This window comes from Phocoena phocoena, chromosome 2 (assembly GCF_963924675.1).
Source record: "Phocoena phocoena chromosome 2, mPhoPho1.1, whole genome shotgun sequence".
NCBI classification, from domain to species: Eukaryota; Metazoa; Chordata; class Mammalia; order Artiodactyla; family Phocoenidae; genus Phocoena; species Phocoena phocoena.
Window position 1 is genome coordinate 115,043,034 of NC_089220.1, and position 261,736 is coordinate 115,304,769.

The 261,736-nt window shown below is 37.8% G+C and overlaps 1 protein-coding gene, 1 non-coding gene and 1 pseudogene across 5 annotated transcripts; 1 reads left to right on the plus strand and 2 right to left on the minus strand.

Moving 5' to 3' along the window:
- Positions 1-2,221: 2,221 nt before the first annotated feature.
- NEO1 (neogenin 1) lies at positions 2,222-241,905 on the plus strand. 4 transcript variants are annotated; one of them, XM_065871044.1, is made up of 29 exons: positions 2,222-2,351; positions 71,505-71,822; positions 77,517-77,792; positions 80,747-80,900; positions 93,053-93,189; positions 134,046-134,200; positions 135,572-135,692; positions 176,907-177,126; positions 184,170-184,324; positions 188,665-188,813; positions 189,186-189,324; positions 196,117-196,166; positions 197,117-197,264; positions 200,115-200,225; positions 201,319-201,513; positions 209,037-209,132; positions 211,712-211,935; positions 212,016-212,154; positions 214,019-214,126; positions 215,943-216,137; positions 216,828-216,860; positions 219,859-219,927; positions 224,248-224,395; positions 228,873-229,111; positions 229,687-229,779; positions 233,691-233,849; positions 238,158-238,421; positions 240,478-240,614; positions 241,389-241,905. In XM_065871044.1, the coding sequence occupies exons 1-29, from the start codon at positions 2,222-2,224 to the stop codon at positions 241,470-241,472; spliced, it is 4,446 nt and encodes a 1,481-aa protein (XP_065727116.1). In that variant the 3' UTR covers positions 241,473-241,905. The 4 variants fall into 4 exon arrangements, with proteins under 4 accessions (XP_065727116.1, XP_065727118.1, XP_065727119.1 ...); XM_065871046.1 differs by having other exon boundaries at positions 176,967-177,126; XM_065871047.1 differs by lacking the exon at positions 216,828-216,860 and having other exon boundaries at positions 176,967-177,126.
- Positions 170,891-170,997, minus strand: LOC136119756 (U6 spliceosomal RNA). The gene has a single exon (XR_010655715.1). It is a non-coding gene; the product is annotated as a U6 spliceosomal RNA (small nuclear RNA).
- Positions 241,906-248,231: 6,326 nt separating the features above from the next.
- On the minus strand, positions 248,232-249,582 carry LOC136118496 (sorting nexin-4-like; annotated as a pseudogene).
- Between the last annotated feature and the right edge of the window lie 12,154 nt (positions 249,583-261,736).

Below are 261,736 nucleotides of genomic sequence, written 5' to 3' on the forward strand. Positions count from 1 at the left end.
CACAAGCCAGCAATATACTATTCGGTCAACCCTATTTTACAGAAGGTGCTTTAAACTTCTGATCTAATCCTGACACACACAGTGGACTGATAAATTAACTAGAGAGTTCACAAAGGTCATACATGAAAAACAATCTGATTACTTTATTAGCCACAACTCATTTATTTTTCAAACTTGGAGATAAATGCAAGTTTCCTTTTCAAAGTCACATTATTATGCATTTTATACTTATGATACAATGAAAATTTTCCAGACTTAGAAAAGATGACTGAATATTAACATTTGCCAGGCAATTTACAGTTTCCAAAGAGCTTTCTCATTAATTACCTCAGAAAACTGAATAATGATGTGATTATTAAAGGTTAATTAAGCAAATACTTGTGAAGTAATTGGGAGGTAATCTATTTCTAATGTAACTGGTCAATCAGGGGTATTTAGGAAATATTTTTGCTGGTTAACAAGTCTAACCAAAACAAAAAGATATTTAAATTGTTTCCCTAGTGGAAAACAATAAGCCCGTGTTTGCTCTTTTAAGCGTCAATTGTTTCAAAGGGCTCCTGATTCCACCGTTTTGACGGTTTGAGAGGTTTTATGAGGACTCTGAGCTTACCCCTCCCAATGTTACCGCAAACCTCACACTGCTTTCTGCCACTTGAGAATAAAAGAAAATATCTGAAGAAAGTAATTACGAGAAGGCACAGAGGGCTGTGGAAGTCAGAGAACTAGCCATCTACTTGCGGAAAGCAACACATTTTGGTTACCGGGTATACGGAACAGTGAATAAAAATCCAACTCATATTAACAATCGAACATGACTCTCCAAGTGCATAACCAACACAACAAAATTTTCTCAAAATATTTTCCATGGGTGTAACTTATAAGATTTTCAGTATTCTCATCAGCAGTATAAGTCCAAACTGCTTACTCCTAACTTTGGGTAGCCTGGGTGCTGCCTCACGATTACCAAGTGGTTTAAAATCACATCCCTCCTGCTCCCGCTTTACCAGCGAAGAGACGTTATTTCCAGGTACGAAAATGCGAGGTGGCCCGCAAAAGTAGAGGTAAAAGGTCTCAGTTACAGCCCGAGGATCAGCCCTGGGGAGTCATGGGGCTCGGCTTAGGTCCCCGCACTGGCTGGTGGAGTGGACACCGGGCACCTTTGTCTGCGCCCTGCTTCCCTGGACCCGGGCGGAGAGCCGCGGGTGGGGGGGCGGGTCCAGCGGTCCGGGCGGGCCCGGCACTGTCCTGGGTAAGCTCGCGGCGAGGGCGGCCCGGCCGGGAAGCAGGAGGTCAGAGGCGGGGCGGCGGGCCCCCTCCCACGGGAGCCGCGCCAGGTCCCAGCAAGAGCCGGGAGGGATCGCTATTGTTTTTGGCTGGCACGTTAAGTCCCCACGCCGACCCTCTGCGCACCCAGGTTTCCTCCCGGAGGCCATTCGGCTTCCTCTGAGGCCCTATATAGGGGCCCTGAGCCCAGGCTGAAAGAGGTGCGCGCCCGCTCCGGCCTCTCGGACAAGCCCAGGCTCGGAGCGCCTCTCGCCCTCAGGTCTCCGTAGCCAGAGGCGTCTGGAGAGGTGAGGCGGGGGAAATTTCTCCCCTGTGCGAGGAGGCCAGGAGGAGGAGGAGAAGGAGGAGGAGGAGGTGGATCCGCTTCTCCGGGGTTTCCCTGACGCCAGCAGCAGCGCTCGACGCGCGCTCCCCGCGCCTGTCCCCGGCTCCGGGGACAAGGGGGAGGGGAGCGTGCCCGCCGCCGCGGCCCGCGAGGCGGCAGCCGGGATTGGAGCGGGGGCGGGCCGCGCGCGGAGCCTAGGGGGTGTAGGCGAGGGAGGCGCGCGCCTGCGCGTGCGCGGGGGTGCGCGCCCCGGGTCCCCGCCCCCCACCCCTGCCGCCCGTGGTCTCCGCCCCCCTTGCGCTGCTGTGTGGAGCCGGAGTCGGCGGTGGGTGGCGGCGCCTGGAACCTGGAGACAGACCCACCTCCCCGCCCCGGAATGTAGTGACTCCCCGCTCTCCTCCCCTCTCCTCCCCACTGCAGGAGGGAGGCGCCCCCGAGTCTCCCCTCCCGCGAGAGGGGCCGCGCGGGCCGGGCCGGGCCGGGCTGGAGCAGCGGCGGCGGCGGCGGCGGCCGCGGGAGCCTAGCCTGCAGCGAGGGACCGGCTGAGGCGCGCGGGAGGGAAGGAGGCGAGGGCTCCACCGCGCTGCCGCCGCCGCCGCTCGCGGGGAAGAGATGGCGGCGGAGCGGAGAGCCCGGCGACTCCTCAGCACCTCCTCCTTCTGGCTCTGCTGCCTGCTGCTGCTCGAGCGCCGGGCGTCGGGCGCCGCGGCCGCCAGGAGCGGCTCCCCGCCGCAATCCCCAGGTAAGCGGCGGCCGCGGGGTGCGGGCCCGGGAGGCGCGGGGTGGGGGCGGGGGCGCGGCACCGGCACCGGCGGCGGCCGCTGCGGTGTTTTTGTTTAGGATCCAGGAGGAAACGTGTAGGAACTTCTCTGCCTCGTCTCGGGTTGCCGAGGAGAAAGGGGGTCGCGCAGGTTAGAGAGTGAAGTGGGCAGGCGGGGGTGCTGCTGGGGGAGGGGCGGCCGTGGGGGCGCATCGGGGGCTCCGGGGTATAGTTCTGCGCTTTGTACCCGGAGGCAGGTTCACCCCTCGCCTCCCTCCCCTCCCCCAGGCTCATCCCACTTGTAAGAGTGGGACATTCTTGTGCTCACACAAGCACCAGTAGAGGCCACTACACACCTCATTAAATAAACAATCGTACGGCCAATTCATTAATTTTCAGGAAAGGAAGCGGGAGGGGGGCTTGAACTCCGCATTCCCTGGCCAGGGATTTCCCAGCTGAAGTCTCAGGGAAGCGCTGGTTGATCTCGAGGGACTCCTCGTGCGGGATTTGTAGCCCCGAGGCTGTGGAAGATAGAGGGTGTCCGAGGGACACGGTTGTCCCCTCATCACCAGTGGTGTTGACTTAACGATGAGGGCGCCTTGGAGAACAGCTCCAAGTGATTCTGTTAGTGTTCCCGTTATGAAAATGCTTGTTCTTTCCTGGGAATTACAACTATATTTACAGCCTGTTAACTGCTCTTAACCTAGGGAATGGTCTAAGCATCGGATTTTAAGTACTTGAACGTTGTTTTCAGGTGGCAATATTTAAGTATATTTAGCCGCAAAAGCCATTTTCAGGTTTTCTAGATCATAGATTATTAAAGTCATCTGCATTCCTATTAAGGGGACCAATTAACAAAACGCCAAACCTGCCCGTAAGGACCTTACAGTGTAATTGTGGAGCGGGACACACTCAGCAGATGAAGGACAAATTAGCATGTAATCTGTTTAAATTGTTTGACCAAGGTGGTGTATCATAAAACTTGACAACTTTCACCTACTTGCCTGAGTTCTGAAATTTCTGTATTTGAAAGTCATCTTGTCAGGCACAGTGGCAGCTTCTATTCACTAAACCATTACTTGTTTTTCTCTGGTTTATATTTAAAATCCCACGGCAATGTAATTTGGCTGATAAAAGCTTTCTTTTGGTATTCTTACAGAGTATATGTAGCACACGGCTTTTGCCAGTGTTAAATGCTTTAACCCTGAAGTACCAATGGGTATTATCAAAACAGCCACAAAAACAATAGTGTTTTAGTATCACACTTGCACATTCAGCCTAGAGTACACATGTTGGTCCTGAAATGTAGGTAACTGATCCAGCCCTTTCTATTCTTGTGGATAGGCAAGAAAAATGTAACTATCTTGGAAGACTCTTATTTAATTTAACATGTAGTTCATCCTATTATGTGTGTGTTACTGCTTAAAATTTTGTCAATTTTGTAAGTAAAGTGCTAGTAATTTTAGATTAATAAAAATAATAAGTCTCTTAAGAAGTCATAACATCTGTCTCAACATTAATTCAATTGATGGGCTTTTATTTTGTGCTGACGAGAGGTGTAAAGCATGGCTGAAATGTGCACTTTGCCTTCATGGAGTTTGCCGTCTGGCGTGTGGGTAGGAAAGATAGCCATTTAGCCACTAATTATATAGTAATTAAGTTGTTGTGATAAGCACTACTGAGGAGAAGAGTAGGTTTTGAGAAAGCGTGTACTGCAGGGACCTAACCTAGACTGGGTGTCAGGGTGTCTCGGAAGTGAGATCTGAGTAGAAGTGGAGGTGAGGAGCGTCACAGCTAATTAGTGGTATGGTTGGGTCTAGAGCACGGATCTTCTGATCCTGTGCAGAGTGCTTTCCACAAACCATTCTGCCTCACTGCAAAAGGGAAAGGAATAACTGCAGCAAGGAAGGGTTGGTCAGTTCTTTCGCAAGCTGCAGAGACATCAAGGGGATTGAGAAGGGAGTAAGCAGCAATGGAACAAGCTGTTTCAATAAATCAGATGTCATTCGTAAGTGGTTTAATTTTTTAATTGCTGTAGAGAGGTAGCTGAGATACCTTTCTGTAGGGGATTACAGTGAATAGGTGGTAGGGTATGGAGATATTTGGTAGTAAAAGGAGAACAATAGGATGTGGGACAACAGGATAAATGGAGTGTTTTTCCAACATTGGGTAGACATGAGGAGGTGGAGAAAAGGGAGAAGGATTGGTGATAGAAAATGGTCAGCAGTGGCAGAGGGTTAGAAATGATTAGGCACACAGTCTGGCTTTAGGAAGCAAGGAGGGGCAGATTACTGAAAAGGTATGCAGGGACCTAGGGAAAGATGACATGATAGTCACCCGTGCATTGCAGGTCTTCTCTAATCAGAGTGAACAGGTTAAGGAATGGTGCTCAGGTGGGATTGGGATGCCAGAATGGAGAACGTTAGGAAGACAATGTGAGAGCTTATTTGAAATCAGCTTGAATTTGAAGTAGACTAGATCAGCTATTTCTACCATTTCAGCATCAATTTTTTGTATCCCAAGAGCAGAAATAGTGAAAAGTTTTAATCCAGTATTGGTTGCTTCTGAGTTACATGAAATATATAGAAATTGTTTTTTAAAACTTTTCTTAGAATAATCAAATATCCAATTCTCTGATCAGATTGCAAAAGAACATTTGATGTCCTAATGATGCTGAGGCTAGCCTTGACCTAGACTTCAGAGGTGTACTATAGAGGTCATGTAGCTATACTTCTCATTTAAGGTAAGAATCCTCTTGTCAACATCCTGCATAGGTGACTCTGTCTGCCTGAATCATTAACTTGATGATGTGATTCATTACCTCACAAGGTAGTCTATTCCCGTTTTGAATAACTTCTTTTAGTAAACTTTGCTTTATGTAGTACATTTAACTTTAATTTTCACCCTCCCCACCTTCTTGAATTTTTTTTAATCTTCTCCTGCCTTTTTTTGGCGTCACCCTATCTCCTGATTCATCTCATGCTCCTCTGATCAATTCTTCATTTGTTTTCACATTTTTCTTTCATATTCTCATCAAATATTGGTATCTAAGGTTGATCTCATTCTGTATACTTTACTTGTGTTCAGTTGCTACTGTAAGCTAATGACTCTCCTAGTCCACTCTGCTTCACGTGTCACTCTGTAGCTTTACTGAAGAGGTACCTTGCATTACACAAGACCAAAGGTAAACTCATCTTTATACCTCTTCCCTCATCCCCTCTCTCCAGACAATAACAAACCAGTTTCTGGTCCAGGACTCTCATATTGTTTGAATGATTGCATGGACTTGTCTTCCTTTGTTACCCACCTTGGACATCACTGTTCATCACTCAACCAAGTTGAGATCTAGAAGTCATCCTGGACTCTCCTCCTTCCCTATTTCCCATAGCCAGTAGTTCTCTTTGATTTTTTTTTACCTCCTAGATATTTCTCGAATCATCATCACTCTACCTAGAGTAACAATAGTAGCTCTGTAAATTAATCTCTTTATCTCTGCTGTTAGCCTCTAGAAGTCTGTCCTCCTGCTAGAATGAACTTTCTTATATATTTTTCTGAGCATGCCACTCTGCTACTTATAAACTCTTAGTGTTCTGTAGCTTGAGTGTTAGAGTCTGAACTTCTTGGCATGAAGATTGTGAGGCCTTTTGTGTTCCTTACTACAGGCCTCCCACACTCCCAGCTTAAAGCCTCATCTCTTGGCACTTCTAATGTGTACCTGGTGCTCCACCACTCTAGGTTAACTGCAGAGCTTCAGGGCTCCAAGCCTTTGCGCATGCTGTTCGTTCTTCCTGGGTTTTTTTTTTTTTTTTTAATTAATTAATTAATTTAGTTATTTATTTTTGGCTGCATTGGGTCTTTGTTGCTGCGTTTGGGCTTTCTCTAGTTGCGGCCAGTGGGGACTCATCTTTGTTGCGCTGCACGGGCTTCTCATTGCAGTGTCTTCTCTTGTTATGGAGCACGGGCTCTAGGCGTGCAGGCTTCAGTAGTTGTGGCATATGGGCTCAGTAGTTGTGACGCACGGGCTTAGCTGCTCTGTGGCATGTGGGATCTTCCCGGACCAGGGTTTGAACCTGTGTCCCCTGCATTGGCAGACGGATTCTTAACCACTACACCACCAGAGAAGTCCCTTTCTTCCTGCTAATGCCACTTCCCACCTACTCATCTGTTCAGTGCATTTTTTTCTACTAGCCCCCTCCCCCAAAGAGAGTTAGAGTCATCATTCTCTGTGTGCCCATAGCTTTCTGAGTCCTTTTCATCTTGTGTTACTTATTTCTTGTCTTCTCTACTAGTCTGACCCTCCTGAGGATTTGGACTTTTCTTACGTGGTGTAGAACAAGCATCTAGCACAGAGTAGATCCCCATTAATTGTTTATTGAATGAATATTGAACTTCTTTTAACTCCCGGGCCTTACAGCACAAATCTGATCCCTTTATATGATGGTCCTTCACATGTCTGATGACAAAATTTGTGTGTGTGCGTGTGTGTGCGTGTGTGCGTGTGTGTGTGTGTGTGTGTGTGTGTGTTGTTCTCTCCTCCTTTCTAAATTAATCATCCTAATTCCTTCAGCCACTCTTCATCTTACTTAGTTTTTGACCTTTTGTGAGTTTGGTCATCTTCTTCTGGATATGCCACAATTTTAATATTTATTAGTTTTGTCATCTTTGGAAAGATCAGCGATCATACTAATTGATCTGTAAACAGAGAGCAATGCCCTGCTTTGCCTGCCTAACAGGATGAAGTATAAAGGAGTTCATAGATTTCTGGGATGAATGTTCAAAGGAGATAAGAAATGTGACCGCTTTTAGTAAACCATATGAAAGTTAATATGTAGAATGGTGAAAAAAGACTTAGGATATGGAGGCAGAGGATTTGGATTTGAACTCATGGTTCTACACATTTCCATATATCTGTTGGGGGCTATAGGCAGGCAAGAATAATACCTTGCTTGCCTAACTGAATTGTCAGAAGAATGAAATGTAAAATTGCTTATAAACTGTAAAGTACAGTGTCTGTATAGAATGGTTTTAATGTTTTTTTGTGAACTTAAAAATATAGTATAATTCTATTAAATTTTTTGAAAGTGTAGTTTTCTTTCCAGCAATTGATCATTGTTGGTTTCTCCTTTACGAGTTTTCTCTATGCTAATATAAAATATAGGGGTAACATTAATCTCATTATGTGGAAGTTCTGTTTACCTATTTCATAGTCTTTCTTGCCAAACCCTTCATTTTATTACTGACTTTTGTGTGGTTGGGAGGTATTTACCATGCCATTGGTAGGCATTTTGGCTTCTAGGTAAAATTGCATCAACAATAAGAGAACAGTCAATGGAAATGACTATAGGTAAGATATTATTGACCCAGAGATCTAATGAGGTGAGGAAAAGTGTTTATGATTTTTAAAAATTGACTTTGTCATGGGACACAAGCCAGTGAAAGATGATATTAAAATATAATCCCAGTTTTGGATTTGTTTAGAATCAAAGGAGTTTTTTGACTAAAGATGTTGAAAACAGACAAAAAATTCCATTTAGACCCACTGGTATAACTTTTGGTATATTTCTTTCTAGTCACTATCTATATGGCACATCATTTTTATGTTGTAATCATGGTGTATGTACAGCCTTATATGTGCATTATTCCATTTTTCTTTGTTGCCGCACTATCTTTAAATCGTCAATTAAAATAAGCTTTTAAAAAAATACTTAAATACATGTTTGTTTGAAGTAAAAAGAAAGTACATAAAGTAAAACTTCCACCAGCAAATTCCTTTTTTAGCTCGTAAATAACCACTGTTAATACTTTTTCTTCTGTATTTACAGAAGATATGTGTGTATAGTTTTATTTTTTACACATAAGCAGGATCATACTAATTGTTTTTCAACTTGTTTTTCACTTAATAATGCGTTGGAGATCTTTCCATACCACTGAATACAGATTTTCCTATAATCATTATTTAAAATGTCTGTACTCTTCCAGTGAATGAATATAATATTAATAGTGGCCAATAAAAGTATTTATTGAATACTCACTGAGCTGTAGGCACTGTACCACTCTCTATTACATGCATTTAATCCTTTATACATCCTTGTGAGGAAGATGGTAATATCTCCCCATTCTACAGTTGAGGTAACTGAGTGTCAAATATTAAGTGACTTGTCATAGGCCTCACAGTTCTCATGTGGAAAAGTCGGCATTCAGATCCAGTCCTTTACAGGTCGAAAGTCTATGCTCTTTATTATACTGCATACTGCTGCTAATGAATATTCTCCTTTTATAGATGTTGACGTTGTTTTCAGTATTTTGCTCTAATAAAGAATGCTGTAATGAACATCTTCCCACGTGTAGTCTTTCCTTCCGTATTTTGGATTCCCTTGTATAGGATTATTGGTGAAAAGATAATTTTGTGTGTATGTGGGAGTCAGGGTTCCATTTATTTTAAAAGAGTAATGATACCATTAATACCATTCATTGACCAGTACTTTTACAATTTCTTCAAGATATTTCATCTTTAATCGTGACCTTAAGGCCATAATTTTAAAATGCAGGTCCCATAGCTTCTCTGTTTCATCTGTTAACTGAAGGATTTAATTAATAATTAATAGGTGATCTCAAAGGTCCCTTCTATCTCCAAGTTTCTATAACTCTGAAGTCTATAAAATTGAGTAGTAGATTTATCTCAGCTAAATGACTTCTGTTAAGTTTTGTGTTTGAACACCGATCTCGTTTCTGTTCTTTGATTCAAGAATTACCTTTTGTCATTCTCTAAAGCCCAAGTTACTATGCATCTTTTTTTTTTCCAGTGTGAAGTCGGATATGATTGGGAAAATCTTTTAAATTACCCGTAAATGATCGTGTATGATTTTATTTTATATGTGTAAAAATAGCTTTAGGGCTGATTTCAAGAAATAAAGCTTCAGTGTTAAGCGATTGCGAGATATTTTAAGTTGCAGTACTACTTGAAATATTAGATACTCTTAGGCTTATAACGGATGTAAAGTAAACTGGCAAGGTTACTGATCTAGCTGATATTTTGATTCTGCCTTCGACTTCTTTATGTAAAGAAAGGAGAGAGAGGTAGTGAGTGGTTTTATATGTCCTATTTTACTAAAATCAGTACTTGAGTTCTTCTTGTTAAGGAGTTAGCACTTGGGCAGTCTGAATTTCAGATTGTGTCTTTGCTTTTCCTATTAAAAAGAAGCATGAGAAATAACTTCTTGTTAAAAATTTGTTATTGAAGTATAGTTGATTTACAAGGTTGTGTTAATTTTTGGTGTACAGCGAAGTGGTTTAGTTATACATATACTTTGTCATGTTCTTTTCCGTTACGGTTTATTATAGGATACCCTGTGCTATATAATAGGACCTTGTTGTTTATCTATTTTATATATAGTAGTTTGTATCTGCTAATCCCAAACTCCTAATTTACCCCTTCCCATCCCCTTCCCCTTTAGTAACCATAGTTTGTTTTCTATGTCTGTGAGTCTTTCTGTTTTGTAAATAGGTTCATTTGTGTCATATTTTAGATTCCACATATAAGTGATATTATATGTTATTTGTTTTTGTCTTTCTGATTTACTTCACTTAATATGATAATCTCTAGGTCCATCCATGTTGCTGCGGATGGCATTAAGAAATAACCTCCTTTAAGTTTTATGGCAAGAATGTTTACATTTAATTTTGTAGTCAGTCGGATAGTTCTTGTATAGCCAAAACTAGAAATTTAGGTAATTTTGACTAGTTGCAAATATGTTATCTTTGAGGTATAATTATGCACAAAGCCATGCACTGTGGAGATACTAAGATGAATTGGACATATTTTCTATCCTTGGTCTAATAGCAGAGATAATAACTTAATTTGGAGAGAGAAAGTGTAATTACTGCTGTAGGTGGAGAAACAAATTCTGGAATCATTGTGTTACTATTAATCAAGTAATAGTACTACTTTTCTCATAATTTTGGTTCTATGTCTTTAGAGCAGTCCCAACTTAGTTTTAACAGGTCAGTAGACTAGAACTCTCAGAGTTATTTTTCATTTCCTCTGTGTGAAATGATTACTGGAATGTTTGAATATATGAGAATGCTAATAATGGAGCCATCTGGGGGTGCAGCTACTTCCATGTCTTCAGGAAATCCGGAGATTGATCGTACAGGTTTTCAGGATTTATTACTGGTCAGTAATAGCCAGTAAAACTTAGGAGTCCTGAGCAGAGTGAATTTTTAAAGTGATACCACATGGAAACTGAATACGGAACATTTGTTTTTCAGGTGCAAAGTAAACGAGTAAAAAAAAAATTTACCAGGAAATATCTTTATGTGTAAGGTCTAGTTAAGATTATAGCATTAGCATATACAAATTCAGGGAATAGAATAACAAATTATAAGTTTTATTTATAATTTTTATTCATAGCATGACTTTTAACGTAAAAACTAAAATTTGAGGATCTTTCTGGTTAATAGTTGAAAGCTTTTGGTTTGAAGTTGGGTTATTAGTTTTAAATTTACACAGTGTTGTGTGTCCAGGAGATTGTATGTACACTTCCTATGGCGGTAACCCCTTTATTAATAGCACCCCACCTACATAGAACTCAACCATCATGCACCCTCACCTCCAGAAGGTAACTGAAGACTAGGGAATAAGAGAAATAATTTTCAAAGTCTGTACATTGAAGTAAATAAGTTTCTCAGAGTCCCAAAAGTCTTTATTTAGAGCCTATTTATCTTTAATTCATATGTAGTTCTAATAGACTGTATTGTCTTATTTCTAAGTCGATAGTTGATCAGAAGTGGTAGAAAGACTGTCTTGAAATGCCCCCTAACAACAGCAGTTAGTCACCTTTGTAAGGAATAAGATTTGAAATAAACATAAGACCACAGAGATCTTCCTTAAACAGAAATGGTTGTCTCAGCCAAGTTGAGGAAAGTTTCTTTTCCTTTCCATCACTGCCAATAGGTATTTCCTGCCCCTGGCCATTTCTTTTGCCCCTCCTCCTATAGATACAGTTGCTGTCTGGAAAGAAATATCTTCCCTCAGAAAATTCTGTGGAGTCCCATCTCACCTCAAATTAGTGTGAGTCCAGGCTGACACTTGAGGTGGGAGAAAAGGAAATATGGATAGGAAAAGAGGTGAGGTGCCAGGGCAGGGTTCCTTCTCTGCTAGTCCCTACCCCTCAAAGCCATAGAATTTCTCTGTTAGCAGCATTTTTAACCCTGATGGCTAAAATATGTATGTCAGCTTTAAATTTGGGGGTAAAATTAATTGTTGGTTTGATTTTAAGAAAATAAAAAATATTAAAAAATTTTCAAACAGTATGTAAAATAAAAAGTGAGATCATACATTCCAACCCTCTCCCCAGTGATAATCACTTTTAATAGCTATGGACTTTCTGTTTTATCTATACAATTAAATATTTAAAATATATAATATATACATGTATTACAAAACTAACAAGTGAGGTCGTGCTGTGCATACTGTTTTCCAGTGTGTTTTAGGACATCTTCCCATGTGAGTACATACAAATTTATCACAGTTGTTTTGATAGCCACATGGTATTTTATAGATATATCATAATTTATTTAACCAATTTCTTTTGATGCTCCCAAATTTTTATTGCAGACCATATGCAGTGAACCCACTTTTACAAAATGTCTTTGTGCACATGTTCAAATATAGTATAGAATAAGTTTGTAAATGTGGAATTGTAGGGTAAAAGAGCATGTGTGTTAAATTTTTTGCTAGTTATTTCCAAGTTGTTCTCCAAAAAGCTGATTTTTTTCTGTCAACAGCAAATGAGAGAGTGCTGTTTCCCCACACTCTTGCCAACATACTAGTTATTTTCAGACCTCATAGTCTCTGCCAATCTGATAGATGAAAATGTATATCTCTTTAAATTTTATATTTTAAAATTATTAATGAAATTGAGCATCTTTCAGATTTTTATTAATGGTTTATATTATTTTTGAGAATTGTCTATTTGTCTTTTGTTCATATTCCTTTATCCTGTCTTGAATTAATGGTTCACTTATAAATGTAAATTAAACAATATAATTAAGAATAGGAACAATTTAAAACTTACAACTGTCAAAACTCCCATGGCTACTTGTGGTTTGTCACGTAATGAGAAGTGCATAGAGTAGTCGACTCAGTCTGCTTACCCGACTTCTGCTAACCACTGTTCATGTTTGCTTGATATAGATTCATAAACTTTCAAACTGCTCTATTTTGAAGGAAAAAGAGCTCATTGATTTGAGTGAAAAATAGGAATTGAAACAGATGCTACTACCTCTTTTAAGACAGAGCAATTTTAGTTTAGAGTAAGTTCAGTTAATCAAATACTTGCATGCCAGTTTGACTCAAGATACTGAGGTGGTGGTTTAAAGTGGAAAATGGATTAAGGATGTAGCAGGAAAGACAAGTTTAAGGGACAGGATATGATTTCCATTTTTGCATACCCTGAGCCTGAGATGTCAGCAGATCATCTCTGTAAAGGTATTACAGAATTGGGACTCAGATGACCTCTGGCTAGAAATATAGGTTCAGGAATTATCTGATAGAGGTGATAGTTCAAGCCGTGAGACTAGATCATTTCACTGAGGAAGGAAGAAGAAAACCTAGGGCAAAGACTTGAATATACACCCATCATTGGGTGTCCAAAGGAAGGAAATATTACTCTGTCTGCAGAACAAGATAAGTACCTAGAATTAGAGCTATGTAAAATGATAAAAGTTCATTTTGCCCCTGGATATCTTATTCAGAAACATCTGTGTGAATAAATGGGGTAGTGCTAACATAATGTTTGTTCTTTTCCCTTCTACATGCATGGTGTGGCCCTGGGTTAGAGTGCTAGGCAGGGAGAGGGGAAGCTTAAAAGGCAATTCTGAACAATTTTTTTTTTTAAAGAATTGTAAGATATTTATTTTAAAACATTTATTTATTTATTTGGCTGTGCCGGGTCTTCATTGCGGCATGCAGGATCCTTTAGTTGCGGCATGTGAACTCTTAGTTGCGGCATGTGGATATAGTTCCTGGACCAGGGTTCAAACCTGGGCCCCCTGCATAGGGAGCGTGGAGTATTATCCATTGAACCACCAGGAAGTGCCCCCAATTCTTTACTATAAATAACATATATAATAATTTATCACTCTGAACTGAGGTAAGCAATGAATTAATATGTGTCTGTGCTTAGAACAGAGCCTGGTTTATCTTAATCACTCATTAAATGTAAACTGTTGTTTGTTTTTATTATTTCTGTAAACTGGATGGAGAGGCTAAAAATACATGAAAATTAGATAAAACTTATATAATTTGGTTTATATTATCTGATCGCTGTGTATAATTAGATTGTTAAATGAGTAAGCTTATGTGGGGAAGGATAAGGGTTTGTTTAATTTGGAGTATTTGGTTAACAAGTTTCTTCGAGGAGGTAGACTTTAGCTGGTTTTGAAGGCGTGAGTAGGCTTTTTAGATGGGCAGGATTTTCTGGCAAGGAGAGTGAAATGAAGAGCAGTATGAGTTGAGGCAGAGTAAAGGCAAAGGCAACAAAAATGTTCTTGATCAGTAAACCATTCTAGAAAAGGCTCACTTTTGTTATTCTGAAGTTTATCTTTTGTTATGAAATGGCGGGTGATTATTAGATGATGAAATCATAGGCCAGGTAATCTTTAAAGATTGTGATGCTAGAAGGGAAGCTGGAGGTAGTGATTGTTCCAATTCTTAATGCCTGAAAGTTAACCTTATCATTACATATTTGCTTCCTAAAACTTCATTTATTTCCTGTTAGGCTTTGTAGGTATCTTTTACGAAACATTGATTTCTCTGGATTTTACTCAGAGCCGCAGAAATAAGCTTCAGGTTGATGTGTATTGGGAAGTTACTGAGGAATTCATTTTTGCTACTTTATGAAGAAATCCTTATTTTAAAAAAATTCTGTGGAAGTGTGCACTTCCTTCTTCAGAGTAGGTGTATTTAGGTAGAGATTTTGCAGTTTCAGAATCAGCCTTATTTATCAGTCATTAATGTTCGTGGGTAAGAAATATCAGGTAATATTATAGTACTAACTTGGTGTGTAGTTCCACTTTGTTCAAAATTGTTTTAGGATTTGCCTCTGCATACGCATAATAATTTGACCTTGATGTAAGGTTCCTTTTTCTTTTATAACTCACTGGACAGCCCCCCCGCCCTCCAAATTTAGTGCTATACATAATAGTAATGTCTACTAGGTACCTTCATACCCTCATCTTTTTAAAAAACCTGTATATTTGTAGAATTTTGTGTGTGCGTAGACTTTGAGATTTAGAAATTTCATCAGGATATGATTAGATGGAAGTTTATTCATTGTTTTTTTTTCCTCTTTAAAAAATGGTACAGTGAAGTTGCATTTTTGGTTAGACATTAGGTTTAAATTCAGCCAGTAATGTGAAAACTGCATATTATCATTTTCTCATTTAAATACCTTAGGAAGACCCTACATTGGAGGCTGATATTTCATCTCAGTAAGTTGGGCTTAGATAACTTTTCTCCTTAGTCTTGGAACAAGTTATTTCTTTTGTTGACTACTAAATAAAGACGAAGACTTGCATTGGTATTGTTCAAAATCATTTTTTTTTAAACTCTAGAACTGAAGTGTGATGAGATGCACATACTAAGAGAGGCACACTGGAGCTGAGCTCAACTAGGAGAACAACAAGTTCATATCTCATATTGCATGCTTATACTGAATGGCAGGTAGAATGGTTCTATTTAATATTTTCTCATGTATGATTGAATCCATTTAACTTAAAATGTGTGTATGATATGATTTCTCTTTATTAGTGAGTTTTGTTGTTGTTCTGAACACACGAATCTATTTTAGGGTAGGAAAATTTCTTCTATTACTTTACTACCTATACTCTGTTTTCTCTTTCTGGAATTCCACATAAGTATATTTTCTCTGTCTCTTTTCTCTATGACACTTCATTTCCCCCTTTTTTGGTGTGTCAATTTTTGCTTTATATGTTTTGAGGCTATATTATTAGATGCATACGGATTTAGAATTGCTGTCTTTCTGGTGATTAAAAAGTCTACTTTTTTCTGATTTTGATATAGCTATATCAGCTGTTTTGCTTAGTGTTAAAATAAGAGTTTTCACCCTTTCACTTTCAGCCGTTTTTATAGTCTTATATTTATGTTGTGTATGTAGCATACTCTTAGGTTTTCCTCTTCTTTATTTAGACTGACAATTTTTGCCTTTTTTTCTAGAGCTCTTAGTCTGTTTACATATAATGTAATGGCTAATATATTCAGCTTTAAATCTTCCATTTTTATTATTTACTTCTCATTGCTTTGCCTGTTCTGTGGTCCCCTTTCTCTTTTTTCTTGATGCCTTTTGGTTATCTTCAGTTATGCAGTTTTTCCCTCTCTTTTAGTTACCAGTTATATATTCTTTTACTATTCATTTAGTGGTTCTTAACACATTATTGACTGGGATTTTTGCAGACACTAACGCCTGTGGCCATAATATGTCTCCGGTCAAAAATGTGTTAAATGTATCTTTGACTTATTACTTTTACCATTTATTGGATAATACAAGACCTTTTGAACACCTTAATTCTATTTGTCCTTCTCTTCTAATTTTTGTTATTGTTGTGTGTTTTAGTTCTGTTTATATTTGATAGCCACATGACATTATTATTTTATAAGCCATTATTGATTTAGATTTATCCATTTTGCTTTTATTTGTCAGTTGCTCTTCATTTCTTTCTGCATCTCTGAGCTTCTATTTGGGGTCATTTCCTTCTGCCTGGAGAATATCCTTCAGTATTTAGTTAGGTCTGCTGGAGATGAATTCACTCAGCTTTTGTCTGTCTGAAAACATCTTTATTTCATCTTCAATTTTGATGTTTTTGGTGGGGGCTGCTGGATGTAGAATTCTAGGTGACAGTTTTTTTCTTTCAGCCCTTTAAGAATGTCATTCCATTGTCCACTGAACTCCATTTTTGATGAGAAATCAGCCATAAGTCTTATTTCTACTCTCTGGTGGGGAATGTGCTTCTCTCCCTCTTTCCCCCTTTGGACACTTTTAAGATTTACTCTCTATCTATGATATTCAGAAATCTGACTGTGATGAGCCTCGTTGTGATTTTCTTTGTATTTATCATTCTTGCTGAGTTTCTTGTATCCGTGGAATGATTACTTTCATCATTTTTGGAAAGTTCTTGGCCATTATCTCTTCAAATATCTTTTCTTCCCCATTGGAATTTAGGCTTAAGGCTTCTCTGAATCCTCATCATTCTGATGGGTTCAGAAAAACTATGGTTTTTGTAGTTTATCTGTGTTGTTTTGGTTGTTGAGGTAAGAGTGACAGTCTCTTATGACTTTCTGCATTCTAACCAGAGGCAGCACTCCATTTATTGATTTCTTAATTTCATTTATTGTATTTTTCAGATCTAGAATGTCTGTTTTGTTTTCTTTTATAGTTTCTAGGTCTCTGCTGAAATTCTCCATACTGTACCTTTATTCCTTAACCCATCCTGTCATATGTGTTACCATGAAGGTTTGCTTTTATATTTGTTATTTCTCCTGGTTTTGGGGTTGTCTTTTGTTTTTATGTGCTTGTTTATTTGTGATTGAGTGCCAGAGATTGTTTATGAAAAATTATAGACATAATCTGAATGCTACTGTCTTCTCTCAGAAAGGATTTACCTTTGCTTCTCTTCTGGAATGTGGTTATATGAAGTCACTAATAATCTCAGGTCACTTTAATCCATTCAGGGATTGAGATGATTTAAAATTGGGCTTCAGACCTTATGAGTTGAAATATTTTGGGTTTACTTTTATTTCTTGTATGTAGCCCTTTGAGGTCCTAATCCACAGTTTAAGAGGTTTATCCTCCTCCTTGGCAGGTCCTCACTCCAATTTTTGTCCCCTCAGGGCTTATGTCTGTCAAGAGCTATGCTCATCTTCTCAGCCTCTTCAGCAGTAGTGGCCTTTAGAATCCACAGATACCTCTAGGTTAAAAAAAAGCTCCAAATACCAGGTTTATTTATTTTGATTTTCTCATTTTCTAGATCTTGGTCCCTTAATTCCTCATGACCTTGATTGCCCTCACACAGATCTTTTGTATTTTGTCTAGTTTCTTTATTTCTCCTTAGTGGAAGAGTTGGTCCGAACTGCCTACTCCGTCATTCCTGGAAGCTGAACTCTTGCAATGCCCCTTTTCGTCTTTTTTCTTATTTATGTTTTGTTAGAAAATTTCACGCTTGTCTGGTTTTTTGTCATGTGCAATCTGCATTTGTTGCCCCTGTTGTATTTCTTTGAAAAATAATTCAGTTGTTTTGGGGCTGAAAGCAGTCTGTCCTGATTTCAGATTCTCTTTTCATGTGCATGGTACTCTCTTAAGTTTTTTTAGGATTTCTACAGTTGAGATTTCTGTAGTTAGGAATTCTAGTACTTTAAAGTTTTCTCTCAGTAAGTTTTCCAGGTGAAAAATTTTGTTTCAGTTGATAGATCACTGCTTTAGCTCCTGGGTCTTTTAAAGTGTCTATTGATGGGTACTTGTAATGATGGGATGGTGTCTGTATGTGCAGAGTATTGCTAGTTGAGATGGACTCTTAAACTTAAGTGGGTTCGGGTTCTAATGTTTCAGGTCTAGATGAAAGGAGAAAATTTTAGACTTGCAGTAATTTTGTGTTGCTAGATCATTGGTTTGTAGGGAGTAGGGGTGCAAGGTATAGTCATACTGCTGTGAAATAGGTTTACTGCTACTGTGTTTGTTTTCAGTGCTGGAATTAAAAAATTCACAATTTAAATGCTGGCAATTGGCTGTGGAACTAGCAGTAGCAGCCTCTTCTCTTTCTGCCCCTTGTCTCAAAACTTCACTTCACACATGATCTGCAATGTGAATGCTCTGCCAGGTGCTTTGCCAGGCTTTTTTCTTGGAGGCACCCCAGGCCCACATATGGTTGGCACTCTTCTGTGATTTTCAGTGGGCTACAGATTTTTCCCCTGGGTTTTTCTTTTAATCTATTCCTTTGATTATTTCAGCGGGTATTGGGGGTGGAGTGTTGGGTAGGCATTGATTACATTTATGAGCTCAGTTTTGCCATCTTGAACTGATAATCTACACTGTGTGTGTGTTTTCTCTTTTTCAGTTGGTTTAGTTTGGTGTCTGACCCAATTAAAAAAGAATAGTTTTATTACTTTCTTTTTACTTTTATGTACATATAGGTTATAATGCAATTTCTGAAGGACTCTAATAGGCTAATTAACTCTTGCCTGATACGAACTCATATGGAATGGGGTATTTTTTATTCCACAGACATTTTTGTGAATGTTGAGTATGTTTTCAGGACTGTGCTAGGTTTTGGGATTACAGACTTCAGCAAGTCTCTTAATCTTATATACCTATTCTTGAGGCAGAGACACATTTCTCTGAGGCTGAAAGACTTTTCTTCGGGAGAATGACAGCAGCAGTGTTCTTAAAATTTTGATTGTTTTTACCCATTGTTAAATATAAATGGGTACAAAGTATTGATAATAATTCTTAATGTATGTAGAAAATATTCCAGTTAAAATCTTATTTATAATTTTGGCTGTGTTACTCATTTTTTTCCATATATAGTAAATTTCAGTGTATTCTCTGACCAGGTGACCGTATCAAATAATAAGGGTTTATGTTACATGCATTATTGCATTTATTCATATGTAACACATACATGGAAAGTAGGATGGCATGACTTCTTTTTAATAAGGAATTCAGAGTTCAGTAAGGTAGGTAGGACATGAAACAGAAAAGTAGAAGTGTTACGTATTCATTATGCAACCTTCTACTTACAGGAAGAAGATTTAGGAATCTGCTTCAGTCTTAAATCTAGAATTTGCCAGTCTGAAAATCATTCTTTGCAAGTGATTTGAATGATAAGGTATAATAGAAGGAATTAGGAAAGCAGGTAGCTGAGGCCACAGGGTGGATTGGAAAAGAAAATGGCTAGCTTCATTATGCTGTTTCAGGAAGGACAACGTTATTTCTATTATAGACATAAAATACACTATAAGGGATGTTGGCTGTCTTCACTTTATATCCAACAAGAATAGTACAATTTAGGAAAAGCTGTTTAAATTGAATCTTCCTGACTAATGTTTTGTTGTGATATAAGTTGATTTTCCTCATATGTTCATCTTAGGTTAAATACATTATTTATGTAATGTTTAAACTTGATATGACAAAGTACACTTGGTGCCAGGTTTTCAGTTTTTAATGCAGTGGCTTTCACACTTGTTCAATTGTTAGAACATCTGGAAGCAGTGGTGTGCTTTGTGAGATAATTGTGAAGTATTAATACCTTTAATTACATTAAACAAATGAAGTATAATTCTGCAAGCTGTAAATATGACATATGAATGCGGTTCAACTCAGTTTCAATTGAAGAAATATTTAATCAATATTTGTTGTGTACCATAACACAAGATAATTTCGTGATGAAAATGAATTATGGAAGAGGTAGCAGAAAACAGAAATAAGGTTCCCCTCCCCCCCACCTCCTCCCCAAAATCAATGGTTTATAGTATCTTTTAAGATTAGTTAAGATCTTCATAGGGGCTGGTTGCTTTAGCCAATGGCAGCATGCCTAAGTGATTCTTGAAGTATAGTCAGTATTTTTCAAGAGCATCATTATACATATACTGAGAGAAATCTGTGCTCCAGAGGCCTGGTAATCTGCATTTTAAGAAGCATCTGAGAGATTTCTTACTCACAGAGCTTGAGAAGTATTTGCTAAATGTTGCCTGAAAAAAACCCCAGAATATTGCTTCTGAATTTAAAAGAAATAGTGTTTTAGAATGAACTTCCTCTCCAAGGGAATATAATTCATATGATTGGGTAGTTGCTATTTCACTTATATTTAGGAAATGTCTTTTTATAGCTACGAACATTTGGAATATTGAAAAGAATTGCCATTTTGCTGAAAGTCTTTTATTTTGTTTTTTTCCATGGGAATAATCATATCTAATGATTTTTCAAATGTGAAATTTATTAGAATTTGGACTGTATTAATGTAATATCTGGAAGATTCAAAGTTATAATACATTTTTAAAAGTTTTAGTTTTGCTTTGTTAACTGCTTCAACTTTTGGAAGCAGGAACATAAATGAAAAGTTAAACTGAAAGTCTTATATATATAAACTTTAAAAAATTCTTTCTCCAAAATTGTGAATTTGAGACTCATTCATTCAGTAAACCCTTATTGAGTATATGCTGTATGCCAGGCTCTGTGCTGGGGCGTTGAGGATGATTCAAACTTAAACCCTGTTTCGATAAAGTTCATTTTAGTGGGAATGAGATAGGGAAGGAATATACATATATATATATATATATAAACAAGTGATTTGTGCATTGCCTAACTTTAAAGAATTTGAAATTCCAGTAAAAGGTATTTAAATAACCATTATATTACATGCAAGAAAAAAACCCACAGTGTGTATACATGTGTGGTGGTAGTGCTAGTGTTGCCTCATAGGCTGTTTGGTAGTCTGGGCAGTCTGCAATGATTTCTTGGATTAGAATGATGGAGGTGCAGAAAAGTTGATGGAATGGGAAGACATTTAGGTGATAAAATAGAATTTGGTGATGGATTGGATTTTGCAGTGAGAAACGTGTCCAAGATGATTGCTAAGGTTCTTTAGGATTTGTATAGCAGGACGGTTGATGTTATTTTTGAGGGGAAAGAAATAAGTTTATGGGGGACAAGAAGAGCATGCGCTTAATTTTGGATATAATGAATTTTGATATGCCTTATCCAGGGGGCAGTTTGTTACAGTCTGGAGTGTAGTGAAAGATGTGGGCTGTAGGTTTGTGAGTCATCTGCTTAGAGTGTATGGTTGAGTAGAGAGGATGGGCTGTTACAGGACAGAGAAGTGAGTGGAGAGATAGGAGGAAAACCAGGAGAGGGTTGTATCATAGAAGTCAAGAAGGGAGTATCAGACTAGCTGGTAGATTAAGTATGGTGAGAAGTCAAAAAATGTGTTTTGCATTTAGCTACCCATGAGTCACCCATGACCTTACTAAGAGCTTTAATTGGAATTTGGAAGCAGCTTGAGGGACAAGTGGGAAGGGAGGAAATGAAGACTGTGAGAAGTTCCAGAAATGTAGCTGTGAATGAGGATGACTGAATGCAGTGGTTGAGTCTAATAAGAATGGTGTGTGTGTGTGTGTGTGTGTGTGTGGTGTGTGTGTGTGTGTGTGTTTATTTGGCAAGACTCTTGAGCATGTTTAAAAGGCAGTGGAAGACTATGTGAGAGGGGTAGTTTGAATATACAAGGAAAACGAAATAATAATATAAGTTTCCTGAGAAGGTTGGGAGAATATGGGGTTGGTTCTGAGCACAAGTAGAAGGATTTACAGTAGATAAGAGAGGAGAGATAAGGCTACTCTTTAACTGGAGGGAAGGAGCGTAGAATAGGTGAATATTCTTAATAAGGAAGTGAGGTCTTCTGCTGTGCATGTAGAGGTTTGAAAAGCAAGAAACAGTTTTCAGGAGAGTTGGTGAGCAAGTAGACCAGAGTTAGGATTGTCAATACTTTAAAAAGTACTAATATGAGAATATACTGTACTAGATTTACCATGAATTTAAATTCTGTGGGGATAACACTGTTTTCTATGCCTTTTCTCCCCTCATATGCTAGGGGCTCATGAGCTGAGCACCTTGGAGATGGTAGGTTCTCAGTAAATATTTACCCTAAACTACTATCTTTAAGTGAAAAATGCATAAACAGCAACTACTCTTGACTGACTTAAATTTTGTAGATTAATGATAGAATTAATAAATGAAGGAAGCCTCTTCCTGTAATGGTGTTTAATTCACCATTTCAACAAATCTCTCCCTGCAGCCTACTAAACTTTTCTCTTTAATTAAGTAGCTGATTTACACAGCAGATTTTGCTCATTTGAGGACTCAATCCATGTCTAAACAGATAAAGGTAACAGCTCAGGCATAGTTAAGATACATTGTAAATGCGATCAGAATTTCACCTCAGGGCAATTCACTTTTGAGACATCCATCTCTAAAAACCTGTTGTGTCTAAAAGTGGGGACTTCTATAACCAATTCTCCCTTATTCAGAGGCTAATTATGTAGTTTATTTGTCTCAAGATTAGGCACAGTCTCCTTGTTTCTCCCCTTCTAACCTATCCCTCAGTTTGGGCATTTTGTTACTCTAAGCTCATGGGTAAGGTAAGGAGAAGAAAAGCATAGAAAGTAGATAAATTAATGACTAAAATGAGGCTCTCTTGCTTGTTAGTTTTTCTTTTGTCTTATTTCTGTGCTCCATTGGAAGCTGTCAGAAGTGACTGCAGTATTCAGTGTAATAAAATGGGTTTTCAGTGTGTGAGGGAAACCCTCATCTTGTTTAGATGATAGAGATAGTAACAGTTCCAGGCAGATAGAATTATTTCCCTATGTTTCCATATAGGCATATGGCTCTTTATGGGTGGGGAGTAACCCTTTTCTCTGTGTCTGTCTTCACACCCCTCCCCAGTAGCTGTCCCCTTTCTGTCAGTCTTATCCATAGCCGTAGGCATCCCCAGCCTACTCCCCCTCCTCACTGCTTACATGGATCGCTTTGCAAACATATGAAATGCTGTCATCTGGTGACCTGGGCAGAGTGTGACCAAGGTCAGGCAGGGTGCAGAGACCAGATGGAGGAATTCAAATTATGATCACTAGACCATGCCCCTCTAGGTAGTGGCCTAAACTTTTATCTCTGTATCCTCAGTGGCCTAAACTTTTATCTCTGTTTCCTCAAGGCCTCAGTATCTGGCACATATTATGTCTCCAGAAATATTTTATTTTTGAATGAAAGACTATTTCAAAATCAGAGTATAGGAGGAATTACTTAATTTATCTTTCTGCTTTTGTAGATGAAAAATGTGAGGCTTAGATGCAGTAGTAGCTATTCATGTTCCTCTGACGTAGCTAATTATATTGTAGACCATACAGAGAGGTAAGTGAATGTAATATGCAATTGCACCCTTCCAGGAATCCCAAGTTAAATAGAAAGTCAGCCATTTATCTAGCAGTTTCTGTGTGTGTGTGTGTGTCTGTGTGTGTGTGTGTGTCTCTGTGTCTGTGTCTGTGTCTGTCTGTGTTGGGCAGGTTGGTGGTGGTGTTTTTTGTTTGTTTGTTTCATTTTGTTTCTGGTGCCTATATTTTCTGGATACTGTGGTATGGCAGGTACAGAGTTGCAGAAGACATAGACAGCTTTTACCCTTAAGGAACTTATCTGATGTAACATGAGACAATATAAGAATCAATATGTCTCAAAGTGGTATATGATTAAATGCCAAGTAAGTGGTACACCTTTATATGTGCCAATGTTATAAAATGAAAAAAATGCTCATCATCCATCATTAGGAAGATATGTATTTGCAGTTGTTTTTCTAGAAATGGGAACAGATTTGAGTTGGGAGAACTGTACATCTGGAAGTACATGTTGGTGCTTATTGTCTACTTGATGGAGACGCTGGAAGGGTGTTGCTCAGTGTGAACTGTCCATGTGGAGACCAGGCTGGTTGATGGATTCTTTTGTGTCATATGATGCCTTGAGAACTCATGAATTTTTTTCCACTGGAAGGGGACCTTCAGGATCATCTGCATCACCCTTTCCTTTCTCTCTGGTCCACTTGATTAGATCCACCATTACTTGAGCTGTGACTGGCACTATGACACTTTCTCTTGTAGCTTATTTTCTCTCTGAATTTCCTTTATTACTAAATTTAGCAAAAAGTTCGCCACGTATAAAATGGATTTCTCATATTTTCACTGTTTGGGGAATAGTTGAGTGTGGAAAGAGAGTGTAGAAATCTGGGAGGGAAATGGTGAACTATTGATTCCGGTGAATTTATCAGAAGTACAGAGAACCAGGAACTTAGGTGCAGTTCTGGTTTCCCTTTTGGCTGCTTTTGGTTTGTGATGGCATAACTTCACCTGCAGATAGTCATGATGAATATTTTCCTTTTTGTTGGTAGCAACACAGGGGTATGAATAGATCCTGTGGCGTATCTAGATACAAGAAGCTATGAGGATAATGACATTTAGTACATAATATTTACCTTACTATCAAGGTGTTTGTAATCTAGTTGAAATATATTACCTTCAAAAGGTTTATAGTCTGATTGAGGGTTAATGGACTTGAAAAAGTTAAATAACAATAGCATATATCTTGTTCTTTGTGCCAGATGAATGCTCGTTACTGTTTTCCCAGTGTCTAGAACAGTGCCACGTACATAGTTGATTTTCAGTAAGTATTGGTCGATGGATAAATAGAAGTTACTGACAGTAAACATGGGGGGCCTCTTGAGGGCTATGGCAGTTGGAGAAGGACTGAGATCTTGTACAGTGCAAAGGGTAAGTAACTTCATTCTGTCCAATTTTGTGTTTCTGATTCTTCCTGACCTCAACACTTCCCCCCACCCCGCAACCTCTTCAAATCCTGAAGCTGTTTCTTCCTTTTGATACCTGATTTTTTCCTTCAGAAGCAAGCCTGACTTCTCTTTTATTTTGCCACTGCTTTGTTCATCTCCTTAACTCTTCCTTTCTTCTTCTCTTCCCAAGTCATTGCTGTTTATCTCCTAGTATTTAGAAGGATCATGTTTTGGTTTATAAGGTGACTATGTTTTCTTAGGTCCTAGTTCCCTCTTCCCGTGAAGAGGAGGTGAGGCACTATCTGGGAAAGACCTGAGTTATCAGAAAAAGTTCCAAAACATCTATGATTAAGAGGAAAATTCTGTAGGATAGGTGGTATCTTATAATAACATAGCAATTTTTGAGCCACATTTTCAGGCTGTCATAACTACATTTTGATTGGCTACGTTTTTTTAAACACAAATTAAACTAGTTATGTTCTCCACTCTCCTCAATTTTGGCAGTATAAAGGCCTGTTTCACAGAGAAGAACACGTAAACAAGTAAGTACAAGGAAGCTTGTGTGAATGAAATTCTGCTCTATAGCTCAGTGACTTTCTCTGATTTAAGATGTAGCTCTTGGCAACTTCAAATAGTTTGTGTTCTCTGAGGGAGAAGTCCAGCCTATTTAACTGTTTACTAAAAACTAATTATGAGTCTCCAATGGGAAATAAGATTCTCAGACTCATTCATTCAACAAGCATTTATTGAGTAGCTAACATGTGTGAGGCACTGTGCTAGGTATTGAGAGATGGGAGAAATAAGAGTTAAATGGCATATCATACATAAAAATAATCAAAATGCTGTGTAGCAAGTGATGATGCTGTAAAAGGGGTGCAGAGTGCTTTAAGAGTTCTAAAAACGGAGAAGTTACTTCCAGACAGAGTAACTCAGGGTAAACTTTATAGGAATGGTAGAATTTGAGCTGGATGGTGAAGGGCTGAGTACATGGTCCCTGCACCGGAACACAGGCTGTTGGCCCTGGCTGAGTAGAGTATGTGGAGATGGGAAGGGGGGCAGGAAATATAACGAGCAAACACCTATGAGTAAGAAAGCGTTTGTGATATGAGCACAGAAAGTAATTTACTCTGAGGTTTGGAGTGTTAATGTGAAGTGGCACAAGACAGGGATGGGTGCTTGATTTGGCAATGGGGTATGTTATGAATTGGAGTAATGGGTTGAGTCTAGGCTCTTTACCAAAAATTGGTGTTTTGTGGAACATTGTTCCTCTAGTCAAGAAGTTATTAGTTTTATTGTGGGGAAAAAAAGTATTCTCTGCTCAAATAAGTTAGAGAATTCCTTAGGAGAGGGAGAATGATATTGATATCTTAGAATGATTTCTGTGGTATACTGTTTTCAGTTATGTTGCTGTATTAAAAAATAGTGGCTGTTCCAGTGTTCTATAGATTTTGTCAGTTGAAATTTGTTGTAGTTTTTCATGATGATGTCCTTCAAGGATGGTTGAAGAGCAGCAGTGTAGGTGATTGGGCTGGCCTCACTGCCCTCTTCTCATTCCACAGATGGTTCTGTGTAATTTAGATAATGGCAGTGCTTCCTACCTTGCTGCTCAGTAAGAAGTCCAGTACACAGTAAAAGATCTTCTTAAAAGGCTTTAGGGATACTCTGGAGTAGGGTGTGGCATGAGTAGTTGTTGGTTATACAGGTATAAGAGATGCCCTATGTTTCGACTGTGTAAAATACAGTTGGCTAGGGGGCTTCCCTGGTGGCGCAGTGGTTGAGAGTCCGCCTGCCAATGCAGGGGACACGGGTTCGTGCCCCAGTCCGGGAAGATCCCACATGCCGAGAAGCGGGTAGGCCTGTGAGCCATGGCCGCTGAGCCGGCGCGTCCAGAGCCTGTGCTCTGCAGCGGGAGAGGCCACAACAGTGAGGGGCCTGCGTACCGCAAAAAAAAAAAAAAAAAAAAAAGATGGCTATATTTTCCTCGTCTTTCTGTAAATCTCACTAGCAGTGCTGGGTGTTCCCAAGGTTTTGGGAACTTTAGGCAAGTTGGTTAACCTCTCTGTGCCTCAGTTTTCTCATTGTGGAAAGCTCTATATGCCAGAGACTTTAAAAAAGTGCGTCGCATGTAACAAGTCATTTACTCTGGTTATATAACTAGTAAGTGACAAGCAGGAATTTAATTTAGGCAAGGCTGTTAACCAGCTGGCTATACTACAATATACTAAACAGTGTAGTTTTCCCTCCTGGAATGCTGGCTTTTTAACTCTTTTTTTAAAAAATTTTACTTTATTTTTTTATACAGCAGGTTCTTATTAGTTATCCATTTTATACATATTAGTGTATATATGTCAATCCCAGTCTCCCAATTCATCCCACCCCCACCCCCACTTTCCCCCCTTGGTGTCCATACGTTTGTTCTCTACATCTGTGCCTCTATTTCTGCCCTGCAGACCGGTTCATCTGTACCATTTTTCTAGGTTCCACATATATGCATTAATATATGATATTTGTTTTTCTCTTTGTGACTTACTTCACTCTGTATGACAGACTCTAGGTCCATCCACCTCACTACAAATAACTCAATTTCGTTTCTTTTTATGGCTGAGTAATATTCCATTGTATATATGTGCCACATCTTCTTTACCCATTCATCTGTTGATGGACACATAGGTTGATTCCATGTCCTGGCTATTGTAAATAGAGCTGCAGTGAACACTGTGGTAAATGACACTTTTTGAATTATGGTTTTCTCAGGGTATATGCCCAGTGGTGGGATTGCTGGGTCGTATGGTAGTTCTATTTTTAGTTTTTTAAGGAACCTCCATACTGTTGTCCATAGTGGCTGTATCAATTTACATTCCCATCAACAGTGCAAGAGGGTTCCCTTTTCTCCACACCCTCTCCAGCATTTTTTGTTTGTAGATTTTCTGATGATGCCCATTCTAACTGGTGTGAGGTGATACCTCATTGTAGTTTTGATTCACATTTCTCTAATAATTAGTGATGTCGAGCAGCTTTTCATGTGCTTCTTGGCCATCTGTTTGTCTTCTTTGGAGAAATGTCTATTTAGGTCTTCTGCCCATTTTTTTGATTGGGTTTTTTTTAAAAATATTGAGCTGTATGAGCTGTTTATATATTTTGGAGATTAATCCTTTGTCCGATGATTCATTTGCAAATATTTTCTCCCATTCTGAGGGTTGTCTTTTCATCTTGCTTGTAGTTTCCTTTGCTTTGAAAAAGCCTTTAAGTTTCATTAGGTCCCATTTGTTTATTTTTGTTTTTATTTTCATTACTCTAGAAGGTGGATCAAAAAAGATCTTGCTGTGATTTGGGTCAAAGAGTGTTCTTCCTTTGTTTTCCTCTCAGAGTTTTATAGTGTTCAGTCTTACATTTAGGTCTCTAATCCATTTTGAGTTTATTTTTGGGTATGGTGTTAGGAGGTGTTCTAATTTCATTCTCTTACATGTAGTTGTCCAGGTTTCCCAGCACTACTTACTGAAGAGACCATCTTTTCTCCATTGCATATCCTTGCCTCCTTTGTCACAGATTAGTTGACCATAGGTGCGTGGGTTTATCTCTGGGCTTTCTATCCTGTTCCATTGATGTATATTTCTGTTTTTGTGCCAGTACCATATTGTCTTGATTACTATAGCTTGGTAGTATAGTCTGAAGTCAGGGAGTCTGATTCCTCCAGCTCTGTTTTTTTTCTCTCAAGACTGCTTTGGCCGTAGTAAGGTAGATAGCTAGGGGGAAGCAGCCGCAAGGCACAGGGATATTAGCTCGGGGCTTTGGGACAGCCTGGAGGGGTGGGATGGGGAGAGTGGGAGGGAGGGAGACGCAAGAGGGAAGACACGTGGGAGCACATGTATATGTATAGCTGATTCACTTTGTTATAAATCAGAAACTAACACACCATTGTAAAGCAATTATACCCCAATAAAGATGTTAAAAAAAAAAATAAATAAATAAATCTAAAAAAAAAGACTGCTTTGGCTATTCAGGGTCTTTTGTGTCTCCATACAAATTTTAAGATTTTTTTGTTCTAGTTCTGTAAAAAAAAATGCCATTGGTAGTTTGATAGGGATTGCATTGAATCTGTAGATTGCTTTGGGTAGTATAGTCATTTTCACAGTATTGATTCTTCCAATCCAAGAACATGGTATATCTCTCTATCTGTTTGTATCATCTTTAATTTCTTTCATCAGTGTTTTATAGTTTTCTGCATACAGGTCTTTTGCCTCCTCTAAGATCAGGAACCATAGAAGGGTGCCCACTCTCACCACTGTTATTCAACATAGTTTTGGAAGTTTTAGCCACAGTAATCAGAGAAGAAAAAGAGATAAAAGGAATCCAAATTGGAAAAGAAGTAAGACTGTCACTGCTTGCGGATGACATGATACTATAGAGAATCCTAAAGATGCCACCAGAAAACTACTAGAGCTAATCAATGAATTTGGTAAGGTTGCAGGATACAAAATTAATGCACAGAAATCTCTTGCATTCCTATACACTAATGATGAAAAATCTGAAAGAGAAATTAAGGAAACACTCCCATTTACCATTGCTCTTTGACTCTTTAGTGTGCACTCATTCCCATCCTCTTTATTTAGTCATACCTACTTCTGTGCCAATGCGAAAGGAAAGAAGTTCTTTTTAAATTGTTCAGGAATGTATATGGTGAAGAGAATGCCCATTATTGGAGTCTTACTGTTCCTAGTTATTTACTACCCCAAATCCTTTGCTCCAAAGAGCAGAGGTTTTGCTGTGAAGTTTGGCATGTATTATATGCTGTTATGCCATACAGTAAGCCCCAAATTGTGACCCTAGGAATACAAATTGTGTATTAAAAATATTCTGGTGTTAAAACAAGGTAATTTCTAGGAAGCATTTTCCCTGAAACTAGAGTTAGTAAAGAATGCCAGTAAGTTTTCTTGTTAGTGGGTGAAATTACCCAATCTTACTCTTGATCTTTTTTTTTAATTTTAATTTTTTACTGAGGTATAATTGAAATGTAGATATAGTTGAAATGTAGATGTATATTTTAAATGTACTATTCAATCAGTATGAATATACAGTTTTAATTTTTTTGCATTTTTTAAATTGGTTTGTGAAACTATATTCTGATTTAAATAATTGTCTCCCTTTGTTTTCTGTGTGTTTGTTATGAAATTCATATGTATTTTCAAGTCATATCTTTTTTACTCAGACATATGTCAAACAATAACCTAGTAGTGGAGGTAATCTTTTGTATGATCTTCTGGTATATTTGAATAGTTTCCCTTCAAAAATGGACTGTTAGTGTTGGAGCTACATAGAGTGAATAAATTTCCTGGGAGGAAACGATAATAAAATATTCAGGAAGTTATTAGGAAATGAGAACTTGTGTTCTTGTTCACTTAGATAAGCTGCTGAGACCTTTGTGTATATCAAAACAGTTTGTATTAGAGGAAGGAATGAGAGGTTTGGCAACTTTCTTCTGATAGTGTTAGGGACTGTGGACTATAGAATGATGGGGTGTATGGTGCAAAGTTGTTTGAGAATTGTTTTTTCTCTATTTAAGTGTTTCTGTCAGGGAAGAAAAGTGAGAGTTTTCTGAAGCTGGGTTATGTAAATAAGAGCCCAGTAGGGAAAACTGTTCCCTACATTCCCCTCCTTGGTTCTACTAACAGTTTTTCTTCCTCATGCTTTGTTCTCATGTCATCATTAGACTGTTGGGCTCTGTCCTTAATTTTAGCCATTTTGTTCTAAAGTAACAAAGAGCACTGTAACTCTCTAGGCAGTATTTTTCCTTTTACTGGCTGGAATTGATGTACCAGTTGTATTTAACAAGAGGCTTGTTTTTCCTTAGCATGTGTTCATAGCAGGACGATTCACCCATAAGTTGATGAGTTCCGCATCCCCTCATTTGCAGGGACCCCTTTTAGGGTCTGGGAGAGGCTCTAGCAATGTGTTCAGTACTTATATATTTCTGTACAATATGCAAAAGTGAGACTTTTTCCTTATTCTTTTTCTTACAAAAGGCCCCCAAATTATATATTCTTCAAACCCCACAAAACTCAGATCAGCCCTGGTTCATGAGGCAGCTTGGGTATTGATTTCTAATCGTGGCTGAAGTAGATTTAAAGGATACCAGGAAGGAAATACTAGTGAGGAAGCTGAGCTATTGCCTGGTATTTGCAGTGGCGAGGGGTCTCTTTCTGAGTGTCGGGAGCCATGGCTGCTGCTTCTGCAAACATGGGCCAGGAAGAGGCAGGAGAAGTTGGATTAGGGCTGGAGGAGGAGAGGTGGAGGGGAGGGTTTGCCACAGCCAGGGTGGTGAGCAGGTGAGGATGTTCTCCTTAGATTGAGAAGATGCATTTGCAAGAAGTGTTTCCAATAGCATCTTAAAATAACTGAAGAGTCATTCCAAGGTAGTATATTTCATTTTGAAATTTAATACATTTTTAGAATTTAAGAATAATTTTAATGAAAAAATTTGAAAAGTCAGTTTCTTAATTAACTGCTTCACTTGAGATTAGTGTTTATTGATTAGAATATATTTCTGAAAACACCGAAATGTCACTGGTTTTTTGGGTTGCTATAACTTGGGTTTTGATAGCTTCTTGGTTTGGTAGGTTTTTCTCCTCTTTGTCCTTTCTTCTCTTTATTCATGTCTTTCTTCACAATTTCTATTCGTCTCTTGCTTTCCTTACTTTTGGATTCAAAGCTCTTTTTTACACTTCTGAGGGTTTTGAATGACTGGACTGTGGATAACCACATTTTAAAATTGTATTTTAGTGTTCTGCTTTCTTTAAAGATAATTGTGTGCCCTGCATGGCCTGGAGACAGATTTACAGTTAAATAGATGTGTAATGTTCTAAGGAGCAATCACATCTAGCCTGTGGTTAACTGGCTCAGGTTCAAATATGCTTAAAATTATTTCACTTTTCCTAAAATTCCTTCTAATTGGACTAACTTCTCAGGACTGATAAGAGCATTTCTAGAAAGTTGCATGGATCTGCCACCTGGTGGTGAAATATTACAGCAAGCACTAAATATTTGATGAGAGTTTAGATTTAGAGTCTACTTAGCCTCTTTAGATATGACATTTTCTTCCCGTAAGTTTTCTTTGAGTGAGAAAAAGTTACTTAAACATGACAGAACAGGGAAATTTTGACTAATGTATTACTGTTGACTGCCTTGTATAGGACTCTTCCTGGCTTATGAAAATTGTTTATTACTGAGTTGAAATAGTTACTCTAGTCACTATGAGAATGTACTCCCCTTGAATTTGAAAGAGATGAGCTTTTTGAGAAGAAAAGTTTGTCGTTAGTTATTCTGAAACTTTTAATATGAATAATCATTGACTCAGAAAAAAAAGATATCAGGACAAAGACAATTTTTTGGAGAGAGAAATAAAACATTCTGTTTATTCACTTTGAAAAACAGCCAGAGGCGTTTTAAAGTTTTTTTTAAGCAAATACATTAACAGTATTTAATGGCCCTAAATTAGCTTATTAATACAAATAAATATTTATTATATACTGGGCACTGTATTAGGTATAGAAGAGAAAGGCGTGAATAACAACCCAAATGTCTTCTGTCCTTGTGGAGTTTATAAATTATCAAGGGAGGCATACATACAGCGTACTTATAATTTAATTTCACTAAATATGGCCTGATTGTTTTCCAGAATGTTTGTATTCATTTATACTCCCACCAGCAGTACATGTGAATTACCATCTACTCTATCCTTGCCAATATTTGATAGGACTTAATCTTTCTAACCTGCCATTTTGACACAGGTATAGTGTTATTTCAGTGTTGGTTGAATTTGCATTTTTCTGATTACTAATAGGTCTTGCGATGATTGCAGCCATTTAGCTGTCTGCTTCCTTAACTTTCCTATTTACATCCTGTATGAATTTTTATGTCAGATTTCTGGTCTGTCTTGTTGATTTGCAGTTCTTTTTATATTCCTGATAACTAATGAGTCTTGTAGTGATTGCAACCATTCAGCTCTCTGCTTCTGTAACTTTTTAATTTACATTTTATATTCATTTTTGTGTCAGGTTTCTAGTTTTTCTTTAATTTGCAGTTCTTTGTACATTCCTGATATCATTTTTGTTGATTCTAGACGTTGCAAATCATTTTTCTCTGTCATCTGTTTGTTTACTTTGCCTGTGGTGTCCTTTGAACAGAAATAATTAATTTTCATGTAGTTAAATCCATTGCTTTTAAAAAATTTCACTTTACTCGTTGGGCATTTTTGTGTTAGTGACCCTTTGTCTCCTACATTCTCTTCTTCCTTAATAGTTTCAGATTTCACATTTAGATAACAAATATCTATCGAGTACCTGCTATATTCTAGGCATTGGGTACAGAATTGTCAACTAGATATAATGAGTACTTAGCTGAACCATAGAGCTTTTCATAAGCTCTGTGAAAGATGCTCTTTCATAGAGCATCAGAACAACCAGATGGATAGTGGTATTATTTACTGATGTAGGAAACATAGGTGATGAGAAAGTGTGGGGCAAGAGTGGGGGTTGGGTAAAGGTAATTAATTCTGTTAAAAATTTAAATTAATATATTATAAAATTAACTGCATGCATGTACAGTTCTGTGAGTTTTATCAGAGTATGGTGGATTCCTTTAACCATTCACTTGGTGAAGGATGACTGGATTGTCTTCAGTATGTGGGGATTATGAATAAAACTGTTACTAACATTTATGTACAGGTTTTGTGTCAACATTTTTTCATTTCTCTAGGGTAAATATCCCTGAGTGAGATTGCTGGGCCACGTAGAAGGTGTTTAACTTTATAAGAAACTGCCAACCTGTTATCCAGAGTGGCTGTACTTCTTTATATTCCCTCCAACAGTATGTGAGAGTTCTAATTGCTTGGTATCCTTACGAGTACTTGCTATTGTCAGTTTTTGTTTGTTTTGTTTTGTTTATTTGTCATCCTAATAGGTGTGTAGGGATATCTTGTATTTTAAGTTTGCATTTCTTGGGCTTCCCTGGTGGCGCAGTGGTTAGGAGTCCGCCTGCCAATGCAGGGGACATGGGTTCGAGCCCTGTCCGGGAGGATCCTTTATGCCGCAGAGCAGCTAGGCCCGTGCACCACAGCTACTGAGCCTGAGAAGCCCGTGCACCGCAACGAGGAGTAGCCCCCGCACGCTGCAACTAGAGAAAGCCGGTGCGCAGCAACAAAGACCCGATGCAGCCAAATACAAATAAAATTGATTCTTTAAAAAAAAAAAAAAAAGTGCATTTCTCTAGTGACTAATGTTGTTGAGCGTCATTTCCTGTGCTTACTTGCCATTGTTGGTGAAATATCCATTTAAATCTTTTGCCCGTTAAAAAAATTAGGCTGTTTTCTGATGGTTGAGTTTTCAGTTTTTAGTTCTTATATAGCCTGCTTACAATTTTCTTTGTTAATGGTTTGCAAATATTTTCTCCCAGTCTTTTATCTTTTCATACCCTCAGTCTTTCACAGAGCAAAAGATTTAAACTTTGATGAGGTTTGAATTATCATTTTATTTTCCTTTATGAATTATATTTGTAGTGTTACGTATAAGAACACTTAGTCTAATTCAGGTTTACAAAATTTTTTCTTCTCTGATTTCTTTTAGAATTTTATAGCTTACATTTGATATTTAGATTTATGATTCATTTTGAGTTTTTTTTTTTTTTTTTTTTTATGGTACGCGGGCCTCTCACTGTTGTGGCCTGTCCCGTTGCGGAGCACAGGCTCCGGACGCGCAGGCTCAGCGGCCATGGCTCATGGGCCTAGCCGCTCCGCGGCATGTGGGATCTTCCCAGACCAGGGTACGATCCCGTGTCCCCTGCATCGGCAGGCAGACTCTCAACCACTGCGCCACCAGGGAAGCCCTTGAGTTATTTTTTATGTAAAGTTTCTCTGTCCTCTTTTCTTTTTGTGGCATATGGATGTTCTGTTTTTCCAGCCCTATTTGTTGAAAAGACTGTCGTTTCTCCATTGAATTGTATTTGCTTCTGTGTCAGAAATCAGTTACCATAATTGTGTGAGTCCATCTCTGGATTCTCTCTTTGGTTCCAGTGATCTATATGTCTCTCCTTCTGCTAATACCTCATTATTATTGTAGCTTTGTAGTGAGTCTTAAAATAGGGTAGTTTGAATTCTCCAACTTTGTTCCTAATTTTTGAAATTCTTTATTCTACTTTGTTTGCCTTTGCACATACATTTTAGTCATCTTGTCTTTATCTACAAAAATTCTGGTTGGGATTATGATTGGAATTGTATTAAATCCATAGAACAATTTGGGAAGAATTGACATTTTAACTGTGTGAGTCTTTCAGTCCATGAACAAAATGTCTTTTCATTTATTAAGGTCACCTCTGATTTCTTTCATCCATATTTTATACTTCTCAGATACTTAAATATTTCATGTTTTTAGAGCTGTTGTGAAAGGTTTTGTTTTCTAATTTTGATTTCTGATTGTTGATTGCCAGTATATAGAAATATGATTGATTTTTTGTATGTTGACCTTGTGTCCTTTGACCTTGCTTAACTCACTTAATAGTTCTAGAAGCTTTTTTGTAGATCCCTTGTGATTTTCAAATATGGTCTGCAACTAGTGACACCCTTATTTCTTTATTTCTGATCTATATGCCTTTTATTAATTTTTCTTGCCATATTATACCGGCTAGGATTTCCAGTAAAGTGCAATATAGTAATGGTAAGTGTCGACATCTTTGACTTGTTCCTGATCTTAGGAGGAGAGCAGTTCAGTCTTTCACCATTAAATATGATGTTAGCTTTAGAGTTTTTGTGGATGCCATTTATCAAGTTAAGAAGTTTCTATTCCTAGTTTGCTGACAGTTTTTATCATGAATAGAAGTTGAATTTTGTCAAGGACTTTTCTGCATCTTTTGGTAAGATCATGCAGTTTTCCTTTTTCATCTGTTACTCTGGTAGATTACATTGATTAATTTCTGATTATAAAAGTAATCTTACATTCCTGGGATAAACTCCTACTTGGTCATGACTTAGTATTCTTTTAATATATTGATGGATTTTATTTGCTAATATTTTCTTAAATTATTTCATCTATATTAAAGAGGAATTTTAATCTGTAGTTTTCTTGTTCTGTCTTTGTCTGGTTTTAATATCAGGGTAGTGCTGACCTCATAAAATTAGTTATGCCGTGTTCCTTCCTTTTCTGTTTTTAGAAGAGATTGTGTAGAATGTTATTTCTTCTTTAAATATTTGGTAAAATTCAATTCTGAAACTAAATGTAAAATATAAAAACTTTCATAATCAGCATAGCAGTGTATTTATTGGAGAAAGCTAAGAAAATATTATTAGAAACTATAGAAATTTATTAAGAGAACCCAAATCACTTATCTCAGAATTCAGATGATTATGGTGAACATTTTGGAATTTTTTTTTCTAGTTTTCTTCTTTTGCATATATGCTTGTATATGTTTTAAATGCATATAAGTGCGTGTGTGTATTTAAAACAAAGTTTGGGATAATATTACAAATGTCATTTCATACCTGGACCCAGTATGGCTTCCTAATTTCATTGTATGCCATAATTTTACATAAACAGTATTCTAATGTTGAACATTTAAGTGTGATAAATGCCTTTTTTATAATTTTTTTTCCTGACAGTTTACTTAAGATTTATTTCTGGAACTAGAGTTTGACATATCGACTCTTCATAGACACTGCCAAATTGCTTTCTAGAAAGAATGTATAATTTTTTCTCCCTAATGGATACTTGAAAAATGTTTGTGTGTATATATATTTATATTTTATATATAAATACATGTTAATATATGAATATGTATATACATAGTTTAAGAAATTTTAAGGACTGGAGTGTACCATTCTTAAAAGTTTAGTTTTTCAAATGACTGTGAGTGTATTTTATAAGTGTGCACACGGAGATAGTTTTGATATAGAAATTAAAACTTTTAAATTCCGACTGTGAAAAAATATCAGGAAGAAATTAATTCTGATCATGCTAACAGTGTGACCTGTGATTCACAATTTCCATAATATTATTCTCTACTGATTTTATTGAGTAATTTACACGATATACCTTTAATGAAATTGTTCTTGAAAATATGTGCTTTAAATTTTTCATAGGAAATACTTACGTCATTTGTGTCAGATAGACATCTTGATCTACAAGGTTAGTGAAACAGATTCCTTTGGTGTAAAAGTAGAGAAGACTCCCAAAATAGTAGTCAGTAATCTGATTTTAGGTGTATTTTAGCAAGGTTACATATATGTAGTTAACATAAGTCATGGTTTGCTTAGGGCAGTTTTTACCTGTTGTTGCTGGTATAATTATTTTTAGTGTTCCCTCTCTCAAGAAATGTCCTGGTTTGGATAATAAATTATATAATCACCTCGTATTTATAATAAATTGGGCCTTTTCAGAATATAAACTTGTCAAAAGCTTTGAACCAAGTTTAACCGGCTAAGGAACTTTCAGATTGGTGTTTAGGAAATTATGTGTGCTCGAGAAAAATGGCATTTTTTGACATCTGGCACTCCCTTGTGAAACATGGTTTTCCAGTGACAGTTTTGAAAAAATCTGATTTTGTATTTGTGTACCAACATTTTAAAATTCGCTTTCTCAATGTATGTTCAGTTTCATTCAGTTCCCTTTAACAAAGTAACAGGACAACAATTATTGCTTCCTCCCACTGTAGACTATGTTTTCAGATCTTTGAGGTAGTGCAAAAAGCAGAAATTTTATCTCCATGTCTTGGTATGTATAGATAAAAGTCTAGACTCAAAAAATAAAGTTAAGCCTTGCTTAATTTGTGACAGGTGTTTTGCCAAGATTCACAAAATGAAAAAGGAATCCAGATACAAAGAACACTATTTCAGGACAGCTAGAAAACAGATACAACCTGCAAAACACAAAACTATGGGATGTTTAGCAAATTTATTTTATGTGTACTGTGTTCTAGGTACTATTCTAGGTTCTGGGGATGAGCACTGAATAAGATAAACATAGTTCTTGTCCTTATGGATCATATAGTCTAGTGGGGAAGACAGAACGTACACTCTATTAAAATTAGGCATTAAGTACCCTAAGCTTAAAGTAAGTACTAAAACTGCAATATCCTGGTGTGATGTGATAGGAATCCACACTTTACTATATAATTTACACAAACCACACGGAATAGATGTATGCAAGTCTTGCTTAGAATTTAATCAACCTAGGTGCATTTTTTCAGTTCTTGCTAACACATTTTATGTGCGTTCTTATGTAGGTTTACATTTAATCAAAATCTCAGTATTATAGTAACAACTTTTTTTCCCCCACATCTTTATTGGAGTATAAATGCTTTACAGTGTTGTGTTAATTTCTTCTGTACAACAAAGTGAATCAACTATATGTATACATATATATCCATTTCCCCTCCCACCCTCCCTATCCCGTCCCTCTAGGGTCGTCTCAAAGTACAGAGCTGATCTCCATGTGCTATGCAGCAGCTTCTCCCTAGCCATCCATTTTACATTTAGTAGTGTATATATGTCAGTGCTACTCTCTCACTTCATCCCAGATTCTCCTTCCCCACCATGCCCTCAAGTCCATTCTCTGTGTCTGTGTCTTTATTCGTGCCCTGCCACTTCAGTACCGCTTTTTAAAATTCCATATATATGCATCAGCATACGGTATTTGTTTTTCTCTTTCTGACTTACTGCACTCTGTAGGACAGATCTGAGGTCCATCCACCTCACTACAAATAATTCAATTTCATTCATTTCTATGGCTGAGTAATATTCCATTGTATATATGTGCCGCATCTTTATCCATTCATCTGTTGATGGACATTTAGGTTGCTTCCATGTCCTGGCTATCGTAAATAGTGCTGCAGTGAACATTGTGGTACATGTATCTTTTTTTTTTTGAATTTTACTTTATTTATTTTTTATACAGCAGGTTCTTATTAGTTATCTATTTTATACATATTAGTGTATATCTGTCAATCCCAATCTCCCAATTCATCCCACCACCCCCTGCCCCGCCACTTTCCCCCTTTGGTGTCCATATGTTTCTCTACATCTTTGTCTCTATTTCTGCCCTGTAAACTGGTTCATCTGTACCATGTTTCTAGGTTCCACATATATGCATTAAAACACGATATTTGTTTTTCTCTTTCAGACGTACTTCACTCTGTATAACAGTCTCTAGATCCATCCACATCTCTACAAATGACTCAATTTCGTTCCTTTTTATGGATGAGTAATATTCCATTGTATATATGTACCACTGCTTCTTTTTCCATTCGTCCGTCGATGGGCATTTAGGTTGCTTTCATGACCTGGCTATTGTAAATAGTGCTGCAGTGAACATTGGGGTGCATGTGTCTTTTTGAATTATGGTTTTCTCAGGGTATATGCCCAGTAGTGGGATTGCTGGGTCATATGGTAATTCTATTTTTAGTTTTTTAAGGAACCTCCATAGTGGCTGTATCAATTTACATTCCCACCAACAGTGCGGGAGGGTTCCCTTTTCTCCACGCCCTCTCCAGCATTTATTGTTTGTAGATTTTTTGATGATGGCCATTCTGACCAGTGTGAGGTGATGTCTTATTGTGGTTTTGATTTGCATTTCTTTAATGATTAGTGCTGTTGAGCATCTTTTCATGTATTTTTTGACCATCTGTGTGTCTTCTTTGGAGAAATGTCTATTTAGGTCTAATGCCCATTTTTGGATTGGGTTGTTTGTTTTTTTGATATTGAGCTGCATGAGCTGCTTTTATATTTTGGAGATTAATTCTTTGTCAATTGCTTCATTTGCAAATATTTTCTCCCATGCTGAGGGTTGTCTTCTCGTCTTGTTTATGGTTTCCTTTGCTGTGCAAAAGCTTTGAAGTTTCATTGGGTCCCATTTGTTTATTTTTGTTTTTATTTCTATTACTCTACGAGGTGGGTCATTTATGTGATTTATGTCAAAGAGTGTTCTGCCTATGTTTTCCTCTAAGAGTTTTATAGGTCTGGCCTTACATTTAGGTCTTTAATCCATTTTGAATTTATTTTTGTGTATGGTGTTAGGGAGTGTTCTAATTTCATTCATTTACATGTAACTGTCCATTTTTCCTAGTACCACTTATTGAAGAGGCTGTTTTTTCTCCATTGTAGATTCTTGCCTCCTTTGTCAAAGATAAGGTGACATATGTGTGTGGGTTTATCTCTGGGCTTTCTATCCTGTTCCATTGATCTATATTTCTGTTTTTGTGCCAGTACTCTTTTTTTTTTTTTTTTTTTTTTTCCCCAGTACGTGGGCCTCTCATTGTTACGGTCTCTCCCGCTGCGGAGCACAGGCTCTGGATGTTCAGGCTCAGGGGCCATGGCTTAAGGGCCCAGCTGCTCCGCGGCATGTGGGATCCTCCTGGACCGGGGCACGAACCCACAGGCAGGTGGACTCTCAACCACTGCGCCACCAGGGAAGTCCCATACTGTCTTGATTACTGTAGCTTTGTAGTACAGTCTGAAATCAGGGAGCCTGATTCCTCCCGCTCCATTTTTCTTTCTTAAGATTGCTTTGGCTATTTGTGGTCTTTTGTGTTTCCCGACAAATTGTAAAGTTTCTTGTTCAAATCTCCAGTCCAGTATGAAATTTTCATAGGTCTCCTCTCATAACTGAAACCTAGCTCCCCATGGACAATCCTTGTCGTTTCTCTATATCCTGATGTCCAAAGAACAGCAAGTGTCCTAACTTTCTACTGATACTTCCAAAGCATTAATCCAGAGTTGTGTAAAAACCCCTCAACTATCATGAGGGCAGAAAATCTGCATATAATTTCCAAAAGAGAAGAGTATAGAAAAAGAAAAGAGGACTGATCTTTGTGAAATACTTTGATCTAGAGAATCATAGAAGGTGGCAGGGAAGTAGAGATGAAAGACAGAATTTTGAAAGTGCACTGTGACAGAGGAGAGATCCCCAAGGGAGGGGGGGAGTGGTCAACATGAAACACCTGAAGGCTTTAGAAGTTAGAGGCCTTTGATTTTTGACAAAATGGAGAGTGTTGGTAGCCCTGGAAAAAGTTTCAGTAGAGCTGATGAGTGCATAAGCCAGGTTGTAAAATGTTAAGGAATGAGAAGTGAGGAAGATGGAGGCAGGAGTACAGATTGCTATTTTAACAAGTTTGACAGTGAAAGGAAACAGTGAGAAGAGAGTATCTCAATGCTTTTGCAAGAGTGAGGGAAAGATAAAACATTTCATTTTTCATTTGACAAATGGGACATTTTTGTGGATCAGGGCAAAGATCCAGTATAAAAGAAAAGATTGAACAGGAGCAGGGGAGCAAGAGAGTTGCTCCAAATGATGAAATAAGATCTAGATGAAAATATGGGGGGAAAATGACACCAAGGAGACAGATGGAGGGAGCAAAGGAATTGTGCCTCTTTTAGGGTTAAAGCATATGAGATTGCTGATATTTGACCAGTTTTTTACCTAGAAAGTTTGTAATTTCAAATGGTTTAACATGATGTTTGTGACAGAAAGTAAAGAGAAAAGATGAAAATAAAGAAATTTTGACGTATTGATATAAAGGAAAATCCAGTTTATATAAAGCAGATTGTGTTTTCTCAGTCAAATAGGAGGCAGGGTCATCTTAATAGAATGGGCTCAGGCCATAAAAGAGGGAAAAGGCTTGGGATATATACTGTGTGGAATGTGAGGTTGGAGCGTCAAGAGACGAAGATAAGTCAAGAGGCAGTGGTCTCAACATAAAGGAGAGGCACTAGGAGTGGAGACGATGGGCACCTTTGAAAGAGATCATTAATTTGGTAAATTAATTGGATCTGGGATGGAGTTGGGTGAGATAGAAGATAATAATGTTTTGAGACGACAGGAGTAGATAAATGATGTTTCTCCCTAAAAAGATTTGGAAAGATAAGGAGGGAGAAGTGTTAGGTTTTACCTTGTTGAGCTTGAGTTGACATGAAGAGATTCAGATTTGTGCACCATTGTTACAGCTGATAGTTGAAGTTCGGAGAATGAGTAAACTGTTTGAGAAAATACAGAGAAAAGGTAATTTTATTTTTATTGGCGAGTAATTCAACAGTGTCCTATATTTTCCATCCACTTACCTTGCTACACCTGTTTGTTTCTTTGAGATGTAATTGACATATAACATTGTATAAGTTTTAGGTGTACAATGTATTTGATGTATTACAAAATGATTATCAGGATAAGTTAACATATACTCACATTTTTTTCCTGTGATGAGGATTTTTAAGATCTACTCTCTTAGCTTTCAAATATGTAATACTGTATTGATAACTATAGTCATTAAACTGTTCATTACACCCCCATGACCTCTTTATCTAATAACTGGAAGTTTGTACCTTTTGACCACCTTCAATCCATTTCACTTACTCTCCACCACCAATCTGTTCTCTGTATCTATGAGTTCAGTTTTTTTTAAAAATAGATTCCACATATAGGTGAGATCACAGAGTAGTATTTATCTTTTTTTTTCTGACTTAATTCAGTTAGCATAAATGCCTTGGAGTTTGTCCTTGCAAGTGGCAAGATTTCTTTCTTTTTTATGACCAAATAATGTTACATTGTATGTGTATTCCACATTTTCTTTATCCATTCATCCATCAGTGAACACTTACGTTGTTTCCATGTCTTGGCTTTTGTAAACAATGCTGCAGTGAACATGAGGGTACGGATACCTTTTTTAGATAGTGGTTTCATTTCCTTTGAATGAATACCCAGAAGTGGAATTGCTGGATGGTATGGTAGTTCTGTTTTTAATTATTTGAGGAACCTTTGTTCTGTTTTCCATAATGGTTGTACCAATTTACATTTCCACCAACAGTGCACAAGGGTTCCTTTTTTTTTTCACAGCCCCTCTCCAACACTTGTTATTTGTCTTTTTGATAATAGCCATTCTAACAAGTATGAGGTGATCTCATTGTGGTTTTGATTTGCATTTCCCTGGTGATTAGTGATGTTGAGCATCTTTTTATGTACCTGTTGGCCATTTGTATGTCTTTGGGAAACTCTCTCTTCAGATCCTCTGCCCATTTTTTTATTGGATTTTTTTTTGGGGGGGGGCTGTTGAGTTCTGTTGAGTTCTTTATATATTTTATACGTTAATCCTTTATCAGATACATGATTTGCAAGTATTTTCTCCCATTCCATATGTTGCCTTTTCATTGTTGTTTCCTTTGCTGTATGGAGGCCTTTTAGTTTAATGTAGTTCCACTTAACATATTTTTGCCTTATTTTGCCTTTGCTTTTGGTGCCATTATTTCATTTCTTCATATGTATTTTTTAAATAGATCTTTATTGGAGTATAATTGCTTCACAATACTGTGTTAGTTTCTGTTGTACAACAAAGTGAATCAGCCATATGCGTACATGTGTCCCCATATCGCCTCCCTCCCATCCTCCCTACCCCACCCCTCTAGGTCATTGCAAAGCACTGAGCTGATCTCCCTGTGCTATGCTGCTGCTTCCCACTAGCTAACTATTTTATATTCGGTAGTGTATATATGTTGATGCTACTCTCACTTCACCCCAGCTTCCCCCTCCCACCCAGTGTCCTCAAATCCATTCTCTGTGTCTACATCTTTATTCCTGCCCTGTGACTAGGTTCATCAGTACCTTTTTTTTTTTAGATTCCATATATATGCGTTAGCATACGGTATTTGTTTTTCTCTTTCTGACTGACTTCACTCTGTATGACAGACTCCAGGTCCATCCACCTCACTACAAATAACTCAATTTTGTTTCTTTTTATGGCTGAGTAATATTCCATTGTATATATGTGCCACATCTTCTTTATCCATTCATCTGTTGATGGACATTTAGGTTGGTTCCATGTCCTGGCTATTGTAAATAGTGCTGCAGTGAACATTGTGCTAACTGTCTCTTTTTGAATTATGGTTTTCTCAGGGTATATGCCCGGTAGTGGGATTGCTGGGTCATATGATAGTTCTATTTTTAGTTTTTTAAGGAACCACCATACTGTTTTCCAAGGTGGTTATATCAATTTACATTGCCACCAGCAGTGCAGGAGGGTTCCCTTTTCACCACACCCTTTCCAGTATTTATTGTTTCTATATTTTTTGATAATGGCCATTCTGACTGGTGTGAGGTGATACCTCATTGTTGTTTTCATTTGCATTTCTCTAATAATTAGTGATGTTGAGCATCTTTTCATGTGCCTCTTGGCCATCTCTGTGTCTTCTTCGGTGAAATGTCTATTTAGGTCTTCTGCCCATGTTTTAACTGGATTGTTTGTTTTTTTGATATTGAGCTCTATGAGCTGTTTGTATATTTTGGAGATTTATCCTTTGTTGTTTCATTTGCAATATTTTCTCCCATTCTGAGGGTTGTCTTTTTATCTTGTTTATGGTTTCCTCTGCTGTGAAAAAGCTTTTAAATTTAATTAAGTCTCATCTGTTTATTTTTGTTTTAATTTCCGTTGCTGTAGGAGGTGGGTCAAAAAAGATCTTGCTGTGGTTTATGTCAAAGAGTGTTCTTCCTATGTTTTCCTCTAAGAGTTTCATAGTGTCTGGTCTTACATTTAAGTCTTTAATCCATTTTGAGTTTATTTTTGTGTATGGTGTTAGGGAGTGTTCTAATTACATTCTTTTACATGTAGCTGTACAGTTTTCCCAGCACCACTTATTGAAGAGGCTGTCTTTTCTCCATTGTATGTTCTTGCCTCCTTTGTTGTAAATTAGGTGCCCATATGTGTGTGGGTTTATCTCTGGGCATTCTATCCTATACCATTGATCTGTATTTCTGTTTTTTGTGCCAGTACCATACTGTGTTGATTACTGTAGCTTTGTGGTATAGTTTGAAGTCGGAGAGCCTGATTCCGTCAACGCCATTTTTCTTTCTCAAGATTTCTTTGACTATTCAGGGTCCTTTGTGTTTCCATACGAACTGTAAAATACTTTCTTCTAGTTCTGTGAAGAATGCCATTGGTAGTTTGATAGGGATTGCACTGAATCTGTAGACTGCTTTGAGTAGTAGAGTCATTTTCACAATATTGATTCTTCCAATCCAAGAACGTAGTATATTTCTCCATCTGTTTATGTCATCTCTGATTTCTTTCATTACTGTTTTATAGTTTTCTGAGTACAGGTCTTTCGCCTCCTTAGGCAGGTTTATTCCTAGGTATTTTATTCTTTTTGTTGTGATGGTAAATTGGATTGTTTCCTTGATTTCTCTTTCTGACCTTTTGTTTTTAGTGTATAGGAATGCAAGAGATTTCTGTGCATTAATTTTGTATCCTGCAACCTTACCAAATTCATTGATTAGTTCTAGTAGTTTTCTGGTGGCATCTTTAGGATAGTCTATGTATAGTATCATGTCATCTGCAAACAGTGACAGTTTTACTTCTTCTTTTCCAATTTGGATTCCTTTTATTTCTTTTTCTTCTCTGATTGCTGTGGTAGGACATCCAAACTATGTTGAATAAGAGTGGCGAGAGTGGACATCATTGTCATTTTCCTGATCTTAGAGGAAATGGTTTCAGTTTTTCACCATTGAGAGTGATGTTTGCTGTGGATTTGTCGTATATGGCTTTTACTCTGTTGAGGTAGGTTCCCTCTGTGCCCACTTTCTGGAGAGTTTTTATCATAAATGGGTGTTGAATTTTGTCAAAAGCTTTTTCTGCATCTATTGAGATGATCATATGGTTTTTATTCTTTAATTTGTTAATATGGTATATCACATTGATTGTTTTGCGTATATTGAAGAATCCTTGCATCCTTGGGATAAATCCCACCTGATCATGGTGTATGATCCTTTTAATGTGTTGTTGGATTCTGTTTGCTAGTATCTTGTTGAGGATTTTTGCATCTATGTTCATCAGTGATACTGGCCTGTAGTTTTCTTTCTTTGTGACATTCTTGTCTGGTTTTGGTATCAGGGTGATGGTGGCCTCGTAGAATGAGTTTGGGAGTGTTCCTCCCTCTGCAATTTTTTGGAAGAGTTTGAGAAGAATAGGTGTTAACTCTTCTGTAAATGTTTGATAGAATTCACCTGTGAAGCCCTCCGGTCCTGGACTTTTTGTTTGTTGGAAGATTTTTTATTACGGTTTCCATTTCATTACCTGTGACTGGTCTGTTTATATTTTCTCATTCTTCCTTGGTTCAGTCTTGGAAGGTTGTACTTTTCCAAGAACTTGTTCATTTCTTTGTGATTGTCCATTTTATTGGCATATAGTTGTTTGTAGTAGTCTCTTATAATCCTTTGTATTTCTGCATTGTCAGTTGTAATCTGTCCTTTTTCATTTGTAATTTTATTGATTTGTGTCCTCTCCTTTTTTTTCTTGATGAGTCTGGCTAAAGGTTGATCAATTTTGTTTATATTCTCAAAGAACCATCTTTTAGTTTTATTGATCTTTGCTATTGTTCTCTTCGTTTCTATTTCTTTTATTTCTGCTCTGATCTTTATGATTTCTTGTTTTCTACTGACTGTGGATTTTATTTGTTCTTCTTTCTCTAGTTGTTTTAAGTGGCGGGTTAGATTGTTTGAGATTTTTCTTGTTTTTGAGGTGAGATTGAATTGCTATAAACTTCCCTCTTAGAACTGCTTTTACTGTGTCCCATAGGTTTTGGGTCATCATGTTTTTGTTGTCATTTGTTTCTATATATTTTTTAATTTTTTCTTTAATTTCTTTATTGATCTCTTGGTTATTTAGTAGTGTACTGTTTAGCTTCCATGTATTTGTGTTTTCTATAATTGATTTCCTATCTGCTAGCATGTGGTCAGAAAAGATGCTTGATATGATTTCCATTTTCTTAAATTTTCTGAGGCTTGATTTGTGACTCAAGATGTGATCTATCCTACAGAATGTTCCATGTGCACTTGAGAAGAAAGTGTATTCTGCCACTTTTGGGTGGAATGTTCTATAAATATCAGTTAAGTCTATCTGGTCTGTTGTGTCATTTAAAACTTGTGTTTCCTTATTTATTTTCTGTTTGGATGATCTCTCCATTGGTATAGGTGAGGTGTTAAAGTCCCCTACTATTATTGTGTTACTTTCAATTTCTCCTTTCATGGTTGTTAGCATTTGCCTTATGTGTTGAGGTGCTCCTTTGTTGGGTGCGTGAACATTTATAATGGTTATATCTTGTTCTTGGATTGATCCTTTGATCATTATGTAGTGTCCCTCCTTATTTCTTGTGACAGTCTTTATTTTAAAGTCTGTATTATCTGATACAAATATTGCTACTCCAGCTTTCTTTTGATTTCCATTTGCATGGAATATCTTTTTCTGTCCCTTCACTTTCAGTCTGTATGTGTCCCTAGGTCAGAAATGGGTCTCTTGTAGCAGCATATATATGGGTCTTGTTTGTGTATCCATTCAGCCAGTCTGTGTCTTTTGGTTGGGGCATTTAATCCATTTACATTCAAGGTTATTATTGATATGTATGTTCCTATTACCATTTTTTAAATTGTTTTGGGTTTGTGGGTCTTTTTCTTCTCTTGTGTTTCCCACCTAGAAAAGTTTCTTTAGCATTTCTTATAAAGCTGGTTTGGTGGTGCTGAATTTTCTTAGCTTTTGCTTGTCTGAAAAGCTTTTGATTTTTCCATCGAATCTGAATGAGATCCTTGCTGGGTAGAGTAATCTTGGTTACAACCTACAGGAAAACCTACATGTTTTTCTCTTTCATCACTTTAGGTATATCCTGCCACTTTGTTCTGGCCTGCAGAGTTTCTGCTGAAAAATCAGATGATAATCTTATGCGGATTCCTTTATATGTTATTTTCTGTTTTTCTCTTGCTACTTTTAATATTTTTTCTTTGAATTTAATTTTTGTTAGTTTGATTTATATGTGTCTTGGTGCGTTTTTCCTAGGGTTTATCCTGATTGGGACTCTCTGTGCTTCCCGGACTTACGTGACTATTTACTTTCCCACGTTAGGGTAGTTTTCGACTACAGTCTCTTCAGATATTTTCTCAGACCCTTTCTTTTTCTCTTCTTCTGGGACCCCTGTAATTCAAATGTTGGTGCGTTTAGTGTTGTCCTGGAGGTCTCTGAGATTGTCTTCAATTCTTTTCATTCTTTTTTCTTTATTCTGCTCCTCGGCAGTTATTTCCACCATTTTGTCTTCCAGCTCACTTAATCATTCTTCTGCCTCAGTTATTCTGTTATGATTCCTTCTAGTGTATTTTTCATTTCAGTTATTGTGTTGTTCATCTCTGTTTGTTCTTTAGTTCTTCTAGGTCTTTCTTAAACATTTCTTGTAGTTTCTCAATCCATGCCTCCATTCTATTTCCGAGATTCTGGATCATCTTTACAATCATTACTCTGAATTTGTTTTCAGATAGATTGCCTTTTTCCTCTTCATTTATTTGGTCTTGTAGGTTTGTACCTTGCTCCTTCATCTGTGACATAATTTTTTGCCCTCTCATTTAAAAATTTTTTTGTGGGTGAGATTGTGTTCCTTTCTTTTTTTTTTTTTTTTTTTTTTGCTGTACGTGGGCCTCTCACTGTTGTGGCCTCTCCCGTTGCAGAGGACAGGCTCAGTGGCCATGGCTCATGGGCCTAGCCGCTCCACAGCATGTGGAATCTTCCCGGACTGGGGCACGAACCCATGTCCCCTGCATCGGCAGGTGGACTTTCAACCACTGCGCCACCAGGGAAGCCCCTGTGTTCCTTTCTTACTGGTTGTTTGGCCTGAAGCTTCCAGCACTGGAGTTTGTAGGCTGTTGGGTAGATCTGGGTCTCGGTGCTGAGATGAAGACCTCCGTGAGACCTCACTGTGATGAATATTCCCTGGGGTCTGAGGTTCTCTGTTAGTCCAGTGGTTCGGACTCAAGAGTGCCCACTGCAGGAGCTTCGCCTGACCCCCAGCTCTTGAACCAAGATCCCCCAAGCTGCGTGGGGTGGCAAAAAAAAAGAAAGAGAGACAACACTAACAAAGTAAAACATAAAATTAGACTGGAAAATTAATAGATATGTTAGAAAGAATATAAAAATAAAAATACAGTTGAATCAAAAACCGGGAGGTACATCAGTACCACAATAGTAAAAAAGAGGAGGAGGGAAAAGGAAAAAAAAGGGTGGGAAGGCCTTGGCTGTGGAGGGCGGGGCCTAAGCAAGGGCAAGGTTTGGGCGGTGGGTGGGGCCTATGCTTAGACCCACGGGACTGGAAAAGGCCCTGGATGCTGTGGGGGGTGGGGCTTAGGCTCAAGGAACAGAAGGGGCCCAGGCATGCCTTCTCACCTGGGAGCCCAGCTGGCTTCCTGGGCTGGAGTGCGCAGGGCAAATGCCCTCTTCTCTCCTCCTCCTCTGGTCCTGGAGGGCCCCTCCCACCTGCTTCTACTGATCTCCCTGGCCTCTCTTCTATGCCCCTAAAGACCCACTCGGCCTGGAGGGGGCCTTGGAGGGCAGGGGACGGGCCTGGGAGCTCAGCAGCTCCCCATGCCTGAGTGGGTGGGGCAAATGCCCTCTGCTCCTCTCCCACCCCTCCTGCCTGCCTCTCCTGTTCTCCCCTCGCCTCCTTCCTATGCCCCAAGGATCAGTGCAGCTGGAGGGAGGGTGAGCCTTGGAGGGTAGTGGACCAGTCTGGGAGCTCAACAGTCTCCCCTGCCTGAGTGGGTGGGGCAAATGCCCTCTGCTCCTTTCCCTCTCCTCCTGGATGGCTCCTCCCGCTTGCCTCTCCTGATCTCCCCGGCCTCCCTCCTATGACCCCAAGGACCAATGCGGCCTAGAGGGGCTCTGATCCTGTCTGGTCTCCACTTCTCCTCCCCCCCTCAGTCCCCCCACATCCAGCTGGTTCACTTGGCGGTTCCTTCTGTTTCCTTGGGCATCAGTGTCCCCCACCAGTGGCCGGCAGGTGCCCTAGTTGTGGGAAGACACTAACTTGGTATCTTCCCACACCATCATCTTGACTCTGCCACCCTCTTCATATGTATTAAAATATTTTTTTATTGAGGTATAGTTGATTTATGATATTATATCAGTTTCAGGTGTGCAAGAGCGATTCAGAATTTTTATAAATTATACTTCATTTAAAGTTATTATAAAATACTGGTCATATTCCCTGTGCTATACTATATATCCTTGTAGCTTATTTTATATATAGTAGTGTGTACTTCTTAACCCCTATCTTGCTCCTCCTCCCTTCCTTCTCCTCACTGGTAACCACTAGTTCTCTATATCCATTAGTCTGTTTCTGTTTTCTTATACATCTTTTGTTTTATTTTTTAGATTCCACATATAAGTGGTAACAGACAGTATTTGTCTATTTCTAGCTTTACTGAGTATAATACTCTCCAGGTCCATCCATGTCGTTGTAGTGTTGTTTCTTGATTATAATTATGAAACTAAATTTTGTTTCATTAAAAGCAAATTTCTTTTGTCCCCTCGTCCCCTTTTCAGAAGTAGGAAATTTTGCTTTTTCAGGACAGGGCATATTAATATGTAGTAAAAGGAGTGGGAGTACAGATTAGAATTAATTTTCTCAGTGATTTGTAAATAACCTGATAAAGTATCATTATTGTTCTTGATATCTTAGAGAAAAATGTCTGGTAAGCAAGACAGTTTTTTCTGGTTATAAATAAAATGTTTTGAAATATTATATAGGACCAACTAGTGGACAGTCACTTGACTTTTTAGACATCTATGTCACCTTGCATAGAATGACGGTGTAGTTAAGGTTCTTTCCTGTCTTAAATTAAAACAATTTTTAATTCTGTAATTTTGACTTTTAAAGTACTTTTAGAAGAAAAGAATAAAGACTTTGTTAAGCAGTCAAATAAAACTATATAATAAATGGAAAATGTGTTAAAAAGATGCTTGGCTTTACCCATATTGAGGGAAGTGCAAGTTCAAACAAATTTTTAAAAAGCTACCCAATTTTTTTTTTTTTTCTTTGAGGTACGCGGGCCTCTCACTGTTGTGGCCTCTCCCGTTGTGGAGCACAGGCTCCGGACACGCAGGCTCAGCGGCCATGGCTCACGGGCCCAGCCGCTCCGCGGCATGTGGGATCCTCCCGGACCGGGGCACAAACCCGTGTCCTTTGCATCGGCAGGCGGACTCTCAACCACTGCACCACCAGGGAAGCCCAAAGCTACCCAATTTTGATAAAAGAAAAAGGAAAAAGTTATCTTACATACTATTGACAGGAATTATAAACTGATACATCCTTCTTGTAGGTGATGGTATTTATCAAAATTTAAGATATATATATCTATCTATATATATATATATAGATAGATATATATAAAATTTTGCTGTACGCGGGCCTCTCACATGACATGTGGGATCTTCCCGGACCGGGGCACGAACCTGTGTCCCCTGCATCGGCAGGTGGACTCAACCACTGCGCCACCAGGGAAGCCCCAGATAGGTATTATTTTTGACTCAGTAATTCTGTTTCTTGAAACCTACCCTACAGATATCTCTTACATGTGCAAAGAGTTATAGGTACAGGGATGCTCATTGAGGCATTGTTCATAGTAGCAAAAAATTTGAGATGACTTAAATGCTAACCAGTAGGTATAGCTCTCCTTTGTAGGGTGGTCATATGTCCCAGTGAGCTTGGGATGGGTCTGATTTATACCTGTGCTACCAGCGTAATTTTAAGAGCACTCTCTTTCACTCTCAATAGTGTTTTGGTTTGGATGGTAATTTAGATGTTATAAGTACACATTAATAGCATGGATTACTATGCATCTGTTAAAAAGAATGAACTATATGCATTGACATGGAGCTATATCAAGACACATTGTTAAGTGAGTTGCAGAATTATATATACTGTCTCTTTCATTTTTTAAGGTAAAACCCCTAAACTGTGTGTGTGTGTGTGTGTGTGTGTGTGAATGAAAGAGACAGAGAGGATTGTTAAAAAGGTGTGGAAGGATTCACACTAACTTGGTAATAAGGTAACCTCTGGAGAGAGGTGGTAACCCCATGAATGGGCATATGTTGATTGATTTTTTTTTTGATAGAAACAACAAAATGGAGGGAACTGTTGATTGCCAGCAGATTCTATAATTTTTAACTAGAAATCATTAATAAAATAACTATTAACATAAAAATTATAACTGTTTTATTCTGTCTTGTATAAATAAGTTTATATTTTTTTAAATGTACTGATGGAAATTTTAAAAGTTATCACTATAATTCCAACATTACAAATAAATAAGGTTTTCATATTACCTCTTTCCTATTCCTTGTGTCTGTATATACATAGTTTAACATAGTTATAATCAGAGCACAGATAGAATTTCATATTTTTTAAAGTCACACTCTGTAGCATAGTTTTTCGCTACAATCTAATACTTGGCATTTATGAATGCCTACTATGTGCTAGGTACTGTTCTAAATGTTCTCCATGTATTATATGATTTAACCCTCCCCTCTGCATTATGAGGCAGTCACTCTTATTTCCATTTTATAGGTGAGTAAACTGAGACTAGATAATTTGCCTAAGGCCACATAATTAGCAAATGATAGAAATGGGATTTGAATTCACGCGGCTTGACTCTTGAACGCATGCTGTTATGCACTACTCTTGTTGCCTCCCTTCACAATTTTTCGGTGACTTTATAATATCAATGTGCTGTAATTTACTTAGCCATTCTAGTTATATAGCTAGTTTATAGACTTTAAGATTTGAACCCCAGAAGTTTTTAATTAAACAAACTGGTGCCTTCTCTGCAGGAACCTGTATGGGCCTTGGTTTACGTACATGCAGTTATGGTTTAGTATTATTTGACCTTGCATTATGCATTACATTCCTGAAAAGTGGAGTATACGAGGCAAAAGTTTGTTTATGTAACCGTGTTTTTTCCAATTAGTTTCACAGTTTTAAAGAATTAGTCCTATGGAAAACAGTATTTTTCTCATAAATAATAAAAGTATTGATACTTAATAAAAATCAGCAGTGGACTCAGCACTGTGTTTGGTTCCTTCACAGATTCTTCTTTTGTGCTCTATTATATTCTTTCATATGACACCTGCAAGAAAAAGTATTGAAATAAACACTTAAAATGATTTGTGATTACTCAGTGGAGGTGCATGAAGTTGAATTATCTGTTCGAATGGAGAGATTATGTGGATAATTCCCAAATCTTTTGTTTGCCTTTAGAATATGCCTTTATGCTTATGTTGAAATAGGGTAAAATTATAGGGTTCTTACAGAGAAGTCACATTTGTAATGCAGGAGGGGTTAGATGGCTTTCTGACTTCTGTTCCCTGGATTTAGGTTAGTTACTGCTCTTTTATCTTTGGGTGATATAGAGTATCAATGTAATAGAGAAATCTGGGTACTAGACAAGTGTCAGCTGCTGTCTTGGTCTGAGGGAGATAATTAAGAGCTTTATTTCAAAGCTCACCTTCTGGATTTCTAGGTACTTGTTAACAATGTGTTTTGTTCTTATTTTATCTAACAAATACCTTAGAATCCTCTTTGCTAAATTATATCATTTATTTTTGATGGCACTTCTAATCTTGCAACAAAAATTTTGCATTTATTGTAGCATTTAGTTGATGACACTTTCATTGGAAATGTTCATTAGTCCATTGATCTTGAATGTATAATAGTTGGTATTTGGTTATACCATGTAACTTCTGTATCTGTTCTTTTTCAGTTATCTTATTTTCTTGGGTTTATATTTTATGTCAGTCATAAAAATTTTCACACATAAAACAAGAAAAGTGAAAATACTGTGTCATATAATACCCACTTAGTGTTTACATTTCTAATTGTTTTATAAATGTCATAATTATTACTTTTTAATAAATTTATTTTTAATATTAGTTTTAGACTTACAGAATTATTGCAAAGGTAGTACAGACAGTTCTCATACTCCACACGGTTTCCCCAGTTATTAACATCTTATATTAGAATGGTACATTTGTTACAATTAGTGAACCTATATTGATGCATTATTGTTAACTAAAGTCCATACTTTGTTCAGATTTTCTTAGTTTTCACCCAGTGTTTTTTTTTTTCTGTTCCACAGTCTCATCCAGCATACTATACTACATTTAGTTGTCATGTCTCCGTAATCCCTCTTGGCTGTGAGAATTTCTCAGACTTTTCTTGGTTTTGATGACATTGGCAGTTTTGAGATGTACTGGTCAGGTATTTTATAGTGTCCCTCTGTTATGATTTTTCTGATGTTTTTCTCATGAATTGACTGGGTTTATGGTTTTAATAGGAGGACCATAGAAGTAAAGTGCTAACTGTTGTCATCATATCATTTCCAGGATATATAATATCAACCGACTTATCACTATTGATGTCTACCTTAATCACCTGGCTAAGATAATGTTAAGTTTCTCCACTGTAAAATTAGCACCACCTCCTCCCCCCAGTCCAATACCATACTCTTTTGGGAAGGAGGTCTATGCACAGCCTGTACTTAAAGAGTGGTGATTCTGCTCCTCCTCCTTGAGGGTAGAGGATCTGTATCAATTATTTGGAGTTCTTGTATATGGGAGATTTGTCTTTTCTTCTCTACTGTTATATTTATTCAACCTTTTATTTATATCAGTATGACTAATGGATATTTGTTTTATGCTTTGGGTTATACTATAATACCACTTCATTTTGTTGCTCAGATTGTTCCATCTTGGGCATTGGAAACGTTTATTTGTTCATTTGTCCCTTTCATATAGCTCCATCTTGGTTTCTTTTGTTTTGTTGTGTTTTTGTATTTTTAAGTACTTCTTACTTTCTGTCACTACAAAATGCTCCAGACTTTCCTGCCCCAATCCTAGAATTAGCCGTTTCTCCACGGAGCCCTGGTTGCTTTCATAATACTTGTTTTTTAATAACAGCTTTATTGAGGTATAATTTACATATCATATATTCACCTGTTTAAAATGTAAGTTCACTGGTTTTTAGTATATTCACAGAACTGTGTAGTTACACCACAATCAATTTTAGAACATTTTTATCCCCACAAAAAGAAACCCTGTACCCCGTTAGCAGTCACTTCCCATACCCTATCCACACCCCCCACCCCCCAAGGTAATGCTTTCTGTTTCTGCATTTACCTGTTTTGGTCATTTCATATAAATGAAATCATACAATGTGTAGCTTTCTGCACATTGCTTCTTTTACTTAGCATAATGTTTTCAAGGTTCATCCATGTTGTAGCTTGTATCAGTATTTCATTCTCTTTTATGGCTGAATAATAATCCATTGTATGGATATATCACATTGTGTTTATCCAGTCATCGTTTGATGGATATTGGGTTTTTTTTTTTTTTTTTTTTTTTTTTTTTTTTTGCGGTACGCTGGCCTCTCACTGTTGTGGCCTCTCCCATTGCGGAGCACAGGCTCCGGACGCGCAGGCTCAGCGACCATGGCTCACGGGCCCAGCTGCTCCGCGGCATGTGGGATCTTCCCGGACTGGGGCACGAACCTGTGTCCCCTGCATCGGCAGGTGGACTCTCAACCACTGCGCCACCAGGGAAGCCCTGGGTTGTTTTTTTGTTTCTACTTTTGGACTATTATGAATAATGCTATGTATGTTTGTATACAATACTTTTATTTTAAGGTTTCTTTTTTGTTTGAATCTGAATCAGGATCTACACAATTGTTTGGTATGTGTTTCAAGTTTCTTTTAAGTTAACAGTTATCCCCCCACCTCTCTTTATTCCTTGTAATTTATTTGTTGAAGTAACTGGATCATTTGTCTCAAAGAATTTTCTCTCAGTTGGTATGATGTTGATTGCATCCCCATGGTGTCTATCACCATATTACTCTGTCCTTTTTATTTATTTTTTCTTAATTTGTAGTTGGATCTAGAGACTTGATTCAGGATTTTGTTTTTGTTTTGTTGAGACTACCACATAGGTAGTGATGGTGTATGCTTTCATCCAGAGGCATATAATGTGTGATTGGGTCTGTTTCCCTGTTGCTATTAGCCACCAGAGTTCAGCATACTATGGCCATGGGTCACATCTGGTTTGTGGCCTGTTTTTGTACGTTCTATGAGCTAAAGTTGGGTTTTATATTTTTAAAGGGTCTTTAAAAATTTTTTGAAACAAAGAAGAATATGTGACAGAAACTGTATGTAGCCTGCAAATCCTCAACATACTTACTATCTGGTCCTTTTCAGAAAAAGTTGCTGACTCCTGGGCCATTGATGTTTATTTCCCAGAGCTGTTAATTCATTAGAGGTTGCAAAATTGTGATACTGTGTCATTCCTTCATTATTAGGTGGGCAACTTCTATAAACAGAAACTTATTTGATCAACAATTTTATTGCCATAAGGAACAGTTTGATTAGGAAAAACACTTAATTACATGACACCTTTCAAAATAATGATTTGATTCTGTAACATTCTCCAAAGCTGACCGATTAGCGTTTGTTTTTTAGGTCATTATAAAGTAATGGTATTCAGCATACTTGAGTATTTGTTTATTATGTTATTGTGGTGATTGATGCTTAAATCTCCCATATTTGGCCAGTAAGAGCCTCTTGGGTTTTTGGGATGACCCTAGTAGTCATCGATAGCTTTGCGTTTTCTGGTGTGACAAGATGTTGCAGATTCATCTCATGTTCCAATTGCAAACCTAGAATTAGCTAGTTTATTTGAACGTTATTTGGTGTGGAAAAATGGAATTTAGAGGCCAAATCTGGGTATGGAAAGTATTTATTGATACTGGGTTGCTCATTGTCACTAGTCCTTTTCAGTGAAGTGCATTAGGAAATACATGTTTTTAAAATAAATAAAATACAAATTCGTGTTGCTACATACAGGTAAAACTGAGGGATGATACATGGCTTTGACCTAATCTTACTGATTTTACATCTGTATTGCTTTTCTTCCACACTGAGAATCTTGTTCTCTGTGACCTCTGAATTTACTCATTTCCTTTATCCCAGCACACACACACACACACACCCCAGTCTCAATATCAATAGCAACTGCAACAAAATGGTTATTAAAACAGTTTAAAACTTTTGTAGTTCTTTTGGTCCTTAGGGTTTATTCCACTGTGTACAGTTTGGCTATTGTGTTCCTAAATTCTCTTAGACTAGTTTCTTTCTGTGTGGTTAAAAGGACAGCTGGAGATGTGGGTTTGTTTCATTTCTGCTTTTAATTTTTAGGAGCTTTGAAATTTTAATTTTTTGTTTTTTAACTATGTAAAGTATTTACATGGTCCTAAAGTCAAATCTATGAACAAGATCCATTCAGAGACATCCAGCTTCAATTCCAGTCTGCTGTAGTCATATTTTTCTCTTTAAATGGATTAAAAATTATGTGTGTATGTATTCATATTTTACCTTTCTTAGATAAATATACCCACTTTCTCCAACCTTGCTTTTTCACTTAATTTATTCTAGAGATCACTCTGTAGTAGACTACATATAAAGTTATTCTGTTATCCTATTTACCACTGCACAGTACCTCATTGTGTCAGTGTACCATAGTTTGTTCAGTGTGGCCCTTACTGATAGATATCAGGATTGTTTCCAGGCTGTTACTGCAAGTAGTGCTGCCATGAATAGTCTTGCTTGTACCTTAGTCTTGCTTTTCATATTTTGGCCAGTCTACTGTTGGGATAGATTCAGAGACATGGGATTGCTAAGTCAAAGGGTAAAGACATATATAATTGTGCTAGGTGTTGCAAATTTCCTTCTCTAGTGGGTATGCCATTTTGCATTCCCATCAGCCTGTTTCGCTATCCATTGCCTGGAGAGTATGTTGAAAACATATGGATTTTTGCCATTATGATAGGTGAGAAATCATATCTCAGCATAGTTTTAATTTGCATTTTTCTTATTATGAAGTTGAGCATCTTTTAAAATGATTGAGGACCATTTGCATTTCATTTTAGTCTAATTCTACATCTGTGTGAAAGTGGTAAGCAATTATAGTAGCATAGAAAAGTCTTATTTTACTCCCACAAATGTATTTAAAACTGTTTGGTTATTATATATATGCACATATGTGGCTTCATTGTGAGGATTTTGGGGCTTGTGTCTTATCCTTCTGATACTATTAACATCTTTCTTAGGTTTTAGAGGTTTTCACCTCTTTTTCCTCCCCCCAAGATTATTTCACATCAGAAGTGTGTTACCAAGAGATTAAGAGGTCAATGAATGAGATTTGAATTTGTCTGTGACAACATGACAGCTTACTAATGCAGGCTTCAATTAACAAGCCTTTGAATTCAGTTTATTTTCATCAGTAAATATACAGTTGAATAGAAGAATTCTAGAACCTAGTCTACAGACCTTGTGAGACTATGACATGGTTTTTCTGAAACATCTGTATATTTTGCAATGACAGCTTGTACATGTACAACATTCTTTGCAGAAAATAGCTTTGATACTATAAGATTCATTATTAAGGATTTGTAGTCTTGTGTTATTCTCTTTTGTATATATTTAAGTTGTTAGATTGTCCTGTGGGATTTCATAAATATTGCTTTTGTTAATAAAGCTGCTGACAGCAAAAGCTTTCAGTAAATTATTCATATGCTGTTTGTTTTCTGTGTTCAAGAATTAATGCATCTTTATGCAGGGTTTTTTTAAGCTGAGCTTGGTAACAATTTGTAGACATATGGTGTACAGTGCACTTGAATAAAATCTGTAATGCTTGTTTTCCATATGAGAAAAGTACTCTGTGATATTTAGAGCAACATCAGCTCTCTAGAACATAGCTGATCTCTGAAGTATAATGGAAAATAGCTTTCAGAAATGTGAAATAATTACTCAGAGAAATTTCTCCTCTTTATAAGATGTGGGCCACTGAATTTTATCTCTGTTTTTCTTGTTCACTATCATTTGTGTACTTACTGTTCTCTTTGGTTCATTGAAAACTTTACGTCTTGTTTTACCATCTTCCCCTTCATTCCAAGTCTGTCATTGTTCTGGATAATTTGTGTGTCTGCTTAGCTTATCTTTCTAATACCAGCTTCATTACTTTCAGTACTTTAACTTCCTCATCTCCAGTGACTTCTCTTTTATGCTACTTCAAGCATCAGCTTCCACAATGGCACCCTACCCCTTGTCATCACTCAGCAGTGCTGAAATACTGAAATAATATCACAGTCTCAGCACAGTCTCCTGTCCTTCCAGGTTTCTCACATTGTACTGGCACCATTTTTACCTATCACAGTTCACTTCTGTTTATTTCCTTTCCTATCTGTTTTAGATTCCATTGACAACCACTTTCTGATGTCTTCAGCTCTATTTCATTGTCACTTTCTACTCATCTGCCTAGAAAAATTCAGTTTTAAATGTCTAAACTTTCTCTTCGCTTTATACTCTACAAAATCATGTTCTCTTATTTGAACCTCTTTAAATACAGTTACCAACCTTAACTGAGCTTTCAGTGTAGCTGAGTAATCCTATTTTCCCTTTCTCTGTGCTCTCTTCCTTTCTCACTGAAGCTGCTTCAGGTGTTTATCACTACCAGCAAACACCTTCCTCACACCACCCCCCCCCAAGCCTACCCACATCATCAACAGTTGTACTCACCTGATGCTTAAGAGACTATACAAGCAATTAACAATGACTCCCTTAACTAACTACCACCAAGCCTACTCGTAATCTTATCCTAACTTCTTGTTATAACAAAGGAAGTGTCCTTCGTCTGATCCAAAATTAACCCTCCTACATGTCTTTTTACACTATATACTTTTTATACTATAGATATTAATGCTATTGATACAGTTTCCCTTTAAGCATTGCTTTAGTTTCATTGTGCAAATCTGACATGCTGTATTTTTATCTTCATTAACTTCAAAATATTTTGTAATTTCTTATGTGATTTCTTCTTTGATCTATGGGTTATTTAGAAGTATGGTGCTTAATTTCCAAGTATTTTAGGATTTTCCAGATATTTGTTATTGATTTATAGTTTAATTCCATAATGGTTGGAAAACATACTTTGTACAATTTCAGTTCCCTCATATGCACATTAGTGGTCATCCAAAGATTTAAGGGGACTCTTATGCCAAACTCAGGAGATCCTCTCTCCCTCCTTCCCTCTCTCCCTCCCTCCTTCCCTCTCTCCCTCCCTCCTTCCCTCCCTCCCTCTCTCTGCAGCTTCCTCCTCTTTCATACTCTGCCCTGCAAATTGTAGTCACTTCGGCCTCCCCAGCTCTGACCTCTGTCTTTTCAATTCTGTGTGATTTTGGAACTCCCTCTGCTTTGCTCTTCCTCAGGCTAAGGCTTGGAAAGATGGGATATCTATAGGCTGTAAGATGTGGTAATTTTAGAAATCATCTTGTTTGTTTACTTTCTCTCACTTCCACTACCACCTTGTTTCTAGGCTTTTGTACCTGCTGTTCCTTTGACTGGGTACATTCTGCTCTTCACTGGCTGGCTCCTCCTCTCAGATATCACATTAATAATCACATTTTGCATGTGTGTCTTTCCTGATTCTCTAGGTGAGTTTGCCTCTCTCTGTGCAGCTTATACATACCCTGTCGTGGCTCCTACCATGTTGTTCTGTGGTTGTATTTGTGTGAGCTGTGATTATATCATTGTGTGTCTTCACTGTAAGCAGTCTGAGGGTGGGTACTAGTGTCTAATATTGTAACTTAGGTGCTTATCATCTTTCATTCACTCAACAAACATTCATTGAGCACTTACTGTAAATGCCTGGCAAGGTTTCTGCTCTCTCATCAAGCTTACGTTGGATTGTGGGGTTGGGAATAGCTTAAGGGTGGAGCGAGAAACAATAAACAACAAGAGAAGAATTTTTTATTCTTATTCATGGTAGATCCTTAGTAATACGTTTGAAAGAATTATTGTATAAATTATTATTTTAAAGAGCCCTTGAAGTCCAGAAATCTTTGATGTCATTGTTATTAATTTAAGCTCTTGAAACTCTGCTCTCTAAAAATGTAATAACCCTTTTGGACCTAGTGATCTGTGGTAATTAGCTTATTATTCAGGAACTTTTACTCTACCTAGTCTCAGTTTTATTTTATCTAATTTCCCCGAACAAAGCTGCGGTATCAAAGGTTATTAGAGGTCACTTTAGAAATAGCAGTGAGAAGTAAACTTCAAAAATAGAAAAATAATAAATTATGTTATTATTAAGAGAGGATATTTTATGTGCATTGTTTTTTATAAAGGTCAAGATCTAGATCCTAAAATTAGAAAAATTTCTCCTTAAATAGCCAAAATATAGATTTGATAGTCAGTAGGTTAAGTTAAACTGAAATTGACATAATATTTGGAATACTTTTCTTAAAATGCTGTCACTTTATTAATTTCTAACTCTTTAATTATATGAAAAAGTGATATTAAATTTTAAAATCTTGTATACCCAGAGTATCAATTAAGATTTTTTATTCCAAGCATTACAAATTTGAACTAACTTCAGCAAAAAAGAAATTTATTAGAGTGATGTGGGGTAGCTTAAAGGATCAGTGGAAAAACTAAAGAACCAAACAAGTGTCTACCGTATCATTTAGGTCAAAGAGATTTTTTTTTATAAATTATAACTCTTCTGGGTTATATATTAATTCTGCCTGTTTGAATTTTCTTGAGACCTTATGCCTAAGAGTATATGCTTCATGTTGCATAGTTTCTGATATATTGTAATTGCCTAGACAATGAACAATCCAGTTGAGTGTTTTGCTCTTAATGTTTTTATATTGCAAAAGCATCTAGGAGTAAGGACATTTTCCTACATAACAGTACCATTAATCACATCTAAGAAAATTAAACTGAGTATTATCTAATATACTAAAAATTTTAGTTCACCCAAATATTCCCTACATGCTTTTTGAAGCCCAGGACTCAGTAAAAGTCCACTCATTTCATTGCATTTGTTTTTGTCTCTTCAGTCACTTTTCATCTAGAATAATTCTCTTGCCTTTGTTTTTCATGACATTGACTCCTTTTTGAAGAGTCCAGGGAATTTGTCCTGTAGAATGTCTCACATTCTGAATTTGTGTATTATTCCTTCATGCTTAGATTTAGGTTCAACACTTCTAGCATAAATATTACAATGCTTCTTACTGCATGCCGTCAGGGAGTATATGATGTCAGGCTGTTTCACTACTGGTAATACTGAATTTGATCCCTTAGTTAAGGTGATGACCACCAGATTTGTTCATTATGAAGGTACATTTCCTCTTTAGAGATAATCAGTAATTTGTGGATGACACTCTGAAATTGTGTGACTATCTTTTTTTCAGAAACCTTCATCCAATAGTTTGAGCATTCATCAATAATGAATTGATTATTACTACAATTTTTAATTAAAAGTTTCCAAAATGTTTCATTTCTAAATAGGCATTTCTGAGTAAGTGTCGAAGAGAGGGTGCTGATAGTTGCTTAAAATTCTTTAATTTTTACTATTTAGATATGGTAGACCGGTTATTTATATTTGACAGCCAGAAAGAGCTTTGCTTTGATCCCTCATATCTACTGTCATGATTCATAGTCTTTTACCCTTTGCAGAAACAATGCAGCTCTTTTTTTTTTTAAGAAAGGACTTGCTTGTTTGCTTTAAAGCATATTAATGAAGAGTAGCATAGTCCATTGCAGTGCTGACCAATAGAAATATAGTGTAAGCCACATAATTAAAATTTTTCCATGTACCACATTAGAAAATTAAAAAGAAACAAGTGAAATTAATTTTTAAATATTCTATTTAAATATATCCAAAATATTTAAACATGTAATCAGTATAAAAATTATTAATGAGATATTTTGCATTCTTTGTGTGTGTGCATACTAAGTCTTCTAAGTTTGGTTTGTATTTTATGAAATCTTAATTTAGATAGTCACATTTCAAATTCTCAATAGCCACGTCACGAAGTGGCTACTCTATAGGATAGTTCCAATATCCATTTGGATATTGGTTTAGTGGTTACGATCTTGGGCACAGGGAAGCCAGACTAACTTGGTTCGAATCTCACCTTCATTGGTAGCTTCATGACTTTGGACATTATTTATTCTCTTTGTGGCTTAGTTTTCTCATTGTAAATGGGGATAATAATAATTACTACCACTAGTTTTGGAGGATTGAAAGAATTAATATAGGTAAAGCACTAGAATAATGCCTGGCACATGGTAACTGTGCAGTAAATATTAAGTATTATTATAGTACCTTTAGACTTGGTCCCATAATTACTATTTTGTCTTAGACGTATCCTTGTATTTTGTTAGAGTTAGGACTAGTTCTTGGATCCCTTGACTTCTGTTTTGTATCAGGCTGTTTCTTGCCCTCAGTCTCCTGCTTTACCTCTTCCGTGGTGACTTTATAAACGAATAAGATGAACTAGATTTTCCAGGACAGTTTTGGTTTCAAGTGTTCACTCCTCTGGTTACTATAATTTGGTGAAATGAATGGGAAAACCCCAAAACTCTGCAAATGGCAATGAGTTAGTAAAAAATTTATTGTTATGACTTTTTAAAAAACCCACAAAGTATTGACAGACACAGTAAACTGGGTTGTTGTTGCCTTTCTCTTTGTAAAACCCACAAATGCCTCTGTATTACAAAAGCCTATATAATTGTAGCAATGAGATAAAGCGTTAGCATATGGAGTAGAGGTGGTATTGAATATTCATGAGTATAGTTGTATCCAGTTCAGAGTTAGTTAGAATGTGTTTCAAATTAGATTACTCTCCATTTTTGCATTAGGTCAGATTAACTGTAGATGATTGGAAAGGAAGTATTTAAAGAAGTTTTACGAAGGAGATACCCTGTTTAAAAAAAACTTGACAGTTTATTGTGATAAAACATTTTGTAGTCAGAACACTAGTAACGTACTGCTCATGGTAGAAAAGTGTGAACCATAACAATCAAAGAAGTATTGAATTACAGTGTAAAACTGTCACCATTCAGATCTTTGGATTCACCTCCAAGTTAATATTTGCATTATATTATCATTGAGCTTATATTTTCTTCAGTATAATATGCAAAAATGGAACTGAAAAAAACTCTTGTTTCAGAAATTCAGAAGACCCATCAAGTACTGAGTGAGATGTATTACTCTTAGGACAGTCTTCTGGCCACAAATAACAAAAAATTGCTTATAGATAACTATCTAAACATGAAGGTTTATATAGTTAATAGAAGTTCTATATAGTCAATATAAAAATTCTTATATTTTTCTCATCTAGCAGAATGAAAACTGACCAATTCAGATTTTCCCTCTATTTTGATGTGTAATATAAGTATTGCTAATATTGTTGGCATGTTAACTATTATTAACATACTTTTTCTAAGAATTAGAGAATTTTCAGGTAACTGTTCATAACACTAGTGGTATTGTTTGTAGGTTATCAGATTGTACCTAGTCTCCTTGCTGATCACATGGAAATGATAAGGTATTAATATTATTTATTTATGACACTTTAAAAAGTGATACTAAAACATTTTTACAAAGGACAGATTTGAAATCATCTGAATATAAAATTTTTGAGAATGAAGCTGATCTTAAAAAACAGTGGAGATTTGATGTTATGCAAAGTCACTCAGAATCACTAATACTGAATTCCATCTTGGCCCACCCACCCTTCAAACCTGTAGGATTCTGAAAAGGATACAAACAAACAAAACACAAAAACAAACCAAGGTACAAATAGCAAGTAGCAGTGACAAACCAGGGGTCACTTTAATAATACTCTTTTGTAGTCTCGCCTTCTAGTTGGGAAGATAGGCCCTTAAAAACAAAGTTAAATGCTGAGAAGAGCACATGTTGGGCAGGATAAAAGACTTTTTCAGAGAGTTGTCAGGGAAGGCCTCTGTAGAAGTGACAGTTGGGTTGAAACGTGAAGGATGAGAAAAAGCTAGCCCTGTGATAGTAGAGTGGTGTGGAGCTAGTGTTCGCGCAGAGGGAGAGCAAATGCAAAGACTTCAGCACGGGAAAGAAAACTGCTTGTTCAAGAAATTGAATTATGTGGCCAGAGTTTATTGAGTTAGAAGGAGTGTGATGTAAGATTAGGCTGTAGAGAGGCAGGAACCAGATCCTGTAGCCCTTCTGAATGCTGTGGTAATGAATTTGGATTTTATATTAGCTGTAATAGGAAGCTGTTGAAAGATCAGGCAGAGAAGAAAGATGACCAAACATGAGTTTTAAGATCACTTCACATGATTTTATACATAATTGTCAAAATGTGACTAAAAGTAAAAAAATAAGGTCCATATTTTATACATAACAATTTCTAAAATGTGACTGGTGAACACCGAGGTCCTAGATTTTAGCAGTTTGGGGGGAAATATTGTAAGCTTTTGAACTATGAATAGTTACTGTTTATTGAGGACCAAGTAATGAGGTGGGTGCTTTTACACATGTCTTCACAGAAATTTCCTTAAAAGGAAGCTATTATTTTTCCCATTTTATAGGGGAGAAAATTTTGGATACAGAGAGAAATTAACTAGCATAGCAGAGCTAGGATTCGAAACCATGTCTGCCTGACTGCATTTTACCAAAGTTTTTTTCCACTATGGCTGTTTTTGCGGGGGGAGGGCAAGAGGAGGAAGGCTGAAAATTGAAGAAAAGGAAAGCACTCTTACTATAATAAATGTTTATTGAATAAATTCACATATATTTCATTTTGAGGAGTGGTTGGGAAGGTAGATGCTGTAAATTAGAGCAATCAAATGTTACTGATTAGGATATTATGATCTTGAAAAAGAATTTCTGATCCTGCTTTGATTAGAAGTTCACATTTGCTGTTTTTATGGTATATCTGTACCGTAAAAGTTTTTCAAAACATATGTGTTTGTCACACAGTTAAAATCATCCATATAATACTAACCACTTATCTTACTTGAAATCCCCAGGAAAGGAGTTTTGCATGCTCAGTAGATTCAGTTTAGCGGAATTAGCTGTGTGAGGAGGAATTTGTGTGAGGCAGAGAGGGGAGCACTGATTGCTGTATAGCAAAACGGGGTAGAAAACATTTAACTCTAAAGTGTTGTTTGTTCTTCTTAATAGATAACATGAATGTATTTGGTTGAGCCCTTAGAATATTGAATTATTTGAACTTTCTGATTTTTAAATGTTTTAATTATAAATTGAGAACTAGAAGCAAGAGAGCCTGAGCTATATGGAGATATATGGAGATACTGGACACCAAGAGCTCAGGAAGGATGAAATATAGGATTTAGAGACTGACTGGATGGGTTGGGATGATCAAAAGTAATGTTAAGGAGTAAAAGAAATATGAAGTCCTTCAACATTAGTCTCTTAGCTTATAGTGAAGAGATAATTTTCCTAGGATGAATAGCATTCTACAGAATGCTTATATTTGTAGGTATTTTAAAATGTTTGCTTACCCTTCTGTTCTGTATTTCTGCTACTGTCAATAACTTTGAACCTCTTTGGGCAATAAGACAGCTAGATATCATTTTATTTCTGCTAGTATTCATATACTATGTGGTGTTTTGTTGGTTTTTTTTTTTTTTACTCTGGGTACAGTAAAATTTATAATAATTATTGGCCACATAATTAAAGTGTGCAGTGAGTGTTATGATTTGTTGATATTTGGGGGTGGGGGGATTCCAACTGAAATGAGTTCCCTGTGGATATTTTCCTTTCACAAGATGGAATTCTGTCAAGAAGTGTGAAATATTCTATCAAAAAGTGAGGAATAGTCTATCAAGAAGTGAGAGCTATTCCATTAAGAAGTGAGAAATTTGCAGAGAACTGAGAACGTAGAAGAGATCAGATAGAATCATTAAGCCTATTTCAGAATAATTTGTACAGTGACTCTGGTTGTAGTAAACTAAAATTAAGCAAACTTAAGTGGATAGGGAATCAGGACCCTGGTGAGAAGTATAGGACAGTTTTTATACAAAGTCAGCCAGGGAGTGAGTGTCTGATAACTCTTCTACTGTGACAAAGGAAAAGTGGTTAAAGACAATGGTGGTGGATCTTTTGAAAAATAAACCTCTGTCCTCAACAAAGGATGAATCACCACCAACAACAAAAAATTTTTTATCATAGAATAAAAAGATGACAAGAAGAATGCATAAGCAAATGTTCATATTTTTAAAAGTGAATAATACAGAAATCCATGGAGTAAAAAGCCTTCTCCCTGTACACTCTCCATCAGCAGCTCAATCCTGTTACTCTCCCCAGGAGAAAACTCTGTTGACTTTTCTTCCAGACTTTTCCCTCTATATTTACATTTAATTATATGCATACACACACACACACACACACACATATATATATACCTGTGTACATATATTTTAATGTAAGTGGGGTCATCTTATACACATTTTAAAACTTGAATGTTTTTTATTTAACAAATATATGTATTTTGACAATCATTCAATCTAAGTATATGAATATACCCCAGACTTTTCATATTGTCCCCTCCTATGTACACTAAATATAAAGATGAAAATAGCTTTATTTCTGCTTAAAGAAACAATACTATTTTTAATGTAAAATATTCAGACAATACCAAAGATGAAAGAAATAGTTAAAAAGCAACTGAAATCTCACCACACTGAGATGATCCCCATTTTGGTGACTAGTTAAGCCTATCCCTTTAGGTATTCACACAAGTGTAAACATACACCCATATCTACCACATACATGTTTATAATATTTATCAGTGGATTACATACAAGCTGATTTTTATCACAAAATTGTTTTACTTGTGCTTGGGGATTTTTATCCTCCCTCCCTTTCCCTGCATCCCCCACCAGTCCCCTCCCATCTTTCCCCTCCCAGTGACAGGTCGTAACAACCTGGTGTATACTTTCCTATGTTTCTCAGTGCTCCTACAATCATATGCATATGCCTGCATTGTTCATTTTTCACAGAGCTCATTTCAGATCAATTGAAACATAGCTTACTCGTTTTTTGCTTGCTAAATATTCTAAGGCAGGAATCAGTAAACTACAGCCAATAGATCAAATCCGTCCTGCTGTTTTTGTAAATAAAGTTTTATTGGAACACAGTTTCACCCATTTTTCTGTTGAGTGGTGTGACCTTTTAAATTTTTTATCTGTTATATGTGATATATTTTCTTCCAATCTGGTCTCTTTTGCTTCGTTATGGTATTTTGCCATACAAGAGTTTTTTTGTTTTGTTTTGTTTTTTAATTTAAACACAGTGAAGTAAAGCAAATCTATCTTTTCTAGCTTTAGGGTTTCCTATTTTGATTTAAAAGGTTGCCTAACTCCAGGGTACTCTCTCCCTGTATTTTCCTAAAACTTTGATGACTTAATTTTTTCATAAGTCTGGAACGTATTTTTCTATATGTATATGAGTGGTGGTGTAGTGTGGTTAAGATCACAGACTCCGGTTCTGTCATTTACTATATACCTGTGTGACCTTGGACAAGTTAATTAACATTTCTGTGCTTCAGTTTCCTTCTTTAAAACGGAAATAATAATAGTACCTATCTCATAAGGTAGTAGTGAAGATTGTGTGGTTAGTATGTAAATAATGTTTAGAACAGTGCCTGATACACAGAAACACGTGTCTATTATATGTTGTGAGTAGATGTCCCAGTTTTCTCCTCTATGGATAACTAGTTGCTCTAGTAACATTTGTTGAGTAATTCATCCTTTTCCCAAAATGCCATCTCTACTGCATATTAAGTTTCCAAATATATATAGCTCTATTTTGGGGCTCTGTAGCTTGTTACGTGGCTCTGTTTTACCCTGTTTCAGAACGTAGTGACTTAATTACTGTAGCTTTATAAATATTGGTAACTGATGAGTGCAGTTACTTTACTTTGTTCTTCTAAATTATTTTGACTCTTCTTGGCTTTCTTTGCTCTTCTATATAATTTTTTTTAAAAGCTCATCAAAATTAACGAAAACCCTGCTTGTTAGTAAGTTTTATTATGCAAGAGAGTGATATTAATTGCCTAGTATTGGAATGGAACCTGTGGTCTCATTAATACTTTAAGCAGTGGAAGTTTTTAGAAGTTATCTGGTTGTATAATCTAAAGATTGATACCATCCACTGTGCTAGGTGGGCACTGAGAATGTGGTGAATAAAAACACTGGAGAAAGATAGACTGTAACCCTGCAGTTCCCAAACTGTACCCTGAGATACCCCACAGCACCTCAGTGAACTTACAGGAATATTTCAGACTTTTTAGGGAAACATATCTGTTAGACACCATGTAAACTTCTAGGTCAAGGTAGTTCACAGTTCACCATTTAATTGTGCTGCTTTCATCTTGATGCTGCGATATCTTCTTGAAGTTGGGTTTTTGTTGGTCACTGTGATAAAAAGCAAGTATCATGCAGAAATGTGTGGAACAGGAAATGAGGATGGCAATATCCAATGGGATTTCAAGGCTTGAGAAGTTGTGCAAAGCCCAGTAGGTGCACACATCCCATAAGTAATTGTGATTACTGAAAGATGAAATTAAAATATTTTTCAATTTATGTGTATTATTTTTTCAAACGGGTACTAACTTGTTAAGACACAAGTATTTATTCATTCATTTGAACCTAACAACCAGAACTCTTAGGTATTTCTTTTAGCCTAAGGAATTCATGAAAAAAATTACTGAACAAATAAGGGTACCAGGAACCAAGAAAATTTGCGACTCTCTCTGCCTTAACAAGTTATTACAAACATTTAAAGATTAATACATTTGAAGTGCTATGTGGGTAGATTACTGTATGCCATGCCTGCTTGTAACAGGGCAAACTAATCTTGCCTGGGCTTTAGGGACAGATAGCTTTTCTGAGAAAGTGATCTTTAAGCTGAGCTTGAGGGAAGACTAGTTAATTGGAGAGGGGTGCCGGTGGGAATAGCTTGTGTGAAGAGGGCAGATGTTGTATGAGACTGACCGGAGCGCAGCATGCTTTACCAGATGAAGGAAGAGCGATTCAAGGGGAGGGGCCTGGAGAGTAGGCAGAGGCCAATCACAGAGTGATGCGGCAAGCCAGTTAAGGAGTTTATTTAGATTTTTTTTTTAATAAAAAGTAGTGGCAAGCCTTTGAGAGATTTCAAGTGAAAGAATATCTTAGGTCACCCCCTGCTGAGAGAATAAAATAAAAGATGATAAATGTAAATATTTAAGCAATGCTATATTCTAAGTATACTGAATGGATGGATATTTTTTGGTAAAATTTTGAAGTGCCTTGATTTTTCAAAGGCGTTTGTAAACTTTCATGAGTATAATTTTTTCTTAATTTTTTGAACACATATACTCTTTTGTTCATCTTGGTTGATATGACATAGGCTTTTTAAATGAAATAAAATCAAAATCGAACATTAAACTGTAAAATATTTATGTTGGTGTAATTTTTTGGTATTTTTTGTCAAATGGCAAAGACTTTGTCCAAATTTTAAAATTAATTTTATTTATTAATATAGTTAATGACTATTTTAAATTGTTAATTTGCATAATTTAACTGCCAATCTAATATATCTCTGAGTTTAAATTTGGGTGGTGTAATGAAGACTTAATAGTTATAAAGAAAAGGTATAAAGGTAATTTTTCTTATTTAACCATTTTTTACTGCCCTGAAGTTTATATTTTGATTTATTTTACTATAGTTCCAGTAAATTAATGCAGTATAAAAATTTTTATAGTAAGAAGAAGCAAATTACTGTAGGTTACTTCTGAAAAATTCCTAAAGCTCACTTTCAAGAGTTTTAGGACTTGAAGAATCAGTTTCATATTCATCAAATGGGGATTGAAACCCCTCGTGGTGTTTGGGAAATGGTGCTTAGTCTATTTGGAATTTGTTTATCATTGTAAGTTTTGGAAAATGTTAAACCAAGTGAATATTATTTCCTTTCCTCTGCCAGTGTGTTTCATATTTACTTATAACTATTCTTTTATTAGGTAATAAAGAATTAGTGTCATACTTAAATTCATGATGTAAGTAACCTATAAATAAAGGGCTGTGTAGATGTATATTTGAAAAAGTCTTGGTTTCATTTGTTCATATGAAGAAATCTGATTCCAACTCGAGTTGTTCACAAAGGAGTTGATCAGTAGTTCTCGTGAAAAAAAGAGGTAAAACTAAGTTGGAAAGCTTTCCCTGGCTGAGAATATAGGGTTTATAGCAAATGTTTTCTTTAAATTATGTTTTTTCCATGTTCAAAGAACTGGCTGAAGACTTAGAAAAATTAACCTGATCCCTCCAGTGGTCTTTACATCAAAATGAATTCTAGATGAAGATTAAATATAGAACATGAAACCACAAAAGTACTAGCACAAAACAAAGCTGAATTTTAAAAAATATTCTTGCGATAAAGGAAACCTTTTTAAATGTAACAGATTTACTTTTATGTAGTTAAAATATATTTTCTTATAACAAAAAATCATAATATCAAAGTAGAAAAAAGAACATTTACAAAATTTGATAGCTATGTCCAAAAATTGCTTTTAGTCAATAGGATGAATAATCCACTAGAAAAATGGACAAAGGGTGTGTATAGTGAATTTATGAAAGAAATACAGCTGGTAAACATAGAAGAGATACCGTATTAACAAAGAATCATTTCAATTTTCTACCTCCTTTACATTCTGTAGAAAATTTCACTTTGAATACCGTAATTTTAAATATTTCTAAATCCCATTTAGGGTTTGAAATAAAACTTTTACTAGATAGTCATATCATCTAACAAGGTTGGATTATCTCTGCTAGCAGGGTCTTTTTTCCTAATGTTCTTCTAAATGGGTCAAATTTTGATTTTCTAATAAAATAGATTTTATTTATTATATATTCATAGTGAAATGACTGTATTTGTATCATACCTAAGGGGGAAACCACTTAAGAATAATTTTTGGACATGTTGTATTTTCTTACAGCAGTAGTAGAGGAAAGTTTTGCTTAACTTCGTTCTTTTTCTTTATTATTTTTGCAGGATCCAGCATTCGGACATTCACTCCATTTTATTTTTTGGTGGAACCAGTGGATACCCTCTCAATTAGAGGCTCTTCTGGTATACTAAACTGTTCAGCGTATTCTGAGCCTTCTCCAAAAATTGAATGGAAAAAAGATGGAACTTTTTTAAACTTAGTGTCAGACGATCGACGCCAGCTTCTCCCAGATGGATCTTTATTTATTAGCAATGTGGTGCATTCCAAACACAATAAACCTGATGAAGGTTATTATCAGTGTGTGGCCACTGTTGAGAGTCTTGGAACTATTGTCAGCAGAACAGCCAAGCTCACAGTAGCAGGTAAGTTTTGTTGAGTAATTTATTTGTATTTTCAAATTTTTTATAAAGGGTAAATCTTGATGAAAGCAGCATTATCTTAGAGTGTTCATTAAACTGGTTACAGCAAATACACTCCTTTAACGAGTATCTATTGAGCATATACCAGGTGTATAGGATTATGCTAGGACTTGATCAGTGCTGTAGGGATTAAACTATAGCACTTTTCCATTTTCTAATGATTTAGATGCCTTAAAGTTGCTATCAGAAGTACTGAGCCAGGTCTTTTTATCTTTTTAACTTGGAAATGGCGAAAGAAGTTGTGCAGGAAAATTGTCACTTTGATTGTGAACTTTTACCTTACCGCATAACCATTTAGCATGATTTTGTAAAACTTGTAGTATAGTCAGTCTTGGTTCTTTATGCCTTAACCAAGGAAATGACATTGAATTGGATTATTTAAAAATCTGTAGGATACCATGCTCTGAAACGGGAGAGGCCACCGTAGTGGGGAGCCCGCTCACCGCAATGAAGAGTGGCCCACACTCACCGCAACTAGAGAAGGCCCACCAAAAATTAAAAATTAAAAAAAAAACCTGTAGGATATATATGTATATATATAAAGAGCAGAAGGTTGTAAAGAGAAAAATTCACTCTCTTAGCGCATTCCTGTTTGAAAAATGTTGGAAAGTGTAAGAACAATTAAAGATCTAGAAAGATAAGCTGTGGTTCCTAAAGAGATCATACTGTTTGCAGTAGATATTATAGTCCTCAGATCAGTGTTTTTACACTTGAGAACCAGATGAAGTAAGTTTCTGTTAAGGGTCAGATTGTACAAAAATTGTTTTATCTTTAAGTTTTATATTTATTCTCACCTTGGTGAAATGCTAACATGTGAACAAAGAATATGACTGAGACAGTAGTTTCCCATCTTGTTCCCACTCTTGGATCATGGCTCCCCACCTCCTGCTCACTACAGGTTGTATTTGCTTGTTCATTCAGAGTGTGATGGCTCTTTTTCTCTTTGCAGCCAAATACTCAAAAGTTGAATTTGAGTGTGATGTACAGCCACTGTAATTATTTCATAATCACAGATTGAGGATGGAAAAATAAAAGGAGAAAAGAATCAGGCCTTTTGACAGTTTGCCTTTTCTCTTTTTTCTTTCTTCTCTTTCTTTCAAAAATCTTTTTGCCATACTTTCTCCAAAATGTTGATAAATAAGTTAGCATTATGACTGACTGCCCCTATAATGTCACTTAGGTCAGCTTTTGTTTATCATTCACGTTCTTAAGCTGGGCTTTTAATCTTAACTCCTTCCTCTCAGCTGTCCCCCACGTCCAATCACCAAATCCAGTGAATTCTGCTTCCTAATTCCTCTGTACTTGATCCACATGCTCCTTCCTGAGGCTTCTCCTGGTCATCCCTCATCACAACCTTGTAACTGTCTGCCACCTCATTTTTTCCCTCCTCCAACCCAGTCTCCACTCTGTGGTCAGAGCACTCTTTCTCACCCTTCAGTGGCTCTCCAGTAAACAACATCAAGTTAATGTCTAAACTCTTTAACAGGCCTGTTGCGTCCTTTCATGAGCTGACCTCCACTTCTCCAGCTTCATTCCTAACACTCCGTTCTGCTTCTGTCCCTGCCCCCTACCACCATCACCACCCTCACCTCATTTTAGGCTCTGGCAGTACTGAATGTTTTCACTTCCCTTTCATCCTCTGCCTCTGGCCTTTGTTCACAGCTTCCTCACTGCCTATTAATCCTGTCCTCCACCTTTTCTTCTCTTTCTTCTCCTCTGCTAGGTTTGTTCATCATTCCTTTTAGCTTTCATATCCTTTAGGAAACATTTTTGACCTTATATCTAAGTAAATAGGCAATTTTAATACAAAACCCAAGTTCTTTGGCTGCAAACAACATTCTGTAGATTTGTTTAACGTGCTCTTGGCCTGGGTATCAGGAGGAAATAATATCTAAGCTAAGACATGAGTAGAAGTTCTTCTTAATAGTTGCATAGTATCCATTGTATTTGTATATATTGTGATTTATCTAAAAATTCCCTTTTTGATGAATAGTTAATGGATAAAAATTGTTTGATCTTATAGACAGTAGTATAGTGAACAAACTTGCAAATCTTTATTTCTATAGAATAGAATAGGACTGGAGATGGGGGGAATGAGGGCATGAAGAAGGTGGGAAAGGGGTGGGTACAAGGAACGGGAATGACTACAAGTGAATTCAAAGTTTCTTTGGGGGATGGTGAAAATGTTCTAAAATTAGATGATAGTGATGGTTGCACAACTCTGCATATACTAAAGACCATTGAATTGTGCACTTTAAATGGTAGCCTTTATCATATCAATTGTACCTCAGTAAAACTATTTTTTAAAAAATGCTGCCAAAAAAGAATACGCTCCTGCTAAATTGCCATTCTGAAAAACTATTGGTTAGAGTTCTTTGTTTGCAAGCAATAGAAACTGACTCCGGCTAAGTCAGACAAGAAGGGGAATTTTTGAAAGCACACTAAGTAGATAGCTCATAGAATTAAATGTGACAGGTCTTTTTCTCTGGGCTGTCTCATATCTCCACAGCAGAAATTTTTCTTTTACTGCCTGGGCAGTCCCCTGGCTGTGGGTGTTTTGTGCCCAAAGGTGGGGTAACTGGGTAGTCTAAATACAAACACTGTTAATCCCTTCTTGTCAATCCCATGCCTCACTCCCACTCTCTCTTTTCTCCTGCAATTCTCCAAAGACAGCAGGACAAACTGGCCTCCTACTTGTGAGCAAAAGAAGCTGCAGCATTTTCTGCCTCGATATGTCAGTTACTAGTTCCTCCATCTGCTTTCCCTATCCGGAAACTTTTTGAAATCTCTTGTCTGCCAACTTCCCATATGTTGTTGTGGGTTTATATTTTAAAAAATTACTCATTTTCATGAGAGCACAGGAGGGAGAATATTTTGACTTTTTAAAAATAGAATTAGTTCTTGGTTTTATTTGATTCCTTTTTTCTTCTACTTTATTAGTTTCTGTTTATCTTTGTTAATTCTTGCTTCTAATTTTCCAATTTCTGAAAAGTAGATATTTGGTTAATTTTATCTTTATTTCTTTCCTTCAAAAATCCCCTTGAAATAAAAAATAAGAAAAAATTTGTAGCAGAGCTACACAACCTGTGTGTCATTTCCATATAGACTAATTGACTATCATAGAACTAGAAAACCTGGAATTTTGTTTCTCATTATTTAATGTTTGCTAGTCTTTGAAGAAACATTTTGTTGTGTTCTGAGCATATCAGAGTCACTTAAAAATTTTTTTTAATTTTTATACAATTTTTAAAGGTTACTTGCCATTTACAGTCACTATAAAATTATTGGCTATATTCTTCATGCTGTGCAATACATCATCGAGCCTATCTTATACCCAATAGTTTGTACCTTCCACTCCCCCTCCCATGTGTCCCCACCCCACTTTCCCCCACGTTAACCACTAGTTTTTTCTGTATATCTGCTCTTTTTTTTTTTAAGAAAAAAAGATAATTTAGGTTTTATTATAAGAAGAAGTTCTGCTCATCTAAGGCACCTTTAGAAATGAATAGTCAGCCCACAGATTAGGGAAAATATTCACAGTATATGCTTAAAAAAGAACTCATGGCTGCAATATATTTTTAATAACTACTACAAACCAACAATAAAAAGAAAAACAACCCTATTTTTTTTTTTTTTTTTTTTTTGCGGTACGCGGGCCTCTCACTGTTATGGCCTCTCCTGTTGCGGATCACAGGCTCCGGACGCACAGGCTCAGCGGCCATGGCTCACGGGCCCAGCCACTCCACGGCATGTGGGATCTTCCCGGACCGGGGTCACGAACCCGTGTCCCCTGCATTGGCAGGCGGACTCTCAATCACTGCACCACCAGGGAAGCCCCAACCCTATTTTTTAATGGGCAAAAGACTTGAACAGACATTTAATAAGAAAATGTAGGTATAGCTGATATCACATGTAAAGATGCTCAAAATCATTAATCATTAGGAAAATGCAAATTAAAACCACAATGGGGTACCATTTCACACCTGTTAGAGTGGCTAAAAGTCAAAAAGTATGCCAGTACCAAATGAGGATGTGGAGCAGTTGATCCTTGTATATCTGCTCTTAACCATTACGTTCTGTGGCGTCTACAAAGTATTTATGACTACATTTTTTTGGTTAATATTCTATTTTGAAATAATTTTAAATTTGTGGAATTGTCATAAGAATGAAACCAAGAAATCTCATATATTCTTCAATCAGATTACCCGATTGTTAACGTTTTACCACATCTGCTTATCACCTAATATGCACATACCCACATAAAATTTTTTCTTAACCATTAAGAGTAAGTTGCATATGTTACCCCAACCTAAATACTTCTGTGTGTATTTCCTAAAAACAAGGACCTCTTCCTAAGTAAACATCCATCAATATTAGGAAATTAACCTTAATAAAATACTATCATTTAATCCATAGATACAATTCATATTTCATTGGTTGTCTCAATAATGTTCTTAGTAGCAGAAAAAAACAAAAGCAGAAACTTTGCCCCATCATCCCCCTTCCTTTCTGGTCCAGGGTTACAAGTTTTACTTAGTAGTTCTCTCCTTAGATTCTTACGATCTCAAACCATTCTTCAGTTTATCCTTGTCTCATTTCAGATTTTCTAATTTTCCTCCATGAATAGATTCAGATTTTGCATTTTGGGGAGAAATATCACAGAAGTGATGCTGTATTATTAGTGCATCATACCAGGAAGCATGTGGTGTTTTGTTCCATTACTGGTGATGTTAACTTTTATTACTTGGTTAAGATTGTCAGTACTATGTTTCTCTACTCTAAAGTTAATAAATATTTTGTACTTTTATTAATTAGTAATAAGTATTTTGGGAAGAAGTAATTTGATACTCCATAAATATCCTATCCTTCATCCAACTTTCACTTACTAGTTTTAGCATCCATTCTTGATTCTTCCTGCATTAATGTTCATTATCCCAGATCTAGCCAGAGAAAACTCCTTTTGATCTGACTTCTGTGTCCTTTTGATATGTCCCTGTTATCCTTTAGATACTTCCTTACTTTCTCTCACAAGATTTTCCAGACTCATATTGTTCTTTCCCTACTCCAGTCCTAGAATCAGCCATTTCTCCAAGCTGCATGTGGAGAATAGTATTTAGAAATCATGATTAGGTCACCGTATGTACACATTGCTACTGAAGTGACATTGATTCTGGGCTCTCTGGACAGTTAGTATGCGTGTGTGTGTGTATCTGTAATAACTGTATATGAAATGTATATATATTTCATATATATGAAATGTATATATATATGCGTAAGCATATACATTTATATCCAGATATACATCTATCTATATACATCTATAGTTTTATAAAACTGTTAAGTTTACACTGATACCTCTGTTCTAGTGCAATACCATGGGATTTATTCTACCCTTCTGCTTTTAATATTTGTACCTTGCTTCTTCAACTGTGAGGAATCTGACTTCAGTTATTCCTAGTACATTTATTTACTTGATCTGTATCCCTGTATGTAGCCAATATCCTGACCCATGGACCTTCTTGACCCTGGTTCCACTACACATGTGGCCACACAGGCTGACTTGCTCCTGGTTCCTATGACTACATTTTAAAGTAATATTTAACTACTTTTTATTTTCTCGTTTTCTTTATTGTCTAGGTCTTCCAAGATTTTCCAGCCAACCAGAACCTTCTTCGGTTTATGTTGGGAACAGTGCAATTCTGAATTGTGAAGTTAATGCAGATTTGGTCCCATTTGTGAGGTGGGAACAGAACAGACAGCCTCTTCTTCTGGATGATAGACTTACCAAACTTCCAAGTGGAACACTAGTTATCAGCAACGCAACTGAAGGAGATGGGGGACTCTATCGCTGCATAGTTGAAAGTGGTGGGCCACCAAAGTATAGTGATGAAGTTGAATTAAAAGTTTTTCCAGGTATTAGTTTATTATCAGCACTGACGGTTTTATGTTTATTAATGGATAAAAATTGTTCTGTTAGAATTTTTTTAATAAACACTGTTACAGGTGTGGAGTGAGATATTAATGTCAGCATAAAGAGTTTCAGTTTCTTACAGGAAGACAAAAGAAGAAAACATACCAGACAGATTTTTAGCAAATGTGTTGGTCAGTAAGAATTTACCAAGCAGTAAAGTATGTTCAGTATCTGTGGTGTTTTTCGTGGCCAAAGAAACATTAGCTCTGTGTCTTTTGTCAAACCTCTATCTTCTGCTCTCTCCCCCAACAGCATACTTTTTATAGTTCTCTTACCTCCCTGTAATAAGGTTGTCTTTATAGTTCTCTTACTTCCCTGTAATAGGGTTGTTTTTATAGTTAAGTCTTTTTACTTGTCAGAATCAGAGACTCACTCAGGCTGGTTCATATAAGGGATGGGCAGAATAGTAACTGTTAGTACAGCATCTCTAGAGACACTGGTGAGCAAGAGTTCTTGGATCTTTGTGATGCTCCCCCATTTTAATGAATGCTCCTCTTTCTGTCTTTCCTTCTCTTTGTGGGTTCTCATTCTTTCTGCCCTTACTGGCTTTCCTCATAATCTGTTTTGTGCATCTTTTCTCAGCTCTGTAACTTCTGCTTTCTCGTGATGTCCTCTCACTTGTGGCTCATCATAGTCCCTCTACCCTCTTGGTGTTTCATGACCTTTCAGCTTCTGTTCCCACTGCTACATGCCTTATTCTTTCCATATTTCTCATTTCAAATCTGAGTTGGACCATCCCTACATTGTTTGGACAGTTTTTATATATAACCATTTTGTAGGCATGTTTTTAGCCTATGGATTGGCTTGCAAAGGGAGGCCAATGTTATCCAATGTTATGAGCAGCCACTCTTGAGAGTATTCCTAATGGGCCTTGAACTGATTTTTTAAAATGCAGTTTCTTCCTTTGTCATCGTCGTTCTTGCTCGTATCATTCCTATCCCAGTGTATTCTCAGCTCAGCAGCCACAGTTATCTTTTAAGATGTTTATTAGATCATGTCACATCTTTGCGTAAAACCTCCTAATGGTTTCCCATCTCAGAGCAAATGTTAAAAGTCCTTGGCCTGTAAGGTTTTGTATAACCTTAATGCCACCTCCCTCCCCCATCTCTCTTCTTACATCTCATACCCTTCTCTCCCTCACTCTGTGATTGTTGCCACCTTATGTTTTTAGAACACTCCAAACATGCTCTTGCTTTAGGGTCTTTATACTTGCCATTTTCTCTGCCTGGAATCCTCTTCCCTCAGATATCTCTGCCTGACTCACTGTCTTATCTCTCTGCTCAAATATCACTTTATCAGTGAAGCTTTCTTTGACCACTGTTTAAAACAACAGTTTTCCATTTGTGCCCCAGCGCTTTCTCCTTCCCCCTTCATTTTACTTGAGAACGTATCACCAGCTGACATACCATGTCTTTTATTTGTTGTCTCTCTCCCCTTATTAGTATGTAAGCTCAACTAGGGCAGGGAATTTTATCTGCTGCCAAGAATGGTAACTGGCACATAGAAGCCAATAAATATTTGTTCAGATTTGTTTGTTTTGATCAAAATTTGATTAATTCTAGGTAAATAGTTCAAGGTGAAAGAGAACTATTGCTATATAGCGATGTCTTCCTGCCTACTTCCTGACTTGCTTTTATGTGACAGAGGGCATATTTGATAGCAGAGAGGTCATATTTTTTTCTCTAAATCTGTGGTAGCAGTCAGGCAAATCCTAAAACCAGATTCAAGTAAATAAGATTCTTGGTGTCAAAAGGATGAGCCACCATGAAATATCTGAAACAAAAAGTACAGAATGTTTTGTTTACTTAACGGAGAGCTATGCTTGTAAAGCATAGTCGTCTTGAATAATGCAAACTGCTAATCTCCTATAAAATTTTTGGGAAGACATTGTTCTTGGTGTGTTGGTTAGGAGGCTGGGATGGGTTGATGTCAGTAATAGAAGCATGTTTTATGGTTGGTTACAGAGATGAGAGCAGTGTCAGCCTTAGAAGCAAGGGATTCCACCACTGAATGGCTGACTTTTAAAGGCATTGGTTAAACTCATTGGTTGGCTTTCAAAGGCATGTTCACTGAAGCGAGTTGTACTGAACTATTAGACAGTGTTTACTTGTTACCATAGCTACAGAACTGTCATCGATTGGTTACATAACTTTAAGGCCAGCTCTGGTGGTTGTTACCATGGCTATAGAACATCTTTTTCTAAGAGTATGGGGATAAGAGTCACATCTCTTTGCCCGAGAACAGTCTTTTTTCTCAAAACTTAACATTAGAAATAGCACCCCCATCTAGTAGAGAACCCTATCTTCTACCCCACGAGTATGGCCTTTTCATATACTCATAAGAGGGCAGCTGTATGAAGTGAATACACGTATAGTGGTAGCCTGTTAGTTGCACCATTATAAAATCAAAGGTTTGACAGTCTAAGTGAGAAAGTCAAAGCGATGAAGATCAAAGATTTTCAGAAGTAACACACAGGTGTAGGGAAGGAAAAGAAACCACCTATGGTATCCCTGTGAGTGGGGAGGATACTGCTAAGGGTCCTGAGCTTGATCAGTCTTTTTTCTGTTTGTACCACTCATGAAGCATTTACTTTATGTTACCTTTTAAAATGAAGGGGATTCATGTCAGATCTCACTGAGATGACCAGTAAGCACATTGAAAGCAGGAGCTATAACTTATACATCTTTAAGGCCCCCAGAGAGCCTAGCACAAAGTTTTGCACATGGAAATTATTAAGAAATGTTTGCTAATTTAAATGGAATTTTCTTGTCACTTTTGCTTAAACTATTTTGTTGTATAAAGCCACACAGACTGAATAGGAATTTGCCATTCTTTATCATTAAAGTGGTAAAGTGCTTTCTTAATTATTGTCTTTTGTTTAATTTTTTTTTTTTAGATCCTGAGGTTACATCAAACTTGGTATTTTTGAAACAACCTTCTTCCTTAGTCAGAGTCATTGGTCAGAGTGCAGTGTTACCATGTGTTGCTTCAGGACTTCCTACTCCAACCATTAGATGGATGAAAAATGAGGAAGCGCTTGACACAGAAAGGTAAAAATGTCTGCCTAAAAGCCTTTTCAGCCTTAGTGTGAGACTTGGTCTGATCTTATTTGGGACTCTTGATTAATTTTAAAACGATTATATCTTTCATTTTTATTTAACTATATCATGATGCTCATTTATCATTCTTGAAATATGTTTATATTGCTGTATATGATTAGGATGTTTAAAGAAAAAAATGCTTTTAAGATATTAAGGGATAATTATTCCATTGTTTTTTTCTGAGCTGCAGTACACTTAAATTCAGGCCTTAGGACCTCCTTCCCTAAATTGTTGCAAGAGTTTCTGATCCTGACTACCTGAGACGTCTCACTTACTCTCATGTGCATTTTGTCGATAGTAGTTTTTTCCTTTACTTAAACAATAAAAGAAAATGTATTCCTCATTCTTTTGTTTTTGCCTTTTAAAATCATACCAGCTTCCTTGAATGATCACAAATTTTTCATTTTACACACCAGCCTTTTCTGTTGACATCAGCCACCTGTCATCTCTCCCAACCCCCCTCCTTACTTCCTTAGGTAATGGATACTTTTCTCAGTTGTATTTTGGTAAGAGAACTGAGGTGGTGGTGGTGGTGGTAGTTAGGTATGTTTTGTTTACAAAACAAAGTCATTTTGTGCATTGTAGGATGTTTAGTAACATCCCTGGCCTTTGCCCATGAGATGCAATAGCACTCCCAAGCTGTGACAACCAAAAATGTTTCTAGATATTGCCAGATGTCTCTTGGGGAACAAAATTGTCCCCAGTTGAGAAGCAATGTCCTAGAGCAGTGCTTTCCAATAGAAGTGTGATGTAAACCACATATATAATATTAAAATTTCTAGTATACACACACTACTAAATATACTAATTTATGCAGTGTACAGGTGAAAGGGAAATTTAGTTCTACCAAAACAGTGAAGTTTGTGTTTCATGCTGCTTCAACTTTTACATTTAAATAAAAATTAAATAAAATTAAAATTCTGTTCCTGAGTCAGTCTGGCCACATTTCAAGTGTCAGTAGTCACATGTGGCTAGTCGCTATTGATTTGGACAGAGCAAGTATAGAGCTTCGCAGTTGAGTAATTCAGAGTAAGCAGATAATCTTAATTTGTGTCGTTCAGTAAACAAGACATGGAAAGGGATATCTGACTAGTCAGCTTGGTGATCAACCTTTACTGATCAGTGGGGATGCTAGAATACAATCAGATTGTTCCTCGCATGTTCCATTAGCAAAACTGATAGTATCATCTTTAGTATCATCTGATTTCTTGCTGAACACCCATGCAGGCACCAACTTCTGCCTGTATTTTACTTCCTTTTTTCCCCACTCTTTTTCCCAGCTAAATATTATGCAAAGAATTTCTAAGACTTCAAAGGAATTATTTTGAACTTACACTACCTGAAACATAAGGAACCTTAAAATAGGGGATACAAATTTCAAGCTCTTAGAGTAGAAATTTTAATTGGCTGCATGTTAGAACAAAGTATCAGGAATGGGAAAGCTGAGCTAGGTTATTTTTAAAACTTTTATATTTCATAATCATAGAAGTACATTCTGAAGATAAATAATGATATAAGAGTTTGATTTCTTAAGTAAGAAATAAAAGTGAGAATTTCTGTGATTCTTATTTGTTTCTACAGTAATTATTCAACAAATATTTATTGAATGCTGATTACGTTAGGCCCTATTCTAGCAGGGAATAGAGTAGTGAACCAAATAGAGGTTTTTGCTCTCACGGAGCTTGTATTCCAGTGCTGAAGAGTCAGGCAATAATCATATGAACATATGAAATTTTAGTTTACGATAAGTGCTATGAAGAAAATTAAGGCAAATTTAGTAATTTCCTAGTAATATTACTTTGAATTTTAAGGATAAATAGGAGACATAAGATTGAGTAGACTGTTTCCAACCTTGAGTTCTGTAGGCTTCTGAATACTTGCGTTATATGGTAGAAAAGTCTGAGAAGCATTGCTTTGATATATCACTGTCTCAGGAAGCTTCAGAAGAATATAAGAGCAGGACAGTGTTGGTGTTGTTCACATTGATGTTTCCAGACCCTAGCACAGTGCTTGGCATATAATTGGGTAAGGATAGTGGTGACCAATATATTTTGGTTGAATATCTGAATGTAGTATAGGAAAATGTAAGTAGATGAATGGAACACAAGAGTGCTTCAGGTTAGATGCAGGTAATTACTCAAAATATCTCTGTTTCTCCCAGGGCCTTATGAGATATATAGATGGACCTTAGTTAATAAATTGTTTAGACTTCAAATTAGAAAGAAATTTAGAAATGGAAAGAAAAAAGTGGCTAGAAATCCAGGTAGTAACTGGGCTGGGTCTAGTAAAAAAAAAATCTTAAATTATTGGACATCCTTCTCTATCGTTAATTTTAAGACCTCTTTGAAAATGAATATTTTAAAACATTTCCATGGCTTTTATAAATGTCTTAAGAATTGATATATTTACTTAATCTTTTGATCAGATTTGTTCCGATTCAAACCAAACATAGGTATTGAAGTGGAGGTGGTGGTGGAAATGTATCCCATTCATTGAGTAGTTTTGTTTGAAAGGGGGAGAATTTAGAAAATACAGATGCCAAAGTGCAAGGTGACTGACAGCAAAATGTAATTTAGTAATTAAATAATGTTATGTTTTAGTGGAATGATAGATTAGAACCCAGCTGCAAAAGAACAGGTTATAGTTATAAAGATGCTTAATGTTATTACAATTGACAATAGTAGAAAAATTAGAGTATTTAAAAAACAAGTAGAGGACTTCCATTTCTGGGAAGATTGAGTAGTATTTTTCTGTATTCTTCCTGCTAATTACAACTAAAAACTCTAGCCATTATATGTAAAACAAACATAAGAAGACTCTGAAAGATGGAGAGAGGAAGATTGACTGGCTAGGGGCTTTTAGACCGAAGGACCACCATGATGGTGTGTTCCCTGGTTTTTGTTTTTGCCTCATATGTCCCAGCTTGCGCTGAAGAAGCTGATAACTTGGAAACACCACTAGGCATAAAAAGAAAAGCTCTACCAAAAGTGTGCTCTCTCTAGCCAAAAGACCAGGAAAGAGGCAGCCTGGCAAGATAAAAACTTAAGACTATAATCACTCCTACTCCAGCCATACACCACATAAGAAACTGTGGCCCCATCCTCTCCCATGCCAGCAAAGGCCAAGTGGGAGGCCTAGACTTCCACCCTCACCAGGTTGTAATGAGGTCTCCCATCCTCCCTGCTATATGGTGTCAGAGGCTAAGTAGAGAGCCAAGATTTTCATCCCCACTGGGAAGTATTGAGGCCCCCACCCCTGCTGTATCAGTGGAGACACACGGGGAGCCTGGACTTTTATCCCACCTGGCAATAAGAGACACTCCTTCCCAACTTCCCTTTTCCACTGGAGTGGTATCAGAGGAGGCCTGTGGAGAGTCAGGACTTTCAGCACCATGTAGCATTGACACCCTCTCTTCATGGTATCATTGGATGCCATGTGGGGAACAGTAATGAGTTACTGTTACTGCACCCAGCCAGGGGGGCAGTATCAGTGGAAGCCTGGTGAGGAGCCAGAACTCCCAACCCTGCTAAGGGGTAAAGAGGAGTCCCTACTTCACCCTCAGGTATCAGTGGAGACTGAGTGTAGAACCTGGACTTCTACCTCCACCTGACATAATGAGGTGGCACCTCCCCTTTCCTCTGGGTGTCAGAAGAAGCCAGCTGAAAACAAAAGGTTTAGTAAGATCCAGAGTCTTATAATATGATGCCCCAAATATCCAGATTTCAGTTGAAAATCACCCATTCATACCAAGAACAAGGAAAATCTCAAAAGAGAAAAGACAGTCAATTGATGCCAACACTGAGATGACAGGTCTTTGAATTACCTGACAGAGATTTTTAAAGCACCCTTAGGGTAGGCTTATTCCTAGGTATATTATTCTTTTTGTTGCAGTGATAAATGGGAGTGTTTCCTTAATTTCTCTTTCTGATTTTTCATTGTTAGTGTATAGGAATGCAAGAGATTTCTGTGCATTAATTTTGTATCCTGCTACATTCATTGATTAGCTCTAGTAGTTTTCTGGTGGCATCTTTAGGATTTTCTATGTATAGTATCATGTCATCTGCAAACACTGACAGTCTTACTTCTTTTCCAATTTGGATTTCTTTTATCTCTTTTTCTTCTCTGATTGCTGTGGCTAAAACTTCCAAAACTATGTCGAATAATAGTGGTGAGAGTGGGCACCCTTGTATTGTTCCTGATCTTAGAGGAGGCAAAAGACCTGTATGCAGAAAACTATAAGACACTGATGAAAGAAATCAAAGATGATACAAAGAGATGGAAAGATATACCATGTTCTTGGATTGGAAGAATCAACATTGTGAAAATGACTATACTACCCAAAGCAATCTACAGATTCATTGCAATCCCTATCAAATTACTGATGGCATTTTTCACAGAACTAGAACAAAAAATTTTACAATTCGTATGGAAACACAAAAGACCACGGATAGCCAAAGCAATGTTGAGAAAGAAAAATGGAGCTGGAGGAATCGGACTCCCTGACTTCAGACTGTACTACAAAGCTACAGTAATCAAGACAGTATGGTACTGGCACAAAAACAGAAATATAGATCAGTGGAACAAGATCGAAAACCCAGAGACAAACCCACACACATATGGTCACCTTATCTTTGACAAAGGAGGCAAGAATATACAATAGAGAAATGGCAGCCTCTTCCATAAGTGGTGCTGGGAAAACTGGACAGCTACATGTAAGAGAATGAAATTAGAACACTTCCTAACACCATACACAAAAATAAACTCAAAATGGATTAAAGACTGAAATGTATGGCCAGACACTATCAAACTCTTAGAGGAAATTGTAGACAGAACTCTCTTTGACATAAACCACAGCAAGATCTTTTTTGACCCACTTCCTAGAGTAACGGAAATAGAAACAAAAACAAATGGGACTTAATAAAATTTAAAAGCTTTTGCACAGCAAAGGAAACCATAAACAAGACAAAAAGACAACCCTCAGAATGGGAGAAGATATTGCAAATGAAACAACAAAGGATTAATCTCCAAAACGTACAAGCAGCTCATGCAGCTCAGTATCGCAGAAACAACCCAATCCAAAAATGGGCAGAAGACCTAAATAAACATTTCTCCAAAGTAGACATACAGGTTGCCAATAAACACATGAAAAGATGCTAAACATCAATAATCATTAGAGAAATGCAAATCAAAACTACAATGAGGTATCACCTCACACCGGTCAGAATGGCCATCATCAAAAAATCTGCAAACAGTAAACGCTGGATAGGGTGCAGAGAAAAGGGAACCCTCTTGCACTATTGGTGGGAATATAAATTGATACAGCCACTATGGAGAACAGTATGGAGGTTCCTTAAAAAACTAAAAATAGAACTACCATATGACCGAGCGATCCCACTACTGGGCATATACCATAATTCAAAGAATTACATGTACCACAGTGTTCATTGCAGCACTGCTTACAATAGCCAGGACATGGAAGCATGTCCATCGACAGATGAATGGATAAAGATGATGTGGAACATATATACAATGGAATATTACTCAGCCATAAAAAGGAACGAAATTGAATTATTTGTAATGAGGTGGATGGACCTAGAGTCTGTCATACAGAGTGAAGTAAGTCAGAAAGATAAAACCAAATACTGTATGCTAACGCACATATATGGAATCTAAAAAAACGGTATTGATGAACCTAGTTGCAGGGCAGGAATAAAGATGCAGATGTAGAAACGGACTTGAGGACCTGGGATGGGGGGGCAGGGGGGAAGCTGGGATGAACTGAGAGAGTAGCATTGACATATATACACTATCAAATGTGAAATGGATGGCTAGTGGGAAGCAGCTGCACAGCACAGGGAGATCAGCTTGATGCTTTGTGATGATCTAGAGGGGTGTGATAGGGAGGGTGGGAGGGAGGCTCAAGGGAGGGGGTTATGGGGATATATGTATACATATAGCTGATTCACTTTGTTGTACAACAGACACTAATACAACATTGTAAAGCATTTATACTCCAATAAAGATATATTTTAAAAAGATTTTTAACAGTCATCATTAAAATGCTTCAACAGGGAATTATGAACACACATGAAACAAATGGAAAAATAGAGTATCTCAGCAGATAAATAGAAAGTCTCTTCAAAAAGAAAGAGAAGACTTAAAGGAGAACTAAATGGAAAATTTTGAACAAAGACAATAACCAAAATAAAGAAAAACTCAATAGATGAGCTCAGCAAGAGACTGATGGGACAGAGGAAAGAATCAGTGAACCGGAAAAAAAAGGGAGAAGACACAAATGATCGGTATTAGGACTGAACCAGGAATGCCACTACAGACCCTCGCAAACATCAAAAGGATAATAAGGGAATACTATACACAACTATACATCACGTAAGTTTGATGACTTAGACAAACCATATCCTCTAAAACACAAACTACCACATCTAACCCAATGTGAAATAGATAAATTGAGTAACCCTCTTACTCTTAAGTAGATTAAATTTGTAATTTTAAGCCCCCCCAAAAGTCTGCAAGTCCATATAGTTTTATTGGAGAATTCTACCAGTGTTAAAGAATTAAAACCAATTCTACACAATCTTTCCAGAAAATAGAAGAGAAGGAATTGAAGCTATTATTACCCTGTTAACAAAACCAGAGAAAGATAGTACAAAAAGGGAACACAACAGACTAGTATCCCCCATGAATATGAACATAAAAATTCTTAACAAAATATTAGCAAATAGAATTCAGCAATAAATAAAAAGTTATATGTTCTGTAAGTGTGGTTTGTTCCAGGGATGCAAGGCTGACTTAGTGTCCCCGAATTAATCAGTACAATCCACCAGAATTAAAGAAAAAAAGGAAAAACCTAAACCTGATCAGATTAATCAGTGGAGAAAAAGCTGCTGACAAAATTCAACACCCATTCATTATGTTAAAAAAAAAACCCTTAGAAAAATAACTTCAGAGCATCCACAGAAACCTACAACTAACATTATACTTAATGGCAAACAACAGTATTTCCCCATCAAGATGAGGAACCAGTTAAGGAAGTTCACCATCACAGTGCTAGAAGTTCTAGCCAGTTCAATAAGACAAAAAAAGGTATATAGATCAGAAAGGAAGGCATATAACAGTCCCTATATGCACATATGTCTATGTAGAAAATCCTAAGGAATCCACAAAACTTACAACTAAGAAGTGAGTTCAATAATGTCACAAGATACAAGATAAACATAAAAATCAGTTGTATTTCTGTATTCTAGCAATGAACATGTGAACACAAATTGCAAATACAGTAGCATTTGCAGTCACTCACATCTTAAGTGTAAATTAACAAAACTTGTTAAATTTGCATACTAAAAACTATAAAATGCTAATGAAAGAAATCAAAGAAGAGCTAAATAAATGGAGAGACATACCATGTCCATGGATTAGAAGACTCAGCATAGTAAAAACGTCAGTTCTCTTCAAATTTATATACAGGTTAATTCAATTCTTGTCAAAATCCCAATAAGATTTTTTGTAAATATAGATAAAATTATTCTAAAATTTATATGGAAAAGCAAAGGAGCTAGAGTAGTTAAAACAGTTTTTTTTTAAAGTGGGAAGAATCAGTCTATTTGATTTTAAGACTTACTATGTATCTACAATAAAAAAGACTATATGGTGTTGATGGAAAGATAGACCGATATATCAGTGGGATAAAATAGAGAATCCAGATATAGATCCATACAAAAATTCCCAACTAATTTTTGACAAAGATCCAAAAGCAATTCAGTGGAGGAAAAGTAGCCTTTTCAACAAATGCTACTGGAATAACTGGACACCCATCCATAGACAAAAACCTGAACTTCAAGCTGAGTCTCATACGTTATGTAAAAAATTAACTCAGAATAGATCATGGACCTAAATGTAAAATATGCAACATGAAATTTTAGAAAAGAAACATAAGAGAAAATCAGGATCAAGGCCTAGGCAAAGAGTTTTTAGATTTTACACCAAAAGCACAATCTATAAAAGGAAAAATTGAAACTGGATTTCATCAAAATTAAAATGTTTTGCTCTGTGAAAGACCCTGTTAAGAGGATGAAAAGATAAGCTACAGAGTGGAGAAGATATTTGCAAACCACATCTCTAACAAAGGAATATTATCTAAAATGTGTAAAGATATCTCAAAACTCAGTATTAAAAAAAAGTATGTAATTTAACTAGAACATGGGCAGAAGGTATGGATAGGTGGTTCACCAAAGAAGATGTACAGATGGCAAATAAGTACAAGAAAAGTTGTTTAACATCATTAGCTATTAAGGAACTGCAAATTAAGACCACAAGATATCACTACATACCTATCAGAATACCTAAAATTTTTTTAAAGTGACAATACCAAATGCTGTCAAATATGTGGAGAAACGGGATCACTCTGACATTGCTGGTAGGAATGTGAAATGGTACAGCCACTCTGAAAAACTGTTTGACAGTTTCTGAAAAAAATATGTTGCAACTGCCATATGACCTAACATTTTACATTCTTGGGCATTTATCCCGTATAAATGAACTTATGTTCACACAGAAACCTATACATGTATGTATATAGCAGCTTTATTCATAATAGCCCCAAACTAGAAACAACCCAGATGTCCTTCATTGAGTGAATGGTTAAACAAACGATGTCTATCCATACTATGGAATTACTCTTAAGCAATAAAAGGAATGATAATTGCAACAATCTGGATGAATCTCCAGAGAATTATACTGAGTGAAAAAAGCCAATCCCCAGAGGTTACATATTGTATGACTATTTACGTAACATTCTTCTCGAAATGACAAAATTATTGAAATGGAGAACAGATTAGTGATTGCCAGGGGTTAATGAGGGAGGTGGTAGAGGGAGGGAAGTGGGTGTGGCTGTATGTAAAAGGACAATATGAGGGATCCTTGTGGTGGTGGAAATGTCAGTCTCCTGGTTGTAGTTTTACTAGATATTACTGTTGAGGGAAACTAGGTAAAGGGTACATGAGATGTCTTTGTATTATTTCTTAGTACTGCATGTGAATCTACAGTTCAAAATAAAAAGTTTAAAGAAAAAAGAAATGAGAGCATGTAAGGTTAGCTTTCACCTACCCTTCCTTTCCTGCTGTTTTAGAGGAAGAGGGTGTGTAAGAAGTCCTTTTGTGCTCTCGATATTATTGTTTTCCATTCTCTCCAGCGAAATGTCTATTTCTAATTTCCTGGCAAGTTCTTTTGGTATACCATTTTGTAGAATTACCATGTTTTATGTCTGTCTTTCCCACTCAGTTGCATGACAGTACTGATTTTGTTTTTGTTCACTGCAGTATCCCAGCTGCTACCTGACATATATAGGCACACCAATAAAGAATTGTTAAATGAATGATAAATCCCTCTCCTTTATCATCCAGCTTCTTAAGAGTGGTCATTACTTTATGCCTTCTCTTTACCCCTCTTGTTACTGCCATAATTCATCCTCTTTAATTCTGAACCATTACACTAACTTCACAACTTCTAATCTTTTGCCCACTCCTCACTCCTCTTGTTTCCTCACTAAATCTGATCTTGTTATTGATCTGCTCAAAAGCCTTTCCCTTTTGCTAAAGAAATGTCTCCTTAGCACAGCGGTCCCCAACCTTTTTGGCACCAGGGGACTGGTTTCGTGGAAAAAAATTTTTCCACGGACCAGAGAGGGCGGGGTGGGGGGATGGTTCAGGGGTAATGCAAGCAAAGGAGGGGATGGTTCAGGGGGTAATGCCAGCGATGGGAAGCGGCAGATGAAGCTTCGCTTGCTTACCCGCCCCTCACCTCCTGCTGTGCGGCCCGGTCCCGGTCCGCGGCCCGGGGTTGGGGACCCCTGCCTTAGCACACCAAGCTCTCCTCAACTGACCCCTGGCTACTCAGAGACACACATATACATACACTCCTGTGTCCAGCAACACTCAGTTTGGGTCCGTTGACCATGAATGCTTTTTCACTCATTGTTTCTGTTGCCTGCATTTTTGAATTTTAGAGCTTTAAAAGCTTGATTGCCATTTTACTGTAAGCCACCATATGTTAGGTGAACAAGTTAAGTGAATTCTGATAAGCTAGTGGACGTTCTTCCTCCCAGCCTTCTTTTAAGGAAAGTAAAATAAGCTCCATTAAGAAAGATTGACTTCTCCTGTACTTGTACTCAGTTATGGCAAACATGAGGCATAGCAGTATCAGGAATATTTTTTAGTGTAAGTATTAGATATAAATTGCTGTACCTCAATTTCAAAAGTACCATACCAGCTAGTGTTTCAAATTGTGTTCCTCTCAGCTGGGTATCATGTGTGTAGTGCTTGTTTCCCTTTTGTGAACCTTGTTTTCCATTTATGGAACTTAGTTGTGATTTTGTCCAAGAGTAATATATAGGATATTAATTTTTGTAAATTTATTTTGTGAGGAACCCAAACCCTGTCTTATCTCTGTTTCTTTTATCCCAGTCATTCTTGCTTTCTTCCATTATATGTTGTCTTGCTTCTCTATCACATAAAGTTGTAATTTGAGGGTATAATTGAGATAGTTCACGTTGGAAGACCACTTGATAAAGTTTAGTCTTGATCTTGCAGGGTATTTCTTAGAGAAGTCACCAAATCTGATTCTGGTTTTCCTTTCTTTGTCCAGAAACTTAGTCTTGCCTATCAGATTTAGAAAGACTACCCAAACCCACAGTGTACTGAAACTTAGGCCAAGATAGCACTTTACTTACAATGAGAATTATTAAGTGTGGCACAGACTGAATAGTCATCGTTTCCTCTGACTTTTTTCGCTGTCAAGAATTCCATATGGGGCTTCCCTGGTGGTGCAGTGGTTGAGAGTCCGCCTGCTGATGCAGGGGACACGGGTTCGTGCCCTGGTCCGGGAAGATCCCACATGCCGCGGAGCGGCTAGGCCCGTGAGCCATGGCCACTGAGCCTGCGCGTCTGGAGCCTGTGCTCCTCAACGGGAGAGGCCCGCATACCGCAAAAAAAAAAAAGAATTCCATATGAAAAGCCAAATTGTAATCAAAACTTTTTTGTTGAGCATAGTTACAGACAGGAAATATAACAATATTAAGATTTGAGAGAGAAATCTGCCTATGAAAGTCAGATGTAGAACTTCAAAGTAAAAATAAAATTGTAATTCTCTAAAATCTCCAAATTTAACTAAACTTATTCACTTTATAAAAATTTCATCAGAATGTTGGTTTGTGATTTCTTCCTTGATGTTATAGGATCATTTGGCTTTCTCTTTAAATATTCTGTTTGAGGGAGAGAAAAAGGGAAGGAGGGAGTAGGGAGAGGAAATGAGATTTTCTTCTGGTAGTTATTTTCCTTTCCAAGGATAACTTCAAATAATATATAATACATCTCAGTGTTACATATAGCAAAATTCCTTTTTAAAAATACTTTACCTGTACAAAAATAAAAAATACATATTTTCCTTAAATAGACTTAAGACATTCTGTAGAGCTGGGTTAGTAATGATCAGCATCCTTGTTGATGATGGCGTGATGGTGGCTGGTTCATGCCCAGCTACCACACCCAGGAAGCTGCTCTCTGGCAACTGTTCTCTCTCCCTTCCCTTCCTCTTTTCCTCCCTTTCCTAGCCAAGCCACTCTCGGAAACTTTCAGTAGGCACTGTGACCCCATGACTTACTGTTTCTGATCTGACATTTGCCCTTTCTGTTAGTCATTTGAGTATGGCATAGGTGTGGTGGTGTGACTCTCAGATTGATACCAGACTTGAAAATTACGTAATTTGCAAAAAAAAAAAAAACTGGGCAGAGTAAAGAAGCAGAGATGGATTGTGGGGAGTGGAATTGGTCACAAAAATGGTATCCCTTTGGGAATAATTAAAGTGTCGGAGATAATTCATTGTAACATTTTGATTTGTATTTGTGATATTTATGCATGTGAAATTTGAGCAAAGCAAATTGGAGTAAATTAAACTGATATTTTATGTGGGTCTCAGTCCATCTATAGCTGTATAAATAATACTGTCTAAGTGTTTTATCTGTTTTATGTGGAATGTTTTTCAGGTGTTATTTTCCTGGTTCTGAAATGTATCAATATGTTTTAATGCAGCTCTGAAAGATTGGTATTGCTGGCAGGTGGTAGTCTGGAGATCAGTGACGTCACCGAGGATGATGCTGGCACTTATTTTTGTATAGCTGATAATGGAAATGAGACAATTGAAGCTCAAGCAGAGCTTACAGTACAAGGTATGCAAATATTTCCTTTATAAATTTTAAAAATCCTGTGTACTTTATGGGTTTGTAATTGTTAAAAGTTAATGTGGAAGAGGCAATACACCATAATAGTTAAAAGTAAATGGGCTACTTGAGTTCAAATGCTGGGTCTTATACTTCCTAGCTCTATAACTATAGGAAATTTACTTCTCTGAGCTTCATTTTTCTCATCTGTAAAGTGGAGATTTAATAAGAGTACTTACCTCATTGGAGTTGTTTTCAGGACTAGAAGAGTAATGCTTGTAAAACTCCCAGAATAGTGACTAGAATATGGTAAAAGCTCAAAGTCAGTTATTGTTGTTATTATCTGTAGTGTAGGGTAGGGAAGGGTGTGATCTATGGCATCTGGAAGGTTCAGTTCACTTTTCTTTTCTCAAAAATGCTTTCTCTTTCTCTGACCCAGAACCACATATCCTAAGCATTGGTGTTCCCTCCTTTAGGGTGAATAGATCACCTAGGAAGGAGTGCAGTGTGGCTCTCAACGTAACAACCTGTTTGATTTGATGATTTCTTTCTTTTCAACTAATGCTGACCATCGCAGCATTTCCCTTATAGGTTCTCTGATTTGGAAGTCAAAGAAAATGACCATGGCATGTACACATAATCTCCCCATCTCCCTTGTTTTTCCTCCATATGGAAGTGTACCCTCAGAGGAACATTTGCTCTCTCTCCTATGAATTGTCTGCAAATCTGTCTTTGTTTCAAATAAAAATCTTTAAGATCTTCTCTGTTACTTTTAGGGAAATCCAACACTGCTTGGATATGTAGAGGTATATATTAACTTATGATATTCATTATCAAGTTGTCTCAAAGTGTATTGTATTTGATAGAATACTTCCTGATACATGGTTTGGGGTGATCTCATATTTTATATGAAGGTTTCTTTCTCTTGGTACATTTTGTGGGTTTCAGAGTGGAAAGTAGTCACATTCCTACTCTGTTTGGTAGGAATTGGGGAGCACATTGGGGTTCTGTGCTGGCAGAGGCATAGAATGTTTATATTCTGTATTGCTATTTGTGGGTGGATTCATAATCTCTGCAAATCAAAAGAGCAGGCCTTAGAGTTCATATAACTGTTACCTCACTTGAGCTCAACCATTGCTCTGGCTAGATAGTAAGTAGGATTAGACCAGTGGTAGAATGACTGATTTCTTTACCTCTATGTAATTGGAACTGGACAAGTAAAATATTAGTGAACTTCCATGCCTCCCTTGGTGGATGTTTTCTCTTTTTGTTTTTTTCGTTAGTCAGGTTCTTGGCTTGATACTCTCTCCATTTTTCTACCTGTGCCTCAGTTTCCTCCAAAGTAAAGTACCTTGTTATTAGCCTCAAATGGGAGGCGTAGTGTCTGCCATATGTATTAGTTACATTTGTCCATGCAATTAATTTCTGCTCTTTGTTTTTATTCATTGTATGGAATCTAATTAAGACTCTGTTAGCTTAATTAACTGCAGATTTTAGTTACAGGATAAAACATACATCTGGTACTTTGTATCCTGTTCCATCTTATCATCTGTGCCTTAAGAAAATGCCCTTTAAGTGAATACATTCTAGAAAGCTGAGAAAAGAATAAGAGTGAAGAAACCCAGATATTAAAATTAAATAACCTTCTCCAATCAAAACAGCATGGCATTGGCCCAAGAATAGGCTAGACAATAGAAAGGAATAAAATCTAGCTGATACAAGTAATTATGGAACTTTAAAATATTATCAAAGTGGTACTTCAATTCAGAGGGGAAAAGTGTTTTATTTATTAAAGGCTATTGGTACAAAAGACTTTTAAGTGGAAGGAAATAAAGTTGGATCTCTACTTCATTTCAAAGGTCTAAATGTGAAAAGGTGAAGAATATATGGGATAGTGTTTGTATTATCTCTGATGGGAGAGACTATCTTAGGAAAAAGAGAAATGGCATGTCAAGCAAAAACCAACAAATTCTGACAACATACACATTTTTTAAAAAGTTATAGAAAAACCCTGTGCAGATGATATATTGGGAGAAAATATTTGCAACACATAACTGAAAAAGGGTCAGAATCATTAAAATAAAGAGACCTTTCAGAAAGAGATTTTTTAAAAAGAAATAACCTAAAGAAAGCTGATAAAGACTGCCAACAGGCAATTCACAGGAGTTTATTAGCTATTTGCATTTCTTCATCAGTAGATAGTCAATTTTACTAGCAGTCAGAAAAATACAAATTCAAAAGATACCATTTTCCCCACCATCATACTGGCAAAAATTTGAAAGATTTTGACCTTCAGAGAATGTGGTGTGGTGCTCAGTACTGAAAAGTATTACTGATACCATCTCATCAGTACAGAACAGAGCAAAAACATCACCTCCTTGGTACTAGATATTGTATTCTACAATACAATTTAAGGTTGAACTAGCTTTTTTGATAACCTTATTTTAGGGGGCAACCAAATTCATTTACTTACCAAGTCTTATCAATAGTCCACCAACTCTTTCTTTTCCTCCCCAACCCCAATTGGGGAGAATGTCTAAGGTTCTATGTTAGGTCCTTCCATTTTTGCCTACTATTGAAATAGCAGCCTATCTGCTAACTTCTCTGTATCTGACATAGTTTCATATTGGCTTGAGGCTAATAGTTGTTCATATGTGTTTTAGAGTGCCTGCCGTGATTTTGATTTTCATTAGATGACTGGGGAACTCTGGTGCTTAAAAATATCTCAAGGTCAAAAATCTTAGTGAGCAGACCAATAGAAGAGTTTTGGTTGTTTTTTATTTCACCCAGAAGTTTACACCGAATGCTTTATAAGTCTATGGTGATGAAAAGTTAGAAAAAATAGCTAAAAGGTGTTTTCAAAGGTATGAAGCTAGACATGGCATAAGATCTGTATCCATGAAAGAATTACTCTCTAAACTAGATGTCCCAGGTAGCTTTTTTGGTGGTAAGATGCTCTATTAAATATTAACTTTTCATTCATCTGCTTGCCTGAAATCTTTGAACTGGGTTGGGAGTGGTTGAAATTGAGCAAGACTTCTACACCTTTGATGAAGAAAGTAGTTTCTAGGCTGGTTTCCATTTTCTGTCAATCTAATTCTAGCTGTTGACTCCCTCACCCAAAATCAACTCTGAAGAAACTAGAGGAGTGAGAGGGAATTATGGGGAGACTCAGGTGCTATGAACCTGTATGTGTTTATGGATGAGTGAAAGAAAGATGGTTTGTGGGGGTGGTGGCTGCAGCCTGGGACGAAGGACTGCCAGCGGTAACAGTGAGAAAGTAGATTGGAAGGAGGCTGTTACATTTTATCTTCCTCGCTGGTGTTGCCTTGAGACTATCTTTTCACAGCAGAAATGAACAGGAATGGCCCAGGCTTCCATGTCCATTCAAAAGGTCTACTGGGGCTCTGATGGAATTAATGAAACTGGTATGGCCTGACTGCCCTTAGGGGATCACTTTTCTACTTTTTCCCCCACACTGCCTCCAAACTCCCAGATTGGTAGGTTTTAACCTAGGAAGACTCTGAGGCCGGTGCTATTTCTACCTAAGAATTTAAATATGAAACCTTGACCAGAGGAGTTACCTGTGGAATGCCCAGCAAATTGGAATAAAAAACAGTAGTTCTGAGGTCCTTAGGGCTCTTTGCTCCAGGGCTCATCCTCCTGCAGTTAGGGCCTGGTGACCATACATGTTCTCAGATAGAGTGGCTGGTACACCAGAAGAACATTAGCTTATAGCCAAACTACTCCCCTGAATTGTACAGCTGCTCTCAGAGAAAGACAACCAAGTGAATAACATATACCATCTGATGGAGAATTAGTGGAAAAATTGACCAAGAATTTAAAATAAGCATGATAAATACATTTAAAGAGATAAGGATATTAGCAATATAATGCAAGAACTAGAAAATGTGAAAACAGAATCAAGTAGAAATATTAGGTATGAAAAATGTAGTAAAGATAAAGAACACGGTAGACTGAGTAATAGTCTAAGATATACAGCTGATGAACAAACTCCTGAGTTGGAAGATTACATTGAGAAACTCTCTAAGAACATAGCATTAAATGAGAGAATGCATAGAATAAAAGCCAAGGGATGTGAAAGTTAGATGTAGAAGGGCTTGTATCCAGATAAATAGGAATCCTAGAGGAGATCTGAAATAAAAAGAGAGAAAGAAATATTTGAAGAAATAATTAAGATAAATTTCTCAGAATTAAAGATTAATGGAAGACCTAAGATTGAGAGGGCTTTTAATGACTGCTAAATACTGGAGAGGAGAAAACACTCACCATTAGACTCATTTACAGTGGTTGATAACATCAAAGTCAAAAAGAGCTTCTAAAAGCTCCCAGTGACAAAGAGCAGATCACCTATAAAGGGACAAGAATTAGACTGCGCCTAGTGTTGATTTTGAGAGATGTGATTTCAAGAGGACAGTGGAGTAATTTTTTAAAGGTTTAAAGGAAAAGAACATTGAATTCACATAGCATTTATATATACCCAAAATGTGAGGCATAGTAAAAATTCTCATCATACAAGACCTAGGAAGGTTTGCTACACAAAAATACACACTGAAAGCACTTTTGGAATGAATACTCAAATAAGAAGAGACACATTCAGGAAAGGCTGTAAGAGATATGGGAGTTTTAAAATGTAGCCCCCAAATTCTTTGAAGTCCTCCTAGTGAGTGCTGGAGTTTATTATACCCCTTGTCCTTGAATCTGAGTGGGCTTAGAGCTATTTGAATCAATAGAGATATCACATGACTTCTGAGACTTATAAAAAGCCATGTGGAGTCCTCTTGGTTCTCTTGAAGTTAGTGCTTTCCAGACACTTCCTCTTGGGATCTCCATCTCAGAACCTAGCTACCATGCTGTGTGAAGCCCAGACCACGAGGAAAGCCTACATTGTAGGTGCTCTAATAGACAGCTCCACCTGAGACCAACTTTCAGGTCATCTAACCAAGGAACCAGACTTGTGAATGAAAAAGTCTTCAGTTGACTTCAGCCCCCAGCTTTCTATGTCACCCCCAGACATTCAAGTCTTCTTAGACATTGTGGAGCAGAGATAAGCCATCCCTGCTGTGCCCTGTCATAATTCCTGACCTACAGGATCTGTGAGCATAAGAAAATAATGGTTGTTTTATGCCAATAATGGTTGTTTTATGTTTAGGGGTTTGCTGTGCATCATTAGTAACTTGGGAACATTCGTTATTGTTGTTTTTTAAAAAGGAGAGAATCAAAGTAAAGAAAAAGTATATTAATGATAGCCCACTACTAAAATTTTTGACAATACCAAGTAGTGGGTGTAGACAAGTGTATATGTGTTGTTAGGGGAAAGCTAGAAATACTAATATCTGTATACCTATAGATATAAATATTAAGAAATAAAATATGAGTTTGGAACTTAAGGGCAGTTAACACAGAATGAAATAGAATATACATATAACTTTTAAACAGCAGAAGAAAGGTTTATCCAACTGAAAGCGCAAAAGGGGGAAAAATAAACATTGTATACTATAAAGACAAAGTATGAATAAAATGTAGAAATAACTCCCAATATAATGGTAATTATAATAATGTAAATGGGTCAAACTCATCAATTAAAAGCAGATTGGATTACAAAAACACCCCAATATGTTGTTTACAAAGATACACATAAAACTAATAAGACAGTGAGATTTAAAATAAAAGGATGGAAAAGGCATAATAGACAAAACAAAAGGAAGTTGAGGTAGCCATCTAAAAGACGAAAATAGCAGAAGGAACATTTATTCGAAAGAGGAATCATAGATCAAGAAGATATAACATGAAACATATAGTCAACAAATCACAGCAAGATCTTTTTTGATCAACTGCCTAGAGTAATGGAAATGAAAATACAAATAAACAAATGCGACGTAAATAAACTTAGAAGCTTTTGCATAGCAAAGGAAACCATAAACCAAACTGAAAGACAGCTCTCAAAATGGGAGAAGATATTTGCAAACGAAGCAGCTGACAAGGGATTAATCTCCAAAATATACAGACAGCTCATGCACCTCAATATCAAAAGAACAAACAACCTAATCCAAAAACGGACAGAAGACCTAAATAGACATTTCTCCAAAGAAGATATACAGATGGCCAACAAACACATGAAAGGATGCTCAATATCACTAATCATTAGAGAAATGCAAATCAAAACTACAATGAGGTATCACCTCACCCCAGTCAGAATGGCCATCATCAAAAAGTCTGCAAACAGTAAATGCTGGAGAGAGTGTGGAGAAAAGGGAACCCTCCTACACTGTTGGTGGGAATGTAAATTGGTACACCCACTATGGAGAACAGTATGGAGGTTCCTTAAAAAACTAAAAATAGAGCTACCATATGACCCAGCAATCCCACTCCTAGGCATATATCCAGAGAAAACCATAATTCAAAAGGATGCATGCACCCTGCTGTTCATTGCCGCACTATTTACAATAGTCAGGATATGGAAGCAACCTAAATGTCCATCAACAGAGGAATGGATAGAGAAGATATGTTACATATATATGCTGGAATATTACTCAGCCATAAAAAGGAATGAAATAGTGCCATTTGCAGAGACGTGGATGGATCTAGAGATTGTCATACAGAGTGAAGTAAAGTCAAAGAGAAAAATAAATATTGTATGTTATTGCTTATATGTGGAATCTAGAAAAATGGTAGGGATGAACTTATTTGCAAAGCAGAAATAGAGTCAAGATGTATGGTAATTTATGATTACCAAGGGGGGATGGGGGGCTGGGATGAATTGGGAGATTGGTAATGACATGTATACACTACTATGTATAAAATAGATAACTAATGAGGACCTACTGTATAGCACAAGGAACTCTACTCAGTGCTCTGTGGTGAACTAAATGGAAAGGAAATCTAAAAAACATGGGATATATGTATGACTGATTCACTTTGCTGTACAGCAAGAAACTAACACAACATTGTAAAGCAACTATATTCCAATAAAAAGTAATTAAGAATAAAACAAAGCTAAACAAAACAGTACAGTCAACATAAATATATATGCAGCCTCAAAATATATCAAACAAAAGCTAAATAACAGCTGAGGGAAATAGATAAATCAACAATTGTTAGAGAGTTTACCATACTCCTCTCAGGAAATGACAGAAAAGTTTAGGTTGGCCAGAGTTACCTCTACTATTTAATAACATAGTTCTACCACTACCATAAGAGAAGAAAAAGAAATAATGGTGTTGAAATTGGAAGAAGAGATAAGATTGTTCTGTTGACAGATGATTTGGTTGTCTACCTGAAATCACCTACAGAATCAGCAAACTAGTATATAATAGAAAACAACATTGGGCAGGTTTGCCATACAGGATAAATTTATCAAAATCAGGATTATTTCTCTATACCAGCAATAATCAATAGAAAATATTTAAAAAGAAAAAATATTTTAAAATAGATAAATTTCAGTAGGAAAAGACTATAAAATATCTAGAAATATAACTTACCAAGAATATACAAGACCTTCATCAAGAAAAATTTAAAACTCTAGTAGAGAACATAGATGATAAATAAATAGCAAAGTAGGTATTTCATGCTCTTGGATGGGTTGATACAATATTTAAAATGTCATTCATCCTCCCAAGTTAATGTATAAATTTGGCATATATGAATCAAGATTCTTAATGGATTTTTTGATGAACCTGGAAGTTTTCTTCTAAAATGTACATAGAAGAATAAAGGTTTGTGAACTACTGGAAGGAATGAGGAATGGGCTAATTGTTCAGTAAATGGTTTTGGGGGAAATAGCTTCCTAAAATGGAGAGGAAAAAAACTGAATTTCTGTGTTACAGTGACCATGCAAATGACTTCCATTTGGTTTAATAGTGACTGAAATTTGAAGGGTAAAACTGTAAAGTTAATAGAAGAAATTGTAGGAGAATAACTTCATCATCTAGGAGCAGGAAAAGATTACTTTAGGTAAAACTTTAGATGCAGAAATCATGACATAAAACATTGATGGCTTTGATCGCGTCACAAATTGATGGTAGTTTTCATGAAAGTTCAGGTGATGAAAGAAAAATGAGGAGCAAAAGAAAAGTTAAATATTTGGGTGAATCTAAGTGAATATTGAATATGTAAAATAATAATGTTATATGAGATTTAAAATACAGTACACAAACGTATAAGTCAGGAGTAAGGATATGGAGTTAGTCTTCTAAGGTTCTTAAAATTTCCAGGAAGTGGTGAAAGTGCTACTTTATATTAGAGATTAATAAGGCAGGGATGTGTACTGTAATCTCTGTGAGAAGCCTTGAAAGAATAATAGAAGAATCTATAACTAACAAGATAATAGAAGAAGAAAATAAAATTAAAAATTCTCCAAAAGGAGGTAAGAAAGGAAAGGAAAAGGAACATAGAATAAGATGGACTAATAGAAAGCAAATAGTGGGATGGTAGGTTTAAATACAAATATATCAGTAATTGTAAATGGACTAACTACTCTAATTAAAAGTCAGATTGGAAAGAAATTAAAATCTAACTATGTATTACTTGTATGAGAGACACACTAAATATAAGGATACAGAAAATTTGAAAATTACAAGGATGGAAAAAGGTAAACCATGTCTAAACTAACTGGAAAAAAGCTGTTGTAGATACCAAGCAAAAAAGCAAGATGCATTATTAGAGATAAAGTGGGACATTTCATATTATTAAGAGTTAATATACCAGGAAAATAAAACCATTCTAAATATGTATTACCTCATAACATAATCTCAAAATGTGAAAGGCAGAAACTGATAGAACTACAAGGAGAAGTAGACGAGACAAACCCACAGTCCTAGTGATACATTTTAACACACTTCAGTAGCTGATAGGATATGTAGCACAAGGCAAATAAGTATAAACAAAATAAAAACCACAAAGTTATATTACAAAACTGAACAACACAGTTAACAAACTTGACCTTATTGACATTTGTAAAATATTGCACCAAACAAATAAACTCTATGTTTTATAAGTGCCTGTGAACCGTTACTATTGGGTGGGCCAAAAGGTTCCTTCAGTTTTTTCTGTAAGATGACTCTAGTAGCACTTAGATGTCTTCAACTTCATTTGAAACGATTTTGTTAGATTGTATGTGACAGTTGCCACATCAGCGTGCATTTAAAGCAAGACATCAAAATTGGTGAATTTTTGTAGAGCCATTTTAATATTGAAGGTGGAAGAAAAAAGCAAAAATTTTGGCATATTATGCTTTATTATTTCAAGAAAGGTAAAAACGTAACTGAAACACAAAAGAAGATTGTGCAGTGCATGGAGAAGGTGCTGTGACTGATCAAACGTGTCAAAAGTGGTTTGCCAAGTTTCATGCTGGAGATTTCTCGCTGGACAGTGCTCCACGGTCGGGTAGACCAGTTGAAGTTGATAGTGATCAAATCAAAAGAATAACTGAGAACAATCAACGTTATACCACACGGGAAATAGCCAAAATACTCAAAACATCCAAATCAAGTGTTGAAAATCATTTGCGCCAGTTTGGTTATGTGAATCGCTTTGATGATAGGGTTCCACATAAGTTGAGCGAAGAAAACCTTCTTGACCGTAATTCCCCATGCGATTCTCTACTTAAATATAATGAAAATGTTCCGTTTTTAAAACAAATTGTGACGAGTGATGAAAGTGGACACTGTACAACAGTGTGGAATGGAAGAGATCATGGGACAAGCGAAGTGAACCACCATCAACCACACTGAAGGCTGGTCTTCATCCAAAGAAGGTGATGTTGTGTATATGGTGGGATTGGAAGGGAGTCCTCTTACTATGAGCTCCTTCTGGAAAACCAAATGATTAATTCCAACAAGTACTGCTCCCAATTAGACCAACTGAAAGCAGCACTCGCTGAAAAGCATCCGGAATTAATCAACAGAAAACGCATAATCTTCCATCAAGATAACGCAGCAAGACTGCATGTTTCTTTGATGACCAGGCAGAAACTGTTACAGCTTAGCTGGGAAGTTCTGATTCATCCGTTGTATTCACCAGATATTACACCTTTGGATTTCCATTTATTTTGGTCTTTACAATATTGTCTTTTTTTAAAAAAACATCTTTATTGGAGTATAATTGCTTTACAATGGTGTGTTAGTCTCTACTTTATTACAAAGTGAATGATGGAAAAAATTTCAGTTCCCTGGAAGACTGTACAAGGTACCTGGAACAGTTCTTTTCTCAAAAAGATAAAAAGTTTTGGGAACATGGAATTATGAAGTTGCCTGGAAAATGGCAGAAGGTAGGGGAACAAAAGGGTGAAATACGTTGTTCAATAAAGTTCTTGGTGAAAATGAAAAATGTATCTTTTATTTTTACTTAAAAAACCAAAGGCACTTTTTGGCCCACCCATTAAAATATACCATATACTGACTACAGGACAAATCTTAAATTTGAGAGAATAGAAATTCTATAGGTTTGACCACTGTGGAATTAAGGTTGGAACTAATTACAGAAGAGTGACTTTTAAAAAAAAGATAAGTTGAAGATCTCCTAGTGTTTGAAACTTAAGTGAATCACTTTGAAATAATCTATGGGTCAGAAATGAAATGTTGAAAATTTAAAAATAGGTCATATCTCTGTTAGCTTAACCTTTCAAAACTTAGGGGATGCTTAGAGGAAATTTATAGCCTTAAGTACATATATTAGAAGGGAAGAAATGCTGAAAATTTAGTGATTTAAATACATATCTCAATGAATGGATAAAGAGAATGTGGTACACACACACACACACACACACACACACACACACACACACACACAGTGGAATACTACTCAGCCATAAAAAGGAATGAAATAATGCCATTTATAGCAACATGGATGGAGCTAGAGATTTTCATACTAGTTGGAGTATGATACAAATGAAATTATTTACTAAACAGAAACAAACATAAGAAAACAAACTTATGGTTACCAAAAGGGAATGGTGGGGGGAAGGAAAAATTGGAGTTTGGGATTAGCAGATACAGACTTCTCTATATAAAGTAGATAAACAACAAGGTGGTACTGTACTGTATAGCACAAGGAATTATATTCAATATCTCGTAATAACCTATAATGGAAAAGAATCTGAAAAAATATATATATATATGACTGAATCACTTTGTTATACACCAGAAACTAGCACAATATTGTAAATCAACTGTACTTCAATAAAATAAACAAATAAATATCCATCTCAAAAAAGCTAAAAAAAGAATAGCAAATTTAACCCAAAGAAAACAAGTAATCATAAGAGCAAAAATTAATGAAATAGAAAACAAACATTCAAAATAAAGAGTTTCAGCAAAGCCAGAAGTTGATTCTTGTAAAGAATAACAAGACAAGACTTATATATAACTTGACAAAGGTCTTTATTTAGACCAAGAGTCAGCAAAATACAGCTCGTGGACCACGTCTGCCAACCCCTTCGTTTTATTCAGCCTGTGAACTAAAAATAGTTTATATAGTTTTAAATGGTTGAACCATATCAGAAGAATAATATTTAGTGATATATAACATTTTATGAAATTCAGATTTTATTGTCCATAAATAAAGTTTTATTGGCACACAGTCACACTCATTTATGTATTGACTGTGGCTGCTTTCATGCTACAGCAAAGGAGTTGAGTAGTTGTGGTGGAGACCAGATGGCCCACAAAGCCTAAAATATGTACTATCTGGCCCTTTTCAGAAAAAAATTTCGACCTCTGATATAGACTCTATAAAGAACTATAGATCAGTAAGTAAACAAAGACAGATAATCCAGTAGAAAACGGGCAAGACTTGAACAGCTACCTCACAGGTCTCCAGGTGACTACTAAACATTTGAAAATGAGGTTCTTCTTATCATTAGTTCTTAGAGAAATATAAAGCCACAATGAGGTACCACTGTACTCCACCAGAGTGGTTAAAACTCAAGAGACTAACAATACCAGGTGTTGGCTAAGATGAGGAACAATAATGGGGACTCTAATATACTGCTGTTAGGACTATACATTGATTTAATCACTGTTTGGCAGACTCTACTAAAACTGCATACAAATGTTATCTTTTACAATGGTTGTATTCCTAGGAGTATACTCATCAGAAGTATATAACTATATGCATCAAAAAAATGCATGATAATGTTCTCACCAGCTTTATTCACAGTAAATCAAAACCAGAAACAATCAGCCATAGAATAGATAGTGTTCTAATCATACAGTGGCATATTATCAACAATGAAAATTGACAGACCACCGCTCAACAACATGGATAATACCATTGAATCAAAAAAGCCAGGCACGAAATAATACATACTGTATGATTCCATTTTTATAAAGTTTTAAAATAGGCAAAACTAACCTATGGTTTTATTTTTTTTAATCTTATTTTTTTATACATCAGGTTCTTATTAGTTATCCATTTTATACATATTAGTGTACATATGTCAATCCCAATCTCCCAATTCATCACGATAGTGATCACTTTTGGACAAGGGCGGGGTAGTGACTATTGCACAATGGGGTTTCTGGTGTGTTAATGTTCTATTTCATAATCTAGGTGGTATTTACAGTAATTCAAGCTGTAATGTTAATGTGTGTCACATGAGGCCTTCTCTTTTCGTTTATAGATAGGAAGTCACTATGTACAAAAAATTTTTGGAAAATTTTATTTTGAATCTTGTCCCATAACTGAAGTATTTGTTTCTTTTTCTGATGGGGAAAGCAGTTTATGAGAAATGGTTGGAGGTTATATATGTGTATTTATTTATATAGTTATATTTATAGTCATAGCTGTCTGATTTCTGTTATTTTTTAAAAAGTTACAGCTACAGGAAATTCCTTAGTGAGTGTTAATGCAGAAAGGGTTATAAGTTCAGTCTTCATCTGTTAAATATTTCAAATTTATTGTTTTATCGTTAACTCCTGGGATTTCTACACATGCTGTGACGTGAATTAGCTCATCGTGTATTTCCTGTCATCTCAGATTGTTGATAACACTTAAAATGGGTCATGAGGTTTTTTTTTTAAACAGGGATTTTTCCTTTTCTCTTAAAACATTCATAATTGCCTACGATACACATCTTCCCTCCCCCGCAAAAGAATAAATTTTTCCATTTGTATTTTTGTGAGACAAATTGATAAATTCTAAATTGACTTTGTCAATACTCTATAACAAATCCATCACTGAAGTTTTAAATTACACCATCTTTCTCTGAAGTCGTACCGTAACGTCACCCTATTGGGTTGGCCAAAAGTTCCTTCGGTTTTTAATTAAAAATGAAAGATACATTTTTCATTTTCACCAAGAACTTTATTGAACAGCATATTCATCCTTTTGTTCCACTGCCTTCTGCGATTTTTCAGGCAACTTCATAATTCCATCTTCCCAAAACTTTTTATCTTTTTGAGCAAAGAACTGTTCCGGGTGCCTTTTACAGTCTTGCAGGGAATTGAAATTTTTTCCATTAAGAGAATATTGTAAAGACCAAAATAAATGGAAATCCGAAGATGCAATGTCTGGTGAGTACGACGGATGAATCAGAACTTCCCAGCTAAGCTGTAACAGTTTCTGCCTGGTCATCAAAGAAACATTCAGTCTTTCTGCGTTATCTTGATGGAAGAGTATCAAGAGGATCAAGAGGAAGAGGATCTGAACATAATGCAATTTGATGGCTCTGTTCCCTGTATCCTTTCACCCACAGCTAAAATTTCTAGATAGTTCTTAAAGAATAGTTCACCTCACTCCTCTTTGAAGCTTTTCATAACCATTCTCTTACCCTCAGGTAATTATTATGTCTCTTAGAATAGCTCTCTTTTTACCAGTAGTTTTTCTCACTGATTTGTTTATGTGCCTTTCCCCACTACTGCTGGACTGAGGTCCTTATCAGCAGGGACTGGTCTTAATAATTTTTTATCATTGTAGATTATCGGCAAATAATTATTGAATATATGAATGAAACTTTGTGTTGAAATCATGAAATATGACAACTAGAACGATTTCATGTTTGTGGTTACTTTATTATTCATGTTTTCCTTTGTACCTTTTCATAGACTTTTAGTATTTTAAAAGCAACTGAGATTTATTTATTTACTTTTAAAGATTGAACTACAGTTGATTTATAAGTTCTCTTAGTTTCTGGTGTACAGCAAAGTGATTCAGTTATACATACATATATATATATACTTCTCATTTTCTTGTCCATTGTAGTTTATTACAAGATATTGAATATAGTTCCCTATGGTATACAGTAGGACCTTGTTGTTTATCTATTTTATATATAGTAGTTTGTATCTGCTAATCCCAAACTTCTAATTTATCTCTACCCCCACCTTTCCCCTTTGGTAACCATAAGTTTGTTTTCTATGTCTGTGAGTCTGTTTCTGTTTTGTAAATCAGTTCATTTGTATCATATTTTAGGTTCCACATATAAGTGATATTGTATGATATTTGTCTTTCTCTTTCTGACTCACTTCACTTAGTATGGTAATCTCTAGGTCCATCCATGTTGCTGCAAATGGCATTATTTCATTCTTTTTTATGGCTGAGTAGTATTCCATTGTGTGTGTGTGTGTGTGTGTGTGTGTGTGTGTGTGTGTGTGTTTACACACCACATCATCTTTTTTAAAAATTTATTTTATTGAAGTATAGTTGATTTACAATGTTGTGTTCATTTCTGGTGTACAGCAAAGTGATTCAGTTATACATAGATATATTCTTTTTCATATTCTTTTCCATTATGGTTTATTACAGGATATTAAATATAGTTCCCTGCAGTGAAAAGTAGGACCTTGGTGTTTATCCATTCTATATATTATAGCTTGCATGCTAATCCCAGACTCCTAATTTATCCCTCTCCCCCTTTTCCCCTTTGGTTAACCATGTTTGTTTTCTATGTCTTTGAGTCTGTTTCTGTTTTGTAAATAAGTTCATTTGCATCATTTTTAAAGATTCCACATGTAAGTGATATCATATGATATTTGTCTTTCTCTGTCTGACTTACTTGAGTAGTATTCCATTGTATGTATATACCACATCTTTTTTTTTCTTTTTTTTACATCTTTATTAGAGTATAATTACTTTACAATGGTGTGTTAGTTTCTGCTTTATAACAAAGTGAATCAGTTATACATATGTTCCCATATCTCTTCCCTCTTGGATCTCCCTCCCTCCCACCCTCCCTATCCCACCCCTCCAGGCAGTCACAAAGCACTGAGCTGATCTCCCTGTGCTATGCGGCTGCTTCCCACTAGCTATCTACCTTACATTTGGTAGTGTATATATGTCCGTGCCTCTCTCTCACTTTGTCACAGCTTACCCTTCCCCCTCCCCATATCCTGAAGTCCATTCTCTAGTAGGTCTGTGTCTTTATTCCTGTCTTACCCCTAGGTTCTTCATGACATTTTTTTCTTAAATTCCATATATATGTGTTAACATACGGTATTTGTCTTTCTCTTTCTGACTTACTTCACTCTGTATGACAGACTCTAGGTCTATCCACCTCATTACAAATAGCTCAATTTTGTTTCTTCTTATGGCTGAGTAATATTCCATTGTATATATGTGCCACATGTTCTTTATCCATTCATCTGATGATGGACACTTAGGTTGTTTCCATCTCTGGGCTATTGTAAATAGAGCTGCAATGAACATTTTGGTACATGACCCTTTTTGAATTATGGTTTTCTCAGGGTATATGCCCAGTAGTGGGATTGCTGGGTCATATGGTGGTTCTGTTCTTTATCCATTCATCTCTACATGGACATTTAGGTTGCTTCTATGTCTTGGCTATTGTAAATAGTGCCTCTGTGAACATTGGAGTGCATGTATCTCTTTGAATTATAGTTTTCTCCAGATATATGCCCAGGAGTGGGATGGCTGGATCATGTGGTAGCTCTATTTTTAATTTTTTGAGGAACCTCCATACTGTTTCCCGTAGTAACTGCACCAATTTACATTCCCACCAACAGTGTAAGAGGGTTCCCTTTTCTTTACTCCCTCTCCAGCATTCATTATAGGTAGACTTTTTGATGATGGCCATACAGACTGGTAGTTTTGATTTGCATTTCCCTAATGATTAGTGAAGTTGAGCATCTTTTCATGTGCTTGTTGGCCATCTCTATGTCTTCTTTGGAGAAATGTTTATTTAGGTCTTCTGCCCATTTTTTGGTTGGGTGGTTTGTTTTTTTGTTATTGAGCTGTTTGTATATTTTGGAAGTTAATTCTTGTCGGTCACATCATTTGCAAATATTTTCTCCCATTCCGTGGGTTGTCTTTCTGTTTGTTTATGGTTTTATTTGCTGTACAAAAGCTTTTACGTTTGATTAGGTCCCATTAGTTTATTTTTGCTTTTATTTCTGTTGCCTTGGGAGACTGACTTAAGAAAACATTGCTATGATTTATGTTAGAGAATGTTTTGCCTGTGTTCTCTTCTAGGAGTTTTATTGTGTCATGTCTTATATTTAAGTCTTTAAACCATTTTGAGTTCATTTTTGTGTGTGGTGTGAGGGAGTGAAAAGCAGCTGCGATTTTTTTTTTAAAACCACTAAAAGATTATTCTGGAGGAAGATGAACCATTACCCTCATTTATATTATTGAGGTCATAATTGTCACCTTCATATACACATATGTTCACAAACAGTACTTTATCATCTTTATTAATTCCCATTCTTGACCTTTTGAGGTCTTCCATAGTCACCATAAAACTTAAAAAAAAATACTGAGATCATTAAAGATGAGCTTTCTTCCAAATGGCTGCTTTAAAACCCTTAAAATCCATATTTGCCTTCTTGGTGTGCATTGAATCCCTTCATCTTACTTACAACCCATGAAATGCTCCACTACTTTGGCTTGATAACACTGTATTTATGTTGTTTCTCCTCTTATGTTCCTGTCCATTACTTTTGTTTTCATGAGCATCTTTTCTTCAGCTTTCTCATTAAAATATTAGTGTTCCACAGAATTCTGTCTTCAACCTATTATTCGTCACACTCACGGTTTCAGATATAACTTACATAACAGTAACTCCGAGATTCCTAGACCAGACCCTCTGCTGAGCTTCAGACATTTCTAATTGGATGCCCCTAGGTACCTCAAACTTCACCTGTCCAAAACTGAACTTAACATTTTTCCCTAAATATCTTTCTCCTCTGATTTTTCTGTATCTCAGTGGTATCACTGCCCACCTATTCACTTTTGCTAGAAATCTGGGAATCATTCTTGATCATTCCGATCTTCTAAATTTCTTCCCACATCCAGTTCTTTAGTCTTTCTTTCTCCTTGCTTTAATCCCCTAGTTCAAGTTCAGTTAATCTTTTTTCTAAGACAGTGGCAGTAGTATCCTAACTGGTCTCTCTTGTTCTAACCTGGTCCCTTATGAAATCCATTCTTCAGAGTGGCTAAAGTGATCAAAATCCTTTAATTAAAAACTTGGAAAAGTAATTGCAGCAGATATAAGTGGCACTTATAAATTAACAAGAATGAAAGAAAGCCTCAGTTGAAGGGAAGGGAAAGATAAAATAGTCTGTTTATGAAACTGAACAGTTGACCTGAAAAGAGTTCAGCCTTGCTAATAGTGGAATAAATGCAGGTTAATGCAGCCCCCTTTTTTGGCCTATATAGAGAGTTTTAAAATAATAACCTACTCTTGGCAAAATTACAGTAAAATGGGGATTCTCCTACATTGCTGGTAGTAGTCGTGCAAATTTAATCTTTTTGGAGAGCAGTTTGATGATATAATTTAAAAGGCTTAAAATTTGCACCTACTTTGACCAGCAGTTCTACGTCTAATAATTCGCGTTAATGAAATAATCCTGGATGTGTGTAAAGATTTATGCATAGAAATTGCAGTGATATGTATTGGAATGATAGATATTTAATGGAGAAAAATTGTAAATGGCCAACAATAGCTGATTGGTTAAATAAATAATGGTCTCTTCATATACCAGAATACTATACATCCAGCAAAAATCATATTTTAGAAGACTATTAAATGACAAGTTAAAATGCTTTGAATATATTAAATGAGGAAAAGTAAGGTGCCAAAGTACCATGTGAGAGATATGATTTGTGTCATAAAGTTATGATGTAAATTGGGTCATATTCTTTGACTTTCTTCTTAAAATTACCTCAAACCAAATAGCAAGAAGCCTTAAATATCTTCCTCTTGAGGTCTCCTCCCTGTAATTTTCAGAATACTGGATACTTACTTGTCTTGAAGGGGTCGTTTTTCTTCCACATGCCAAGCAGAGTGAGAACAAGAGTCTGAGTCTGAGCAATATTGCCACTGCTTCTCAAAGTATTTTAATTTCAAGGGCAACAGCTAGCTGCTGAGATACCCCATACAGTTGTTTTGTTGTACTGTCCCTTCTGCCTAGAATCTTTCTCTTCCCACCCTCTTGCCTGGCTTTCTTCAGAAATCTCTGAAACTCTGGCCCTGCTCACTCCCATCTCTTGTGCCCATCCTCTTCCCACCTCCTTCCATTAGGTACTTTTTAGTTTTGCACATATACCTTATACATACCTTCCTTGCTTTACCTGTCACATTTAAATTTCTTTTCATTTTGTGTATCTTTCTCTCCTGCCATTCTGAGTTCCTTGAATACAGGACTAGGTCTTGTCAACTTTTAGATCCTTAGTACCTAATGTAGTGCATGACACTGCATATTTGACAACCAGTGGATGAGATGTTGGGACATTTTTATAGTTTGCTGTCTTTATCCAGACTATTTCACAATTTCACTTTATAAACTTTACATTTTTGAAGTCCTTGCTGTAAATTAAGAATGATTTACTATTGTTTTATAATCCTGTGTTGGGACCTGGATCATTTTGAATTGGTTTTGCAATTCTTAGATTTTTGTCGCATCAGTGGTCATGTTAGCTTTCAGATAAATCCCATATTTTACAAGCTTGAAATAATTTTCTAATAGTTATGTAAATTTATTCTGAACTACAGTAGCCTCATTTCCATGGTAACTAACCACCTTCAGGAGAGAACCTGCAGGTATTCTAGAAAAGACAAGGAATATCCACATTAAATAAAATGAAATGTGATGTAAGGTTAGAACCTAGATTTATGTGGAATACAGATGCACGGTTTTTGACCATGAAAATGTTACAGAATAGAAGAGCCATTGAGATGCCTGAAGATTCTACCTGCTTGTTGTTCGTGCATTAGTCAAAATACAGCATGAGAAGAACTCAACTCTCTATTGTGATTTTACGTTAACAAGTGACCCTAATCAGGGGGAAGCTTTGTGGGACAAATAAGCAGGAACTGTGGTATAGAAATGGATCCCTGGTTTCTATAAAACCACTAAGAGATAAGCACTGAACCTCATAGAAGGAATAGGGTATGATGAAAAGAGATGTTTTTGGTGGCATGTCACTGTTTTCCAGTCTCTGGCCATGTGATCTTGGCAAATTAATCAGTTTACTTCAGCTTCATTTTTCTTATTTGTAAAATGAAGATGAGAACACCTTCTTTGTAGTGATGATGTAAAGACGATGCCTAATATAGCACCTGATGCATTGTAGGCATTTAGTAAATGTGCCTCAGCTAATGTCCCCGGGGTTCAAAGAATCTTCTTTTCTATCTAAGCCCTCTTCACTTGATCCTACTTCCTTTAGTTCTTTTTTGCCTATTTACCTAGATTCTGCTTCTTCCATGGATCATTCAGGTTGACATCTCAGAAGACTTTCTGTTTTGGTTTTGTCACATGCCACTAACCATCACATGACCTTTGCACCATATTTTGCAGTCCGTGAGCCAGGCCGGTCACACTTCACTCTTGTGCCCAGTCTAGTGCATGCTGGACTTTTGCTTGTCTAGATGAGCAGATTGGACAAAATATTAGTAAGCATTCTTCAGTCTTTATTTAAAGAACATAAGAATTGTGATATTAGGGCAAAGTCATCCCCTTCTAGCCCAGAAATAAGTGAGGAAGTTTGACTGTCATCTTTGGCATTACTACTCTACTTCCTAAATTACGTACGTGTCTTTACCTCAGAATTTTAAGCTTAGCCCACTCTGGGTCTCTTATTCATTGATTTTTAGATATATTCAGTATTTCTGAGGGAATATGTTATATATGGTATTTACCAAAATATCAAATTTACCAAATTTGTGGCAGAGATCCATGCTAGGAAGAGTGTCAGTAATTTTAGTCATATTGTCAGTAAGTTTCTCAAATATATTACGTCTCTTAAACTCCCATTCTCTTAATTTTAGTTATATTCCTCTTTCTTCATTAAAGAGATGATAGCCAGAATTGGGAGCAGGAGAAGTTTTAGGAACCTCTTACTAAAAATTGAACTCAGAAGCTCCAAAATGGGAAGTAGAAAGATAATCTCCTAGTGAGAAGAATATCTAGAACATATTTCTTCTTCATTGCAGATTTCTTCCACCTTTACACAGTCCCACCCCCTACCATTGTTTATTGATGACACTTTCAGATAAACCCAGTTTATACACAGGGATGGGATCTTGCCCCAACAGGAGTATCTTATCTCAATACAACACAGTTACCCTTAATTTATCTGAAATGTAACTGCTTTGAATCGTAATCTACATTCGGAATAACTGCCAAAAAGCTATGTGAATCTACATCTATTCTGCTTTTTCCCAATCCCCATTGTAATGATAACCAACATTTTAGTGGTCTTTTTGTCCAGAAAAATTTCTTAGATTGAGATCATGTCAGAGATTTTCAAACTATTTTATTGGCCGGGGGGTGGGGGGGACGCATGTGGGAGGCAAGAAACTAAAAAGCAAAATCTCATTTTGAAAGCCAGAAATTTAAAATATTGATAGATAAGCATGGCATTACTCTACTGGAGACTGGGCAGGGTGGGCGTAGAGTTTCCTCACACCATCCCCTTCATTGTTTATTTAGATTTTTTTCTGGTCTGTGATTACAAAAACAGAATTTCAATGACTATCTTAAAAGTAATATCAAAGATATTTTCCAAGCAATATTTATTCAGTATCTACTGTAAATTAGGCAGAAGGCAGAATCTAGTTTCACTGGAGATGGAATCAAATAGGATGCAGTTCTCATCCTCAAGGATACAGTAGGCAACACAGAAAAGTAATTAAGCATTTCTAGCCCAGAATGACAAAAGCTGCATTACTATGTGTCAGCCATGTCTTTGAGACTCATTCTTGTCCAGTTGATTTCAGTGATTCTTGTTCAGAAAGTAGAAAAAAATGACACTCGATGTTTTTAACAGATAAATTTATTCCTTGAATTTTTGACATGACATTGTGAATCAGAAAAGGAAAATGAGTCCAAACTTTTTTTCTAAATTGTTCTTTGCCATTTGAGAGAACATGGATGGACCTTGAGAGCATTATACTAAATGATTTTTTAAAATTGTTCTTTGCCATTTGAGACAACATGGATGGACCTTGAGAGCATTATACTAAATGAAATAAGTTAGACAGAGAAAGACAAATACCATATGATTTCGCTGACAGATGGAATCTTTTTTTTTTTTTAAATATATTTATTTATTTATTTATTTTTGGCTGCGTTGGGTCTTCGTTGCTACACATGGGCTTTTCTCTAGTTGCAGAGAGCAGGGGCTCCTCTTCATTGCGGTGCGCAGGCTTCTCATTGCAGTGGCTTCTCTTGTTGCAGAGCATGGGCTCTAGGCGTGCGGGCTTCAGTAGTTGTGGCGCATGGGCTTAGTTGCTCCGCAGCATGTGGGATCTTCCTGGACCAGGGCTCGAACCCCATGTCCCCTGCATTGGCAGGCAGATTCTTAACCAGTGTGCTACCAGGGAAGCCCTGACAGATGGAATCTTAAAAACAACAACAAACTTATAGATACAGAAAACAGATTGGTGGTCGTTGGGGGTGGAGGGTGGGTGAAATGGATGAAGGAGATCCAAAGGTACAAACTTCCAGTTATAAGATAAATAAGTCCTGGGGATATAATGTATAGCATGGTGACTATAGTTAACAATACTGGATTGTATATTTGAAAGTTGCTAAGACAGTGAATCTTAAAGGTTCTCATCACAAGAAAAATATTTGTAATGACTTTTTTTTTATGTTAACTAGACTTGTTTTGGTGATCGTTTTGCAATATTACATGTATTGAATCATTACATTGTACACCTGAAAGTAGTATAATGTTATATGTGAATTATTTCTCAATAAAAGTTTAAGAAAGGAATATTTATGTGAAAGATAAAATTCAGTAATGATCACAGGCCTAAATTATTTTCTTCTATAGTTTTGAAGAAACAGAGTGGACAGAATTTGGTTTGTGAACTTTGGAATACTGAGAAATGACTGTGGTCAGTTGGGTGTTCTGTGTCATTGTCAAAACCAAATCATTTGGCAAGATGCTGATCTTTGCCATCCATTTCTACTTCTGTCTTATATAGTATTATTCTTTTTTCTCAACTATTTTTCAAATGGTAGCAGTTCTTTTCTTTTTCAACCCTTAATCATAGTAATTTTCTAGTAGCAAGAATGATGGGGTGGTGAAGAATATGTTTTTCCTAAAGAAAAAATCTTTTCAAATTTTTTCAACATTTCTCTGTATTGGGAAAATTTCATAATAAAATGTTGAAAGAATTTTACAGCAAATACCCACTACCTAGAGTCTACAATTGACATTTATTGTGATTGCTGTATCACATGTCTATCACTCAATCTATCCATCTGAATTTTTTGATCCATTTCAGAGTAAATGTTTTTAGAAATAGTTGAATCTTAGCTCTCCATCACTTCTACTTTTATTATTTTTGGATTTGAAATTTTTCTCAGGATAGCTATTAGAATTTCTCTTGAAGTAACAAAGGAATAATGTCAAATGTGCTATGAAATGTCAGTAGTTTACAAATTGATCACAAATATGTTTGCTTTCATATATTGCTCTTTGATAATATCTGTACCTAGAGTAAATAATTAAATTTGCTTAGTATATTAGTCTTCATCTAATTACAAGGTTTTTTTAAAAATCTAATTACAAAATCTAGTCATTGCATTGGCAGTGGTAAAACACCTTTTTGCCAAAACCCTGGAGGAATTTTGGCTTTTCATGCTTGTAGGTAAATTATTTGTGATTCATTGGCCCTGAGGTCCAGTCAAAGAAAACTATAGAGTCTAGACCATATCACACTAGTGTGTTAAAGTGAGAAAATAATATGTAAGCAAACTGTCACATTGGCCAGAGTTGTTATGTTCAGCCCTTTTTAGTAGCAACATAATGGTTGATTTTCAGTGATTGTGTAACAGAATTATACTTTACATATATATGCCTTACATTTTGAGACTTTAAAGAGATTTAAGAAAGTACATGTTACAATACCTGACTCATAGCTGATACTCAACAGATTTTAGTTCCCTTTTCTCTTCTAAAACCCTTTAGAGGTATTGTTACTAATCTACTGATTGATAAAGCTTCTGAAAGTCCCCAAATTATATTTTCCTCTTAATTTTTTTCCTTGGCATGCTGAAAATAGTTGGCTCATGCATTTAAAAAAAAATGGAACAGTGACAGCAGTGGAATTATGAGCCATTTTGATTTGCCAAGAAATTTTATTACAGTAGAAATATCATCAACCAACTTTTATTTACAAAGTATAGTCTGTATACTTTATCACATTTATGTTACATGGATCTACCTGGAATATTCTATAATATCTTTTGTACTGACAAACAAGGTGTTTTTACATACGTATTTCTTATATCCTTTTAAGGAAAAGTAATTTCCCTAAAATCACAAAACACATTTGAAGGCAAAGCCCAGAACTTCTGATTCCTGGTCTAGTACTCTTTAATCTGAACACTTTAATCAGTGTTTACCAGTTCATAAGGGTCTTTATTCTCTCCCAGTGGTTTCAAAACATTTTAAACTACTATAAATAGAAAGAAATAATTTTATGCTACAATGTAATACACATATATATGTCTGTCTGTGAAATAAGTTTTACAGAGCAATATTTACCCATACTATGTGAAGTGCACTGTTTCTTAATCCACTCCATCCTGCCTTTTCCTTTAAAAAAAATTGATTTTATGAAACATTGATAAGTCAGCTGACAAAGGGGTGGGGGTAGTCCGCTCTGATTGGGAGGAGTATCTAATCACTGACATTGTTGAGAATTGCTGGCACATTACTGATGGAAAAACATCAGTATGTGCTAGTATATAACTTCCTTAGTTACCTTTTTACGTTAATTTCTAGGACTACTATTGCTAAAGTCCAAAGTATTAATGTTTTAAATATTGAAGTTATTGTTTTTACCTTGTATGGACAATGTACTTCTTCAATGCCTGCACCCAAATTGACTATGACTGTTGGACTGCCCTTGGCTTACCAGTGGGTGAACAGTTTGAAAAATAAATATTCTGCTTTGTATTGAACTGCTGGAGCTTGTATGGAGCAGCAAATTCAGGGATTTATTGAACTTCTCCTAAGAGTTAAAATGCTCATTTTCAGCTGCTCTGCGGAATTTTCAAGCATATATACTTTAATTTGCATTTGGAAAAAGTACACAGAGATCTTTCTCTGCTAGGCCAATTTGGAGAATTTTCATGAGTGGTACGGAGTGAAAAATAAATATGTCAGTAACAGTTTGATAAATAAAGAACATGTTTAAGAACAAGCTTTTCATCTTTGGAAATGAGGAATTAGTTCAGAAGAAGCTTAACAATCATTTACTAGTTTTTATAATAATAACAGTCATTATTCAGGGAACTGTATTCGTTCAAGGTTTTCATAATAAGATTACAAAATTATTTCTCCAGGCTGTAAATTGATACTACAAAAATAATTTTATTGCTTTTTTAGATTATAAGAATAATTGATATTTTATATTCCCTCTACAAAAGCAAAAGAAATCTGGAAAGAAGAAAAATTAAAGTCACCTATAATGTCATCACCCACAAATAGCATTGCTGTTAACCTTTTAGTTTATATATTTCTAACTATTTCATGAACAAATTCATGGTTTCTTAAAAAATGAAGTAATACCATTCATTCTGGTTTTTTTTCTGTGTCTTTTCTATTGGGTATCGTGGTCACATCTCGGTGTCAGGACATACAAATCTATATTATATATAGTGGAATTATAGCAGAGTCAGCAAACTTTTTTTAAGGACCAGATTTTTAGTCTTGTGGGCCTCATAGCCTCTGTCACAACTACTCAGTTCTGCTGTTGCAGCAGAAAAGCAGCTGTAGACTGTACCGAAACAAATGAGCATGACTGTATTCCAAAAAAACTTTATTTGTGAAAATGGCCTTTAATTTGCTGACCCCTGCTATATAGTATTCCAGTGCTTTCATTTCTTTATCCAGGTCCCTAATAAGTAATGTAGGTGGTTTCTAGTGTTTTACTACTATAAATAACACTTGTATGAACATCCTTATACGTATACATTTGTACACTTGTTTATCTTTTTATGATAATTTCTAGGACTGCTGTTGCTAAAGTCAAAGGTATTAATGTTTTAAATATTGATATATCTTGCTAGGTTGCCCTTCCAGTAGGTGGTATCACTTTATTTACTTACCAGTAGTGTGGAAATACTGGTTTCCCCATAATTTCCCCTGTGTTGGTGTCATCAAGTTTTTTAGTCTCTGCAAAGGGGATGGAAAAAAGAGATCTTATTTTGCTTTTTAATTCACAGGGGGGTTGGACATCTTTTCAGATTTTTGTTGACTTTTATTTTCTTTGTTCTTACTGGACAATTTTTGAGTTGTCTTTTATTGACTTGTAGAATTGTTTATGTATTCTAAATATTCTTTGACAGATGAATTGCAAATAATTTATTCAGATATTTCACGTATTTTTTAACAGCTTTATTGAGGTAATTAATTGATACAGTACAGTGCACTTAATATATTTAAAGTGTACAGTTTGATAAATTGTATATGTTTACACACATGAAAATATCACCACAGTCAATATAATTAATATATTCATCATTCCCAAAGTTTGTCTAATGCTTCTTAGTAATCCCTCCCACCTGCCCTTCACACTCCTTATCTCCAAGTAGCCACAAATCTGCATTCAGTCACTGTAGATAAGTTTGCATTTTCTGAAGTTTTATATACATGGAATTACACAAGTATGTGCTCTTTTTTAAATCTTGTTTCATTCAACATACTTGCGATTCAGCCACACTGTTGCATGTATCACTAGTTTCTTTTTTTTGCTGAGTAGTATTCTGTTGTATAAATATATCACAGTTGTTCATTCACCTTTGATGGACATTTGGGTTGTTTCCAGATTTTGGCTACTTAAAATAAAGCTGCTATGAACATTCTTATAATTTACATTTAATTTTTTTTTTTTTTTTTTTTTTTTGCGGTACGCGGGCCTCTCACTGTTGCGGCCTCTCCCGTTGTGGAGCACAGGCTCCGGATGCGCAGGCTCAGTGGCCATGGCTCACAGGCCTAGCCGCTCCGTGGCATGTGGGATCTTCCCGGACCGGGGCACAAACCCGTGTCCCCTGCATCAGCAGGCGGGCTCTCAACCACTGCGCCACCAGGGAAGCCCTTACATTTAATTTTAAGGTGTATTTTATCATACAGAAAATTTTCATTTCTATGTAGTCACTTACGTTGGGATTTTTCCCTTTGGAATTGGATCTTGTTTAGGCTGCACAATTCCCCCTCCCCCTAATTAAAAATATTCTTTCCCGGGGGAAGGGTGAGTTTTGACAGGGCGAGAGAGAGTCATGGACATATACACACTAACAAACGTAGTAAGGTAGATAGCTGGGGGGAAGCAGCCGCAAGGCACAGGGATATTAGCTCGGTGCTTTGTGACAGCCTGGAAGGGTGGGATGGGGAGAGTGGGAGGGAGGGAGACGCAAGAGGGAAGACATATGGGAACATATGTATATGTATAGCTGATTCACTTTGTTATAAAGCAGAAACTAACACACCATTGTAAAGCAATTATACCCCAATAAAGATGTTTAAAAAAAAATATTCTTTCCCATTTTCTTCTAATACTTTTGTAGTTTATTTTTACTTTTTGATCTTTGGTCCATCTGGAGTTTTTAAAATATATGCTTATAAGTGGAGATCAAACTCTGTATTTTCCCAAATGGATTGTTACCCCAACACTATTCTTGCCCTACAGTTATTTGAAATATCACCTCTATATAATCCCAGTTTCCAAAATTATGGGTCTTATTGCTAGAGTCTATTTTGTCGATCAGTTTGTCTGTTCCTACATCAAGACTGTACCATTTGAGTTAGTTTTGATATTTTGTTAAGAGTCCCTCATTGCTCTTTATGAAAATGTTTTTGCAAAATTTTTGAGTGAAATATAGTTGATTTATGATGTTGTGTTAGTTTCAGGTATACAGCAAAGTGATTTGGTTATATATATATTTTTTTCAGATTATTTTCCATTATAGGTTATTAGAAGATATTGAATATAGTTCCCTGTGTTATCCAGTAAATCCTTGCTGTTTACCTATTTTACATATAGTAGTTTGTATCTGTTAATCTCAAACTGCTAATTTATCCCTCCTGCCCCCCTTTCCCCTTTGTTAAGTTTGTTTTCTATGTCTGTGAGTCTGTTTCTGTTTTATACATAGAGTCTCACATTTTTTAAATAGACTGTGAAATCAGCTTGTCAAATTTTCTTAAAATTTTTCTTGGGATATTAAATGGCATTTCATTGAATTTATAGATTAACTTCAAAAGAATTATAATTGACCTTTTTACAAAATCAAATCTGCCCAGCCAGGTGTATATGTTTCTCCACTTTTATTATTTTTAGCTAAAGATTTTTAATAGGTAATATATGCAGAGGATAAAATAAATAAATAAATAGAACCCTATGTCCTAGTCCCCCCTCCACAGAAGCAACCACTACCATTAATTTCTTTTATATCCCTCTAGAGATATTCTGTTCCTAGTCAAGCAAAAATATGTGCAGAAATGACATTAGGTATAACAAGCGGTCAGAGATTATTGTCATCAGGAGCAGATGCAGCTTTTCTGGGGCCTGGAGTGAAAATTATTTTGGAAGCCTTGTGTAAGAAAATGAATAGAGTAGTTATTTACAATGAGAAAATTAACCACAACAAATTAAGTTTTTTTTTAAACATCTTTATTGGGGTATAATTGCTTTACAATGGTGTGTTAGTTTCTGCTTTATAACAAAGTGAATCAGTTATACATATACATATGTTCCCATATGTCTTCCCTCTTGCGTCGCCCTCCCTCCCACTCTCCCCATCCCACCCCTCCAGGCTGTCACAAAGCACCGAGCTAATATCCCTGTGCCTTGCGGCTGCTTCCCCCCAGCTATCTACCTTACTACGTTTGTTAGTGTCTATATGTCCATGACTCTCTCTCGCCCTGTCAAAGCTCACCCTTCCCCCTCCCCATATCCTCAAGTCCGTTCTCCAGTAGGTCTGCGTCTTTATTCCTGTCTTGCTGGTTCTTTGGGAAGATAAACAAAATAGATAAACCACTAGCCAGACTCATCAAGAAAAAAAGGGAGAAGACTCAAATCAATAGAATTAGAAATGAGAAAGGAGAAGTAACAACTGACACTGCAGAAATAAAAAAAATCATGAGAGATTACTACAAGCGACTCTATGCCAATAAAATGGACAATCTGGAAGAAATGGACAAATTCTTAGAAATGCACAACCTGCCAAGACTGAATCAGGAAGAAATAGAAAATATGAACAGACCAATCACAAGCACTGAAATTGAAACTGTGATTAAAAATCTTCCAACAAACAAAAGCCCAGGACCAGATGGCTTCACAGGTGAATTCTATCAAACGTTTAGAGAAGAGCTAACACCTGTCCTTCTCGAACTCTTCCAAAATATAGCAGAGGGAGGAACACTCCCAAATTCCTTCTACGAGGCCACCATCACCTTGATACCAAAACCAGACAAGGATGTCACAAAGAAAGAAAACTACAGGCCAACGTCAGTGATGAACATAGATGCAAAAATCCTCAACAAAATACTAGCAAACAGAATCCAGCAGCACATTAAAAGGGTCATACACCATGATCAAGTGGGGTTTATTCCAGGAATGCAAGGATTCTTCAATATACGCAAATCTATCAATGTGATAAACCATATTAACAAATTAAATTTTTAAAAAAACTAATAATCACTACAAACAACACAAAATTCCAGAAAAATCACATTTCTTTTTGACTTTTGACACTTACGTAATATTTGTTTTGGCTGCATTTTATTTGATTGTCTCCTCATATGACAGTGATTTTTAAGGTCATTTTCTATGAGAATAGAAAGTTAATTTGGTCTTTTTGCTCCAGTGTTTAGGCTGTGGTGACATGAATATGACTCTGCACCTTTGTGTCTCTGTTGGGTCATGTTGGTACAGTGGTCAGAAGGAATATTTCAGAATCCATTCTATACTGAGACAGCTTAAGTGTACATGGATGCTTTGGCAAATCACATAAATACATCATCCCACTAAAGCAACTAAAGGTATATGTAGTTCAGTTTCCTCATGGCTTGAGTTCAAAGATGCCTTCAGCCACTCCACTGTTACCCAACATGAAGGGAAGTAAAAATGGAAAAAACAGTGATGTCTTAATGGATTGTGGTTAAAATAGCTTATTCTTTAGTGGTTCCAGTCTTTTGCTACTTCAAACAGCGAGCAGGGAATACTCTCATGTCTATGTAAATGTGTGAGTCTATCTGTTAGATGAATCTCTCAAAGTGAAATGCTGGATTATAAAGAGTATATGTAACTTAGATTTTGTTTTACTATACTTCATATATCTATACTTTATAGATACTGATTACCCAAGAAAGATTGTATCAGTTTGTATTAATACCAAGATATATGAGAATGTCCATTTCTCCTACTCTTGTCAACCTAAGAGGTAAAAAATAGTATCTTGACATTTTTATTTGCATATTTTTACACGAGTGATGTTTAGTATCCTTTCACATATTTCGAAGTATATTTTTTATGCACTGTACATTCATATCTTTTTCTCATTTTTTAACTGGATTGTGAGTTTTTTTACTTTATTAGAACTTTTATATTTTAAAGAAGTTAGACCCCTGTGTACCCTTTCCCCCCCGTCTTTTTACTTAATGATAGTTTTTAATCATGCACAATTTAAACTTTTTATGTAGCACAGTATGTTTATCTTTTACGGCTTCTTGGTTTGTGTCATATTTAGGCCACCTTCCAAGATTATTTTTAAAAATCTCATGTTTTCTTCTAGTGCTTTTATGGGTCTGTTTTTAACCATTAAATCTTTGATAGATATGAGCTTTATTTTGGCATAAGGAGTAAGGCATGAATCCAGCATTATTCTTTTCCAAATAGCTTCATCGTTTCTAGGATTATTTGCTGAGTTAGGCATCTTTTCCCCCGATTTAATGTGTCACTTCTGTCATGAGAATTTCTTACATGCCTGGGTCTATATTTTTGGCTCCATTCTTTTATACTTTCTTTTATGTCCTTTAGTAAAGTTTTATAGTTTCCATCTTAAAGGTTTTATACTTTCCTTGTTAGGTGCATATCTATTTAATTGTTTTTGTTATTGTGAATTATATTTTAAATTTTGTACGTATGTATTGTATGAGAATATGAATGACAGAGAAAAATATGTTAATCATTTATACTGCTAGTTTAAAAAAATTATATTCAGTTATAATAGCTTTTCAGTTCATTGTTTTGGCTTTTATTTTTCCTTTTTAAATTTTATAAGTAATACAATACCATTATTAAATAATCAAACCATGTTAGCAAAGTAAATCTCCTTCATTGCCCCTTCCTCATCCCTCCCCCTTTCCTCAGAAGTAACCACTGTCATCATTTTACTGTATATACTTCTAGATGTCTTTAAAAAGCATTTACGTATGTGTACATCTAGAAATATATTTTTTGTTAACAAATAGGATCATCCCATCTGTGTTGCAAGTTGTTTTTTGACTTTTTAATCTTTAGATTGTTCCATGTTTGTACATGTAGACTACATCAGTATTTAAATGCTCAAAGCAGTGCTTATTTATTAAACTTTTCACATGCGGTGAGTCAACTAGAGATCTTGTAAAAATGCTGATACTGAATCAGAGGGTTTAGGGTGGGGGATAGAGACTGTGTTTCTAACAAGCTCCCAGATGATGACAGTGCTGTTGTTCCTACACTTTGAATGGGAAGACTATAACATATCCTTCAGCTAGGTGTACCATAGTTTAATTATTATCCAGTTGATTAAATAATTGAAGTTTCCCCTTGACTACAAATAGTATGACAATGCACACTGGAATTTTTCCTTGAAAGATTTCTTGAGTATTCTAGTAGACAGTCATTGCCATGGTGTGCTTGTGTGAGGGAACAGGAGATTTCTCCAACTCCACACCTATATTTGTATTTGTATTTTTCTTAATTGCAGTAGCTAGGACCTCCAGTAGAATGGTAACTAGTCTTATTGATACTGATTCTTTGATGGGAACATAAAACTTGTACAGCCTTTGGTAATATTTACAAAATTTTTAAATATGAAATCACCTTGACTAGCTATTCCCTCTAAAATTCTATTCTTCTGAAACTCTTACACATGTGTACAAAGATCTATATGCAAAGATGCAAATTATAGCATTACCTATAATAGAAAAATTAAAAGCAACCTTAAATGTCCATTAGCAGGAGAGTGGTTCAATAAACTGTGATATAGTCAGACTCTGGATCACTATGCTGCTATCAAAAGAGAGGTGGCCATATATACTGATACGTAAGATTACTAAGAGAGAAACGTAAGTTGCAGAAAAGTATATATTGGCTGATCCATTCTATATCTTTAAAATGTGTGTATGTGTGTAGTGTGTTTGAAATACATAGAAAAAATTTGCAAGACTCACACACCAAAAATATTAGTAGTGTTTATCTCTGAGGAGGGTAGTGGTTATTGGGCTTGATAAAGGGGAGGATTTTATGTTTCCTGTATTCTTTATACCTTTTGTACTGAATACTTATTCAAAATGATAAAAAGGAAGATGGAGAAAAGAAAGCAAAAGCTAACAGAAAGAACCAAGTGAAAGAATACTAAAGAGTAGACGGGAGCAGACAAATCTAAATCATCCAGTAGTCAGTAAAAATTTCTAAATAGACAATCCATGAACATACAAAAGGTCAAATGGTACAAAAGCATAATGATACGATGAAATACCACCTCACACCCATTAGGATGGCTCCTAACAAAGAACCAGAAAATAACAAGTGTTGGTGAGGATATGGAGGAATTGAAATGCCTGTGCACTGTTGGTGGGAATGTATAGCCACTTTGGAAAACAGTATGGTATTTCCTCAATAAATTAAAAATAGAATTACCATATGATCCAGCAGTTCTACCTCTGGTATACTCAAAAGAATTGAAAGCAGTATCTCTAGGAGGTAATCGTACACTCATGTTCACAGCAGCATTATCCACAATAGCTAAAACATTAGAAAAAATCCAAGTGTTCATTGACAGAGGAATGAACAAGCAAAACATGGTATGTGCATACAATGGAATATAATTAGCCTTATAAAGGAAGGAAATTCTGACACATGCTATGACATAGGTGAACCTTGAGGACGTTGTGCTAAGTGAAATAAGCCTGTCACAAAAAGACAAATACCATATGAGTCCACTTATATGAGGTACTTAGAGTAGTCAAATCATAGAGACAGGAGGTAGAATGGTGGTTGCCAGGAAGAGGGAGGCCGGTGAGTGGGGTGTTACTGTTTAATAGGTATAGAGGTTCAGTTTTACAAGAAGAAAAGAGTTCTGAAGATGGATTGTGGCGATGGTTGCCCCAAAATATGAATGTACTTAATACCACTGAGTTGTGCACTTAAAAATGGTTAGGATACTAAATTTTATCTTATGTTTATCTTACCACAGTTTTTAAAGTTGAGGGAAAAAGTACATGGTAATAAGTCACTCTCCTTATTTGCCAGTTTCCCAGTTACCCTCCTGTGAGATAACTACTGAACCAGTTTTCTGTAGATCCCTCTATGCATCAATAGCTAATTATATCTCTTCCTTTTGAATTCACATCTATGTAACACTGTCATCTTCTCTTAAAATATCATACCTTTCTATCTTACTTTACAGTTCATTAAATACATGTCTTTATTATCTCTCTCCCTCACAGCATCCAGTAAAACATCTTTGTAGCTTAGTAGTTGCTTATTACATATTTGTTTAATAATTGAGCAAACAAATGAATTCTGTGGTCCTGGAAGGCACAAGAATTGGGGAGTTCTCTGTGTATATAAAAAGGTGATGATGTATACAGTAGTCTCCTTTAGTGACCCCCTAATGCATGGTTCTCACACCTTAACATGATAGAATAATCTGGGAGAACTTGTTAAGATGATGATTATATGGCCTTATCTTTTGGAATTCTCAAACATGTGTGGTGAAACCCAACAACCAACATTTTTCTAAGTATCTTTGCATATCTCTGCAAATAGTCTATGAACCTCTTTAAGTCATTTGTATGCTCCTACAATGCTGAAAAGCAGAGGGCTTACAAATTGAGTTTAGCTATTTAGGGAGCATATCTAATGTATGTATAATACTAAGTGAAAATAATCAACCATAGGGCCTTCATACCTTCTCTGTGTAAATGTGGCACACAATTGATGTTCATCATGATAATAGTGGGATATCATACAAAGAATAAGTATGTTCAGGCTTGTCAGGGAAGGGGAACCTATATTTAATAAAGATTTTTGTGAATTCTTCACCAAAAAACCATGTGTAGAGCTGTTTGTCAAATTTAAGAGCTTTAAGGACCCTGAGACCCTAATTTTGAGAAACATTGCCCTAGGATTAAATTCTACAGTCACAAAAGCCAACTTATAAACATAAATTTGAGTGCTGAAGTTATATGATTATTAAGATTCTATATTATAAACATTTAAAAGCACATTTTAAAACTTATGCAGAAAATTCACAGCAAAGATTAGATTTATGAATTCCTATTGGAGAAGCAGTGGTATAAAACATTAAATCCTTGAGAAGCTTGAGAGTCCTTGAAAAAAATTCTTATTTATTTATTTATTTTTATTTTTGGCTGTGTTGGGTCTTCGTTTCTGTGCGAGGGCTTTCTCTAGTTGTGGCAAGCGGGGGCCACTCTTCATCGTGGTGCGCGGGCCTCTCTTGTTGCGGAGCACAGGCTCCAGACGCTCAGGCTCAGTAGTTGTGGTTCACGGGCCCAGTTGCTCCGCGGCATGTGGGATCTTCCCAGACCAGGGCTCGAACCCGTGTCCCCTGCATTAGCAGGCAGATTGTCAACCACTGCGCCACCAGGGAAGCCCCTTGAAAAAATTCTTATTCTCAACATCTAATTTTCTGATAGTGCCAATTAATGGAATTTTTAGAATTCAAGTAACCATTGATTTTAACAAATATGCATTGAACACCTATTATGGTTTAGGCCACTGGGGTTTCAATGGTAAATAGGGCAGTGATGGCCTAGGACTGGGGAGGAAAAGGGGGGGCGGCTATGGATCAGGAAAAGCTTCTTTAAGGGATTGTTTTTAGAGATCTGAAGGATGAGTACCTGTTAGCTAAGTTGAGAGGTAGGGGTAAGGAAATGCAGTGCAACTGGACGTGGAGGTACAGGGATAGGATAGAAATGTAATTTCAAGGTCGTGTGGCAATTCCGTCATCATGTTGCATAATTGATTTCACCTGGAGATTAAGGACAACATTCATCTTCTTTGGAACAAGAAGCTTTCTCAAGAAGTATTGGAGGGTTCTAATGTATTTTTGTTAGTTGAGCCAGTACTTACAGCAGACTTGTGATTAGACTGTCAGACAACATCCCTGAGGGGATTTCAGACTTTAAAATGCGTGGGTTTTATTTGTTGGGATTTTTTTTTAAGGACTTACATGTAATTTTGTGAATTATTGAAAAGAAGCTTAAGAACAGCAAGTGTGTAGTTTAACATAAAATGGACAAAGTTGCTTTATTTCTCTGCTTAAAGTGCTTTTTAAGAATTTCAGTGCCTAAACCTTTAAAATCAAACAATAGGAACTCCAACATTTCAGAGCTAATGTAAACTAAACCGGTTATAATCTTCTAAATAACAACATAATAAAGTAACCTTGAAACTTTGGTGTTGGCCCTATATTGTTTTCTGTTTGAATTGAATGGCAATTTCCATCATCATATAATAGTTATGGAATTAAGTGATGTTTCCAGTAAGGGAATTTTGCAAGTGTAATATGTTTTAGTATTAAGTTCTACTTGTGCATTTAGCAATTAAAATTGTTCTTGTAATGATGATGGCATTAGAAGGGATAGGGAGCTGTCAAAGAGAATTTGAAGCTTAATTATCTCTTTGGTAACGAAATGCATAATCTTCCATTACGATGCTTATTTTCTTATGGTAATTGACTCATTTGCTCTCTGGTTATCAATTTAACTTCCCAACCACAAACATCTGCTCTTACATTGTGTTTAATTGGTGTGAATACTATCTACAGAGAAGTTAAAATCCAGAGAACATTTTAAAGGCATTATTTTATAATTCATGAAAGGGAAAAGTAAATGATGAATTGAACATTGTTTGTGATGATTGTTTACTGATAGTCTTTGAAAGTCTGTTTACTGAAAATGCATACTAAAATTATATCAATTGGATTTTCTTTTGAAGAGAATTTTGCTGTTTTCCAGAATTACATACTCTGCTTCAGGGGGCACCTCAGTCCCTTAGACTTAAGGGATATGTCAATTCCTCAGAAACATGGTACCATAGTGGTTAAGATTGAAGGCTTTGAAGGTAGAAAAAATTGTTTAGTACGTAACTAATCTGAAGATGAGGGGTGGGTACAAATTGTGTTTGTTTGCTTATAATTTTTTAAATGAAAGGTAAATTATTCAAAAAAATTCATGGTTACCTATAGGAGAAGGGAGGGAAAAGAGTAGAGAAAACAGGGTTAGAAGCAAGACTTGTTGGAATATAGCCTTTTTTGTAGATTTTAAATTGCTGAAAAGGGGAAGTAAAATGAAACAAATGACTCTATATGTGTAACTAGTTGGTAGTATAGCCACACAGAAAGTTAAAATTCCAAGTGAAAGTTACTGTTCCAAATAAATTTAAAATAGTAATTAAACTATATATACTTAGTAGAATATTCTCAAGGACAAAAAGAAATCTTCAACTTTTTTCTTTTGGTGGAAATGTTGGTATTGTTATTCTGAGCCTACTGAGTGTAAGATAAAGCATATAAATAATTAAGGTAGCATCATTGAGAACAGAGATTTTTGGCATGAGAAAAAGGAAATAGAGACGTAAAACGAATAGGATCCCCTTGAAACCTAGAGTCTCAAACTTAACTGGAGATACCAGAATGAAATCATAATTTTATATTTAAATAGTACAGATTTCCTGGCTTTGTCCACAATTAGGACCTAAAAACAGTGACCAGAATATACTAAAGACCACTTGGATCATGTCAAAAATTACTCAGGAACTTCCAGTGGACTCAAGCTTCCATTGGTCAAAGATGGGATAGTTTGAAAATGAAAAGAAGGGTAACTTCAGTGGATTGAAACAAACCAAATATATTTTAATCTGTGAACTCATAATGATACTTTTAAAAAGCCTTCATTGATCACATTTGGGAGATGATATTAGAGAACCAGATCATTGTTTTGGGAATTGGTAAGCGAAGGGAAAGAATCGAGCATTATCCCGTTCTTTCTGTAAGAATTATACTTAAGGGTAACCAAATAGTTAATGAGGGGATTTTTCTCTTTATGGAAGGAATGATAGAATAAGAATATTACTATTTTGCAACTCCTTTTGTGTAGGCAATGATTATCAAAGACTGTTAACATCACAAGAGACACAGTCACACATTATGAACCCTCCTGATGGAAGGACAAGGCACTGCCTATGAAGTAGTCTTGGGGGGAAAAAAAGAGCCTGACTCCAATCAAGCTTCTACATTTAACTGCCTGTATATAGGATGAATATGTTAATAACCCCATGGCAATGCAGTCAGCAAAAGACAGACTGCAGGAAATTCTGCAGGATGAATGACTTCTTCGACAAACACATTGCAAACAAAGATAAGAGATAAAGGACGAACCTGTAGATTAAAAGAAACATAAGAAACAATGCCAATGAATGTACCTTGTTTGTGCAATTAAAATAAAATAAATCACCTTTAAAAAAATAGGCCAGTTAGTGAAATGTGAATACTAACTGGATAATTGATGATAGTAAGAAATTATTATAGATACCAACCTGATGATGATTTTGCTTAGAAATAGGAGTTCTTGTTTTGTAGAGGTACTTAATTAAGTATTCATATGTGAAATAATATAAAACCTGGAGTTTGCTTTCGCAGTAATCTGGAAAGGCCATGGAATGGTTTGGGGTATAGATGAAACAGTATTGGCCATGAATTGATAATGATAATAAGTGGATAGCACTCTTGAATGTTAGCTACTAATTACTATACAACAAAGGTATAAACTAAACTAAAATCATAAAATCACACTTGGTTTGAGATCTTAGTGTACTTAGGAACACGTCTGCTTGAGTTCCTTATTCAGCATAGGAACAAACTAAAACCCATGGATTTTTTGAAGCCCATGGTCAGCACAATGTCTAGTGGTAGAACCAGCACTCAACTGTAGGTCTCTTGACTTCAGTCATTACAATGTTTTTACAATAAATCATTACTGAATAATATCCAAATAAACTTAAATACCTAGTCTTAAATAGGACCACTCAGGATTGCAAATATGTTTATTTTTCCAGCATCTAAAATTTATTGCAGTTCAAATGAAAACTCCAGGTTGCTTTTGTTTGTTTTCTTTGAGAAGGAACAGAGAAACATAAGCAAAGATGAGTCTAAATTCATCTGGGAAAAAACATCTTAATGAACATGTTAGGAAATTTTTGAGGAAATAAAGGAATAAACTAGGAGAGAACTTGTTCTGCCAAATATTTTAAAATACTATATACTAACAATCATTAAGTTTGTGGTTCTGGCCCAGGAATAAACAGGTCAATGAAACCACTTAATATGCAAAATAAATCCCTAAGAGTATATAGGATTTAGATATTAAAACTATTTCAGATCGGTTACTTTGATTGGGACTACTGGAGTTGCTGTTTAGAAAAATATAAAGCTGGATGCTTAACTCAGTGAAGTCAAGATTGTTTCACAGACATACTAGAAGAAAAAGTAAGTGAATATTTTTATAGTATGGAAGCAAGGAAAACCCTTTGGAGTAAGAATAATAAAATACAGATGCCAAAAAAAGAGAGGACTAATAAATTTTACCACATACAGATTTAAAACTTTGATACAGTAGGCATCCTAAATTTAAAAAGACAAAAGAAACAGCTGAGAAGAAATATTGGCATGTAAGAGAAAGGATTAATATCTTACTATATTAGTCAGGGTCCAGTCAGGAGCCAGACATTGCACCAGGAATTTGAACAAGGAAAATTAAACATAAATAATTATTAACTAATAAAAGGTGTTTTAACTACTAAATAGGATAAAGTAGGATTCTAAAGAATAAAGAAAGAGTAAATATAAGAATTAGCTACTACCTCAAGAGCCGAGGGAGAGAATCCAAAAAAAGGAACAAACTTGGAAGAGGGCACCCTTACTCAAGGTTGCAATTCAGACCTTGGAGAGAGTGTAGTCACTGCCAGAGAACACAGCCCACGGGCCAAACTGGTCCACAGGAGATTGCCTGTTGGATGCCACAGGCCTGAGCTGGTGTGTGGAAAGCCGCCTTCTGGGATGCCATGGGCCTGACTGATGATGAGCAGGAAGTTCCCCAGCGGGGTGCCTTGAGTCAGAGCTGATATATTGGATGCTGTTTAATGGAATGCTAACAGTCAGAGCTCCTGCACAGAAAGCTACCTGCTAGAGTAAACTGGAGAAACTTACTAGAGACTGAGCAGAGAAACTTGCCAGAGGGTGATCACCAGTGGTTCTCCCACATACCTTCTAGCTGCCACACCATAGGGCCGAGAAGAACAGCACACCCCAACCTGAAAGATAAGCCTTTTCTTCTGCCATGCCTTACAATGTCCCTCCAGTGTCCTCTGTTCACAAAGTCTAACATTGCATCAGCTGGCAAAGGTCCACATCCATCATTACAAAGAAGAGTGGATTTGGAGCTGAGAGGCCATAAATTAATAACTGGCATTATGTGAAAAGCTTTTACATATAGATAAGAAAATTGTGAACACTCTAATTGAAAAAATAGCAGAGTATGTGTATAGATAATTCACCAAAGAATACAGATGACTAACCAATGTTTGAAAAGAGAGTTAAATTCACTGCTAATAGATTTCTCTTACTTCATCTAGTTGTACACTTATGTTTTCCTGATCTTGCATCACTGTGTTACATTCTTACCATCTTTGGCTTCTACTGCTTACCTGGGGTTCTACCTGCTCTCTATACTCTTACTCTTCATTTACCCAAATTATAAAGCTAGTTTGGACTTCTTCCCAGGACCTGCCCCCTCTAGCCAGTGCAATAGATTAAAAAAATGAAAAAAGAAAGAAGATTGGAAAGGAAGAAATAAAACTCTCTCTATTCGCAGGCAACATGGTTGTCTACATAGATAATCTCAGAATTGTCTATAAAAAGCTGCTAGAACTAATGAATGAGTTTAACATGACCACAGGATAAAAGGTCAATATGCATAAATCAGTTTCATCTCTAGATACTAGCAGTGAACAATTAGAAACTAAAAAAAAAAAAAAATTAAGTACCACTTACAGTAGCACCAAGAAATTTAAAATACTTAGGGATACAGCTAATAAAGTATGAACAAAATTTGTATATTTAAATATATAAAACAGTGATGAGAGAAACCAAAGATCTAAATAAATGGAGAGATAAATCATGTGCATGGAAAGGAAGACTTGGTATTGTTAAGGTGTCAAATTGCCACAGATTCAGCCCAGTCCCAATCAAAATTCCAGCAGGCTGAGCACATTTTAACTCAACTATTTAAAAAAAAAAAAAAACTGCTGTTGTCGTCATCATTGTGATATAGGGAATTCCTTGTCATTTGGAACTTCAAACAGGGATTTGTAAGACCACTTGTCATGGATGTAGCAGGAATAGGAAATTATGGCATTAGGTAGGAAGTTGGACTAGATGATCTACTTTTACCCTTTAAATTCAAAGTCTTACTGAATCTATTTGAGTCAGTGATTTACAACTTTGGGTTACGGGGAAAGGGAGACAATGGGGTAATCAAGCTTTTTCAAATACATTTAACTTTTTCCCAAAGATTCTGTCACTCTACCTCCCACCCTTAAAAACCATTGCATGTAATGAAGGGTGTTACTAATGGAAGTGTGTGTGTGTTTCTGTGAGTAAACTATTTAAGGCCTCTAATGTGACATTTGTATTACTTTTAGGGTTCTTTTGTTACTCATCAAGCTGACTGAAAAGATAATGTCAGTCTTCTCAGCTCTTTTTGAATTGTAATCATGACTTTTCTAAAATGGTTTAAATCTTAGGGAAATAGACTTCAATATTCAATTTTTGGACAGCTTAGAACTTTCCTATTTTCATTTTCTTCAAAACAGTCAACTTAGTAAATATTTCTCAACAGAGAAACTCAGAAATTATTGTTATAATTATTCTGCCAGTTAATTATGCCAGAATATCAATTTTTAAAGATACCATGTTCCTAACATATATTTTAAATATGTATTTGTTATGTTTTTCTAAAAACATATGAAAGCCTCAAATAATTAAAAATCCTATTAATTCTATGATTTTTAAAAATTGCTTGAAATATAAATAGCTACCTATTTTTATTTTTATTAATACCTTAATTTTCTTTCTGTTTTAAAGCTCAACCTGAATTCCTGAAGCAGCCTACTAATATATATGCTCATGAATCTATGGATATTGTATTTGAATGTGAAGTGACTGGGAAGCCAACTCCAACTGTGAAGTGGGTCAAGAATGGGGATATGGTTATCCCAAGTGATTACTTTAAGATTGTAGTAAGTATTTTTCAAAGAAACTTATCTCTGAAACCTTTAAATATCTTTAAATGTAATCACCAAGAGATCTGTTATCTGTAGTACATGAAATGGTGTATATAAGATGAAGATAGAAAAATTCGCTTAGAATATAATCTCTTCATTGACTGATGAGAAAGCTGAGCCCAGAAATATTTTGGTAGCTCATGTAAGATCACAGAGCAAGTCAGTGTTTGAACTCAGCCTGAAGTCCACATCTCCTGACCAACAGTGTAGTCCTACTCGGATGTACTAGCACTCTTTAACACAGCCGCCACCACTCTCTGGGTAATGATTATCCTGTGTGTGTATTCACATGTACCAATTGTCTTCATAGCTCTCAATTCAAGGAGCAGAAGTCTGTCTTTCTTATACTGATGCCCAGACCCTTCAAAATAAGGGTGACCCAGTGTTGGACAGTTGTTGTGAAAATAAACATAAAGATTCTTTTAAAAAGTAAAGCAAAAGTAAATAAGTAGCCTTAAATCTACTTAAGAAGACTGAGTCATTATTTCTTTTTACTTCATATGTATATAGGAAATGCTTAGTAAATATTATCCACTGTCATTATTATCATTATCTGACATCCTGTTAACAGAATTATCTAGGTTTTAGTAATAAAGATTAATGACATATCTTAGGATGCATACCTGACATTCATAGACATAATCAGAAGTAATTATGGTTGTTCAAGACTTAATGTCTCATTACAAATTTCTCATATAACCAATTCATTCTTCATAGGAATACATTTTCTATTTTTAAAGTATGTAATCTCATATGTTACAAAAAGTAATTCACAAGTACTTAACCCTAATTAAAAAGCAGCGTGTTATGGTTAAATTAGCATTTTTCCTCTTTTATCATTATTTTCATACTATTTTTTAAAATATCAATAACAATAACTATAGTTGAGATTCATTTAGTACTTTATAGTTTAAGAAAAGCTTTTATATATGTGGCCTCATTTAACTTATCTGTTAGAACTATTGATATTAGAGATAATCTTAAGAAAATGCCTTGAATTCACAAATTCAGACTCTCACTATGGTCACATGGTATTGCATGCCAGATATTTTTCCAAGCAAAGGTGTACGTTTGCATACATTGCAGATAAGACTTTCTATAAGGATTGAGTTCATAATTGTTAATGACAGTGTTTCTTTTTCTAGTCACTTGACTCAGTATCTTGTCAATAAAATTGAGTTAACAGGTTCATAGGTAGATAATATTCAGTAACTGAATCATACAATTTTACTTACTTTTCCTCTCCAGAAAGAGCATATCCTTGAGATTTTGAACTGATGTTTATCAGTTAAATCATAAAATTTTATTTATGTTTTTCTTCCTCAGAAGGAACATAATCTTCAAGTTTTGGGTCTGGTGAAATCAGATGAAGGGTTCTATCAGTGCATTGCTGAAAATGATGTTGGAAATGCACAAGCTGGAGCCCAACTGATAATCCTTGAACATGGTAAGAGGGGTGAAATAGTAAGATGAAAGAGGCTGACTGTGTTTGAGGAACTAGGACCTATCACAGGAGCTATCATTCCAGGATATCTAGTGATTAATAACCTGTTTGTAAAGGCTAATATATGGCATAACTAAGAGAGAAAAAAATAGCAGTCTAAATCATTTCTGTTTTTTTTAAATGACCTAGAAGCACAATTTTGGATAATGTTGAAAAGAAATTGGTATTAAGAAAAGAAAAACTGAACATTTATAGTCTTACACAAATGAATGTTCTTCGATTTCAGTCATTTTAATCTTACAAATATATTTCTGATCTATTAAAGTAGAAAAACTTAACGTTTATTTAGTAGTGAATTTTTCTTTAATTTTTCCAAAATAAACTTGCCTTTTCTGATTTTCACACACAAAAAATGCTTAGAGGGCTTCTCTGGTGGCGCAGTGGTTCAGAGTCCACCTGCCGATGCAGGGGACACGGGTTCGTGCCCCGGTCTGGGAAGATCCCACATGCCGCAGAGTGGCTAGGCCCGTGAGCCATGGCCTCTGAGCCTGCGCATCCGGAGCCTGTGCTCCGCAACGGGAGAGGCCACAACAGTGAGAGGCCCGCGAACTGCAAAAAAAAAAAAAAAAAATGCTTATTATAAATTCAGACAACATTGAAAAGAAGGGAAAAAAAACTCACATCAGTCAGGGTCAATTCTGGGGAAACCACACGGTAATTTGAGCAAAAACTAAAGAATTAAATATTCTTTATTAAAAAGTATTAACTGTAACCGGGGATTGGAGTGGCAAGGGGTTGGCTAGTAAGGAGTAAAGAGAATTCTAATGAATATAAAAGAATGGCAGACATAAGGAGCAGCCCCATCCCGTAGGTCTGAGAATGTTCAGGAAAAGGCCCCTCTCAGGGCTGATCCAAATCATGTTAGAGAGGGTGTGGCCATGGTTTAATGGATGATGGAGAAGTTGCTGTGCTGCCATCCCATAGAAGCTTGTTCAAAACCTCCTGTCTATTGTGCTGGGCAAAAGCTGTTCACAAGGAGGTGTCTCAGTGAAGGTATTCTGCTACAAAACCACCAGTGGGGTTGGGGTATTGAGGGAAGCTACTCACCAGCACCCTGTGCTGATAAAGTTTTAACACATGTCAGCAAAGGAAAAATATGTAAAGGGCCCAGCTTCCTTTTTGCAGAGCAGGCAGTAAAGTATGCATTTGGAGCTGAAAGACAATAAATTGATTACAAGCACATGCTTCAAACACTGCCATCTAGGAGTACTGCGTATGAGCACACACAGATGTGTATATGGTTTTATAACCTATTTTCTTACAACAGCATGCTGTGAACATCTTTCCATGTCAGTGAGTATACATCTGTGTCAACATTTTTCATTGTTGAATAGTAAATATACACTTTGTTTTATATAAATGATTCCCCATTGGTTGGCATTTAAACTGTTTCCTGTTTTTTTACTATGATGAATGAGGCTATGCAGAACTTCTTTATATGATTATTTTCTCATACTAAATTACTAGAAGTTGAATTGTTGGATGACAGTTTTTTATGAAATTGATAACTGTTGGGTGTACTATTTGTTTTAGCAGGGAAAGCATTTTTCATTTTGTGTGTTTCTCAAGAATGCATGAAAAAGAGGCCGCTTTAGACATCTCATTGGGTGTCTGAGTCAAATTTACGTTCCGGTTGCATTGTGATCAGGGAAACTAATGGGCAAAGCTACTCTGGCTTTTCACTAAAACAGCATGTAGGATTTTTATATGCTATTTCTTGAGAATGTATTTCAGAGTACTGTTATAAAAGGGCATAAAATAGTAGAATTGCTCTTTTTCTTCCTATGTTTGTCTGTCATCTCACCTTTCCCTTTACATTGAAAACGATATAGTAGAAGCATATCACTTTTCCATTTTGGCAAAATGCCTGAGTATGATTCCCAAATAAGGCATTAACAGAATAAGTGAGGTAGGCAGGCTTATTTCATTTTATTAGTGGCAGTATTTTTCCTTAGTAAATGTCATGGCTCTCCTAGGGTTATTTCCATGGAACTAAATAAAGGGACTTCAGTATATTTGTGCTTGTGATTACCATTATAGATTTAACGCTAACAGTATAAATGGTGGCTTTGCTAGGAGGATGCTAAACTAATCCTAACCGGACTTTCCTCTGAAAATGCTTGGATGGCATAATAATTATAGTCATAGTGTGTGTTTTATTCTTTTTGAAACAACCTTTCAAAAACAGACAATGTTTTGTGAGCTGGTGAAAATTTTTAGTGACCTTGTCAGTGATGCATTAAGGATGCACAGATTCTAGGAAGGAGAGTAAATGTCATATTATTAATTTCGCTATTTTAATTTGTAAGATAAATATTTATGTGGGAAAACTAAAAGGGAGACTGTAACGGTTTATAAGATCTGATCTCTGCCTTTCTGAGGTTTATGATGTAAGGGATGTAAGAGATGTGTATGACATTAATACTAGTCCATAATAAGTGTTATTTTTATAGTATAAATAAGGCAGCATGCAATTCAGAAGAGAGGAATTCTGTGTCAACAGGGAAGTTTTTTCATGGAAAGTGTTTCCTTTGTAATAGACCTCAAATGATAGGATTTCCAGATGTTAATAAGCGGACCTGGCTCAGTAGGGAAACAGAATAGAGTATCTGTTCCTGTAGGAAGGAGGCCTGTAAAGTCAGAACAGGATCAGATTGATCACGGCCTTGTTTAATAATAATCTGAAAGTATTTGAGCATCTTTGACACAGTCTTATTTTTGTAGAGGGAATTTTCTGCTTCTTCTTGGAAGTGTGCAGTTATAAATCCTGATCATCAGCCTTTTGGCTAGTGCTTGGCTGCAAGAAGGTACTTTCAAGCAGCCTTAATTGGCCTGTGATATAATTGGACAGCATGGCTTTTAAGTTAATTATCACCTATGAACATTAAATGAAATTTCATAATTATAGTTAAAATATATAAAACAGCTGTGCAACAACACTAGGAAACAGTATTTCTAAGCAAATTGGGAAATAGAATTTGAGAATGAGTATGTCTCAAACATACTTCCTCCCCCCCCAGCTTTATTGAGGTCTAATTGACATATAAAACATTGTATAAGTTTAAGATGAACAATGGGTGTACAATGTGATGATGAATGTATACATTGCAAAATGTTTACCACAATAAAGTTAGTTAACACATCCTTTACCTCACATAATTACCATTTTGTTGTTACGGTGAGAACATTAAAGTTCTATTCTCATAACAACTTCCAAGTATACACTACAGAATTGTTAACTATAGCCACCATGCTGTACGTTACATCCCCAGAACTTATAACTCTTAAACTAGAAGTTTGTACCCTTTGACCAGCATCTCCCCTTTTCCCCCATCCATCAACCCCGTGGCAACCACCATTCTATTCTCTGTTTCTCTGAGTTGGATGTCAAACATACTTCCTTAATTTAAACATTTAAAATGCATTTTTTAGTATTTAACTTTACTCTTATGCATTTTAGGAGCAGCAGCTCTTGATTTTAGAAGACTGTGGCTTTTAAAATATTTTAACTCAACAGTATTATTTTTATTTGCTGCTAGTTCAAATTATGTCATTTTATGCTAATATACTTTATGTCTTATAATCATCTGTTGAATAATTTTTTTAAGTATTGGCATATAAAGTACTGCAAGTATGAGTAATAAGAATTAAGGTAAAATGTGTTTTTGTTTGTTAACTTTTTATTATCCTTTCTTTGTGTCAGTTGGAATTTAAAAATAGATTCCAAAAGTATCATGTGTCTTGAGATATAAAAACACAAATACGATTTTTCTTTGTATATTCATTCATGTCAAGTCTGATAATTGGCAGTTTTTTAGTTCCAGTAAGGGAAAATGGGTTGGTGAAAAGGGATTAATATGAACTTGTTTTTAGTAAAGGAAATTCATATTTTACCAACTAATTAAATGACTTCTAGGATATTATGGCTGTGGTAGATAAGGTTCCTGAGCTTTACTTTTTTTTTGACAGAAACATTTGTAAAAAATTCCGTATAGTATCTGAGGTAAATATTGAATAGTAGAAGTTCTGGAATAAGTGACTAATGACCTGGCATGATTAAAAGTTGGCTAGATAGCAGGAAATTGTTAGTCATTAGTGGAATATTTTAAATCTGAAGCACTTAGAATGTGTGATAGTTGGTGTTGATTTTAATCAAAGGATAAATTCTAATCAGTTATTTTGCTTTTTTGTAGCAGTAATTATAACTTTAATAAAACTTTTAACTCAAGACAACTGTGATGAAATTTGACTTCTTAGCATGAATTCCATGTCTAGGAACTTTCTAATATTGAAAATGCATCTAATGTCAATGCCTGGGTTCTGGTTCTTATCTGCCATTAACTTGCTGAGTGATTGGATCAGGCACTGAAATTCTGTGATTTTTAAATTTTATTTAAAATTAAGGAATTAAATGATCTCTGAGGCCCCACATCACTCAAATAATCTGTTAAATGCAGTTGTTTTAGAAATAGGTGCATTAAATATAAGGTGCTTTTCAGAACACTCTTCCTGTCTAGGTATTGAAATAAATAGATACATTGTTTGCAAAAAGATTAAGGCATTGCCAGCTAATAATTTTATGTTACCTGCCACAGTGAGTAACAAAACAAACCTGGTGCTCAAAATCTGAAGTATTGGCTTTATGTCCCAACCCTGAGGGACAGGGGACAAGATGTCCTTGGGACAAGATGAGGTAATTTCTATGAGCATCGGTTTTCTTATCTATAAGTATAAACAATAATCTCTGCATAGCACACACCTGAGGGGCAAATAGAATAATATATGTGAAGTATTTTGTAAATTGTAAGTACTCTAACTTTAAGGTAATAGTACTTTTAAAATTTTTTTTATTTATTTTTGGCTGCGTTGGGTCTTTGTTGCTGTGCACGGGCTTTCTCTAGTTGCAGCTAGTGGGGGCTACTCTTCATTGCGGTATGCGGGCTTCTCATTGTGGTGGCTTCTCTTGTTGCAGAACACGGGCTCTAGGTGCGTGGGCTTCAGTAGTTGCGGCGGGTGGGTTCAGTAGTTGCGGCTTGCAGGCTCTAGAGCACAGGCTCAGTAGTTGTGGCACTTGGGCTTAGTTGCTCCATGGCATGTGGGATCTTCCCAGACCAGGGATCACACCCATGTCTCCTGCATTGGCAGGCAGATTCTTAACCACTGCACCACCAGGGAAGTCCTAAGGTAATAGTAATTTGAAAGAATATACAAAGGCAAAACTACTGAATGGGAATTCAGTAGTTGGCATTAATCCAAATCAAAGTGCATATAAAAGGTTAACTTCATGAAGCAAGGTTTGAGGATATTTTTAAAGTAGACAACAGAAATCCATTTAATATTCAATTATATCATTTAAATTTGTAAAACAAGAAAAAAGATCTATGTGACCAGATTGCAAGGTATTTGAAATAAAACTAAACTTGGCACTGAAATAGACGAACATAATACATGTTCATTGTCAAAAATAAGAATGCATAATTGACTGAAATAAAAGTAACTGTACCTTTCTTTTAACCCTTCCCCAATCTCACTTTCTAGAGATAGCCCTTGTTAACATTGTATATGTATTTATTTGTTTAGTAAATATTTGTTGAACAACGTTCTGTATGTGATATAAAATTCTATATCCGTTGCCCTAAGTGGTAGGGATTAAATAGCTAACAAGCAGACATGATTCTCTGCCTTCATAGTGCTTCTGTTGTATTAACAGAGACAGACATTAAGCAAGTAAATAAACAGAATAATTCAGCTTTTGTGTCTACTTAAAGGAAATACAAAGAATGCTCTGATAAAGAATTATTGAGGGTATATTGGGGAGTTACTTTAAATAGGATAGACAGAGAGGCCTTTCTGATGGGATATGCTGGTTGGGACCTGAGCATTAGAGAAGTCTCTGTGTGTGTGTTTTATGCTTATATATACACATACACACATTCATGTATAAACTTTTTATTTGAAGGTGTGAAATCATTTTTTTGTGATTTTACCAAACAGTATTTTATGCACATGTCGGTACTTAGAGGTTTACCGTTTTGTTTGTTGTTTTTTTTTAAACTTCTCTATTCTCATCAGACTTGCGTATGAGGAGACTGGTGTTTTGCATTCTTGATGACAATATAAATTTTTTTGAAATGCAGTTTAGTAATTTAGAATTCACATACCCTCTTATCACATAACTCTCTTTATAGTAATTTATCTTGCAGGTATAGTTACCAAATATTTAAAGATATTTGTGTTAGACTAGCATAAATCTGAAAGCAATCCAATCAATGCACCCAATAAGGGGGCTGATTAAATACATGAATACGATGGAATACTAGTTACCTGTTAATAATGTAGATCTGTATAAGGTAGATACAGAAAAATACTTAAGTTTTATTATTAAGCAAGTAGCAGAAAAGATTTCTTGGGTGGAAAAGGTAGGAGAGAAGGATAAAGATTTATGTATGCTTATATGTGTAAGAAAGTTTTAAAGATCTACACAACAATCTGTTAATTGTGCTTGTATCTGAGGAGTAGAATTGGAAAAATCTGAAGATGAGGAGGATAGAACAATGTACTACTGTAAAATTTTGAAAAGCCAAATAAAAACTATTAGAAATTAAACTTGGAGTATTGCAATCAGGTCTATACATAGTGATTTTCACTTTGTTCAGGGTAGTTTAAAACTTTCTGAGTTTTTATTTCTTGAAAGAAAATGCTGTGGGAGAAAAAAATAGGTTGTTAAGAGTATTTGGTAACTATCTCCAAATAGCTTATCTTCTTATCTCCAAATATAATATCTTCTATTACAGCATTTTTTCCCTGGAAGATGAATCATGTCATATAAATACTACGACAGTTAGCTATAATTCGTTAAAATATTGAAAGCAAATTTGTTTTGTTAAACCAACAAGTATTTTATTGAGTACACATACTGTGTAAATAAATCAAGATTTATAGTTACTAACCCTACTATATAGGCCATCAGGAGAAGTAATGTAAAATCATGGAGCGTCTAGCTGGGATGGACCTTAGAGACCTGAGTATCTAGTCTAGCTGAGCTGGAGACTGAGTTAAGTGACTTGCCTTATATCACATAGCTAGTTGGCATCAAAGTTAGGACTGATAATTAGGTTTTCAGTTTCAAAATTCACTTCTATCACTTAAGCAAGTTTAATTTTTTTAAATAAGTTTATTTATGTTTATTTATTTTTGGCTGCATTGGGTCTTCATTGCGTCGCGCGGGCTTTCTCTAGTTGGCGACAAGTGAGGGCTGCACTTTGTTGTGATGTGCGGGCTTCTCATTGCGGTGGCTCCTCTTGTTGCCAAGCGCAGGCTCTAGGCACGCGGGCTTCAATGGTTGTGGCACGTGGGCTCAGTAGTTGCGGCTCGTGGGCTCTAGAGCGCAGGCTCAGTAGTTGTGGCACACGGGCTTAGTTGCTCCATGGCATGTGGGATCTTCCCGGACCAGGGATCGAACCCGTGTCCCCTGCATTGGCAGGCGGATTCTTAACCACTGAGCCACCAGGGAAGTCCCTAGTTTAATGTTTTTAAGACAGAGATCATTTACGTTCTTTTAATTTCAAGTTTAGTCTTTTAAATCTACAGTCTACTGTGGTTACACTTATTGATGAGGTTGGTCAGGTATATCATTTTGCAAGGATGACCATGCATCTAGTGTGCCAGAGACAGTCCTAGTTTATGTCTGTTGTCCCAACATAATTACCAAAAGTGCCTTTTTTCACTTGCAGAGTTATCTGGGTGTGGACAGTATGTTCTAAAGTCACTCCAATTATTGCTAATTTATTGAATCTAAAAGGTTCTAACTAGTTAATAGGGTAGAGGTTTTGGATTATGAATCTTAAGAACTGCAGGACAAGCTGTGCTAAATGCCAGAGTGGTACTGTAATTCTGAATGGGAAGAAATGCTTTCTGCTAGATTTGAAAAACAAGGAAGGCTTCTTGAAGAATATGGCATTTAAACTGAGTATAGAAGGATGAATGGGATTTTAGATTGGTCATGTTACACAAAGGGGAAAAAAGAATGACATTTCAGGTGTATAAGTAAGAAGACTCAAACTGCATTTGAACAATAGAAAGCAGTACAGTTCAGCGTTCTCAGAAAAGTATAAATACAAGATTGTACATCCTGGAAGATGTGTCTAAACCAGATGATTTAATACCAAGTCAAAAGGTTGGAATTTTTTGAGTAGCTGGAAGACCCTAGCAATTTTCAGGTACATGAAGAAACAGTAGCAGTTTAGGAGGATTAGTGTATTCGAAATGTGTTGAATGCGTTTAGAGAGAAAAATAATGGTATCTGTGATACTGATTAGGAGAATTTTCTACCAAATCAGATGTGATGTTTGAGACCCTCAACTAGGCGGTGACAGTGAAAAGAGAAATTCTTTTTATCCCTCAATGGCTCATACATGGTAAATATTTATTAAATGTCAACTGGATGTTTCTACAAAGAAGATAGGACAAGATTTGTGATTTTTTTTTGGATATTTAAGATAAGGGAGAGGAAAAAATTGAAGTTTTACACTAAATACAAGTAGAGAGATTCTCTGTATAAAACAAGGTTATGATCTTAGCCTACTTAGGTTAGGAAAGTTTGCCCCCATTACTGTTGAGTTGTGCTGTAATTGCTGCTCTGTTTTTAGATAGTTCTGGGGAGGTAGAAATAGAAATAAAAGTATGATTAGTTTGTTTAATGTTTAACATTTCATCTATATCAAAAGTCATGAATTTAAGACCAGGACTTGTGAGGTCCAGGTAATAACTTAGTGCCTTAATTATAATTTTTGGTGTTCAGCAGTTAAATAGAAGTTTTGCAGATGACCTTTCTGGACACAAAATGGATTTAGAGATTATCAAAGAGCAGGCTTGAATTTGAATTGTTGCTATTATTTTGTTATAAAGAAAGAATCCATTATGCAGTGCTAAAACACCAGAAGGAAGATAGTATGTCTGAATATCTTTTAATTGGTAGCTATGTTTAAAAGATGCTGAATTACACAGTAATGTCATAGTTGGCAGAATATCATTTGGGTCTAAAAGACATCACTGACAATCTGGCTGCTTATAGCCTTGATTTCATATAGTTTCAGTACTGGATCGGTGTTTTTCATTTTAGATTTTAGTGTTGTTGATGTTGAGAATATCTCCTGATTGATGCATGCTTAAGAGATCACCAGACATAAAATGTATAGTATAATTTGATATGCATTTTGAGAAATTTTGTCTATAGTATTAGCATTTTAAATGCTACTACTGCCTCATAACTACTATAATGTCCTAATATTTTAGCTATATGCATATTTTAAGAAACAGCCTTTGTTCACCAGCAGAATTACTCTCTGAGTTTCCTCTTACACAGTTTCTTCCTGACCGTTTCCTGACTTTTTAGCTGGATTCTAGTCTGATGACAATTGTCTCCTAATTTTTAGAGCTCCTCTTCAGTTTACACCCCTTTACAAATCTGAGTAGATGTAGTTTCTTGTCAAGTAGTTTTGTTAAAGATTTGGATTAGGTATTACTTGTATATTACAAGTAATTACTTGTATAGTTTTTCTATTACTTTTTACACAATCAGAGGAAATAAAAACTGTTAGACTTTGGACTTCTGAATCTGAATTTTTAAAAATGCTAATACTCAAATGTCTTGGAAAATTGGTTATGATTAGAGTTAATGTTAATCATTAAGCACACTGGAACAAAGTCAGTTTTCCCTTTTTGTTAGTCTAAATGGGTAATGAGCAGAAATACCTTTACACATTTTGTCTTTCCTTTCCTCTTGGCTTTTGGAATCTTGTTAAGAAGATAGCGTTTTGATTTAGGATGAAAGGAGAGAAGGCTGTCTTTTTTTCTGGGCTCACTGCTGTGATAGGTGCGTCATCAGCAACTGGCACACCTTTTTTAATGAGTGCTTTTGATGTCAGGAAAATGTCAGATGACTTCCTTAAAATTGAAACATCTCTCCTGCACACAAGAATGGGAGGAATGTTTTGTGTTCATTTTGTTTTATAACTTCCTTCAATTGTTTATATAAGTCATTTGTTTAAAGCAGCAGTTCACTGCCAGGGCTGCTTTTCAGAACATATGCCTACGAAAACTGTCCAATAGAGTGCCTTCCTCTGGTATCAGATTAGTTCTGCTCTACCTTTGGGACTTAGTTCCTCAGAGGGGGAGCTTTAAAGTCTGTGGGAACATTCACATGCAACTCTATTCCCTTTCTTTGAAACTGAATACTCAAAATAAGTAGCCTTAACCAACTGTTTTTGTGAGTATGTGTTCACACTGCATTGTGCCCCTAACCAGTCTCTTAGCTATTCAGCAACGGTGCTAATGGACATTTCAGGTATTTGGATAGTTTTGAATTATTTTATTTTGGCGTATGTTATTCTCTCACAACCAGGAAGACCAGTACTGAATTCATAAGTACCAGCTTTATTTGGGCCTCAGACTGCTGGGAAATCATTTTAAGTTTTTCTAGTCTCCTCCCTACTCCTTCCCTGTATAGCAGTTATTTTAAATCTACTGTTCCCTTACTGTTAGCAGATGACTGCATTTCTCAATTCATTGGAATTTAAGATTCTTTTTGTGATAAAATGCACGGTCAGTTTTTTGGTGACAGTTCTATGGGTGTTATGTTTGCTGGATATTATGGTTCATAAATATTAGATCATTGTTAAGTATGGTTGTAAAATCCTTTAGAGCTTCACCTAATTTTTGTCTACTGAATCTGCCAATTTCTAAGAAAATATATTTCTAAGAAAGGTATGATGGTAGATTTATTCAGCTCTTGTGTTTCTAACTATTATTGCTTTATATATTCAGAAACTATATTGTCAATGCATTAGGAATCATAACTGATCTTCCTGGTGGATTACTGTGTTTCATCAAATCTAAGACACCATGGATTATAAGATGCATCCTGATTTCAGACATGTTAAAATGTGGAAAAAGTGCATCTTAGAAACAAAACAATATGATACTTATTTTATCAACAGGAAACACTCATTGAAGGCCCTAATTCTTGTTGCCTTCAACTGTGTTTTGTCTGATACTGACACTACTATACCTGCTTTCTTTTTAATAGCATTGCCTGATGTATATTTTCTAGTCTTTCATTTTCAAACTTTTGTTCTCATTTTATGGTTATTGACTATAGACAGGTTTACACTTATCATCTATGTGAGTCCTGCCAACCCACCTGAATTTGTTTCTATTTTTCAAATAGTTATCCTTGAAATTTGACATACATATTGATATTTACCCATATTTTTCCCTAGCAGCACTTAGGTTAATCATGGTATCTTTCCCTTCACCAGATAATTGAAAAACTTTATCACACTGCTTTCACTGCCTTCTTGCTCATATATTGTACCTTCCCCCCAGTTATATTCTTTGGATTACAATTTATACTTTCTTGGAATTGTTTTTAATTTATTTTTCTAAAGTATATGTTACAGTACATTTTTCAGAAAGGATGTGTGAGAAGTAAATTTTCAAGACTGCATATTTGAAAATGTATTATTTGCTCTCTTAAGGTTTCACTGTATTTTGGCATACTGTTGGGAATCTTTCTTGTTCATCTTTAATTAATAGTCTAAAGCTTTATTCTCTGTAAGCTTTTGGAATTTTTACCCTTTGAATTCTGCAGTTTCATGATGCTGATTTCTTTCTTCCTTCACTCCCAATTCATATGTCCAGTGTTGAGTGGTCCCTTTAAAACAGACATCTGTTTAGGTCCGGAAAATTTTTATGATGGTATGTATTTGACATTTGTTGCTCTTGCTACTTATTCTGTTAACTACTCTTAAATTTTCCCTTTACATGCCACTTGTTAAGTGTTTTTTTCTGGCAAAATCCCTAGAATTACTTTCTAGTCTACTAATTTTATCTTTGAGTCCAGTTTGCTTATCTGCCTATATTTTTAATAAGCTTTTTATTTTAGATTTTAGTTTTAGATTTATAGCAAAGTTATGAAAATAGTGTAAGGAGTTCCCCTACATCCCATGCCATTTCCCCTATTGTTAATGTCTTACATTAGTAAGATATAGTTGTCACAATTAAACAGCACTGATACTTTCTCATATTAACTAAAGATCATACTTTATTCAGAGCTCCTTAGTTTTTATCTAATGTCCTTTTTCTGTTTCAGGATCCTACCCAGAATACCACATTACATTTAGTCATCACATCTCATTAGACTCTTCTTGGCTGTGGTAGTTTCTCAGACTTTCCTTGTTTTTGATAAGTTTCAAGGAGCACTGGTCAAGTATTTTGTAGAATGTCCTTCAGTTAAGATTTGCCTGATATTTTTCTCATGATTATACTGGGAATATGGGTTTTGGGGAGGAGGACCAAAGAGGTAAATTTCCATTCTCATCACATCATATCAAGGTATGTACTATCAACATGACTGATCACTGTGTTTGTTGACCCAGATCACCTGGCTGAGGTAGTGTTTGTCAGGTATGTCCACTGTGAAGTGACTCCTTTTTCCCTTTTCCATACTATACATTTTGGAAGGAAGTCACGGTACACAGCCCACACTTAAGGAGTAGGGAGCTATGCTCCACCTTCTTATAGCAGAGTACATAAACTATTTGCAGTTTTTCTGCACAGGAGATTTGTCTGTTCTCTCCCCATTTATTTATTTATTTGTTTGTTTGCTTGCTAATATTTTCTCAAGGATTTTTGCATCTGTGTTCATGAGATAAATTGGCCTTTAGGTTTCTGGCAATATCTATGTGGTGTTGATATTAGGATAACGCTTTCTCTATAGAATGACTTAGGAAGTATTCTGTTTCTGTTTTCTCAAAGAGATTATGGAGAATTCATATTGTTTATCCTTTGAGTGTTTGGTAGAATTCACCAGTGAAACCATCTGGGGCTGGTTCTTTCTTTACGGAAGGCTTTTAATTATTGACTCAGTTTCTTTAATAGATATAGGGCTATTGAGGTTATCTACTTCTAATTGTGTGAGTCTTCATAATTTATATATTTCAAGTAATTGATCTGTTTCCTTAATTCTATGGGCATGGAGTTGAAGTACAGACAGTCCCCAACTTAAGATTTTTCGACTTTACAGTGGTGCAAAAGTAATACATTTGCAGTAGAAACTGTACGTCGAAGTTTGAACTTTGATCTCTTCCCAGGCTAGCAATGTGCCACACAATACTCTCTTATGATGCTGGGCAGCAGCAGCAAGCCACAGCTCCCAGTCAGCCATGCAGTCACAAGGGTAGACAACCATTACGTTTACAATCATTCTGTTACCCATATAGCCATTCAGGTTTTCACTTCTATTACAGTATCTAGTAAATGACATGAGATATTCTACACTTCATTATAAATTAGTCTTTGTGTTAGAAGAATTTGTCCAACTTAGGCTGAGGTAAAAGTCCTGAGCACATTTAAGGTAGGCTAGGCTTAGCTCTGATGACCGGTAGGTTAGGCATATTAAATGTATTTTTGACCTGCAGTAGTTTCAGCTTAGAATGGGTTTATCAGGACATAACCCCATTGTAAGTCGAGGAAGATCTGTATTCCCTTATTATACTTTTAATGCCTATGAGATCAGTAGTGATGGCCCCTCTTTCATATCCGTTATCAGTGATTTGCAACTTTGTTTTCTTGGCACCTGGCTAGAGGTTCCTTGATTTACTGATTTTTTTCAAATATACAGCTCTTAGTCTTACTTTTTCTGTTGTTTTCCTGTTTTCATTTTCATTACTTGCTGCTCTAATTTGTATTATTTCCTTTATCCTGCTTGTTTTAGGTTTCATTTACTCTTCTTTCTCTAGTTTCCTGAGGTGGAAACTTAGGTTATAGATTGTAGGTGTTTTTTCTTTTTCTAATATGTGCATTAATGCTATAAATTTCCCTCAGTACTTTTGTTGCATCCCAGAAATTTGTATAAGTTGTATTTTTCATTCAATTCAAAGTAGTTTTTCATTTTCCCTGTGACTCTTTGACCCATGGATTATTTAGATGTGTATTTTAATTTCCAAATATTTGGGGGGGTTCCATTTATTTCTGTTACTTATTTCTAGTTGAACCCCATTGTGGTCAGAGAACATACTTTGTGTGATTTCTGTTCTCTTAAATTTGTTAAAATGCGTTTTATGGCCCAGATGCTGTCTCTCTTGGTAAATTTTCATCTAAGTTTAAGAACAATGTGCATTCTGCTATTGTTGGTTGGAATGTTTTATAAACGTCAGTTAGATCAAGTTGATTGATGATGCTCTTCAGATCATGTATATCCTTACTTATTTTCTTCCTGCTTGATCTATAATTTACTGACAGAAGGGTGTTTAAACTCTCCAACTTTAATAGTGAATTTATCTATTTCTCCTTGCAGTTCTATCAATTTTTGCTCATAAACTCTCCAACTTTAATAGTGAATTTACCTATTTCTCCTTGCAGTTCTATCAATTTTTGCCTCATATATTTTGGCACTGTTTTGTTGGATGCATATGCATTTAGGATTGTTATGTCATCTTGGAGAATTGATAACCTTATTGTTGTGTAATATCCCTTTTTATCCCTGGCAATCTTCCTTTTTTTGAAGTCTGCTTTGTCTAAAATTAATACAGCTAGCTGTTCCAGCTTTCTTTTGATTAGTGTTAGCATTGTATATCATTTTCCATCTCTTTACTTTTTTTTCCACTGAATTCATTGTAACCTTTAATTATGTGGTTTTTTTTATAAAGAAAAGATATTTAAACAATAACCACTAACACATGAAGTTCTTCAAAGATATGTTTATGGGGCTTCCCTGGTGACGCAGTGGTTGAGAGTCCGCCTGCCGATGCAGGGGACACGGGTTCGTGCCCTGGTCTGGGAAGATCCCACATGCCACGGAGCGGCTAGGCCCGTGAGCCATGGCCGCTGAGCCTGTGCGTCCGGAGCCTGTGCTCCGCAACAGGAGAGGCCACAACAGTGAGAGGCCCGTGTACCGAAAAAAAAAAAAAAAAAAAAAAGTTTATGTAAAAAGGGATCCTCCTACTCAAAATTTTGAAGTCATTGTTCTAATCTGTAACAAAAAGATGTTTGTAACTCAGCCCCCTTTGACAGTGCTTAAGAAGAGAATTTGTAATCTGCTTCCTGTTCATGGCTGCTTCATCCCTTGAATATTATCCTAAACTAGAATTTGGTTTTTTGTTCTAGCTATTCTTGTCCTCTTCTTCCTTGTCTCTGTCTTATCTTCTGCAAGTGTTTTTTCCCAATTTTTTATTGTGGTAAAATACATATAAAGTTTATTGTCTTAACCATTTTAAGTGCACAGTTCGTTGGCATTCATACTGTCATGCAACCATCACCACCGTCCATCTCCAGAACTCTTTTCACCTTGGCAGACAGAAATTTTTACATAATATTTGTCTTTTTGTGACTGCCTTATTTCACTTAGCATAATGTCCTCAAGCTTCATCCATGTTGTAGCATATGTCAGAATTTCTTACCTTTTAAAGACTGAGCAGTATTCCATGGTACATGTTTACCACATTTTTGCTTATCTATTCATCCACCAACGGACACTTGGGCTGCTTCCGCATTTTCATTATTGTGGATAATGCTGCTGTGAACATGGGTGTACAAATATCTCTTTGAGACCCTGCTTTCAGTTCTTTTGGGTATATACCCAGAAGTGGAATTGCTGGATCATATGAATTCTATTTTTAATTTTTTTGAGGAACCTCTGTACTGTTTTCCACAGTAGCTATACCATTCTACTATTTTACATTCTCATCAGCAGTGCACAAGGGTTCCATTTTCTCTACATCCTTACCAATACTCTGTTACTTTCTGTTTTGTTGTTGTTGTTATTTTATAGTAGCCATTCTGATGGGTGTAATTGTCTCTTTACGTTTTTTTTTTTTTTTTGCGTTACTCGGGACTCTCACTGTTGTGGCCTCTCCCATTGTGGAGCACAGGCTCCGGACGTGCAGGCTCAGCGGCCATGGCTCACAGGCCCAGCCGCTCCGCGGCATGTGGGATCATCCCGGACTGGGGCACGAATCCGTGTCCCCTGCGTCGGCAGGCGGACTCTCAACCACTGTGCCACCAGGGAAGCCCCCGTCTCTTTACTTTTAATCTATCTGAATTTGTTTGTTTAAAGTGAGTTTCTTGTAGACAACATGTAGTTGTGTGTCTTGTTTTTTTTTTTTAATCCGTTCTGACAGCCTGTCACTTTACAGATGTATTTAGACTGTTTACATTTAATATGATTATTACTGTGGTCAGATTAATATCTACTGTGTTTCTGTTTTCTTACTGTTCATTGCATTTTTGTTTCTTTCCCCTCTCTTTTTTCTGCCTTTTATGGTTTTGAGTATTTTATATGATTCTATTTCATCTCCTTTATTTGTGTGTCAGTTTTACTTCATTTAATATTTTTTTAGTGGTTGCCCTAGATTTTACAATAAACATTTTAAACTAATTTCAGTCCATCTTCAAATAACACTATTAACACTTCACTTGTACTACAAGTATTTTATAACAGTATTCCCAATTCCTCCTTCCCATCCCTTGTGTAGTGTAGTCATTCATTTCACTTATCCATATTATTGCTGTAAGCAAATAGTTAGCTTTTAAATCAATCAAGAAAAATAAAAGATTTTTATCTTACTTCCATTTATTCCTTCTCTCACACTTTTCCTTTCTTTATGTAGACCCAAGTTTCTGGCCTATTTCATTTTTCTTCCTCCTGAAGACTTCCTTTTAACATCTCTTTCAGGGCAGGTCAGATGGCAGTGAATTCTCTGTTGTTGTTTGCTGACAAAGTGTTTCTTTCTCCTTTACTTTTGAAGGATAGTTTTGCTGGATATAGAATTCAAGGATGGTGGTTATTTTTTTTCTTTCAACACTAAATATTTCATTTTACTCTCTTATGTGGTTTCTGACAAGAAGTTCGTTGTAATTTTTATTGTTTCTCTGCTGGTAAGGTGACTTTTTTTTTCTCCTTCTGACTTCTTTCAAGAATTTCTCTTTCTCCATGGTTTTCAGCAGTTTGAATATATGTTTTAGGTATGAATTTTTAAAATATTTATCTTATTCGGTTTCTCTGAGCCTCCTGGATCTGTGGTTTGGTCTTTGTCATTAGTTTTTGGAAAGTTCTTGGGCATTATTTAAATATTTCTTCTGCTCTATTCTCTCTTTCTTCTGCATTTCAATTTGCCATATGTTACACTTTTTGATACTATCTTACAGTTTCTGGATTTTTTGTTTGTTTGTTTTGTTTTTTCCTCTTTTCATTTCAGTTTGGGACGTTTTCTTCGACCTATCTTCAAGTTGACTGGTTCTTTCCTCAACCATATCAAGTCTACTGATGAGCCTGTTGAAGGCATTCTTTTCTGTTACTGTATTTTATTTGTAGCGTTTCCTTTTGATTCTTAGAGTTCTGTCTATCTGCCTAGAGTTCTGTCTGTCTGCCTATGTATCTGTTCTTTTATGTTATCTGCTTCATGCATTAGAGCCCTTAGTGTATTAGTCATTGTTATTTCAAATTCCCTACCCAGCAGTTCCAACATCTGTGTTCGTTGTTCTGAGGGTTGTTTTGTTTCTTCAGACTGGGTGTTTTCCTTGTCTTTTGGCATGTCTTGTAATTTCTTGCTGAAAGTTGGGCATTTTGTATCAGGTAATGGGAACTAAGGTGAATAGGCCTTTAGTGTGAGAATTTATGTTAATCTGGTTAGGAGCTGAGTTGTGTTTAATGTTTGTTGTAGCTACAGGTAACACGCTTCAAATTCCAAGGCATACTTGGTTTTTTTTTGGCTTCTACTCTTGACTTTGAAACTTTCCTATTTTCTGTTCCTCAGAGAGAGCGTTTCTTGCAGTTCTTTCACCTATAATCCACTGTTTTACCTGAGCCTCATTTGTGTGATGTTACGCTGTGGAGAAGGAGGACCATTATTTTATAACCTTTTGATTAAGTCTCAGATTTTAAGTGGGCCTGTGTCTCATGGCTGTGACCTTCACAGGTATTTCTCTAGTGGTATAGCTTTTTCCTCCTTGCTTCCTTCCCTGCCTATAGTGTTCCCAGTCTACATGGAAGCTCTGTCCCATGTTGACTTTCGGTTGTTGTATTTCCCTCCCTCCCCTTAGGTGAAACAGGAAAGCTAGAAGAAGTTGGAGCGGGTAGGACTTCCTTTCCTCCAACTGGAATAAAGTTTTCAGAATTGTCCTCCAGCAAAATCTTTTCCTCTAGAAAGTAGGCTTTTGTTACGGAAAAGGCTCTCAGCATGTTTCACAATGGTTGGTTACTCCTTCACAGCCCCTGCCTGAGACAGGAGGGGATCTTTTTTGCATCTTCCTGGTGAGAACCTGGTAGAGTTCCTATAGGGAAGGCCCATAAAAATACTAAGATTGTGGCCCTTAGGAGTTTCTTTTTCTGACACTAGTCTCCTCTCAACCTCCAGCAATTCATCAGAATTACCGTTTAAGTGTTCCTACCAGTTTATGGCTCCAGCGGCTTCTGATTCTTGTAAGCAGATCTTGGTTGCTGTATGTCATTGGATGCACCTGTCTCACCAGATTTGGGGGCAGCAGTTTGCCTTGTAATCTCGGAAAAGCCAAGAAAAGTAATTCATTGTAAGTTTCTCCAGCTTTTTCGTGTTGTAAGGACAGGAATGATGACTTTCAAGCTCTTTATATGCCAGAATCAAAACCAGACATCTCTCCTGCATTTATTTTTATTTTCTAAGATATCTAAAAGTTCTTAAAATAATGACTTATTCTTGTTTTATGGTATCCAAATCTTTAACATCTTTTAAAGTTTTCTCCTGTTTGCCGATTTATTCTGTTCCCTTGATTATTACTTCTTGAGTTTTGTAAACTTCTTTCATTGTGTTATTTCCAGATGCTTTAGCTTTCTATACGTATTTATCTTTATCCTTATCTGCCTGTTGTTGACCTATGTAGAGTCTATCAAAAAGTTTCTTCCTTGGGGAAGGGGTTTTAACATTTTCGATCAAGGGTAAAACCAGGGCAATATGTGGCTTGGTGTGAGCAGAAGAGAAAACATATCTGGCCAAGGTATTTCCAAGATAGTTTTTTACTTAATTACCCACGTGTTTTCTCATGTCTTTAATCTGTGGAACATGTCTGGTCTTGCTCTTTCATGCTCGTTTGAAAATTATTTTCTCCTCTGCGAGGTTTGGCTGTAGATTTTCTCTATTCTTTTGTTTTCACCAAACCACTTTCTATCTTTTAAGAATTCCTCAACATTTTAATTTTAAGGATGGCATATTTTCTTATTCAAGTGTTTTTTTCTGTAATTTCAAGGGATTTTGGTTGGAAGATATTTGGTAGATATGTGTGTTCAGCTCAACTTGTTCCAATATCTTTCAATTAACAAAATAGATCAATTATTACTATTGATAATAGTAAGTTAATATTAATTGAACACTTACTCTGTGCCAGGGAACATGCTAAATGCTTTTAATATATTATCTCTTTTAATCCTTATATCAACACAGTAAAGTGGACGTTGTTATTATTTGTATGTATACTTAAGAAAAATGAAGTTTAAAAACCACAGAATAACCTGCCCAGGATAACACATTTAATGTATGTGTGAGAACCAGGATATGAACCTAGCCTTTCTGACTGACAGGTCCATTTAAACACTGGTAATTCTGTGGACGTATAGCTTCTACCCCACCAAGCTCAACTAAGTTCAGTTCCTTACTTACCTTATAGTTTATCACTTAAGTTGCTTTATTCATAAGATAAAATTCCCTCTACCAGGACCAAATCCTGTATATTTTTTAAGATCCAGTTTTAAATGCCACCTCAGCTGCAGTGCTCTTGGCAATATTCCAGCAAAAATAGATCTTACTTTTTATCTCATTTTACATTTGTTTGATCTCCTTCCTAGCACTGTCTACTTCCTACTTTATATATAATATAGTCATTTGATGCATACAATTTCTTCTCTACTAAACTGTAAGACCACTGGGAAAAGGATTTGTGTCTTCTATCATTTGTGTCATTTATCTTTATGATTCCCAGCATTGCCTGATATGTACCATTTTGGTAAATATTATTAATAAATAATGTGTATTTATTCAGTTCAATTTGTGTCTTTATTTTATAAATGGATCCTTTAAAATCAGTTTCTACATCAGGGTTGTTGACTTGTAAGTATTTGTGTGGATTTTATTTAATATGAGTAGGGATCATGAGCATATCTGCTTTAATCCTGCCATTGGGATTAATATTTATGAATATTCGGGAAATGACAAATAGTTTTAGAATTAATTAGAGGCTCCTTATTATACCGGTATGGATAAAGGTATCTGAATTTGCATAAATATATCAAGGAGATTCAAGATATTTGGGAGTTGTTTGAATGTGAAATAAACCTTTTGATTTCTGCTTCTAGAAGTTAAATAATATGAATCATAATATGGAACATGATTCATAGATCAAAAGCAGCATCAAATAAATCATTGTTTCTGTCACAATAAACCCAGAAGGAGAATAGTATGTATTTGTCAATTCTTAAATTCATGTCACAATGTCACAAAGCAATTTGATTATAAAGTATCTTTTTAATAGTACATAACAATCAGATTGTGCCATTTCAAACAGGTGATATGTTAAGCATAGAATCCTTGAGATTTATTGGGAAGACCATTTTTTACTGTTTCAGAAATTCATAGAATTTTAGAGTTACAAATTTTACCTATACAGTGATTGCTTTTACAGTCACCCTTAACTATTTTCCAGTGATAGGGAATTCTTTCTCACAAGACATCCATTCCATTCTACTGTTGAATAGAATTTTATGTTTAAAAAATTATTCCTTACTTTCAACTAAAATCTGCCTCTATTTTCTAACGCTGTACTTTGAACCTTTAGAATCTATAAAAATCTTAAGATTCTTCACACTAACTCCCACGTGGGGGCATCCAGCAGAATGGGATAGGGCGATAGGTAGCAGAGCTACAGCTATTTCTTTATATGAGTCTCTTAAAAGCAGATGTTTATAAATCAGATTGTGACAGTACAAGAGGATGCTGAGCCTAAATCACCACCATTATGTAGCATTACTCCTTTGCTTTAGCTTTCTTTAATTCAATATTATTATATTTTAAATTGGAAAATAACAATGAATTGTATTAGTTTGAGAAGGGGGGAGAAATCTTTTTCTTATGCTTCTCACTAATGAGCTTTCATGAAATATGCCTAATCTGTTGAGAGATACCATTGGGAGCAACCAGTATACAGCCTTGAACTCATTATAACTGCCACATTTTTTTCAGTGGCTCCTTTATGTGACAGATTACTCTCAGGAGCAAATAATTTGCAGCTCTTTTCACATTGTGTCAGTGTTTTTATTTTTAATAAAGTGTTGTGATTAATAGTCTCGTATAATTGTCATTTCCCCAATTGAGTGTAAATGCTTCATTTGAATGTTTTTAATCTGAAGGAACAGATTGTTTTTTTATTGGACTCTCGTTGTTTTTCTATGCTTTCAAGACTTTTTGATTGCTTTGTTTGAGGTATCTACAGTGGGGGAAAATGAACTTCTCTGTTAGAATTGTGGAGTAGGACCCAGTAGAGAAATTTTAAGGATGAACACTGAGATACTTGAACATTCATACATATATTTTTATGATAATTTCAGAACAGGACAAGGACATATGGCAACTTCGATTGACTTTCCAATGGCAGTTATAAAAATAGCTTATCTCTTTGGCCCAATGGTACTATGGTGACATTACCTTATAGTTACTATCTGAAATGCCAGGGTGCTTTCACTGTCATTTTTTTTTTTTAATTTTTTTTGGAGGCCAGACTTAATGTATAAGGTAAGACAAGAGGTGGAAGAAAAAGAATTATTGAAAAATTGAGAAATTATGAACTGCATTTTTACAAGAATCCAGTACCTCATGCATCATTAGGACAGCTGTTTGTTGGTTTTGCTCTTGAAGTGGTGATACTTTTCATCCTAGTCACTCCTTCATCCACTCCCAGGAACCTGACTGGGATGAGAAGTATTTCCTGTAGCCATAGAACAATTTTGCTTTTGTTCAGGAATCCAGAGTGCAGGTTGTGCTTCATTAGCACAACCATTGAGTATTTCATTAACCCTATCCTGGGCCAACTACTGTGCTTATGGTGTAATGGAGTTGGAATTGTGGAACGTTACATGAATTCAAAACTACTTACTAATAAGAAAGCTTGAAGACCTATCTTGTGAAATTGAGTGTTGAATACATGTAACTTTTATTTGATAAAGCAAAGAAGTTGGGTGAAACTTTTAACAATTAGAGAAAAATAATTTGAGATTAATTTGAAAGTTGAATAGCATATGTTTACTTATATACACACAAACATTTTGGCTTTTTTTGGCTAATAAGAGAATTACTTAGATTAGAATGTTAGGGGAAACTGCCTAGCTTTGTGTAGTTAAAAGTTTTTATTTTCACATAAATAAGTCCTCTTTATAAATTCAGCTTCAAAAGTTTTCTTTATGATGTAAATGTATATTTTAAAGTCCTTCATATCCCCACAATTACATATTTTTGTACTTAAGTGTTTCCTTAGTTTTTATTCAGTCACTGAGCAAATATTTATTGAATGTGTAGTAGATATTAGTTCCTGCAAAGGAAACAAATGAATACAGCAATTAATGTAAAAATACATAAATGTTTCCTATAATGATCAGAGCTTAGAAATGCTTTTAATACAATGGGTTTTTTGAATTACAGTTCTTTGAAAGGGTATTGATATAATGGTATTGTTGTAATATTTTAAAAGTACTTGGAAGTTATACTTTTCTGAGTATGCATTCCAGAGTAACCAATATTGGACTGGCCCTCCTCATGTAAACGACTAGAAAATTGGACAAAATAAATGAAATAAATGTTTCTAGACATTTGAAAATATGCAGGACCATAATCCTTAAGAGATGACCCCCAGCTTTCTTCCTGGAAGCACTTTCCAGACTGGAGTACAGGGTTGGGAGAAGGGAGCAGGCAGCTTAGCAATCTCAGTGAGCTAAGGAGACAGAGAACAGAGTTTAGGGCTAGAAAGGTAGTGGAATTTGTGTGGCAGGCTGCTGGAGAGAAGAAAGATGTGCGAAGAAGCTCAAGAAAACTGTATAGGGTTCCCCTTGAGTCTTTTACTAAATACTAAGCTGCATGTAAACAGATCAAAACTCTCCACAGTCCAGACAAAGAACACCTACTAAGGAAAGAACAGCTACTGGAAAGCTGAAAAATTACTGGAGCATACACAGAGGTGAGAAATATTCACATTCTGTTCAACTAGAGTAGAGAGAGATCTCAAAACACACCAGGTATTCAGCAGATACTATAGAAAGGCTGCATTTTAAGAATAGGACTAATACAGCTCTAGGTTCAAGGCTACTGTAGAACCATCCTAACAGCTTAAAACACACCTTGAAAGGAACAAGTTGGGTTAACTGCCTGCCAGAACAAAGTTCAACACTCTACTTAAGAAAATGACAAAATTCAAACAGCTAACAGGTAGCATACACAATGTCTAGCATATAGTCAAAATTAGTGGACTGGCCAAAAAAAAAAAGGAAAAGGAAATGTGAACCACAATCTGGAGAAAAGTCAATCAGTAGAAAACAAACCCAGAAATGGAAGACATGATGAAATTAGCAGACAAGGAATTTTAAAGCAGCTATTATAAATGTGTTCAAAGATATAAAGGAAAATATGAACATAGTGAGGGAACAAATGGTAGTTCAGTAAAGAAATGGAAATGTAGGGCTTTCCTGGTGTCGCAGTGGTTGAGGGTCCACCTGCTGATGCAGGGGACATGGGTTTGTGCCCCGGACCGGGAAGATCCCACATGCTGGGGAGTGGCTGGGCCCGTGAGCCATGGCTGCTGAGCCTGCGCATCCAGAGCCTGTGCTCCGCAACGGGAGAGGCCATGGCGGTGAGAGGCCCGCAAACCACACACACACACAAAAAAAGAAATGGAAATGTAAAAAAGAACTAAATGGGAATTCTAGTATGGAAAAATATGATATCTGAAATATCCCTTGGAGGAGCAAAGTTTGCCAGAATTAAGGAAAAGCAATGATGCTAACAAATATAAATTTCTCTTTTCAACTATCTTGTTGAACTGCGCCTAAAGGTTCACGTAAGTTAATGTTAATATAATCGCTATTAACACAGCTCTACACAGAACATTCTTTTCATATAGCTCTGTACAAGCAGTATATAAATAATTTTAAATAATTACATAATTGCAGTATAGGATAGTGAAATAAACTCTTTTTAGTACCACATGTGAGAAATCATATGGCTTTTAGGTTACTGCTGGCTCTGTAGATTTCATCAGTGTGATATGGATGCCAGGAAGCTTTCTTAATTTTTATTACAATAACAAAAATATATAGTATCTTTGTGTATGTTTTGGCAACTTCATTTTGAGAGTTTATAAAAAGGTTCTGGAGCCATATTATAAAGGAAACAGAAGAAAAAACTGGGAAAATTTGATCAAATAAGAGAACTACCCCCAAATACTTGCCAAAGTAGTCTTTGGAAATTCATTCATATTTGAAAGTATGGTATTTTAAAAAGTGTTGAAAGCTCTGTTTATATAAATGGGCCTTTTTAAAAACTTTATTTTGAAGTAACTTTAGAATTACAAAAATGTTACAAAGATTGTGCAGAGTTCTTATAATATAGTCTTCACCAACTTCATCTAACGTTAACTTCTTATATAACTGTGATACTGTAACATCTTGTATAACTTTGATACTGTAAACAAAACTAAGAAAGACATCGGTTAACTATTAACCAAACTACAAAGTTTGTTCTGATTTCACCAGTTTTTCCACTAATGCCCTTTTTCTGTTCCAAATCCACTTTTGGATTGCATATTGCATTTAGTTGTCACATCTCCTTAGTCTCCTTCAATCTGCAAATGGTCTTCAGTCTTTCCTTGTCTGTCCTACCCTTGACAGTTTCAAAAAGTATTGGTCAGGTATTTTGTGTAATGTTCTCAGTTTGCATTTGTTTGGTGTTTTCTCATGATTACATTAAGGTATGGACTTTTTTGGGGACAAATACTACAGAATTGCTGTGCCCTTTTCAATACATCCAAATCAGGGGTACATGATATCAATATGTCTTATTATTTGGTAATGTCAACTTGATCATGTGGTTATGGTGGTTTCTGCTGGATTTCTCCATTGGGAAGTTGTTAGTTTTCTCTTTGTAATTAATAAATACTTTAGGTGTTACACCTTGAGATTGTGTAAATATCCTGTTTTCTATTTGGGGGGTAAAGCTTTTGAACTGCTGAGCTTTATTATAGAATAATTGGGTAGCCAATTTTTTTGTAACTGTTGCTGGGACCTCACCGGATAGCAGTATTTCTGAGTCTTCTCTGCTTCTGCTCAGTTTATCCAGAGAGGGATGCTTCAGTCTTCTACCTAGTGATAGTAAGCCTACCTGGTTGCCAACCTACTGGAACCTGTTGAGGAGGGAGACAGACAGTTCCATGTTTTTAGTATGTGATCTTCATCCCTCTGATGGTCTCCTCTGAGCCCACAGCCTCTCCGATTTAGTTTCTCCTGAGTGTAAACCTCCCATCTTCAGGGGTGAGTTGAAGGTTTAAAAGCTCTTAAGTCCTCTACCTCCACATCATCCCTGTCTCCTGAAGTGCTGCCAGTTCCTCAAGGTCGGTTGGTTTGAGTCTCCTCAGTGTGTCCCTCTGGAGGCACTTACATTGACTTTGCTCTATTAATTAATTTACTTCTCTTCTCTCTCCCTTCTTTTTTCATATATTTTGGGTTGGGATTACAGATATCACTCAGTTTCGTCCAAAATGGAGTTTGTGTTCCTCTTTCTTGTCCTATTTGTTGTCTGAGGTATTTTAATAAAGTGGTGGACCCAGAAATGTATTTGACCCTTTGTCCTAAAACTGAAGCCAAAATAACCTTCATCTCTCAGCTTTCACATTTACAAACCTTTGGCTTGACATTTTCACTTTTAGGAATTTGTCTTACAGAAATGTGTATACCTGTACACAAAGATACATATATAAGAAAATTTACAGAAACATTGCCCATAGTAGCCTCAGTTAATTAATTAAACAGCATAAATGTAAGCAACATAAAGAAATGATGAATAAAATTGTGATGTATTTGTATTTTAGAATAATATGCAGCAGTTGAGAATATTCAGGTCTGTTTATATATACTAATGGGAAGCTCTTAAAGACACATTATATCATACAGCAGTTTGGAAAGCAACATGTTTGGTATAATTTCATTCTCATACTTATGTGTATGTATAAGTGTATCATGAAAAGGAAAATATTTGGAAGAACATGCACCAGACTTTTAACAGTGGTATTTTGGAGATGATGAAAAGTGAAACTTTGATTCTTATACTTTGTATATTTATGTAATGTATTAAATAACTTTTATAACAAGCTTATTATCGCATTTTGATTTTTAAGTAAAAACATATGAAATAGATTATCTACCAAAGCAGTTGAACAATGACTGGAGGTTTTCAGGCAGGGGCTCTTGTAAAGGATCTCTCTGCTAGGTACTAGCTCACGTATCATTTAGTTCAGGATTGCCCAAACTGGATTACTGTTTGGGGGAAAAGGGATTTCATGATCGAATAAGAATGAGAAATCCAGGTTAACAAACTGAACCAGTTTTTCTCCTACAAAATTGCTGTGAGTCTTCAACATGCTGATAAGCATGGCCAATCTCCACAATCTTCCAAATACGATTGTTTCCGCAAAGAAATGCTCTGTGGAACCATACTTGTGATCACATCGCTGTTATGTTTAGAGCAATAAGCACCATGTAAATCTGACTCAGTTCTGAACACTGAATTCTGAATAATGCTGCTGTGAATGTTCTTGGGGAATACAAAGTAATTCCTTTACACAAGGAAATGTGGGGGCAGCAAAAGAGACATTTTCCCCAAGATACTTTCTTAACTTCTGAAGGAGTTCAGAAGATTTTGAAAGAAGTTCTAAAACTAATCTGTCTTCAAAGAAATATTATGAAAAAGAAACAAATTTTTAAAACAAGTCTTGAGAATTTCAAAACAGTTTCAAAAGAAAACTTAAATGTGCCTGCTCACAGCTCCCTTGGCTGGTATGAGTGGGTGTCAAATTAGGATAACTGGATCCACTTAACCGAGAGCAACGTGCCCAGCACAGAATTTAATGATCTCTACCTAGAAACTGTTTAAAGCACATAGATCTATTGGTTAAGCTCATAATTATAATCTACTAGAAGTGACACTTTGTCACAAATCTAATGTATCATTAAACTGGAGCCATCAACCACAGTGTAGCTGGATTTTGAAAGTGATTTCTCACTTTCAAATGAAAAGTGACAAATCCTTTTATTTTCAAATGAAAAATGAAGAGTAGCTCTGATGATTAATTCAAGTAACAAAAAGCTAGATCAGGAGACACATAATCCTTCAGGATCTCACATAGATCACTTCAGTTAGTTCCACTTAAGAGCTGATTGAGATCATTAGGTATCAGTGAAAGTGCCAGTGTGAAGCTACTGCCAAGCGTTTGAGCAGCAAGTCAAAGCTAACAGCATTTTTGATGTTCAGATTTTCAATGTATAATACCGTTTCTCAAACAAATTTCCCAGTTGTCTTTGACTCGAGTCCGATTTACATGTTGTTCATCGCTCTAAACCTAGTAGTGGTGTGAACATAGGTACAGACCTGGAAAGTCCATTCTTGTTCAGTAACCAGGCAAACCTAGAGCACAGCATGTCCTGGAAATGAGACGAAAGCTGGATGGGACCAATCTGTAGAGGACCTTGAACACTGTGCTGAGGCGTTTGGACTTTATTCTGTAGGTAGTTTGGGGAAGTGATGTGATCATCAGATCTTTTTCTTTTTTTTTTTTAGCATGTTTTATGTTTATTAAGCAAATATTATACAAGTGAAACATGAGCATATTGTCATAGAAAGAAATGAAACAATTAAGTACAGCAAAACCAAGAAATCCCCTTTTCCATATCTCTTGAACTCTTCTTCTTAAAGATAACCACCGCCAAGAGTAGAGTGTTCAATGTTTTCCCCCACTGAGGCATTTACATATGTGTGTATTTATGTCTTCGGTGTCATATGGGAAAATCTACCTGTGAGATAATATTATCCATGCTGCTCTGGAACTTCCTTTTTCACTTAAGCAAATGAGTTGATGGTAAATCCAGTGTTGACATGTGGATCCTACCTCATCCAATTTTACAACTTCACCGTGTTCCTTGGGAAGGTAGCCTTTTAAATTACTTAACCACGTCTCTGTTGATGGACATTTAGGATGTTAGCAACTTTGCTGTTATCAACAACATGGAAATTGAACATCTCTGCATCTTTCAGCACAAGTGCAAGTATTTCTTTAGCATAAATTCCTGGAAGGATTTATCATTTCTAGTTTGATAGAGGGTCGCAACTCACCTTCCTAAAAGTCAACACCAATATACTTTTCACATTACGCTTTTAGACTTTTTTTTTTTTCTTCTCATTCTTGAAAGTCTTTTCTATCATCAGTGTTTTTACTCTGGCAATTGGATGAGGCTACCCAGCAATATATCTCATGCTTTCACTGCTCCCCAGTAATTTCTATTACTTATTGATCAGAAAAGTCAAAAGATAAAGCTTCCTCCTCAGTTTTCATCTCTCCAGACTTGGGACTATTACTAAAATTTCTCAGGTTTATGGCTCTTCACCAGAATGGTTTCTAGGAATTGAAACAGACATAGGAGCAGTCAAGTTTATCCCCAGCTCTGCTCAAATTGAATTAGGTCTCCTCTCTTTTTCTTTCCTGCCTCCCTCCCTCCCTCCCTTCCTTCCTTCCTTCTTTCCTGATACATTTTGTAATGGGAGAGAGGTAGCTTGTTTCTTAATTTTTACTCATTTCTTTAGGTATTGGCAAAGAGGTTTTCTGTGAAGAAATTTCAGTCTTAAGGCAGAAGTCGAGTTGATTCTTTTCTGTGAATGCAGTGGTCTTCTTGATCATCACTGACAATATTAATTTTACTTACTGAAAAGTGTTTTTTGCTGGTTTTGTTTCTTTTTGCAATTTTACCTGTGGATATTGTTCCTTCTTTTAATGCAATTAAGTATCGATCTTTCCTGGCGGTTCAAAGCAGGTTAACCAAATGTTATTACTGATGTTTGACTATTTTCTAACCTACAAAAACAGCGAATTCATATTTTGCAAGGCTTGTAAGACCCTCTTTTTCTCTGCCTGTGCTTTTCTGTGTAGTTTGGTCACCGATAGGGTTACCGGGTGGGGTGGACTGGCCCCTTGTGAACCAGAACCTCTGAGGGCTTCCCACTGCTGGGCCACACCGCAAGTAGTGTGGGGGGGAAGGGCAGAGGGAGGAGGTTGAGCACTGCTTCCCATTTCAGCACCCTGAGGAATTACTCCTCCACTTTTTATACCCACCTGTTGACTGTGGCACTGGGACTACACGGGACCACGCTTATCTCTGCTACAGTGTCTCCTACAACAAGGGTCCCCAACCCCTGGGCCGTGCAAGGGAAGCTTCATCTGCCACTCCCCATCACTCAAATTACCGCCTGAACCATTTCCTCCCAACCACCCGCCCCCCTTCCGTGGAAAAATCGTTTTCCACAAAACCAGTCCCTGCTGCCAAAAAGGTTGGGGACCGCTGCCCTACAGCATGTTGAGTAGCACTTGGCTCCCTGGATCTATTCTTCTGTCTTGCTTTCATGCATTCTGCAACATTCCTGATCTACTTGTTACACTTTTTTCTTTATTTTCCTCCCCATAAGGTAATGAGCATGCTCACTTTACTATATTGATCTAAATTCTCATGAATGATTTTAAGGAATAATTACTGACTCAAGAAATGGTAGAAAATCTGAATATAACAACCATGATTTTTTTAAATTGTTGATGAATATCCTTCCCCATTAGGGCTCCAGATCTGAATTGCTTTATGGATAATTTTTATATTACTCTCATATAAATTATTTATACTCTTGCAAAGCACGGAAAAAATAGAGAATTTCTCGTGTCCTTTTAGAAGCCAGCTTAATCATAATAAAAACAGCTGACCAAAACTGAATACAATAAAAGTTTAGCCTCTTGAATGAACATAGATATAAGCATCCCAAATAAAATCTTAGCAAAACACATACAGTGGCAAAATAAGATAATAACAACAATACATTACCAAGGAGGTGAATATGAGTACATTTCAACATTAACACAAATTGATGTAACATAAAATATTACATCACAGAGAAAAACTCAAAAAGAACAGGTATCTCAGTATCTATAAAAGGCCTTAAACAAAATCTCATTTATAATTAAAGTGTATTTTTTTTCTTTTTTTTTTAAACATCTTTATTGGAGTATAACTGCTTTACAATGGTGTGTTAGTTTCTGCTTTACAACAAAGTGAATCAATTATACATATACATATATCCCCATATCTCTTCCCTCTTGCGTCTCCCTCCCTCCCACCCTCCCTATCCCACCCCTCTAGGTGGTCACAAAGCACTGAACTGATCTCCCTGTGCTATGTGGCTGCTTCCCACTAGCTATCTATTTTACATTTGGTAGTGTATATATGTCCATGCCACTCTCTCACTTTGTCCCATCATACCCTTCCCCTTCCCCGTATCCTCAAGTCCATTCTCTAGTAGGTCTGCATGTTTATTCCTGCCTTGCCCCTAGGTTCTTCATGAACATTTTTTTTTGTTGTTTTTTAGATTCCATATATATGTGTTAACGTACGGTGTTTGTTTTTCTCTTTCTGACAGCCTTCACTCTGTATGACAGACTCTAGGCCCATCCACCTCACTACAAATAACTCAATTTCATTTCTTTTTATGGCTGAGTAATATTCCATTGTATATATGTGCCACAGCTTCTATATCCATTCATCTGTCAGTGGACACTTAGGTTGCTTCCATGTCCTGGCTATTGTAAATAGAGCTGCAGTGAACATTTTGGTGCATGACTCTTTTTGAATTATGGTTTTCTCAGGGTATATACCCAGTAGTGGGATTGCTAGGTCGTATGTTAGTTCTATTGTTAGTTTTTTAAGGAACCTGCATACTGTTCTGCATAGTGGCTGTATCAATTTACATTCCCACCAACAGTGCAAGAGGGTTCGCTTTTCTCCACACCCTCTCCAGCATTTATTGTCTGTAGATTTTTTGATGATGGCCATTCTGACCAGTGTGAGATGATATCTCGTTGTAGATTTGATTTCCATTACTCTAATGATTAATAATGTTGAGCATTCTTTCATGTGTTTGTTGGCAATCTGTATATCTTCTTTGGAGAAATGTCTATGTAGGTCTTCTGCCCATTTTTGGATTGGGTTGTTTGTTTTTTGATATTGAGCTGCATGAACTGCTTGTCAATTTTGGAAATTAATCATTGGTCAGTTGCTTCATTTGCAAATATTTTCTCCCATTCTGAGGGTTGTCTTTTCATCTTGTTTATGGTTTCCTTTGCTGTGCAACAGTTTTTAAGTTTCATTAGGTCCCATTTGTTTATTTTTGTTTTTATTTCTCTTTCTCTAGGAGATGGGTCAAAAAGGATCTTTCTGTGATTTATGTCATAGAGTGTTCTCCCTATGTTTTCCTCTAAGAGTTTGATAGTGTCTGGCCCTACATTTAGGTCTTTAATCCATTTGGAGTTTATTTTTGTGTATGGTGTTAGGGAGTGTTCTAATTTCATTCTTTTACATGTAGCTGCCCAGTTTTCCCAGCACCACTTATTGAAGAGGCTGTCTTTTCTCCACTGTATATTCTTGCCTCCTTTGTCAAAGATAAGGTGACCATATGTGAGTGGGTTTATCTCTGGGCTTTCTATCCTGTTCCATTGATCTATATTTCTGTTTTTGTACCAGTACCATACTGTCTCGATTACTGTAGCTTTGTAGTATAGTCTGAAGTCAGGGAAGCTGATTCCTCCAGCTCCGTTTTTCCTTCTCAAGATTGCTTTGGCTATTTGGGGTCTTTTGTGTTTCCATACAGATTGTGAAATTTTTTGTTCTAGTTCTGTGAAAAATGCCAGTGGTACTTTGATAGGGATTGCATTGAATCTGTAGATTGCTTTGGGTAGTATAGTATATTGCTTTGGGTAGTCATTTTCCCAATGTTGATTCTTCCAATCCAAGAACATGGCATATCTCTCCATCTATTTGTATCATCTTTAATTTCTTTCATCAGTGTCTTATAATTATCTGCATACAGGTCTTTTGTCTCCTTAGGTAGGTTTATTCCTAGATATTTTATTCTTTTCGTTGCAGTGGTAAATAGGAGAGTTTTCTTAACTTCACTTTCAGATTTTTCATCATTAGTGTATAGGAATGCCAGAGATTTCTGTGCATTAATTTTATATCCTGCTACTTTACCAAATTCATTAATTAGCTCTAGTAGTTTTCTGGTAGCATCTTTAGGATTCTCTGTGTATAGTATAGTATCATGTCATCTGCAAACAGTAACAGCTTTACTTCTTCTTTTCCATTTGGATTCCTTTTATTTCTTTTCTTCTCTGATTGCTGTGGCTAAAACTTCCAAAACTATGTTGAATAATAATGCTGAGAGTGGGCTACCTTGTCTTGTTGCTGATCTTAGTGGAAATGGTCTCAGTTTTTCACCATTGAGAACGATGTTGCCTGTGGGTTTGTCATATATGGCCTTTATTATGTTGAGGTAAGTTCCCTCTGTGCCTACTTTCTGGAGGGTTTTTATCATAAATGGGTGTTGAATTTTGTTGAAAGCTTTTTCTGCATCTATTGAGATGATCATATTGTTTTTCTCCTTCAGTTTGTTAATATGGTGTATCACATTGATTGATTTGCATACATTGAAGAATCCTTGCATTCCTGGGATAAACCCCACTTGATCATGGTGTATGATCCTTTCAATGTGTTGTTGGATTCTGTTTGCTAGTATTTTGTTGAGGATTTTTGCATCTATGTTCATCAGTGATATTGGCCTGTAGTTTTCTTTCTTTGTGACATCTTTGTCTGGTTTTGGTATCAGGGTGATGGTGGCCTCCTAGAATGAGTTTGGGAGTGTTCCTCCCTCTGCTATGTTTTGGAAGAGTTTGAGAAGGATAGGTGTTAGCTCTTCTCTAAATGTTTGATAGAATTCACTTGTGAAGCCATCTGGTCCTGGACTTTTGTTTGTTGGAAGATTTTTAATCACAGTTTCAATTTCAGTGCTTGTGATTGGTCTGTTTATATTTTCTGTTTCTTCCTGGTTCAGTCTCTGAAGGTTCTGTATTTCTAAGAATTTCTCCATTTCTTCCAGGTTGTCCATTTTATTGGCATAGAGTTGCTTGTAGTAATCTCTCATGATCCTTTGTATTTCTGCAGTGTCAGTTGTTACTTCTCCTTTTTCATTTCTAGTTCTATTGATTTGAGTCTTCTCCCTTTTTTTCTTGATGAGTCTGGCTAATGGTTTATCAATGTTATCTTCTCAAAGAACCAACTTTTAGTTTTATTGATCTTTGCTATCGTTGCCTTCATTTCTTTTTCATTTATTTCTGATCTGATCTTTATGATTTCTTTCCTTCTGCTAACTTTAGGGGTTTTTTCTTCTTCTTTCTCTAATTGCTTTAGGTGTAAGGTTAGGTTGTTTATTTGAGATGTTTCTTGTTTCTTAAGGTAGGATTGTATTGCTATAAACTTCCCTCTTAGAACTGCTTTTGCTACATCCCATAGGTTTTGGGTCGTTGTGTTTTCATTGTCATTTGTTGCTAGGTAGTTTTTGATTTCCTCTTTGATTTCTTCAGTGATCTCTTGGTTATTAAATAGTGTATTATTTAGCTTCCATGTGTTTGTATTTTTTACAGATTTTTTCCTGTAATTGATATCTAGTCTCATAGCATTGTGGTCAGAAAAGATACTTGATACGACTTCAATTTTCTTAAATTTACCAAGGCTTGATTTGTGACCCAAGATATGATCTATCCTGGAGAATGTTCCATGAGCACTTGAGAAGAAAGTGTATTCTGTTGTTTTTGGATGGAATGTCCTGTAAATATCAATTAAGTCCATCTTGTTTAATGTATCATTTAAAGCTTGTGTTTCCTTATTTTTTTTCATTTTGGATGATCTGTCCATTGGTGAAAGTAGGGTGTTAAAGTCTCCCACTATTTTTGTGTTACTGTTGATTTCCCCTTTATTGCTGTTAGTATTCGCCTTATGTATTGAGGTGCTCCTATGTGGGTGCATAAATATTTACAATTGTTACAACTTCTTCTTGGATCGATCCCTTGATCCTTATGTAGTGTCCTTCTTTGTCTCTTGTAATAGTCTTTGTTTTAAAGTCTATTTTGTCTGATATGAGAATTGCTACTCCATCTTTATTTTGATTTCTCTTTGCATGGAATATCTTTTTCCATCCCCTCCCTTTCAGTCTGGATGTGTCCCTAGGTCTGAAGTGGGTCTCTTGTAGACAGCATATATACGGGTCTTGTTTTTGTATCCATTCAGCCAGTCTGTGTGTTTTGGTTGGAGCATTTAATCTATTTACATTTAAGGTAATTATCGATATGTATGTTCCTATTCCCATATTCTTTTTGTTTGTGTTTTTTTTGGCGGTACGCGGGCCTCTCACTGCTGTGGCTTCTCCCGTTGCAGAGCACAGGCTCCAGACGCGCAGGCCCAGCAGCCATGGCTCAGGGGCCCAGCCGCTCCGCGGCATGTGGGATCTTCCCGGACCCGGGCACAAACCCGTGTCCCCTGCATCGGCAGGCGGACTCTCAACCACTGCGCCACCAGGGAGCCCTGTATTTAATTTTTGATAGTTTGACTAATATGTGTCTTGGTGTGTTTCTCCTTGGATTTATCCTGTATGGGACTCTCTGCTTCCTGGACATGATTAACTACTTCCTTTCCCATATTTGGGAAGTTTTCAACTATAATTTCTTCAAATATTTTCTCAGCCCCTTTCTTTTTCTGGGACCCCTATAATTCTACTGTTGGTGCGTTTAATGTTGTCCCTGAGGTCTCTGAGACCGTCCTCAATTCTTTTCATTCTTTTTTCTTTATTCTGCTCTGCAGTAGTTATTTCCACTATTTTATCTTTCAGGTCACTTATCCGTTCTTCTGCCTCAGTTATTCTGCTATTGATCCCTTCTAGAGAATTTTTAAATATATGGAACGCTTCACGAATTTGCATGTCATCCTTGTGCAGGGACCATGCTAATCTTCTCTGTATCATTCCAATTTTAGTATATGTGCTGCTGAAGCGAGCACATCATCAGATCTTTTATTTTCACAACTGAACTCTGGTGGCAGAAGGAAAAACAACCAGCCTAATTCTTAATATAATCAGACCTTTTTTTTTTTTTTAAGTAACAGATTTTTTACTACATTTGGCCTAGATATCTGTATAGTTCACTTATGCTTTAGGATCCTTGATAATCAGTTGGCATACCTGTGAAACCTTTGAGTAGTTTCTGGACGTTTTAATTTTGTCATGACTTCAGATAGGTTGATTTTAAGCTCAGGTGTATTGAGCAACAGAGAAGTCCTAGGACTCAGTAACTATTGCTGTTTTACACTAGAAAAAAAAATATTGTTTAATTGTTGCAACTAGTCAGTCTAAACCATTTCATTCTTTTCAACAGTATTATTGAAGTATGATATGTAAAACTCTCTACAGATAACATCATTTTGTATATAGAAAATCATGAAGAATCCATGAGTAAACTATTAGAACTAATAAATAAGCTTAGCAAGTCAGTATCAGTATACATAAATCATTTGTATTTATATATACTTGCAGGAACAATCTGAGATTGAAATTAAGAAAACAATTTCATGTATAATAGCATCAAAAAGAATAAAATAATAAATTTAACAAAGGAATTTCAAAACTTATGCTCAGAAAACCATAAAACATTTTTTAAAGAAATTAAAGATGTAAATAATAAATGGAGACAATTCGTGTTCATCAATTTAAAGAATTAATACATTCCCAACAGTGTATGAGGATTCTAGTTTTTCCAACACTAAGTATTGTGTACCTTTTTTGTTTGTAACCATTGTAGTGGGTGTGTAGTAGTATCTTTTTTTTTTAATTAATTTATTAATTTTTGGCTGCCTTGGGTCTTCGTTGCAGTGTGTGGGCTTCTTATCACGGTTGCTTCTCGTTGCGGAGCAGGGGCTCTAGGCGCACAGGCTTCAGTAGTTGTGGTTTGCGGGCTCAGTAGTTGTGGCTCATGGGCTTCGTTGCTCCACAGCATGTGGGATCTTCCTGGAACAGGGATCGAATCCGTGTCCCCTGCCTTGGCAGGTGGATTCTTAACCACTGCGCCATCAGAGAAGTCCCTGTAGTAGTATCTTATTGTGATTTTAATTCACATTTTCCTAATGACATTGATGTTAAACACATTTTCACATGTGTGTTGGCCATTTGTATGTTCTTTTTGGTGAAATGACTTTTCAAGTCTTTTGCCTGTTTTTAAATTGGCTTGTTTTCTTACTAATTTATAGAAGTTGATTATATATTCTGATCCTGAATATATATTCTGAATTATATGTTCAAGTCCTTCATCAGATACACACTTTGGAAATATTTTCTGCCAGTCTCTGGCTTATCATTTACTTAGTTGTTTTCCTTAATGTGCTGAAGTTTTTATTTCTAATAAAGTACAGTTTATCTGTTTTTTTTCTTCTGTATCTTGTGCTTTTGTTATCATGTCTAAGAATACTTTTCTAACCCAAGGCACAAAGACTTTCCCCTATATATTTTTTGAGAAGTTTTAGTTCTTCTATTAAGTCTAGGAGCTGTTTTGAGTTAATCTTTGTATGTGGTGTTAAGTAAGGATCTAAGTTCACTGCTTTGCATGGGGATATGTAGTTGTACCAGCACCAGTTGTTGAAAAGACTGTTCTTACCACATTGAAACTTCTGGACACCTTAGCTGAAAACCAGTTGACCACAAATATAGGGGCATACTTCTGGACTCTCAGTTCTCTTTCACTGATCTATATGCCTATTCATATGCTGGACTGTCTCAATTACTAGAGCTTTATAGTAACTTTTGAAATCGGGTAATCCAAGTCCTCCAACCATTTGCTTCTTTTTCAGAATTATTTTGGCTATTCTAGATCTTTTGCAGATCTTAATATTAGATTTTAGGGGCAGCATATCATCTTAACAACATTAAGTCTTCTAATCCATGAACATTTATTTATTTAGATGTTTTCATTTAGATCTTTATTTATTGAGAGTTTAAAAAATTTCTCTCAGCAATGAGTTGTAGTTTTCAGGGTACAAATCTTACGCTTCTTCCATTAAATTTATTCTTAAATATTTCATTCTTTTTTGATGCTGTTGTAAATGGAGTTGTGTTCTTAATTTTAGTTTTGGATTGTTCATTCCTAGTGTGTAGAAATAGAGTTGTTTTTTAGATATTGATCTTGTATCCTATGACCTTGCTAAAATTTATTCGTTTTGGTAGCTTTTTTTTTTTTCCTAGATCCATTAGGGTTTTCTACTCAGTTAATTATTAATTACAAATAAAAACAGTATTACTTTTTCCTTTTTAATCTTTATTCAGTTTTTCTTGCATTCTTGCACTGGCTTGGACCAGTGCAATGCTTAATATAAGAAGCAGGAGCTAACATCCTTGTTTCCAGTGTTGGGGAAAAAGCATTTATTCCTTCACCATTTAAGTATAATGTTCACCATAGGTTTTTTAGGTCTAGGAAGTTTACTTCTTTTCCTAATTTGTTGAGAGTTTTTATTGTGAATAGGTGTTTGATTTTGTCAAATTCTTTTTCTGCATCTATTGAGATGATCAGGTTTTTTTCTGTTAATATATATTACATTGGTTTTTGGATGTTAAACTAGTCTTGAATTCCTGTGATAAATTGTACTTGATCATGGTTTATAATCCTCTTAATATGTCACCAAATATGGTTTACTAATACCTTGTTAAAGATTTTTGTATCTATGATCATGAGGGTTCTGTAGTTTTCTTTTCATGTGATATCTTTGGCTTTTACATCAGAGTAATACTAGCCTCACAAAATGAGTTGGAAGTGTTTCTACTCTTTCTGAAAGAGTTGTGAAGGATTAGTATTAATTCTTCCTTTAAATATTTGATAGCATTCACCAGTGAAACCGTCTGGGCTTGGACTTTTCACTGTGGGAAGATTTTTATTTATATTTTTCTATCTATTATAGTTCTGTCTAGATTTTATGTTTCTTCTTGAGTAGGTTTGGTAATTTTTGTCCTCCTCGGAACGTTTTTATTTCCTTTAAGTTGTCTGATTTACTGGCATAAATTTGTTCATAATATTCTCTTATAATTTTTAATATCTGTGGGATTCATAGCATTGTCCCCTCTTTTATTTTGGTAGCTTACATCTTCTCTTAATTTCTTACCCTTGTATTTTTTTAAGAATGTGGTTAAAATTTAATTTTTTTCCAGCTTTATTGAGGTATAATTGACAAATAAATGGTAATATATTTAAAGTGTACAACATAATGATTTGATACATATACATTGTGAAAGGATTCCAACATTTAAGTTAGTTAACACATCTATCACCTCACATGGTTACTTTTTTGGGTGTGTGAAAAAGCTTAACCTGCTATATTAAGAAAAGAAAAAAAGCTTAAGGACTACACTCTTCAGTAAGGTAGAACCTTAGGTAATTCATATGAGACTTATCTTCTGGTAAAGGTATTTTAATTTCCCTCTAAGCACTGCTTTAACTGCATCTTTTCATTTTTAATATGTTGTATTTTCATTTCATTCAGTTAAAAATATTAAAAAAATTTTTTTCTTGCTATTTCTTCATTGACTTGGGTTATTTAGGAGTGTGTTTTTTGATTTCCAAATATTTGAGGTTTTCCCAGATTTCTTTGGATTCATATATTTTGGGTCTCTTCTGTTAGATGTGTATGCATTTATAATTGGTATATTCAAAGAAGAAATACATAAATAAATGATAACAGTTGGAGATTTCAATATCCTACTCTCAAAAACTGATAAAACAATTAGAAAGAGTACAGAGGACTTAAGCAATCCTGTCAGTCAACTTGACCTAGCTGACATCGTAGACTCTCCACCCAGCAACTGCAGACACAGATTCTTTCCAAGCACATATGGAACAATTGTCAGGATAGACTATATGCTGGGACACAAAACAAGTTTCAGTACCTTTTAAAAGGCTGAAACTGTACAAAGTATGTCTCCAACCACAACAGAATTACATATAGAGTGGCATAGACATATATACACTACCAAATGTAAAATAGATAGCTAGTGGGAAGCAGCTGCACAGCACAGGGAGATCAGTTTGGTGCTTTGTGACCACCTAGAGGGGTGGGATAGGGAAGGTGGGAGGGAGACGCAAGAGGGAGGAGATATGGGGATGTATGTATATGTATAGCTGATTCACTTTGTTATACAGCAGAAACTAACACACCATTGTAAAGCAATTATACTCCAATAAAGATGTTAAAAAAAAAAAAAAAGATACCCACAGCAGGTCCATTCTTTGTCTGGAGCTTGCTTTCCCTTGCTATGAAAGTGGTAAATCCCACAAGCTCAGGGTTTTTCTCCTATAACACCTACTGCACGTGCAGGCATTCATCCTGGGCCCTTTGCATTGCCTTCACGAGACTTGGGGGCACGGGGAATTGACAAAAACAAACAAGAGTCCCTGACTGCTCCCATAACCCTGAGTGGCACAACAAGGACTAAAAACGTCTATTGGCTAAATCCAGAGGCCTCTTAAGCTAAAAACCATGGCTGGTTTTAACACTCCACCACTTCCTATTCCTAGGAAGGGTGATTTAGCCTTTTTTAAATGTCAGTCTCCATATATAATATAGAGATACAATGATAGTACCTATTTCACAGAGTTGTAAGGATTGAATGAGTCCATGTAAAGAGCGAGAGTGCCGTGTAGAAAGTGCTCAATAAATGGTAGCTGTCTAGAGACTTTACGTTGGTCTTCCTCTGCCTTTCCCTTGGAGAATTTATTCTCTTTGGCATATTTATTTAGACTGCCTCACTTTAAAAGATTCTCCTGTAATTCATAGACATTTTCAGGAGGTTGTTGTCCTACCATTTCATTGAAAACGAGGTCCAGAATTGTCATGCTTTCCTCTCTGCCTCTCTTCTGATTTCCCCATTAAGGTTAGGACAGAATTCGAATTCCGTCAGTTGAAAATTGTGAGATTAAACGTATACTCCAAGGTGAAGGAGATTTTAGGTTAATATTAGGAATGGACTTCTAAAGTTAGAAGTGTCCAACAACAGAATGGGCTGACTCCGGGCATACAGACAGAGGCTTTCGACTTGCAGAGCTCTGATTTGCCACTGCTTCATCTGTCCCATCAAGTCCCTGGGGTCTGCAAGCTGTCATAATCTATTACACTGCAGTGAGGACTGTACCAAACAGATATGCTACCTAATAAGTATTATATCTGTGTGACTTTGGAATTTGTGATGCACGATTTTATACTGTTGTAGTCAAATGAATTGATGAGAGGAAATGAACTATAACTTAGTGAATTGAGAAAGGTTATCAGACTTCCCTGGGTATTGCCAAATACAGAGAGCAAACTTTAATGTTAGACTCCAGTTGAAGATCTGGCTCTTGAACCTCCTGCAGAGCTAAAGGCACACACAGCTCTGCAGTGAGGTCATGATAGTCTGTGGGGCCTATGTTGAGTGTAATTAGGCCCATCCATACTATAAACATTATTCCATATTTTGATAAAGTGGGAAAAAATATTGAGGTTTTATCATATATAAGGCTTTTATGTGCAAAGTTCAACAGATGTTGCATGCTGCTTTCAGAATTAAAGAAAATTACTTGGGCACTGATGTGTCCTTCCGTGAAATGTTTTATTCTTAGCTGTCACACTCCCTGTCCCTTGCCAACAACCATTATAGTGACCAGAAAGTCTGCTTGCTCTGCAGTGATGTGTCTTGACTAGTGCCCATTAGTTTTCAGTAGTTACCCCTGGCCTGCATGTTAGCCTTCAGTTTAATGGCCTTTTTTATGTTCATTCATTTTATTTTATTTCCCATCGTGGTTTTGTTTATTTCTTTTTTGTTTTTTGTTTTTTCTGTTCTCTTTTTTAAAACCGTCGTGGTTTGCCCTTCATATTCCCCAATATTTGCACATGACAAGATGTTGCCATCCCAACATTACCTCCCACTTCACTGACCAGTGCCACTACTGACCATCTAGCACCAGCCACAACTGGACCACTGCCTTCAGCTCCTCGGGATGTCGTGGCCTCCTTGGTCTCTACCCGCTTCATCAAATTGACATGGCGGACACCTGCATCAGATCCTCATGGGGACAACCTTACCTACTCTGTCTTCTACACCAAGGAAGGGATTGCTAGGTAAGTGCCTGTACGTCTGGAGCTGGTTAGTTGCATCTTGTCCACCCAAGACCAGCCGTCCCCCCACCCCAACTCTTTACCGTGTAGAATCTCTACCAACTTTCAGAAAATATGATCACCGAGATGACCTAGTTTTAGGTCATTAAAAGTAAATTCCTAAACAGACTGAAGTCCTGGTATTCTTTCCTGCCTCTCTGGGATGACTTGGGGAGAGAGTTATTTAAGTTAGAAGTATTAAAATGTAACCAGGGCTACCGTTTTTTCATAAGAGTCAGTCAAGCACAACCCATAGGCTATGTCTTTCTTAGAACTTTCAGATTCTAGAAATTAAGGTAGTTATTAAAGTAATCTTAATGAATATCTGTCTGTACCCGTACACGGATGTGGGTTGCTGAGCTCTGGGGTGTGGGGGGGGGTGTCTCCTTGATGACACAAGAGTATTTAGTGACTCATTTTCCTAAAACAGCATTTCATTAAATTTCTGTCCATCTCCACCTCTTTCAGGAACTCACGTTGCTCTCCATTGCTTTTGGAGATTCTCTAGAATCACCAGGCTGCTTTACTCCACAGTCTACCTTTGTTTTATCTATCCAACCTTATTTTCCTTTAACCCCAGTTTAGCTCACTTTCTAATGAAACCAGTCTAATTCCTGTCACTATGCAGCCTATTTTCCCAGTCTGTTCTCTTCAGTCACTTCCCCCTTGAAAAAAGCGTTTTTCAACTGAAACTAAAATTCAGTTAATCTTTCTTGGCCCAGACTAAGCCCCATGAAGCCCTCATAAACCTTTCTCTACCTTTTTCAGCACATACAGCTTTTCTCTTGTATGTATGTCTGTGCCACTGATATTGGCACTTAATTATGATAACACATGATCTAATACTACCATAGTTGTTACTCTTCTGTTATTTTATGTGTATTTGTGTTGTTTTCCCAACCAGGTTATAAACTCTTTGGGAGGTACCATGCCACATGCTGACTGTGTACTCTGAATGTTGCTGAGTAGATTCCTTCATTGTGCTGTTACTTCACACCAAAATAAGAAAACTAAAATAATCTGTCTTGGTTATGGCCCTAACCCATGAAATAAAGCTTGTATTTCTACAAGGGTGCTTAGATTTGATATATATTGTATTTAATACCAGACTGGCAAGTTCAGCAAGTACAGGCACCTTCGTCAAGTCAGTACCCCTTGGTTTAATACTCTTGAGACATCTGAGTGACATAATTTGAGTCAGATAGGTGGAGCTGCTCCCAGGGTCATAGAATGTTCATCCGAACACTGCACTGGATGTTTGGGGAGTCACAAAGATAAGGAAACGTAGAGCTAGTCCCAGAAAGGCAAGATATTACTACCAAACAGAACCTGTCTTAAAATGTTGCCAGTAGGCTTTTAGATCGCATTGCAAACGTCATGGGATTACACAGAAGGAAAAAAGCTTTTAGTAATTCCTCAGAAGCAAACTTATGTGCATCACAGGGCCTTTGCCCTTGTTGTTCCTTCCACCAGAACTGCATTTCCCTCACAAATAACTGTCTGGCTTCTTGTCTGTCATCCTCAGATGATCCCTTCTCAGGTCTTCCATGACTACCCACCCAGCTTAACCCCTTGGTCACTGTCGCACAGCGGGGCACTTGGTGGCTTGTTCCCAAGCCAGTTGTTAAATTTTCAGGAAATTTTGCAAACCCAATGACATGGCTCAGTAGTTCAGAATTGGGTAGAGGGAGTATTTACAGTGAGAAGTGCTACAAACCAGAGCCAGTTGTTAAACATTTACCAGAACATCACTGTAACATACCACCGTATTTTGTTTTTTAGCTTTTGTGTTGTGTTTCTTCAGAACACTTAATACTCAGAAATTTTCTCTTCATGTTAATGCACTCATGGTGTTTGTCTTGTTCAGTGGAGTATCACCATCACCTGGAACAGAGCCTGGCTTATAAGTAGCACTACAAGTATAAATAAATACTTGTTAAGTGAGTAATTCTAATGAATGGAGAAATAATAATTATTCAAGAAATGTTGAGATAATTAACCTCCATTTAATAGAAGGAATAAAGTTGTATCTCTGTCTTATGTATAATAACAAGTTATAGATGTATCAAGACGTATTTTTAAAACTTCTAAGTGTATTAGAAGAAAATATAGAAACTATTTTCATCACTTAATGTATCTTTTAAAGGAAGACAGAAAATTCAGGAACCATATAGGAGAGATTGACAGAGTTTATTATATAACTGTAAAATTCCATGTGATAAAACATAATAAAAAAATCAAATTATCAACTGATAAGCTGGGAAAAAATTTAACATTTGTAGAAGATTGTATTGATATCCAGTCTATATAAAGAACTTCTACAAATCACAAGTAAAAGACAGATATCTCAAGAGGCAGATGGTATAAGTAGGTGCCTCAAAGAAGTTAGTGGAAAGCCCATTAAAGTTCAAAAAAAAAGTTTTCACGATTACTAACAATCTTGGAAATACAAAATGATGAGTTACCATTTTTCACGTGTAAGGCTGGCAGAAATTTTAAGTTGATAATATCCAGTGTTAAGTGAGCTGAATGTTGAGATTAAATCCAATCTAGGCTCTTGGTGGTAGTATAAGTTAGAGGAGCCTTTGGAGAAGGTGATTTGGCAGAATTAAAAAAAAAAAAGTTTAATGCACATTCCTTTCAACCCAACAATTACACTTCTAGGTGTCTGTCCTATAGATGTGCCAATATACATACACATAGGGCACTCATAAAAAATGTTTATGTAGCATTATTTGTAAGGATTAAAAAAAGGAAACAAAGTAAATGTCCACTGGTAGAGGAATGGGCATATAGTTAATATATGTATATCCATATGAAGTATGATGCAGGAATTTTTTTAATGACTTATATCTATATATTTTGATGTGTATATAAATGCCTAGGTCAGTGATTCTCAACCAGGGACAGATTTGCCCCCCATCTCCCAGTGGGCATTTGGCAATGTCTGCTGACACTTTTGGTTATTGCAGCTGAGGTGGGAGGGGATGCTTACTGCTGTCTAGTGAGTAGAAGCCAGAGATGCTGATAAACATCCTACAATGTACAGGACAGCTCCCCCCCCACCCACCAAAACAAAGAATTATCTTGCCCAAAATGTCAAGATACAGGTCTACATGCCACCTTTAGGTCTCAGGGTGGAACAGGTTTTAAGGAGGGAGAAAAACTAGGACTTTTAATTATATATACTTTTGTTTGTAATGAAAATCTGTCACTTATTAGTGAATCATGTGTTGAAATAAGCAGGGATGATTAATAAATGAAGTTGGAATTGAAAAAATGTAGAAGATAAATTGGCAGGGGCAGGAGGACAGGGCAAGTATATGTGAAGAAAGAGGAGGTGCAAGGAAGATCCAATTTAATTTGTGTTGTTGGAAGGATGGGAAAGTAAGAAAGCTCTGGCCTAGAGTTTTTGGTCAGAATTAGTAAGAGATTACAATAAAGTGGAAGTTTGGAGCCAAGTGTTGGAATGCCAGTAGGAATTTTGACAGTCAGTTAAGAAGGGACCATTTTAGACTTCTGAGCAAGTATACACTGTGGTTTTATTAAACAGCTTTTATTAGCAGTACTTGGAGGGCACTGCATAAGATTAGAGAGGAAAAGCAGTGGAGTCAGGGAGACAGATCAGTAGTAGTTAGGTTGATCTAGGCATGTGGTAGGCCCAGATGAAGATGACAGCAGTGACTTGGAACAGACAATAAATCTGGGGAATAGTTCAAAGGAATATTCTTGGAGATTGTAATAATAATTTTTGTCGCTTCATTACTTTATGATTTCTGAACAGAAGCAATGAAAGAATAGAAATAACACTAAGTCAAAGACTAGATCCCTGTTACTTGTTTTATAAACAAAACTTATTTAACCTTTATAAGTTAAATTTTCTCATCTAAAAAATGAAGGTCTTCATAGACATTATCTTCATAGACTTAAAACATTTCAATGTGAGGATGTATGCCGCTGCCTGCATTTACGAATTCCCCTACTTCCTGCATTTGATAATTCAACCACCAGGTGGCATTATGTGTCTTGGTCATGAGCTATATAATTCTGTTGGGTACCTGAGTTTCCTGAAATTCCAGAGGGTTCTTCCTCTGCCATTCCACCTATGAAATGTTCACCTTTTTTTTTCAATGCCTTTAATGTAAACAGCAGTATTTTCTGTTAGCCACCAAATGGAAAGTACAGAGTAAGTTATTCCAGAAATTAATAGCATTTTAGAGTTGGACAAAGCCTTATATATCTGTTAGTCTAGTCCGGGAGCTGGCAAACTATAGACCCTGGGCCAAATCACACTTGTGATTTTTATGGCCCAAGAGCTAAGAATAGTTTTTACATTTTCAAACGGTTACATTTGAATAGGTTGTACAAGTAACTACAGTTGACCCTTGAACGACATGGGTTTGAACTGCACACATCCACTTATATGTGGATTTTTCTGTACTATGGTACAGTACTACATGATCCACAATTGGTTGAATTCCCAGATTCAGAACTGTGGGTAGGGAGGAGCAACTAAAGTTATACTTGGATTTTTAACTGTGGAGATGGTTGGTAATATTTTTCATTTGGCATCTTGGCCTGTAGATATTTACTATCAAGCCCTTTAAGAAAAAGTTCACCACCCTGGGCTCATTCTTTCATTTAATACATGAAGAAACTGAAGCCCAGAAAGAATTGGTGACTTTCCCACTATTCCCTAGCAAGCTAGTAGTGTTGCCAGAACTAGAATTGGAGCTCCTAACTTCTGGCCCAGCACTGTCTTAGTATAAAGTGTATCTTTTTCTTTCTCTTTTGACTCTTAGCTAAGACATTCTAACCTAAGACCCATCGTAACCTCACACATTTATGAGAATTGTCCTTCATAACTCACCCTGGATCTTTCCTGAAGTCAAAAGTTTTTTTCTAGACAGACACTTGGTTCTGGGACCTCAGACCAATCTACTGTTAGAAGCCTTTTCAGGTGCTAGATGTTTCATCTTAGGGAATCATACCTCCTACTGATTTTTTCTTGTTGTAATGCTTCTGTAGAAATTTGTTCTAGGTATTTTCCCCTTTTACATAGGAACAAACAAAAAGATAAACGTGATATCATTAGTATATCATTTACACATCAAAAGGCAAATTTCCATTCATTCATTCAGTACACATTTGCGATGGTACTTCTGTGTGTGAGCCTTCTGCTAGTGCTTCTGTGGTATGTGAACATGAATGAACACTCTTTCACTTTTATTTAAAGTAAGATAGTGCCCCCCTCCCCCCCCCCCCCCCCCCCCCCGCTGTCTTTCTGAGAGAGAACTTGTTTAAAGTTTCATGTACAGTGAGCGAAACAGACTATTCTGTGCTCTGGCGTGGAGCTGTTAGTTTAATGAAATGTCAAATACCATACTTCCTTTTAGACGGCATTTGTGATTGGATCAAGTGTCAGAAACCTCACAGCATAAGAAATCAGTTGATACTCTCCTTCTAAATCTTGTGATTTAGAGGTTTAGCTGAAGAGAAAATAATATCTATAGATATCCCAAGTGTCTCTGAGCAATAACTTTTATTACCGTGATATTCTTTTCCAATGGACCCAACTGACTGTAAACAGACAACCTTTATAAATACGTTGTGGGTGGGTACTGTTTGTTTTAATTAAAATAACATAGTTTAAAGAACTATAGAAAACTATTGAAAAACGCTCACATCTCCGAAATGCAAATGTTCACACACAATCAGACAAATTGGCATATGGTCACGTAGAACTAAACAAATCTTAATCAGTAGCTTCAGGGAAAATTATCAGTATATTAAAGTAAGAATTTAATTCAACAGATTATTAGGTAATTTTAAATAATTTCTTCCACAGAGTAGTTTTGGGCCCTTTTATTGCTCTCTCAATATAGACACAGATCTTTCCTCACATGATCAGTAATTCTTAAAGACCAGCTATTTGTCTAAAGCAATTATTTTCCTTTACAATATTTGTTGAAAGCAAATATAATCTGGTTTTTGTTATAGTGAGTACAGTATACTGAGCATAATTATGGGCCCAAGTGTGGACACAGAGACCCCAAAAATAGAGCCTGGAGGCCACCTTTTTAAAGAACCTAACTGATAACTGTTTTTATGTTTTCATCGCATAACACTAGACCACTGGCCATTTGTACTGTTTGTGATAAGATTTGTTAAACATTTCAAATCAGTTTGAAAATCATTCAAGATTTTTTGTTTTAAGAAATAAATTATAAAAATCAGAGGCATGGGCTTTCCTGGTGGCTCAGTGGTTGGAGGTCTGCCTGCCGATGCAGGGGACACGGGTTCGTGACCCGGTCCGGGGGATCCCACATGTCGCGGAGTGGCGGGGCCCGTGAGCCATGGCCGCTGGGCCTGCGCGTCCGGAGCCTGTGCTCCGCGGCGGGAGAGGCCATGGCAGTGAGAGGCCTGCGTACCGCAAAAAAAAAAATAATAATAAAATCAGAGTCATGATTAGCTTATTTTATAGACTGGATTCATTTAAATTGTTAATGTTTTGTTCTCAGTTTTGAAAGTGATAATCTCTAATTTTCTTTTTATTGAGAGTCTGTTATCCAGAAGATACACAGCATTCTTTGATACTGTCTGTGAAAATTGGGTCATACCTATAATCACCTTCTATATGTCTCCCTGAGGATAACCCCTTAAAATTCAGTGATTCCTAAAGCGTACAGAATTGGTGACCAGCTGCCCCATTTGAGATGGCACCAAGAAGACTCTTTGTGTCTTTTCTGAAAGGAAGTTGTGATTATAGCCAGGAATATCAGTAATGTTTAAGCAAGAACACCAGCGATTTATCAGACATGTATGACATTGCTCTTTGCCAGCGTCCATATTCTGTGCAGTTTCGCCCCCAAAAGTTTCCTTTTTTGAGAGTTAATTTGGCTTAGATTTATTAAGATTTTGATGTCATATGGTATCTATAGACATTACAATGAAAATGAAACTGCACATTCTGGAAATTTTCCTAATCGATCCCTCTTTCTCCAAAGGGAACGTGTTGAAAATACCAGTCGCCCCGGAGAAATGCAGGTAACCATCCAAAATCTAATGCCAGCGACTGTGTACATCTTTAGAGTTATGGCTCAAAATAAACATGGCTCCGGAGAGAGTTCAGCTCCACTACGAGTAGAAACACAGCCTGAGGGTAAGTCTCCCATCTCTCTGTCAGCCCCACCTATAGGGAGACCTGTATGAAGGGCTACCTTATATATAGCCTGGCATACCATAGGAGTGCAGAAGATAACAGTTCCTCACCTTCAAGGTCCTTACAAAATAGTTACGGGAGATCAGATTAATTCACATCAAGCAGTAGCAAATAGTGTAAGACAATATAATTCTGCTGATAGACACCCAAATTTCACTGATCCTTTAAGACTAGCTCAGATGCCTTCCTAGAACCTTCCCTCTGATCTTATCTAATATTGTATGTATCTCGACAGTCCTAAGATACATTATCATTTTCTTCCTTGAATTATGGTTATGAATATATCTCATTAATTTTATGGCAAAGACAGAGTCTTTTCTATCCTTTTATTTCCCACCATATCTAATGCAGTGCCTCACATAGGAAGTAGGTATTTAATCATTGTTCAACGGGATTGCCCTGATCTTTATACATACCACACTCTTTGGAATCTCTTCAGGGCTTTACTTTGGACCTGCTGTCTTTTGTGCTAAATAATGTTACTTCCAGTTACATTTCTTAAGATTTTCTCCAACTGAAATGAGTGTCAAGTTGATTTATCTTAGAAATGTCTTCTGTGTCTTAAATTTTGGTTTTAAACTATAGGCCAGAAATGACAAGAAGCAGTCAAATCAGAATTAATGCTTATCTCATGAGGCTTTCTTCTACACTTTTACCTTTTAACATGAGCCACTGTTTTTCCTTGGATCCTTCTCCAGATTTCTTTTACTGTTAACTGCACTAGTGTTTCTGTATTAACAAACTTGCAGTAACAAAATTTTACTTCAGCTAGGGAGCATGGGAGATAAATTCATGAAAGCTACTGACCAGGGAACTAAGCATATTAAATGAATTTACCGCTGAAACTATGGAAATAATTCAAGGACTCTGCCCGATGGGTAGCATAGGTGAAGTCGAAAAGCTGTGGAACTTCACTTTCTAATGCTGCAGCAAATCATTTACCCATCAAACAGTTATTGAGGTCCTCCTTTACCAGGCACTGCAAAAACTATAAGAGATGCAGAGGATGGACAAGATAGGAATTCTCCCCTTAAAGAATGAGCAGTCAATATAGGAGGCCATTGATCATTCCAGTAATAGAGCTTAAAGACCAGGAATCAAACCCAAGCAAAAACAAGAGGGCCAACAGAGAGCAGGGGGTCGGGGGGCGGGGGGGTTGATTTAAGGAAAGAATGTGTTCTTGCTGCAGGGAAAGGATGTTGAATTTCATGGTTGCTGTGTTCAGATGAGAGCAGGAACTCCTAATATTAGATTTCAAACTCAAGCCATGAAGCAAAACTCAATTTTCCTTCATTAACTCTCACATACAGGCGTCATTCATGAAAGATAATGGGATACAGAACAAGGAAGAGTTACTGTAAAAGTTAGGTATATCAAGTCAGGTTCCTAGAAAAAGATGAGACCTGAGGTTGGCCTTAAAGCATTTGGCTTAGAGCAAGCATTCTTGGGGAAGGACACTGCTTGACCCCACCCCAAAATAGGACAAACAGTGCACATGCAAGGTGAGTCATGATGAAAGTAAAGGAAAAGACCACTGAATTTGATTCAGTTTCAGGGTTCAATCCTGGGGCCATGACCCTTCTGAAGATACATGAAAATATTTGTGTGTCTGTACATCTTCACATCTTCCTTGGGAAAGAGCCTGTGGTTTTCATTATCATTTCAGAACTTACAAGTCAAACTATTGAGAACCACTGCACTAGAAGGGGCATTGTCAAGTCAGAGATGAAAGAAGAGATTTATTGAGTGCCTGTCATGTGCCAGGCACCATGCTAGGCAGCAAGATGTAAAGACGAGTAAGACTTGACTTCTGTTCACAAGGAGCTTACAGTTTGGTACCAGCGCCAGACAAGTAAACGGGCAATGATGTGATGTACAGTCATCACAAGGAAAGTAGGCAGCACAATCATTTATTCAAGGAATTCGATGAAACGAAAGTAGCTAAATAAGAATATAGATGGAAGGGTCAGCAGATTCTGGTGAGAGTATTTTAGGGGTAGAGAGTGACTATAACATGTTTTGGCAAAAGAGGAGTTAGTGGAGAGAGATTTGCATTTTATCTGGAGGTATTCAGCTTGGGGGCAGGTGGGAGGGGCCGTAAGTGTGGGAGTCAGCCTTGGGAAAATAGTTTACATTTTTAGCTTTTCAAACCAACTTAAATTTTTTTCCATTTTTTAATGCCACTGTACAGATGAAATGAAAGAATTTACTAGCTCCTATTTTAGGATCATCTTTGCCTACATTTAGCCAATGAATATACTGAAAGTGATTTCAAGGGAATTTGTTCTGTTCTCCTTCCCTTTTAAAAAGTTAGGGGAAAGTTTTCCATAGCAGCAGAAGTGTGACAGTTCCCACCTGTCAGGCTGCACAAAATATGCTCTTAAGTGAATAACATGATTCATGCCTAAATAAAGCAAACAACTGCCAGAAAACCATATTCAGGTTTCTCTGCTTTGGTAGGAAAACGAATCTTCAACTGTCATGCTGTTATTTAAGCAAGCCAGCTTGTTTTACATTTTGTTCGTTTTTTCCCCTTTCCTTAAATCTAATGGATGTCTGTTACAGAAGCAGTGGCACCAGAGAAATGGTTTTCAGATACAGAGTATCCACCAAAATGTAGATATAGGCACCTGCCAGGATTTGTGTATAAACTGGGACTGGAACCTGTCAGTCAGACAAAAAATATAGTAAAAAAGGATGTGAGCTGTTGTAGGATTTAGAGCTGGGCAGACAATCAGTCAGCCAATCGTGGGATCTTCCAGTCACATCATCCCACAGAGGGTGTTGTCATAATCCCCTAACTGGTTTTCCTGAGTCCACGTTTTAGAACGAGGAAGTGCTCTGCTCCTAGCTCCACTACCCGCCAACTTTTCTATCTTTTGGGAATGGTTCTTAACCTCTCAGCCTCATCCATAAGTAGGAATGATAACAGTATCCATCTCATTTGGGTTAGTGCACAGATTAAATAAGATGTAATTTAAATAAATGTAAAGCACTTAATGCTGGACTGATTGCAAGCATTCAATAAATGGTGGCTATTTTTAAAATTATTATTTATCTAGTCTTGTGCCATTATTGTTTTTCTTCCATGCATGTGTTCACATGTTCTTTTTAAATGCAGATCTGATCATGTCATGTTCCTGCTCAAAATTCTTCAGTAATTACCTAACACCTGCAAGAACTAATCCGAACTCATAGCAGGGCCTTAGAGGTTCTCCTTTATCTGGCTCTTGTCATCCTTTGCAGCATTCTTTCTCCCATATCCATTCTTGTTTCACCGTGAACCACATGACACTGTGTTCTTACCTGTTATGTCCAAATTGATTGGATCAATTTCCCTCTTGGTGTCTGAGAAAACTACTCATTCTTCCTGCTCCTCGGAAGTCCTCACCAATCCTTCCCTTTTGTAACCACCCCCACCCAAAGCAGAATTGTGTACTCTGTTCTTTCAGTTTTCATTACAGACGTTACCTAATCTATCAGCACTTAGGATCGTCTTTGTAACTGTATGTCTGACTTCCCTCTAGACTGGGAGTTCTTTGTGGGCAGGGACTCTGTCCATCATTCATTGTATCCCCAGAGCCTGGTAAAAGAAGGCTCTCTTTTTGTGATGTTTGCTTTTATGTGCTGCAGTCCCACTGCAAAACTAGGATTTTATAAACCACAAGAAGAATTCTGCACTGTTCACATTTTTCTTTGAATAAATTTGAGATACATCACAGATGATTTTTGGTTTTTCAGTCATAAAGAGGGAAATCATTTAATTATATATTATCCTGAAACCACTTCAGTCAGAACGCTTGTTTTCGTAGTTTTTATTGTTTTAAAAACATAGCCAGGGCTTCCCTGGTGGTGCAGTGGTTAAGAATCCGCCTGCCAACGCAGGGGACACAGGTTCGAGTCCTGGTCCGGGAAGATCCCACATGCCGCAGAGCAACTAAGCCCATGTGCCAGAACTACTGAGCCTGTACTCTAGAGCCAGGAAGCCACAACTACTGAGCCCACATGCCACAACTACTGAAGCCCACGTGCCTAGAGCCCACGCTCTTCAACAAGAGAAGCCACCTCAGTGAGAAGCCCACGCACCGCAATGAAGAGTAGTCCCCGCTCGCTGCAACTAGAGAAGACCCACGTGCAGCAGCGAAGACCCGACACAACCAAAAATAAATAATTAATTAAATTTTAAAAAAAAAACATAGTGTGCCGTTATTGCTGAGAATGGTCTTGAGGGATGCAGTAAATTTTATTTATGTCTTACTGTCTTGAAATTTTCTTTCTAGTTCAGCTCCCTGGCCCAGCACCTAACATCCGAGCATATGCAACTTCACCTACTTCCATTACTGTCACCTGGGAAACACCATTGTCTGGAAATGGGGAAATTCAGAATTACAAACTGTACTACATGGAAAAAGGAACTGATAAAGAACAGGTATAATAGGAAGCCATTTTTTAATGCATTGATTGGAATAGTAGAGTTGAAATATATTTCCTAAACTCAATACCTGCTTGTCTAGAAATCTGAGGAAAAAAATATGTATAAGAAATGAAAAGTTGATAGATTCTATTTCTTGGTACAAAGGTTTATTCTGTAGTTTTTGCCAGCAAGGGTTCCTAAACATCAAGGAGTATTTCTCAGCAAACTGCAGTGCTTATGATTAATTTGCTTTAACTGTTAAATAATATTCTGTAAAAGGGACAAAAATCTGCATTATGTCAAATATAGAATTTGTATAGTTCTTTATTTTGCAGCATTTCTTTTGGCTTGAGTTGTGTATATATAAATTGTTTTATTTTATTCAAGGATGTTGATGTTTCAAGTCACTCCCACACCATTAACGGGTTGAAAAAATATACAGAGTATAGTTTCCGAGTGGTGGCCTACAATAAACATGGTCCTGGAGTCTCCACACAAGATGTTGCTGTTCGAACATTTTCAGATGGTGAGTCTTTCTTCCTCTGGAACAAAATACCATACTTGGGGGCGCTGGTGGCATAGTAGCAAGATCATGGGCTTTGGTGTCAAGGAGACTTGACATCTGAACTGGTTCAGATACCAGTTCTAGTAGTGTGACTTCGGTCAAGTCACTTCACATGTCTGAGCATGTTTCCTTATATGTGAAATTTATAATACCAACTTCATTGGGTTGCTGTAAAGATCCAGTGAGAGAGCATAGAACATGTAGTGCCTGGTACTGAATAGTTTCTCTGTATTTTTATTTTTACTAGATGCTTTTGTATAAGTAAATATTATTGCTTGTTCATAGCACAGACCATCCCAGGGCTGTTGGAAGGCTGGGCTTGCTCTACTTAATAATCATATTTGCCTGCCAAATAGGTCTTTTTTTTTTTTAAACATCTTTATTGGAGTATAATTGCTTTACAATGGTGTGTTAGTTTCTGCTGTATAACAAAGTGAATCAGCTATACATATACATATATCCCCATATCGCCTCCCTCTTGCATCTCCCTCCCACCCTCCCTATCCCACCACTCTAGGTGGGCACAAAGCATCGAGCTGATCTCCCTGTGCTATGTAGCTGCTTCCCACTAGCTACCTGTTTTGCATTTGGTAGTTTGTATATGTCCCTGCCACTCTCTCGCTTCATCCCAGCTTATGCTTCCCCCTCCCCATGTCCTCAAGTGCATTCTCTATGTCTGTGTCTTTATTCCTGTCCTAACCCTAGGTTCTTCAGAACCATGTTTTTTTTTTTAAGATTCCATATATATGTGTTAGCATACGGTATTTGTTTTTCTCTTTCTGACTTACTTCACTCTGTATGACAGTCTCTAGGTCCATCCACCTCACTACAAATAACTCAAGTTCGTTTCTTTCTATGGCTGAGTAATATTCCATTGTATATATGGGCCACATCTTTATCCATTCATCAGTCAATGGACACCTAGGTTGTTTCCATGTCCTGGATATTGTAAATAAAGCTGCAGTGAACATTGTGGTGCATGACTCTCTTTGAATTATGGTTTTCTCAGGGTATATGCCCAGTAGTGGGATTGCTGGGTCATATGGTAGTACTATTTTTAGTTTTTTAAGGAACCTCCATACTGTTCTCCATAGTGGCTGTATCAATTTACATTCCCACCAACAGTGCAAGAGGGTTCCCTTTTCTCTACACCCTCTCCAGCATTTATTGTTTGTAGATTTTTTGATGATGGCCATTCTGACTGGTGTGAGGTGATACTCATTGTAATTTTGATTTGCATTTCTCTGATGATTAGTGATGTTGAACATCCTTTCATGTGTTTGTTGGCAATCTGTATATCTTCTTTGGACAAATGTCTATTTAGGTCTTCTGCCCATTTTGGGATTGGGTTGTTTATTTTTTTTATATTGAGCTGCATGAGCTGCTTGTCAGTTTTGGAAATTAATCCTTTGTCAGTTGCTTCGTTTGCAAATATTTTCTCCCATTCTGAGGGTTGTCTTTTCATCTTGTTTATGGTTTCCTTTGCTGTGCAACAGTTTTTAAGTTTCATTAGGTCCCATTTGTTTATTTTTGTTTTTATTTCTCTTTCTCTAGGAGATGGGTCAAAAAGGATCTTTCTGTGATTTATGTCATAGAGTGTTCTCCCTATGTTTTCCTCTAAGAGTTTGATAGTGTCTGGCCCTACATTTAGGTCTTTAATCCATTTGGAGTTTATTTTTGTGTATGGTGTTAGGGAGTGTTCTAATTTCATTCTTTTACATGTAGCTGCCCAGTTTTCCCAGCACCACTTATTGAAGAGGCTGTCTTTTCTCCACTGTATATTCTTGCCTCCTTTGTCAAAGATAAGGTGACCATATGTGAGTGGGTTTATCTCTGGGCTTTCTATCTTGTTCCACTGACCTGTATTTCTGTTTTTGTGCCGATACCATACTGTCTTGATTACTGTAGCTTTGTAGTATATAGTCTGAAGTCAGGGAGGCTGATTCCTCGAGCTCCGTTTTTCTTTCTCAAGATTGCTTTGACTATTCGGGGTCTTTTGTGTTTCCATGCAAATTGTGAAATTGTTTGTTCTAGTTCTGTGAAAAATAGCATTGGTAGTTTGATAGGGATTGCATTGAATCTGTAGATTGCTTTGGGTAGTATAGTCATTTTTACAGTGTTGATTCTTCCACTCCAAGAACATGGCATATCTCTCCATCTGTTGGTATCATCTTTAATTTCTTTCATCAGTGTCTTATAGTTTTCTGCATACATGTCTTTTGTCTCCTTAGGTAGGTTTATTCCTAGGTATTTTATTTTTTTTGTTGCAGTGGTAAATGGGAGTGTTTCCTTAGTTTCTCTTTCAGATTTTTCATCATTAGTGTATAGGAATGCCAGAGATTTCTGTGCATTAATTTTATATCCTGCTACTTTACCAAATTCATTAATTAGCTCTAGTAGTTTTCTGGTAGCATCTTTAGGATTCTCTCTGTATAGTATAGTATCATGTCATCTGCAGACAGTGACAGCTTTACTTCTTCTTTTCCAATTTGGATTCCTTCTGTTTCTTTTTCTTCTCTGATTGCTGTGGCTAAAGAGAAACCTTGTCTTTTTAGCAAGGCTTGTCTTTTTCCTGATCTTAGTGGACATGGTTTCAGTTTTTCACCATTGAGAACACCGTTGGCTGTGGGTTTGTCATATATGGCCTTTATTATGTTGAGGTAAGTTCCCTCTCTGCCTACTTTCTGGAGGGTTTTTATCATAAATGGGTGTTGAATTTTGTTGAAAGCTTTTTCTGCATCTATTGAGATGATCATATGGTTTTTCTCCTTCAATTTGTTAATGTGGTTTATCACACTGATTGATTTGAGTATATTGAAGAATCCTTTCTTTTCTGGGACAAACCCCATTGATCATGGTGTATGATCCTTTTAATGTGCTGTTGGATTCTGTTTGCTAGTATTTTGTTGAGGATTTTTGCATCTATGTTCATCAGTGATATTGACCTGTAGTTTTCTTTTTTTGTGACATCTTTGTCTGGTTTTGGTATTAGGGTGATGGTGGCCTCATAGAATGAGTTTGAGAGTGTTCCTCCCCCTGCTGTAGTTTGGAAGGGTTTGAGAAGGATAGGTGTTAGCTCTTCTCTAAATGTTTCATAGAATTCGCCTGTGAAGCCATCTGGTCCTGGGCTTTTGTTTGTTGGAAGATGTTTAATCACAGTCTTAATTTCAGTGCTTGTGACTGTTCTGTTTATATTTTCTATTTCTTCCTGGTTCAGTCTCGGAAGGTTGTGCTTTTCTAAGAATTTGTCCATCTCTTCCAGGTTGTCCATTTTATTGGCATATAGTTGCTTGTAGTAATCTCTCATGATCCTTTGTATTTCTGCAGTGTCAATTGTTACTTCTCCTTTTTCATTTCTAATTCTACGGATTTCAGTCTTCTCCCTTTTTTTCTTGATGAGTCTGGCTAATGGTTTATCAATTTTGTTTATCTTCTCAAAGAACCAGCTTTTAGTTTTATTGATCTTTGCTATTGTTTCCTTCATTTCTTTTTCAGTTATTTCTGATCTGATCTTATGTTTTCTTTCCTTCTGCTAACTTTGGGGGTTTTTTGTTCTTTCTCTAATTGCTTTAGGTGTAAGTTTAGGTTGTTTGAGATGTTTCTGGTTTCTTGAGGTAGGATTGGATTGCTATAAACTTCCCTCTTAGACCTGCTTTTGCTGCATCCCATAGGTTTTGGGTCGTTGTGTTTTCATTGTCATTTGTTTCTAGGTATTTTTTTATTTCCTCTTTGATTTTTTTCAGTGATCTCTTGGATATTTAGTAGTGTATTGTTTAGCCTCCATGTGTTTGTATTTTTTACAGGTTTTTTTTCCTGTAATTGATATCTAGTCTCATAGCATTGTGGTCAGAAAAGATACTTGATACGATTTCAATTTTCTTAAATTTACCAAGACTTGATTTGTGACCCAAGATATGATCTATCCTGGAGAATGTTCCATGAGCACTTGAGAAGAAAGTGTATTCTGTTGTTTTGGAATGCAATGTCCTATAAATATCGAGTCCTTCTTGTTTAATGGATCATTTAAAGCTTGTGTTTCCTTATTTTTTTTCGTTTTGGGTGATCTGATCATTGGTGAAAGTGGGGTGTTAAAGTCCCCTACTATTACTGTGTTACTGTCCATTTCCCCTTTTATGGCTGTTAGCATTTGCCCTGTGTTTTGAGGTGCTCCTATGTTGGGTGCATACAAATAGGTCTTTTAAATTCCTCAGGGTTTTGTGACAGTTTATTTCTCACCTGTGACTGAATATTTGCTTGTACCTATGACCCTAAAGCAGTCATTTTCAAAGTACAGCCTGCCAACAAGATTGTTGGTCAAGACCAGCATTTTTAAAAAATGTTTTTAAAGTAGAACAGAAAATAGCAGTTTATTGCATTTAGTGTATGTATTATGTCCTGAAACTCAGCTAAATCCAAGTGTTAACAAAAATGTCTTTTTCTTAAAAATGTGTGTATATGTGTATAGCCCTTATACATAAACAAGCATGCCTTAGAAGCTATAGTTTGACTCCTTTAAGCAGGTAGTCAGACATTACATCACCAACAAAGGAGCAGACTGACATCATGTGATATGTTGCACCGAGAAAGATAGAACTTCTCCTCTATGTTGTATCCCTGCCAAAAGTGTTTAATTTAAATATGATCATGATGAAATAACTAGACATATTGAAATTGATGGACATTCTGAAAATAATTAAATAAACTGTCCTGAATTCTTAGAAAATACTAGTCTCATGAAAAAAGCAAAAAAGGTAGGGGAATCGTTCTAGAATCTAGATTAACGGAAAGTAAAGACACATGAAAAAAAATAAAACATGTGTGATCTTTGATTCTGGGAGTTGAAACAGCTAAAAAGGACACTCTTGGTACAATTACTTAATGTTAGGTTGGTATAGTATCAGTCACTATTAAATATTAGATATGTTATTAGGTATATTAGGTAATATTTTTGTGTTGATTAGATTTTTAGTGTGATCACTGTATTATCATTTTGTTGGAGAATGTTTTTGTTCTTAGGAGATACATACTGTAGTATTTAGGAGTGAAGTATCATGACGACTGTAACTGTCTCTCAGCCATCCAGAAACAATATGTAGATAGATAAACATGTTTGTGTAAATATAATGAGAGAAATAAAGCAGATGTGGCAGAATATTAACAATTGGTGAATCCAGGAAAAGAATGTATGGTGTTCATTGTATTCTTCTTGTCACTCTTTGTGCTTGCAATTTTTCAGGATAAAAAGTTGGGAAAAATAAATGCAAACTGTAGTTTGGTTAGCCAACTACATTACCCTGTTTTTTGAGGTAGGCTCTTAAATCTACCCATGAGCCACTTTTAACGGCATTAAGTGGCTTGGCATGCTGACTACAGTGCCTGTCACGGGAACTGAATGTGTCTCGGCATGGTGGTTAAGGGCAGCAGTTCGGAGTAAGATAAATCTTAGTTCCTATACCAGCTGAAACAAATACCTTGAGCAAGTTAACTCTCCTGAGCTGCATCTATAGTTTTCTCATCTATAAAATGGGAATAATAATAGAAACTCCTTTGTAGGATTGTTTTAAGGATTAAGTACCTGTCGTGTAGGAGCATGCAGCAGATCTTAGCTATGATGGTGGCAGTGGTGTTGATGATGAAGAAGAAGACAGCAACAACAATTATGTTGCTGCCTTTGCAGCTAAGTCAGAGGTTCAGGGAGATGATCAAAACCATCCATGGACTTTTTTCAAAACACAGGTTCCTGAGTCCTTCTCCAGACCCTCTGTGCCCGAATCTCTTGGTTGAGGCCTGACGTACTTTGTTGTTAGCACAGGATTCAACAGCAAACAAGAAATAGTCTCTGTCCTCCAGAAGCCTGTAGCTCAGTGGGCACTTAGTTATACGCCTGGTCACCAAATGTCAGAGAATGGGAGGGAGAAATTTCCATGGATGGATTAGGAGAGAAAAACCAAGGTTAGCATTTTGTGATGGAGAAGAAACTAATCAGGTTTACTTAAATTTTCTTTGCTTCCTATAGTTACTACAGAAGAAGACACTGGAGGGTGTGTGGACCATAAACTTTGAGATACCCTTGTCTTATGTTCTAATATGTGAGAAGCTAAAGTTATACAGCTGTTTTTTAACCAATGGTCCCAAACTTCTCACATCTGAATGAGTGTTCCCTGCTACATAGTTCCCTTGGGAAGCCAGATCGTTTCTTAACTGGACTGTCGTTGCTTAAACATCTCTTTGCTCTACTTGGAAACTGCCTTTAAAACCAGTTTAGGACCCCACAAGAAAGCCAAGCTCATTGATTTGTGTACATCACATTTTGGACTCATAGTGATATTACCCAGTTGATTCATTTGCCATAGTCATTAGACTTGTTTCCAGAAAATGTATCCCAAGATAAAGATATGCTACTCCCAAGAATATTCAAAAGAATTCGTTAAAGATTCAGAATGTATTTGGGGTCTAGAAAAGTTTACAGTCACTATCATATCCTTGAAATAAGTACCTGACTTCCCAAAGGTACAGCCTGACTTGGGTATGGGTGCATATGTGAATGGGTCTCATTATTTTAAATGAATCAAATATGGCCCCACACCTTGTCCAGATACTTTCAACATGAGGGCACTGGCTGCTGGGTTAGACCTTCAGGTTGTATATCAGTGTTTGAGATGTGGCATTTGTATAAAGTCCAGCCAAGAACAGTCACATGATGGGTGATACCTGAGTGATTGAAATTTTTTTTCTTTTTTTTTGCCTATGCAGTTCCCAGTGCTGCTCCTCAGAATCTGTCTTTAGAAGTAAGAAATTCAAAGGTAAAACTTTATATTGCTGTTGTTCATTTTCTATTTGCCTCAGGAGAGCAAATAGAGAGGGAGATTCTGTATTAAAACAATCATAATCAAGCAAAGAAAAAAAGTAACATAGATATTACACTTGCCATTTTAAAGCTGGGCTTAGAAGCCAACTCTGGTTGATTCTGTTCAACTTTACTGCCTTTCTGTTGTGCAAAATTACTTTAGCCTTTCTTCAAGTACGTTGCTATTATTATGTAAATCATGACATCCGGAACCTTGGTGACAGGTAGAAAGAAGTAAGTTGTTGTGTATGATACCATAGCCTGTTTAGTACTGTGAGGTGAGCCCAGTGTGAATCAAAGGCAGACGTCTGTCAGATGGTTGCATTGCTGAAGCTGTCCCTCCTGGTCAAGTTCACTGTGCACTGAAGGCCACGTGTGCCTCTCAGACGCCCAGAACCCCTACTGGGCTGCATAGACAACTGAGACAGTCAGTTCTTTCAAAAAGGACTATGGGACTCCTTTTCCTTTAAGAAACAAGCAGCTGTTGATTAACAGTCCCCTCTTTGAAAAGTTTTAGACAGAAATTGTCTAATTTTGCTGTTGCTACAGTGGAAGTAGAAGAGAACCTTACACCTAACAGTAGTTTACTTCCTAATCCACATGCCTCTGACCTTACGTTTTCCTTCAAAAACTTTCCTGAGACTTTTGCCCTATGTCTTCATTCTGGCAAAATAAAGTGCCGAGCGTATGCTGCCCACAAATACAGTCTCCCCATTTGGTCTTTGATGGTTTTAAAATGAAACACTATTTTTGAGTGATTATTAAATAACTTAGTAAGACTCTGCCTGAACACTCCGTTGCTTTTATGGTTCCTTCTCTTACACACTGAATTCAGAGTAATAATACATAAAACAGGACCGAGATTTGATATATTCGGTCTTTACCCTATAATCTTGTCTTTCCCAGAGTATTGTGATTCACTGGCAGCCACCTCCTCCAGCCACACAAAATGGGCAGATCACTGGCTACAGGGTTCGCTACCGAAAGGCCTCCCGAAAGAGCGATGTCACTGAGACGTTGGTGACTGGGACACAGCTGTCACAGTTGATTGAAGGTAAGCTGCTTTGCACATAGGCGAAAGCTAGGAGATGGTGTCTCTCTCAGACATTGAATTGTGCTAGTCTAATGACTGCTCTGGGCCGTTGACTTACACAAAGCAAAAATGGTTTAAAACAATTTGTAAGAGTTCAGTCTACTTCTGACTTGATACAAATTAGTGGAAAACACTTTTACAGGTTCTGCTATCTCTGGTAAATTGCATTTGAGTTTCATTGCCTTACTTGTGTTTTTCTGTGTTCTCTATGTCTTCTTTTTTGAATATATATATACACACACACACACATATATAACTCTTTTGTAATCTGAAAGAAAGGTAAAACAAAGCTATATAAGCAAAGAATCCACTCAGTCTAGTTGGTAGCAGAGGCCTACAAAATGACTTCTATAACACTGACACCACTCAGGTATATGTGGCCTGAAACAACATTTGTGAATAGCCACAGCCACGCAATAATCATTCTTGCTTCTACAGACATGATAAAGTTCTAGAAAATTCTGTCAAGGAGAGCTCTTTTGTATAGTTCTCCCTTTGTGTGAAACAGAGCAAGTGGCACACCTGATAAAAATGAACCCTAATCCATATAATCTGTATAGGTATAGGTTTCTGAAAATTGGAGAGCCAGTGACAGTGAAAAACTGTACTCCAGTAAACCAGCAAGCTTTTCTCTGTACTCCTCACCTCATGGATGAGATTGACTTCTTTCAAAATAGGAGAAGGTGAATGTTTGTCTTCAAGGGTATCTTTCAGTCTTCTAGTTTCCTCTCATAACCCCACAGCTCTAAGCTGCAGAAGGTAAATATGGCTGTAGGGGTGTTGCTGAGAAGTCTCACCAAAGGAGCATTACAGCAAAATTGGTCACGGATGTTCTTAAAAGTCAGTCTGATTTTACTCCATCACAGATAAATAACATCTCCCAAAGATAAGGCTTTTATTTTGAATGTTTAATAGTAGATGTTTATTGTATACCAGGCACTCTTCTTGTTTCTAATAAATAAAAGTAGATACAGTCCTTGCCCATGAGGAGACTATTCGTTTTCTCAGTGGAACATTTGATGTATAAGCAGAGTACCACTTTCATCATAAAAATAGCCTTTTCTTTATCAAGAAAATTCTTGCATTTTAAAATCATATTTAGATTCATTCATTTGTTTAATAGACTTTATTGAACTTTTATTAGCAGGTACTGGCACTGAGTATACAATGATGAGCAAAAGTGGAGATCATTGTTCTCTTGAAGCATTAACTTGAAGCTGATAAGTATTGGAGAACAGTATGGGTTCCCAAGATCCTGTACTGAACAACAAATTATAGGATTTTAAGTTTTAGCCAGAAGTAATTGTTGTGTCTTCTTTTTGTACCACTTACAGCACTAAACACATTCTGCCGTATCTTTATAATATGAATCAAGTGCCTTGGTTTTAGTCGATGAGCTCTCTAGGTTATCTTGAGGGAGAGGAGCTCAGCCTTTACACTCACACGTCTCTCTCACTTGCACTTGCTTATGTGCACTCTCTCTCGCACTTGCTCTCTCCCTCTCTTACATTCCAACTCCCCAGAGGAGAGGGAATGACAATCTGATTGGTTGAATTCTTCCAAGTCCTCAATTGAACCATGTTTGTTGTCTGTTAAAGTTACAAATGCTTGTGTAGCCCACTCTGGCACGTCCTGTTCAGTGTGTGCAGGGAGGAGACAGAGAGGTAAACTGACTTGGCCCCAGCTTTTCTGCTTCTCCTCCTGTCTTGCTTCTTGCTTTCTTGTGGACAAACAGAATCAGGATGGGCCTGCAGAGGACAGAACCTCCCATCTCTCCTCTCACACCACGTGACAGGATTGATTAACTGAGCAAGGGCTCATCCTGCATCCTAGCCAACTTCTCTCTCAGTAGCTCTCTCTTTGGAGTTTCTGCACTATGTTGCTGGCCAAAGATACTGTTATTTGAATATGGGGAAGTAGGATAATTTTTCATAACCCTCACAAGACCTATCACAATACCTAGAATCTAAGTGCTCTAAAAATGTGTGCATGTGAACTGTACACTTAAAAATGACTAAGATGATAAATTTTATGTTATATGTATTTTAACACAATAAAAAGAGAAAAAAATGGAAGCATGAATATATGAATAGCTGACCATATTATTGACTGTTACCCCACTTTGTAGGATAGACTTTTACATGTAGATCTTTGTTGCCTTTGGTACATTGGTATATCAGGTACTTTGTTAGCTGATAGTAAATATGAAAGATTGCATAGTAGAGAGGCTTTATTTCTCTTTTACTTATAGTATATACTTATGGGCAATAGGCTGTTGAGAAATAGATTTCTAGGCCATATTTGATGTTTAAAATTTTTTCTACTGTGGTTATGGGGTGGCCCAGAGAACAGAGGTAAACTGGTAGGTGTTATACCTCTGCATTATTTTCTGGTCTTTGGTGTCTTTGAGACCAACTGACTTTGTTCCTTTGTTGTAACTCTTTCATTCCTTTGGCCTCTTTTTGGCCTTGGCCTCCTTAGTAACAAAACGAAGGGATTGCATTAAGTGATCTCTAAGATGCCTTTAAGCTCTTTTAAAAGATCTGAAGTCTCCTGAGAGCTTTACTCATTTTGTTTTCCTCTTGGATTTTGTGGGCTTTAGCCTCTACTTCAGAGGTAGGAGCTCCTCTGTGCTGTATTTATGTATTGCTTGTTCTGTATTAACTTTAACTGGAATGTTATCAAGATAGTAGCTTTTTATTAAGTTGGTGGATGAGATATTTGCTTTAATGAGAGATTGCTGATCTTTTGTTTTTCCAAACCTCTTGTTTCAGCCCTTTTTTTTTTTTTTTTCTGTCGTTTGGGTTGCAGGTCTTGATCGGGGGACTGAATATAATTTCCGAGTGGCTGCTCTAACAATCAATGGTACAGGCCCTGCTACTGACTGGCTGTCTGCTGAAACTTTTGAAAGTGACTTAGATGGTAAGAACAACAATCGGCAGGATTGGCACAGGCTAGGTACTGACTGAAGTCAAATGAGTCAAACTGGAAAGGCACAGATTTTGGGTGTTGTGTGGCTTAAATCTGTGAACTTTAGTGGATTTATACTGCTGTCATTCCTGTAATACAGCAAGTCTCCTGGAATGGTTTTTTTTTTTTTTTTTTTTTTTTAAGAGAGAACCGTCCCTTTAAGCAGAACCAGCACAAGTAAAAATGTACAAGTGCTTTAAGTCTGGTTTTTTACCAAGGCCGTCAAGTAGATAAATGATCTAAAATTTAAGGCCGAACCACATAAATTGTGCCTTTATTTCAGTTACAGTTTCCCTCTTCCCTTAGTCCTGGAAACCTTTCCCTTTTTCTCACCTGTTTATTCAGTAACTCCATGTGGGTGTGTGTATGTACCTTTATCAGAGACAGGTGCTGCACTTAAAAGACAAAAGACCTGGGTATTTACTCTAATTCTTTGTTTACTAATTTTTAAATAGTGGTAGAAATTTATGCCTTGAAATAATGTAAGTGGAAGGTACTGTAAATTGCCACCTTTTAAAGCCTCTTAGTCTCCCACCATTTAAATCAATTTGTGGTTCTAAAGTTTCATATTTTCTGATTTACCGTATTACTTTGGGGAGTAAATAATTGATATCATTGCTGTAATATGATACTTGATCACCTGTTGACAGCAGGCTTCTAATTAGTTGATGTTGTGCCTTTCTCATTCCACCTGGTAGAGTTTGGGAATCAGATGTAGGACCAAGAGGAATGGGTAACAATTGAAAGACAATTTATTTGTTTTTCTCCATTGGGAAGACATTCTTGGATCTCTTTCTCTTCCCTTCCAAATTAATACTGCAGTGTTTTGTATTTCAGGCTGTTTGAGTTTGTTTTCTTAGACTGCAGTGAAACCATGGGCCATACTTTACTGTACATACAGATTCTCTGAATTCTTGGGCAAAATGGAAAAAACTAAGCCCCAAATAATTGGGCAGAAGGCTGAACACCATTTCCCAAGCATGATGAAATATTCTAAAGGAAAGTGGCTCTGGATATCATCCTGCTTTTCTGTTTTCCTTCCCAGAAACTCGTGTCCCCGAAGTGCCTAGTTCTCTTCACGTCCGCCCACTTGTCACTAGCATCGTAGTAAGCTGGACACCTCCGGAGAATCAGAACATTGTGGTCAGAGGTTATGCCATTGGTTATGGCATTGGCAGCCCTCATGCCCAGACCATAAAAGTGGACTATAAACAGCGCTATTACACCATCGAAAATCTGGGTATGTGTGCTAAGTAGAGGAAGTAATCGCACATGTGATTTCTTTCTTTCTAACTTTTTATTGTGTAATTTATTTTTACAGAAAACTTTCAAAAATAGTACAAAGAATTTTTATATATCCTTCACCCAGATTCCCCAGAGGTTAACGTTTTACCACATATCCTTTATCTGCTGTATGTACCTGTATTTTTTTTTCGCAGAACCGTTTGAGAGTAAGTTGCAGAGATGATGCCCCTCTCTGTCCACTCATATTTACTTTTAATTTGCATTTCCTAAAAATAAGGGCATTTTCTAATATAACCACAGTGCAGTTATCAAAATGAGCAAATTAACTGTGAAACTATCTAAAGACTTCATATTTTACTAGTTGTCTCATTAATGTCCTTTATAACAAAAGAAAAACATTGTTTTCTGTTGCAGGATCACATGTTGTATTTATTGTTTCTTATTAGTTTTCTTTTATATGAAACAGTTCCTTGTTTTTTTCTTGACTTCCATGACTATGACATTTTTGAAAAATACATATAGACCATTTATATTTTATAGAATGTTCCTCAGATTAGACTTGTGTAATATTTCCTCATTACATTCAGCTTATGCATTTTTGGAAGGAGTGACATAGATGCATGTGTTCTTGTCAGTACATCATATCAGGAGGCACATGAGAGTCTAATGCTAGTGATGTTAACTTTAACCACTTGGTTAAAATGGTATCTCCCACATTTCTCCACTATAAAGTTATTATTTTTTCCCCTTCATAATTAAAAAGTACCTTGTAGGGGAGGTACCTTGAATCTTTGCAAATATCTTGTTTCTTGTCGAACTTTTACTCACTAGTTTTAGAGTCTTTAGTTAACAGTTATTACTGTCGTGTTTCCCAAGTGGTGATTTCCTAATTCCATTATTTCTTCTACATTTATTAGCATTCTTTGGTAAGAAGGAGCTTTCCTTCTCTTCATAGTGAAAGAGCGGCCAATGGGAGTCTCTTTATGACTAGTTTCTCTGTCCGTTTGACATCTCCCATCTTTCTTTGAGCACTTTCTTTCTTTTTGACACAGTAAGATGTTACAGGCTTATCTGGTATTTTCCTAGCCTTTGCCCTTGAATCAGCTATTGCTCCTGATTTTTTATAAATGATATTTAGAAACCAGTATCTGAGCACTGTACATGCTCATTGTTACTGGGGTAGAAATCCTGAGGAATCTATTAAAAAGGCTACTAGGGGCTTCCCTGGTGGCGTAGTGGTTGAGAGTCCGCCTGCCGATGCAGGGGACACGGGTTCGTGCCCCGGTCCGGGGAGATCCCACATGCCGCGGAGCGGCTGGGCCTGTGAGCCATGGCCGCTGAGCCTGCGCGTCCAGAGCCTGTGCTCCACAATGGGAGAGGCCACAACAGTGAGAGGCCCGCGTACCTCAAAAAAAAAAAAAAAAAAAAAAAAAAAAAGCTACTAAAACTATAACTGTGTTTAAAAGGTCACAATTGACTATATTACAAAGTCAATATATAGAAACAGTTGTATTTCCACATACTAACAATAAGCAATTGGAAATTGGAATTAAAATAACAATACCACCATCAACAGAGGAATGGGTAAAAAAGTTGTGGTACATATATACAGTGGAATATTAGCCATAAAAAAGAACAAAGTAATGCCATTTGCAGCAACATGGATGGACTTAGAGATTGTCATAGTGAGTAAAGTCAGACAGAGAAAGACAAATATGATATGATATTGCTTATATGTGGAATCCAAAAAGAGGGGTACAAATGAGCTTATCTACAAAACAGAAATAGAGTTACAGATGTAGAAAATAAACTTACGGTTACCAGGGTTAGTAAGGGGGAGGAGAGATAAATTGGTAGAGTGGTATTGACATATACACACTACTATATATAAAATAGATAACTAATAAGGACCTACTGTGCAGTGCAAGAGACTCTACTCAATACTCTGTAATGGCCTATATGGGAAAAGAATCAAAAAAAGAGTGGATATATATGTATAACAGATTCACTTTGCTGTACACCTGAAACTAACACAACATTGTACATAACTATACTCCAGTAAAAATTTTAAAAAATAAAAATACCACTTAATAGCATCAAAAATGTGAAGTACTTAGGAATAAACTTTAAATATATATATATATATATATATATATATATATATATATATATATATATAAGATCTGTGCACTGAAGAGTGGAAAATGATGGCTGAGAGAAATTAAAGAAGACTTAAATAAATGGAGATACCATGTTCATGGATTGGAAAACAGTATATTACAATGACAGTCTTCTCCAATGCAATCCCAAGTAAAATCCCAGTAGACTTTTTTTTTTTTTGAGAAAGAATTACTTTGTTATTTTTTTTTTTAACATCTTTATTGGGGTACAATTGCTTTACAATGGTGTGTTAGTTTCTGCTTTATAACAAAGTGAATCAGTTATATATATACATATGTTCCCATGTGTCCTCCCTCTTGTGTCTCCCTCCCTCCCACTCTCCCTATCCCACCCCTCCAGGCTGTCACAAAGCACCGAGCTAATATCTCTGTGCCATGCGGCTGCTTCCCAGTAGCTATCTACCTTACTACGTTTGTTAGTGTGTGTATGTCCATGACTCTCTCTCGCCCTGTCAAAGCTCACCCTTCCCCCTCCCCATATCCTCAAGTCCATTCTCCAGTAGGTCTGTGTCTCTATTCCCGTCCCACTCCTAGGTTCTTCATGACATCCTTTTTTTTCTTAAATTTCATATATATGTGTTAGCATACGGTATTTGTCTTTTTCTTTCTGACTTATTTCACTCTGTATGACAGACTCTAGGTCTATCCATCTCATTACAAATAACTCAATTTCGTTTCTTTTTAAGGCTGAGTAATATTGCATTGTATATATGTGCCACATCTTCTTTATCCATTCATCCGATGATGGGCACTTAGGTTATTTCCATCTCTGGGCTATTGTAAATAGAGCTGCAATGAACATTTTGGTACGTGACTCTTTTTGAATTTTCATATACCCTGAGAAAACCAGTAGACTTTTTTCTAGACGTTGATAAACTTATTCTAAAATTTACATGGAAAATCAAAAGAGCTAGAATAGCCAAACATTTTTGAAAAAGAAGAATAAAGTTTAGAAGACCCACACTACGTGATTTCAGGACTTATTATAAAGCTACAGTAACCGAGACATTTTGATAGTGTTTATGTAAAAGGTAGGCGGGATAGAGTCCACAAATAGATCCATATGTATATGGTCAATTGATTTTTGACAAAAACACTAAGATAGTTCAGTGGGAAGAGGATAGTCTTTTCAACAAAAGGTGTGGGAATAATTGGATATCTGTATGAGAAAGAAAAAAGAACCTTCATTGACCCTTGTCTCATACCATACACAAAAACAGATCTAAATACAACAGTTAAAACTATAAAACTTCTAGTAGAAAACAGAAAAAAAATCTTCATGACTTTGGGGTAGCAAGGATCTCTTAGGATGCAAAAAAGCACAAATTAAAAATAAGTCAGGCTTCCTCAAGATTTAAAACTTCTCCTTGGAAAGACACCAATAAGATGAAAAGGTGAGCCAGAGACTAGAAGAAAATACTCATCATTCAAGTACCTGACAAAGAATTTCAGTCTAGAAGATGTAAAAACAAGCAAACAAAAAAAAGCACCTCTAACAACTCAATAAGAAGATAACAATCCAATAAAAAAGTAGGCAAAAGATTTGGATGGACAGTACACCAAAGAAGATGATATATGAGTGGACAATAAGCACATGAAAAGATTCTCGGCTTCATTAGTCATCAGAGAAATGCAAATAAAGCCACGATGCAATATCACTACACAACCTCTAGAATTGCTAAAATTTAATAGACTGATAATACCAGATATCAGCAAGGATATAAAACTGGAACTCACGGTTGCTGATGGGAATATCAGGTGGTACAACCACTTTAGAAAACAGTTTGGAGGTTTCTTAAAACGTTGACCATACAACCCAACATTCCCACTCATAGATAGTTAACCAAGAGAAATAAAGACACATATCTACACATAGACTTCTACACAGATGTTCATGATATATTTATTTATAATAATCTAAAGGGGGTAAACAAGTAAATGGTAAATTATACTGTATCCATACAGTAGAATACTACTCAGCAATTCGAAGAAATAGGCTATGGATACACACAGCAAAACAAATCTCACAAACATTATGCTGAGCAAAAGAAGCCAAACACAAGAGAATACATACTGTGTTATTATATTTTTATGAAATTACAGAAGGGACAGCACTTATTTATAGTGACACAGCAAGATGAGTGGTTGCCTGGAAATTGGGGTGGTGGAAATTTACTGCAAGGGACATAAGGGAATTATTTGGAGTGTTGGAAATACGCTCTATCTTGATTGTGGTCATGATTACACAGGTGTATATATTTGTCAAAATTAAAAGTGTACGTTTAAATGGGTACATTTTAGTTCATACTAATTATGCCTCAAAGTTGAATTACAAAGCCAAAATTTTGAGATGTAGTTAATATTTTATAATAGAAAATGAATTGATTTGAGTAGATAAAATTACTTTTCCAAATTGGATTATATCATTATTGAGATCTTTCTTTGAAAGACTTGCCTTTTAATTCAGAATCTTCCCTGACCAACTTTTTTGTTCACATCATTTCTTTGTAAATATCTTTCCTAAGGACAATTTTAGGTGTCCAACAAATTACTTACCTTCATCTTTTCTGGTAGAAAATAAGCAGCAATCTAATGCTTTATTCAGAAACAGAGTAGCCTTTCTCTTTTTCCTTTCAAGAAGAAACAGCACAGTTAACCTAGGAAGTGTTCCCCACACGAACAGTCTTATAAGGCAATTGTAGGAGAGCAGAAGAATAGGATAGGATAAAAATATCTCTGTGGTGACCCACTCCTACTGTTTCCTTTATGAAGCTACTGAAATGAAAATCCTCTGCAGTGCAAGCAGTACGTGGTCTTTGACTTTCAGGTGCGTTCAGTCTAATCGGAGAAAAAATGTAAAACACAGGAAACAATGAGATGAGTTGAAGTGAAGTATGTTCAGAGAAGGAAGAGGTGGTACGGCACAGTAGAGCAGTCAGGGGAGAAGCCTGACCTGTACTTGAAAGACCGAGTCAGAACAGTGGTTGAAAAGAAGAGATGAGAAGGAGCACTGCATGTGCTGTAAACAGATTTTATTAGTTAAGAGAGTGTACATTGAGAAGTAGCAAAAAATTAATTTTGCGTAAAGTAAAATAAGCTTGCTACATTTATCATCACAGATAGAGCTAAGATGCATATAATATTGAACAAAAGTCAACAGTTGAGAAATACTTTTAGGAATTCATTCACACAAGAGCTCTCTCCTGAGCTTCAGATCCATATAAACATCTGCTTGATGGGTATTTGCACTGGGATATGTCCCATATTCTATCATAATTTAATCAAAATTAAAATCAGTATCGGGCTTCCCTGGTGGTGCAGTGGTTGAGAGTCCGCCTGCCGATGCAGGGGACACGGGTTCGTGCCCCAGTCCGGGAGGATCCCACATGCCGCGGAGCGGCTGGGCCCGTGAGCCATGGCCACTGAGCCTGCGCGTCCGGAGCCTGTGCTCCGCAACGGGAGAGGCCACAACAGTGAGAGGCCCACGTACCACAAAAAAAAAAAAAAAAAAAAAGTATCTTCTCCTGCAAACTTTCAATCAGCAAATACCCCAGACCCTGTGCTAGAGACAGAGCAAAGAATCAAACAGACATGCCTATTATTAGAAATAATACAATTTCTAAATAATTGAAATTGTTTAGAGTGCTGTGGAAGAGAAATGAGGTGCCACAGGCTATGTAACTAGAGAGGCTAATCCAGTCTGGGAAGAGCCCTTTCAGATGAATAGGCATTGTCTAAGTCAAGAAGGGTGGCATGTGTCCCTAGTGTAAGGGACAGCTGCACATGTTGCAGCCCAGTAGTAAGAGAGCACATAGTGCTCAGTGAACTGAGAGATAGCCAGTAAAGATGGAGCCCAGGGAGCAAGGCAGAGTGGTGAGAGGCAAGTAGGTATAATCAGCAAGGCTTGATCATTTGTGTAGGGGAGGAGAGAGAGGTCTTAATGACTCCCAGCTTTCTGACTTGAGCAGCAGGGTGCATAGTCATGCCATTTATGAACTCTAGGGAAAACTGGAGCAGCTGAAGGAGCAGAGAAAGGGGAGAGAGAGAGAGATTTGAGACATCCAAGTGGAAATCCAGATAGTTGAACTTAGAGGTCTGGTGCTCAGAAGAAAAGTCAGGACTAGTTTGCACTTGATGGCACATACATGCTAATCCAACCAAGGAAATAAATGAAAGCACATCAGGAGAGAGTGAAGAGTAGGAATAGAAGGGGACCTAGAATCAAGTCTGGAAAATGTGTATCGTAGTTGCTCTGCCTCTGTCCCCAGTCTCAGTGAATGACATCACCTTCCACCATGTTGCCCATATCAGCACCCTTTCCTGCCAGTCAAGTACTAAGTCTCATTGATTCCATTTGTTGTCAATTCTTTCTCACATTGGAAGACCAGGTGCCTTTATATATTGCTCACTGGTATCTAGAGGATGGGCCACCAAGCAGCTTTTAAAGTAATGCAGGCCACTTGAGGTGTAGCCACTTTGGGAATCTACCCAACTTTGCCAGAAGTGAGTGTTATGGGTCAGCTTCTCCCCCTGCAACACTTCAATGGAGCCCACGTTTTCATTTCTGAAGCTAGACTTTTGAAGTACCCATACTAAACCTTGCCTGGATCAGGAATGTGATAAAGTAGACTCTTCCTGATTTGCCTTAGCCAGTAGGAGAATGAATACTATTCCAGCTATTTAATACCGCTCTTTTTCACCAAGTCTGACTAGCAGCATTTTATATGATCACCTGGAGGAGTGTTTCTTTCAGTCTTACATTTCCTGCAACATCACCTCCTAGCTGGTTGAAATTCTGGGCTCTTTCCCAACCAAGAAGTCTGCATGGAGGCTAGATTAAGTTGGCATTCTTGGATTTGGAGGCACCCCAGAGAGTTAAGGATCTTCAGCAGTTACTGAGTTAACAGCTTATCTCCTACTTGTCTAGCTTGGCTGTTCCAGTTGCTGTCCTCCTGAGAAGGAAAGGGGTTTGTTTAATTCCAAGCTCCACCTATGGGCTTCCAGCACATGAAACTCTTATTTATTCATTTTAATCCAAGCTCTTCACTATACAGTAACATCACTAAACCATTGATTAGCTGAAGCCAAGAGAGGATTCGGGAACAGTCAACCTGACTCCTGGGACTAATTCCAGGAAGTTTATCCCAGCCAGTTTTTCTATATACTCTGTATGCTGCCATCTCCATACCTCCCCACCCCCAGAATAATCCCACATAAAAAATTTTAAAATCTTTCCTGGCTTTTTTTGCAATTAAGATTATGCATCGTCACCCGTGAATTTTTTTTAATTCTCTAGTGAGAATTTTTTTAAGTGTTTCCACTTGTTTCTTTCCTTCAGATCCCAGCTCTCACTATGTGATTACCCTGAAAGCATTTAACAATGTGGGTGAAGGTATCCCCCTCTATGAGAGTGCTGTGACCAGACCTCACACAGGTAAGGTACCCTGTCCATCTCTGGTCTTCAGCATTTTTTCCAGCAGCTTAAGTAGAATGTTGACATGAGGCCAAGATGCCCCATAGGTATCAGTGAAAGGAAAAGTATATGGCAATTTAGGGTACAGGCTTCAAATAGGAAGATAAATGGGCTTTAAACATGGAAAGTTCTATGAATCCTTGTTTTGCTTTTTAGAAAATGTTAACAGTCCTGTCATGTAAACAAATCTATGTAAATGTGTAACACATGTTTTTAATATGTTGGGATCTAGAAAGCATAGTCGTGAGAGAATTAAAAACGAATTTTCATCTTTTGGTCATGTGAGTTATAACTAAAATGAGAAAAAAATGAAAGGATCTCCATATCTCTGAGGAAATATATAGGTTACTGATGGAATAAATGTATATGATTGATGAATCCAACATTTTTTTTATTAGTGACCTGAGTTAGTTGGGAAGGTATTTTTCTATGTGCTTTTTATATGCTTTATCTATAGAAAGTATGAAGTCATATGTACTATCCATTTGATCAACTGTACATTTATTACAAAAGAGACCAAATATTTATTATTTTTCTTTGTAATTTAATCTGTTTTATTTAATCTATTTTAATCTAATTTAATCTATTTTATTATTTTCTTTGTAATTTAATCTATTTAAAATATCTTTAAAAGAATAATGTAAAATGTCTGTAGATTATGTAAAACGTGATTTAGATTTGAATGAGAAAGTTCATTGAAGTGAATATATTAGAATTGCAAAGTTTTCTAAAGGGTACTGAAAACCAAAGAATTTATCGCTTTCAGAAATGCTCTTTTCTATTTGTTTCTCAAAATTGTGAATCTGTATTGCCTGCTATGTATTCTGGATACTTTGCTTAATAGTATGGATTTGGCATTATTCGTTTTAAAAAGATAATCTCTGTCCCCTTTTTTTATGCTTTTACTTAAAAACACCAGCACCATGCTACATATCCTGTCTTCTCCTGTGTGCTTACAGTTTATAAGTTCTCTTAAAAATAGCTTTGGTATTTCAGAAAGGAAAAAAAGTAAGATGAAAAAGAATATTTAAGCGGTTTGCTACTTTCTTAAATCAGTCTATAATAGAAAAAAAACAAATTTGGAATTATTTTCTTTTATGTGACTTTAAAATGTAACATGGCTAGAAATATACAAGGGGAAATGTTCATAAGTCATGTAACCTAGTTATCTTTTCCAAGAGTTGTTACAAATATGAAAAAAGTTCTCAAAGAAGTCTTGGTGATGTTTGCACCTGAAGGTGCATTTTCTGTAACTAATTGTTATGTGTTCTGATCTTTGAACAAAGCCCTTGATTATAAGTATGCTGTTCCTGTGTTATTTTTAGTCTTCATTGTGTAGGAAATACACAAATGGAGACTATTTCTTTAGCTTGGCAATTATTCATAAACAAGGCCCATGCCATTTCAGATTTTAGGTTATAGAAAGGACTAGTCACTGTAACTATATGGGAAACCCACTTTAAAACCTTCACTTAAAATAAATCAGTGTGTATATACTTAGAAAACTGGCCAAGCGTTGGGAAAGCCCAAATGGATGCTGCTGTATTGCCATGGGCTCATGGTGCCTTTGTGCTCATTCTGGCCTTTGTTTTGACGTTGATGCTTAGAGAATGTGTCTGTTGCATATGGTGCAGGACAGTACATGAGTATAGACTTTCCTTTCTATCAAATAAGTGCTCTGATTTCTAAAGTTCATAAAGGCTGTGTCACTTAGACCTTTAATAACTATGGCATTTCCCATAACTGATTGGGATTCATCAGTGGGTTGTTCTAAGTCTACTGGAGAAAGTGTGGAAATATTCCTGCATGGCGTCAGCTTACCTTTCCTCTACGAAGAGTAATGCCCTTGAGTTCCCTTTGCTTTATTTGCATGTGAGCCATATTGCTGCACTTCTTTTAGACCCAGGACATCAGCAGATCTGAACTGGACCCTGCATGGGTATCAGATACGCCCAATACCAAGGCCAGGCTAAGTTGCTGTTGGCTGACATTCAGGACTCATGTTTTAGAGTAGGGACCCCTACATGTCCAGTGATACCCACTGATAAGCCATGTCCCAAAAATTCAACCATAGTCACTAAAATATTAAAACAGATCATGAGCTTTGTGTTATTTGTTTAGAAAGAATACCCTTGATATTAAAAGCAGTTTTCATCTTTTAATGATCCTTTTTGGACAGGAGGTAGAATTTTCAAGTAATTTAAAGGAAATTTTTTAGGAAAAAGAAAATTCAAGTTTAATACATTAATATAATCACTGGATTACCAAATTTTATATACCTGTTCAATATACATACAGAATACAGGAGAAGAAAATAGTTAATTACTGTTTCTCTAGATGCTTTCCTGCAATTTTTTCCTGAAAGAACACAAGTGGAAATATTCTTTTAAATGAATGGTGGTTATCTGTTAACTCTGGATTCTCTTTCTCTTTCTCCATTTCTCACCTTTCATTCCATTATATTACCCTGCATTTCCCTTTTCTTTTATTTTTGTTTATGTTAAAATGGCACTTCCATTTTTTAATTACTTTTTACCCAGACACTTCTGAAGTTGATTTATTTGTTATTAATGCTCCATACACTCCAGTGCCAGATCCTACTCCCATGATGCCGCCAGTGGGAGTTCAGGCTTCCATTCTGAGTCATGACACCATAAGGATTACATGGGCAGACAACTCACTGCCCAAACACCAGAAGATTACAGACTCCCGATACTACACAGTCCGATGGAAAACCAACATCCCAGCAAACACCAAGTATAAGGTACTGGCACATTTGTTCTGGTTGAAAACCTAATTCTTGATATTTTCTGACTCTGAAGCTCTTGATTCATATATTTCCAGAATGCTAATGCAACGACTTTGAGTTATTTGGTGACTGGTTTAAAACCAAATACACTCTATGAATTCTCTGTGATGGTGACGAAAGGTCGAAGATCAAGCACATGGAGTATGACAGCACATGGGACCACTTTTGAATTAGGTATGTGTTGTCAGAACTTTGTCACATGGCATTTCTTCTCTTTGCAAGAAGTGAAAGCCAGTGAAAGTCCGTGCTAATGTTGTGCCATATCTCAAGTCATAAGACATCTCATCACCTGTTTTTCCTACCCAAGGAAAGAATTGAGTGCGTGAATTGACATATTTACAGAACACAGTGAGCAGCTACAGCTGGAGTTCAGTGTTTGCTTTTTCAGCTGATTAATTATGTTTTTTCATCGTTGTACAAGAACATTAGCAAATAGGACAATATAATGCAAAGTGTACTAGATTTTAGGAGTCATGAGACTTGAGTTCAATTCCAAGGTCAACCACCTATTGACTGTGATCATAAGCAAGTCATCCAGCCTCTCTGAATCTATTTCTTCCATCTATAAAAGAGGGGTGATCTCTGCCTTTCCTACTTTATAGGGTAAAATAAAGTACCCTATAAATAAAGGACATGGTAAATTGTAAAGCACTGTGTAGATGTAAGGAATTACGGTTATTAACCTTGCCTTACTGGGAAATTGAGATAGAAAAGATGAAGTGGGCTGCCCTTCACCAATGCTATGCTTGCTAGAGCCTCAGCACTTTACCAGAGCCTCCCAAGCCTGCCCTAGGAGCTTTCTTGCAAACTGGTTAGTGTCTTATAAAATCTCCCACTGGAGTATTCTTAGAGTTTTTCTCTGTAAGTAAACATGAAAGAAAAAAGACAGCTAAGTAAATCAAGGGGAAAGCAAGCCATCCAATTTTAAGATTTTGCTTGCTTTTTGCTCACTTGTAGACCTACCCTTCTGTCCCTTGTACTTCCCTAGCATGGGGAGGTGTGTAACCGTTGGGAGGCTCTGTCTATTCCACCCTCCTATTTCTTTCTCTCTTTTAAATGAATAATGAAAAAATAGAGCTATAAAGTCTCCGTAGACTGGGTTTGGCCCTAATGTCTTTTTATCTTCACAGTTGGTTGAATTTCCTGCAGAGAAAAGGGGTTAGATTTGGAGAGAAAGAAATATAATGCACAAAAGCTTAAATAGACCTTGAGTTTGCTTTCTTTGCCAGTTTTAAGAATATCTTTGTGCTTTCATTCCAGCCCATTAGGTAATAAATGATACTCCATCAGGAGTTTGCATTTCACTGGGCTCCCTTCCGTTTTATACTAGGAGAATTCCAGTATTTTAGGAAGAGAAAAGTAAATTTAAGGATATACTTACTTTGCTCATTTTCCAACTAGTACATTAAAAGTTTTCAGCCATAACATGGAAATACATATGCACTGTCATTTTTATTTTATTGGTTTTTCTGTTCCATAAACAGCTTTACATTTCAGAGCAATAACCTTCAATAGTTTACAGTATCTTTTCAGTGTAAATTTAACTTAAAAAAAAAAAACCCATCAATTTGTAAATCATTTATTCTTTGGGGGAATGGTGGTTTTCAAACACTGTATTTGGTTTAGAGAGCCAACTGTAGGTAGAGAGAAAGTTACTTTATACTTAAAACTATTGTAACAAAACAATCCAATTTGGGGGGAAAATGTCATCTTGGGCACATTATATAACATTTCTCATTTTCAGTCTCCTGATCTATCAAGCAGGGACTACAGATGTCTTTTGATTTCCCTAACTAGCCTGCATATCCCTGACCTCCCCATCTGGATGCCTATACTGTATCCTCATGGTGTGATATTTCCTCTTTGGTACTTTGCATATTTTTCTTTTCATTGGAGCTATTTATGAATTCTTTGAAGCCAGGAGGCTTTATCTTTTTTGCCTCTGCCCTTCATTGTGCCTTCTAAATGGAAAGGGTTGAGGAAAGGGTGAATTAAATTGAAATGGATGGGAATTACTGAAAGTATTATTATTTTGTAGTTCCTACTTCTCCACCCAAGGATGTGACAGTTGTGAGTAAAGAGGGAAAACCTAGGACCATAATTGTAAATTGGCAGCCTCCCTCTGAAGCCAATGGCAAAATTACAGGTAAGAGGCCTAAGATGCCTTTGAGTGTGTGACTGTTCCCTGTTCCTGCGTGGCAGAAGCATTCCAGGAGGGTGCCTCCTTGTTCGGAGAAATGGGGGTCTTAAAGCTGCCTTGGCCATTTTATGAGGTATGAGTCATGATGGTCCTGGAAGGTAGAGCAAGGACGTGCTGTTTAGTGACATAAAAATGATTGACTAGCTGGTTGTTCTGACCCATGTTGCATGAAAGTCTGAAGGTTGTGGGTTGTACTAGACAGCCTTTGGTTATAGTGGCACTTATGGACATATTTATTTTCCTCAGGAAAGCTGTTCTTCTCTATCTCTGATTAGATGACCAGCTTTGAGACTAAAGACCCTGCCTAATTCTACAGAATAATACCCAATAAATATAAACTCAGTTCTTTTACCCAGAAGCCAAAAAAACCCATTAGGCTTTTAGTTTCTTTTTTCACCCAGAGCTGCTACTTCAGCTTCCTGTGCTCTTACAACTAGAGTTAAAAGTCCGAGTTGGCTTAGGCCTTTGAAAGGACCTTGAATTTTTTCAGAGTAGAGGGCACTATGCCTTCCTTGGCCTTATCAGGGAGGAAAACCTGCCTCTGCTCCAGGTAGGTGTGTATGCCTCCTGAAGTTTCTTCGTATGAATAAGGCAGCCTAAGGAAACTGAAGGCCTTTCTTAGCATTGTCCTGCCTTGGCTTTCAATAGGAATCCCTTTCCATAAATCCCAAGTCTTTATGAAATTTTTACTTTAGGTTTTAGAATGTGCCTCTTCCATAAAGGAATTAAGCATGACTTGACATGGATTACATTTTGGTTTGTCTTTATAACCAGTAATGATGCAGTGCATTTTTGCGCTGTGTAGGTCAGGTAGGCTTGTGGTTGTGGTTCTTCCTGCCTCAACCATGGAGATTGAGTGCCCTCTGGTGGATGTATCAGGTGACGTTTCACTGTGACTTCACCCACCCCAAGTTTGGGAGAATTTAGCAGAGGTGGCTGCGCATCTCCTAGGAGTTTTTCTCCTGGGAAATCACATTGGTGAGAGTTAAAACAGCATTGATGGGCTTCCCTGGTGGTGCAGTGGTTAAGAATCCACCTGCCAATGCAGGGGACACAGGTTCAAGCCCTGCTCCAGGAAGATCCCACATGCTGCAGAGCAGCTAAGCCCGTGCTCCATAACTACTGAGCCTGTGCTCTAGAGCCATGAGCCACAACTACTGAGCCTGCGTGCCACAACTACTGAAGCCCACGCGCCTAGAGCCCGTGCTCCGCGACGAGAAGCCACCACAATGAGAAGCTCGCACACCACAACAAAGAGTAGCCTCTGCTTGCCACACGTAGAGAAAGCCCACATGCAGCAACGAAGACCCAATGCAGCCAAAAATAAATAAATTAAAATATATATATATATATATATATATATATATATATATCATTGTCAGGCCGTTACTAGTTACTAGTTTCCAAAACTGCATTGAGTTAATTGTAGACCCTTGACGTATAGGATGTTGGAATGATGATTAGGTTATTTTCCTTATATAATTTCCTAGCTTATGAGAATATTTAACCCTATATTTTTATCTTTATTTTTATTACATCAGCTGCAGATATAGATGGTAACTTACAGTCTGGCACTGTTGAAATTGTGGTTTTATCTATATTATGTTTAGTGTAGCATTTAAAATGCTTTTTACCATTGCTAATTTAATCTGTAACTAGTTCTCTATTTGTATATGCTGTAACATATATCTTTATTGACTTAACTGATTGCAAAAGAAAAAGCAGGAATAAGATTTCTTTTCCCATTAATTCCTTTGGATAGGTTACATCATATATTACAGTACGGACGTGAATGCAGAGATACACGACTGGGTTATTGAGCCTGTTGTGGGAAACAGGCTGACTCACCAGATACAAGAATTAACACTTGACACACCATACTACTTCAAAATCCAAGCTCGGAACTCAAAGGGCATGGGGCCCATGTCTGAAGCTGTCCAGTTCAGAACACCCAAAGGTAAAGCCTCCCAAACAGAGTGTTTCATTGTGCGTCTCTTGAGTGGGGCTATGCGTGCACATGTCACTTTAGCGTGTAGAGACTGTGGATGATACAGGAAGTCCTGATGATGCGCCTATGAGCCACAGTGTGAGCGTTTATCTCAAAATGATCCCACCCACTGACTACCAAATCAATGTTCCCTAGGTTACTGACTTAACCATATAATTTACAGGGGAACTCTTGACTTCAGGCTGTTTGAGGCAGATGAATCGCAGTGATCTAAAAGTTCTTACCAGTCAGATCAGATGGGATTCTCTTGGTTCCCACACAGGGTAGTAGCATGTTTATTGTGATGGATGATTCTCTTTCAACACATGCAGGCTCTTAACCTGAAAGGCTTATTCATGGACCTTTGTAGAGAGAAAGGGTTGAGGCTTTTCTCAAAAGGGGCCCTTTAGAGAAAACTCTAGATAAGAAAGTGAAGGTAAAATACTGAAGCAAGTAAGCTTAGGAATAAAAGTCGGGGACTGAGTCTGGAAGTATGGAAACCATACATGGATTTCTTTTCTGTTAGTACGAAAAACAAGACTCAACGTGTTTGGAAGTTTGTGGGTTTTTATTTTTTCCTTTAAAAATTCTGCCTGTCCCATCTTCAAAGCTTGTGATCCTTGCTCTTGTTTTTTTCTTCCCCTGTGCTTGGCCTGTTAGCGGACTCCTCTGATAAAATGGCTAATGATCAAGGTAAATGAGTAGATGGCCTCTCTTTCCTTTCCTCTCTTTTGTGACCTATTACTAGCTTTTTGGTTTTTTGGGTTTTTTTTTTCCTGAAAATCAGTACCAGTACCATGTGTTAAAAATCAAATACTTATTGGCCACAGTAGAGTCCATGTTTGTGGCACTTGGAGTATCTGAAAAGCTAGGGAATCTATTGATACTTAGGAGCTAAATAGACTGGCAGGAAAAAAACTGAGTCAAACTTCTGCAGCTATAGGAGATTGGCCTTAAGTGTGGGCCAGATTATCATTTGCACTAAGATACTGAAATTCTGTAACACAGATAGGGATTTGGGCCATGATGAGAACAAGCATACCAATTTGTCGTATTTGTAGCATCTAGAATTTTATTAACATCTCTAAGTGGAAAATTTAATCAAATTCAGTGAATACCCTCTTTTCCTCCCCCCAACAGAAAATCTACAAATGTACCCTACTGAATTGTGTGATTATCTGTGACAAAATTGGTGGTCTCTGTTCTCTTGTTGTAAGCTTAATTCAGAACTGTTTTTCCATTTCTTCTTTAAATATATCTGCTTATTTTAAAACAGGATAGAGACAGTTTACAGTGGAAGTTTAGGAAGCTTGGGCCTCAGTGTCACCATTCTTGAAATTGTCAGTGTAGTCTGTGCACTGCAATTGCTATGGTGGAGAGGTAACTATACTTTGTGATTTTCATCTCTGGGAAGTCAGCTAAAGTTGGTATCTGTTTTCTGTACTAAGAGCAGTAAAAGTAAATTTGATAGTTGCTTTTATTCTTTAGGAGTAGTTACTAGAAATACAGTCTTTGGATCTTGGTTAATGGCAAGGAAGATTCAAAATTTGAAGTTTCAAGTTTTAGGGCTTTGGAAATGTGTTTGCATTCAATGAGCCTTTTGTTGTATGTTAGAGAAACTGCAAACATACCTCTGTGTCTGTGTGTGTGTGTCTGTGTGTAAGGCACCCTAATCATGGTAGAACCTTTGACTTGAGCCTGAGAATAGAAAAGTAACTATACTGAATATGCACAGAATATAAATGTGCTCACTGTTCTTCCCTCACTTCACCCCATAAGCCAGGGTGCAGTTCTCAGCTACACCGCACCTTTGGTAGTTAAAATTCTTTGCCCGTATTTATTTTTGGTGTTTGGCTAATCCCTGGAATTTCTTGTTCATAGGTTAAATATAAAGGAAAAATGTTAAGAAATATGGGAATTAAGTCAATCGGTTTCTTGGCAAAGTGTGTTCATTGGCAATTATTTACATAATATGTTACTCTGGATAGCTTGGCTTAAATGTGGGCTACCTGACAAATAAGTACACTTAAATATGAAGAGCCTTACAAGGGCTGTTTCATCTCTGCCAGCTTATCACAGTGAAAAGAAAAACTGGAATCTTGAAATATGGTGTGTGCCATTCGGGAGGAATGACGGCATCAGAAGTAAAGGGATAAAGTAATAAGTATGGACAATGGGAAAGGGTCAAGGACTGTGAGTTAAATTCTAGAATATGCCCTTTTGGATACCCAAGACCTTCTTTGGGGGTTTTGAGCTTCTGGAAACATAGAAAATACTGTTTTCATTTCTAGATTTATTCGTTAAATGAACTCATACAGAAACCTTCAGATTTTAATTTCTTCCATTTCCTCCAAGTCTGATCATTTATAGCAGTACTCGATATTAGCTGTAATGTTTTACAGCAACACATCTGGTTTATGCATTTCCAGGCAAGCTTTATTTTGTAGAAATAACTCTCATTTATAAGTGTTTTCTGAAGCTTCATGCTCTTTACCTCTGCAAAGGATAAGATAATATTCTTCCCTAAAGATTTATTTAGTAGTTAATATTTATTGAACATTTACTGTGTGTCAGGCAGTATTCAGAATACTTTATTGGATTAAATTTCCATTTAATCCTCACAACCATTTCATGAAGTAGGTACCATTATTATCACTGTTTTACAATGAGGGAACTAAGACCCAAAAATAATAGCTAAGTAACTTGCCAAAAGTCACAGTTAGTGCGTGGTGGAGCCGGTGTTGCGGTGCAGGCAGTCGGTTACGCACTGTGCTGTATTAACTATGTGGAACAGCTCTACTTTGCAGTTCTTGCACACTTCTTCAAAAGAAGCATGAGACTGCTTCTGGCCCCAGACTTTGCACTGAGGAATACCTTTGCTTTACTGGGGACGGACTCCTTATATTTGCTTTACAAGGCAGCTTCTTCTATAAATGTGAAGAATAAAATTCACGACCAAGAATATAAATTTCTAAAAAGCTGATATTTGTGTTTTCTGAGGTCTGCTTATGAGGTGGTCCCAAGCCCAAGGTCAGCAGCCTCACTGTTATGTTCCATGATGATGGATTAGGAGACAGTGTCCTTTGTGAGCAACTAGAGGGAAGACTTTGGTTTTTTTATCTTTGGATGTTTAGGTTGACTGAGCAAGAACTGAGAACCCAGTTTAAACGTCCAGTTGCCTTCCTGCTCCCGTTAGGGTAACTTTATATTTGGAAAGGCAGCTTTATATTTTGAGAAATATAAAACGCTACTGACACGCACTAGGCCAGATCAACATAGCCGGTCCCTTGGAAGAGTCCATTTCTTTAATGCAGATTAGCCTAACTGGTCCCCATAGTCCCTTTTCCATGAGAAGCTACTTTAGCCATAAGTGCTCTGGGTAGTATTTCAGCAAATGTTTCCTGGGCTAGAGAAACCTTAACAGCAAGGGGCAGCTTTGTTACACCCTAGATACAGCCATGGAACAAGGGTGTCAGACTTTCAGATGCCTCATTGCATAGAAAGCTATACCTTAGTTTGTTTTACACAAATAGGCTATATTTTCCCATTGTGTGTGTGCTACTTCCTTTGCTCATGGACAGAATAGACTGAAAATATTTTTTTTTTTTTGTAGAAAACACTCACTAGCTGTGAAGTAGACTTGTCACACCAATGGATTGGGTTGTTATTGACATGAGTTCTTCTTCTTCAGCCTCAGGGTCTGCAGGGAAAGGAAGCCGTCTGCCAGACCTAGGATCCGACTACAAACCTCCGATGAGCGGTAAAGCCCTTCCTGTGGCTTTTTTCGCCTCCTGTGGGCATGATGCAGTTCTGCTTGAAATCTTGAGTTGTTTTTTGTAGCTCCTGTGTGGTGGACTGTAGCATGTTACTCATTTCTTTTTCTTTAATAGAGCTTTAGGCATTTTCTGGCAAAAGTTTGCTGAATTACTAAAAACTCATTCATTATAGGATCCAGAAATAAAATTGTTTCCCCACATATCCAGCTTAAAATAATTCTAAACAAACAAGTCTTCCTTTTGCCCACTGCCTCTAGAAAATAATTAGAATCTTGCTTTCAAAAATAAACCCTTTAGTGGGATTAGCTATCATCTAGAACGAGGCAGAGAAATGCTTTGGAATCATTAATTTCTCCCCACACTACTTACTGCAGTGTTTTTAGTTTAGGAATTCTAAAAAATTATTACCAGTCTCCAAGCCATCCTAAGAGCTGATGCCTTCTAATTACTTACATGATGACACCTACTTCTCTACTGAACGTCACCATTTGTAAGTTACTTTCACACATGAAGTCACATTTGATCCTCATAACACTGTGGTGAGGCAGGGAGAACAAGTATCATTATTCCCATTTTATACATTAAGACTCAGCGGAGAGGTAATGTGCCTGGATCCACCCACATATTCTGGAAGTCCTAGAACCAAAACCCATGTCTTCTGACTTCAGATTGTGCCTTTTCCACTGTCACGTGCAGCCTGAAAGGCATGGGGTTCTATACCAGATGTGGGAATCCAGGATGGCAAAATGTCCACAAAAGTAGTTAATAGAAATGACCCTTACTGTCTCCTCACTTGTAGAGTAATTTTACTCCCAATAAAAAAAAAAAAAGAAACATATGGAAGAGAAAGGAAAAGAGTTTCTAGTCCTCTGGAAACTCCTGATCTAATTGTGGAAATAAAATTATCTCAGTCTCCAGTATCTATTTAAATAAAAAGTGATATTGCCCAGACTTCTGTGAAATCAGCCAGTTCATAGGAGAGCCAGACAAATTTGCCTGCTTCAAGAAATTTTTAGGCTCTGAGTTCTAGGACTTTATGAGTTTCTCCTCCTGGGATGCATATGTTATATTTATGTGCTGTCCACAGTATAATATTCAAGACTGTGAAAAAAGCAGTTATTTCTTTGTCTTATCTTTCATTTATGCATTCATTCATTTATTCACACATATTTCTAAAGGTTCAGGTTCTATGTAACAGGCTGTAGGAACAGGAGGATTGAGTAACAAACTACCTGATAGAGAAAAGAGAAAGCTTTGTAGAAGAGATGATCTCTGACCCAGATTTTAAAAGGCACAGAGAAGATTGCTAAATGTTGAGGAGGGGGTTGAACATCCTAGGACGCAATAAAAACACGTGTGGAGGCATGGCAGTTTAAAACAGCCTGCTTGGACATGGAGGCAACCTAGGTGTCTGTTGACAGGTGAATGGATAGAGAGGGTGTGGCGCATATGTGCGATGGAATATTATTCGGCCATAAAAAGGAACTAAACTGAGTTATTTGTAGTGAGGTGGATGGACCTAGAGTCTGTCATACAGAGTGAAGTAAGTCAGAAAGAGAAAAGCAAATACCGTGTGCTAACATATATATAGAATCTTTAAAAAAAAAAAAAAGTGGTTCTAACAAACCTAAGGGCAGGACAGGAATAAAGACGCAGACGTAGAGAATGGACTTGAGGACATGGGGAGGGGGATGGATAAACTGGGACGAAGTGAGGGAGTAGCACTGACATATATACACTACCAAATGTAAAATACCTAGTTAATGGGAAGCAGCTGCATAGCACAGGGAGATCAGCTCGGTGGTTTGTGACCACCTAGAGGGGTGGGAGGGAGACGCAAGAGGAAGGGATATGGGGATATATGTATATGTATAGCTGATTCACTTCGTTACACAGCAGAAACTAACACAACACTGTAAAGCAAGTACACTCCAATAAAGATGTTAAAAAAAATTTTTTTAAACCTGCTTTCTCCAGGGATCACACTGCCTAGAGACAGGATAGAGAGTCTTGTGTTAGAGAAGGTAGGTTAGAACCAGCCTGTCAAAAGCTCAAGTGCTGATGCTAAGAAATGTGAGCTTCCTCATGTAAGTAACATATGTAAGATGTCTGATACTACTGGTAAACTATGACTTCCATTTATTGAGTATCTACTATTATTACCCTGATGACAGCAGAGAATGAGTTGGGTGTCACGAGTATGAAGTCAGAAAAGAGTGGTTTGGAAGCTGTTGCAATAGTCCAGGTGAGCCTTAATGTCCCTGGTAGGAGGGATGATGCTCCCATTGGCAGCTCATTCTTACTCTATTTTAAAAGGGAGCTTTTGGCCAGCTCAGAAGTTAGAGGTCAACTGCAATTAAATGAGAATTTGTCTCTGTTGAATGCAGGAAAGAACTGCCGCCACCACCTCTGCTTGCCTCCCACACCCCAGCTCCCCAGCCTCTGATTGCAGTGCCTGCCCCACCACTGCCCCACCCAGTAACTCAGCACTGCTGTTAATAGAAGTTTTATGTAAGGCCCTAGTATGGTCTAATTGTATTGGCTCCCAGTTCCATAGTCGTTCCCAAATATAAAAATGTTATTTTATTGAAGATCAGTGTGTACAATTTAAGTTGTCTATCTGCTGACTTTTTTCTCAGAAATGAAGGATAAAAGTGATTAAAGCAAATGTAGAAGAATAAGCTCTTAAGCTGTCAAAATTATCCCACATTTAGGACTGTGCTTAGTAGTCTATAAAAACATAGACTCAAAAGTGAAAGTTCCGCTAATCCAATCCAGTGTTATGGAAGGGATTCCCACAATAAGTATAGTTTGGATTAGATCGTAAGTTTATAAGCCAGGCTGTATATGAGAATCACTTTAGGAGCTTTTCTAAGAACACGGGTTCCTAGGCCATACCTTCATGGTAGGAATTTTTTCCACAACATCCCAGACGGGTAGGATGACTCTTCTTAAGTACTTCTTCTAGTGACTAAATATTTAGTCACTAGCAATAGTTAAGCAAAACAGCTCATCCTATTAATTGTACAGCTTTGATTGTTAGGGCAATAAGAGAGAGTAACTAGAAGAAAAGATGTCATCTATCCATGATGGTTAGATCTCTGTAGAGGGATTTCCCATATTTTATAATATGAACATGCATAACTTTTATAACGAGGTGGGAAGCAAAGAACTATGTTTCAGAAAATGGAAGAGCAAGACTACAAAAGGCCTTGATAAAAAGCTGAGCCTCATCCTGTGAGCAATGAGGGAACAATAATAGGAAGAAGAAAATCTGTTTCTTCAAGGTCCTAAATGATGTGGCCTCTGCACACCCCTCCAGCCTCACCTTCATCTTTTTTCTGCTCACTTCCTTCTCTCTAACTTTGCAAATCTCTCTTTGCTTCAGCAATACTGGCTGCCTTTCTCTTCCTTGAACGTGCCAAGCTCATTCCTGCCATAGGATCCTTCCACTAGCTATTCCCTCTCTATGGAATGTTCTTCCTCCAGGTCTTTGTATGGTGGGATCATTCATGTCATTCAAATCTCAGCCCAAATGCCATCTCCTCAGAGAAGCTTTTCCCATCCATTCAATCTAAAATAGCCACCCAGTCACTCTGTATCATATACCTTCATTTTATTTTTTCATAGCACTTACTACAAACTAATAATTTCTTACTTGTTTATTGTCTGCCCCCACCCCTACCTATCTTTGTTGTTCACTGTTGCATCCTTAGTACCTAGAACAATGCCTGGCTCATAGTAACCACTCAATAAATATTTGTCAAATTAATGCATAGGTACATACTTTTTCCTGAAACTGAATAAGAAAATTAACTCTGCATAGACTGTGTATTTATAAAAAGAGAGACGTTATTTTTCAAATAATTTTTTTGTGATGGCAGACATCTATATGTTGGAAAAAACCTTTTGTTTTCTATGAATGTACATTTTTTAAATAGTTTTGCAAGTCAGAAAACTAAAATGATTCACAAATGGTGCTTTATAAAACGAATTTACATACAACATAAGACACCAGGAGACAGACCCCCTTATTTGTCCAAGCATAGTGTTCAGTATAACTTGAGAAACTTTTATTGAACATCAGCTTTGTGCAAGGTACTGTGCATAGGGCAGAAACTCCGCTCTCTAGATTTCATGATCTAGTGGAGGTGGCCGTGTTCATGAGGCACTTTTATACAAGGCACGGTGATGACTGTTACAAAGAAGCTCACAGAAGTATCTATACTCACATGACGGTTCTGTAGCCTGATTTTATGCTAGAATTCTCTAACACTAGCAAGCGTACGGTTTTCCCTTTCCAGGCAGTAACAGCCCTCATGGAAGCCCCACCTCTCCTCTAGACAGTAACATGCTGCTGGTCATCATCGTTTCCGTTGGCGTCATCACCATCGTGGTGGTCGTGATCATCGCTGTCTTTTGCACCAGGCGTACCACTTCTCACCAGAAAAAGTAAGGAGCCCCAGTTGTAGCCCGTACATTTTTTTGTATGTATTCTTTTGCTTCTATGTGACTTCTGTATCTGGAGTTGTACACAGAGTTAAAACATAAAATATGTGAAAAGCGATGTTTTAAATATTTTTAAAGGAAATGCAGAATGGTTCCTCTTATTAAGTGTGTGTCATTCAGGGTCCTGGCAGGAAAGAGGTGGCACACTGAAAGGGGGTGAAGGAGGCTTTAATGAAGGGACCATTTACAATGTCCTAGGTGGGGTTAGCGTTAGGCAGCAGTGTTCAAGGGCCAGCAGCAGTGATAGGCCACTGTCACCCTTAAAAGGGTGAGGGTTTTTTCTGATGAAGAGAGAGCTGTTTTCAGGGATCTGAAGCAGCAGGAGAGGGCTTGCGACAGGAACCGTGTGGGGTGGTAGGACTGTAACTACTGCCAACGTCTAGCCCAGCAGTGAGGGGGCAGGAGAGAAAATACCTCCTACCTTCCAGTGTCTTGCCTGTGCATCCTACCTTCCAAACCAACTGGAAGCCAGGGACAGAGTTACCTTGTAGATATAGTTCATTTAACTGAACCTCTCAAGTCACAGAGCCAAGTAGACAATCGATCTGGAGAGGAAAGTGGACAATGTCCAGCCTTGTTGGGGGCCCCTTTGGAAGACTGTCTCTGTGCACACAGTGAACCAGATGCACAGGAGTTTGTGGAATTTCATGGCACAAATGTCAGCTGAGATGGACGGAGACCATAGACCATAGACTCTAAATCTAAGCTTAAGAGTATTTTTAAAGAAGTGCTACCAAGTGTAGAAGTTGAGGTTGTGACTGCAGGAGGTGGGGTGGGGGGAATGCAGTGGAGAGATGTATTGATTAAATGAACGAGAAAGGATTACTTATAATCAGCATATCACATTAGCAGAGAGGTCAGGTGGCTGCTAGCTCTGAACTCCTCTGGGATTTTGAGGCTTGCGGCTAATTGTCTAGAGGAGATAGCAAGGTGATTCCATAATTTGGTGCTTGATAACAGCCTGCACTCCGGAACCGAGAGAATCCTTGACCCTAGGTCATATTCTACTCCTATCTCTGGCCAGCAAGACAGATGCCATAAAAAAGGAGATTCTTTGAGTTACCCCTAATAGCAAAAACACAGTACGGGTAATAGAACAACTTTAGTTGCAGTATCCTAAAGGATCGTAAGATGGAGGTATTGCTCCATAAAGAGAAAAGAGAAATTCACGTCTGTGTGATTATCATCAGACCTGGTCTGCCCAAGGCGAGGATGTGAGTATTTAATAACAATAAATCTGTTTGTTTTCAAAATAGAGGGCAAGTACTAGCTACCATCTGACTGCTACTAGTAATGGCTTTATGTCATTTTCTGTAGGTTATGTGATGTTTTAAATCTTTCTTTTGCCGAAATAAAATAGCTTTCTGTAGCTCACCTTCATCATTTTTCCAAGAGAATGGCGGCTCTCTTTATTAAGCCCCTTGACTGCTGCCTCTTACAGCTTTCCCTACCTACCTTTGACTGTAGAAAACTGTTTCTCTTTAAAACCTCAGAAATTACATTTTTCTATGCTACAACTTTTCTATAAGCTTCTTTTTCAGCATTTCCCATTTATCTTTATGAACTTGATTTTGCATCTAGTTTTAGACATCTTGAGATCTTTATTTAAAAGAATCTGGAAAAACAAAATGACAAAATTCCTTAATGTTTGGGGCGATTTAAAATTCAAAGTAAATAAAAAATAAAGTACTTAGTCTTCAGATTGAGAGGTAGGAAAATGAGTTTGTAATAGGCTCTGTACTCTGTATTTGCATCTGCAGGTCCTATAATTTGCGTCCCTTTGGCTAAAAGAATTGTATCAAGTCTTCATAGAGCTTTCCCCTCCTCCTCCCCCAGTGATCTGCTTTCCAAGTGTTCCATTGACCATCGAAAATATGTGAGCTTTTCTCAGTACTTTTCTTCCTCTTTAATACCTGAGACACCTCCCATTTCAATTGTAGCTGTTTATAGACTCTTACAACCTCAAAGCTGACAGAGTATTTAGAGTCTAGCCCCTTGTAGTTTCTCAGCACATCCCTCTATAGCCCCCTCACTCTCAAAAGATGAGAACTACCTCAGTGTGCCACCATCAAATCTAAAAACCTGTCCATGTTGGGAATAATCATTTTCTCCCCCTTCCTCCTGTCGGAGACCAGTTCTCCACTTACTGTCTGGATCCCAGTGTCTCCTGCTTTCTAAGACCTTGTACTTGTGGTTGTTCCTTTCTCCAGCACAGCTAACCTCTCACTCTCTGTTGGCTCTGCCCCTTCAGCATGTAAGTGTGCTCAAACTTCTTCTATCTTAAGAAATAATTATAACCCTTCCTCTGTTGCATGGTCCTTACCACCAACCACTTACAAATCTCTGTCTTTCCCTTCACCACAAATTTCTTGAATACTTGTCTACACTCACTTGTCCATTTTTTCACTGCCCATTCATGCTTCAGTCCTTTCTAATCCAAATTTTGCCCCTACTGCTTCAGCAGAATTGCTTTTGCTGAGGTCACCAGTGACTTCCATATTGCTAAAGCCAAAGGAAATTTTTCAGTCCTTATCTTAATCTCTCACCACTTAACACAGTCAACTACTCCTTCCTTCTTGAAACATTCTCTTGAATACATTCTCTTGTATTCTGTGATTGTGTGTTCATTTTCGCAGCCTCTCCAATCTACTCAGCCATCAAATACAGACATTCCTCAGGGCCTGGTCCTAGAATTACTCTCTTCTCCTTCTACGCTCTCTCCTAGTGATACTTGCTCCTTTGGCTTCATTTACTTCTGAATTTCAGCTACTCCCATATTCCTCTCTGTAGCCAAGGCCTCTCTCTTCTGAGTCTCAGGCTTGCCTCAGTCTCAGAACCAATTACCTGTTTTATGTTTCATCTGTAGTGTCTCAGAGCCACTTAGCATGTCCAAAACAATTTATAATCTTTTCTGTCAAACCTGCTTCTCCCCAGTGTTAGTAAATGGCTTAAGCCAGAGACCTCGGCATAATCCTTTATTCCTCTTGTTTCTTTATTCCTATCCTTTCCCACATCCATTTTTTCACCAAGTCTTGTCATTTTGGGCTCCTAAATAACTACCAAATCCCTCTGTTTCCTCCATTCTCACTGTCCCAGGCCACCGTCAGTCATGGCTGAGATTATTGCATTTGCATCCTAACTGCCCTCCTGTTTTGTCCCCTACCCCTCAAATCCATTCTTCACATCCCAGTTGGTTTAAATTTTTAACTCAGAGTTCATCTCCTTACTCTCCTGCTTAAAACCATTTAGGGGTTTCTCTTTACTCATAGAGGGAACTGCAGACTCTTGGCGTGGCTCTAAAAGCCCTTTATGATCTAATCCCTGCCCATCTTGCCAGCATCATTTCATATCATTCTGCCTATGGTTCCTACGCTGCCACCAGTCAGGACTTTTTACAGTCCCTCTAACACACCAGGCTGTTGCTCTGTGCTTCAGGGCTCTGACATAATCTGATTTTACCACCTGGAATGCACCTTCTGCCCTGTCCCATTTAGGTCTTAGCTTAAGTGTCACTTTTTCCTTCACATTTTTCCTGTCCACTGTATGTCCAGCTATTAAGAGGTTACTATAACACTTGGCATTTCATTAAGCTCAGAACATTTAAAAATAGTAGTTTAGGGCTTCCCAGGTGGCGCAGTGGTTGAGAGTCCACTTGCCGATGCAGGGGATGGGGGTTTGTGCCCTGGTCCGGGAGGATCCCACATGCCGCGGAGCGGCTGGGCCCGTGAGCCATGGCTGCTGAGCCTGTGCGTCCGGAGCCTGTGCTCCGCAACAGGAGAGGCCACAACAGTGAGAGGCCCACGTACCGCAAAAAAAAGAAAAAAAAAGTTCAGTGTCTGTCTTCCTCACTTGGCCAGAAGTGCTGAGGGTACAGCAATCCAGCGTAGGACCTGACATACAGCAGGTACCTAATAAATGCTTATTGAGTTGGGTGAGTGACTTAATGGAGAAACTAAGGCACAGAAAAGTCGATACTGTCATCCCCATTCTTGACTTAACCCAGTGGTGGTCCTAGTTTGAGTTACCTAAAATGGAGTTCCCTTCCTCCTTTATAAGCAGACTCTATGTCTACTCCATTGTTATATTTCTAGTTAACGGTGTCCTTTCTCTATTGATTGGAAACTTGGGGAGAAACCTTTTGCTTTAGAGATTATTTGATTCAAAAATGCTGTCTAATCTGCTTATACTCAAAAAGTTACAAGGCAATATTCAAATATGCCCATGTACATACCTCTAAATAATGTGGACAAAGCAGTGATACACTTACTACTCCCAGAAGGAAACTTCTTGACTCTGTTTTTCTTGTTTGTTTCTGATTTTGCCTGAAGCATCTCTCAGAAGGGAAGTTTTAATCATTGAAACCTTTTGACTAATAATATTCAAGAGTTACTTCTAAAAATCCTCTTAATTTTGTACCTAGGAAACGAGCTGCTTGCAAATCAGTGAATGGCTCCCACAAGTACAAAGGGAACTCCAAGGATGTAAAACCCCCAGACCTCTGGATCCATCATGAGAGACTGGAGCTGAAACCCATTGATAAGTCTCCAGACCCAAACCCCATCATGACTGATACTCCAATTCCTCGTAACTCTCAAGATATCACACCGGTTGACAATTCCATGGACAGCAACATCCATCAAAGGCGGAATTCATATAGAGGTGCAGGTTTTTCCCAAATGTTTGGAGACTATTTTCATTTAAACCATTTTCCATTTTGTAAGGTTGCCTTAATTTGGTGATTCCTATACGAGGTTAGGTTTAAAGAAATGTGTGTTACAGGATCAACCTCTGATGAAGAATAGCTAGCTTGTTGGGGGGAGAGGTTCTATACCCAGATGAGACAGTCTTCTAGCTCTGTTAGGTCTCTCATCGTGTTCACCAACCCGACACTCAAGCATTTGAGACAACGTAGCCTATGTCTGTGCATTTCATTCCATCCCTTCAGTGGGGCCCCAGCTCTCATTGTGGTGTTCAGCATGTTCTTGGTCTGGCTGCTCTCCCTCACAGACCTGCAGTGAAGCATGGTAGGCAGCGTTGTGTCAACTGAGTTGACTCAACAGGGACTCCTGTAATGCACTAATGGTCGTTTTCCTCTTTATTTCACTTCCTGCAGAACCACCTTGTCCCATTGTTGTTTGTGAGTCCTGAATCCCCCACTTGAAATGTTTTACTGCTGAGGCTGCTCATTGGCCTAGGGCACATGTTTGTAACCAGCCTCCATATTTGATGTCTAGGGCATGAATCAGAGGACAGCATGTCTACACTGGCTGGAAGGCGGGGAATGAGACCAAAAATGATGATGCCCTTTGACTCCCAGCCACCCCAGCGTAAGTTAAAAGCTTCTCTTTTCCCGAGGGCTGCCAATCTATCCAGTCATGTTGGGGAACAACTATCAGTGATCTCTTTGACTTCACTTGATCCTAACACAAAAAATAATCTACCAAAGCTTTGGCACCATGAGGGAATAAGTATCCAGCATTTGCCGTATTTTGCAATTAATATTTATTCTTGCAAGTAGCTTCTTTAATTTCAGTGCAAATAAGCTAAGAAGCCAATTTCTACAAGTCTCCCAGGCATTAGGGAAGTGACCAGTCTCTTTTAAAGTACATCGAATCTCTGTAGGAGAGATGGGGCTGAAGATGGCTAGATGTCACAGTATTCCTTAGGCTTCCCGATACATAATCAGTGTTGATAGGCACCTGCGGAATTTTTTTTTAGTTAATAGACGTTATATTTTAGAGGAGTTTTAGGTGGACAACATGGAGTTTTTAAAGCAATATTTTTCAACCTTATCTGACCCATGCTTCACTTTGATAAGCATGAAAGTTGCCCAGCCTCCTTTAATAATATTTGAAACTCAAAATAAGTTAACTGTCATGATTAAAAAACCAAAAAGCAATGGGACAGACCAATTATATTTTTAAACTAGTGTTTCTTCTCCTTTGTTACTGTTTTCAAGGTGGGGAAGCCTTTCAGATTAGCTGGCACAATGGGACTTCCAGTTGAGGGTCCTCTGTGCCATTCTAGAGAGATAAGAAGCCACTTGCCTACCAATATCAAGTTTAAAAAACGATTTGATCTTGAAGTTATTTGCTCTGGACTGAACAGTAGGTTAGTAAACATTAACACTGTCAGGTGCCTAGATTCAAATCCTGAAAGATCACTTTTTAATTTAACCTAAATGAGCTTTTAGATTTTTATTCATTTCTTAAAAGATGTCCCATTTCAGAACTATTAACCATCCCTGTTAACAAGTGACAGAGATTTTAAATAATCACAGATATCCTACGCACAGAAGATAGCACCATATACTTGGAAACTGGTGGAATCCCTGAGAGTGTAAACGTCTGCACACACGCTGTCACTTGCACGAGATTCTAAAAATCAGCTTTGAAAGGGAAAGGGCCAATTTGCTAACAGGTCATTTCTGCACAAAGTAGTTTTTGCTTAGGCTCCATGATAAAAAAAAGAGGGGCCTGTACTTCGAAGTGTGCAAGGAAAAGCGGTTTCCCTCTCATCAGAGGTGCCCTGGACGGGGTCCCCAAGTTTAGAAGTGTCCAAAAAGAGTAAATTATTCCATTCCAGTTGCTTTTGATTTATAAGAAGATGGTAGCTTGACTACTTACTTGTTTGTTTTATATAAGACTTTAGTTCTTGCCTGCACTGGCTTATTTTTAAAACTTGTAAAATTTGACTAACCCTATTCCTAGATTTGTTATTTTTAAATATGTTACACAGAAAAGATGTGCTGTACTAGTTGATAGCATTCCTGTTTTTTTTCTTTTTTTGGTGGTGGGAAGGAGTATGCATAAAGGTACAGTATTACTTAATTTGTGCCTCAACAGTTGGGTGGGTGAGTGGATCCTTTAATTCAAGAATCTGAAACCCAAATTTACTTGTGATATACTTGTGATCTTCAGGTTTAGAGATATGCTTTTCGCCACGTGGCTTCAATCCTTTTTCACAAGCTGGGATTCCCTGGAGTCTGCATCCCCCATCCACCTACCATGGCTTTAAATGTCTGAGCACTGTTGAGAAAGGCTTGGTGGTGTCAGGATGAGGTTCCATCAAAGGCCTTGCACCAGAAGCTTTGGATTCTGATTCAGCTAATAGCTAATGATTGCCAACTGTATTCTAGACAGACACTTTTCACATTTTTAATTTACTTAATTTGGAAAAACTGGCAATGCCTTAAAGTCAACTTTGTTTTTCTTTTGTGAGAGTTCTCTGTACCTAAAACACTTTCAAGTTGCACTTCCTAGATAAAAATCAGGAGGCTTTTTCCCTCACCCTAGCCTTAATTCTGGAAAACATTGATTCTGAAACACCCTACTTCTGAAAACTACCTGTCTTCCCCTGGAGGAGATGCTGACTGCCAAGCTGCCCTAAGACCTCTGCTCAGCCAGATTTTCCAAGTTGTATTTTATTCCAAGGGACCACCTGCAGCTTCTGATCCCTGAGGGCAGGGAAAGCCCCTGATTAGTTTCCCAGGCCTTGAGGTGGGGAGAGGCAGCACTGCTCCAGGGTCCCTGGCTGGTTGTGCCACCTGCTTGTTTGCACGTGGCAAAGAGAAAGCTGCAGAATAAAGGCCTCAATTTTTTTTTTTTTTTTTTTTTGCGGTACGTGGGCCTCTCACTGTTGTGGCCTCTCCCGTTGCGGAGCACAGGCGCCGGACGCGCAGGCTCAGCGGCCATGGCTCACGGGCCCAGCCGCTCCGTGGCATGTGGGATCCTCCTGGACCAGGGCACAAAGCCGTGTCCCCTGCATCGGCAGGCGGACTCTCAACCACGGCGCCACCAGGGAAGCCCAAGGCCTCTATTTTATTGACTGGGATTTTCTTCACCAGTCGTGTTGAGTGGCTCCCCAAGGATCTAGGGAGATTCTTGGTGACAAGGCATTTTAAGAGACTCCAAAGGCAAGTTAAGTTTTATCACAAAGTTTGTGAAGTCCTTGCCTAAAGGGAAGAATAAAAAGATCCCATGTGTTCCTAGCCAACCCTGCCTGTTTACCTGTTTGGGGGATTTAGAGCTGGTTATCTTGATGTTAAACATTCTGCTTCTCCAGCTACTCTATGGGAGTACCTAAGAAAAGTTTATATCCCAACTGGGCTTCTGATTTTGTTTGTTTGCATCTCTGGGATTGATAATGAAGCCTCATTAAAGAAGCACTTTGTCTTCATAGAAAGTTGTATGTGGAACATCTGTGTGAAAATTTGGATTTGTTTGCTAAATGCAGCAAATTGAATTCCTTAGCCAGTGTGGGAAGGAAAGAGGCAATTTAGGAAAAATCCGTTTATCTTTTAATATGTGAATGGATGTGGCTGAGCTCCCAGACTGGAAGCAGGAAGAGATGGTGCCCTAGGCCTGTGTTTCATGCTTTTAGTACTAGATTGTAACGTAAGAATTCAGTTCCACTTGCATTCCTTTTAAGATGAAAGCTGATTAAACAGCTACTTATTCATTCAGCCTAAATACCTATTTCATGCTTCATTCAGCAAGTAAGAAAAGACAGAATGAATTAGGAATATACTCAAAGGAAAAGGGACTTCTGTCTTTTTTTTTTTTTTTTTTTATGCGTTACGCGGGCCTCTCACTGTTGTGGCCTCTCCCGTTGCGGAGGACAGGCTCCGGACGCGCAGGCTCAGCGGCCATGGCTCACGGGCCCAGCCGCTCCGCGGCATGTGGGATCTTCCCAGACCGGGGCACGAACCCGTGTCCCCTGCATCGGCAGGCGGACTCTCAACCACTGCGCCACCAGGGAAGCCCGGGACTTCTGTCTTTTTAAGCAAGAGAAAAAAATAATAGATACCCAAACCACCATTTATTTGCTTATGGATTTATATTTTATGAAATATTCAAGGAGATATTTTTAATAACTCATATAATCCATATTTATTGTAGAAAAATTGGAAAATAAAGATAAACCAAAAGAAATTTTTTTTTTGATTCTTCACCACTCTTCCCCACAAGATAATCACTGTTAACATTTTAGTAAAAATCATCAGGGTTTTTTCTTTCTGTGTATATCTAGAGACATATGCATAGGAGTGTGTTGATTTTTTAAAGCAAGTATAAAACCCACATGGCTAATTGTCCAAATTCAGCCATCTGCCACCAAAAAGCCAAGGAAGTGGTCGTACAGTATGGGAGGGGGGCGCGGGGTAACTGCTCTTGAACTGTGATATGTGTGTGTCTGTGCAAGCATGTTAAGCATTTCTCTGTCTTGTGTTCATTCACAGCTGTGATTAGTGCCCATCCCATCCATTCCCTCGATAACCCTCACCATCATTTCCACTCCAGCAGCCTCGCTTCTCCAGCTCGCAGTCATCTCTACCACCCGGGCAGCTCATGGCCCATTGGCACATCCATGTCCCTTTCAGACAGGGCCAATTCCACAGGTGAGAGATGAGGATGGAGCCCCAGGTGGAAAGCATTCCAAAAAGCATCGGCAGGCTGCAATGGGGAGGACTTGCCCTGCTTAGAACAATTTGGAATTTTTTTTCAGTGTTATTTGTTTATCATAACGTTTCTGTTACTGACTCAAATTTGTTTCTATAAAATTCAGTCCATTTTTTTCCCCTACGTTTTAAGTGCTTAGGGCAAGGTGTTGTTTTAGTAAAAACGTAACTCTAATCACATAACCATGTCTTGTTCCATCATCTTGCCTCTTAATTCTGTCATATTTTCAGTTTGTTTATTTTTTTAATCCTCCAGTTTGAAAGGAAAATGTATTCTGGGTGATTTTCAGACACTAGATGTTGCCTTTGCCTAATGTTGGGAAGGTTCTTAGGGCAGCCATAAGGTAGTTCTAATGTTAGGCCTTAATTATTTACTTCTGCCATGTACCAAAGTAAGAGCAACACCTGGGGACAGCAGGGCCAGTGGCCATGTTGAGCTTGTGCATATTGTAAACCTCAGGTTGCCTAGTGGATTACTGAAATTAGAAAGGGCTCACAGGCATAGATCATCTCTAAAAATAGATAGGAAATTAGCCTGACAATCTGCAGTGTATTTAAAGATATACATTGCCAGACTAACATGTCCCAGTTTGGAAATCTTAAGAAACAGCTGTATCGAAACAGTTTTAAGGAAGAAAAAGTGAAGGTGAGAGGACAGCAAATGGAATAAATACTGTTCCTCATTAATTGAAAATTAATTTCCACCTTCTCAGTTTTAAGGTGCAAAAAAAACCACTTCTCATCTATACAGTGTACTCTTTTTCCATCATTTGAAACTTATCTTTTAATAGTTACATATGTTACTAGTAGAACTAAGTTTTGGTAGTTCTGGAAAATAAGGGAATTTCAAGTGAATTCCATTTTAAAAGAACCTCAAAACTTCGTGCTAGAAGCTTGGGTTGCCAGTAACATCCCTTCCTCCTTAACGTTTTGATCAATTATAAACATACCCAAAGCATCAAATGGAGGTCAAAGCTTATTAAGAGATGCCTGATAACTCCGAAAGTTATCTACTCCCAAACCTTTACTTGGTTTGGAGAATGCTGCTTGAACTCATGTCTAAAATTGGTCTCCCCCTCCCTCCAAATCCAGGTGTGGGGTCCTGCCTTTAGGGAAAGACAGTCTACAGGAGGCTATGGAGAACCAAAGGCTGCCTCACAGACATAATCTCAGACAGAACAGACAAGAAAGCAGCCCTCCAAACCTGCTCTTAGAAAGTGGTTTTTGTGTCCTGACTCTGTTTCTCCATTTTTAAGGCAGAAAGGCCTCACCCACTGGGACATGGGCCTACCTAAGTGCATGGCAGGGTCTTCCCATCAGATCAGCCCCCTCCTCCTCCCTCTTGGACAAGGAGGGGGTTGAAGGTTGGCAAGAAGCATAGGGCTCTCGCCCACCCCTCGTCCAAGTGGTCCAGTGTTGATAAAAGCTTGGTTCTGTATGGATTCAGGCGGAAAGCGAAAAGAGGAAAAGTAACTATTTGTACCACTAAAGGGTTTCCTGTTCTAATGACCAGAGGAGATAAAAGAAGGTAAAACTTGTAATGGAGCTACTGAAGATAGATTTGAAATGTAGAGCAGGTATCTAGAAGTGATCAAAGTTCTCCTCCTGTTGTGTTTTCCTGTGTTTCTAGAGCCCAATATTACCACAGACCTGTAGATGTGGGCTTGGCATGAGTAGACCTTGTCCAGGGCCATCTTTGCTCTTGAGGGCATTGGCTGTGTCTTTTCCTTGGACATTTACTATGTCACTACCACCTGATGCAGAAAGCGTGCTTTCCACTTGCCCAAGCGCTCGGCCACTGTTCACTTTGTGTGTCTTAGACAACTCTGAGAGGTCAGTCGGGAAGTAGGGTCCCTCACCAAAGCAGAAATTTTAGTTACAACATACTTTTCCTCGTGGGCCAGAGGTGTTGCACAATTTCAGGGCACACCCTTCACAGAGAATACAGTGTGCTGGTACCCTCTGGAGTTGCTCCACACTCTGGTTCACGTAGGCAACCCTCTTTTCCTTTTTCATGTTTCCCACCATTTCTGGCCCTCAGAAGCATATGCATCAAATTAAGGCAGTTGAGACATCCAAGGTAGGCCTGTGTGCCCAGAGCTGACCTAACATATCTGCCAGTACAGTCTGACATGGTCCAGGCCAGAGCCTGCTTTTTCTCTCCTCATCCTTGTAACCCTCGCTAACCAGCTTCCACCCGGCCCAGGATCACACAGGGTGGGACCAGCAGCTCCCCAGGTGTGGTGATAGCTGACCTGAGCAAGCGTAAGAAGTGAGATCCTCAGCGAACCCCTGGAAAGGACAAGAAGTGACCTAGGCCTGGGAGGGTTATCACAGCCAGGCTCTCAACACTTGGGGAGGGTGTATGAGTCCCTCATTGCTGGGACCCAAGGCCTTTAAGTTAAGGGAGTAGCACTCATGACTGCCATGGCCCATCTCCTGAGAGCCCAAGGGAACAGATTCATTGCTATCTCAGCAACAAAGGCAGGGAAAGGTTGGATTTCTGCAGATTGCTCATGCATTACTGCTTAAAAGGGTTTATTTTCCTTAATAAGGTTGAGGACGCTAGGAATCAAGGGAGGCCCTCCTTCAGGCTACCTGGTGCAGCCTATGGCCCTGAGGTGGTATCCTCCAGACCCCTCCTCAGGGTGGGGATGGTGATCTGCACCAGCTCACACTATTTGAAAGGTCTTCCTCATATGGCCTCCCTGGGACTTGGTGCTGCTTCTGCCCCTGCAGAGTCGGGGGACAGGTGCTATTGGGCATGGAAGAGCAGTGTGATGTGTATTGGATGGAGCATGGACTTGGGACTCGGGCAGGGATTCGGAATCCTGCCCCATTGGTTCTGTGTCCTTGGGCGGTGCTTAACCTCCCAGTGTCTAATGAGTTACTGGAGGATTGAATGAGCTAATGAGTATAAAGCACTTAGCATGGTGCCTGGCTCAGAGTAAGCACTCGGGTAATTTACAAAGAAAAGAACCTTATCAATTACTCAAACCCTGTGTATACCACTTTACATACATTTTCTTAATTAATCCTCGGTGAATTATGTGTTATTCTCCCTATTTTTATAGGTGAAGAAACAGATTCAGAGATTTGGTGACTGCCAAGTTCGCTCAGTCTGTGTGTAGAGATTAGGGTTCAGGTCTATCTGACTCCAAAGCCAGTGCTTTTACTACCCCCCATGCTGCCTTCCAGAACAACTCTGACCCCTCTTCACATATTTTGAGATTTTTGTCATGTTCTTGAGTTTTTCCCGTCTCCAGGCTTTTTCTTTCTCTGGACCCCCAAATACCTCATGGCATGATCTTAAAGCCATTTACAGACCTCTGGACTGTTTGGTTGTCCAGGTCTCACTTGAGCTGTGGGGCTGTTGCTCAGGGGAGGGTGTGCACAGTAGCCAGAGAGCGTGCAGGGCCTGTGTGCCTCTCCTGCAGTGACCACCAGGCCTCGCAGGCAGAGCTGGTCCTTGTCAGGTACCCAGCCAGTCTTGGTGGTAAGACATGTTGTCTGTGAAAGGCTAGTCTCTGAGACTGTCAATCAATGACTGAAATTTTCAGTTTTCTTTTCTTCTTCCTTTTATTTATTTACTTACTTACTTACTTACTTACGGTTGCGTTGGTCTTGGTTGCTACATGCGGGCTTTCTCTAGTTGCGGCCAGCGGGAGCTACTCTTCACTGAGGTGCGCAGGCTTCTCATTGCGGTGGCTTCCCTTGTTGCAGAGCACAGGCTCTAGGCACATGGGCTCAGTAGTGGCTCGCGGACTCTAGAGCACAGGCTCAGTAGTTGTGGTGCACAGGCTTAGTTGCTCCACGGCATGTGGGATCTTCCCAGACCAGGGCTCGAACCCGTGTCCCCTGCATTGGCAGGCAGATTCTTAACCACTGTGCCACCAGGGAAGTCCCTTCTTTCTTCTTATTTACATCTTAATAGACAACATCTCAGGAACCTTGATATGTGCTCCATAGTGAGTACTGGGAAGAACTTTAAATGTGTAAAATTGTGACCACTTGGTTGTGTAGGTGAAACAAATCCAGCATTTGGTTGACAAAATTGTTCGGGATGCTTAGATCAGACTGTTCTTACTTAGCCTTGACAGTGGTGCTAATCCATGTTCCCTTGGACTAGCATTGATCCTAAGTGCTTATTGAGCTGGTTTCAGGAGCCCTTAGAGGTAGCCAGAACCCTGGAATGTGCATATGTTCAATGGTAAAATAAATGCTAACATTTGGACTTTCCTGCTGTAGAATCTGTTCGAAACACCCCCAGCACTGACACCATGCCAGCCTCCTCGTCTCAGACATGTTGTGCTGATCACCAGGATCCTGAAGGTGCTACCAGCTCCTCTTACTTGGCCAGCTCCCAAGAGGAAGATTCAGGCCAGAGTCTTCCTACAGCCCACGTTCGCCCTTCCCACCCACTGAAGAGCTTTGCTGTGCCAGCAATCCCTCCCCCAGGTCCTCCCACCTATGATCCAGCGTTGCCAAGCACACCGTTACTATCCCAGCAAGGTGAGTGGGGACAGCAGCACCACTGGAGGGGCCCTTTGGCTCCGGCTTATGGCGCAAGTCCCCTCTTCTTTGCAGAGGAACAAAGCAAATGTCCTCCAAGCTGATCCCTGCAATTTAGTGTTGCAGGGTGCATTGCCCCTCTCAGGGAGTGTAAGGGCTCCTCCTTTGGGAACATACATAAACCAGAGAATAATTTGGCAGGGAGCAAGGGCTGGTTTTCTGAATTGTGTTTTGGGTGCAGAGTCCTTGGCGGTAAAAGCCAGTGGCATGGGTATGAACAACAGATGTGGTCTGTCCAGCCTCCTCCCAGAGTTGCCTCACTCCATAGGGTTCCTGCCAGCTGGAGAAGGGTCAGGAAGGCCAAGACTTAGAAACAAGCAAGAACCTTAGAGTGGAGGAATAACCCTGCAGAAGGAAAGTTAACTCCTCGAGTTCACCCAGCTCAGCAAAAGCCCTCTCACCTCCAAGGCGTGCTTTCTGCCTCCTACTCTTTCACATTTTTCTCTATTATGATGGTTTGTTTCAGAATAAATCACTGGTTTTCAGGCTTTCTGGTCTCAGGACGCTTTTTAACTCTTACAAGCTGTTGTAGCTGCACAAGAGCTTTTCTTCACATGGGTTGTACCTATCATGATTTACTATATTAGAAATCAAAACAGATTTGAAAACTATTCATTTAAAAATAGCAATAAATCTATCATGTTAAGATAAATAGCATATTTTTCCTGAAAAATAACTATTTCATAATAAAGAGTAGCATTGTCTTATATTTGTGCAGATCTCTTTAATGTCTGGCTTAATAGAAGACAGCTGGATTCTCACACCTGCTTCCGCATTTAATCTGTTGCAATATGTTGTTTAGGTTGAAGAAAATCTGGCCTCACAGATATGTAGTTGGAAAAGGGAAGATTATTTTTATAACCTTTAAAGACAACTGTGGATATTCTTTTTTGGTACTACGGCAAACTCAACAAGTTGTAGTTTCTTATAGGTTTGTTTGTAATGTGGAATCAGAAACCATATAATTATTTGTACTCTGTTCCAATAAATCCATATATCTTGTACTTTGAATGCGCGGTACTGAACATCACATGTTGGTCTTTGGAAAGTAATGGTTCACTAAGTTACACAGATCCTCCGAATTTTGATACATTTTGTTAAACAGTATCTAAAAATACATTCATTAATATCAGCAATGTCTAGAAGTATTGGGAAGCTCTCAAGCTCATGGTGGCAGATACAAGTTTTTCAAAATTCTGATTTTTCACTTTAAACTTAAATTTTATCATTGAAAATAAGTACTGTCTGTTGTTTTCCCTGAAGTGACTGACTTTACTTCATTCACTTTCTAGAAAATATCTGCCAAATGCTCAAGTCTGAATAACCGGTTTGTGTGTCAGTCTTTCTCTGACCTAACATTGATGTTTCGTGATGAAAGCAGCAGTTCAGCTCACAACTCAATTACAAGTCCCTTTACTGAAGACAGCTATCATGCTTTGGTGTACAGCAGAAGTATTTTACCCATATTTCTATTTTAGAATATTTAAAAGATGTGTAATCAAGGTTGAGATTTCATAACATAATTTTTGCTACTTCATTAACGATGATCTTAAACTGGCTCTTTTTAAACTTGCAAGTCTGCATGTCCGTGAATGACTTGACAGGTTGGTGCCACTGCCTTAATTTGTACTAAGGCTCCAGCAGTTTTACCCACTGTTGCTTTTGTACCATTGGTGGAAGGGCAAAAACTGTCTTGGCATTATTATGAAAAGAGTTTTGACCTCCCAGATATCCTGCCAGGGGCCCTTGGGTCACCACACTTTGAGAGCAACTGGACTAGGAGATGTGCTTTCTAAAGCCAAATGGAACATTTGGCCTCTTGGATGCCCTGCTTTCTCCCTCCTGCCATCTTGTTCCAGGGCCTTTTCAGAGCAGGATCTCTGCCCTGGGTCTGGGTGCATCCCTCACCCTTAGCAGCCTTTGGACCTTGGGTACCTTCGTGAGGTCTGGGGGAGCAAGCTCAGCCACACACCTGATGGTGCCCTTTCCCCCTCAGCTCTAAACCATCACATTCACGCGGTGAAGACGGCCTCCATTGGGACTTTAGGAAGGAGCCGGCCTCCTATGCCAGTGGTGGTTCCCAGTGCCCCTGAAGTGCAGGAGACCACAAGGATGCTGGAAGACTCCGAGAGTGTGAGTTCGCAGGGCCACCAGCCCCGCCAGGATGACTAGGTGCATGTCCCAAGGCCTGAGAGTGCGCTGGGCACGCTGATACTCTGTGCTGGCCCAGAAGTGTGAGGCAGAGTCGCTCACTCACTCATCAGGCGAGCACTGAGCAGCTCCTGTGAGCTGGGGCTGTGCTGAGGGTTTGATCTGCTTGGATTAGCTTGTCACACCAGCCCACCCACCTGCCTTCCTTTTAACTGTGTCCTGTCTCTCTGGTCCTCTTGTCTTGGTTTGAACCATCCACGTGTTCTTTTTCCCCTTAGTCCCCCTTCATGACCTTTCCTGAGCAGGATGCTGGAGAGGAACGTGCCTGCATGGTTGCTGTCAAAACAAAAATCAACAGGGTCTCTCCTTGATCTTTCACTCCCACATTCCAATAAATATGTTCTGCCTCTGCATTTCCAGGTACAGGACTCTCTTAGGAGGAGAGCTTGGGGCCCAGAGATACAGGGGACATACCAACTGTGTTGGGTCCAACAGAGACTAGAAGGGACGAGTGAGGTCCTCGTGACCCTGGCAGTGTGGGTTGGAGGAAAGGCATTCTGCAGTGGAAAGAAATGAGTGGTTGCTGGCTTGGGCACATCCTGCAACCTCTGATGCTGCTGGGCCAGCAGGGGCGTGGGTGGTCCAGTCTCTTAGGCAGTGTTGTCACTGACCACTTGACGCTTTGACGTCTCTCTGTGGGCCCTCGTTCTGGACGGCTGCTTGGACTGTGCCTGGTAACTGTTCTCTTTTCTGTAGAGCTATGAACCAGATGAGCTGACCAAAGAGATGGCCCACCTGGAAGGACTGATGAAGGACCTAAATGCCATCACGACAGCATGACGACCTTGACCGGGACGTGACTCCAGACCTGAGTCTAGAAGTCTTGGGACTTAGCCTTGAAAACAAGGAGTTGTACAGAGCACGAGAGGACAGCACTTGAAAACACAGAGTGAGCAGGCCGCCGGCCAGCACCCCCGCGTGAGGCCAGCTCCAGGCCTGGCCGCCTGCCTTCTCCCGGTCGGCCTGGAAGACGCCGTGTCAAGGCAGCTTCCCTTTGCCTGCCGACACCCTGCAGGACTGGGCACCATGGGCCAAAATTTTGTGTCCAGGGAAGAGGCAAGAAGTGCAACCTCTGTTTCACTTTGTGGTCAGGCTGTGTCTTCATGCTGCGACGGCATCGCCTTTATGGAGTGTAGACGTTGGCATTTATGTACAATTTTATTTGTGTCCTATTTTATTTTACCTTCAAAAGAAAAACACTATCAAAAACCAAGGAAGTCTGTGGTGTTCTCCACAAGTGGTTGACGTTTGACTACTTGTTTGAATTATGTATGGAAAGTCATTGACAGTGTGGGTTGTTCCAGGGGTTGGCTTGTTTTGTGTTTTTGTTTTTATTTTTGATTCTGAGTCATTGCATCCTCTACCAGCTGTTAATCCATCACTTTGAGAGGGGGGAGGAAATGTTGCATTGCTGTTTGTAAGCTTTTTTATTTTTTTTATTATAATTATTAAAGGCCTGACTTTCTCCTCTCATCACTGTGAGATTACAGATCTATCTGAATGAAATGTAACATTGAAAAGACTTGTTTGTTGCTTTCTGTGCAGTTGCAGTATTGGGGTGGGGGGGCATTGGGGGGGTTGGGAACTGGAAATGGAGGGGCTGCTGAGGTCCTGTGAATGTTTCAGTCATTGTACTTCCTTCCAGAAGCCTGCAGAGAATGGAAGCATCTTCTTTATTGTCCTGGCATGTCCATCTCTATTGTCACTAAGTTGCAACTGGAGTTTCATTTGGATCTAGTTAAAAATTTCTTCTGTGCAATAGGTGGGTTCGAGGATGTAGCTGCCCTGGTGTCTTGGTCATATCCTGATAAGAATGTCCACGCTGAGGAGTCAGGCGCTGTATTGCAGGAGTGATGGCAGGACAGGGCACGAGCCTGGCCGAGTTCCTGGGAAATCGGAGAAGAGGTTAGAGACCCTTTCCTGCTGTTACCATGTGTTCCCTTCGGGGAAGTCAGAGGTTAAGGAGGGAACTTTGTTCCCATGTAGGACTCCTTGCTTCTCCCTAGTTCCTGTCTTCAGCCAGTCCAGCTCTCACTTCCACGCCTCAGAGCCCCACGGGGGAGGCGTTAGCAAGAATGAAGCAGGCAGGGGCTGCAGCACCAGTGAGGCTCCCCACTTCTTTCTGAACACTGTTCTGTACGTAGCAGGGGACGGGGACAGTGGCCTCCCCAACTCCTACACACCATCCCAGCAGCTCAGCTAAGCCCCTGATTTGAACAGGGCAGCAGGAGGTCTCTGAGGTGTGCTGAGAGGCTGACCACACAAGAAGCCTTTGCCTTTGCAGGAGGTTCTTGTATGCTTTTTCTTAAAAATGTAAGGAGCTGAGATTTTTCTTTTTGTTTAATATAAAGAATCTCTTAAGAATACAGGACTGACCCTCAGGCATCTTCCCCTACTCCCCAACAAATCCTCAGAAGAGAGTGTGGAAGGCAGTGCAGAAGGCAGATTGCGCTTTGGTTCTGTAGCCAAGAAGAGGTCAGCTGCTGAGAACACCAGTGGGCGCTCGGACCCGCCTGCCCCGGGGCCTGTGCTCTGCCCTGGCCACACAGGCGCCCCACTTGCCTTTGTACCTTGGTTATTTCCCCTATTTAGGTCTTACCACACATTTGCTTTTCTAGAAGATGAACTCTATTTCTCAGTTGGGGGCAATGAAAAGTGCAATGCTGGAACTCCTGCTGCCCTGCTAGCTGGTCACGGAGGATAGTGCCAGGCCGGATTCTGGAAACCCAGTGCACTTAAACTGATCCTGAAAAGAGCACTCAGAACACTCTGGACACCAGGAGGGCTAGATTCCCCAGAAACTGTCTTACCTTTTGCCCAAAGAAACATGCTCGGTATTCGGGGCATTCCCTTCCATGAACCCTGATACTTTGGTTACCTCAGGGCCTTGGTACCTGGATACTGCCACAGAACTGGGGTGGGGGGAGGGGCCTATTTTTAAATAACTGTTCAAAGTTGGGGGATTTTTTTAAATTAAGAAAAAGGAAAGTTATTCTGTATTGCACCTTTTCACAGTTTAATACATTTTCTTACATTTTCCTGTGATTTTTGAAATTAAACCATTGTGTGTCTTGTAATGTCCTAGTTGAGCTGCTGACCAGCAGCTTCCTTCAGGAGGATTTGGAGCAAATGTGTCTGTTGCCTTGTCACCTGCTGGAAGGGGACCTGGAGGGCTGCTGGGGACTAGTTTCTGTATACACTTGTTTGGCCTTTTCTGTAGTTGATGCTGTAAACTCTATGGCTTTTTGAAAAACAATTTCATGTTTTTATTTAGTATTGGAAATCCAATACACTTTTTTAAATCCAATCAAACTCTGGTCTGGACAAAGTGTTATTTTCCTTTTTCCCTAGGAAAACAGAACTTCGGGGTCCCGTTTCCCATCCTCAAGTGGACTTCACCATTGCCCTCATCACTGTAAAGGCAGGAGTTCGGAGGGGCACCCAGGGCGGTGTAGCGGGTGAGCCAGGTGGTGATCTGGGTGTCCTCCAGCCCCAAAGACAAGCCTTGTCCCTGTCCCCACCCCCATGACCATTGCTCCCCTGCAGGGACTGAGAGCCCGAAGGATCAAAGATGACACCTGTCAGAAAGAGCCAGGTGCCCCCCACCCCCGCCGCCCCAGGCAAAAAAGCGCAGCCGTTCCTGAATGGTGTGCGGGCCACGTCCCTGTTGTGGCAGCGTCCTGCGCAGCAGCTCGTACTCTTGGCGCACAGCCTGGGACCCACGCTAGGCCCGGGGCCTCCCCGCCCCCGCCTCGCACAGGTGTGTGATGCCAAGAGCGGGTGTCTGCAAGGAGCCCCACCTTTCCCAGGCTGTTTCAACTTCTGACTGCATTCACTGTGTCTCAGCTTGGGCTTTATGACAAAAATATCATAGACTAGGGGGCTTAAACAGCGAACTCTTATTTTCTCACAGTTCTGGAGGCTTGGAAGTCCAAAATCAAGGAAAGGGCAGATGTCAGGTGAGGACCCACCTCCTGGTTTATAGATGCTGTCTTCTCACTGTGTCTCATGTGGCAGATGGGTGAGAGAGTTCTCTGAGGTCTCTTTTACCAGGGCACTAATCCCATTGTGGGCTCCACCCTCATCGCCTAATAATCACCTTCAAATACCATCATACTGGGGATTAGGATTTCAACATGCGAATTTGGAGAGAGACAAACATTCGGTCCGTAACACTCTGTAAGATTTCTCACAGTGTATGAGAGTCTGGGCTCAGAATAGTGAGTGGGGAGTACAGCAGCCATAGGCCTGCCCTCCATGAATGTGGAGTAGCGTGAGGGCTGGATACAGAGCCCAGCCTCCTTACTAACTGCTCCCTCGGCCCCAGGACTTCATCTGCTCTGCAGCCGTGTACTTTATGAAACCCAAATCCCATCATTCCCATTAGCCATGCCCCATTGGCCTCAGGGTGGAGTCAGAGGTCCCAGTGCCAGAGCCTGTGCCAGTCTGCCGCAGCCCCAGGCCAGACGCTGTCACCTTGTGTACCCAGTGTCTATCAGAGGAAGGTAACCTGGGACACGCTTTTCAGTCTTTGCATCTGGAACACCACTACCCCCGTGTTCTAACAGCCAGAGAACCGGTGGGGACCCTCCTCTGCGTCCCTAGATGGAGCTCTTTACAGTGATTTATGTTTTGAGTCTTTTTCCACTTGACTGTGGACTCAGTGGAGACACAATTTCTCACTCCTCTCTGAAGGCCTAATGCCAAGGGCAGATTCTAACAATAGCAGATGCTTGTCTTCCAGAAGGATGGATAGACAGGCAAGAGGACTCATGGCCTGGAGTGTGTGGGAAGGCTTCCCGTATACACACACACCCTCCCGCTCCCTTAGAGGGATCCTTGTAGGTCCCTAGTGTTACTGGTGCCAGGACCCTCCCATTCCAGCAGCCATGGCCCTTTGGTGTCCTGGGGTGAACTTGAAAGATAACAAAGACCTGTCTGCCTGGCACAGTTGTAAGTTATAAGAAATGAGGCTGATACCACAATGATGAACTGGGTGCAAGGTTGTCCTCCAGTTGGTTCTAAGACAAACACTGTGAACAAGGCTCTATATGAAGAAGAAATGCCCTCTTTCCCCAGTCTATCAGCCCCTCCCGACTTTAGACACCTTCCTGCCAGGAGTGTTGTGTCATCAGGAGAGACTGGAGAACAGCACTGAACCAGCTGTCAGACTGATGGGGAGGGGGCAGGGGACAGAAAAGCAGGGCCAGCCCTACCCATAGACAAGGGGCCTCAGACAGGAGGTGCCTGACTCTTCACCTTGGGTCTCCAGCTACCAAAGGAGAGAGTTCACCAGGGAGAGGGAGAGGGGACGAGGTGGGAGAGAGTAATTCAAGGAGATAGTACTTTACATTTTCCATAATCTTTTAAAAGTATGTAATGTTGAAAAAATGTTATCTGTGACTATAATTACTACTCTCTGGGCACAGCGATGATGTTCATCCCAAGATGCTCTTTTACTCAACTATGGATTGGATGGGTTTGTGAAATGGAAACATGGGCCTAGAGCTAAGCTCAGAAGGGGTGAGAGGGAGCTCTTGCTGTGCTATAGTGAGAAGAATTTGGAATTTCCTGAAATAATTGGGGGTGGGGAGGCAGCGGGTATATCAACAAGAAGATGAGAGAATGAGGGGCAGGTGGGAAGGATGCCCACAGTGGGAAGAGACGGCCCTTAAGGTGCCCCAAAGAATGTTTTGAAATGAGAAGATCTGAGAGGTAATTTAGTGCAGTTTGCTCTTTGCACCTCCATGACGTAAACCCATCCAACTCCCCAAGTCTTGTGTGACGTCTGCCATGTGCACAAGGCCTTGCACAAATTACTGGCTTTCTCCCTTCAAAGAAAGGGGCATCTGGGTCGACGTGGTGACGGATAGACCACAAGTCTGGCATGGTGATTGAGGGTGACCAAAAATGGGGTTGGCTCAGAGCCAGAAGTGACCAAAAGAGTTTAAACCTGAGAGTTCGCAGAAATCAGGGGGCACAGGAGGGCACAAGACCTTTCCCACGTCAAGGTATGAGAATCTCAATCCGCCTTTTCTAGGTTTAAATAGGCAGACTGACCGCAGCTGGTGTCTGGGTTGCAGTCATCTTACATTTCCACACCCTCCACCTCAGTGTCCTGGAGCAAAGCTCCATCACTCCATCATAGGTGTGCACACAGGTGCCTGTCCCTCATTAGTGGCTCTACCTTTGTGGAGCTGGTCTCCCCAAGGAGAATTCTGGGAGCCATTGTAAACTCTTCCCTCAACACCACAGTACATGGCTCGGCAAACCCTGCAGCTCTCTCTCAAATGTCTCCAAGCTGGCTCCTGTTGGTCTCTATTGGGCAACTCCTCATCGACCCATCCCCCCCACCTCAGCCTCCATGGCAATCCAGCCTCCACACGATTTGATTTTTCTTTCTTTCTTTTTTTTTTAAATAACACATTACTTCATTTATTTATTGCATGAGTTAGGCAAACAGCGCAAAACTTCAGCAACATTTTAAACATGTAAAAAAGTCAAAGGCTGAACAGTACTGGAAATCTGTTTTTACATAATTAGTTATAATGAGTACACAGGGTTCTGCAAAGCTAACAAAATACCAAGGATGGCTTAGCTTCTGAACATATACCACAAAAACACACACAAAAGCAATATAATTTATCTTTACAAAAATTACAGCCAAGCAATAAAAAAGGATGTTAATAACGAAGATACGAACACGTATGTTCACTACGTATATCTCATACATTGAAATGCTGCACCTTGTACCCTGAAATGCCATGTGTAGAGAGCCAGGCAGAGTAAATCTAGGCTCATCACTGAGGTTAAGAATTATCTGAGAATTTAATGCTTGTATGTAACATACTCAATTGAAACTTGCTATATACCAATTCCTAGATCACAACAACGCATTTCACTATATATCTGAGAAGTTGAGTCTTCTTTGTTGGCAGTGTAAAATTTTTGACCAGTGTCAAAATTCTGGTAAAACACACATTGAAGACGTTTTCTAGTGTATGCAATGTTTGGGGGCATTAAAGAATGAGGGAGAAAAAAAAAAAAAAAGAATGTGGGAGAAATTCTTAGATTTCACACTAAGTTTCTGCTGAGCTTTGTCAAACCAAACAGCTCAACTATAAGGCAAGAAAAATTAACCCCTCTATAACAGATTAGTGGGTCTTAACCAAATAAAGATAAGAATTCAACCTTAGGAAAAAACTCCCTACATAAGCAGATCTGAAACAGTGGGCACTAAAATGAACATCTAAACATTACCTGACGATATTCAGTCATTGGTTCAGAAGCCTGACAATTTGTTGGTATATTTTATCTAATTAATGTTTCAGAATCAGCACCAGTCCCCAAAACCGCAAATTGTAATATTTAATCTTCATTAAAATACATCCTTTTGTGCTGTATTAACACTACAATCAAAGCTGAATTTACTCAACTTATTATATATTTTTGTGTACACTGGTAGGAACTTAAATTTTTTTATTTACTTGTGTTTCTGTTTTGGGGCACTTTGACTGAAGAGAAACTCATTTCACAGGATTACATCTTGCTAAAGCATTCCTCAGCATTGGTCCAAACTTCAGTTCCCTTTTTGCATATACTGATCTGCATGAGTGCGTAGCTTATGAGGGCCTCCTTTAAATCACGGTTCTTTTGTTCTTTGAAGTGTTCAAGATCAGCCCAAGCATTTCTGACAAATTCTCTGCCTTCCAGATTTTTAGAGTTAAGTTGTTCTCCTTCATTTATTTGTTCTTCTAGCACCTTTATTCTGGCGTCTCTCTGCTCTGGAGTTTCTTGACCAAAGAGCTTGGTAGTCATTCCCTTCAAAGAAAATGTTCTCAGAGTCCCAGGTGCCAGTTCGTCACACTGCTGCTGCTTGGATGCTAAGTCCTGAGCAGCCATCTCCAAGTCATACTGCATAAGTTCATGTTTCCTGCACACAGCCCGCATTTTATGCATGGCTTCTGCATAAAAAAGATACTCCTTTAACTGATCCACATAATGTTCTTCATCTTCCAAAATATCATCGATAGAAGATGCATACACATCCCTATGATGAGCAGCACCCTGCAGTCCATCACCCATTCCTTTTTTCTATGGCACTCCACTCACCGAAAACTCGCCCGTAATTCCCATATACTTTATATACACCATACAGTCGATCTGCTACTCTCGCTCTGACTCGAAGAAGATATGCGATGACAGACGGTAGTTCATCACTGTAGTGTTTTAGTTCAGTACATCTCTTGTCTGGGTTTTTCCCTCTGAATGTTGCATTAAACGCTTTTAACCTGCAGTCTGCCTTCCGCTGAAATCCTGTTTCGTTCACAGTCTCCTTCCAGTTGCCTGCCTGTGTTAAAAACAAATAGAAGATTATGTCTCTACAGAGGACGGGATACGAAGCAACTCTCAAGAGGACGTTTTCTAAACCAATTCATTGTCTTTCCATGAAATCCTTGTCAGTGTTGTCGGCAGAGAGTTTATGCCAAACAAATTCTGCTTGCTCTTCTGGTAGAGGTGGTACAACAATATGTGGATAGTATACTAAAAGGTAGTTTCTCAACAGCTCAAATTCACTCTACTGCCTCCATAGTGAGTCTGCTAGGACACTCTGACCATCAATCTGTTCAACTGACCTTGTTTCAATGAGGTAAGCAGTATATGTTTCTTGCATGTTCATGGCATTTCTTCCAGTTTGCTTTTCTGCTTCTGAAACATTAATTTCTATCTTCTTCAACCAAAAATTATTTTCTGTCATTGTGCCATTCCGGGGGCCCTCATCCCGGACCCCCACCGCTTCCTCACTGGCCACAGACTCCAGCCCAGTGTCGGGGTGGCCCAGCTCTAGGGGCTCAGGTTGCAAAAGCCGCTCGGGATCAGGAGGTGGCATGCTCCATGGCTGCTGTTCGGCGCGGCCTGATTTTATTTTTCTAATTCAAATCTGGCCTCTCTCCCCTGCTCAACATCGTGCGATGGCTCCGCGTCACCTGCCCGGCAGAATAGAATCCAATGTGGCCCTGTCTACCTCTTGGCTTTTATTTGTCACTTAATCTGCCCTTTGACCCAAATTTGGCCCTAGCAATACAGACCAATTTGCACTTAGAGAATAAGCCATGAAGTCTGACCTCTGTACTATATTCCCTTTGCCTCAAATTGTCTCCCTACCCCCTACCCTCACTACTGGCTTTCTCTGCCTTGTAAATTTCTATTTATCTTTGAACACCCAGCCTAACCATTCAGTCAGCTGAACCTGAACTGAATGGTTCCTGTTTCTGTCCTCTGTCTCTTCTAACACACTGTGAACTCCGTAAGGAAAACAATCATGCTTGTTTTTGTATTCTAGGTCTGAGTACCTAGCACATTAGAGGTGTTGATTCAATGAACTTGACAGGTGAGGAAGAGGGACTTGCAGTCACTGTGGCCCAGTGCTGGGGGAATTTGACAAAATCCTAATCCTTCCTGAGAGCATGTACTCGGAAAGGTTTTGCAGCAGAGGTAAGGCTGAGCTGAGTCTAGGAATTAATGAGACTTTCTATCTGGAGGGAGGAGGAGGCCAGTGCAGAGGTAGGAAGCTAACCTGCTTCACATGGGCATCAGATACCTTGAGAACAGATCCCAGCCATCCTGCATGGCGCTGGGGCTTCTAGGACTGTGCTAGGCCTCCTGTCACTGGATTAAGTGCCGGGGCCCCAGGATATGGAGGATGCACAGAGCTGCTGCTATGCTCCCCCAAATCCCTGGAACGCTGCAAGGGTAATGCTAGGCCCAGTCAAGCTACATTTGCTTGGCCAGGTGCCACAGGTGGGGGTCAGTCCTAGTGAGTTCAGAATAAGATGAGTTTTTTCCATAAACTCAAACCCCAGCCGAGAATTCTGGGCAGCTTTCTGTAAGCGGACAGGAAGAGCTAGGATCTATTCTCGAAGGCAGAATGATGGATCAGGCTCCCATAGACAAAGTTGCCTAGGAAATGGCAAAAGAACTAGCTGATGAACATTCTAGACCAACACACAGGAGGGAACCTGGCTGGAGCTAAAGCCAAAGAGATCTCCATGTGGGTAGGTGGGTGGTGTGAGAGAAGGAATATTATGGGCCAGTCAGAAAAGAGTCTTCCTCACCCTAGAAGCTGGAAGACATTCATGGTTTCACAAAGGTTCCCGAAGGCTGACTGCATGCCAGGCGCTGAGGATGTGGAATGAGTACGACCGTCTCTATTGATGTGTTCACAGTCTACAGGAGGACACAGACATTTAACAGACAGAAACTACCATCCAGCATGAAAAGTGCTAAGAGACCTGACCAAGTGATCTGGCAAAGTGAGGAAGGAACTTCCAACCATGACTGCAGCGTCTGCCAGTCACAGAGTAAGTACCTGTGAGAATGGTGGGGAATTCACTAGAGAAAGGAAACAGTTTCTTCCAGCACTGCTTGCACTAGATCTGAAAAGCAGGAAAGATTCAGATACTGGCTAAATTACAACAGAACGACTTGTAAATTATTTGCTCAAAAGAAAGTAAGGGATTTCCCCAACAGAGGACAAGAAACAACCCAAGTGGCAAACAAAAAGGGAGCTAGTGCTTCCCTGGGGAAAAGCCTAATACCAGGAATCTGGAAGCAGGGAGAGGAGCCCTGGGACCTGGAAGGGAAACTTGTGAGCGGGTGGCCCAGGAGAAATCCACCTGTCAGGAAACGAAACCAAGGAAGCCTGACTGGCACCGCTGTATTTTAAAAATAGGTAAAACTCCTCACCTCCCTTGAGAATTTGTTGAAGATTTTTGTGTCTATATTCATAAGGGATATCGGTCTGTAGTTTTCTTCTTTTGTGCTTTTTTAGCTGGTTTTGGTATCCGTGTAATACTGGCTTCATCGAGTAAGGAAAGTTTTCCCTCCTTTTCTACGTTTTGGGAGAGTTTGTGAAGGATTGGTGTTCGTGGTTCTAAACATTTGATGGAATTCACCAGTGAGGCCATCTGGTCCTGGGCTTTTCTCTATGGGAAGTTTATTCCGAATTGAATCTCTCCACCTGTTATAGGTCTCTTCAGATTCTCTGTTTCTCCTTGATTCAGTTTTGGCAGTTTGTGTGTTTCTAAGAATTTGTCCATTTTATCGATTTGTTGGTGCACTGTTGTTCATAGAGTTCCCTTATGTCCCCTTTCGCTTCTTAAAGGTTAATAGTAATATTGCATCTTTCATTCCTGCTGGTACTTTGAGTCTTCTCTATCTCTGTCCTTTGGTTTTTGGCAGTCAAGCTCTCTCTTTATGTGTGTGTGTGTGTGTGTGTGTGTGTGTGTGTGTGCACGCGCACGCGTGCAAGTAGCAAGTTTATTTTCTTCGATAAAGAATTAACAGAGTTGGACTTCCCTGGTGGCGCAGCGGTTAAGAATCCACATGCCGATGCAGGGGACATGGGCCCTGGTCCAGGAAGATCCCACATGTCGCAGAGCAACGAAGCCCGTGCGCCACAACTACAGAGCCTGCGCTCTAGAGCCTGCGAGCCACAACTACTGAAGCCCACGTGCCTAGAGCCCATGCTCTGCGACGAGAAGCCACCGCGATGAGAAGCCCACGTACTGCAACGAAGAGTAGCCCCCGCTTGCCACAACTAGAGAAAGCCCGCACGCAGCAACAAAGACCCAATGCAGACAATAAATAAATAAATTTATATTAAAAAAAGAATTAACAGAGTTAATTTGATGTCTCCCAAATGAGGTAACATTGCAATATTTGCATAAATATTCAAGGAAAACTTTCCTTGAAACACTTATTCAGATCTTTTTTATGGACTGTCAGATCAAAGAAACTGCAATTTCAAGTTTGTTCACAGAAATCAAAACATTTGTTACTTGGGAAGTATCAAAATGGCAATGTAACCGAGCGGGACCCTATGGGGCCTTCCCTATGGGGCAGACCCTTACCCTATACCCTCTGCTTTAACTCCTCTCTGAAGTACCTAGATGACAGAATCTGATGCACATTTCCTGAGTTGTTTCACAGATGCTAAAACTCCCACCAAATGGAAGAAATTAACTACTTGATGATCAGGAGCATGGTAGACCCCAGACCTCCTGGCACCTAAGGACTGATGTTAACCCCTGTGACACCACCCTGTTACCTCACGATCAACCAGTCAGAGGATCGTACATGAGCTGATCACATATGCTGGGATGCTAAATGCTTTGCTGAAAGTCATCAGGGAGTTCAGGCTTTTTGGGCACTAACTGTCCCAGACTCCTTGTATGGCACCTTATAATAAATGCTACACTTTCCTTCACCACAACCTAGTGCCTGTAAGTTGGCTTCACTGCATGCTGTGGGTGAGCGGACCCAAATTTTGGTTTGGTAACAGCAATTCTATCCCAGAGTCATAATTACCAGGGGGAAGAATGTTCTCTAGCTAAGAGTTTTTTTTTTTTTTTTGTGGTACGCAGGCCTCCCACTGTTGTGGCCTCTCCAGCTGCGGAGCACAGGCTCCGGACGCACAGGCTCAGCGGCCATGGCTCACAGGCCCAGACACTCCACGGAATGTGGGATCTTCCTGGACCGGGACACGAACCCATGTCCCCTACATTGTCAGGTGGACTCTCAACCACTGCGCCACCAGGGAAGCCCTAGCTAAGAGTTTTGACAGCACTTTAATACTGTGTCCATCCACCTTATACAAAAGCATGTGTGTTTTGCAAAGAGAGTACATATTTCTGTTATATCATTTTTGGAAATGTACTCAGTTGCCTTACTGTCTCCAAGAGGGTCAATGGTCAAATTGTCAAAATTTGTCAATTTTGTTCATCTTTTCAAAGAACCAACTTCTGATTTTGCTGATTTTCTGTGTCGTCTTTCTATTACCTATTTCATTTATTTCTGCCTTAATCTTTCTGAAGTCCTTCCTTGTCCTTGCTTTGCTTAGTTTGCTCTTCTTTTCCTAGTTTCTTAAGGTGAATGTTTAGATTATTGATTTAAGGTCTTTTTTTAAATATAGGAGCTTCCCGCTATAAACTTCTCTCTGAGCACTGCTTTTGCTGAACCCCATAAGTTTTTGTAGTTGTGTTTTTTTTCTATTCATCTGAATTTACTTTCTAATATTTTGTGTGCTTTCTTCTTTGACCCACTTGTTCTGTAGAAGTGTGTTAATTTCCATATATTTGTGAATTTTCCAAATTTCCCTCTGTTGTTGGTTTCTAATACCATTGTATGATGGTCAGAGAACACATGTTGTATGATTTCAATCCTTTTAAATTTACTGAGGCTTGTTTTGTAGCTTAACACATAGTCTACCCTGGAAGATATTTCATGTGCCCTTGAGAAGAGTATGAGTTTTGCTGTCGTTAGGTGGAGGGTTCTAGATGCCTGTTAGTTTATATTGTTGTTCAGATTTTCTATTTTCTTGCTGGTCTTCTATCCATTATTGAAAATGGTGTATTGAAGTCTACAGCTATTACTGCTGAACTATTTATTTCTCCCTTCCATTTTGTCAGGTTTGCTTCATGAATTTTGGGGCTCTGCTGTTAGGTGTATATATGTTTATAATTGTTAATTCTTCTTGACAGATTGATCCTTTTATCATCTTAAAATAGCCTTTGTCTTTAGCAACAATTTTGTCTTAAAGTCTACTTTGTCTGATATTAGTATAGCCACTCCAGCTGTCTTCTGGCTAATGTTTATATGATATATCTTATCACATTCTTTCAACCTATTGTGTCTTTGAATATCAAGTGTGTGTCTCTTATAAACAGTACATAACTGGATTATATATATAATACATATAAAGTATATATTAATATATCAACAAATAGCATTCTCTATTCTTAATATATTAATGACTAATGTTAATATATTTATAATTATGTATTTATATATTAAAACTATGTAATATAATTTTGAGAGAGATATATGTCTCAAACTTATATTGGTTTTTAAATCCATCCTGCCAATTTCTGCCTTTTGAGTGCTTAATCTGTTTACATTTTATGTTAATTACTGATAAGGTAGGATTTACACTTGGCCTTTTGTTATTTGTTTTATATAGGTGTTTATTTTTTGTCCCTCTATTAATTTGTTACTGCCTTCTTTTGTGTTAAGTAAACATTTTTTAGTGTACCCTTTTAATTCACTTGTCAAAAGACACTAATTATAAAAGAAAAGTTTGATAAGATGAACATCATCAAAATTAAAAATATTTACTCTTTGAAAGACATGGTTAAGAAAATGAAAAAGCAAGCCATAAACTGGGAGAAAATATTTGCAAAACATATATCTTATAAAGGACTTGTATCCTGAATATATTATTTATAATTTGATAATAAGAAACAAATGCCCCAGTGAAAACAAATGGGTAAAGATTTGAACAGTCACTTTACCAAAGAACACATATAGATAGCAAATAAACACTCAAAAAAGATGCTCAGCATCTTTAGTCATTATGGAAATGGAAATTAAAACCAGGAGTTAACATAACACACCATCTTCAATGGTAAAAATAAAAGACAAGATCAAGTATTGCAAAGATGTGCAGTAACTGGTCTCATGCAGTTTGCAGGTGGGAGTGCAAAGCAGTATTCCAGCGCTGGAAGATAATCTGGTGGTATCTTACAAAGTTTAAACGTATACTTACCAAATGACCCAACAGTGCCACTAGGGAAAAATGAAAATCCACGTCCACCTGAAGACTTGAACATGAATGTTCATAGGAGCTTTATTCTTAATAGCCCAACTGGAAACAACCCAACTGTTCGCCAGTGGGTAAAGGAATAAACAATTCCTGGCATATTCGTGCCAGGGAAGGTTGCTCCACAATACGCACAACCACAGGGACAGGACTTAAAGGCTTTATAGACTGAATGAAAGAAATCAGACACAAGAGATGACATACTTTATGATTCCATTTATATGAAATTCTGAAAAAGGCAAAACTTTAGTGACAGAAAGCAGATTGCCAGGAGTCAGGAGTAGGAGACTGACTGCAAAGGGACGGGAGAGAATTTGGAGGACTGACAGAAATGTTCATGATCTTCATTGTTGAAGTGGTTCTGAGGACTGAGTAAATTTGTCAAAACCCAATGACCTGTACCCTGAAAAGTGGCGACTTTTGTTAACTATAAATAGGTACATTAGCAATGGCAACAGAAATAAAAGGTACTAGGAATAAATCTAACAAAATGCACAAACCTTCATGAAGAAAGCTATAAAGCCATGTGAAAGATTTGGCAGACAGTTAATGCCCAGCAAATACTCCATGTGCTCCCCCCACATAGAGCAGCCTCCTTTGCAGTTACGTTGTGGCCAAGCGATGACTGAGCATGAGAGGAAGTGAGGTGTGTCACGGCCGGAGAGAAGTAGTTCAGAATCTGTCATCTCTTCCGGTTCTCTCTCCTCCTTCCACGTGATCTTGGAGACCACAGGATCAAGTTGGTATCAGTAAGGATAGTGGTTGCCTGGCCTGCAGGGGAATTTACCTGAGCTGGAATAAATCTTCATTGTGTTAAACTGTTGAAATTTTGGGCTTTTTCTGTTGGGGTCACTAGTGCTAACTGCCCTAATACAAAAGAAACATTAAAGAAGACCCAAATATGGGGAGAGTTGGACCCCATTCATCCATAGGAATACAAATTTTAATAATAACGTTCATGTTATTTCAAAGCAGAAGTCCACTGAGTTCTTCATGCATCTTGACAAACTGATTGTACAAAGTATATGGTAGCACAAAGAGACTAGAGTAGCCAGGATATGCCTTAATAAGAAGAAGGTGGCTCTACTAAAATCTACACACTTTATAAAGCCACAGTAACTAAGACAGTTTGAACAAGGATAGACAAGCTAATGGTACTGAATAGAGAGCTTTGACATAGACCCAGATGTGATATATAAGTAACATTGTAAATGGGTAGGAACAGTTGGTTGTCCACATGGGGCAAAAATGAAATTGAACCATGTCCTGACATCATACCCAAAGTCTAGGTCAAGTAAGTTAAGTAAATGTGAAATGCTTCACAGGTTTAAAAATTAATATAGAAGAATATCTTTGTAACAACAGAGGAAGATAGGTTTCTTAAACCAGCAAAAAAGGCACTAAGGAAGTACTAGACTTTTTTTTTTTTAATCACTAATCTTGGGCTTCCCTGGTGGTGCAGTGGTTGAGAGTCCGCCTGCCAATGCAGGGGACACGGGATTGTGCCCTGGTCCGGGAAGATCCCACATGCCGCAGAGTGGCTAGGCCCGTGAGTCATGGCCGCTGAGCCTGTGCGTCCGGAGCCTGTGCTCCGTGCAACGGGAGAGGCCGCAACAGTGAGAGGCCCGCGTACCGCCAAAAAAAAAAAAAAAAAAAAAATCACTAATCTTGATCTCATTAAAATGTAAAACTTCTATTCATCAAAGAACACCAAAAATAAGAAAGAAAATATAAGCCATACACTGGAAGAAGATATTTACAACACGTACAATGAACAAATAGATGAATGTGTATAAAACTCTTACGAATCAACAAAAAGACAACAACAGGAAATCAGGCAAAATACATGAAAAAATATTGCTCAGAAGAGGAAACATAAATGGCAAATGAATATGCAAAAAAAATTCAGCCTTACTAGTAATTAGGGATTTGCACATTAAAACACAATTAGATATCACTAGACTGGGAAAAATAAGAAAATCTGATGATTGTAATCATTGGCAAGAATGTGGATTAAGAGTAACTCTCATGCCCTGCAGGTGGAAGTGTAAATTGTTAGAACTAGTTAAAACGGCTTGGCATTATCTTGTTAAGTGAAGATTAAGTCACCCTATGACTCAGTTCTGCCACTCCTAGATGCGGAGCCTTAGAGATGCTCTGACACATCTGTACCAGGAGCCACAAACAAGAACGTCTGTAGCAACAGTGTCTGGAATAGTGAGAACTGGAAATGACTGAAATATCTGTCTCCCGAAGAACACATATGTCAGTGGTGGCATATTCAGATACCGGAATGCTATACAGCAGTAAAGATGAGTAAACTATGCTCCATGCATCAACAAGCTCTCAAAATTACAGGATTGAATGAAAAAAAAAAGCAGATTACTGAAGAATACATACAGCAGGATGCCACTTATATAAAGTTCAAAAATTTACAATACATTCAGTGGTATATGAAAGTGGAAGAGGTATAGCCCACCCCGGTGCAGGCAATGAAAAGGTACATTATTTGTAAAGAAATTTAAAACAATAATAAAACGGACTAAATCTGCTGCCGCTCATCCCCATGCATCAGCAATTCTGAACAATACTGTGCACAAAACTCTCCTCCCCACAAAGACAACTACTTCCAATCCCCACCCTTCCACCTTGGTATACAACTGAACACGTTGTTTGGAGACATTTTATTTCTGTAGTAAAAAGTATCATGAGAAGTAACAGGGTGCTAAAATTAAAGTTCAGCTGAGTGGTTTCTCTTGGAGAGCGAGAGAGGGATACAAATGGGGACCAGCAGATGCCTTCAAAGGTAATGCCTTACGTTCTATTTTTTAAACCAAGTGATGGGTACGTGGCTGTTTATCACATTTTTAATATTAAGTATCTATTATGTTTATATCTTCTTCTGTGTGTATGAAATATTCCACCCTCAAGAGAAGACTGAAAATGCAAAATCAGCAGGGGGAGGGCCAGGTTGGAGAGAACTCGCTCTGTAATGCACTGGAAGCTGCAAGCTTAAGAAAGAATAAAAGAACCATGGTTGACCAGAAAAGGATGAGGAACCACATGGGGGCAGCAGCAGCAGACACCCAGGCTGAAGCTCAGGGGATGTGGGGGCATGAACTGAGGGGGAAATCTGGGGAAGCCATGGGCACGGGTGAGGCTTCCAGGAAGCACATGTGGAGTGAGAAGATGGGGGTCACAGCCAGGGGCCCAGAAGCACTGAGCCTCAGGAGAAGGAACCCCTACTTCTGAGGCTGAGGCTGAACAGGAAGGCAGAGCAGCGAGAGGAGAGCAGGTCCTGAAAGCTGGGGAGGGCTGGTCAGCAGGCCACACACTGCTGGGAGGGCAGCAGGACAAAGCCGAGGAATCCGCCCTGGATTTCACAATGAGGGCCATGGAGGACCCAGTTGTTCTGTGTAGAAGAGGGGGGAGCCAGATTGCAGTGGAGGACGATGTGACTCAGAGGAAGGGAAATGAGGGTGGGGAGTCCAGACAGATCTCCAGAAGTTTGGCTGAGAAGATGGGAGCGGCAGCTGGGAAGAGACATGGAGTCAAGGGAGGGATTTTATTAAACTTTTAAAATGTTCTTTTAAAAACCCCAATCTGGTTCAGCCCTGCTAGGGCAGAGAGGGTGCCTTCAGACCTTACCCAGGTGCTGGCAACTGTAAGCATGGCAGGTTTTCGCTGGAGTCAAAGCAGGGGGTTCGGTGGCGTTTCTAGGGTGGGGCTGGCTGTCTGCCATGGTGGGGAGGAGTATTTTATCACTGTTCAGAATCGCTGGTAGCTGGTGATGGTGAAAGATAAGAGGAAGCAAACCACTTTTAGTAATTTTTATTCTTGTTTTTAAATTCTCTACAGACTATGCACCTTTTCTTGCCTGCACAGACAGACCGCTCCTACCACCCAGCCCTCGGTACATACCACCAATGGGAGGAACAAGGTTTGAGTCGGTGCCCTTTGGCCCACTGTGATTGAGGCTAATTATTACCCCCTTAGGGTTGTTGTGAGGATGGAATGAGAGAACAGGAAAGCACCAAGTGCCTAGCACACAGTAGGTGCTTACTAAGCAGACTGCTGACCTTTTGAAGGCAGGGAACAGAGAAGATAGTGACTGGAGTTGCTCCAGGCCCCAGTGGAGGAACAAGGCCCAGTGTGGACCTGGGGTAGATCCAGCATAGGGTGGGTGGGGGTGAGTCTCCTGGATCTACCCCTTGCAGTTTGGCTGGGCCCGCAGCTAATCCCTCCCACCCCCCAGCTGCTGTCTGTCCACAAAGTCCTCCCCATAGACCCAGAGGCCAGGCCTGCATCCCGCCGTGCCCTGCCCCCCCGCACGTCCCAGAGGACCCACCGCTGCCTGGGCTGCAGGGGGCAGTTGTCATGGGGATGCAGGGCCTGCTGAGCTGCCTCCTTAGCAACGGGACTCCCAGGCCGGCTACCATGGCAACAGCATCGACTAAGCAATCAGGGATGGGGATGGGGATGGGGACGGGTTCCCTGCCCTTGTCTGAGGACCTTCCCCTCCGGAGGGCGGGCTACACAGCAATCTTTGCGCGACGCTGGGAGCCCCTGGGACTTCACTTTTCCAGCGGTGGATCACTGCCTCTCTCCTACATGGTGAGGTCCAGCTCCAAGGGCCCTCGGGGACCCTCTGCAGCCAGGGGTGGGGGAGGCGGCCATCTGAAGGCTTTGCAGAGGGTCTTGGGGTCAGGCTTACCCCTCCTACCACAGTGGGGAGTAGTTGCCACACCTCCTAACAGTGAGGCCTCTCAGATTCCCCAACCCCAGCAGGAGTCCACGGGCTGTGGCCCCTCCATGGCCACTCTGAAAAGCAACCTTTTGTCCTGGCCATGACATCCGCCCCCCAGCCTGGTCACCTTTTGTCCCCCAGCCACCCTCCATCTGAGGGCCCATCTAATCAAGCTAAGAGGGCATCTCCCTCTTCAGTATCCAGCTGCAGTTCACATGCACACTGACTACCCTCCTCCTTCAGGGAGCACCAAGGAGTTCCAGGGACTCTGCAGCCCCACAGCCGGGGTGGGAAGGACCTGAGTCAGGGTCTTGCACCTACACTAGCAGACAAAGCACACATACTCTCTTTCTCACCCTCCTCCTTAATGACTCTCGTCAGCCCCGCCCACAGTGCGCGCTTCTGTCCATAGCCAGACCTCGCACTCCCTTGCAGCTTTGCCTGCCTGCTCGTGGGGGCACAGGCTGTGCACACAAGCGCCCCGTGCTCTAGGGACCATGTCCCACTGCCCTCCACGGCCTGGCTCCTGAGGCTCCCGAAGTCCCCCCATCCCAATCCCTGGCCCCTAGAAGAAGGCAGCAGCTACTGGAATTTTTTTATTGAAATAGAATATACAACTCGGCGCATTTACCATTTTCTGTTTTAAAAATGGAAGATTTGAAAATTGCTTGTGGGGGATTGGGGATGGGAGTGCCCACTGACTGGACCTGGCTTTCCCAGTCTCTGGAGTGGCTGGGCTGAGTCAAAGCTTTTTATAAAGAGTGTGTGTGTGTGTGTGTGTGTGTATGTGTACTCAGAGCTTTTTATAAAGTGTGTGTGTGTGTGTGTGTGTGTGTGTGTGTGTGTGTATACTCAGGGCCCTGGACCCTCTACCCAACTCCTATTCCCTCCCTGCTCCCGCCACCTCCAGGACTAGACTGAGTTTGGATGCAGAACTCAAGTTGAGTGTGCTGCTACTCCAGCTCTGAGAACTCCCTGGGCCCAAGGGGGCTTCTCCTGCCCAGTAGAGACCAAGGCCAGGTGGCTCCTCGTCTCTCCCTAAGATCCCAGGATCCTTCACTCTCTTCTTCCCTGGATTATTGCCTCACACTCCCCGTGACCCATCTATGGAGAAATTTTGTCCACATCCCAGGACAAAACCTGATCTTATCAACATTCTGGCTTAAGAGTAAGGAGGAGGGTTCTAGATGGACAAGGCAGTACCAGCCCTCCTCATTAATCAGGTCTTGGCAGCCTAACCTCCTCTAGCTCTTTAGGCAGTGGGCAGACCACTGGCCTTGTCTCTGGCAGGTGTCTGAGCTGCTTTCACAATGGCGCCTGCCCTGGACCTGCTTCTGGCTCCTAGTTGCCTTCGGAATCAAGGTCAGTCCCCTTAGCCTGTCATCTAAGGCCTTCTCTCTGACCATCCAGCCTCTGGATCTCTTCCCAAAGTCCCTGACTCTACAACTCCACATCCACCTCAGTCATGTCCCCACTGTGCACTCCATCCGACACCCGCCGCCTCCTTCCTTCCTTCCCTCCAACTCTTCCCACACCTGGAGGCCTGGCTCAAGCCCACCACTGGCCACACACCTTCCTTAGGCCCTTAGAAAGTTGCAGCCACCTCCTGTGTCCTGAGATCATAAGCCCTGGAGCCCG

Excerpts from the sequence above, each read along its gene's own strand:
- NEO1 (XM_065871044.1), top strand. The coding sequence starts at position 2,222 with ATGGCGGCGGAGCGGAGAGCCCGGCGACTCCTCAGCACCTCCTCCTTC. Across the intron at positions 216,138-216,827 it reads CCAGTTCAGAACACCCAAAG|CGGACTCCTCTGATAAAATG; the intron begins GTAAAGCCTCCC and ends TTGGCCTGTTAG. Across the intron at positions 240,615-241,388 it reads TGCTGGAAGACTCCGAGAGT|AGCTATGAACCAGATGAGCT; the intron begins GTGAGTTCGCAG and ends TCTTTTCTGTAG.